This window comes from Saccopteryx bilineata, chromosome 8 (assembly GCF_036850765.1).
Source record: "Saccopteryx bilineata isolate mSacBil1 chromosome 8, mSacBil1_pri_phased_curated, whole genome shotgun sequence".
In the NCBI taxonomy this organism is placed as follows: Eukaryota; Metazoa; Chordata; class Mammalia; order Chiroptera; family Emballonuridae; genus Saccopteryx; species Saccopteryx bilineata.
This window is the reverse complement of record NC_089497.1, coordinates 31,029,770-31,318,127: the sequence shown is the minus strand read 5'-3', so window position 1 is coordinate 31,318,127 and position 288,358 is coordinate 31,029,770. Positions and strand designations below refer to the sequence as shown.

Sequence of the window (288,358 nt, the reverse complement as noted above, 5' to 3'; positions counted from 1 at the left end):
TTTATTTTCTATTCCAATAGTGTTCTTTTAAATTGGAATTGTTTTCTAATTAAGAATTTTTTTGGTTGTAACACATATACATATAATCATCTCTACCCCCCCTCATAGACACACATCCATACACTTTTTAAGAACTTTAGCTTCTTGTGTTTTATTTATAATAAGACTGGACCCCTCATCATATTAACTCAGAACCTCTAGGGAACTCATTAACTCAAAATGGAAACACCAGGTAAAAAAAAGTTCCGATAAAAAATTAAAAATAAAAAATAAACTCTGGTTGTCTTTCCACTAGCTTTATTGAAATCGTAGGCAAGCAGATGTTCATGAAAGATAGAGTATTATTGTATTTTCTCATAGAAACAATAGTTCCTATGGAAATTGAAAGGTGTGTTCTTGACAAAAAGAGGCATAAAAGTAAACCTAGATTAGGTCAATGGTGTCATGAAAACAAGCATAAAATTTTTCTATATCTTTAAGACAAAAATTATGCTCAGAGTCCAATAAAATGAGTATAAATATCCAGTATACACTGATTATTTAAGAGGGCACTCTATACTATAAACTCCACATACTACATATGAAGAAAATGGTCTTATATATACTATAAATTAAAACTATTTAAAATTAAAATGCCACTTATAATAAAAATTAAACATTTAATTCAAAATAGTTTTGCTTGCTTCATTAGAAATTTTGTGATTTAAATAGCCTGGGTCTCAAATTTCTGTCTAAGGAACTTTAAAATGACTTTTTTTTCTCTTTCAGAGATTACATCTTAATCTAATGATCTAAGCTTTACGGTGCTGACATAGCTCAACAGAATATACAGCATAAGAGAAGTAAGCTGAGAATAAGCATGATGAGAATTCACATGCACTGGATCCCCTGGAGGTGGCCAACCATCTACACTTCAAAATGGACCCTCAGACAGGCTTAGACACGATCTGTGCAGGTATAACACTTCATGGGGAAAGTGGTAGAAGAAACCTAAAAGAGGAATCCTCCAGCAGCAGCCCATGACCCTAGCTTACAGTAGAATGGGATCTGGATAGCAACTGATAGGAATAAAGGCAGAGAAGAGGGCTATGCAGGTTGTCAGAAGAGGACAGAACAAGTCAGGAATTAAAACTGAAGTTCATTCAGGAGAGGCAACAAATAAACGCAAGATGTATTCTGATCGACACACAGATGTCCAGAGAATTCTGAGATACCCAGTGGCAATGGGCCTTAGATATAACAAGACAAACTTAAGAAACTACCACCGCTGGGTTTGTCTTCCATGGTTCCAAACTGGGTCCTCGGTAACCTGCAGTTCTCCTTCCTGGAGCAGGCAGTGACCTGCACTTCCCCCAACACGCAGACGCTGAGATGTTGTTCAGTGACCTCAGCACGCAAGTACTCAAATGTCATTCGGTGCTCAAAAAAAAAAAAAAATCAAACCTGGTTTCTGGAGTTGTTCTGGTGATAAACATTCTTTTCAACAAATAACCTTGATCATGCACAAATATTTAAAGCAGTATCCAGAACCTTACCTTAAGCTTTTGCCGAAGAGATAAACCTCGTTGAATTTGATCTCATTGTTTCCTTCTTAGTTATTAAATCGTTTGTTTTTCTCCCTCACCTAATTCTCCTAAGAGCACTAAGGCTGCCAAGGAAAATACAAATTGGGGTCTGGCGGATGTGTTTGGAAAGCGGAGCAGTCGCTGTACTCCTCCAGGCTGAGGCTACGCTACCTTAGGGAGCTGTTTATGGTTGGATTAGATGTATATGGCCTTGAAGCTTTTCATTTCAGCTTTTGTAATCTCATTTATTATTTCATTTTATTTAAATATTCTAACATAAATGTAGAGAGAATTATTGCCTTTCTTTTAGAGACTGGGAAGCTAACTTGGAGAAGCAGTAAGTGATAAACGCACGTTCGTGTTTCAAAACCTTCAAGCAGAATCTGTGCTCAATTCCTTTCCCATAGTAGATCCTCGAAAGTATCTGCTAAATGAATGATGAGATGATTTTCTCTACCAGGGTACTATGTTTAAGGAGCAAGAAAGAAAAGTAAAGTTAAAACAGGGATCTTAAGGATAATAATAACGGTTAACATTAATTCTGTGCTTGCTGTATGTCAGTCACTGGATAAGTACCCTATATTCATTTATTCCTAGTACAACCTGTGAAAGTAGGTTGTATTACTTTTTACACTGTACACATGAGGAAACCACAGGATATGTTTCAATGCTGGGATTCAAACCCAGATACGCTGATACCACAGTTTATGCTCCCATCTCCCTACCTAATAACAAATGAAGAAACCATAAGTCATAATAATGGCAAGGAGCAGGTGCAATAGTAAAGGGAGATCAGGCAAGGTGGAAGATCTAATATTTACTGAGTGCCAGGCTCTTGCATAGATTATTATAGTCCTCAAATTAACCTTAAAAGTTGTAATGAGAATTTTCACTTCATAGATACAAAAACTGAAGTTAAAAGAAGCTGAAGTGACTTCCCCCAGGTCTTACAGCTAACAAATGACAAAACCTCTGATTCAAATTAGGTCATCTGAGTCCAAAGCACATTTTGTTTTTTATTATACAATATTGCCAGAGGCCAAATCTATACCGTCCAGACAACAGGAATTTTCCTTGTACAGGCTCAGTCATTGTTCCTAAGGAATACAACATAGAAAAACAGGGACATTCTGGTACATGTGTCTTGATCAGAGAACAGTCTTTATCTGAAAAGTTCATTCCCTTTAAGCATATAAATTACTGCTTCCAGAGAATAAATAAAGAGCCTTGACAGGGAATGTACACACCTGCCCAAGCAAGTCAGCTGAATCAGCTTTGGTGATCAATAAGTGCAATCAATCTGGTTAAAACACTGTATAGATTGATTTCATAATGGAGGTGCATGTCCAGTTCAAGACACTAGTCTGGCTCTTTCTATTCTGGGACATAGAGATAATGACGCCTATCTATAGTAATCCCTTTTTTCAACTTTTGAAATTGTTTTAAACCTGATTCCAGGACAGTGGTTCTCAAAGTTTCATATGCAGTAAAATCAAGCATAGGGCTTGCTAAATAGAAAATGTGGGGTTCCCCCAGAGCTCCTGATTCAGTAGGTCTGGATAGGCTTCCGAGAAACTTCATTTCTAACAAATTCCCAGGTAAGACTGGAGGTACTGGTGAGGGGAACTGTCCTTCAAGGATGATGGTTCTAGAATTATTGCAAGTTTCCAATTTATTTTCTCTTTCTCCAGACCAATGTTGGCTATATAATGATTCCAGTTCTCAAAAATCAGTGATCTGCTCTAAAGCAAAGTGCTCTATTCCTTGACTTCAAGTAAGACCCCAGGAAGCTCTAAGAACTGATTTGCAGAACTTAACCATTTTCTAGTGAGTTGCACATTTTCCCTGAGCATAGAAAGCACAGACATAGATGGAAACTAAGATAAAAGTTAAAAAACAGTCATGCCCATACTTTTGCGATTTATGCATAGGTCTTCAAAACTCAATTTTGTCCTACATGGTTTGAATTTCTCGGGGTAGCCCTGTATAATCATTATAATCTAGAAAGGTTCACCTAATCAATAATGTAGGACTTGTTCACTTTTCTTCCAATAATCAAATAGAAATAAAATTTTGCTCATGCTTTGCGAATGTTTTTTTTTTTTTAAATAATTCTCATAGCTTCACTGTAAGCCTTAGACTTTTATAGTTGTCAGAGCTCAGCTCGGGAAAGCTATGACTGACTGTTTCATTTTGACAGTTCCTTTGGAACAATTATTTAATGTGAACATTATTTAAATGTGAGAGTGGAATGAATATATCTTGGTGTGGGTTTTTAAATTTAGTCTCAACATCTTATCTTCCATCTACATTTAAAACTGCACATTATTCTTTGCCTCTTGACTTCCACTGAGAGCGCAGAATTTAGATATTGGGGGAAGTAATTTGAACTGAAGAGCAAAAGGCACACATTGATGTGCTTTCTTTGGCTCTGTTATTCCTTTAATCCTATACTAAGAAAGAAAAATGTTGATTTTAACCTGAGGCAAAATGCTATTCCTTTTGCACTATACAGTGGACAATTTAGGAAGAAACCACACAATTTTCAAGGTATTATTTCAAACTCTTTGGGTATGTATCAGTTACTTCTACTGGTCGCTATATTGAGGAAAGATAGATTTTTGAGGAAAAATTTAACTCAAAATGTTAATGAGTTAATGGAGGAAAACTGATGGAGCCTTTTCCCACAGACCTACAGGAATTTGGACCTTAGAGTTTTATTTATAATAAAGTACTGGCTGCCATTTCTAAGGGATAGTTAATAGGTAATGGCAGGAACATGAAGAGTAGACAAAGCAACTATAAAGAGAATGAAGTGAGATAAAAATGCATAGAAAATAATTACTTGTTTACTTGAAAATATGTGCAGTGTTGCACTAGAGGGTAATCTGGAGAATTTTTGTCTTTTTTACATGCCCTTTCTCTCAAGAACTGATATCCTCATGCTGGAAATTGCCTTTATGTACAAATAGCATTCATTACACGCAGCTTTTCTGAACTCTAAAGGGCAAGAGAAAACAGATTATTTGTAAATAACACTGGCATGGATATTTTTTTTCCTTGGGGTGAGAAAGAAAAATGCTTGGATATTGTTTTCAAACATTTCTGCCATCAACTCCAGAGAGCATGGGCAAACATAATTTTCATTGTTGACATAATGAAGATGATGATGCTTTTTAACCATTTTCCAGAGCATAAACTCATTTTTAGTGTGAGCCTGGCTGTGTGACCATAACAAATGCTAGTAATGTGAGAGAAACAAATGAAAAACAATGACTCAGATAGCTCGTTCATTGCCACCAGTAGAAGCCAGAGTTCCCAAAACTCTGCTTAGTATCTGCTGTTGTATAATCTGAAGCGCATTGCAGACCATTTGCATGTTGAGTAAAACGTTAGAATTGTTTAGGAATAAACAAAGCAGTAGCATTTTCACTATCAGAAAAATTTGACTTTTTGTTTTTTTCATGTACAGTTATATGCTGATTAGATTAGGTGCAAAGAAAGTTTTTCAGTTGATGAAATTACATCAAGTTGAGAATTGATGCAATTATCTCAATAATATAGATAAAACATTTTCTCATCTTCTAAATTAGCAAAAAAATTAAAATAGCTTTTGTTACCAGAACAGGTTGAGTTCTGGGGAAACTTGTTGCAGTCATCAAGAAGACACTCCAGATTGAGTGTGTAAGAATGTTGTTAGTTCAGAAATACCAGTTACTGAGAAAGTAGGGGAATCCTGTCCACAGAGCTGCATTAACACTCTTCTGGTACTTTAATCATCGGGTCCAGGGGCTGTTAGTATTTGGTGTATTTGGCAAAAGGAAATAATAAAGAACAAGTCTCTGCAGAAATATCTCCCTCTGCAAGTTCCTCTGCTGTAGCACAGGCCTAATCAGCATGGTCCTATCTGGTGTCCTTGGTAATTCTTCAAGACAGTGGGGGGAGGGGGGACAGGTGTCTCCCAGGAACAGCTGGGACCTGGCACCTAAAGGACCATGTGCCTCTGGGAATTTGTGTAAAAAAGATCCCTGTTTTCTTAGGATACAAAGTGAAAATTTAAGATTGGTGAACTGAGTTTTTAATTAATATATAGGCCCTAACTTTTCACAGTGAATCATGTGACCAGGCATTTACAAACAACTATTCTGATTTAAACTCTCCTAATTGTCAGGTCCCTCCCCAATATAAGCTTTTCCTGACATTCCTGCCAAAGGTAAACTTTTTGCTACATTTCAAAGTAAAGTCCAGGAAACCATTAAAAAACAATAGCGAGCAGATTAACTATTTCCTAACCTTTACATATCACCTACTCATTACACCTAGAACTCTACTATTACTGAAGCCAAATTTCTAACTTTTGGGTTCCTCAGATATTTTCTGTTTTAAATTATCTGGATATTTTTTTTAAAAATGAGAATATTCTAGACTGTAGTATGAAAAGAGTAATATTAAAACCAACTATTTTTCCTTACTGACCAAAGCTATTATTTCTATCAATTTCATTCTTGTCTTTTTGTGTGTGTGAGTTTCTATTTATACCTACAGTTCTGTATCCTGCTCTTTTCTTTTCACATTATAACATTGCTTTTTTTTCATTTGGTAAAGATTTTTAATAACTGGTTTTCAGTGTCTACATATTATTATATGTGAGTAAATGATGACACTGCTTGAGTAAGATAGGTGTAAATGAAACCTTCTAATGATAGCTGGCCACATAGACACCCAAATTAAAAATGATATTTCCCAGACATCATTGCTGAGTAACTATGTAGTGTAACTATGTGACTAAGTTTTTGCCAGTTCATATATGAGACAAAGTATCCTGTGGCAGTTATGAGGAAAAATCCTTATACTATTGATAGTATATGCCTTCTGTTTCTATTTTTGGAACTTTCACCATTTTGTACAAAGCTACAGTCCAGGGAGGATGGAGTATGAAATAAGAGAAATTCTCATTATGTATCTATTACAAACTGGAAAGAAATTATTACAGTGTTCATACACATTTTAATGAGAGAGAGTGAATCACCTTTGTTCCATTTGTATTATGAGAGTGAGGGCTATGCAAAAAAATATTTATGATTTATTTTCTAGAATTTAAGAAAGATTACTGGGTTCAATTTTTCTCTCAGTGGGCACCCTGCCTCATTTTCTGCCATCTCATTTTAGCAACAACAAAATATATGTTAGCAAAACAATAGCTTTAAAAAACAAATCAGTCTAATTCCCAAGTAAATAATTTCTAAAAAGTACTATATTTCTAGTAAGATAATTTTTCATTTTAGTGAGTTGTCCACCACTGTAAATATATATTAATTACACACAAAATGAGAAACGAGAAATAGCTTCAGGACCTGTATAACTCTGAGGCCGAGTTGTGTGAAGTTGTGAAACCACAACTCTCCCTGGGCCTTCCCGTGTTAGAGGATTATTCAGTAATACATTCCACTTGGGCTAACGCTAATATATCTCCAGACAAAAACGAACCTCAAAGTTTAAGCCACATTGCCTTTGACTAGACCCAAATGACGGCACTTCTCTTTTCAACATAGAAAATGGAAGAAAAAGAAATGAGGTAATTATATTGGCAATTTTAGTAAAATGGAGACTATCCAGATACTGAGCCAAAAAAGAAATTGGAGGTTTGAACTATGCAGATATCAATCTGAGTCTCAATTTCACTTTGGGAAGAATACGAAGCATTTTACAAATGAAGTTTACAGAGCAGAGCTTTCCAAATACTGTGTTTAGTACCCATGAGTAGAAAACCCCTGAAACCAATTCTCTCTTCACTATCCCAGCAAAAAGGGGCATGAATCAAGGCTATTTTAGGTCTCCTGTGTTATTCAAATTTGCAGAGACCCATGCTGTTTACCAATAAGCTATTAGGCAAGATAGTCTCACAAACATGAAAATATAACTTATGTTTATCCAGTTTTTAACTCTCTTGAGCTATAAAGGAGGAGACAGGCCACCATCATGAGAAATATGGGTGGCAGCTACTAAGGATCTACTTTTGTCTCCTAGCAGTAAACTTGTTCCCAATCAAGATGTCTCACCAGACCAGGCGGTGGCACAGTGGATAGAGCGTTGGACTGGGATGCAGAGGATCCAGGTTCAAAACTCCAAGATCACCGGTTTGAGCATGGGCTCATCTGGTTTGAGCAAGGCTCACGAGCTTGATCCCAAGGTTGCTGGCTTGAGCAAGGGGTCACTCAGTCTGCTGGAGCTCCCCTCTCCCCAGTCAAGGCACATATGAGAAAACAATCAATGAACAACTAAGGAGCCACAAAGCAGAATTGATGCTTATCATCTCTCTCCTTTCTGGTCTGTCTGTTCCTGTCTGTCTCTGTCACAAAACAAAACAAAACAAAAAACAAAAAACAAAAAAAAGGTGTCTCTCCTCCCACTATTCACACTTCCCTTTTTGCATTTGCACCCTATTCTCTCTGCTTTGCTGTTTTGTGTTCTTTTCTGCTTCTGGCTGTCATCACCACTGATGTCATCACTCACTCTGCTCCAATGACTTCCCTGCAGGATGTGGGGCCATCTGTACTCCGATCCCAGGCCTCCTTTTACCTTCTTACTCCTGATGATGTGTGCTAATTTGGTGTGACTTTGGAGCTCATCACTGCAAACTGACTCATGCCTTTGTCTTTTCTCTATTTGATCCATATTGTTCGCTCATGTAAAAGAGGACTCTCTCTGCTTATAAGGCCTTACCTCAATACCTTAAATATTTCAAAATCCTTTTGATTGTAGGCTGTCAAACTCTGTAATATCTAAGTGTATTCATTCCCTTACCACTACTAGATTAGTTAGGACTTGGTTTTCAGCAGTGTGACACATATTAACTGTGTGTTTACATAATTACCAGCTGTGATGATTCATTTGGTGTCAATTTGATGGGGCCATGGGTTCCCCAGACATTTGGCCAAACATTTTTGTGTGTCTGCAGGGATTTTTTGGATGAGGCTGACATTTGAGTGAATGAGTAAAGTATATACATTGCCCTCCCTAAGGTTGAGTGGACCCCATTCGATTGATTGGAAGCCTGGATAGAACAAAAAGCTGACCCTTGATGATGAAGAAGAAATTCTTCCTGCCTACTGCCCTTCAGGCTGGGACACAGGTTCCTTCCTGTGTTGGATTCAAATAGAAACAACAGCTCTTTCTGGGTCTTGAGCCTGCCAGCTTCCTAACTGGAAACACACCACCGGCTCTCCTGGGTCTTGATGACTACAAAATATGAGACTTGTCAGCCTTTATAGTCATTTTGCCAATTCCTTAAAATAAATCTCTTTGTATACATCGAATTAATTCCCTCCAACTCCGGGAAATCCTAATACACCAGCTGACTCTGGTATTTGTTTTGTTTACTACCCAAGTATGTGTTTTTTTCTTTTCTAAATTGCAAATTTTAATTGTTTTTTTATTAAATGTCTCACCACTGTAAATAATTGAGGAATCTCATCCTCAAAAATAATTCATCTATGATCAGCTTACATTTTTCCTATAAGCACAAAATGAAAGCAACGTGCGCTGGCCTAATTGTTGCTGTTACCACAACAGAAAGCATCCCATCTTTTTCCAGTTCTCTCCTGCCCAGAGCTCTGGGAGTTCCTCAAACTATACCGCATATGTATTTCACAAATAAGTGTCTCCCATGGACTTCTTCTCCTGCTATTTCTTACTTCTAGAAGTTTGCTGCCTCACATTTTCCAGGGTTGACAAGACCCCTTCATGAACTATCATGTCTGTGATGTTCTCATGGCTAATTGCCAATTCTTGAGGATCCAGAGCAGTGCTCACTTGTGTAAGACTGCATTCTCCCCAAGTTAGGAAAGCAATTTCTCCTCAACCCTGTGTCACATCCCAAACAAGGGACGACAGCCCAACCCTGATGAAACTGTCATGAGAGACTGGGCAGAAGCAGAGTTCCTTGTCTCTTCAGTTTCGACTTTCCCCTCAAAGCTTTAAAAATTGTAGTCTCACTTTTAGTGAGAGCTCAAACCGAAGGCGAAGTGTACTATTTTCTCTACTTTCATCTGATTTTCATAGATGAGTCTCCCAACACAGGGCCATAACCAGGAAGCTCAGTCTAAAGAGGACGAGCTGCACCAGCTTCACTGGGAGGCCCCTGCCCTTCCTGGTTGCATTACGCAGCTTATTTTAAATTTAATCATCCATAAGGTTTTGAAAGGGTAGGACGAAGATATACCTTTTTTTTTTTTTTTTAAAGGCACTATTGCCTGACCTGTGGTGGTCAAGTGGATAAAGCTTTGAGCTGATACACTCAGGTCACCAATTTTAAACCTGGGCTTGCCTGGTCAAGGCACATATGGGAGTTGATGCTTCCTGTTCTTCCCCCCTCCCTCTTACTTTCTCTCTTTTCTCTCTCTCTCTCTCTAAACTAACTAAATAAATAAAATCTAAAAGAAGTCACTATTTTAACAATATTCATTAACAATTGTTTTATTAAAACAATCATCTTTTACATGTCATCACACCTTACACCTGAAGTGCAAAAAAACAGTCTGAGGTATTAAAACTGAGGAAACATTTGCACAAATTTTGTAAGGTTTCACACTATATTTAGTTTAGCTAACTACTACATAACAGCAGAACGTTTACCAGAACAAAGCTAGAAGAACAATTCTGGTTAGTCTCATTACAGCTCTGATTCTCCCACTTACACTGAGAGGCTGGCTAAAATAATAAGATTTAAGTTGCTTGCAAAATTATACGCCTGTCAGTTTTATGATATGGTAGCTATAATTTAAAAGGTCAACAGCTAAAATAGTAGCCATCCTCAAAGCACAAAATTCAAGCTGAAAACCCAGTTTCAATGATATACTGTCCTAGCCATAGGATCTAATTCTCAGATCAATGGCAATTCACTTAAAGTATTTGACGTGGATTTTCCAGAATATTTCAATACAATCTGCATATATTTAGGGTCATATATGTAGCATGGTCTATATATTTATTTTTGTAGAAGTTTTCCCTTTAAATTAGAAAATACATTTGTTAACACAGATAAAGTTCAGAATGGTCACATCAAAGTTATTTTAAAGCAACATAGCAGAGATTTGCTTTTTAAGTGGTAAATCTTTTTATATTGAAGAAATTATAGAGACTTATCAGATCCCATGTCACCTTCAATGAGAAAATTGAGAAAATTATCCAGCTAAATATTGTAACATAAACACTTTCTTATGAACTAACTAGTCAAGCAAATTGGAGATAAGAAACTTTTTGATTTGATGATTAAGTTAATTGATATTAACTTAAGAGTATAGGTACTTCATTTGAAACAAATCTAAAATTGCATAGTAATTTTTATGTAGTATAGTAAATTAAGTACTAAATAAAGGTCACAAATGTTGAAATGAAATTAGTTTCTACAGAATTTTTATACTTAATACAGCACTTCTAGGTTTTGGTGTTTGAATTTGAAGTGTTCTATTTGTTCAATTGTGTGGATAGCCTAAACAAAAGAAAGGTTATTATTTTTTTTTTTTGGTAATAAGAGTCGGCTTAAAACTTGGCTTTTAAAAATTTTTTGTGGCCCTGGCCAGTTGGCTCAGTGGTAGAGCATCAGCCTGTCATGCGGGAGTCCCGGGTTCGATTCCCGGCCAGGGCACACAGGAGAAGCGCCCATCTGCTTCTCCACCCCTCCCCCTCTCCTTCCTCTCTGTCTCTCTCTTCCCCTCCCGCAGCCGAGGCTCCACGGGAGCAAAGTTGGCCCGGGCGCTGAGGATGGCTCTGTGGCCTCTGCCCCAGGCACTAGAGTGGCTCTGGTTGCAACAGAGCAACGCCCCAGATGGGCAGAGCATCATCCCCTGGTGGGCATGCCGGGTGGATCCTGGTTGGGCGCATGCAGGAGTCTGTCTGACTGCCTCTCCAACTTCAGAAAAATACAAAAAAAAAAAAAGAAAGAAAAAAAATTTTTGCAAAACTGATAAACGATCAAATGCTTTTTGAGGTTTATTATTAAAGGAAAATACTGTTTGTTCTGTGGTGATTATGATACTTTCAAGAAGACACCTACAAAAGAAAGCTTCCTTCACTCTATTTGTTTTGCCAGCATTAGAAATTTGTAGGAAAAGAAACATTTTTTTTATGGAGACTCCAACAAAACTCTGCAAAACACACTTAACCTGTTTCTTCTTTATTCTAGAAAAAAAAAACCCACAAAAACACCTAGATTGTGAAAACCTACATAGTTACACTACGATTATAACTGAGGATAACGTCCTCTTCTCACAAGTCCAGTTTGCTTTCCTATGTAATGGTTCTTGATAAGAACAATATTTGCAGTGGCCACACTGCCGGAAGCCCAGCTGCTGGAGGAAAGTCGACACATGTTGATTTAAACCGGAAGGGAAACTGATCTCAGCTAAACGAATAACGATCGAGGGTCACCTAGGATGTTTTGGATGTTAACAACTATTTCTACTGTTTGCTCAGAAATGGATAATCTAGGACATTTCCTCCAAGCTGAGTGAAAATGGTGAAGGTATAAAGTAAAAAAGAAAAAGAAAAGAAAAACTTATGAACACACAAGAGTATGGTGATCACCAGAGGGAAAGAGAGACGGGGGAGGCAGGAGAGAGAAAACGGGGGGGGGTAAGTGGTGATGAAAGGAGACTTGATCTGGGGAGATGAACACACAAAACAAGATACAAACGATGGATTACAGAATCCGGCCCCTGAAACCGATACATTTTTACTAAACAATGTCACCGCAATAAAAAAAAAAATTTTAAAAGATATGTTTCCCCAAAAAAATTCCTAAACAAAATACATGTCATTATACATGGAAATCAGCCAAAAAATACAGTAGTTAAATCTCAGATGTCTAAATTGGTCAATCCAATTGAAGTATCTCCCCAGGCTCACATTATCTGAAATGAAGCAAAAAGCAGCATTCATTTGAAGACTGCAAATCTAAATGTCATTGCATTGGGTTTTAATGCTTAAGGTAAAAATGTAACAAATTTCATTTTTATACCTATCTTTTATATCTATAAACAATAATCAAAATAAAATAAAATAAAATATGATTTACCCTGAAAGATCTAAATCCTGAATATTGTTTGCTTATTGCCAGTATAATCATTGGTGCCATACAAATATGGCTGACCATATCCATAAATGACCATGGCAATATTATCAAAATTCTTTCACTAGTATCATGCTAAAGAGCTATACTGTGAAATCTACCAAACCTATAAATATCAAGTGCTGGCTTGCATTCAATTCGAATGAAACACTGACTGCAGTCACACATGGTATGTCAGTGAGCCTTTTCTCCAGAGCAAGGGCCTGTTACAGTCAGTCAAAGACTGGGTTTCTTATGCTATTCAACACCAAACTTGTGGGTGCCTTCCGGTGTAGAAGGGCAAGAGAGCACAAGAGAAGGGAAAAGCTCATGACTCCCAGAATGACCATTCCTGATATCAGTGCACTGGTGATGGCATTCAGCTGGAAAGGAGGTCCATTTGGAGAACCTACAAGTAATAAAACAAACATAGTGGAAAGGTCCAATATCAGACTTATCTTACCTTATGCCAATATATACATGCAAAACATCTGTCATCTGTATATTATAGAATAATAACCTGACACTGGATGCAACAATCTATTTGACTATATTTCAACCCAATAACCAAAGAATTATATGATTTAGAGAACTGGTATCATCTACGCAGCCAAAAATAAAAATGAAAATAGTTATATATAAAAATTTGTAAAAATACCAACAGGTCACAAGTTAGTTCAGAAATCCCAAGTGAAGTTATTTAAAATATTATAAACTTATAAAAGCAGAGCTCAATGTATTCAATTGATTACAGATTTGTACCTGATCACCAAAAAGAAAAAAAAAGCCTTTAAATTATAAAAAAGAAATTATACTTTTAGCTTCAATATACAATAATTATCTTACCAAGCTGTGAATTGTTGGTTGGAGTTTCATCTGGAAAGGGGAAAGAGAAAAAAGAAAAGCAATATTGTGTCACTAAATATTTACCTATGTTTATTATAGTTCTCTAATTACGTTTTACCAACCTGTCTCTTCACCTTCACTCACAAGCTCCATGGTGAAGGTAATAATAAAAAATCTCCCTAAATTGTTCTGCTTTCCCATTTTCTATTCCACATGTGTGAGATTTCATCATCTATCTGTTCCCCAAGCCCACACCCACCACTGCCTTGGGCACACAAATCTAATCGCAAAATATTACTGGGCTGTATTTTTTTCTGCCAGCTTTGCTTGATCATTATCTCTTTAGTCATGTTAATGGCGCAGTAATTGTTAATAGTTACTGCATTTTTATTGCCCTCTACCATGACATTTGTTATTCAGTTATAAAGAAATATTCATCATTTAGTGCTGCTCTATTTTAAGTTTTGCTAATTTGCCCACTGTAATCTACAAAAACATCATTTTTAGTTCTAAGAAGGTAAGTTCACACTTAACTAATTGAAAGGAAAGCGTGATATCTGAGCTTGTGTTTTAGTTTTATTTGCATCTGGGAAGTAAAAGATTGAAGCTGTTGATTTTTCACTTTTTCCTGGCAAATGTAATAATAGATACAATAAACACATTCACTTGACTTCACAATTTTTGTTATTCATTTTTTACTCATATAGTAATTAACCCTTGAGCTTCTATAATGAGTGAACTTCATATTTGTGTTTAAATATGTGATTGTGCATGCATCTGTGTTTGTTATTTGAACCATATAATGTGCACAGTAGTGACTTTACAGTATAAATATTATGGCAATCTGTATGCACGTAATGCCTTACAGTTTACAAAGTGCTGTTTCACGTTATCGCATTTCATCTTCATAATAGCCATATGGTTTAAATGTGATTGCTACCCCCATTTTATAGATGAAGAAACTTCCATCTGTCACAGCTTCCATGACAAAGTAAACATATGTTCAAATAAAAGCTCAGTTTCAGCATCCTTCTTCTAAAATAATCTAAACTGGCCAAATATTTTTAGAAAAAAAAATTTAATCATAGAGATTAATATCTCAAGCAATCAAACTCCAGATTAGTATTTGAAATCATTGATAGGAGAACTTGGTGAGGTAGTTATAAAACATCTGATACCATTTCTTTTCAGACATATGAGTCTTGGCAGAAATGATGGCTCTGCTGATCCCTGAAGTACAATGCCCCAGAGTAATGGAGCACGCATTCACAGGAATCTTTAGAATGGTGTGGTGCATTACTATAGAACAAAAAGAAAAACAGCTCCAAATTTCTTTATAAGGCACCCTTAGGAAAATCCTCACCTCCAACTAACATCATTTTATAGATACTTTTTTTTTTCATGAAAAGAGGTGGGGTGAAGAAATTGTAGTGAATTCATCCAAAAGAGCCATGTGCTTCTTTCCCAAGGCAAGATGCCTCATTAGAACATGGAGGAGAATATATAATAGTCTAAAATTCTCTCTAACAGTAATTCTTTGTTTAGAAATCACATTCATTTACTCTAAAACAGGTTTCTATTAAAAATAGAAATCTCTTTCTTCCTATATGTTTCAAATTAGGCAAAAGTACCCTGAGTATATTCTGCATATTGAGAGGAATAAAAGAAGTCAGAATATCCCCTCCTCTTCCACACTATCTTCAACACTTTAGTAAGAACAATAACCCAGGTGTACTCATTAGGATTTGGCTGTGAAGAAAATCTCCATGTGGAGACAAGTGTCAAATGAGCCACACCAGCTCCAGGATTGAGGAATCTGAAACTGAATGCATTCTACCTTGAAAGATGGCTGAAATCAAAGTATGTAATACTTGAGTACTGCTTTGAATTATATTTGATAGTGGATAAAGATAGAGAGAATAACTTTCTCTGGTTGCTGTTCCTGGTGTCCTGCAACATTAGGAGTACCATTGGAATTAAAAAAAATAAAAATCAAAGAACTGTTAATCCCACAAAGGGGAGGTAGACATTTTCCAGGAGATTTTTGTCATCAAGCACTTTTGTTGTTTTCTCACGTCCACTTGTTCTTAATGTAGACATAGACACCAAAAGGAACCTTCCAAAATTAGATCAGATCAGAATACTAAACTTGGTGGGTTCTTCAAAAACAAAAAGCTAGCTGAGAACCAATAGGAGGGAAGTGGTAGCAGCAGTACAATAGCTATTTGAAAGTCAGATGTGGCAGATAAATTGTTATTCTCTGCTTATATCATATAAGCAGTTGAAATAGATGGGTAAAATGAACATTAGTACAAAGATATATACAAAATGAGACAGCACAACCTAACTATTTTTTAAAAATCTTTAATTACCTATATGGTAAAATGGCATATGTATTTCAAGTTCTGAACCTCCAAACCTTTTATATACTTTCCATCCTGTTATGTTCGTTCATAGATTGTCTCTACCTTTGAACTCTGAGATCCTTGAGGGCAAAGACTACGGTCTGTTTTCTATTATATTCCAAGTTTTTAGCAGAGTGCCTATCCCAGGTAGGGGTCATTATGCTTGGATGAATTATTAACTACCCATAAAACTCAAACAGTGCTAGTTGAACAAGAATGTGTCCTGGATTTCTCACATGATTTTTCTAGAATTGTGCGCCATGATAAGCATTTCCCTAACAAATAGTTTTAGTATTTGGCAGCTTAAAAGAAGTACATTTCAGGACTTTTGTGAATTTTGAATTTTGAGGATGTGAATATTTTCCTACATCAACTAACATAATGATTTAACAATATTAGGCAAAAGTAACCAGAGTGGTCTTGATCTCATTAAAACACAAAACGAAAACATAGTTCTGAGGTTTAACATCTTATTAAACTTGACCTAAGCCAGATGCCTAGGGGAAAGAGCGGTTCAATAAGTAAACAAGGCAAAAATTGCAAGTATCAGAGAGGTGAGGACAGTAAATCAAGCCTGAAATTGAACTTCTTTATATAAAATAGGCCATAGGATCTGGAGAGAGAAATTCTGGCTGACCTATGGTAAAAAATACAGTGAACCTGAGGAAATAAGGTACCTTTGGTTATCAAGCAGGTTGTTAAGTTTATATTGGTTTTGCCTGTGAATGGATATGGCTTGATTTCCGAGTTCAATGTTTAGGTGGAATTTAAAATATTATTTTTGCAGCATATTATGGTATTATAATGTAAACACTGTTATGTATTGTCCACCGTGAGGCCACCATAATCACCAAAAAAATGAGTAACATCCTACCGCTATTTATCTAAATTATGAAAAACAAATGCACAGAGGGTGAGAGAGGAATGGAGGTCTGTAAGGTTTGAATAAAATCCTTTGGGGGCTTTGCCAGTGGAGAGTTTGAGGTGACTATGAGACTACCTTGGTGTGTCAGGGAATAAATGTCACCTTGAGGTGGAAACAAGTTGAAATTGGAAAGAAAGAAATCCAGGCACGACACCAGTGGGACTGTGATTAGGGGCATTAGCTCGTTGAGTTTTAACACAGATGTATTGGGTGACTAGACATGATGTGGGTGAAACCTACAAGCTGGATATCTGGTTAGCTATAGAATTAGAAACTTCTACTTGGTAATCTTTATGGAGATATTGGGGGTTTTAGAAATTTGGTCTTTTTAAAAATTATCTCCCACTAGCAAATTATTTAAAATGTATAATCTTTAAATTTAAACAATAAAAAAATAAATTTAATTTGGTCCAGTTAAGAAGGAGGAAAAGGGGATAATGAGGAGGAGAAGCCATCTACTCAACATGAAAAGAGAGATGTCTCTTTCAAGGTTCTTTTCTTACAGCAAGCCTACTCTAGACATGCTCCATAGAAACAAACATATTTTTATTGTGCCCACCCCAAAGCATTCCTAAAACTGGGCAAAAAAAGAGCCGAGTTTTCATGCAGTGTGATTGTGTAAGCTATTTCAGACAGCTAGATAGAGATAAGATTTGGTCCTTTTACAAATCACAAACCAATCATTTTCAAACCATTCAAAATACCCACCAAACCCTCAGGCACTGTGAACTGTCAACATTTTATTATTTAACAAGTGCCTGCATTATTTAAAAGTCCTGTTAGTATTTTTTTTAAATGCTCTGTCTATACAAACACAGAGGATTGAATAATTAAAGCAATTGTTGTCTGGGTTTTTCTGGCCCAAACCACCACTTTTGGACTTAATTACCTACTTTGGGCAAATTTTCTTTTCACTGTGGTATAGGATGCAAAAAAGAAAAGTTAAAGATAATCTAATTGAAACACAATAATAGACTTACAGCTAATATAAAATAGAAAAAAATTGTTATAATATAATCCAAATTCGAATTCTGGGGTTTTGTTTGTTTGTTTGTTTTGGTTTTGGTTTGGTTTTTTTTAAAGACAAAATTAGAACTACAGAGTCAAAAGAAATCTTTAAGGCTACTTTTTAAAAACCTTATCTTAAAAATAAATAAACATTTGCAATGAAGTAAAATCCCAAGTCAAAATCATGTTAGAACAAAAGCTAGAACTATTCAAATTAATTTTTTTTTAAATTTGTATTGTTCATACTGCATGTCTATGTTATTCCGGATGTCTTTGGGTTCGTGCTGATGTAAAGCAATATCACTTGAAAGAGAAAGAACAGGCACGCACATGTATTTGTATACATGAGGATATATGTATATGAACTGTTTTGTCCATTGGATTCATACCCATGATGGCATATGAATGGGTAGATGGGGGTGTGCAGTATTCAGGATCCTGGGAAACAAATGATACTCAAATTGGGCAATTTAAGAAGAGTTTAATAGAATTATTAATAAAGTTGTAAGGAATTCGCATGAAAAAGTAAAGTTACCTGAGCTATGAGTGAAGGGGTAGGTAGGTATCCAGAACTGAGATACCAGCTCTGTGGAGGGAGTTTGGCAGAAGCTGTGTGGACTTCACTCCCATTCTCTGACAGTGCCATCTACTGGCCAAGCCCAACCAGAAACTGGATGACAAGGTGGCCAGTGGACCAAGTTCACATACGCAAGTCTTCTGGGACAGAGAGCAGGGCAGGGAAAGGCTGAATGGATCCCAAGTGGCAAATGAAACTGTCCTGGATAGTGTGTGTGTGTGTGTGTGTGTGTGTGTGCGTGCGCGCGTGCGCGCACACGCGTGTGTAAGGGGAATGTGGTAAAGACAATATTGCCCTTTGTGTAAATTGAGTAAACAGGAAACTACTGTGAAATAAAAGTTGTTGAGCAGTTTAGCTTGTCTCACAGTTAATTGGTGCTCCTTAAGAACCACTTTGAGTGCTCCTTAGAAGCCAAGTAACAAGCTATTTTGTAGCTGCCTATTACTACACACCAATGGAGGGGCCCTCTTACCACTCCGAGTAATGATGGGCCCAGCAGAGAGGATGGCGTTTCCAGACGTGCTCTGGGGGCTCCAAGTGGTCCTTCTCCCCGCATCTCTCCTTTCTCTGTGGCTGCAACTCTGAGGAGGTAATGAAAACAAATGAAATTCCACATCAGCACAAAATTGTTTCTTTATGGCCATTTGGAAAGCAGATTCTTTCCGAAGAGATACCACATGTTTAATTTTATTCATTTCCTTCTGTGCATTTATTTAATTACTTTACATATAACTGCTACAGTGCTTCTTATCCTGGCTTGGGCCACGTTTCTTCCTTCCTTCCCGTTATAATAGTGTATTGCCTCATTAATTTACATAGCTCAGTGGCTCTCCTGAAAAGGGGCTGTGTTTATCAGACTTTTCCACTTTTATTTCTCTTAAGCCCTTAATAAATCTTTCCCTGAAATGTTGGTCAGCACAGAGCCAAGGTAATGTGGACTCTCCATTTAACCCCATCTGGTAAAACTAGTTAGGTGCAATCAATAACTATTAAAAAAAATACACAAATTTGAACATAAATATAAATATGCTAAAATCATTTCAAATGAACAAACGTGCCTACATTTTTTTCAGGTTAATATGACCTTAGGAGGTCCGTCAGAAATATATATATTTTTTAATTCACTAGTAAATATATCTATATTTTATATGATGGCTTTAAGCACTTTAAATACACACATTTTACAGCTTTTAATTTTTAATCCATGGGATTGCCAGGCCGCCTGGTCTCAATCTTCCTTTCCAATGCCAACCCTGCCCCCCCCCCTCGGGTTTTCTAATCATCTTCCAGTCTGCCTCACTGAAGGACCGGAAGTTCCATGGCTACCGTTTTATGTCCGTGGTTCTGACCTTTGGTATGGAGTATCTCTCACACTTTTGATTTTGTCCCTTTGGGGTTCATCCATCTTCAGGTGCAGTTCAAGCTTCATCTCTTCCACCAGTCCTCCCGATATCTCCCGCTCCTCTCTCTCACCGTGACGAGCACTGCCTCTTACTACAGGCCACATCTATGTCTGCCTTTCTGCCATAACATTTTTGTTTTGTTTTATTCCATGACTATGTCCTGCTTCTAAAAGAGAAACTAATGGGATTCAGAATTCACGCATGAATCTCTGTATTCCCAGTATAATGCTTGGCCCAGAGTAGGCATTCAATAGATCTTTATTGGATGAATGACTAAATCCTATTTCAAACAGTTTGACCTGATGCAAATCCCACTCTCTCTCAGGAGAAATTAGTCCCTAGAACTTGATAACCTTTCAGCTTAGATCAATTTGACAATATAGAATAAAGTTGTTCAAAAACATACTGGCATAAGGAAGGGGCAGTCATCAGCTCTACAGAGCTTGGTAACGCAGTGCAGGAAAACGGTGGACATTTTCTGATTCTTGTGTTTCACAAACCGGAACACTTCAAAGGAAAACCGGCCCTGCTGGCTTTTGCCATTTTCAATGACGGTAGTCTGAGGATCTTTGTCACAGCTACATTTTAGGGAATGTAAAAATAAGATATTACTGGAAATTGCTAGCCCACTGGGACATGTAAATAAACTTCTGCAATATTAAGAGTACCCCACTACATTAAGAGCTAAAATCATGTCATGTTACATTTAACAGGAGAATAATCTAACAAGAGCTATGATATGAATGACCTAGATCATAAAACATAAATATATCAGTTTCTGATTATAATATTACTGTCAAATTCTAGAAGTACTTTCACATGGTTCAAAAATTCAAAAAGTCTAAGTATCATATATATAGCAAAAAGTCCCCTCCCATCTTTGACCTTGTCCACATGATTCCACACCCACATACAAACCTGCCAAATGTGATCCCACTTGCATTGCTACCTCCCAGGGTATGTACAAATAGAAGCACAAGCAATATATATTTTTATTGTTCCCTACTTCTTAAATCATAGCACAGCTATAGTTTAAAATTTTAACAATGTATCATAAGAGCTCTTTCCATGAGAATACTTAGCAAGCATTCTCATTCTTTATCCACAACTGTATAGTATTCATTTGTGCACTTAAGCCAGAATTTGTTTAGTTTCCTATTTATGTTCCCTTGAATATTCTGCTTTTTACAAACAAGGAAGCCTTATAATACAGCATTTTGAATATGTGCAGGGTATCTGTACAATATATCTGTGAGATAATTTGATAGTTTGCCACATTGCCCTCTATAAATATTGTTACATTTTTGTACTTCCTCAGTAATGTTTGAAAAAATCCTTATTTTTCTCCTAAAGTTAACTCAACAAACCCTATGAAAAAAATCTTAGTCTGAAAACTGTTTAAATTCTTTGCACAAATTTCTACTGTTGGCCTTTTCTTTCTGATTCTTATGAATTCTTTATGTATTAGGAAGAGGGAATCCTTGCTTGTTATATTAGTTGTATAGGTTTTTACTTTGGTGGTTAGCTTTAGACTTTCTTCACTGTGTGTATGTGTGTGTGTGTGTATGTGCACACATATATATGGTTTTATTTTTATGTTATGTTTTCAATATTTTACTTTATGGAATCTGATATTAGGGCTGAAGACATATTTCCCTTACAGCATTTTAAAAAGTATATATTTCTTATTGTGGCATGTTATCTTCTACCACTTTTAAAGTAGTATTTTAACACTTAAATTCATAATCTATTTAAAGTTTATTATGGTATATTAAGTGAAATATAGACTCAGTGCTATATTTTCTTATGGTTATCCATTATCCAGTACTATTTTCAAAAACCCTGTTTATCCCAGTGGTTTGTGATATCACAGTCGACCATATTGTTAATTTCCACATGTTTTGAATCTATTTCTCAGCTTACTATTCTAAATTTCTGTCTATGTGTAGAGTTTTGCATTGTATCACATTTATTTCATAATTTTAGAGCTTTTATTAATTACAGTAGCAGGTAGGGCCAGAACTCCCCTTTCCATGTTTTATTGTTGTTGTTTTATGAATTTGTCCTTTATCAGTTTTTTCTTGATTAGAGTAATTTGTGACTATTTTATGTTTTTTTCCAAAAACTTCCTTGTTCTTTATTTCTTGCATAATGTTGAGTCATATTTCATTTTTTAATATTTGTTTTTAATTTATTGTATTGACATCACTCAGGTGTCCCATTCAATAGAACACCCTCAACCCACCACATCATGCCCACCCCATGCCCCTTGCAAACTCCCTTTCTACTCCCTTTACAACCTCTTTGCCTCTCCTGCCCCGACCTCCATCACCCCTTTCCCTCTGGATGTTGCTACCCTGTTGCCTATCTCTATGTGTCATATATATATATATATATATATATATATATATATATATATAGCCTAATCCCTTCACTTTCTTTGATTCTCTCCAACTCTCTGACAGCTGTCCATCTGTTCCCTGACTCTGTTTATATTTTATCCTTAGTCCATCCATAATGTTGCAAATGGTAAGATTTCCTTCTTTTTCATGGGCACATAGCATTCTATTATGTAAATGTACCATACTTCTTTATCCATTGGTTCACTAATGGAGACTTGGGGCTGTTTCCAGATCTTGGCTATTACAAACAATGCTGCAATAAACATGGTGGTGCATATCTTCTTCTGAATTAGTATTTTTGAATTCTTGGGATATATTGCTACAAGTGTGAGAGCTGGGTCATAAGGCAGTTCAAATTTTTAACTTTTTGAGGATATACCATACTGTTTGAAACAGTAGCTGCACAAGTCTAGATTCCCCATAGCAGTGCAAGATGATTCCCTTTCCTCCACACCCTCGCCAGCTCTTGTTGTGTGTTGAATTGTCAATGAGCTCCATCCTGGCAGGTGTGAGGTGATATCTCATTGTGGTTTTAATTTGCATTTCTCTAATGATTAGTGATGTTGAGCATTTTTTCATATGCCTATTGGCCATCTTTATGTCTTCTAAGGAGAAGTGTCTATTCAGGCTCTTTGCTCATTCTTAAATTGGATTGTGTACCTTCCTGTTGTTAAGTTTTATAGGTTCTTTATAAATTTTAGTTATTAACACTTTTACAGATGTATGGGCAAATGTGTTCTTCCATTGAGTGGGTTGACTTTTTATTTGTTAATAGTGTCTTTTGAGTACAAAAGCTTTTGAGTTTGATATAGTCCCATTTGTTTATTTTGTCCATTATTTCCCTTGACTGTAGAGATATATCAGAAAAAATATTGCTATAAATGATATCTGAGAGTCTATTGCCTATGTTTTCTTCCAAGATTTTTATGATTTGGCAACTTACATTTAAGTCTTTTATCCATTTTGAGTTTATTTTTGTGAATGGTGTAAGTTTTGTAGTCTAGTTTCACTTTTTTGCATGTACCTGTCCAATTTTCCCAACACTATTTATTAAAAACTGTCTTTACTCCATTGTATACTCTTGCCAACTTTTTCAAATATTAATTGACCATAAAGGCATGAGTTTATTTCCAGGTTCTCTGTTCTGTTCCATTGATCTTTGTGCCTGCTCTTATGTCAGTACCAGGCTATTATGATTAGAATGGCCTTCTAGTATAACTTGATTTTAGGAAGTGTGATACCTGACTTTGTTCTTATTTTCAAGATTGATGAGGTTATTTGGGATCTTTTTGGTTCCATATAAATTTTTGAAATATTTTTTCTAGATCTGCGAAGTATGTCATTGGTATTTTAATAGGAATTGCATTGAATTTATAGATTGTTTTGAGTAGTATGGACATTTTAATGATGTTATTTCTTCTTATTTATGAACACAGTGTATGCTTGCTTCCACTTGTTTGTATCTTCCTTAATTTTTTTTCAAGGTCTCGTAATTTTCCTAGTACGAGTCTTTTACCTTGTTGGTTAAATTTATTTCTAGATACTTTATTTTGTTGTTGTTGTTATTGTTGTAATAGTGAAGGGAATTGTTTCTTTAATTTGCCTTTCTAACAATTTATTGTAAGTGTAATAAAATGCCACTTATTTCTGAATATTAATTTTATATCCTGCCACTTTGCCAAATTGATTTATCACATCTAATAGTTTTTTGGCTGAGACTTTAGAGGGTTTTTTATGTACATTGTCATGTCATCAGAAAATAATGACAGTTTCACTTCTTCTTTTCCAATTTGGATGCCTTCTATTTCTTCTTGTCTGATTGCTGTGGATAGGACTTTCAGTACTATGTTGCCTAAGAGTGGTAAAAGGTGATACCCCTGTCTTGTTCCTTATCTTAAGGGGATTGCTTTCAATTTTTGGCCAATTGAGTATGATGTTGGCTGTTAGTTTGTCATGTCTGGGCTTTAATATGTTGACATATTCGCAATTTGCTGGAAGTTTTGATCATAAGTGGGTGTTGGATTTATCAAATGCTTTTTCTGTATCTATTGATATTATCACGTGCATTTTATTTTTTATTTTGTTTATGTGATGTATCACATTTATTGACTTGAGAATATTGTATCAACCTTGCCTCCCTGAAAGCAATCCCACTTGATCATGATGTATGATCTTTATAATGTATTGCTGAGTCTGGTTTGCTAATATTTTGGTGAGAATTTTAGCACTTATGTTCATCAAGGATATTGTCTTATGTTCTTTCTTTGTAGTGTCTTCACCTGACTTTGGAATAAGGATAATGCTTGCCATGGTAAAATGAGTTTGAAAATCTTTCCTCTTCTTGAATATTTTAGAATAGCTTGAGAAAAATAGATATTAGTTCTTCTTTAAATATTTAGTAAAATTCACCTGTAAAAAAAGCCATTGGGGCCCTGGCCGGTTGGCTCAGCGGTAGAGCGTCGGCCTGGCGTGCGGGGGACCCGGGTTCGATTCCCGGCCAGGGCACATAGGAGAAGCGCCCATTTGCTTCTCCACCCCCCCCCCCCCTCCTTCCTCTCTGTCTCTCTCTTCCCCTCCTGCAGCCGAGGCTCCATTGGAGCAAAGATGGCCCGGGCGCTGGGGATGGCTCCTTGGCCTCTGCCCCAGGCGCTAGAGTGGCTCTGGTCGCGGCAGAGCGACGCCCCAGAGGGGCAGAGCATCGCCCCCTGGTGGGCAGAGCATCGCCCCTGGTGGGCGTGCCGGGTGGATCCCGGTCAGGCGCATGCGGGAGTCTGTCTGACTGTCTCTCCCCGTTTCCAGCTTCAGAAAAATGCAAAAAAAAAAAAAAAAAAAAAAAAAAAAGCCATTGGTCCAGGACTTTTGTTTGCTGGGAGTTTTTTTGATAACAGTTTTAATTTTATTTGGTGTAACTGGTCTGCTCAGGTTTTCTGAATTTTATAAATTCAGTTTTGGAAGATTGTATATTTTTAGGAATTTATACATTTTTCCCAGGTTGTCCAACTTTTTGGCATAGAGTTCTTCATAGTATTGTATTACAATCCTTTGTATTTCTGTGATGTCAGTTGTTACCTCTCCTCTTTCATTTCTAAGTTCATTTATTGGAATCCTCTCTCTGTTTTTTTTAGATGAGTCTTGTTTAAACATTCATCAACATTGTATACCTTTTCAAAACACCAGTTATTGGTTTCATTAATCTTCTGTATTTTTTTTTAGCCTCTGTGTCATTTATATCTGCTCTTATCTTTATTACTTCCTTCCTTCTACTTCCTCTGGTCTTTGTATTTTGTTCTTTTACTAGTTCTTTCAAATGCAAGGTGAGATTGCTTATATGAGCTTTTTCTTGCTTCTTGAGGTATGTCTGTAATGCTATGAACTTCCCTCTAAGGGCTACTTTTGTTGTGTCCCATAGATTTTATGTTGCTGCATGTTTATTTTCATTTTTTTCAAAGAAATTTTTTATTTCTTCCTTGATCTCATTGTTAACTTGTTTGTTATTTAATAACATGCTATTTAGCCTCCAGGTGTTTTAAATTTTTTCAGTTTTTCTATTGTAGTGATTTCTAGTCCCATACCATTGTGGTCAGAGAAGATGATTTATATTTAAATTCTTAATTTTATATACTTCTTATATACTTCTTAAATTTACTATGACTTGTTTTGTATCTTAACATATGTTCTATCCTAAAGACCATGTACACTTGAAAAGAAAGTATTATTTTGTTACTTTGAGGTGAAATGTTCTGAAGATACCAATTAAATCTAGTTGATCTAGTGTGTCATTTAAGGCTGCTGTTTCTTTGTTGATTTTCTATCTGGAGGATCTATCCATTTATATAAGTGGGGTGCTAAAATCCCATACTATTATTGTATTGCTGTCAATCTCTCCCTTAACATCCATCAAAATCTACTTTATATATTTAGGTGCTCCCATATTGAGTGCATAAATATTTATACTGATTATATCCTCTTGATGGATTGCTCCCTTATTATTATGTAGTGACCATTTTGTGTCTTACTATAACCTTTATTTTAAAGACTATTTTGTTAGATATAAGTATTGCTATCCAGATTTTTTTATTATTATTATTTCCATTAGTATGGAGTATTTTTCCCATTCCTTTACTTTCAATTTATCTGTATCTATTGTTCTGAGGTGGGTTTCTTGTAGACAGCATATACATGAGTCTTTTTATCTTATCCATGCAGCTACCCTATATCTTTTGATTTGAGCAATTAATTCACTTAAATTTAAGATTATTATTGAAATGTACCTATTTATTGCCATTTTATTTTTTAAACATATAATCTTCTTTGACTTCTGTTTTTCTTTTCTCCTCTTATAGCAGGCCTTTAAACATTTCGTACAGGCATGGTTTGGTGGTAATGAATTTCTTGATATTATTGTTTGTTTATTTGTTTACCAGGGAAGCTGTTTATTTCTCTTTTAATTTTAAATTATAGTTATGCTTGATAGAGTAGTCTTGGTTTTAGGTTCTTGTTTAGCATTATTTTGAATATTTCTTGCAAATTCTTTTTGAACTAGTGTTTCTGTTGATAATTCAGATGTCAGCCTTATGGGGGATTTTTTTTGTAGGTAATTAACTGCTTTTTTCTTTCAGCTTTTAGTATTCTTTCTTCAGCTCTTATCTTTGGCATTTTAATTATGAAGTGTCTTGAGATGGACCTTTTGGGGATCATCTTTAATGGGACCCTCCGTGGTTCTTGAACTTTTGTGGCTTTTTTCTTCATCAATTTAGGGAAGTTTTCATCTATGATTTTTTTAAACAAGTACTCAATCCATTGTTTGGTTTTTTCTCCTTCATCCTTTTAACATCCCTTTAATGTGGATGTTGTTTCTCTTAATGTCACAGAGGTCTCTTAAAGTTTCATCAGCCTTCTTGAGCCTCTTCTTTTTGCTGCTTTAATTCTGTGCTTACATTTATCTTGTCCTCAAAATTGCTGATTTGATCCTCTGCTTCATCCAATCTGCTATTGATTTCTTCTAGTGAAGTCTTCATCTCAGCTATTGTATTTGTCATTGTCAACTGGTCCTTCATTATGGTTTTAATATGTACTAAGTTCTCATTGTGATCATTCATTTTTACTCAAAGATCCTTGAGCGTACTAATCATCATTATATTAAACTCTGTGTCTCATAGTTTAGTTACTTCCTTTCATTTAATTCTTTTTCTGGGTATTTCTTCTGTTGATTTATTTGGTCACATTTCTTTGTCTGCTCATTTTGTCTGTGTATTAAGTAGTTCTGTTGTGACTTCCACATTTGTTGTGATGTCTTTATGAGGATGATGGGCTCAGTGGTACTTATCTCTAGGTCTCCTCTGTTCTTTGCTTTAGGGGTGATTCTAGGGGTTATATTTACCCTCCTGTTGTATATGTGTCTTGAATGCTGCTGGCCCTTTCATGGATGACATTAACCCTTCCAGATGGTTGGCTCTAAGAAGCAACCTTGATCATTTATATTAGATGCTGTGCAGTGTCTGTCCTGTGGGACATAGTTATGCTGGACTCCTCCTTTGGCCATGTCACTTATGTGGCTAGTTGAGTTTAGTGTTAGTGAGGTCTTCCACCCCCTATTGATTCTGTTGGTTCCAGATCTTCTTGCGTGGGTTTCAAGGATGGATTGATATAACCCACCATGGGCTACCTATCTGGAGCTACCACTCTGTTTGCTGTGTGAGTCTGTTTCTGGTACCTGAGTGTGTGTGGGAAAGGCCAACCTGTGAATAAGGATCAGCTTCCTCCTGCTTAAAAGCTGACAGCAGCTCCATAAAAGAGCCCAAGTTCCATAAGATTTTTCTCCACTTTTCAACTACTTTACCTTCTCTTGCAGCTGTCTGGTCTTTCACACAGTCTTCTGTAGAAACACTGAATAGTGGGCACAGACTGGTCTCATCCCACCAACCCTTAAGAGGTTGCAAGCTTAGTGTGTTAAGGCAGCTGAAGTTGGGATAACACATTTGTGGAACCCTCTACTTCCAGAGTTTCTTGGTCAGGATCTCAGCCAGAGAAAGTGGCCTTTACTCCAGAGCTTAACCCCTGAGCCACAGCTGAATACTCCAAATCTATTTTTCTCTAGCAGGGTGAGCAGCAGGTTCAGATTAGGTGGGACTGCCAGTCCCCTCTGCAGAATCTTCTTTTAGCTATGAAGCCCCTGTTCTGAGGGAGAAAGTTTGAAAGAATCTTCCTCTGGGGCTGATTGTACCTCTACAGAAGATGGCTGAGCACCATGACCAGCCCCAACTGTACACTATATGAAACTCACACTTTGAATATCTGAGCTCTAAGCCTCTCTCCCTTTTCCCTGTGGAACTTAACCAAGTGGGGCAAAATATCTGGGACTTGGGCTGGCTGACTGTGAAGTTCTGTCTTATTCAATGCATGCAAGCTGCTGTTCAGGTGTTGATCACAAAATGCAGAATTCCCCTCATCTGGGTTTGGTGGCTGACATGCTCTCCCTTTGGATATGCTGTAGAAAGGCTAATTGGGTCCTGCCTATGTAGTCTGTAGCTGGTCACTGGAGGTGTTGGTTCTGGGCCTCTTAGGAAAAACCTGGTGCTGAACAGTGCAGATACTATCCGTGACTGGCACTCAGCAACCAGTTTGTGGCTGCCTCTGCTGGGCATTGGTGCACATGGAAGGACGAAACTGCACACCAAAGCTCTTGTAGCAGCTTTGCTGCTGAGCCTGGGGGCAAATCAGCAAAAGGTCCAAGTTTCCCTGAGAATCACCTCTTTCTACCTCTGTCTGCTGGCTGCTTTTTGGGCTCAGTCCCTGAGAAAAACCTCTTGTAGAGTCTAGATGCTGGAGCAATTCAAGAATTAAGAAAGGTGATGAGTAAGGTTCCCTCCTGAGGTCCCAAGTTTCATTCTGTCCTGAATTTTTTCACAAACCTCAGTAGAGCATGGCCACTAGGAGTCCAATGGTTGTAGCCTCTGAAACCCAGAGATCTTGGTCTACTCCAAAATTTGGCCATCCGGACAGTGTCTACTGAATCTCCCATGAAGCAGAAGCACCAACCAATTATATTCTTGAGAAAGTGGGAGTAAAAACTCAACAACAGACATCTGAGTCACTGTGATGTCTCTTGCTTCCTGACCAAGGCTGCTTACTTCTCATCAGGGCCTAATCTCTATATGTTGGGGAAAAGAGATTTCCTGTGTGAGGCAGTTGCTTTTCTGCAGGCTGCTACTACACAAAGAAGATTGCTCCACCTAGGAAATATAGTGACTGCAGTGTTAGCGAATGATTCAGCACAGCGGTTTAGGTGGCTGTCTTCTACCACATCTCTGCCCGACACCACCAATTTCATACTTTCTTCACATGACTCCTGTCCTCTCAGCCCTCCCTCCATGAAAGCCCAGGGTGAGTAGTTGTGAATGAGATTTTTTTGCCTTGGCCCTTTTAAGAGGGTGCCTGTGTCTGAGATCTCTCATCTCTTTCTCACAAACACCTTACCTATTTTCACCACCTAATGCTGTGAGCACCTCTTCTAGGCTCTGATGCTCTAGGCTTAGGACCACACCTCTCAAGGTAAGAGCTCCCAGAGCTGAGAGTCCCTTCAGACCCTGAGCCACTTATCCATTGGACAAGGGAAGCCCTTTTCACATCTTTACCCTTCCTACCAGTCTTGATGTGGCTTTTTCTGTGACTACTTGGTTATAGACTCCTCTTTATTTAGTCCTACATTGGTTTTTCAGGATGATTGGTTCTTGTTTTTGTTTCTATTTCTATTTTTATTTATTTATTTATTTATTTATTTAGTTAGTTAGTTAGTTAGTTAGTTAGAGTTAGTTAGTTAGTTATTTCATGAAAGGAGGAGAGAGAGTGAGGCAGACTCCTGCAAGCACCGCAACCAGGATTCACTTGGAAACCCTGTCTGGTCTGATGCTCAACTTCCAAGCTATTTTTTAGTGCCTGAGGATGATGCACTCAGACCAACTGAGTTATCCTCAGCAACTAGGGCCACACTTAAACCAATCAAGTGATTGATGTGGAAGGTAAAGAGAGAGAGAATGGGGGAGGGAAGGAGAGAAAAGCAGATGGCAGTTCTCCTGTGTGCCCTGACTGGGAATTGAATCCAGGACACTTATATACTGAGTTGATGTTCTATCCACTGAGTCACTGGCCAGGGCCAGGATTATTGTTCTTAAAGTTAATTATAACTCTAGTTTGGTCCTAGAAAGTAGCAATTGGAACATCTGCCTACTCAGTTGCAATCTTGGAATCCCAGTTTTCTCATTATGATAACCAATTTCTATATTTTTAAATCCCTTCTCAAATGTTATTCTTTTAATGTTTCCAGTAAACTTGTTTTGAAATATAATAGATGAATAGAAAACAATGTCTTGAAGAACTTTGAAAAGTAAAGTTAGATGTTGAGTCTCCCTTAAAATAATTCTTCATGTTAACATTTTCTCAGTTGAACACCTTCTGAGTCATATTTCCATTTCTCATCCAAGTATTAAGAGTTTTAAACTTCCAAAAGGTGGTGACTTTCTGTTTTCTTAGATTGTTTTAAATTTCTAGCTATTAATATAGAGCTATTTATTATGTCATTTTTATTTTCTATATTCTTTTTTAATTGTTGGCCACTAGACCTAAGTTTCCTGAAATAGAGTGATTAGTCTCTCCCTTTTATTATATTTCTGACTATGTTCTATAGTTCCCCTAGTTTTCCCTTTATGAAAGCTTCAGTATTATCCAAGGCATCCTTTCACTATGTTGATATAAATTTCTTTCAATTTAGAAAAGTGTTCCTGAACTATATTTTTGAATATATTTTTATTCTATTATTTTGTTGGTTTTGGGGTGGGGAAATCCTGATTACACATACGATATTATACATATAATGGATTCCTTTCTGTGAGTTTTTACTTCTATTATTTCTACTCTAATCCTTTTTCTCTTTCCCTTTATATTTATTTCTTTATGATTGCATTTTTTATTTTTATTTTCCCTGGCTCACACTGTGCTTTCTGCTGTGTCTATTCCTCCTTGCACACCTTCTAATTATGTCCTTATTCTTTAATACATTTTTTATTTCATCTAAAATTCTTCCAGTTTCCTTTTTACATTCTTGTGTGCTTACTTTTTACTGCCCTATTCTTTCTTAACTGAGTTCTTATAATTTTATCTTCATAACTATAATTACCTTACAAATCTATCTCTTCCATACCAACATTTTCCCTAGTGAGTTTAATTCATCTTTTGAATGTTTTTTTTTTCTGGCATTTTTCACATCCTTTTAGTATATAAGAACACTGTGAGAAATGCCTTCATTGGTTTATCATTCATATCTGAAAGCTGGATTTCCCTGGACCTGTTTTCCTCAGGAACTCCTAGGGCAATATGACTATTAATGACTTTCTTCAAGGATTTTCTTAATTCAGGGGCTCCCTCCCATTTACAATGACAAGCCAGTTTTCTTTGAAAAATGATGTAATTGGGCAGCTGAGTTTTCTCTGCCTCTCTGACCTTAAAGATATTCATGAAGGTATCAGCCTTGTGTTCCTCAGGTTTATTCATGAGCCTATTCCAACATTTTCTTTTAATCTTAACTTCTTTTTATAAACACTAGCACATGATTCCAAATTTCTGTGGACTTTTATAAATCCTAGTTTTACTGAAAATGGAAATTGGGGTACTTCTTTTAGTTATATGTTTTGTTCTTCCGTATTTTCCAAAAAGAAAACTGAAAAGAGTGAGAACTAAGCTAAGGGTATAGTCACACCATTGTACTCCACACTGTCAATCTGTAGTATTGTAGACGTTCTGGAAAAAGGAAAATGTCAAAACAAAATTACCACAATTTCATCAGACACAAATTGCCGCTGTGAACCTTCTAACGTATTTCTTTTGCATCATATACAGTATAAATGAGGTTGATTATACATGCAATTATATATGCTGGTTCTTTAACTTCCTATTTAATACATTTAAATTTTAAGAACTATATATTCTCAAGTATAGAAACATCAAGAAGATAGAATGAGAAGAAATAAAATAGAACCAGCCATTTTTCCCTCTATTTATATAATAACATGATTATGGTGCCTGGGTGAACTCACAATTTACTGGTTCTCCACATTTCACTTAGTCACTTCTTTATTGCTAAACATTCAGTTTGCTCCAATGTTTTACCATTTTAAATTACACTGATAGACCAGAAAATTATAAATATTTTAGAATATGTTTCCTAATTTGTAAACAGAATCAAAGAATATGAAATCTTAAGATTTTTCCAAAAATGTTTCCCAAATTAACACTTCCAGTGATAGGATATGCATATCAGTTTGACCCTAACGGTAACCTGTGACCATCATCTTAACCTTGATTAGCCAATAGAATATATTCTTTTGGTTTCTCACCATATTGCTCGTATTATGTGTCAATAAGCAGCAATGATTTGAGCCAACTGCATTTTACAAGCGTGATTAGAAGCCATTGCTTGATTCTCCAGTCTGTTATGCTGTCAGATAAAAATGCTGAAAGGGAACTGAGATGATTGAATGTTTTTATGATCAATGTCCCCTTTTCCCAAATGTAGATTACATTCACTTTATCACTGTCTGTTGGGGGATGATGTTGAAGTTATTGGCTCTGACAAAAAAAAAAGAGTGGTAGGCTATTTTGTACTTTCATATTAAATACTGATAAATGAAGAAAAGCATTTTGGGATCTAAATTATCTAGAACATTACTTAAATTTACTCTCCTTTTGACATGTAATAAGACAGTCTAGCTGTGGATAAATAGTACCCTCCCATTGCTTTCTCTTGTTGCCAATAATATCACAGCCATGCTTTTCCTAAGACAGTGAAATATTCCCACATGTCCTTAACATGAATAAAACATCTTCAATGAACTTAATTTACTTGTAGCTCTCATTCAACAATAGCCTTATCAGCATTTCATGTTGAAAACTGTCCTTAACTTTTATACTTCCAGCTTTAGAAAGACTAAAAGTTCAAAATGTAAAACTATAAAAGTAGCCTATAATTTGTTTTTCTGACTTACATTTTCTAATTCAATTATCTACAATTGGGTCTTTGCTATCAGGGCAGGACATAGACACCTACCTAAGGAAGAGATCATAACGAATATCGTCATTTGGGTTCCCTGATGGAGTTGTGTAGCAATAATCCATTAAGACATTCCATCTGCAGAAGAGGCAAGCATAATCTAGAGTGAGAGTCTTTTTTCAGGTATTAGTTACTAGTGTTAAGGCAAGTAAATATTGACAAATATCTTACCCCATGGGTATAGTTTTTTATTAGTTATTTGTAGAGAATTCTTATTGATTATTACATTTTCCTAAATCAAAGATGTTTTAAAATCTGCAGTAAATTGTCGTCTTACGTCAAATGGGGTTAAGTTTAAGGCTAATACAATACTACACATAGACACAAATTGTGTACAAGAAAACTGAATGATCAAAGCCCAAGGAAACAAAGTCAAAGGTGAATAATGGCCCTTTCTTTCTAGAAGTTACTATCTTTAACATATGACAAAGGATACTATAATACCACATACAGCAAAGGAATTTGTTGCATAAATTATATACTCTAAATTATGCCAGAATGGGGGGTGGGAGCTGTGGGAGTGGGAGTCCATACAGACACTGTGTTAGGTAGAGAAAAGCCATGAGGCAAAGAAACAGCTTTCCTTCATAAGGCCAGATTGTTCCCACATTTATACATTACTTCATTCCAACTCTCATGTTATAAAAATTACTAGCCCATGGAAACTGAATGCCAATGTAATGAAGAAAAAAAAGAAGAACTCCTGCATTTAGTAAGACTATTTTAAAAATTCACATCTATGTGAGAACAGAAATATCAAGAAGACAGAGAGGGAGAAGCTAAAGTAGAACCAATTTTCTAGAGTATACTAATCTCTTCAAGATACAAAGTTTAAGTTATAATATGTGAGAAACCCCAAATAAGCTGTTTACATGTTATAATGTTTTATATGGCGTGACTGGATCTTTAGCTTTTGAATTCCCTTTCACTTTTGATCATTCTACATTTTCTAAGTATCTTGTAAAAATTGAAGGGTTTTGTTTTTTATTTTCAGCAATGTTTCTAGGGATTATTTGACATACATTTGTCCCAGGTCCTTATGGAGAGAGTTTTTTGGGTTTTCTTTTAAATAAACTTTTTATTGAATAGTAACATACAGGTAGAAAAATGCAAAAATCATCAATGTTCATGAAATGACTGCATGGATTAATCATCTTCTTGATAATAAAACAAAATAGAACATTCTGGTATCCCAGAAGATCTTACATCACTCTTCCAGTCACTGCCTCTCTTTCTTTATAAGCAGACTTGTTATTTTCCAATTAATGACATAAAATGAGTGTCACCCTTTAATCTCTGTAATTTGTTATTTCTGTTTATTAGCATGCCTAAATAGCAATGACAGCATTTTTGGAAATTAAAAATGAAAGAGTTAACTTTCTGATTCATGAGGTTTTAGGGTGCTAAAATGTTTTCACCAACAAGCATAAGAGTTTGAAAATACCTGCCATCCAGATTAGTGGCTTGTACAGCTGCAAATACTTTGGTTTTTAAAGGTAATCCTATACTCGGGATAATCAACTGCTGACTGTAGGTTGAATCCTAATGATGAAAAAATAAACACTCAATCATTGCCTTTCCAACAACAGCATATTTATGACTTAAAATAATAATGTCATAAAAAAGGGGCAAATCAACATAACTCCAGAAATCTACTAAATCAACTCCAGAAAGGACCTGATTAACTAGTTCTTATCAAAACTGTCTTAATCCATATCCAAGTAACAAATTCATTTTCACGCATAAATCTTTTTTCCCCAGTTTACCATATATAATGGTAAATATTCAGCCTATTTAAATTACATTCAATGGTTAATATTTAACTTACTTAATATTAATTTTAAAATTTATTTAAATTAAATCTGCTTTAGGTTAATCCCTATGCCACTGGAATTATATATCTTTATAGACTTGATCATATTTACCCAAAATCACTTATCTGGCAATTTGAAAAAAAGGACAAATTTAATAGAAAACCAAGAAAAGCAACCAACATGTTCTCCAGCCATTGAGTTCCTGAACCAAATTATTGATACTTGGTAGTTACTTTGAAAAAGTTACCTCAAGAGCTCATTCTATCTTTTTATCCTCTTTGAAACCAATTCTAGAGAGCTATTTTATATCACTCCACAACATACAGTAGATTAAATAGCAGATTAGAAATTGAGAAGTGACCTTGAACTTGTTAAAGAGAAAGAGAAAAAAGATTGTGGAATGCAAACAAAAAAATCTCCTAAAAATGTAAACTTTCAAATCTTTCAGTCTGGAGGCAAAATATTGCCCCAAAATTCAATAACTCTGTAGATGCTAGTCTACAGCCAAAGGAAAATTTTTTAATGTTTATTTTGGAATCTCAAAGTCATCAAATGGCGCAAAATACTCCGTTTCAGAAGGCTAAAAAGAAAGCAACAGGTTTTGAATTTTTTAAATTAAAACAATAATAATTTGTATGCTTCACTCTTTAAAGAGTTGCTTTCTCACTTTTATGTCCCACATACGTATGGAATAATGCAGTTCCTGTTTTTTTCTGATTGACTTATTTCACTTCGTACAATGTTATCAAGATCCCACCATTTTGCTGTAAATTATCTGATGTCATCATTTCTTATGGCTAAGTAGTATTCCATAGTGTATATGTGCCACATCTTCTTTATCCAGTCATCTATTGAGACTAAGAGACATTGATAAGAGTGCAGTGGTTACGGGGGGGGAGGGGGTGGAGGGAATGAGGGAAAGGGGGAGGGGGAGGGGCACAACGAAAACTAGATAGAAGGTGACAGAGGACAATCTGACTTTGGGTGATGGGTATGCAACATAATTGAATGACAAGATAACCTGGACATGTTATCTTTGAATATATGTATCCTGATTTATTGAGGTCGCCCCATTAAAAAAATAAAATTATTAAAAAAAAAGAGTTGCTTTCATGTGGAGTATTTTATGCCCAAATAAGCCAGATAAATGAGGGAGTATATGCTGCACTTATTTTCCATATCGCAGTAAATGTTAATAGCTACTCTAGCCGTTCCTGATAGGTAGTACTTTTATTTAGTTATCTTTCTGGCTCCCTTTCCCAACTTCTCCAAGTAATGCACAGTTCAGGAACTATACAGCACTTTCCCCTTATACTTGCATTAATAATGTCCAGAGGAAACTTACTTCTGAACAAGCATTATACCACTAAGTCTTTTGAAAATGATGTGACTTAGCTATGGTTTAACCATGAATCATCAATTTTTTCCTTAAAACATTGCTTCTAAAAGGCAATTCTCTGACTTTATTTAAAATAGTTGCCTTTTTCTTCTGAGTACAATATTGTTCCTAAAGTAATGTAATTTATTTTAGATTTTTCTTCAACTTTTTTAAACATTCATAATTACCCTAACTTTATTTTAGATTTAGTGGTTTTGTATCTGCTCAGAAAACACTAATATTTAGGCATAATTCAAATTCACAAGGTTGTCCTCACTTTCTATTTCTGCAAAAGAGAAAACTGATATTTATTTCACAGAAATAAGGCCACAGTGCAATTTGAAATAAGCCACATATATGAAAACAGAGTAGTCAATCTATCATTAATTTTTTAAGTACATTTTCCTAAGTACATTCACTAAATCCCAGAACACATAAAAAAATCAATTGCACTGAATCCAAATTGGGTAGGTATAACTTCTCCAAATGACTAACCAGAGAATAAGAGTAGTAGGCATGTAATACAACTTTTCCTCATTCCTAAAGGTCAGAAATTAGAAACTGCATGTGAAATAGAAAGGCATGGGCCCTCATGGTTTTAAAATAGTATTTAATTTGAAATACTGCAATGAAATTACATTTGAGTAGCTAAATGTTAGTGTTCCAAACAAATAATAAACATGATTTGGGGTCAGTTAGTAAAAGTATATTAAAACATTTTTCTATTATAAATTACTAGCTTTTTTAAATGTCTTATGGCATGACCAAATACTATAATGGTACCGTGTTAAAAGGAAATAGTAGTTTGAAGCAGTGAAAATTCTCTGTAATGATAGACACACGCCATAGATATTTGTCAAAACCCATAAAATATACAACATTAAGAGTGAACTTGAATATAAATGATGGACTTCAGTTAATAATATGTCAATATTGATTTCTCAGCTGTAATAAGTATACCCTATAATAATAGAAGAAACTGAGTGTAGGCAGAGGAGGCTTGTGGGAACTTTCTGACCTTTGAGATCCATTTTTCTGTAAACCTAAAACTGCTCTAAAAAATAAAGTCTGTTAATAAAAATATACTTTTGGAGGAAAGAGTTGAATTCTATTACATAATGTATTAGTAAATGACTTTTAAAATTCAATTTAATTTTTATTCAATTGATAATAATATTTTTATTACAAACATTAAAAATGAGGTGTATTTTGGCACTCACCACCTATTTCATTGATAGTCTGATACTTGATTCTTGATACCAAGAATTCTTAGCTTTTACTATAGAATTAAAATCTTAAGGTTACCGTTAAATTATAGGCTTCTTTTAGCATTAAGAGTCTATAAATTCTTTGGACTATTAAATTATTTCTCATGATAAAGAAAAGAATTTAACAGTAAAGTTCCTTTCAAATTCATACTTCTAAATTTTGATTTTCTGCTTCTCCAGTGAGAAAATATTTTAATTTCACAGAAAATAATGATATCATTGAATGTCATGTGGGTATATCTTTCACTTTTTTTAGATCAGGTATTGTCATTCTTGTTTCACATTATATTATAACAAATATTGTAACAGATAATATTGAACCCACACTAGTCACCCATCTTAGGAAGCTTTATATATACATATATATCAGCAAATATAAACTTTTAACTTAAAAATACCATTCACAACAATAGTAAATGTCTGGTCATATGGGGAATGAATACTAGTACATATTTGCTGAGATTGTAGAAACAAGATACTTGGCAACTTCTTACATAAGAAAGTTTAGAAATGACAGAAAATTATACCAACAAAAGCAATTTTCATTCCAACACATTTTAATTTGTTGTTTAAACTCTGTGGTGTCAGACTACAAACTCATAAACATGATTTTTTAAATGCCTTTGGAAAATGTCCTACTACAATATTTATAGCTCATTATATTCAAAGTAGTACTGACTTTTAAATCAGTTGTGTGAATTATAACACAGTGCCATGAAGACATGAATAATAATGTAAAAATCAGATTCATAATTTACAAAAATGTTAGTTGATAAATTTAAAAATTGATATTTAAATCAGGCATTTAAAATAGATGAATAAAAAATTTTAATCAACATGAAAATATCATTTAGAGAATTAATGTTAGAATTACAAATAGAGGTTTATGTATTTTTCACATTTTGCTGCCAGTGTTGATAATTACATGACAAAAGTTTATACAATATTACGTAGTCAACTCTAATTATTTCAAATGTGAGAGACTTGACATCAATCAAAAGCCATATTAAAACTATTAACACAGCCTGACCAGGCAGTGGCGCAGTGGATAGAGTGTCGGACTGGGATGTGGAGGACCCATGTTCGAGACCCCGAGGTCGCCAGCTTGAGCATGGGCTCATCTGGTTTGAACAAGGCTCACCAGCTTGAGCCCAAGGTTGCTGGCTCAAACAAGGCATTACTTGGTCTGCTGTAGCCCCAAGGTCAAGGCACATATGAGAAATCAATCAATGAACAACTAAGGAGCTGCAACGAAGAACTGATGTTTCTCATCTCTCTCCCTTCCTGTCTGTCTATCCCTCTCTCTGATTCTCTCTGTCTCTGCCACACACACACAAAAAAAGAAAACTATTAACACATTCATTGTGAAGCATGCCATCAAGATAAGTATTATTTGGACTATTCCTATCTCTTTATCACAAAACTGCAATTCCCCAAATCTTGATCCTGAGTATGGATCACATTCATACACGCAAAAATAAATATATACATTTAAAAGTAGATAGACACTTGGAAAGCTATGCAGAATCATTTTTGTGAAATAAATATAAATCATTTATCAATGTTTAGAAAATAATGAAATTTTTATTACACCTTGATCACTAAGATATATGAAAATGGTAGAAAAGATGGATAAATGTTACCATAGTATAACAAGGTTAATGTGGCTTTCAGTAGATTTTTATATAAAAGCCATTCACATAAATGTTCCCTCAGAATGGTAAAAGAGAAATAGCATCCTTCACCCATCAACTTACGTTATAAAGGAGCAGGTTCAAAGTGCTGACAAATGTACCATTGTTCTCTTTCACAGAAATAGCAGCTGAGGACCTAAAACAGAGTTAGAAAAGAAAAAAAGAAAGCACTGATGAGATTTTAAATTAAAAGTTTCAGCTATATCTTAATGTTAGATTTAAGGCACTAAAATTCTGGAATACGGCTGACATACTATTAACTAGATGCAGAGTGGGCATATAGTTTAAATCACTACAGATAGATAATCAAAAACCAAGAACAACCAAGTAAAGAAAAACTGTTCTTTATAATTTTTTTAATTTATAAAAGCATCTTTTTTCCATTTTTTATTACCTATTTGAGACTTTTTTCAGAAAAACATATCAAAATAATTTGAATCTGATACAAATACATTTTCATCAATTTTTTTAGAATAGAAATTTCATGAGATCAGGAATTTTGTTTTACTTTTTTCACTACTAGAATATTGCATGGTACATATAGGTGATAATATTTACTAAATAATTGGGTGAATGCCCATGCACAAATACAGGTATGTGTTCAGTGGGGAGGTGGGAGGTGGACAGATTAAGAGACTATGATACCTTAATGACCTGCTTTCCTCCACACTTATATCCTTTAGACTCAAGGCCTATTTTTCTTGTTTTCCACTTTAAAAACTTGCTTTTGACCAAGGTATTTATCATCATTGTGCCATTAAAACCAGCATGAATATTTTTTTTTTCTGAAGTGAATTGGTGTTCACATTCCCTTCTAACTAAGATTAAACAACCATTCCACCTTGATAGCAAACCCTAGAAAAGAAAGCAGAAAGCTTTCACTTAGTTACCCCATTTTGTCAAAAAATATTTGACAAATCCAAAATGAATATGTTGTAATGTGTATATAAACCTCTATCAGAATATGTGCTTTGGGAATAACCAGTGAATATAGAACTAGAAGCAAAGGCTATAAACTCAGTCAGTATCTGCAGTTCTTTGGCTTTGGGTGATGCTATCTTTCTTTGTGAATCATCAGCACCTGTGCAGGTGACGCCTCGGCAAGAGACATCGAAAACCCAGATGCTAAGAGAGCAGAATACAACAATGAGAGCACAGGGAGAGACAGAAGCCAAGCAGGATCCAAGTGAATGCTCTGCACACTGGAAGTATATAAGACAGGAGCTTCCAGACGGCATAAGTACCTGGAATTCTTATTGCAAGAAGAACCCAAGGCAACACCTGATTGGTTGGAGCCAGGTTTAATTTTGGGGGGAAATTTATATAATAAATATGCAAAATTTATATCTATTATACTTCTTGAGTTGTTAATATAGGTCATAACCATTTATACAGATGATAAATAGATGACAGATTAGATAGATATAGATAGATAGATAGATAGATAGATAGATAGATAGATAGATAGATAGATAATAGATAGATAGTAATAGATAGATAGATAGATAGATAATAGATAGATAGATAGATAGATAGATAGATAGATAGATAGATAATAGAGAAGAATAAACAGGGTTTCTATTACATTAGCTTGGCTACTCTCAATAAATTCTTCTAAAGAATCCATATAAATCTTTGTAAGTCCCTTAAGGATAAGAAATGACTCAAATCATAAAGATAATATGAGACAGCAAGAAAAAATGCTAACTTACGAAGCAAGTTGTGTATTATTAACCAGGTATTCCAAAGGATAACTACAACTAAATTTGTAAAGAAGCCCAGGTAGATAGCTGATGATTGTTGGTGGATCTGGAGTATCAATATATCCTGAAATATTTCCTATTTGTACTGAAGTTGTGTTTCCATAAGCACTGACTCCAGGAACTGTGGATACCTGTTAGAATAGTAGACCAAGTTCAATAATTAAATAGCTATATATAAAAATGTACATGTCATATGCAAAATAAAACATTAGACCAGATCATTTTTAGAGTCTGTTTCAACTGTAACATATGATGATTTGTAGATTAAACAAACATGATGCTATTTTATAAGTAATTATATGTGTCTTAACTAAGTGAAACTTTATATTTGCTAAAGACAGTTCATAAATAAAAAAAGTGATTGATTATATGTTCAGAGTAGTATAACAAGTAATTTAAAAATGTTCATAATAATTTCAAATTCTGTGGCGTGGTTTAAAAGACCCTTATGGATGTGATCTTGCTTCCTACTTTACCTTCATGTCTCCAGGCTCCCGTTCTCGGTTAATAATGCACCAGCCCCAGAGTTCTGTCCTTTGTGCAGACTCCCTCTGCCTCCTCTTTCCCTCATTTCGCCACGACATACCCTTCTCCTCCCCTGGATCTCATCTGCCCTAGGAAACTGCTGACTCTCCCACATGTAGTTCTTGTCTTTTTCATAGAAGAGATTGAAGTGATTGAGCAGCCTCCTGACTTGGTGTTCCCTCGGCCATAATCAGATCCCCTTGTTCATGTTGACACCATCAGCATAGAACAGTAAACCCAGTATTGAGGTCCCCAAAATAAATACTGAAGAAATGATTTAAGGTCACAACTTTTCTGAGAGTCGATCTTAGTGGGTCTTCCTCTGTGGCACATGGACACCCCCATCTCCTTCTAGGGCAATAGTTGTTCATACGTGAATTGCAGGGGGATCATGAACTCCCAGAAGTTATTAAAAAAAACAACAACTATTGTTCATGTGTGTATGTTCTTGGGATCGATGAGTTTTCATTGTAGTCTTCAACTCCACTAAAATTTAAGAACTACCATTTTAGGAATAGTCGACAATGTTCTTGACCTTCTTAATACCATAAAGGAACACAGCTCTTTTCACAAGGTCAAATACCCATGTGACACTCAATAGGTTTTTTTTTTAACAGATATTATGGAGACCTGTAATACTTAATTTTTAAAAATATAATAAACTTTAGGCATGAACCTAAGAGCACATGGGCAAAGCTGAGGCAATTATCTAGCTAGTTCATGAACAGAGCGAGAATCATTATAAATGAAAATATTTTGATGCTAATTCAAGATTTAGTAGTGTACTTAATTTTCCCCATGTAATGTTATCCTTGGAACAGACTCCAAAGTGGGTGACATCAAAGACAAAATTGGAAAATAAGCAGTTCTTTCTCTCATCTCACCACTTACCTGACAGACACACCAATTCTGTCGGTGAAGCATGCACACACACAACACACACACACACACACCAATGTTTACACTGAATCATTTTACTTTACAAAAAGTAAAAAGCGCACGTACACACACACACACACACACACACACACAAGCTTTGCCTGCACTCCACTTGAGGCAGCAGAGCAAGAATTAAACTCAGAGAAGTTAGCTTGGTGAGGGACAGGATTTGGGGGATGGTGGGAGTAGAGGAAGTGCTGCCTTTCTCCACAAAGAAACAAGGACATGTAATAATCAACTTATATTGCTGCCCCTTAGGCCAACTTCATAACTTCTCTGCACAGAACTCAGAGAGATGAATAAACGTTTTTAATAAAGAGTCAACAATACTCAAGCTGCAGGCTTGGAATGGTTATGGGCACAATATTCTAACTGGCCGCTGAGAAGAGATAAAGAAATCTCTTTTACCTGTTACCTCTCTCTGTTATCAAGTCTTAAAAACTCTGTCCTTGAAATAAGCAAGTCTTCGCCCTTAATCCAAAACAATAGTTTATGAAGAGGAAAAGCCCATTTTTTTTTCCTTTTTCACTCGGTTAAGTGGTCCTGCTCACTGTAGCTCCTTTTTGTCTTTGCTGGATTTGTCAATAAGATTACATTTAAACAAGCAAAATGAAAATACAGTACTAAATGAATTTCAGTGTAACACTCCCAAATTCATAACATTTTTTTTTTTATTTTCAATTAATTTTAACTCCCAGGAAAATCAGTGGCTTATTCGATTCTATTTTTGGTGTTCAGTGTGTGTTCAGTAAACAAATCACACGGACTAGTAGTTTTCAATCAGGATAGAAATATTTCAAGTGATGTTTCAATATTGTCAATGACTGGCGAGAGTGTTTCTGGGATCTCCTGGGTAAGATTGGAAACGATAAGCATTTTGAAATTCAAAGGACAGTCCCACATGATGAAGAATTTCACACCGGATATGCTGACTGCCCTCTTTTACAAAACACTGGTGTGAATTATTCAACGTTAAACATAAGACCTCGACAAGTCTAAGTTTCTCATTTTATATGTCATCTTTCTTTCTGCGTGAGGTCACTAGGAAGCAATAGGCCAAGTGATTCATTGCCAAACTCACTGGAACAAACAATTTTGTATGATAAGATACTTCCATAAAAAGCATGAGGAACATAGCTAATGACAAACTGTAAGGAAATATTCATCAATGTCACTCACACAAAATAATGTCGCTTAGAGAAGCACAGCCCATCTCCAGCCCATCAACTGCCCAGCTACAATAAAGAAAACCTTTTTTGGAAAATAAAATTGTATGTTTGGGAGCAGAATCCTCACGCAGCAAAGGAAAGTGATTTGTTCAGTTCTATTGGAATTTTTTTCTTGAAAGATAGATTGAACTTCTGGTTATTTCATGAAATAGGTAGTTTTTTTCTTTAGTTATGATCCCAAACCTAGCGCACTATTTCACAGGAATCTTACCACTAAGTTATTGCCACAGCCCTCCAAGGTGCTGAGATTGATGATGAAAATAACCACCGCGGGAAAGGTGTTGTTATTGATGAACCCCCTGCAGTGGGAATCCCCATGTCTTCCATTTAGAGCTAGATCAGTTTCCGAATAACCGGAAAAAAGTACTGTACAAAAATTAATCTTCATTGTAATGGCCTGCACCCCACAGTAGACACTGATGTCTCTTTCAGCTGAAATAAAAATACATAAAAAATCATAAGTCACAAAAGCACAGTAGTGGATACAAGAATAACTTTAACATCCCCTGATGTATTTATTTGCCCCCTCAATCTGCTTAACTGACTCTTATATTTGAATACACCATAACCCAATGTGAAAGGTATGTTTAAAAGTAGCCAGGAAAAATAGTATTTGATTTAGTTATTTGGGGAGTGATCGTTAAATATAGAGATTATAGTTCATCTCTCTTTCCTTATATAGTAGATGCGCATTAATTGTTGTTTGAGTATCATCAAATCATTAGGGAAGTGAGTAGAAAAAATCAGGTAACTGAGGAAATTCAGAACTAAAATAACAGAATTATCTAGATCTGTCTAGAGTAGTGAGGCTCATCACAAATGACACATATGAATGTGGAGCGCTTTGCTATTTTGTAACCTCTCTTATCCAGAATGCAGAAACAAAAGCCATCCATTAGAATTCCATATTATTTTACCTATATTAAATCACACTAGAAAAAGAAAATGAAAAATATTGTGCAGATACTGCAAAGAAAAACGCATAACCCACTCCAAGAAAAGTTTGCCAATCACTGTGCCTCAATAAAAAGAACTAGGTATGGAACTGTGAAACACAATCAGCACAGTTTCCATGACTATGGATTGACAGTGATGGGATCCATTCTAGGTCTGTAGAGGTGAGTGTGAGCGCGCACAAACACATACACACACATACACACACACAAGCTTTTCATATCTTTATTTAGTTATTTCTTTACATGTAATAAAAAAAAAAAGATATGTAGAAAATCGGAAAGTTGCCTGCTAGGTAACATGCCTGAGACAGAACTTTTACTTTTATTGGTTTTGGTAATTGTTAAAAGATGAATTGTACCCCTTCCTCAGAATTAAATAAATAAATAAATAAATAAATAAATAAATAAAAAGATACAATGATGTCCGAAAGCAAAGTACCTCAGATTGTGACTTTATCTGGAAATAGTATTATTCAAATGTAATTAGTTTAGCTGAGGTAGGGTAGGTCTCTAATCCAATATGACTGCTGTCCTAAGGAATGCTATGTGAAGAGACAGAAAAACAGAGAGAATGTCATGTGAAGACAGAGAACGAAAGTGATACATCTCTAAGCCAAGTAATGCTAAAGATTGCCAGCAAACTCCATCGGAGGCTAAGAAGAGGCAAGGAAGGATTCTACCTAGTTTCTCCCAGAGGCATAGCGTCATTCTGCAGACACCGGGATTTTGGACTTCTGACTTCCAGAATTGAAAGACAATGAATTTCCAAATGTTTTAAACACACAGTGCAATCAATAGGTCAACTATTATGGAGATGTTTACCTGAAACCTATGTACTTTTATTAATCAAAATCGCTCCATTAAATTTCATTTTAAAAGAGATTTTTAAATTAAATTACCCTGTTGTGGCACTTGATTATGGCAGCCCCAAAAAATTAATGCAGTAAACTTCTTACTTTTTAACTGTAGTTTTACCATTTTGATAAAGAATCTGAAGCACGCATCAAGTTTTCAGACTGTGGACACAAAACATAATCTGGGTAGGCTATTTAGACATATGCACTTGATTGTTCAAAAATAAAAAGGAAAAACAAACAAATTAGTAGATATTTTTTGTCAATGATAGCGTATTCACCTAGGTAAATGGAATTCTGGGATTTTTGGTATTGAATTAATTGTCTTAAATACTTCAGTTCTGATATAAAGTTGAAGGAAGTGTTCAAGGGCATATTTCGTTGGAGTATTTGTTCTCTACACACTTTTTGCTAGCGAAGTGAATCATACTTTCAGGATCTGAATAAGTCAATATAAATGTATCTGTTTGGTTATGATTTTAAAGTCATTATCAAGCAAAAAAAAATTTCATGACTAAAAGAGAATATTAAGCTAGTTATTACAGAAAACTTCAAGCAATATTCCCACTGGGGATAGAAAACTAAAAGGAATTTATTATGAATTACACTTTACTAACACAGAAAATAATAAATTCCACTCTCAGTTGGGAGGGTATCTCTATTAGCCTTCAGAAGCATTAACTGTTTAAATGCAACCTTGACTTTAAAATAATGCTCTTTACTAACAGAACAGAGTTCATTTTAACAATGGTTTATTGAGTGACTACATACTTCAAAATGCACCTTAAACCTATTTATTTGTCTCCATTGTCATCAAAGTGTGCCAGTGGGTGTTTAATTAATTAATTATCAATTAATCACATGCAGATCCAAAGCAACACACTACACTGTAGGTTTACAAAGTAGTGGCCTTTGTTGTCAAGTAGTTTGCAGTCTGTAAGTGGAGATAGACATGGTCCACATTTTCAAATGGATTGGGCGAAGACCTATGGGATTGTGTAGAAAGTGAACCTCACCCAGACCAGCTGGTTAGGAATAGCTTCCTAGAGAAGACAGTATTGAGCTGAATTTTGAAGTATCAATACCAATCAGTTACATAAAGTGAAATTTTTATAACACGGAGGGGACAACATAAATAATAACACAGCGTGAAAAAATGCTCAGACTAGTGGAGAGCTGGACAGTTCCCTTTTCATTATAATTTAAAATGGGAAGAACAAGTGTCTGGAAATGACAACAAGTGGCAAGCACACAGGCAAGATCACAGAAGAGCTTCGTGTGTAAAAAAATGTCTGCCTGAATGTCGCACTAAATTCTCAGCTACTAGAAAGTTCACTAAGAACTCTCTTTATGTCCAGTGAAATAGAAAAAAAGTATTATTGGTATGTCATAAATGTATCAAATGAATATATATCAATAAATATGTTACAAAAGAGAAATATCATTCTTCTTAAACTAACTGAAGACACGCTTCTTCACTTTTATTTGAGAGGAATCAGTTGATGCTTAGAGTAGCTTTACAAATGGCAGTGGTTACTTTGTTCAGATGTATAGCTCACTTATCTTTTCTGCTTTATAACTGAACACTTATAACCCCTGCAATGGAACTGAGTTTGCTACAAGCTGATCCTACTTAGAGATGTGACAACAAACTAAAGGCTTTTTGCAGTATAAGAAAAGAGACCTGTTCAAATCCAAGCTAACTCCTTTTTCTAAAGACTTTTTACTGTCCCTTCCAAGGAACACATTTTTTTTCCTGGATGTAGATACTAAAGACATCCATTCAGCACAATTTTTCCATTTGTGAGTCTCTCAAGGGGGTAAAATGTTTCTTCAAGTTGCCAATGGGAAATTTCTGTCAAAAGTAGAGAATTTTTTTAAAGATACTGAATAATAGTTGCTCTCAATAACTAAATTTTTGAGTCCTCTTATTGTTCAATACCTGTCCTGAATTCTGAATTTTTGGGGGACAATACTCAAGCATTAAACAATCCAATCAGTACAAGCTAATAATAACAACAAAATGTTATTTTTAGTGTTTTTTGTTCAAAGATACCAAGTATGTTTAAGATGGCAGACTTGCTTACAGAGTTTAATGTGTTATTACGTTGCCAAAATGGCACTTTTTTTCTCAATATTTTAACCAAGCCAACCTTTTCACAAAAATTTAAAAATATAGCATTCAATCAAATTCAGGTTAAAATAAAGAAATGTTCTGTGCTTCTCTCACCTATCAATCAGACAATGAGCTTGTCTCAGATTTTCTAAAATTATCAAATTTTAAATATCCCGTCACATTGTCAACCATCTATTTTTGTATAAAAATATGACCTGATTTGGGGCTCAGAAAATATGGTTGCACATCAACAGGAGAAGAGAGGAGATAGAGCCAGTTCTTAAAAACTTTCCCTCTACTTCTTTATCCACAATAAAGTTCCACTCTTAGAACAGCTAATTACACTTTTCCCTTTAGACACAATTACTGAGCTATTTGCAGTATATCAGTCATAGAGCCAGCAAGTATATGTAACTTTCTTCTTTTTCTCAACAATGGGATAATAGACTGGTTTAAAACTAACGGCATCTACAGGAGGTTAAGTATTCCTAGCCTGTGGTAGATGGGGTGATTTTCATCACATGTCAATATTGTTAAGTTTGAGAACATTTTATTTTACTGATGTCAGAATATTTAACACTTTTTCTTATTACCTGGAGTAATAAAAGCACAGATAAATGCAATTATTTAAATAATTTGCACACATATATTCTGCAATAGAAATGAGCATGGCAACACCTCCAAATTGTGCTATTGGCTTGCGCTTGGCACTGAAATGCAGTGGCTCAAAAAATGTTCCTTGACCAATTCTATAAAAAAGTAAACCTGTATGAAAAGCAATTCTGGGGATAAGTGTATAATGTAAAAAAAAAAAGAAAAAGAATGAGGTATATAGAAACAGAAGTTGAAAACACAAAATCAGTGTTATCAAATTTATATAAGCTAGAAGCTATTCTATTTATTTTCAATATCTAAATTATACGCTACTTCATGTCAACATCAAATTTAAAGTATTTGTTATATATATATATATATATATATATATATATATATATTATGTATGAGTCTCTGTGATAAACACTGAAGATAAAGACATTAACAAGACTCCTATACTTCAAGGAGCTTATAGTTGAGTAGAGGAGACAGAAGAAAATCAGACCACTATAATATAGCCTGATAATGATATAAGAGAGAGTTGTATACCATCTTATTATAGCCATGTCTTGGTAGGGCAGAGGTGTTTGGAAAATATTGTTGGGGAGATATGAAATAGTTCTAACTGGCTAAATTTTCTAAAGAATTGAATAAATGCTGCCATGAAGAGAAAGGAATGTCAAACTGACCCTCAAGTTTGCAGCTTTAGTGATTGAGGGGCTTATTTTCTGAAATAAGGAATATAGGAAGGAAAAGATAAGCTCAGTGTTTGAAAGGCTGAGGTACATATGGGAACATTCAAGCTAAAGATACTGCAGGTAGTTGAAAATATTAGTCTAATATTTGGAGGATAGAAAATAGTAAAAATATAAATTTGAAAATCACCAAATATTGAACACGTCAATAATAAACAACAATGATAGATGAGCTACTCATGGGAGTATTCAGATAAGAAAAGAAATAGGCTGAGAACAAAAAAAAACAAAAAAAAAAAACTAATATCAACGTTGTCCTATAATATTACTTTCCCTCATTTCCCCAATAAAATATAATTATTCTTCTGTGTTCTTTCCCTCACCACTTTAGCTGTAAGTCTACAATATTGCTTACATTATATCTAGGATGGATATTTACTTTCTCACTAAATTATGAACACATTGAAAGCTTTGGGTTTTCCCAGAGCACCTTAGAAATGCACAGCAAATGTTTATTAAAATATACTTGATTCAATTCTTTCACAAAAAGTACACATGGTTTTCAACTTTGTAATATTAACTTCTAAGATTCACAGACAAAACAAAATATGTGCACAGTTAATAGAGATTTGTTTAAACTTTTCATCCAGAATTTGCATTTTCTATCTGTATTTTGCCAACTTCCCGAGATGATTCTTATTTTCCAAGTTTTAATCCAAATCCTTAATGTCAGATATTTTCTGACTACTAATTAAGAAAATTCAACCCATTAAGTAATGTGAATATAATGGGTTTTTATTTTTTGTTTAGGTATTTAACTTTTTTAAATGCATTATTCTTGGTGACCAATTATCATTTCACATTAATAGTGATGGATTTGCTGATCCCTGTTGTCATTAATAGCAAGAAAAATGCATGAGAGCCCCTGAGGTTGGCAGAAGCACAGTGGCTATGTGGTGACATAAAGCTAGTAAAGCGTCACGAGTGCCATGTCTAACCAGCACTTATTACACTTGACCGTGCATATGTATTACTAGAGAATTTTATTAAAATGTGAATTCTGATTCAGTACATCTGCGTAGGGCTTGGTTTGTGCATTCCTCACAGACTCCCAGGTGATGCTAATGCTGTAACTCTTATTTAAAGAGTTGAGTTTGTTAATCACAACTATATATTTTGACTTAGCAGAAAACACCCTTAGGTAGATTCTGTCTAGTGATATTAAATACTCCCACTAAATATCTAGAGGTATGATTCACATGCTTACAAGAGGGAGAGCTCTGTATAAATAAAGGCCAGGGGAAAGAGAGAGAGAGGGAGGTAGAGAATAAATAAATCATGAAGAGGATGGATGTGTTTTGTCTGACTTCCTTTCCTTGTCTGAGGAACTAACTGGTTTTGAATCTCTATGAAAAATGATTTATGAAAAATTTTGTGAAACTCAGCCCAAATAAGTCCATTCTAGTGCTCAAGCGGCAATGTGTAAAACACAGGAATAGGATTTTTCTTCTTCTACTACCACCTCCACCCCATTCCACAAACCACAACAGTTTAATGATTGAAGGAACAAGACAGTCCACCTCAAATGGCAGCAGCGATGCCCTGGGTGCTCTCTGAAACTGTGGATGGAGACACGGGGAGCGAATGGGTGAATCTATTGTGAACGGATGGGGGCTCTGGGCAGTTCAATGTAGGTATTCCCATGAATGTGATTACACCTGCATCCATGGTTTATCCCTTAAAAGTAATATTGGTTTAAAATGGAAAGTATGAGCCAAAATATCTTCACTATAATAGGAAGAGCCTTTTCTGTATGCTGAAGAGTGCACTGTTTTATAGTACCATAGAAACCTCACCTAGAAATAATTTATTTCCTAGTAGATACTCCAAAACTAATTTATACCATTTTAAGCAGATTATAAGAGTAATTTATATATCATTTCCATTTCTGTCTCTGTAAAATGAGAGCAGCAGTATTTGGAATTACATAAACAGAATTGCTTAAAGAACAGATGTTATATATACTGCTTCAACTCACTTTTCAAAGTTAATTTTCCTCTTAAGTTTTTATACAATATGGAGGTTTTGTTGCTAAAAGATTAAGAAGTTCCAAAGAGGTATCGATATTTCATCTATATGAAATGCCGGCAGCTGATGAAGAACTTAAAGTGGATTAGAAAGTCAAGTTTCCTCTCTCTATTGAGCAGGTTTCTGGCCACTTTAGTTTTTCACATCTGTTTTTTGTTAGCAAATGCAAGCCATTGTCTGCAGTGCTATAGGAGCACTGAGGCACACTGTGCAGACTTATATTAATACTGGCTTCTCTAAACTGGAGAAGTTTGTTCATATTTTTTCAAGAAGAAAAAAGCATATGGGTTTTACCTTCACAAGCAGAGAAAGTGAAATATTCATTCCATAAAGAACTTCAGTAATAAAGTAGAGAAGGGCAGGGACTCTGAATTATTCAGTCACTGAACTTGCTGACTAATTGTTCTTCTCTCCACTGCACTTTATCACTGTGGATCAATCAGGATATGATCAGCAATCGCAGCCTGGATCAGTTATTTTGCCTCATCTGGTGCAGTAATTAGAGTTACAATACAAAGTATGAAGCAGACATCCTCTTCACAACTTGAGAACCAACACACTACAAGAGGAGGAAGGCAGGAGAGCTGTCCTATCTGATCTCTACACAGAGAGCCAGTGCATATTCCCTAGGACAAGTATTCCAAACCCACTCCAGCTTTTTTGTGGGCACAGAACAATGCAATGGTTAAGCAAAACCTAACACAAAAATAGATGGTTCGTTTTGCTAGACCCACCCATGAATTATATTGATTAAATAGGTGATTCTCTACTTGATTTCTTTTGAAACACCAGTGATCATTTAAATATTTTCCTTGTGATGAGAACATTTAGGGACTACTGTCTTAACAATTTTCAAATATACCATAAAGCAGTGTTAGCTATTATCACCATGTTGTACATTCTATCCACAGAACATATTTATTGTATAACTGTAAGTTTGTACTTTTTAATCACTTTTATCCAATTCTTACAGCTTCCTCTCCCATCTCTCATAACCACAAATCTGATTTCTTTTTCCATGAATTTCTTTTCTTTTTTTCTTTTTTTTTTTTGCTTTGCTTGTTGGTTAAGTTTTAAGATTCCACACATAAATGAGATCATATAGTATTTACCTGTTGTTTGTTTGTCTTTCTCTGTCTGACTTATTTCTCTAAGCATAATGCCCTCAAAGTTCATTTATGTAATTTCAAATGGGGGGATTTTCTTTTTTATATAGCTAAATAATATTTCATTGTATGTATGTGTATGTGATATTTATATCACAACTTCTTTATTTATTCATCTGTTCATCCACACTTAGATTGTTTCCATGTCTTGGTTATTTTAAGTAATGTGGCAATGAACATAGGGGTGGAGATATATCTTTGACATAGGGATTTTGTTTCCTTCAAATATATACCTAGAAGTGGAATTGCTATATAATATAGTGGTTCTATTTTTTAAAATATTTTGAGGAAACTCCATATTGTTTTCCACAGCAGTTGCACCAGTTTATATTCCCAGTAACAGTGCACAAGGGTTCTTCTCTTTTCCTTACATCCTTGTAAGCATTTGCTATCTCTTGTCTTTTTGGTGACAACCATGCTAATAGGTATAAAATGGTATTTCATTGTGGGTTTGATTTTCATTTTCCTGATAATTAGTGATGCTGAACACATCTTCATATACCTGGTCACCATCTATGTCTTCCTTTTTTATTTTATAAATTTTTATTAATTTTAATGGGGTGACATCAATAAATCAGGGTACATATGTTCAAAGAAAACATCTCCAGGTTATCTTGTCATTCAATTATCTTGCATACCCATCACCCAAAGTCAAATTGTCCTCCATCACCTTCTATCTGGTTTTCTTTGTGCCCCTCCCCTTCCCCTTCCCCTCTCCCTCCCTTTTCTCCCCCCATAACCACCATACTCTTGTCCATGTCTCTTAGACTCGTTTTTATGTCCCACCTATGTATGGAATCATGCAGTTCTTAGTTTTTTCTGATTTACTTATTTCACTCCATATAACGTTATCAAGATCCAACCATTTTGTTGTAAATGACTCCATGTTCACTGCAGCACTGTTCACAGTGGCTAAGACATGGAAACAACCAAAAAGCCCTTCAATAGATGACTGGATAAAGAAGATGTGGCACATATACACGTTGTCTTCTTTTTTAAAAAAGAAAATGTCTATTCAGGTTTTTGGCTCATTTTTAATTAAAATATTTGGTTATTTGTTTACATCATTGTTTAAACTTTAGCACTCAAAGTTCACTTTTAGGCATCATGGTTTGATGGAAAGGGTCCTAGTTTATTGCCTGTTTGTTTGTTTTTATCTGTCAAGTACTAATTTGTCAGCATTAGACAAACTCTATTCTTTAATTTTCTCATAAAAAAGTAAAATATGGTTTTGCTTTCCTGAGATTCCCTCCTTAATTTCAAATGTATAAAAGTAGCTGCAAAACTATTATTCTCTGAAGTATTTCAAATATTGCTCCCTTGCATTTGTCATTAGTTTGGATCAAATACAATGTTACAAAACCTTTTTCTTCTTCTTCTTTTTTTTTATTCTGTGAAAGGAGAGGAGGCAAAAAGATAGACTTCCACATGTACCCAGATGTGGATCCACCCAGCAAGCCCACAAGGGAGAGGTACTCTGCACATCTGGGGCATTGCTCCATTGCTCAGCAGCCGAGTTCTTCTTGGAACCTGAGGCGGAGGCCATGGAGCCATCATCAGCACCCAGGTCAACTCGCTCCAATCAAGCCATGGCTGAAGGAGGAAGAGAGAGAGACAGAGAGAAGGAAGAGGAGGAGGGGTGGAGAAGCAAATGGTCACTTCTCCTGAGTGCCCTAACCAGGAATTGAACCCAGGACATCCACATGCTAGGCTGACTCTCTACTACTTAGATAACCAGCTAGAAAATTTTCAAAAGAAAATAATATTGTTTATTTGTTATAAGAAATAAAAAGATAATTATGTAATGTGGAATATCAATATATAAAACCTACTGTTTTCTACTTTATTAATAATTTTTAAATAGAATACAAAATGATAAGGTATGTAACTTAACTGACTTACATTCAGTTTCCCATGATTCATTCGTTCACCATAAAACAGTGTCAAGCCACAAAGTTTCTGGTCCATAAACCTAATCTCGCCTTGATTGTGCATTTATCATTAGAGGTCTGAAAGTATAAGCTAACCCTTATAAACTATCATCTTCCTCTCAAAAGGGGCTAGTCCCAGAAGGTACTTCTCACAGAGGTCAAATGCATATATCTCTATGTTTCACTCTGGCCAAATAATTCCTTAGTATTCAAATATTCAACTGTAGTTTCAGTTTTGTTCTGGGCAGAGCACAATTATAATGTTAATAAGCATGTGTCTATTCCCTGCTATAAGCTTGGAAAGCCAAGAGTTAACAACTTTAAAATTAAATGTTATCCTTTTAAATTTGAAAAGAGTAAGACTATGATGTTTCCCTTGGTGCCAGAATAAATGCCATGAAAATTAAAGAAAATAATTCTAATGTCATGAAACACAAAGGCCAGATAGGGTGAGATGATTACTCTCATCATTATCAACATTACTTTGCATTTAGATAGCCCCTCTCCTTTGCCATACTTATTCTCATTCTAGCCCATTGCTTAGTTTCTGAACAGCTTGTGAAGCTGCTGATGACATCAACGGTGCTCCTGATATAGAAGGGGAGAGTGAGCAATTAACCTTTAGGCTTTATTTGCTCACTCTAGTCTTCTTTTTTTATGACAGAGACAGAGAGAGAAACAGAGAAAGGGACAGATAGGAACAGACAGGAAGGGAAAGAGATGAGAAGCATCAATTCTTCATTGTGGCACCTTAGTTGTTCATTGATTGCTTTCTCATATGTGCCTTGACTGGGGGGGGGGGCTATAGCAGACCGAGTGACCCTTTGCTCAAGCCGGCAACCTTGGGCTCCAGCTGGTAAGCCTTGCTCAAACCAGATGAGCCTGTGCTCAAACTGGCAACCTCAGGGTTTCAAACCTGGGTCCTCTGGGTCCCAGTCCAACGCTCTATCCACTGTGCTACTGCCTGGTCAGGCTGGTATTCTTTTGTAAACATTCTAAAAAAATAGACTTACTTGAAAAGAAAACTTAAAGCCTCCCCTTGAAATTATGACTTACCTGGATTTCAAAAAATTTTAAATAGAAATTTTAAATTGTAACTGTGTGTGTGTGTGTGTGTGTGTAGATTTAGAAAGATTGGCTATTTGTTGTCTAAGCCAAGCTGGATGGTACTAAAAGAGGTAAGACATATAAAGACAAATACAAATTAAAAGTAAGAGGCTTAATTCTCCTTGTTGAAAATAAAGGAAAAGACTTCTTCCTCCTCCTCTTAGATCATTTATATCAGAAAATTTGTAATTGTAAGTACTTTTTTCTCTCCTTGAAATGCATATAAATCTTGTGGAAACTTAGACAGGTTTTTTGTCAGCTCTACAACCTATAAATGTTTTTTTCAAGGACCTGGGAAATATCTCTGAAAATGTAAACCTGAAGGAAGAATGCACCCCCGTGGGAGGGTGGAAGCCTGCCTGCAGTGGGGTCCTTGCTCCAATTTGCAAAAGTACCTCCTTTCATAAAGTTATAAAAATATTATTTTTCCTTTGGAAAAATATGCTAGTGCAATATGCTAGTGCAATTACCAAGTAATTTTAGGATAAACTATATGTGACAAATGGTTCTGTCAAGTCCTCTTACTTCAGGACTAGTTATTGTTTATCCTGAAACCATATCCATAATGGGTTGCATGTGCTTGGCTATATAGAAGAGATATCTTTCTGTATTTGCAACCTCTTAGTGGATTGCCTGTGATAAACACCACATTCTTGTTTCATGCTTACTGAATAATAAAAGTGGTTGTTTGTTGTTGTTGTTTTGTTTGTATTTTTCTAAAATGAGAAGCAAGGAGGATATGAGGGGGAAGGCAGACAGACAGACCCCTGCATGCATTTAACCAGGATCCACTCAGCATTCCCACCAGGGGGCAATGCTCTGCCCATCTGGGGTGTTGCTCCACTATAATCAGAGACATTATAGCACCTGAGGCAGAGGCCATGGAGCCATCCTCAGCGTCCGGGCCAACTTAGCTCCAATGGAGCCTTGGCTGTGGGAGGGGAAGAGAGAAACAGAGAGAAAGGAGAGGGTGAAGAGTGAAGAAGCAGATAGGTGCTTCTCCTGTGTGCCCTGGCCAGGAATCGAACCCGGGACTTCTACATGCCGAACCAACGCTATACCGCTGAGCCAATCAGCCAGGGCCTAAGTGTGTTTATACATCTACTGTCTTTGTGGAGAGGATTTCTGGATTGGGAGATTTTGTTTTTAATTAAATTTTCCCTACACATGATTGTACTTTTAACTGGAATAACAGACTCAAGAAAATATGTCCATTGCCCTTAACCAGAAATGTATATTTGACTCATCTGCAAGTTTTAAAATACAGATTCCCAGTACCATATTCAGAGATTCTGCTACCATATATTTAAAATGAACTTGTGGACTCTACACTTTAGCAACTAGCCCAGGTGATTTTTGATGCAAGTGGTCAGGGGGCATCAGTGTAAATGAATGTTATAACATAATATTAAAAATTTACCACATAAAAAATTGCATTTTTTTCCTGTCCTAGTCACTTCTTGGCTCATTTACATGTTTTATTTACCTTTATAGATATATAACTACAACATCAGCTAATCCTCTCTGCTAAGCAATCTTTCCACATGTTGGTTTTCTTTTTCATCCATAATAGAGTAAGGCTTCACCACCCTTCCCGGGCCCCAGTCACAGCATTGGCCGCTCAAAAGAGCATCGTCCTCCCACTTCACTGCAGAGATGAGGACAATCGGCATCTCTCAACTTCTCTGCCTGTGCCTTTCCTTTCTTTCTCTCCTAAATCAGAGAAAGAGCTACCACTTTTTCAAGGTTAACTCCTCCACCTCTACCTTAAATCTCTTTCCTATTTTATTTACTCATTATCTCAATTATTTTATTATTTTATTATTAGTATTCTGAATCTCTGAATACTTTCTTTACTCATGTATACTCAGGTGTCTCTAGTTCTCTAATCCTAAATTTCTCTCTTCTCATTTAAATAGCTGAGTCAAGTTACTCCTCCCTTTCCTTCATCAAAGTTATCTAGCAGGTAGTCTATTTTCGTACCTTCATTTTCCTGTTCCCTCATCTCTTGCTCACGTACTGCACAGGGATTCAACTCTTGTATAGCAATTTTCAGTTTCAACCTCTCTTTTCAGACCCAGCTCCGTTTTTTTTTTTCTATTACTAGAAAACTAGTAGGCTGCTACTCTGAATTCTAAAAGCACCTCAAATTCACTTTTTCCAAACCCTCATTTTCTTTCTAAAATATGAAAGTGTCCAATACTTTTGCTGTCTGCTAACAAGATCAACATCCAGTTATCGAAGTTCAAAATATTTTCCAGTCTTCTCATTTTTTCACTTCCCACGTCGAATCGGCCCTCAAGTGCTGGTGAGTCCACCACATAGTAAATCTTAATAGCCTTTGCCTTTTACTGCTCCCAGTCACTGCCTTGTTGTTTCCTTCTGCTTCTAGTCTCTCCTAACATGATTTTATACCTTTCCCAACGTCTGCTTTCTAAAACAAAATACGACCTCATCAAATCCTTAAAAAGGTGTGTTTAAAAAGACTCAAAGGCCCTTCATTCCCTTGAACATTAAGACAAAACACTTTTGTTACACAAATAACATGCCAAGTATTCTTGCAAAATAACTGAACCTGAATTTGCTCAAACCTCTAGCTCTAATTAGTTTATAGGATATACAGAAAAAGGAGAGCATGTTAGAGTCACATGTCAAAGTCACAGTCAAACTAGATCCAGAGTTCTGCAAAACAAATGACCAAATTATTTGAAGAGATAGATAGCATTTCAGAAAAGCACAGGACAAAGAGGAACTGCGATTGAAATATATTTAAGACACTTATTAACAAATGTGGATGTTTTAGATGCAAAGTGGCTGAGTATTAGATGATATTCAGGAATTACTGTTAAATTTATTAGATATACACATGAAGTGTAATGATTTATTTTTTATTGTATATATGATATATATGCATGCATATGAATTAATTTTAAAATATTCCATATGATTTTATTTTAAAATATTCTAGAGATGGGGGTGTAGGAAGGACAAAAGATAAAATTTATAAATTTTAGTAGTTGATAAAGCTGATAATATAATATAAGTGCTCTTTTTATTAATCACTACTTTTGTATACATTTGAAATTTTCCAAAATAAACAAAATGTAAACACAAACAAACAAAAAGTCCACATAATATCTGGTATTCAAAACCATTAACAACCCTGCATACCTTTTTGGACTTACCTTTAGACATTCCTTATCTTGACCTCCATATTTACCTTAATATGACAAGCGTTTGCATCTTAGCTCTGGGCTCATGAAGACATTCCTTCACACTTTGGTCTTAATTCTGGAGCAAGCTAGATTGCCATTCTGCAGGTAAACTAGAAATCTCAGACTAACTATGTAACAACCTGCCAATTGCTCTAAGCAAGTATGTTGATGGCCTGCATGCTCTGGACATGGAAGTACTGACAGATTTGAAGAATGTAGAATGTGGTAGAAGTTATTTCAGTTTGAATGGCAGATTTAAAAAAAATAGTTTCAGATTGTCTAACTTTTATTTTGAAAATAAACCTTATCTCCATATGAAATGACTAATACTTAAATGAATTGTTGAATTATTTCTCACTAAGTGCAGATAGATATTAAGAACCTGAGAGACATCTCTATCATTATGGTCAAAATCTTGTATCTGTCACATTGATAAGTTACTGTGAAATTCACTTTAAAGCTGGCCTTGTACTTTAATGGTAACCAATAGTAACTTTTGAGCTCTGCGTACTATGTCACAATTATTTTCTTAAGTGCTATTCCTAAATAAGCCTATTAGCATATACAAGCAGTTTTGAGAGTCTGAATTAACTTATGAGGGGAAAAGGCATATATTAGGCAAATTTTGAATGAAATTATCCTCTCCCAATTTTATCACCCACTAGCCAATATTTTTCACATCTGTGAGCAGCCATTATAATGATATTAACTACGACGAACACTTTATATGTTAATGTGGGCATAATATACAACTCCAGAAAAAAATGTCTTTTGTTATTTGCCCTTTGTTAATATCCATTTAATATGGAGGAGTAATTGCCACATTTTTCATTTGTATTTAAATGATTTATTTTTCAAACATAATCACTCTTTTCAGATATAATTAGAGAAAAGATTAGGTTCAAACTTACCAGGAAATCTGCTGTGGAGGTTGGCATCACAGTTGTAGCCATTGAACTGAGCAGACCCTGGAAGCACTCTAATTGTTAGAACCAACAGCAGCCGTATTCGTTCCATCGCAAAACCTACAAAAGAGTTACTTATGTGGACATGCCTCTCCTTCACTCTTACTTACTGAAAAGACTGAGGCTGATTCCAACTCACTGTTGGATAGGCCAGCAGTCTACATTCATGCAGTTAAAGCTCATTAGAGGCTTAAGAATGATCAGAAATAATTAGCAGCAACAAAGCAGGAATTTTGGTGACAATATTTCAAAATTTATTTTCATTCTTGGCTTCAGTTTGCTAAGTGTGAAAAAAGCCAGGTTTTTGTCATGGTATAAGTCATAAAATCTGTAAAATAAAAATATTTTATTCTAAGTGGGAAGTACTCAAACCCAATATTTAGGACAGCAGAGTTAAGCAGACGGACCAATTTGGAGACAGCACTACACTTTAAAATACCAATATACATCAAGGCAGTGAAATATAACACTCCGTGGTTGATTCTCAGAGAATCGTAATACTCTCAATGACCAAATAATGTCAGAAAAAATTTTCACTTAACAAGGATATTTTAGACTACTGCTAACTTCTCCAAATCAGTGGTTTGTTTATCATTTTGTCAGAAAACACAGAATAAAGCAGAAAGGAGAACACAAAAGCACTATGTGTGGATTGACACCATGGTTCCACCAGTGACTGTTTATTGATGGGTGATAAATGATATAGACATATGAAAACCTTAAATTCTTAGAAAAAAGTAACGAAAGGTGATTTGTTAAGTTTTTTAATTTGTTTTTTCTAAATGCCTTTTTATTGGTCTGATAAAGTTATAACACCTCCCAGGAGAGTATAGTCTGTTCATGAAAAAAATAAAAATTGTGTTAGTGGTTTATGCGTAAAAAGCAAAATTAAATAAAACTGGAAATGGTTTCTGCAAATAATTTAGTGTACTTCAAAAGTTTGAGGTTTAGGGGAGAAATTGATGTTTTAGATGTCCTTAAAGGTTTGCCCTTGGATAATTAATCAAGTCTTTAGCAAAAGGAAGGAAATATATCTTGCTTTTAAATCACCATTTTAGTATTACAAGTTTATGGTAAACAAAGTCATATTGGTGAGGATGTGGAAAAGGAAGGCATGAGTTTACTCTAAAAAAAATAGACCAAAAAAATGTTAACTTGATAGGAGCTTCCTTCCTTCAGCATTACAACATACTGTGCAGGCACAAACCTAATGACTTTTGGGAGAATAGTCACATGTCTGCTTAGTTCTGCTCCCCCAGGACAGTCACTAAACAACAGGCTCACGCAGGTGGCTAACCTAGACTCTTGGCTCTCTTGGCCATACCTGCACCTTCATTGTCTAGCTCAGCAAGACACTTTAGATAGATTGTCAGCCCTGCTCTTTTGGAGTCTTCGAAAGACTACCAGGAAAAATAGCAACTTTTTTTCTGAATGGTACATTCTGTCTCACACTCAATGAGGTCAACTTTGTCACTCTTTTCTAATGATGGTGCCCTAAATTCCCTGAAGGTATTGGAAATCTAGATCCACATTGTTGTCTTTAGAGATATCTCTTACTCTCAAGATTCACAGAGTCTGCTATTTTATTATTCTGAAATGCTTCCCAACTTTCATATTCTCTCACAGGAGGAAAAAAAACGACACTTCCTGAGTGCACACTGTACACATAGAAGGCCCTGTTTGCCGGACCACTGATTTGTATTCTCTCACTCATAATCTTAATCATAGTTGGATGATGTTAGAATTATTACTCCGTGTAAAGAGAATAAAAATAAGTCTTAGAAATTTTAAGTAAAATGGAAAAGTAGAGGAACTAAAATTCAACCTTAAATCTGTCTGATAATAAAGTTTGTTACACAGACTACCTAAATATATGTTACTAAATAAATTCAATTTTTTTTCTTGGTTATCATTTCTCATTAGTTGTTTTCTTTATATTTTTAAATGATTTACCCTTTAATAGAGCTTTCAACTGGAAGTGAATAAACAAATTCTTATATAGTAAATGTAATATATGTAATATATTTTATAATTTGAGAAATATAGAGAAATAGAAAGAATATTATTTTTTAAAGGGGAAGGAAGTCCTTACTGTGGAAAGAATGAGAATTATTACTGTAGACTAATCTGGACAGATTTGTGTTTAAAATGTATGAAGAATTCAAGACATTTGAAATAGCTCACTGACAGCAATAACAAGTCTTAACTCTACCACTTCAGATGTGATCTGAGGTTATCCAAAAGAAGGATGCCTCTCCCTTTCAGGCAATGAACGGGACCTACAGCACTGTCATGGAGATTGAAACCCTTAATAAACATTTAAAAAAAAAAAGAAGGAAAAAAAGATAGAAGGCAGCTTGCTTTAACAGAAAATACATTTATTTTGATATCAACAGAAGTAGATAGATTCAAATGCCCCTTCAGTCATTGCCTAGATTTGTCGCTTGGAAATCAAGACGATGATCAGAACATAGCATAGTCTGGACACACAAAAGGCATGAAAATGTTAGTTTCAAGGTCATCACATATTGATGTAAGTTGTTCCCGGCACAGGGGCATCCAATGGAGGGACCTGGTGACAGAGCTTGTGCTCCATTGGGTAAGCCACACGCTCTGGAGCTGGACTGCCCTACGTGAACATGTCCTGTGGTCTAGAGGCAGTCCTGGTTAGTTGAACCACAATTTTTTTTTTTATCTATAATGTTATCTGTACTGGTCTGTGTTTTAGTATTAAGATACAATGAGCAGGGCATTTTTAAAGACATCTACATGTATTGTGCAGGTAGTATCTACATTTTGGTCCATGTAACACTGGTGGTGCTTATGGAACTTTCAAGACTTTGGGAGGCTTTTAGGGGGTGGGGGAATTTTTATATTCAGTCTACGTGTTAAAGCAAAATAATGAGCTGGAAAACTTCCTGTTCTCAATCCTATCTCCATCACTTCTTCAGCACATAGAAACTGAGCATCAACTCACAGCAACGAACTTGGGGATACTATACTACCTTGCCACAGTTGTTAAAGTTCTTTCCTGAAATAGTATTACTTGGGATATGGAAACTATGCTGAGACTATTTACATTCATCAGAGTATAATGTCCTGTTTGCTTAAACTTCTTAGCTCCTGGACAGGTGCAGTTCTAGACATACGTACCCCAATCCTAATGTAGCTTTAAAAAAGTAGCTGAGGCCTGACCTGTGGTGGCGCAGTGGATAAAGCGTCAGCCTGGAAATGCTGAGGTCGCCGGTTCGAAATCCTGGGCTTGCCTGGTCAAGGCACATATGGGAGTTGATGCTTCCAGCTCCTCCCCCCTGTCTCTCCCTCCCCCCTCTCTCTCTCCCTTTCTCTCTCCTCTCTCTAAAAAAAAAAAAAAAAGTAGCTGAGTTTCATGTTACTAGGTAGATTTCTGTTGTCTGCTGTGGGGTGACCTGACCTGCCTGCTGTCCCACGGTGACTCCAGCAACCTCTACTGAGAGCACCGAAGCAGAAGCGTTTCTCACCTTCTCCACCATAAGTAAATGCAGAAACCGACACTCTACTTTGGTACCAACAGTGAGGTACAAGACTGCCTAATACAGCCAAGTCACAAAATATTAATAATAATTAGATAATGACCTTGAAGATATGTGTGCAGAAGGTTTTTGTACACGATTCTTAATTTAGAACTTTCATAAATTTAAATTGATGAGGATAGGGAGGAGGAGGATTCCATATACCAAGTTGAATTTTAAGAAATTCCAAAGTGTTGATTTAAAAAAAGTCATGTGCCTGACCAGGCGGTGGCGCAGTGGATAGAGCGTTGGACTGGGATGTGGAAGGACCCAGGTTCAAGACCCCAAGGTCGCCAGCTTGAGCGTGGGCTCATCTGGTTTGAACAAAAAGCTCACCAGCTTGGATCCAGGGTCGCTGGCTCCAGCAAGGGGTTACTCAGTTTGCTGAAGGCCCGCAGTCAAGGCACATATGAGAAAGCAATCAATGAACAACTAAGAAGTCGCAATGCGCAATGAAAAACTAATGATTGATGCTTCTCATCTGTCTCCATTCCTGTCTGTCTGTCCCTGTCTATCCCTCTGACTCTCTCTCTGTCTCTGTAAAAAAAAAAATAAATAAATAAATAAAATTTTAAAAAGTCATGTGCATCTCTTAAACTGGTACTAATATGTTCTGTGTTTTCTACTTAGAAACATAAGGAATTTTCTGTCAAATATCTCAGTATTTCTCATATTAAATGTTATTTTTAAAGTAACTTTTCCAAAATATGAATTTCTAATTTATTTGTTTAAGATTGAACTTGGAGTCAGAAAAATACAATTTAACTTTCAATTCTCACTCAATTTTATATAATGATATATTTCTGTCATAAACATGGTTCTCTAGACTTTATGTACTCTATATTTTTTAACTTTCCGTTTAGTAAGATCTGCTTTGTGCTAAGCACTGTGCTGTGTTGGACACCAACTATTAACATAGATTTAACTTTTACTCATATAACAAATGTGGAAACAGAAGCGTAAAGTTTTTCATTGACTCACTCGGTACCACATAACTAGGAAATGGCAGAGCAGTCTTCAAAGCCAAGCCTGACCTTTAGAATTGTTACACTGCTGTTTAACTTAATTGGAACTTGTCAAATAAGTAAAATTAATGCCCTGCTAATTTTCAGAAAGTGAGCTATATTAACAATGTATGCTTAAAATATGCTTTGAACTAAATGATTTAGATGATTGAGGCAAAATATTTTTAATTTTTACATAACTGTCATGACTCTATTTTATTTAGGCAGTGAGTGCATAAAGAATATTATTCTTTTGCTTGACCAGGTGGTGGCACATTAGATAGAGCATCAACCTGGGACACTGAGGACCCAGGTTCAAAACCCCGAGGTCATCAGCTTGTGTGTGAGCTCACCAGCTTGAGTACGAGGTCTCCAATTTGAACATGGGATCATAAACATGACCCCATGGTCATTGGCTTGAACCCAAATGTCACTGGGTAAGCCCAAATGTCATTGGCTTGAAGTCCCAGGTCACTGGCTTGAGCCCAAGGTTGCTGGCTCAAGCAAGGGGTCACTGGCTTAGCTGAAACCCCTGGTCAAGGCACGTATGAGAAAGCAATTAATGAATGACAAACACTGATGAGTTGATGCATCTTATCTTTTCCCCTTCTTTTCTGTCTTTCTCTCTCTCTCTTAAAAAAAAAATTCTTTTTACAAGTTGATTTAATGATAGTACCAGTAAATTTTAAGGGCTGACAATTTACCAGAATGTACTTTTGTGTGTTTTTTTTGTTGTTGTTGTTAAGCACTTTATACATAAGGTAGGTAAATTATTATACTTACCCTGGGGATAGACATAGAAATGTTAAGTAACTTCTCCAAGGTTAAATAGACAACCAGTGTTAGAATCAAAATTCAATGCACAATGACTCCACAAACCACTCTCAAGTATTAAGTGGCACTGCTTTTTAGAAAATGATTCTTATAACAGGAAGTCAGATGCAATTTGGCAATTACTTGGTAAATTTGATCAATAGCAATTTTATGCCTACATTTATTTATCAATTATTATTGAATGCTTACATGTGCCTGGTAGTGTCTAGGAGAGCTGAGGAAGTGCTGTTAGAGAATTTTTATCTGCACAGAACTCATATTCTAGTGAAAGAGGTCAGAAGAAAACAAACTCTCTAAGTAATACACAGGCTCTATTTGTAGTAAGTGTTATGGAGAAAAATAAAGTAAAAAGAATGATAGAAAGTTCAGGGGTAAAGGGCAAGGAGCATTGAAATTTTAAATGGGATGACCAGGGATAAAAATCAATTTATATAAATGAAGTTCAAGGGAAGAGAAACTTCAGTTACAAACAGCCAGATCTCCTTGTCTTTAATTTGCACTTCACTTTTTTTTTTCTATTTAGACATTTCCCAAATAAAATAAAACTTTTAGTGCATGAATTACACTCTGAGAATAACTTGGACACTTTGAACAGCTACATTAACCTTTTCAAATGAATAAAGGTGGCTCATAATGCCCAAGAAAAGTAATTCATTAAATAGCACCCCTGTGACCTGAGGAAAAAAGTGAACATATTCACAGGTGTCTTTACCTACTCTTGAGAAACAGGTTTTACAGAAACAAAGGGGGGCACATTTTATCAAACTCTCATACTGCTTTAACTTTATCATCTTCATTTAAACCAGCTGGTGTCATGCTGTTCTAGTGGGGAAAAAAATAAAAAACTCAAATCAAACATCATTTCTTTATACATCTGATCATTACTCTAAGATTTATGTATTTTCCATTAAACAAAATACACTTATTTTGTCATACAGATTCACAAAAATATGGAATGGGATGTTTGGCCAGTCCTCTTATTCTTGGCCATCTCTGCACTTACTGACCAGCTAGCTACTTGGCACAACTTGACTTGTTCCTACAAGGGGCAGAAGCCCATTTCTGGTGCTCTGCATCATCCACCCAAGCCTGCTCCTCAGAAAAGATCAGAAATCGTTCTTTAGGATTTAAATAACTACAAATAGTTTTCAAATTTCCCAGGAAAGAGTAGGGTAGAGAAATGTTTATTTAACAGAGGTCGAAGTTTAAGTTAAAGGAATAAAGCCTTACTTAAAGCAACCAATAGGGCCCAGGTAAGATCTGGTGCAAAAAGGCATTGAATTACACAGGCATTTTGCTTAATTAAGTCACATACTATTAAAAAAAACTTGCTTGTAGAAAAAAAACATATACTAGCTAACACTTCAAAATCACCAATTTTAAAGCACTACAAACCCTGACTGTTTAATGAAGAAACATTTTCTGATGGGGTGTCTACAGTGAAGCTCTATGTTCTTTATTTCTGGGTTGCACTTGAACATTAGAGACAACATATATAGTCAAAGGAAAATGAAAGCATAAAACTTTAATCAGAAATACCCATTATTATGTACATATATATTATTTAGGATAGCATGTCTTTGTCTTGCAAGAATAAAACACACCTGTACTTTTCAGAATAATGCCTCAAACAAAGAAGGAAATATATTTAGCCATCCAGAAGACATTCAGAAGTTTTGCAACTCTAATGTAGATGTATACCAAAAGGAAACATGAATGCTAAAGGCTGTTCCTAAGAGAAAAAACCACTCCAATTTTTTCGGCCACAAAGTGAGTGTTCATTTATTTCCCTTTGCCCGTCTTTCTCATTAATCTTTCTGTTCAGGGTTTTCTTGAGTAATCTATAGCATTTAAATGATCTACAGTGTTTAGCTTAGAACATTTATTCTAACACCTTAGTTTTTAGGGTAATAACAGATTGAAGTAAGTCTAAAAGCTTTTTTATAATAATTTACCAGGTTCATTTTCAAGATACATTATACTCTTCTGAAACAGCTTTGAAAATGTTAGTATGTTGACTTCCTTCTTTCCTGAAGTACAATAATAAATTAATAACTTAACTAGTCTTAAATGCCTCTTTCCTTTTAATTAATTTAGTAATTAACAATTATATGATTATTTCAGAATGAACATATTTTTTTCTCAATAGAGATGATATGTAAAATATTTATGAGCAGCCAGAATAGGAATTGCCAGTCAGAAGCAATACTATGCTGATATATTCTGGCTAAGTATCAACCCACTTCCAAAACATCAAAAGTATTTGTATGGGTACCATAATGATCATGCCAAGATAGGTTCATAATTTGGTGACTCTTGCTTAAGAATAAAAGGCCCTGGCCAGTTGGCTCAGTGGTAGAGCATTGACCTGGCGTGCAGGAGTCCCGGGTTCGATCCCCGGCCAGGACACACAGGAGAACCACCCATCTGCTTCTTCACCCCTCCCCCTCTCCTTCCTCTCTGTCTCTCTCTTCCCCTCCCGCAGCCAAGGCTCCATTGGAGCAAAGTTGGGCTGGGCACTGAGAATGGCTACATGGCCTCTGCCTCTGGTGCTGGAATGGCTCTGGTTGCAACAGAGTGATGCCCCAGATGGGCAGAGCATCGCCCCCTGGTAGGCATGTGGGGTGGATCCCATCCCGGTCAGGCGCATGCGGGAGTCTGTCTGACTGCCTCCCCGTTTCCAACTTCAGAAAAATACAAAAAAAAAAAAAAAGAATAAAAGAGTGTCTACCTATTAATGCTCCACTATTTTATATTCTTCTGATAATTTATCCAATCATGTATTCATTCCACAATTTTTACTGAGTGGTTCCTAAGTATCAGACTCAAGGCACTGGGAATCCAGCAGTGAGCAAAACAAACTAGATTCTTACTCCTACAGACTTTACAAACTAGAGAAGATAATAGTCATTAAACTAGTAATTGCATACTAAAAATATACATACAAATGTATTTAGTAAGTGCTATGAATAAATAAATAAACAGTGCTTCCAGAAAATATAACCATCGCACTTAATTTAGATAAGCAGTATCAAGAAAGGCTTTCTGAGAAGTGCCACAGTTGACAAGAATTAAAGGATTAATTTGCATTTGTCAGATGAAGTCTGGAAATTATCACTCCAGATAATTATTATGCTCATTGCATAATCACGAGTCCCAAAATATAATAATACTTAATATTTTTGGTAAAGTTTGAAAGAAGGTCCATGATACAAAGCAAAGGAAAAGGGCCAGGAGAAAATTATGGAGGTTCGGACAAGAAGACGTAGCACAGCATTTTTCCTAAGTGGAATGGAAAGCAACGGACGGCCTTGAAGTCGAGGATTAAGATGGTAATGTCATGACTGGGGTAAAGTATAGTATAGATAAACAAGCTTAGACTGTTATTTTTAACAGAAAATGACGAGACTTGGTGGTAGAAATTCTAAGTGCAGTGCAATGAAGAGAAAGGAGTCGAGGGTGCCTTTCGAGTTTGTCTTGGTTAACCAGGTTAACTAACAGCAGTACAAAGATTGAGACAGAAAAAAATGGAGGAGGCACTTACTGCAATGGGAACAAGATGGAGAAAGGACCAGGATATTAGTGCATTTGGACCAAATACATGGGACCCTAATTCTTTTTCTATTTAGAAACTGAAATACTATAAAAGATGGAACACATTGTAAGGAGCCGTGTTACAAATGTTTTTTAAGTTGCAAGAACAAGCCTCTGTTGCTTATCACAGAGAGTATTATATGAATAAAATATGTATTGACAGGAGAATGTTTCTAACACAATCAGAGGGAGAGTATCTTACTGAGCAGTTAGGATCCACAGCTACCACATATAATCAAAATTACCCCTGAAATTTCTTAAATTTCCTATCTTTATGTGAGATTCATGAGTAATAGAGCAATATTTTCACTAAGTTTCTTCCTGATCATTTCTGTTGCTCCATCCTTTAAGGAAGATGATAATAAAAGTTATATGAAAAAGAAAATATTGCCTAATTCAGACCGCCAAATACCTTTATTTTACACTGAAAGTAGAGAGAATAGCCCTAAAAATGTATGGTTTTCGCCTGCTATAGACAAAGGAAAAATTTGGCTCTCCAATATCTGGGCTCTAAGAGCCAGGCTTAGAGATCTGAACACAGAGTTCACACGAAAACCCACAAAAGAGGCGTGAGATAAGATATTTCATAAACGAAATGCTTTGCCTCACGTGAAGGAGCTTGGAGAAGAATGGGAAAAGCCTTTAGATTCCAATGTAGGGTTTTCCTTCTGCTGCTCATGTTAGATAAAAATAGCCAGGTGATACATAGTATCTATAAGCAAAAGGAACACATGCCTGGCTTTTTGTCTGCAATCTGGTACTAAGTGTCTGTCAGAGGGCCCGTGCCAACATTAGGAAGTCAGAATTGAGTGGCTATGGTAATAGAACAGATCTAGCCAAAGAAAGGCTTGAAATAGCTTCCCATATAGTCTCCCTACTAACATGGTTATACCTTAAAAAGCTTTGGAACGCTTCAAGAGAGATAGAGAAGGTAATTAAAAATCAGGATGTGCTATACCTTACAGGGAAGCCAGTAGGTGGTGGAGAATTGCAAAATGGATGGCCCAGAGTCAGGGACAGCTGGGGAACGTGTCAGCAGCTCTGAGTTCCACAAAAACAGTAAGAGATTACATGTGTGAGAGAGGAGGAATAGCCTCTGTTAGGAGATAGGATAAATCACTGTGCCTTCATCATTTTCAGAAAAGAAATCATAAGTGATGCTGGCCATGGTAGACACAGCAAGGGTAGTGATGATACCTGAGAACCAAATAGATAAGAGTTATCTATTAAGCCCAATTAACCAAAAAATGGTAAATGAACCAAATACCCTCACCAATGTCAGGAAAATCAAGTTTTTTAAAGTGGCTAACGTAGACGATAATTAGTACTATTTATTTTATTGACATATATTTTATAATTTATTATTTATATAATTATTATTGATAACTATTAAATACTATTTATTTCCTTGGCTAGATAACTCAGTTGGTTAAAGCATCATCCAGATACACCAAGGTTGTGGGTTCAATCCCCAGTCAGGGCACATACAGGAACAGATTAATATTTCTGTCTATCTCTCCCCCTTCTTTTCTCTCTAAAATCAATAAATAAATCTAGAAATAAACAAATAAGTATTTATCAATATTACCTTTTAACTGTCACTGCAACCTTATGAGAGAGGTACTGTAATTGTCCCTACTTCACAGGTGAGAAGATTGTAGCACAGAGAGGTTAAGTAGCTTGCTCAATGGCACTCACATGGAAGCAGTGAATACAGGATCTGAACCCAGGTAATCTGGCTCCAGAATCTGTGTTCTTAATCCTGCGCTATGCTACCTCCCTACCCTCCCTTTCTACACACAAATCATGAAAAGGTTAGAAGAAGGGAGATAAGGACTCGTCAGACTTGATAGTCAATCCCAAAGAAATTAAATTTCAAACCAGCAGTGAGTAAATTCTAAACCAGAATTATCATGAAATGGCAAGATTAGATGTTTCCTGCCATGGGCAAAAAACAATCTTTTTCATAATTGGAATTCACATAATGAGAAATAACAAACATTTCATCTTGATATATTTATGACACAAATGAATTTTATGTACACTCTGTTCAGAGACATGCCTGATCTATGAGCTCTTCACAACTACTGTTTCTTCTCACACTTGAATAGATTACTGCCTTTGGAGATGAGATCTATATTATAAAGGTTACATTCTCTGAAACTGGAGCTACCACAATATATATATATATATATATATATATATATATATATATATATATATATCACAGACTTGAGATATGGAGATTCCAATCAAATATTATTTTTCTTATATTTTTGTCTTACTTTCTCCATCTGTTGTTGTAGTGATGGTAAGTTTCAAATCATTTGATATTAACTTTTAGACATTTTGATCCTAATTTATAAGAGTATCTAATATTTTTTTGCATACTCAGATTTCTTCAATTTACCAAAAAATATGCATTATACCTGCTTTTTCCCCACAATCCAGATCCAAAAAAAGGGACCAAGATAATAGCATGACTACATGCAAAGGTTTATTCATTACATTTAAATTATTACATCCTTTTAACTTTTTATAATACAGTTTAGAATATCCCACTGCTCTGATAGCATTTTACATCCATAAAAATTTTATGGTCCTACCAGACCAAAAGAATGTGAAAAAATATAAGATTTTGTCAAAATAAGAAATATATAAAGCTGCATAAAATTTGTTCAAATATCTTAAGAATTAATAAAATGTAATCAAATATTAAAATTTGTATGGTTGGGGTCACAAAGAGAAGAAACGGGAAATGTAAAACATGTGTATAAAGAGTGTTATAATGGGCTGCATGTAACCTCTTTAATTGATCAAGTTCTTGTATAAGCAATATATAAAGTGATGATGCATGATGGTTAACAATGAGAATCTACCCATTGTCCCAGTCAAAAGCTCTGGCTAATAAGCAATTACAGTTAGTTTAGAAGATAACTGCTTTCCAAGTGTGTTAGCAACTCTTTACCCCAGGAATATGTTGACATAGAAGTCTTTAAGATAATTAAAAATCAGAGAATCATTTTCTTGTGCTAAAGAATCTATGCATGTTGGTATTTTTACTAATTCAAATGTGTTTGAGAATTTGACTAACAGGTTAGTCTTTTTATTCTTATACAATATAAGATCTGTAATTGGGTAAACAATTTAGACATTTTGTGTAAAATTGACATGCCACCAAGATTACATGAAATATTGAGATATATACAAAAATATAATAGATTAACCAAATCTAAAATCTATTTTTTATTTGTAATCATTAATACTTGAGATATCTTGTTATAACAGATACTTAAATTCACTCAAACATACTAAACTTCTCTTAAAAATTATTTAGTATATTTGATTTCCTTCTTAGTATATTAACTATTTTTGCATATAAAATGAAATATTTCTCAAAAACCAATTAAAGCCTAATCAGGTTGTGGCTCAGTTGATAGAGCATCAGTCTGGGACACAGAGGACCTAGGTTCGAAACTCCGAGGTCGCTGGCTTGAGAGCGAGCACATCTGGTTTGAGCAAGGCTCATCAGCTTGAGCCCAAGGTCGCTAGCTTGAGCAAGGGGTTAATTGGTCTGCTATAGCCTTCTGGTCAAGGCACATATAAGAAAGCAATCAATGAACAATTAAGGTGCTGCAACAAAGAACGGGTGCTTCTCATCTCTCCCCTTTCCTGTCTGTCTGTCTTTATTTGTCCCTCTTTGTGTCTCTCTCTGTCCCTGTCACAAAAAAAAGTTAAAAATAATTTTTAAGTTTACTAGACTTGGCCAGTTAGCTCAGTGGTAGAGCATTGGCCCAATGTGTGGATGTTTTGGGTTTGATTCCTCATCAGGGGACACAGGAGAAGCATCCATCTTCTTCTCCACCCCTCCTCCTCTCACTTCTCTCTCTCTCTTTCTCTCTCTCTCTCTCTCTCTCTCTCTCTCTCCCTTTCCCCTCCTACCATGACTCGATTGGAGCGGCTTGGCCCTGGAGACTAAGGATGGCTCCATGGCCTCCACTTCAAACACTTAAAAGAGCTTGGTTACTGAACAATGAAGCAATGCCCCATATGGGCAAAGCATCACCTCCTAGTGGCTTTCCGTGTGAATCCTGGTCAGGGTGCATGTAGGAATCTGTCTCTCTTCATCCTTTCCTCTCACTGAATAAAAAAAGAAAAAGTTTATTAGACTTATAGGCAAAAAGTCAGAATTTAAACTTAAATTTTTAAGAATAAGTAGGTTGGCTTATTTATAGCTTTAATTGAACATTAATGCTTAAAAACTTTAGAATATATTTTTCAATTATTCAATAGCAAGCAACAAGAAAACCTCACATTAATCACAGAATAAGTGGTTGTTATTCCTCAGAAACCATGTTAGACATAGAATTCACATCTTTAAACACTAAAATCATCCATCATATGTTGAGATGTTTACACTCAGAGAGTTACAAGGGAACTAAGATCTCCTAAAGGATATCAATTTGGTGTTGTCTATCTCACATTTACATAGATTCATAAATAAATTCTTTGATTAGAATAAAAGGAACACTACAAATATTATTTAATTAATTACATTTCTCTATTTTTCCCAAGGATATATAGTTGAATTTGTTGATGATAAATGTTACTTGGTGTGACTTCACTAAAGGCACTGAATATGTATTTCTGAATATGAGTTTCTCCTCTTAAAAAGTTTTTAATCAAAAGGGAAACACTTTAGCTTTATAATAGTTACATTAACAACATTAAAATGTCTAGTAGTTAACTTAAGAGTACACTTTATGGCTTTGGAGTAATGAAAGATTTCTTAGGAAAAAGTATTGCTTTACCATCATAAATTATAGTCTGGGCCTCCCAACACTTTCCTAGAGCCTTATTGAGGTATTTTTGTTGTCATGTTGTCTATTAATTTATATAACATGATAGTTATGCAATGTAAACTAATATATCCTTAAATAAATAAAACCATAAGCTTGGGCTCTGTTTCTCATTCCAACATGCATTATCTGTGTGGTCTTAGGGAAGACATATAATGTCCCTTACTCTGAGTTACCTGATGTGTGAAATGTAGTGTTTGACAAGAACATGACTAAGATGATTTCCAGCTACAAAGAGCCAATTAAATCATGATGTTTTAATAAATGCAGGGGAAAAGAATGATCAATTCCCCTTCTTTCTAAAATCACCTTCCTTATCAGAATTTAAGCTTTACTATATCAGTAGACTTTAGAGATCTTCCATTTTCTTGCCCTATCCCTGGCAATTGATGAGATCGCAAATGGTGCATCTAGAACATCTTCACATCAATCTCCTCTTTTTATAAGAAATAAAATCAGTAAGCAGTTTTATAGCTTAATCTCAATGGTGTTAAAGGAAGGCTATAACCCTCACACTTTTGGGTGGCTTTGTCTTTTCACAGACAAAAACGGCAAAATCAAAATTACATGAAAGAAACATAAGTAAGTTACTACTGGTTTTGTACTTTTTTTTTTTCCCCCTGTGTCTACATTTTTTGTTTGTTTCTCAAAGGTCTCAAAAGCCTTTAGGAAAACAAAGATCACAGAATAATATATGCTGATGGTAATTTAAAACAGCATTTTGTTCTGCTTCAAATACATGTTCAACCCTGTTCTTATTAATGTTCATGTTTTTTTTTATTATTTGTTGAGCTGTTTGGAGGATGTAATATTAGCCTTCATGACACTACTCTGAGAAACTCTTTGAAGCAAACAAAATTGCTTTTGCTTCTTAGATATGGAAATTGATTCCAAGAGGCTAAAACTTTTTGCAAGTAGTAGAAACTCGTTATAGATAATATTTAAAAAGAACTAAAAGCAGGTCCTGAAATAATAATGTTTAATATCTTTAACTTAGCTGTTACCTAACAAGTTCAAATCCCCAAAATATGATAATCTGAGGCATAATAAAATCAGTTCCACAAAAGTTTTAGTTGTTGGGTCAGGTAGCATATGTACAAATGCATTCCTTAAGAAATAATGTTCCAATCAGGAAGAACCTAAAATCTAAATCCTCCTATTTAAACATTTCAATTAGAACCATAATAACTGTTTCTATTTTATTAATTAAAATAATCATTCATAGATAGCTAGAGGTGATCATTATATCAAATCTGTACTCTGAAAATCAGTAATTAAAAAGAATTAGACATTAATCCTGACTTTCAAATAAACAACAATATTTCTGTCTTAATATAACCCATAAAAAAGTTTGAAGTGTGAGTGTATTTGCATATGTCTGTAGGAAATAAAGGAAAACATTAAAGGTTACGTTATTATTTTAATCTCTTGTATATTTGTAATTTATTATAATAAAAACTCAAATCAAGTGACCTATAGGTAACTTATTCTGTGGTACCTATAATAACTCACTTTGCTTCTCTAAGACTCTCTTGTTATCTATAAAAAATAAACCCACATTATCTAAGTGACTAAATAACTATAACAAGGTAGAATCTACCTTTTTTTTTTTTCATTTTTCTGAAGCTGGAAACACGGAGGCAGTCAGACAGACTCCCGCATGCACCCGACCAGGATCCACCCGGCATGCCCACCAGGGGGCGATGCTCTGCCCATTTGGGGCATCACTCTGTTGCATCCAGAACCACTCTAGTGCCTGAGGCAGAGGCCACAGAGCCATCCTCAGCGCCCGGGCCATCTTTGCTCCAATGGAGCCTTGGCTGCGGGAGGAGAAGAGGGAGACAGAGAGGAAGGAGAGGGGAAGGTGTGGAGAAGCAGACGGGTGCTTCTCCTGTGTATCCTGGCTGGGAATCAAACCCAGGACTCCTGCATGCCAGGCCGATGCTCTACCACTGAGCCAACCAGCCAGGGCCAGAATCTACCTTTTTTAAAGGACATATCATCCTTTAGTATAGTGAGAGAAAAGAGGCAAAAATCAATCTAACTTATTTATAAGATAAAAGTTAATGGTTCAAGATATTAGAGTATGAGAGTTATGAAGGAAAAGCAAGTTACCATTTCTTATGAGTTTTTATGTCTTTGGTAAAATAAACATAATTCTAACAAATGCATGATCTTGCAATAGAGTTAGGAATATAAAATATAACTAGATACAAGTTTTCAACTCCTGTGTCATAAACTAAATGCTCTCTGGAATCAAAAGTATCAGGCAAGGTCTAGAGATGGCTGTGGACCATTGTAGGCAAGATAAGCTGTCCTTATAGTGGATTTCAGTAGGAGGTAAGTGAGGGAAAGGAGGCGATCAGAGAAGGAAGTGAACAGGACATTACTGTGGACGAAATTGTAAACAAGGCTGTGTTTTAACTAGTAAATCAGGGATTTTGGAAAATTTGAACACAAATCCTTCTAAGCATGGGATACCCTTCTCAGGAGAGTTGATTTTACTTTATTTTGGTAACTATCAAATTGTTCTATCAAGAACAATTTAAAAACCAAAGCTTATTATGACAAAAAGAAAATGTCACCCAGCAATACATAATCAATAGCTAAGTAAATTTCAATGGATGTTTAGTTTGCTTTATTCACTGGATGACCCATGAAAAATATAAAATATAAATGGGACTTGATGAAGAATAGGAATTAGGCCTTTGAAAAACAAAAATAATATCATTTTCCCCTACATATAATTTTAAAAAATGAGAATCTCTACAAGAAGAGTCTGATTCCATCAGAAAGAGCAATATAATAATAACTGGTATTTTAGAAGAAGAACAGAGGAAGGGAATGGAAATCATATTCAAACAAATAATTGAGAACTTCCCAGCTTATGGAAAGAATTAGTTCCTCAAATCCAAGTAGCAAACAAGATGACTAGTTACCTCAACCCAAAAAGACATTCTCCAAGGTAAGAGAAAGAAATAAAAGGCATCTATATTGAGAAAGAAGTAAAAATATAACTTTTTCCAAATGACATAATCTTGTATATACAAAATACCAAAGACACCAACAAAAACTATTAGAAACAATAAATAAGTATAATAAAGCCACAGGATACAATATCAATATACAAGAGTCTACTATATTCCTATATGCAAACAATAAAACTTCATAAATTAATTAAAAATACAATTCCATTTATAATTGCAGCAAAAAAATAAAATACCTAGGAATAAACTTATAGTATGCAAATGACCTATATACTGAAAGCCACAAAGCATTATTAAAAGATATTAAAAAAGGCACAATGAAATGGAGAAATATACCATGTTCATGGATTGAAAGAATCAACATAGTTAAAATGGCCATATTACCCAAAGCAATATATAAATTTAATACAATGCCCATTAAAATTCTAATATCTTTTTTAAAAGAAATAGAACAAAAAAATTACCAGATTTATATGGAACCCTAAAAGACCCCAAATAGCCAAAGCAATAATGAGAAAAAAGAATAGTGGCAGAGATATCATACTACCTGACTTCAAATTATACTACAGATCCATGACAATCAAAACAGCATTGTATTGTCAGAAAGAAAAAAATACAGACATACAAATGGATCAGAATTGAGAATCCTGCTATAAAGACACATATATATGGAAAAATCATCTTTGACAAAAGAGCCAAAAATACACAATGAAGAAAAGGAAACCTCTTCAATAAAAGCTGCTGGGAAAACTGGAAAGCCACATATAAAAGAATGAAACTTGACCACACCTTAACCTTATGGACTAAGATTAATTCAAAATGGAACAAAGACCTAAATATAAGCTCTTAAACAATAAATTATATAGAAGAAAACATAGGCACTAAACTTATGGATCTTGGCCATAGAGAACATTTTAAAAATTTGTGTCTAAAAGCAAGGGAACTAAAGGCAATAATAAATGAATGGGATTATATCACACTAAAAAGCTTCTGCACAGCCAAAGAAACAACAACAAAACCAAAAGACACCAACCAAATGGAAGCTGATATTCACAAATAACAGCTCTGATAAGTGGTTAATGCCCAAAATATATAAAGAATTCACAAAGCTCAACAACAACAAGAAAACAATCCAATTGTAAAATAGGGAAAGGAACTTAACAAACTCTTCTCCTAATAAGACATACAAGTTGCCAACAAGTATATAAAAAGATGTTCATCTTTAAAAAAAAAAAGATGTTCATCTTTGGTAACTACTAGAGAAATGCAAATCAAAACTACAATGAGATACCACCTCTCATCTTTTAGATTAGCTATCATCAACAAGACAGGTTATAATATGAGTTGGAGAGGCTGTGGAGAAAAAGGAACCCTCATTCACTGCTGGTGGGAATGTAAACTGGTACATTTGTTATGGAAGACAGTACGGTGGCACTTCAAAAAATTAAGAATATAATTACCGTATGACCCAGCAATCCCTTCTCTGGGTATCTACCCAAAGAAACTCAAAAGCATTGGTCCACAAAGACAAATGCACCCCCATGTTCATTGCATCATTATTCATGGTAGCCAAGACATCAAAACAACCAAAGTGTCCCTCAGTAGAAGATTGAATGAACAAGATGTGGTATATATACAATGAAATACTACTCAGCCAGAAAATGACATTGCCATTTATGATGACATGAATGGGCCTTGAGAATATTAAACTGAGTGAAATCAGTAAAACAGATAAAGCTAAGAACCGTATGATTTTACACATAGGTGGGATATAAAACATGGACATAGATAAAAGTGAAAAGGTTATGTTGGGAACCGAAATATAAACAGGGTATTTTTTATAATCTGGATATCTTGGAGACAGAGATACTGGGCCTAACCCCCACCTCACCTGCCTAGTTAACAAAGAGCTATACCTGATTCTCACTTGTCTCACCCATGTTCTCTGGAAGAGGCTGGAAGCTAGTTTCTTATTGGTTTAAAGTTAGATTTGAATGGTATGGTGAGGGTTGTCTTTGAGTTGCCTTGGAAACTTAATTGAATTGCTAATGGACCACATATTTTTCCCTGAATAAAGACAGATGAGCTTTTGGGAGCAGCCATGTTATAGCTCAGGAACAGTAGAGACTCTTCGCCTTACCATCCTTCCAAACCCATTTGTATGTATATATCTTTAAGTCTCTATCATTTATTCAATTTCATACCTTTTCCTGTTCAAGACCCCGTAATAGACTCATCGCAGCTAGACTGATACACGGTTAGCCAGGGGAGCGGGTGGGGAAGAGAGGTGTAAAGAGGGGCAGATACTCGGTGTCAGAAAATGATTTGACTTTGGGTGATGGGCACACAACACCATCAACAGTTCAAATGCTATGGAGATGTTCACCTCAAACCTATGCACTCTTATTGATCAATGTCAAGGCATTAAATTTCATTTCAAAATTAAAAAATATATTTCATACATAGGTGGGACATAAAATGAGACTTAGGGACATGGACAAGAGTGTGGTGGTTACAGGGGGAAGAGAGAGAGGGGGTAGAAGAAAGAAGGTGTTGGCAGACAATTAGACTTTGGGTGATGGATATGCAACATAATCAAATGTCAAAATAACCTTGTGATGTTGTCTCTGAACCTATGTACCCTGATTGATCTATGCCACCCCATTAAAATTAATTATATATATATGAAATTACATCACAATTCAATTAAAAAATAAAAGGAAACCTAAATTAACTTTTCTTACTAAGCACAAATCAAAACAATAGAATAAAGAACAGCTTTGTTTTCAAGCTATCTATATACCCTCAAGAGTTTACTGAGCTCTTTAAGAGGATGCTACACCCATAAGCCTGGCTGAAAATCGTGAATTTAAATTAGAATAATTTTTTTTGAAATAATTACTGTATGAGGATGTTAGTTTAGTATGTCAAGAATAATACTTCTCATAAAATAGAATAGCATGCTATATTATAGCTTAAAATGGAATGTAATGTGTTTGTAAAATATAAAAGTACTGTATATATATATATATGGGTATATGCTCTAGATCTCAATGTAAAATATCATACTGTAGGTTAGATTTAAAAGAATTAAAACCTACTTGATTTAGAACATGGTAGCAACCTGGTACACATGGGCTCAATGTCCCTACCCGTAAACCCGTAAACATGCTTTCATTGGCCTCACTAAGGAAGCAAACAAAAGGAAAATAGCATTCCCAGACTGAACTACTCACAAAGACAATGTTGAGAGAAAATATATTTCTAATGCTCTGAGGAAGGACTCGAAGTTGGTTTACAGTCTAATTGATTATTTATTAATGTCTTTAAAAAGTGTTTGTGCCTGACCTGTGGTGGTGCAGTGGATGGGGCGTCAACCTGGAAACCCTGAGGTTGCCCGTTCAAAACCCTGGGCTTGCCTGGTCAAGGCACATGTAGGAGTTGATGCTTCCTGCTCCTCCCCCTTCTCTCTCTCTCTCTCTCTCTCTCTCTCTCTCTCTCTCTCTCTCCCCCCCCTCTATAATGAATAAATAAAATCTTTAAAAAAAGTGTTTGTTATAAATTTGTATTAAAGTGGTAGAAGCAATAGATACTTGTTAAAGTAGGTTTGTGAATTGAAGGAGAAAATTAAGAAGGAGATTTTTCATAACAGGAACACTGATGGCAGAGAAGAAAAGTGCAAAGGAAAATATTTAAGAGGCCAAAGAGAAGACAGTTTAGAGCAAGTGTTTTCTCTTTTACTTACTGGTAGAATGCTATAAACAACCCATAGAGAATGAATGCTAAACTTCCTTTTCCTTTCTGCTTCCTAATAGATGAAAAAGTCATCCCTAACCCATAAAACAAAAAATAACCATTTGTTGAATAAACAAAGGGCTAGGATTAGTAATTTTATTTACTTTTTGCAAGAATAAATTAGTGTTGATACAATCACAGTAGCACAGTACAATCCCCTGTGACACATTAACAAGAAAATGCCACATTTTCAAGGCAGCTGTCTAGGATGGGTGTATGATCTACAGCTAAGAACCGAAAATGGGCTATAGGAAAAGGAGACTGCTAGAATTTCCTTCACTGTTCTCACTAGGCACATTAACCAACTAATCACAGGGCTGCGCAACACAATATAAGACCTTCTAAATGCATAAACATCACTGCTCAAAACTCCATGTTCAAATCTCTGTTTCTCAGCTACCTGAGTCAGACTCATCCAACTGGTAAGTTTATAAGAAATTTATAAGTAAATCATACACAAGTTCCCTCTAGCTCTGTAACACTGTCAGAGGGCCACCATTTGAAAGTTGGTATAGGCTCAGAAAAATGAAAATGCTATTTAACTTTAATGCAAATAAGAAAGTACATTTACTGGTAAAAATTTTTTAAAGAGAAATCATTGCAAAGCCAAATATAAATGTGAGGTTAATATTTTATATCCATAGCACAGTTCCCCGAGTTAACGTGGGGGGGTGAAAATTAGATGCCCACACCTCTCCCCACAGTAATTCTAACAAGCATTCAGGGTTGAGAAACATGGAACAGAGGAAGAAGGTTTTATTAGAATTGAGATTCCATTTCTAGTTGTCTTTTTTTTTTATTGATAAGCAGATTTTTTGTTTGTTTTGTTTTGTTTTTCTTTCACCATAGCTCTGCAATAAGAATCGAAAACAGATTCAAGAACAAAAATATAAAGAAGGGCAATGCTGCCTAATGCTACTACATCAGGTAGCATCAGTAAGTGTGAGAGCTTACTCTCACAGGAGTCAGCCAATCAGCAATATAATACACTTATAAAACTACAGAAAAATAAATTATGCTTAGGTTTTTATTGCTTTTATATAGTTCTGACAAAGTGAAAGTATTAAATCAGAAGCAAAACATTTATGAAAAAAGAAGTAGGGATTTTTCTTTCCCACTGGAGAATTTTTCCTTCTGTGGCTTTCTCTGATCAAATGATGTAGGATTTTACATTTTCTTAAATAATTATGATACTTCACATTTCTACTTAATGAACTTATAAGTAGACTGCTTGATCCTATGTCCCACTCAAAATCTTTTATAATTTCCAACACCTTCTGGAGAAAACCCACCTCTAAGACATAGCCAGTAAAAGCCCCCAAGATAAGATTCCTACTTACCTGCCCAACGTCAGGTGTTTACACTCCCATACCTAGCTACACACCCTAAATTTCTTATAGTTACCAACGATGAGAAGTTATTTTATATATCCATGCCTTTGCTCACTTTGCTGCCTCCATCTGGAAAGCATCTCTTCCCAATTCCACCCCGCTAAAGAAACATTTCTACATTCAAGTATCAACTTGGACATAGTTTTTCTTTCAAACTATTTCTGTATTAAAACAACCCTTCTTGCTTTTAATTGTTAAATTGACCACTTACTCTTCTGTTTTTCCATCAGTTTGTGCATTATTCTAAAATAGTAGTTCTAAAAATACATTATACTTAGATCAAGCACTATTAACATTTTAAACGGGATAAATTTTTTGTTGTAGAATGTTTTCACTCATTGTAGGATGTCCTTGGTTTCATTCCCCCTCAAGTCACAACACCCAAAAATATCTCTTCCTCACACTGTCAAATGCCTCTTGGGTTCAAAATCAGTCCAGTTGACTAAGATGTACATCTTTTTTCTCCCTTAATAAACCTGTAAGCTTCTAAATAATTATCGTGATATAAAAGGGATAATACCATACTATCACAATGCAAAAAATCAAGTGTATCAACATCTTGTCCTTCTCAGGATAATGCTTCACTTTTTAAAAATTATACCATTAATGAAATTAAAAGTTCTGATTTTATCTAAACAATTAAAATCCTCAAATGAACCCACCCATGACTAGATATAATTTATATTACTTTTTATATGATTTTAACATAAAATATATATAATAAATCTGGGATCTAGAACTTGATTTGAAATTACAGCTATGTATGTAGAACTTCAATTAAAAATCGCTTCAACTTAGTTTCTCTAGTTTAAAAAAATGCTCAGCAAGTACTTTTATGTTCTCAATAGCTTTAATTAACTGCTTACCTTTAAAAGATATGTTCAGTGAATACTTTTTTATGCTCTGTAAATAATATTTTTTTTTAGTTTAAAAATATTTAAAACTAAAAAAGCATCATCCTTAAATGATACAATTCTTTGCTGAGTCTCCTTTTCACTCCACTAACACTGAGGGCACACATTTCTGTTATAGAATTGATAAAGTAATGAATTTTAGAAACCAGAAATATATTACTTTAATTTTAAATGCTTATTCAAAATAAATTTCTAAATAGAATTACTGTCAAAATTCAAATACATGAGCACAGATACATACAATACAAAATATACATACGTTTTTGAAATATATATAGTCTATGGATAATGATTTAAAATCTATAAAATATTGGTATTTTAAATTATGCAATTATTTTAACTTCTTAAATCCAAATTATGGCAAGTTATATTTGAAATAGAAAGAAAAACATAACCATAAATTCCAATCCCACAATATATCTTATCTAAAGAAAAATGGTTTTATTTTAAAGTACAATTTATGTAATGTACAGAAGATTCATTTAGTGGTTTAATGATGGTGTGTTCAACTGAAGAGATAGCATAGTTATACGAACACCGGCTATTTATTATATAAGCAGATTTGAGCAAATATCATACTTTAAATTCTAATATGTGATAATAAGTGTTCTTCATTTTTTCCTGCTCTAATGATGCAATTTCATATTATGTGTTATAAGCTGTTGAGTTAGTTCTGACTCCTGATGTCCCTATGAATGAGTGATGTACACAAAATCTTGTCCTCAACAGACCCTCTCAACTGCTGTAAACTCATGCCTCTGGCTTCTTTTATGGAGTCAACCCATCACATATTTGGTCTACTTCTTTTCTTGTTGCCTTCTATTTTTCCCAGTATTATTGTCTTTTCCAAGGAACCTTACTTCTCGTGATGTACCCAAAAGACAACAGTTTTGGTTTTATCATGTTTGCCTTCAATGATATTTCAAACTTATTTGCTCTAGGGCTCACCAGTTCATCTTTCTACCAGTTCAGGGTACCATAATGCCGCCTCCAACACCATATTTTTAATGAATCATTTTTTTTTCCAATCAGTCTTCTTCACTCTCCAACATTTTCATCTATACATAGTAACTGGGAATCTGATAACTATAATATTATTGAAAGTTTCAAGTTAATCTCATTTTATAATCTTAACTTTATAAACTAATAAAGCTATTGATATTTTCACATGGCCTCAACTACCTTTTAACCAATTTTTTTTTAAAAAAATGTTTTTTTTGTATTTAGCATTTGAATTTTTCACATATAAAGCAATAGAAATAACAATATGATCATATTAATCTGACTTTAACTTTGCCATTTTAGAAGCTTTTTTTTCAAAGTATAGCTCTATATTTTCTAAATATTTTTGTCACTTTAAAAAACCAAAAGAGCATGTATATTATTTTTGTACTTTTTATATTTCTTGAGGTGCTAGTATATCTTGTGAGTTCTAGAAAATTACTGCTTTAAGCCAGGGATCAGTATACCACGGCCTTCAGGCTGAATTCTGACTCTCATCTATGTTTGTATAGAACATTAGTAAAAGCAGTTTTTAGAGTTTTTAAATAACTGAAAAAAGTCAAAAGAATAACATTTCATGAAAAGCAAGAATTATATGATATTCAAATTTCAATGTCTATAAATGAAATCTTCTTAGAACATAGCCATGCTTACTTGTGGATGTATTTTCTATGGCTGCTTTTGAGCGGACAGATTTAAGTAGTCATGACAGTGGCCCACAAAGACTAAAATATTCACTGTCTAGTTTCTTATAGAGAAGTTTGTCAATCCTGCTTTAAACAATTAGTGTATGACAGTGTGACTATATGCATGCAACATGTACATCGGAAGGAAGAGGAAACAATATATTTCCAAGAGGATTTCTTTCAGCCAATATAATTTTTTAATATTCTTATTAATATATATATTTATATTTTTTGTAAGTCTTGGTAAAGGCCATTGGGCAGCAGCAATAAAATACCTTCCATGATATTCACTCAATATTTAGAAAAGTATCAGTAAACTGTTCAAAGCATGATTTTCTATTTTGAGTTGTACATTTCTTCACTTTATCACTGAAGTATTGAGAGGTTTGAATTTTAATAATTCCCTACTTAAAATGGACTTAGATATCTAATAACAATCAGCAATGATTCTGAATCTGGAAAACATCCTAATGTTCATTTTATCACATTTTGGTCAAGCTTTTATGCCCAGCCTCCAAGCCACACCATTTTTAAATAAAGGCAAAATAGAGCAAACCATAGCAAATTTAATTCACAGTCTTGATCCAGATTATATTCCTACTTAAATATAGAAAAAGAGGAAAATTTTGGTAAATTATCCAAAAACATTGCTAATAAGTATTTAAAAATACAAAAGATTATCATTCTCTACTAATGAACTTAATGCCATTCAAGCTATTGAAAAAGCTACAAAATATTGAATATAAAAATTTAGTAATTCAATATATAATATAAGTAAATATAGTATGAGCATGTGCTCATGCTTCAAAAGTTATCTTTAAAGTAATATTTCTTAACAGAATATTTTATTGTTTATTACCCCTGCATTATTATTCTAGGCTTTTTTGAAACAAGTGTTTGGGGGAGCTTTAAATATATTGAAAGGAATGTAGAACTTGCCATGATATCTAGCATGATCTTGCTACTATAATGTATGATTGTTAACAATAACCATTACTATATTTCATTTTGAAGCTATTTCTTAAAATCTCTCTAAAATGAAAACATAGATTTTTATTTTTATCTAAATATTCTATAATCTGTGAAAAAAACTCAAAAATCACTTATGGACATTAAAAATGTATAACTAGAAGCAATGGTTTGAATAATAGTTCTGATATGTGTCTCATAAAGCTAGTGACTACAAAATAAAATAATAAATATATTCTATTATTTAATAAAATATACTGGGTTTTAACTAAATTCATTCTTTTTATTGTTGCTACCAATTTTACTTATACTGACAGTTTCGAATGTTTTCTTTATTCCCTAAAATGAATTATAAAAAGCCAATTCAGAGTAGCAAAATAAATAAGGCCATACTCCTGATAGCCAACAATATTATTAACTCAAATACCTGAACCCAAGAAGTAACATCTTTTCCTTAACATTCAAAACAACTAATTCTACTGAAAGAAATCTTGAAATGGAAGAAGCCTTAGATATCAATTACTCAATAAATGGAAATCACAAAGTTTTCTCTGAATCATGGATGACTTTCCCCATATCACATGAGAATACATGTCAATTCTAACAATACTAGGTTAATCATCAAAATAATTTTCATTAAAAAAAAATCAGACCATTATTTTCAATAATCCTATCATCTTTGTAATTAGAGATTATGCCTTACATGTTCAGCCAGCTTTTTGGATATGATAAAACATTGATAAGAAAGCTCAAATGTAAATTGTCTGTTTGCTCCCCTAAATGGAACATCTGAGGGCTATAGCTGACTGATGCTGGACTGTGGACAGGACCTAAGTTGGATATTCAATGGTGAGGCAAATCCTGCACAACATTCGACCACAAGCTCCAACCTCAAAATTGAAGAAGCTGCCAAAAGAGTCAGTCCTTCCTTTCTCCAAATCTAATAAAAATATTTGGAGTGGTACTGCCATTTACAAAACACCATTTTGTTTCTACCTTTCGACACCCAAATAAGGGAAGATACTTTTCTCTTCCTTTTGTTACATTTAAGGTATTTCCCAACCCAACTCAAACCCATCACCGAAACCACATCACCAGAAGAGTTTTACTGGAGGTTGCCTTGTGTTATAAAAAAATATATATTAAAATACAATGAGTTTTCTATGCTTACTAAAAAGACATTTGCAGTCACTTTAGGTAGCTTCAGTGCTGGGCACTTACCCAAGTCCCTGGTTCTGTGGAGTCAGCTGTCCTCCATGTGCTTGGCTCTGCCGCATGTGACCGAGTGTTCAAATGTCTGGCCTTCCCAAACTTTTTCAGAAAAGATTCAACCCTTCAAATGAGAGAATAATTGTTCACTATGAGAAGGTTTAAAAAAAAAGAAAAAAAGAAAGAAAGAAAAAACTGGATTATAGACAGCAAATGCTTTCACAGGTCTCAGAAGATTTCGCAAGTCTAATCATCACCAACATGAAACTTGAGCTCATCTTTTATTAGCCTTTGTTTCCTTCCAACTACATTTCTTTCAATTATTTCATTCCCTTACTCTTTTTTTCCTACCTGTTTTTGATCTTCTATTTTATACTGTATGGAAGTCTTGAGTGGTATGTGTGAAGAAAGCCACCGTCAGCCTGGTGAGGGAAAGCCCGCTCATCTAAAAAAAAAAACACAAAATCATGAAGTAAGAAACAAGGTCTGCGATTGATCTGAAAGTTAATCTGCACAGTTATCAATGTCCTGTTGTGCTTCATAAAAGATACCTGGTTCTTTCAATACTACATTTCATGTAGTGATGAAAATTGGATATAGAATATCATCGTGAAAACAGGTTTGATTGAGAAAATAATGACTAAGAGGCTGTCAATGCAAAAAACCCAATAGGACCCAATTGTGAAGAATGAGCTAGACACTGAACCTGCTTCATAAGCTCTGCTTTTGTTTCGGGACCTCCAACCAACTCTCACTCCACCAGCCCTTGGAGCCTTGGATCCAGTTTGGACGTCATCTAAGGATTCCACTCTAATAACAATTATAATTTCTCATTGGGAAGAAAAGTGGGAAGCTGGGAATTCAGGTCCCATAGCGAAAGCTTTTCAAGACACTGTGACTCTTAGTAAAGCTACACCTTATGCACTACTGTGGTTAAGGATGATTGTGGAGAAGACTGCAGCCTACTGTGTAGGTATACATCACTCCATCGACTGTTTAATAAGAATGGCTATTCTGAGAAAGCACTTTCCTTTATTAGTAATACCACTGGAGTATATGCATTTATAAAATATTATTTTGTTCAGTTGGCTCAGGATGCCTTAACGACATTTACGTTCTCAATTGCTTCCGTGATAGAGGCAAGTTGCCAATGGCTACTGTGAATGTAAATTAAATTACAAGAGTTTTCAACCTTTTAAGTTGCCTACTCAATCCCCTGAACCAAACGTTTTCTCTAAAGAGTAAGTGAATTTAAAGCTAATGTAACTACTAAAAAATAATAATAATAACAGCCAGAAGCTATTCACATTGCCTTCGATCTGTTTAGCATGAAGAGATTTTAGAACTTTTCACATCAAATGCACGTTCATGTTTTTCAGGGTCATGTCAGATCCATAAACAAGCATACTTATATTACCATTCTACTCATGAGTAAATATGAAATACACAAATCTACCATTTTTTAAAATATTATTCATAAAAATTTTCTTGTATTTTTATGTTTAAGCACTCTTATTAAAAACATAAAAACAGCCCTGGCCAGTTGGCTCAGCGGTAGAGCGTCAGCCTGGCATGCGGGGGACCCGGGTTCGATTCCCAGCCAGGGCACATAGGAGAAGCACCCATTTGCTTCTCCACCCTCCACCCCCCTCTTTCCTCTCTGTCTCTCTCTTCCCCTCCCGCAGCCAAGGCTCCATTGGAGCAAAGATGGCCCAGGCGCTGGGGATGGCTCCTTGGCCTCTGCCCCAGGCACTAGAGTGGCTCTGGTCGCAACAGATCAACGCCCTGGAGGGGCAGAGCATCGCCCCTGGTGGGCAGAGCGTGGCCCCTGGTGGGCGTGCCAGGTGGATCCCGGTCGGGCGCATGCGGGAGTCTGTCTGACTGTCTCTCCCCGTTTCCAGCTTCAGAAAAATACAAAAACAAAACAAAACAAAAAAACATAAAAACAATTTTAGGAAACCAATTCTTAATTATGTTGACAGGAGCTGCAGCCTTCCCTCATTCTCCAGCATCTGTTTTTCCTCTATAATGGTTTTGAGCTAAATGCTTTCAAGAAAAGTTCCAGATTTTACTTTGAAAGCATGACCGTCATGTCCTCTACCATTTTAAAATTAAAATGAAAACATAACAGTTTCAAGTAACAATTGATATTTTCTTTTCTATATAGAAAAAAATAATCAGTAGCTTCTATCCTATGAGAAAACAGACATTTCATAAATATTGAAAACCACTGCCCACATACTGTAAAAATTGGTTAGCTAAAAAGACAGCAATTCCATTAAGAGGTTTTCATCAAGGAAAAGATAAAATAGTTGAGATAAAGTATTATTTCTTACTATTTAATCTTTTTAATGTAGTGAACAACAATGTTGTACATTTCAGAAACTTGCAAGGAAAATTTTACCAGTTTTCTGAAAATTCTGAGTCCTTTATTAGGGGATTTCTTGTCTTATAGGCTGTGTGATTTGGTTGAATATTTGATTAGTGGAACATGCAACATATGCGTGTATCAGGGAATAATTTTAAGCATATAAAATATGCATCAGTATCTGATACAACCAAAAGTGAAAATCTGAGCAATTATCCAGAAAAGGACCTAATGTTTTATAATAGAAGGAAAAGTGACTAATGCATTTTCATTCCTACAGAAGGCTGAATTAAGGCCTGAAGGTACCCTGACTAGTAACTGTTTTCTTAAACTAGATGGCTCATCCCCGGTTTCCTTTAGAAATCATATAACTAAACCTTCATTGGCTGAATTGTCCCAGCTAGAAAATGAAAGTAAAAAGCCCTCGTGGTCAGATGAAACCATAATAAAGCATAATTAATGAGTCAGGATTTTAAGATCTTGCTTATAGGAACGTTACATCCTTTCTACCATTAAATATAAGGGGATGTGGGGAAGGGGGATGAGGTTGAGGGAAGGGTGTAAAGAGAGACAAATATAAGGTGACGAAAAATTATTTGACTTTGGGTGATGGGTATACAACATAATTGACTGTTCAAATGATGTGGAAATGTTTACCTGAAATCTATGTACTCTTGTTGATCAATGTCACCCTGTCAAATTTAATTTTCTAAGTAAAAAATATATGTGTGTGTGTGTGTGTGTATCTTTTCAATATGAAACATAAAGGTGAGATTTTAAATTTTTTTATTAGAGTAAAACTTAGAATGATGAAATTGACATTCACCAGCAGTTTATACAATGGATAAGGAATCAAGGTTAATTTCTGCTATAGTCTCATGGAGTTACCTGTCAGTGATCGAGCTCAGAGCTCAGTCTCTGCCCTCCTCGCTTCACTATCAACTAGGTATCTGATATAGAATTAGTTCCGTGATGATTCCATCTCATCCAACTCTAAAGTACTTACCATTTTTTTCATGAGTTATATGATGTACTTAGTTATAAGTCTTCTCCCTCTAGATACATACCTGAATGTAATCCCCCCCAAGGGGTTCTCTTTGTACTTGATTGCTTTCCTGGTGCTAAGAAGCATGTCTGGCATATGAGGCACTCAAAAATATTTTAATAAATAAATGCATGAAGAAAAACAGTAAAGAATTGCAGAACATGTATATAAGCTCTTTATTGTAACTTGAGAGTAGTATAATGTTTCTCTCAAAGTTAAAGGAAAATGTAGGGAAGACCAGTTTTAGCATAGTTTTCTATTTAAACAAAGTTTTAACTTCACACTACAAAAAGTATTATAAAATAAATATTAAAAAATTGTATCTCTAAATCTCCTGGCTTGATAAAGTTTATACCACCTAAATAACTGTTTAGCCTCACTCACAGAAATCTTTTTTTGTTTTAAAATGGACCTGAACTCAATGATAAAAAAATAACTTTATAAAATATATAAATGTTGATTTTCATTGTGATTGATATAATCAATTACACTAGCAGCCAGAAAATAGTTTTGACTTCATAAATCTTCCCTCACCAGCTTGCCTTACTTTTCATTCTCAATGGCATGTGGCTATATCATAGATACAACCTAACAGCATTTCTGCTGAGCTGAAGAGTAGAAGAGCTATAGGTTTTTCAGGTACTTGTAAAATCAGCTGTGGCCCACGCATTCTCACACACAAATGAATTGGCTTTATGTCCTAATGAGATTTCAACCCACACAGCATAGTAGACAAATTATAAAACAGATTCAGCCACACTCGAAAGAGGGCCCAAACAAGCTTTATACATAAGTGCAATTTATTTTCCAGCTCAACGAGTAATTTAACCAAATATTACTAATCTCAAGAGCCTAAAAACTGAATAAATTAGCCTTGCTTCTTGATCAGCATAAATTGTTAGTTAAGTTAGCAAACAGCTATAAAGTTAAAGCTTTATTGTATTGAAAGTATTATTGTACCATATTAAGGGAAAATGTTATTAAAAGAATGCTGAATTTATTACTTTACAACCATCAGTGGAAATACTGATATATTGTTGCTTATATATTACATGAATCTTAAGTCTTTGGGATTTTTTTTAGATATTTTTAGAGATTTTCCCCTGCATACAAGACTTACTGATATATGCTAGATACTTTCCATGAAGATTTCATGGCTATTATAGTATTTATAGTACATAATTTCTTGGTAATAATTAATTTATAAATGATCAATTCCAGGAACTAGCTCTACAAGGTATCTGATATTGAATAACTGTAAGAAATTTTTAAAATCATCCCTAGACTTATAAGGCATTTTCTTGTTTCTTGGATTACTTAGGCACACTCATTTTTGAAAATGCATTTCACTTAAAATAATTGTAAGTTGGAGTGGTGATGGTCATAAAAGAGCAGTTACTGTGTGAGTTCACCAGCACAGCCCCTATGTACCAACAAAAGCACTGAAATTGTGGTTTGTGTTTCTAGTAAATCTTTGTTGAAAGCTATAAACTGGATAATGGTAGGAAGATTGTTCTAATCATATATCTATTGTCATAATAAGACAGGCTTATTCCTTTTAAAAACAAGAATTCTAAGAAATTTCAAAGCCAGAAACTCAGACTACAGCAATAATTTCAATGCATATTCTGGAATGGCAGAAATTTGTCCTGGCATCCTTATTTAAATCGAGCATCACCTCTTTTCCTAGAGCAGGAAACTAACTTCAAGAACTAGGAAGGCTTGAAGGTAATGTAAATAAATGATGTGAGCCACCTGGTGTATGGGCATGCAGGCACGAGTCAGTAGCTGGAACCATGGCCAACCATAGAGCACAAAGCTGGCCTAAAGGCAGCAATGACTACATTCTTTCAGGAGGTTGTTGTCATGCAGAAATACATGACCCAACATTGCCAGAAATTGGAATTTTTTTTAAAAAAGAGCAGATTAAGATTTTTATTTGCAACCTTTCAAGTTTTATATACTGTTTTGTGTTTTTAAATCATTTATACATGTTAGACTAGATTACACCTTTGAGCAACCAGTTTTTCACATTGTCTAGAAATCTGAATAGTCAATAATATTTTCTTATTAAAAAAAAGTGAGATTGTTTCCCATTAAAATTTTGTTCTTTTGGGGTAGCACTGCCCAGTTAGCCAGCAATAACATTTCCCCAATTTGCAGAGTGAATTTCTTATGCCCATTTATACATTCATTACAGTGAATGTTTACAAGACCTAATATCACAGTGTCATGCATATAATTTTATCAAATTACAAAGTACAACATCTTGAAAGAAAAGAATGGTAAGTCTAAGTGTATCATCTTGATAATTTACTATAATTATTTCAAAGTAGATTGATCATGCCATCATAGTTATTCTTGACACATTCATGAAGGTATTTGGTGGCACTATCCTGACAAAAGAGGATAGGAGACAAAGAACAAAATTAATGTTTCCTAGTCTTTTAAACCTATGGCTTTGAACTATAGAATGTGTCCATTATGGTTGAAAATGCAGTATTATGAAAAAGTGTTCATTCCTTGTACTTTCCTTCACAAATAGAACAATACTAATCAATTTTTCTTCATCATTATTTTAAAAAATGTTTCTGCTCTCTCCATATAGCTAACATTAAATATAACAATGAGAGAGAAACATCCTATTGATTCTGTTTCTTTGGAGACCCTGACTAATACAGCAAGCTAACTTTATATGCGTTGCTGCTACACTCCATCTCCCCTATCTTATAACTTAACACATTTTATTCTTTTTAGTTTTTATGTGTCTACACATGAAATAAAGGATTTATATTTATTTACAATAAGCTGTACCTTATTAAAGTCAACCCATTATTCTTGGCTGAATAATTCTTTTGGAGACTAAATTCTGGTTTTCTACCCAGGTTTATCTCAAATACAGAGGATAGAATCATACATACTTCATCCAAGCTAGTATTTGAAGTCAGATCAATGTAAGTCACCTGTCTTGCTTCAAAAACAGTCTATATCAGCCATAGACAATGTCGAGTGTTGGATGTTCTTACTATTTTTTCCAAATGTAAGAAGTTACCTTGATAAATCTTTTGAGTCATACTACAAAACTTATTATGATCAAATTGTATGGCACAGTTTATTCTTGCTTAGCTTATTAAATTCTCAGGACAGACAACACTTTTTGAATGAATAATTTCAAATATTGAATTGAGCCCTTGTACCTCAAGAGGATTTAAACCATCTGCTAATTCTGCCAGGCAAAGGCTTTTATATCTCTCAGCTTTGGAGAAGTAGAATCCAATTTCCCCCCAGGTCCCATCTTTTTTAACCCACAGTTAAATACTTTGTCTATGTAAAATAAACTTTTGCAACCACCTTGTGTTATCTGAACCCAATGTATTTCTTCCCCACAATAAACACAGATGGATACATTAAGGACACTGAAAGAGTATTGTTCAAACAGACACAATTCTTTCATAGAATCTGGTGTCCTTTAAAAATTATTTCCTGAAGCATGTGTTAACTTTTATACAAACAATTATTAGGTCAGATAATACTTTCCACTTTTCCCAATAACTATTTTGAAAGGTGAACATTGTTACATTCTGAAATGTCACAGAAATATTTTGTTATTCTTATCTTACTACCTTTCCCATCCTCCCTACTCTCTTTCTGAACACAGACATGTGTAGCGAGCCTTTCAGAAACAAGGAATCCTTTTAGGTCTTAGATACCTGGGCCAATTCCCACTCAACAGGATTCCTATGCACTTCTAGGTGCCAAACAGCAACTCTTATGTTTCTCCAAAAGAATTCTTAGTAGAGAGGGGATTAAACTCTAAGTGGCTTCCCGATTTCACCATTTCTGAAGGCCAGTGCTAGGTTGCTGAAAGTTCACTTCATTTGTATTATCAAGAGTCTAACACACTTTAGAAACTGAGTGAGTGATGTAATGATTTGTGTGTGTGTGTGTATGTGCGTGTGTGTGTGAATGAAATATTGGAGCAGCTAGCAATCTATTGTGTTAAAAGCACATACACACTTTTAAGCATCTCTTTGTCTTTTGAAAACAATTTTATGATGTTCTGAATATCAGGTTTAAAAGCAGAATGTATTGTAACTTAAGTAATCATTGATATAAAAACAAAAGTAAAAAATATATATATTTGCTCAATACATATTCTTAGCTCCATTCAAATCTTTACTTATCTAAATAAAAAAAGTAAAAGGTCCTCAGGGTGGGAATGTAATAATAAATGTCCAGTCTATAAATACCAATAGCCAAAATGTGAAAATGTTTCCACATATTTTTGTCCAAGCAGATAAACATACAATCAAGATTTAAAAAGGAAACATAACTCACACTGATTGGAGGACCCACCAAATTATCAAATGTGAAATTAAATAGGAGAGAAAACACTAAAAATATTGCTTTTATGAATATAAACACTCATCTGGAAAATGAGTTTTATACAAATAAAATGAATTTCCAAAAATAATTTGTGCAAAGTCCCATCGATGGTGTTAGGCTACTGTAAGCCTTGATTAGTATCATATTCATAGTGATTTCTTGTCCTAAGCATTGTGCAGCCTGTCTGAAGCACAGGACTGCTGAATATGTACATTTAAACCATATGATCATGCAAGGCTATTAGTAAAAACTGTACTTGAACCCACAGTGAGCTCTGACCTCGAAATCAAGAAGGAACATTGCTGGCCCTGGCCGGTTGGCTCAGAGGTAGAGCGTCGGCCTGGCGTGCGGGGGACCCGGGTTCGATTCCCGGCCAGGGCACATAGGAGAAGTGCCCATTTGCTTCTCCACCCCCCCTCCTTCCTCTCTGTCTCTCTCTTCCCCTCCCGCAGCCAAGGCTCCATTGGAGCAAAGATGGCCCGGGCGCTGGGGATGGCTCCTTGGCCTCTGCCCCAGGCGCTGGAGTGGCTCTGGTCGCGGCAGGGCGACGCCCCAGAGGGGCTGAGCATCGCCCCCTGGTGGGCAGAGCATCGCCCCTGGTGGGCGTGCCGGGTGGATCCCGGTCGGGCGCATGTGGGAGTCTGTCTGACTGTCTCTCCCCGTTTCCAGCTTCAGAAAAATACAAAAAAAAAAAAAAAAAAAAGAAGGAACATTGCTGGAACTAACAACTTTAGTAAAGTCAGTTTATAATCACTACACAGCAAGATACGGAAATTCCATAGGCAAGAGTTATTTACTGGTGTTTTTCCTAAGTCATTGTACTTCTTTTCAAGTTTAAAGAAATGCAAGCTAGAAATAAAAAGATGAGTCAGGAAATAAATACTCCATCTCATCTGAAATTAATAAATAAATTGAATATCTTTGATAGTTTAGCACATTTTTAAATTCATTTATTTTTCATGATTCCTATATTACAAGGGTAATATTTTTGCCAGTAAATTTTGTGGGTCTGTTTTTACTGCTACTCATGTATTCTGTTTATTAAAGACTGACCCAAGGCTCATTGTACTAAATATGTGGGTAAGCAAATCTTTTAAAGATCAAATGCTTTTTTTCCTCTTGTGCCCATTGTTATTACATTTATTTATTTGTTTATTTATTTATTTTTAGTTATGGCTGAAGTAGGTGGTTTCCACCTACTTCTAAACTGATTTAAAGGATATTATGAGTAACAGGAATAGATATAACAAATCTATTATAAAAAAAAAAACACTTAAAGGACAGTATAAGAGGAATTCAGTTTAACAGTCTAAAGAAGCACTGACTAAAATTGAATAGTATCTTCAATAGAACTTTACAGAAAATGAAGAACACGGACATTCTTCTTGGCACTGCATATTTGAGAAGAAAAGTTTGTGAAGGATTTTTTTTCTTGTTACTCTCTAAATGATCTTCTGAGAATTTTTCTTTCTTTCTCAATTTTAGCTCTCACTTTCTTCAGAAATCATCTCTATACCAGTCATTTTTAACTGCCCTCCTAATATTGATTCACTGTACCTCTCTTTCTAATTGAACACAAATTAATCTAGTGGTAATGTTTAAAAATACTGAGCTTTTCACAGCCCCATGAATCTGAAAATGGTTTTATGACCCAGTTCTGAGTAAAGAGGTATAATGAGCAATTAAAGTTTGGGCTTTCCACTGCGTTATTGTCTTCCTGCAAAACTGAGCAAACTTACTCAATATATCCTTGCTCTTTCTCTTTTCTCTTTCTTTCGCCCTAGAACTGAGAAGTGGTGTCCAGAGAACAATAGAATTTTTTCTGATAAGTCTGAAAATGGACTGGTACTAAGAATGAAAATGCTAAAAACTAGGGGGAGTCTGGGACCTTGATGTCATCATGTCATGAAAACAACTCTGGACTACTGTCTGCCTCTAGACTCTATGTTACATGAGTAATAAAATAAAGCCCTTCGAGTGTCTGAGATACAGCTGAATGCTTCAGCTTAGACTTCCTTTATGTGTCTCTGCTCCACTCTGGCTGAAGTGCTCCTCCTTGTTTCCATGGAATCTTCTACAATCCCAAACACAATATTTTCTATCCTTCACTATATCATAAATTTCAAGAAGACATATATCATGTCAATCTCCCAATCAATTATGTCCCTAGAATTATGCCCAGGTCTACATAACACATAGTAGGTTTCCAAAACATTTGTTGAATAGAAGAATAATAAAGAAATTATTGAATAAGTACAATGCCCACTTCTGTCTATATCTACTACTAACACCATGATCCAAAACTTTTTTTTTTGTATTTTTCTGAAGTTGGAAACGGGGAGGCAGTCAGACAGATTCCCTCATGCGCCCAACCGAGATCCACCCAGCATGCCCACCAGGGGGCGATGCTCTGCCCATCTGGGGCATTGCTCTGTTGCAACCAGAGCCATTCTAGAGCCTGAGACAGAGGCCATGGAGCCATCCTCAGTGCCTGGGCCAACTTTGCTCCAATGGAGCCTTGGCTGCGGGAGTGGAAGAGAGAGACAGAGAGGAAGGAGAAGGGGAGGGGTGGAGAAGCAGATGGGCACTTCTCCTGTGTGCCCTGGCCGGGAATCGAACCTGGGACTCCTGCACACCAGGCCGATGCTCTACCACTGAGCCAACCAGCCAGGTCCAAAACTATTTTTTGTTTGTTTTGTTTTTTACCTAGACCACTGAAGTAGCTTCCTCAGGGTTCCCCCTGTTTCTCTCCTGCTTAAAAAAAAAAACCTTCCATTAACATGAAAATATCTTTTACCATTTCTTTTTTCAGTCTCCATGTATCTTTCAATCTGAAGTGGGTCTCTTATAAGCAATATATGTATGGGTCTTGTTTTATTGCAGTATTATTTACAATGGCCAACATATGTAAATAATCTAAGTGTCCTTTGGTAGAAAAATGGATAAAAAAGTGGTACATCTATAAAATGAAATATTATTCAGCCATACAAATAAACAAAATCTTGCCATCTGCAACAAAATGAATGAACCTAGAGGGTGTTATGCTAAATGAAATGAGTCAGAGAGAGAAAGACAAATGCCATTGGATTTCACATATATGTGGGATCTAAAAATCTAAAACAAACAAAACAGAAACAAACTTATAGATACAGACAACATTTCAATGGTTGCCAGATGGAGCGAGATCTGGGGGGACAGGTGAAAAAGGGGACATGATTAAGATGTGTTCATTGCAAATTATAAAAATGGCTATATAAAGTACAGCATAGATAACATAGTTAATACTATTGTAATAATTATGTGTGGTTCCAGATGGGTAGTTAGTTGACTTATCAAGTGATCATTTTGTAAGTTATATAATGTCTCATCACTATGTTGTACACTTAAAATCAATATAATATTCTATGTCAACAGTAAATGAAAAAAATGTATTTTAAAAGTCTTTCCATACCTTCCCATTAGACTTAGAATAAAATCCACATTCCTGTAATGTTCTGTAAAGCTTGGCATGATCTGTCCACTCTCTACTTCTCTGCATGTTCCTCCTTCCCTTCTCTTTATTACACTCCAGTCACACTGCTTTTCTCTCATATACTGAAATATTCTAAATTCATCCTCACCTTAAGACCTTCATGCCAGATGCTCCATTTCCACAGATTTTCAAATGACTAGTTTCTCCTTCCCCCAATCTAAAGGACCACTCTATCCCATTAACTTCCTGTGGGGCTGAAGAAACGTATTTTTGTTTCTGCATTGTTAGGGCTTTATGAGAAATTTTTACTAACATTTGAAACCTGGGCTAAACCACAATCCTTAGAAGGTAATTTATCACCAAATTTATAAGGCACACTCCAAATGGACGCGTTGACATTTCAAAGGGAGATAAGGCCAAGGACCTCAGAGACATTCCTAAAGGTGAAGAACCAGGATCCTTATTTCTTTCCCAAAGAAACTCTCTCAGAAGGCTGCCTCTCTCGCTAGTATAAATGTTCAGATTCATTGTTTAGGGGTTTTGTTTGGGGGAGGGTGGCGGGTGGCAAAGTCGACTGACCTATGATACAGATACAGTGTTTTTAGAGTGACCTCTGGCTCTCCTTGCATGGCCCCAGAAGTAAAATGTTATAGTACAAGGGAACCAGAACATTATTTGCTATAAATAAGTAATCATGAATCTTCTCTGTTCCAGAAATCTCACGTTGGCATTCAGAATAGCATTAATAAATATAGCATTAAAAATCTAACTCCTCTTTCCTTTCTTGTAGTTTTTGTCATTATCCAATACTGGGTATTGCACATCGTTCTATGATGTCTCCTGGGCTCAGAGTTATTCCTATGTTTATAACTAGTGCCAAAAAGAGCTTATAGTTGGAGATGAATGAATAATTAAATTAATCCCAGAAAGACAATTTTTTTTTTTGAGAACTGGATTGTATAGCTTTTACTGAATTGGCTGATAGAAAAGGAAGAATTATAAATTTTAGAAAGAACTATTATTTATCTCAGTTGGCCTCTGGAAAAAATAATATCTGTAACGTACATCTGGAAATTAAGTTTTTATAAATGCCTGAAATGAAGATATTTTGTCTTTTTAATAAACTGATTTCCTTTTCTTAGCTACTAGCTGTATAATTAATGCTATATATACTTTTATATAAATATTGAATAATTTATCTGTGTTCTTGCTCAGCTGCACAGCAACCGAATTGGGCAGAACTGACTCTGGATGGTGGGTCGTGAAGATGTACATCTAAAATTTGTGTGATCTTATGGACCAATGTCATCCCATTAAATTTAATTTTTAATTAAAAAAAGTAATTTTAGAATTTCCCAAAGTTCTGAACAAAAAGTCATTAAATTCTCAGACTTCTGCATCATACATTAACTGAAAAACTTTAGAAGGGTACACTTTAGTAATTATCAATCTCTATTATGTGAGTTCTGGCAACAATTTGAATTTGTGTATGATTACATTTTGATGGAATTACAAGATGAGTTAATCCTAAAATATACTTTGCAGGACCTGCATGGTGGACTTGGTAAGTATTATCCACTTGGATGGAAAAATATCTTAAAAAAATGATAAGTTGAATGTTTATGGAATTGATTCTGAGCACTTAATTCTCATAATGTTTGTACAATTTGTTCAAGCTGTATTGTAGAAATCAAATAAATATATTGACACCATAAATATTTGGAAAATAATTCCTAAAGATTTCATGCAAAGAGAAAAATAAGCTCTGAATTATGGCGATAGTGAGGAAATGGTTAGAGTTAATTAGCTAATCTCTCTAAACTTTAAACATTTTAAACTAGTATTTCTTATAGTAAAAATTATTTATTCTCTAAAAACTGACAAATGTGCCTGACCTGTGGTGGCGCAGTGGATAAAGCGTCAACCTGGAAATGCTGAGGTCGCCGGTTCGAAACCCTGGGCTTGCCTGGTCAAGGCACATATGGGAGTTGATGCTTCCAGCTCCTCCCCCCTTCTCTCTCTCTGTCTCTCCTCTCTAAAAATGAATTTAAAAACAGATTTAAAAAATACTGACAAATGTAGCAGATTTTTTAAAGTTCTATTATAAAAATCTAGTCAAAATTATCTATAGTTTGAGGAAGAAACAAACAATATATAAATTTCAGAAAGTGAACTAATTATAATCAACATATTTAACCAACATATTTAACAAACCTCTAAGAAAGGTATCCATCTTAAAAGATTATTTATAAATGTGTTGCAACTATGGATAATGGTATACATACTAAAATCTCATTGGGAGGACTCCCACCAAATATAACTGATAGAGAGCCATGTGGTTGGATACTGTAAGGTTGGAGCATCCAATCCCTTCAAGAGGGTGAAATCTGGGTAAACAAGAGTTGAGAATGAAATACTGTGTATACGTATCTTCATTATACTTCATAGCACAGGACACTTAGATTGTCCTCTAACCTTCTCAGCAGTTACATGCCTGTAGTAAAGAGGGTTGAATATTAATCTATTAACATTTTTTTCTAAAGATCATCTAAATCATTTTCATTTTATTTTTCTTAAAATCATCTGATTTCAAAGTAGACATCTCTTTTGAGAAAAAAAGGTGCTTATCCCTCAATATCAGTATTTTCAACCATTTATCAGTTCAAAATAAATCAATCCATGAGAGTATTATAGATTGGTAGACATAAATCAGTCTTCTAGAGGCTAATACCTACAAAGAAAGATAAAATTAAGTTCCTGAACTTACAAAACTGAGACATAAGATTCAAAACCATAGTGATACCATAAATAGCACTACATTATACATTTTACATATAATTATACATTATATAATTTATACATTACAGTGTACAAAGCAATATTGAACAAGCGATGTTTTGATTAATTCCTAATCCTTGCAAAGAAATATATTTATAAAGGCCTGAGACAGGGGCTGGATACATAATTGGTAGGGCTTAGTGCAAAATGAAAATATAAACCCCTTGTTAAAAGGTAAAGAAAAAGCTTTTGCTTTTTATTTAGAGAAACATACAGATTATGAGCTGTACTCAGTATGACTCTTATTTTGGGATCATCGTAATAGCAAATACTTTTCTTATGAGTGCACTCCAGTTTATAACATTTGTAATACTGAAGAGAATAATCTATAATTACTATTGTTGTAAGGTAAAGAAATATTAGAGCAGCTGTTACAAACTTGAAAGACACTGATGTTTTTCTAAAATATTAAAAAAAATTTTTTTGTTTGTTTCAAGGACTAGGAAAAATAGATTCTGCTATGTTAAGTAGACTTTGGGTAAAGGACTTAGAGGATATTATAGCTTTGATATGAGGTTTTCTGTTGTAAAAAAAAAAAGTAACCTTATGTCTCAGAAGGCCACTTGACTGATGGCGTTCTTCCCATTGGCACAGCACTATACTGGGTGCTGTTTCTACACAGAAAAGAAGGAAACAGCAACTTTTTTTATCAAAGCACTTAGAGTTGAATTGGAAATGCAGACCATGTAGGAGAAAGCTGAAGGGTTAGTAAATCCTGCTTCTTCTTGGTTCTGGTTTCTACTTAGAACCATGTCATTGCTTTGATTTAGGTTTTTTGATACTGGAGGGGAGAAATTTTCCATCATATGTTATATTGAATCCAAACGGGGCAGCACAAAAGTAAAAGAAGATTGACTATAACCTCACCTTCACCTGAAATGTTATTGCAGTTGTAACATTGGTTAACATGTAACCCCTGGAGTTGTCCTCTAGGACAGTTCCCACACTTTCTAGTATTTAGAATTTTTAAATGAATGTTTCAGTGAGTGTAGAGTACTCAGGCAGTCTGTGTTCCAAAGGCTCAAAATGAAAAAGATACAGGGAAATAAATCATTTAGACTACTTAGTAGTAAATGCCTCATTTTCTTGTTGTGTTTACCCTTCTGACCCAACTGAATAGTAATGTATATCTTCTCACTGCATTCTTAATAAGGTTACTTACACTGTGTATTCAATGAGTTTGTGCCCTATGCCATAAATCCTCAACTCTGAAACATGTGTGAGGGTACAGACATCATTATTGGAGGAATTAACCTTGTAAGTAAAAAGCACTCTTATTGAAGCTCTGGATTTTGACTATTCAAAAGTGACACAGGAATACAGACAGTTTTCTGCAGAATTGTAATAATCATCCTTGCCAATAGCTACTTTCTATAAATAAGTATATCTTAAAATTCTTAACAAGTGAAGAATTCTAATTTCACTTTTAAAATATACTTGTGAGTTGTATTTTTTGTTTTTGTTTTTGTTTTTTTAGTGCCAACAGAGTAGAAGAATATTGGAAATATCTCTCTCTCTCTCTCTCTCTCTCTCTCTCCTGACATAGACAGAGAGAGTCAGAAAGAGGAACAGATAGGAACAAACAGACAGGGAAGGAGAGAGATGAGAAGCATCAATTCTTCCTTGCAACACCTTAGTTCTCTTTATTGATTGATTTCTCATATATGCCTTGCCTGGGGGGCTACAGCAGAGCAAGTGACCCCTTTCTCAAGCCAGTGACCTTGGATTTCAAGCCAATGACCTTTGGGCCCAAGCCAGAGACCATGGGGTCATGTCTATGATACCACACTCAAATTAACAACCCCATGCTCAAACTAATGAGCCCATGCTCAAGCTGGCGACCTTGGGGTTTCAAATCTGCGTCTTCCACATTCCAGTCCAATGCTCTCTCTATGGTGCCACCACCTGGTCAATCTGAATATCTCTGACACATAGAATTAAGAGTTTATTCATCATTAGTGATCTCTAATTTGAACTGGTTAAGCTGAGCAAAGCCAGGACACAACCTAGACACAATGGATCCTTTTCAAGACTCGCTGTCTGCTGCTCACAGCCCCCGGTGTACCCCAGGGGTTCTACGCCCCACCCTCCACTCAACCGTAATGACGTACTTCAACAATCTGCAACTAAGACACACCAAGGTAAACTAGAATTTTATCAATTGTCTGATTCATTAAGAGGTTTTAAAAATCTAAGGGTATGATCAGGTTACTAAGTTATAGCTCAAAAACAAGTTACTAGGGATCAAAGAAAAAAGCAAGTATGTTCTCACATAGGTAAATGCCTAAGATAGATCACCTGACTTCAATTCCATTCATTTTCTAACAAAGAGAAATCCCTGATAATGAACATGGAACTTAAAGATTCTTCCTCTGTTTTTCCCTTCTCTAATTCATGATAACTACCTTTTCTTCCGTATAGCTTAAATAGACACAGGAGAAGATATTTCAGAATCAATAAATGAGAAGAATACTAAAATGCTTGGAAGCAAAAGTTCATCCCTCTGATGTCCTTTAGGCCTTTATATGTATCAGTAGAGCCCAAGTTCTATGTCAGTCAGGCATCCCGATTTGATTCCCCACACAGTGAGACACTCCTTCCTGCTTCACAGCAGGGCTGGCAGCCTCTTTGAGACTACCCTTGAGGTGACTATGAGGATTCTACTTATTGATACCAAGACCAACTGCCACCGGAAGAAAGGCACGACTGACCCACAAATTAGTTGCAAGAATCACACAGGCAGTTTATTACTCAGAAATCCTATGGCATGCTTGGGTACAGCCTAAGGGGGCTGCATCAGTGTGTTCCTCTCAGTTGTCCTTGGTCAGAGTGGCATGGAGTCAGTCCACATTCAGTGTTGGAGTCTGGATGAATGACTGCAGCTGGGGCCTCCTCAGTTTTAGAACCCTTCCTGGCGTGTGCCTTCTAACAGGTGTTAATCTGCGGGATTATCATATCAGGCCACTTTTGGGGAGTTCCTGAAGGGAGCTCTTTTTTAGGTTAATCTACAGAGTTGTCACATCGAGCCACTTTTAGGGAGTTCCTCACAAGAGTTATTTTTACCTCTGTATAATTTCACACACACACTAACTGGGCCCTGAACCGCAGGCATATTCTTGCCTATCATATCTGTACACACTAGATTAGCTCCCACCCAGACAGCGAAGCCTTATTCACGTGCCTTATGACTTTTAACATTATATCCTAATTTGTTTCTATATATCTTCTATGTTTTTTTTTATATTTCTATATATTTAATCACTATTACATTATATTACTGTAACATTGCATAAGACTCAACTGCCAGGCCTAAGCATTCAAGAGGAAGGATTTCCCTCTTCTGTATGAATACTACAGATTTATAGCACCACAATAATACATCTCATCCCACTGCTGATCATAGTATAGATGGAGCTACAAGGGCATACTTATTTGAGAAAATTATAGAGCTCAGACTTGCATGTTTCAATGTCTGTAAGTTATATTTCAGAAATGCAAATGTTAATAATTATAATCAGTAGGGGTGGGAAGTAGGTAGAAGCAAGGATAAAACAAGTATGGCTAAATATTTATAATATTTTAAGTTGGGCTATGGCACATAGCAGTTTATTATACAATTCTATTTGTTTTGTATATGTTTGAAATTTCTCAAAATAAAAGGTAAAGAATATAAATTTTGTTTTGTTTTGTTTTTTGGGGTTTTTTGTTTGTTTGTTTGTTTTGTATTTTTCCGAAGCCAGAAACAGGGATGCAGTCAGACAGACTCCCGCATGCACCCGACCGGGAGCCACCTGACATGTCCACCAGGGGGCGATGCTCTGCCCATCTGGGGTGTTGCTCTGTTGCGACCAGAGCCACTCTAGTGCCTGAGGCAGAGGCCACAGAGCCATCCTCAGCGCCCTGGCCAACTTTGCTCCAATGGAGCCTTGGCTGCGGGAGGGGAAGAGAGAGACAGAGAAGAAGGAGAGGGGGAGGGGTGGAGAAGAAGATGGGCGCTTCTCCTGTGTGCCCTGGCCGGGAATTGAACCTGGGACTCCTGCACGCCAGGCCGACACTCTACCACTGAGCCAACTGGCCAGGGATTTTTGTTTTTTTATTTTGTTAGTCAAATTAGTTTTTAAATATGATATGTATGTTTACTAATAGTTTGTATTGGGTGTAGGGGACAGGCTGTAAGCAGGCAGGGTCCTTATAGGCTTAGTTTTAAGACTAAGCTTTTCCCCACACCCTTGATTGTTGCATGATAAGGGGTGGTGCACTCTTATGAGGAATCCCATTATGCCTCAGATAAGTGACTTTATATTATAGACTTCCTTGTTTGTATATTGGATTAAAGGTTTTGATTTCTACACTATAGAATGGGGCAGAGGAGACCATGCTATAGGAGAGCAGAGAAAAGCCACATGGAGGAGAGGAGATGCAGCCAAGATGGCGAAGTGCTGAAGGAGAAGCCAGTTTGTGCAGAGTTTGTGCAGAGAGAAGATGGGGAACAGAGGTGAATAAGGCTGGTGAGGTAGAAAACTTTTATTCTAGAAAACTCGGAAAAGTCAGTGGCTTTGGGATCCCTGAATGGAAAGGGAAGTGTTTTCCCACTGTGTGTATTTCTTGCCTGCCCACCAGTTCTTGAGATGATGGCCCACCAGTTTTTGGCTCCGTTGTATCGTTACAGTCTGTCCGATTCAAATGTAAACCTGCATGGACCAGGTGGCTGTGATGGTGGCCATGGCTACTGGCCATGCAACCACCATAAACAGCTTTTAGTTAGAAAGGTTCAATTTAGACAATACTGTTTACCATAATTCCCTGAGTTCACAAGGCCATTGTGTAGGCTTTCCTTGACCTTGTCAAGTTCAGTTCATGATCACATCTTGATTTATTGAAAAATATATTTTTTTGTCCACAGTATGTATGTAAATACACACACACACACACACACACACACACACACACACACTACATTTTCTTTATTCAATCTACTATCAAAGGACACTTTGGGTGTTTTCATGTCTTGACCAACGTGAATAATGCTGCAATAAACATAGGGGTGCATGTGTCTTTTCATACCAATATTTTTTAGTTTTTTGGGGGTAGATACCCAATAGAGGAATTTCTGGGTCATATGGTAGTTCTAGTCTTAATTTTTTGAGGAACCACCATACACTGGCTATACCAGTTTACATTCCTACAAGTAGTGAATGAGGGAGGGCTCCTTTTTCTCCACAGCTTCTCCAACACTTGTTATCACCTGTCTTGTTGATAATAGCCAATCTAACAGGTGTGGGGTGGTATCTCATTGTATTTTTGATTTGCATTTCTATAATAGCTATCAAAGATGAACATCTTTTCATATACATATCTGTTGGCCATTTTTATGTCTTCATGGAAGAAGTGACAGCTCAGATCCTCTTCCCATTTTTTAATTGGATTGTTCGCTTGTTTGTTGTTGAGCTTAGTGAGTTCTTTATATGTATTGGATATAACCCCTTATCAGAGCTGTTGTTTGTGAATATCATTTCCAATTTTATTGGCTTATTTTTTGTTTTCTCGGTTTATTTTGTTGTGGAGAAACTTATTAGTGTGATGTAGTCCCATTCATTTATTACTGCCTTTACTTCCCTTGCCTTTGGGGTCAAATTCATAAAATATTCTCTATGGCCAAGGTCCATAAGTTTAGTAATTATGTTTTTCTCTATGTAATTTACTGTTTCAGATATTATATTTAGGTCTTTGATCCATTTTAAATTAATTTTTGTGCATGGGAATAAACTGTTGTTAAGTTTCATTCATTTGCATGTGGCTTTTCAATTTTTCTAGCAACACTTATTGGAAAGGCTTTCTTTTATTCATTGTGTGTTTTTTGCTCCTTTGTCAACTAACATAAAATCATATATATGTGGTTTTATTTTGGGGATGTCAATTCTGCTCCGTTGGTCTGTCTGTCTGTTTTTCTGCCAATATCATGTTGTTTTGATTATCGTGGCTCTGTAGTATAATCTGAAGTCAGGTAGTGTGATACCTCTGGCTTTACTCTTTTTTTCTCAGGATTGGGTATTTGAAGTCTTTCATTGTTTCATATAATTCTGCTGATTTTTTGTTCTGTTTCTTTAAAAAATAACTTCAGGATTTTAATAAGGATGCATTAAATTTGTGTATTGTTTTGGGTGGTATGGTCATTTAAACTATGTTGATTATTCCAATCCATAAACATGAAATATTTTTGTATTTTGTTGTATCTCTTCCCACTTCTTTCAATAGTACTTTGTAGTTTTTAGTATATAGGTTCTTCATATTCTTTGTTAAGTTTATTCCTAGTTTGTTTTTGCCTTTGTAAAAGAATTTGTGTTAATTGTTTCTAATAGTTTTTTAGTGGAATCTTTGGGGTTTTCTACAAGAGGATCATGCCATCTGCAAAAAGTGATACCTTTACTTCTTTCCCAATATGGATGCACATTATTTCTTTCTGTTGCCTGATTATTCTTTATCATTATGAAATGTCCATTTTTGTCTCTTGTTATCATTGTTGTCTTGAAACCAGTATTGTCAGAATAAATATGGTTACAACAGCTTTTCTTTGAGTATTATTTGCTTGGAGGATCATTTTCTACCCTTTCTCTTGGAGTCTATATTTGTCCTTGCAGCTTAAATTTGTCACCTGAAGGCAGCTTATGATTGGGTTTTTTGTTTTGTTTTGTTCTAATCAACTAGTTTGTGCCTTTTTTATTGGTGAGTTCAGTCCATTTATTTTTATGGTAATTAATGATGCATGAGGGTTTCCTATAGCCATTTTATATTTTGTTTTCTAGTAGCTCTGTGTTTCCTTGTTTTTCTTTCTTTGTGTTTCTGTCAATTGTCTATTTGGTGATATTCCATGCTTCTTTCCTCTGTTTCTTCTTTTTTTTTAAGCTACATATTTTAGTTTTTGTTTTTTTGAAGGTGGTTACTGTTAGGTTATTAAAAAAAATGTTTTAAACATACAAGAGTCCTTTGTCTTATGAGTTTTTTTTGTGCTCCATCCTCCTTTGCTATTTCAGATATTTATCCTCTCCTCTTTCATGTTTTTGTTGTAACAGATTATCCTTGTTTATACTGTTACCTCATTGGAGCTTTCACTTATAGTTTTGTGGGGTTTTTTGTTTTTTGTATTAAGAAGAATAACCTCCTTGAGTATTTCCTGCAGTGGGGGTTTTCTGGTGATAAATTTTCTCAGCTTCTGTATGTCTGAAAATGTTTTTATTATTTCTCTTTAGTGTTTAAAAGACAACTTTAATAGATATAATGTTTTTTACTATTAATTCCTCTCTTTCAGTATAGTGGTACCTTAACACATGAATTTAATTTATTTCATGGCCGAGCTTGTGACTCAATCTGCTCATGTGTCAAATTGAATTTCTCCATTTAAATGAATGAAAATGCAATTGATTCATTCTGGCCCCCAAAAACCACATAAATTTTTTGTTTTATATGCTTTTAAATAAGAAAATGTACTTTATAAATAACAAATACACACACACATAATAAGAGAGAATGTAAAGAAATAAACTGGTTTATGACGTGTATTTACCTTCAAGGTCAGGTGAAGATGCTGGCAGAGGGGGAGGAGACTGGAAGAGGAGGTTTTCATTTCATGTGCTATTGCTTAACACAACTTACTCTCTACACACTTAATGCTACATTTAATTGTAAAATTTAACTTACGCACTATGTATGATATGTAATTATCGCTAAACTTAATTGCTATTTTTTTTACTTTACTTAATCATCATCATTTTCTTCACTGACTTTTGGCTTTTTCACCACACTTTCCTCACGTTCACTTAGAGGCCATTTCAGCAAAAACCTTTCCATGGAAGTTTGTTTCTTCCTTCCTTTCAGAACATTTGGCAGGCCATCTAGTGGAGGGTGGCGGAAGCTCATGATTTAAATATCCGCTCGTGACTTAAAGTAAAAAATACCGTGACTGCTCGTCTCTCAAATTGCTCGTGATTTAAAGTGCTTGTGTATCAAGGTACCACTGTACTTTGAATGTCTGGATCCAGGCTCTTCTGGCTTGCAGAGTTTCTGCTGAGAAGTCTGATCATAGCCCATAGGACCATCCATTATATGTTATATTCTTCTTTTCCTAGGTACCTTGAGGATTCTTTCTTTGTCATTGATTTTTTGGCAGTTTTATTGCAATGTGCCTTGGATATGGCCTGCTGGTGTTGTGTTATGTATGTGTTTTGTTTGTTTCTTGGATTCAAGGAACTAACTCTTTCCAGAAGTTTAGAAAGTTTTCATCAATTATTTTTTAATACATTCTTCATTTCCTCCTCCTCTTATTCATCTTCTGATATACCTATTATTCTTACATTGCCCTTTCTGATGATAAAGTCAGACAATTCTTGTAGAGCTCTCTCATTTTTTTTTATTCATTCATTTTAGAGAGGAGAGGGAGACACACACACACACACAGAGAGAGAGAGAGAGAGAGAGAGGAGAGACAGAGAGAGAGAAGGGGGAGGAGCTGGAAGCATCAACTCCCATATGTGCCTTGACCAGGCAAGCCCAGGGTTTCAAACCAGTGACCTCAGCATTTCCAGGTCGACACTTTATCCACTGTGCCACCACAGGTCAGGCCGCTCTCTCATTTTTTAAAATTCATGAGTCTCTTTCTTCTTCTCTCTGTAGTATTTTTAGTTTCCTGTCCTTGATGTCACTGATTCTGTCCTCTATCTGGCCTGTTCTATTATCTAAACCTGAGACCTCAGTGTTCAAGTCAAGTATTGAGTTCTTCATCTCTGTTTGGTTCTTAAATAAAATTTTAACCTCTTTGGTGAAGTACTCATTTTGTTCATTAATTTGTTTCCTGAGTATATTAAATTGTCTATCAGTGTTTTCTCACATCTCATTGAGTATTTTCAGAACTTCAATTTTGAATTCTCTATCAATTAACTCTGATGTTACTATATGATTGAGATTGCTTTCTAGAGATTTTTTTTTCCCTGAACTGTGTCTCTTCCTTGAGCAATTATGGTGTTAGATTTTTCTCTGCCTGCATGGCATTTGAAAGTGCTATTGTTAAGAAATCAAACAAAACCAACAAATATAAAAATAATAAACAAATAAGTAAAAGTATATAAAATACAAAGGGAAACACCACAAAAAAAGCAAAGAACAAAAACAGAAAGACAAAACAAAAAAAGATTAAACACAATAAAACTCAACAACAAAAACAAAAGAAAAAAGTATGGAATTGTACTTGCAGGAGGTTTTTCTATTATTTTCTACTAAGTGGCACAGATTACAAGTTTTTGCTCTGTAAAATCCTGTGGCTGACCTCCATTGAGAAGATGCAGTTGTGATGATGGAGGTGGAGCTGTGGTCAGGAGGATGGAGTGGAGTATGCTGTCAGTACTTAATGGCATGCTTTGTAATAGTGCTCTCAGGCATCCTTGTGCTCCTTCCCACATTCCAACAGACCAGGGACTAGGCAGAGAGCATTCTTGTTCTTTGGGAGAAATAGCAGCTCTGCAGAGTACATTCTAGGGTTGTCACTGTTACTCTCTGTACCCTGCCAAGAGAGGGAGGCAGGATCTGGGAGGCTAGAGGATGGCACTTTCTATCTCTTTTTCTCTGTCCTGAGTGCAGGCTATGGGCAGACTACAGGCACAATGGCAGTGACCCTGCTCTCAAATGCTATTTTGGTATTAGTACTTAAATGCCCCTCAATCGCTCCACTACTCCCAGGAGAAGAAGACTCAAACCCTTTGGGTTGCTCCCCTCTCCAGAGCGTGACCTGAATGCTTCTTACCTTTTGCTCTCTGTTTTTACCCTTCTCACCTTTAGCTACTTAGATGTGCAGATCTTTCAAGCAAGACTGCGAGCCAAGCTGAGGATCTTTGCTGAGTTATAGCTGTTGAAGTTGTTGAAATTTCAAGGAAAGGGCTTAAAAGTATCACCCATACCACCATTATTCTAACAAAATCTCTGAAGAATTGAAGGCAAGGCCCTCCACCAACAAAAAGATTAAGCCTTTATTGTGAATCTTACTTTATTGCAATGGGCTGGAACTGAACCTACAATCTCTCCAAGGTATTAAGGCTAAGTGACATCATGTCTGGGCCCTAATCCAGTTTAACTAGAATCCTTATGAAAAGACAGAAAGACATCTGAGATGAATGGACACATAGGAAGCCAGGTGAGGATAAAGTCTCCATCTACAAACCCAGAAGGGAGGCCTGAGGAGAAATCAAACTACTCAAGGAACAAACATCATTCAAGGGAACAGGTATCCTCCTCATCCCCTCTTCCAACTTCCTGCCCACTCAAGCTTGCTGCTCTATCTGGGCAGATAAGACAGGATATGACCTAGAGCAGTGGTCCCTAAGCCCCGGGCCGCAGACCAGTACCGGTCCGTGGGCCATTTGGTACCGGCCCGCAGAGAAAGAATAAATAACTTACATTATTTTCGTTTTATTTATATTTAAGTCTGAACGATGTTTTATTTTTTTTAAATAACCAGATTCCCTCTGTTACATCCATCTAAGACTCACTCTTGATGCTTGTCTCGGTCACGTGAAACATTTATCCATCCCACCCTAAAGGCCAGTCCGTGAAAATATTTTCTGACACTAAACCAGTCCATGGCCCAAAAAAGGTTGGGGACCACTGCCCTAGAGGATGTGGAAGTGAGGTCTGAACAAGGCAGCAGGAAGGTTCTGAGAGTCAAATTGAGTTTTAAGAACTGAGGGTGTGGAGGGCAGAGGAGGCAATGAGGAAAGGTCAAAACTTAAGGGATAACTCAGCTGCTTTAGAATGCTTTAATTATTTGAGTGTAGCACGTGTCTCAAATAAGAAAATTAATGATAGATGCCATTGAAGTTAGCAGGGATCATGCCAAGGTGTTCACATTTGGCTGACATTTCACTATATGCTATTTAATAATCAGGTTGCATACATATGCTATTTAATAATCAGGTTGCATACACACATTGAGAATATACTTGAGGAAAATTTGAATTGAGAAGGAATATCTTCTCATATGACAATAGAAAATCTCAATCAATTTTTTCCATAAAGGCCCATTTTAAATATTTTTATAAAATAAATGGTATTGGTTGTGAAAAAATAAATACAAGTTTCAGTTTTTTCACCAACCCACAACCACAATTTTTATCAATATGAAGATCACGATTAAAATCGACTCATATATTTGAAATTTAACAATGCAGGCTGAAGATATCACCTTCCTACAACCTGACCTGAAGGAAATAGCTTGACAATTTTTAATTCCTGGGTCTTTGTTAGAATAAATATGGGCATTAAAGAAGGTTGCTCATAGTCATGAAGAATTATTTTATTGCCTCAGAGAGTCAAGGGCACCAAGTGAACAACCCTGCAGAGTTAAGATTTTCTGGATTCTTTGTATTTCTTTACACTTTAAATAAACTGAGCACATCTAGATTTATCAAAATATTTTCTCTACTGACTTAGCCTTTATTTATTATACTATGTCTAACATTCCCAGGTTAGGAATTTTCAGTTTTTGTACCATTACATGCTATTCCATTTAAAGTACCAATATAAAGATACTAAAGTCTTTCTAAACAGGTTTACTTGATGTTCAAGCATTGGTAGCATCCCAAGCAAACATAAAACTACTTTATGAGCCGGCATGATTTCATATTAAATGAGAAAGTGTTAGTGCTCAATAAATGTGCATTGAATGATTGAATGGTAGAAGAGACATATTTAAATGAATAAAAGTATTTTATAAAGAACTTCAGAGACAGAAATAAAGAAAAAGAATAAAACACCTAAGCAAGAAAATAAAAGCATTTGAAAAGATTTTAAATTAAAGCTGTTAGAAAGCATTTATGGAGATATTGTGGGCCAAGAAATGCCACAATATATTGAGGCTTTTAAAAATTGCATATACAGTAATACTCTTTACTCTAAAAAGGACTATTAGTGTAAGAGCTGCTAAGAGAAGTAGTCAAATCTCTAGCCAGAGGAAAAGGGGTCTAGGGGGTAATTGAATGTGGACAAAGTTGGGGGAATGGGGATGAAAACTGACTTTGCTTGGGGCAGAGGGTGCATGATTTCTGTGCAGACGGCATACCATATACTGAGTTATACACTTGAAACCTATATGGTTTTGCAAATCAATGTCATCCCAATAAGTTCAAATAAAAAAACAATCTCTAGGAAAAACCTGTATTTGCCTACAAAATACTTATTGTGAGGATAACCGTAAGTTTATATTTGATTTTTGTTAAAATTCATTTCAGAAGATCTAAATGTTGAAACCTAAAGTGAAACAAAAAGGTTTGTGGAGCTTAAGTTTCCTGAATTACTATTTCTTTTACTTTTTATCTCCCCTTTACCACAGCTTGTGTGTCAAATATTTGAGTAGCTACAGCGTGAGAATTCAGATTATCCTAACTACTCATAAATGAGGGGCAATGTCAAATCTCTGTTATGTACTCTACACAGTGGTTGTCTTTTTATAAAGAAAGAATAGCAAACCAATAATTACCAATATCAAAGGTCAACTTTAAGGAATTTAAATTTAGGCAAAATTAGCTGGTTTGAGTTCTGTCATGATTCCTAAGTAATGCCCAATTTCTTACTTCAAAGAGACAGTCAAGGCTCCCTTTCCAGGAGCAGTCAAAACAGGTACCCAACCTTTTAAAGTGTTTTGTGAAGAAAGCCTGTCAATCAAATGACTGAGTGCCCATAATAGGCAAAACATTCAGAAAAGATCAGAACAAAAGCTTCCTTGCATTGCACGCATTTCATATACAACTGTTAAGACATTTAGCTTTGCAGCAGCAAAAGCACAAAATTGTGCAAACCTGTCAAATGTTACTATGTTACTAAGACAAGATATTAAAAAATCAATAATGACTGCATCTAGAAATTTAATTTCAGCAACTTCTGATATATATATAGTTTTGTAAATCAGTGTCATCCTAATAAGTTCAAATTAAAAAAAATAAAAGCTAAGAAAAACTTTTTGTCCACAACACATTTATTGTGGATATAACATTAAGTTTAAGTATGACTTTTGTTAACATTTATTCCAAAAGATCCAAAAGAAACCTAAAATTGTATATATAACTGCTCACAAAAATTAAGGAATATTTTATTGCTTCATATTCATTTGAAATATCCCTTAATTTTTGTGAGATATATATATATATATATATATATATATGACTTCATATTTCCTTATGGAGGAAGTATACTGTAGCTGTTTCACTGACATTGGCATGCAGACTGACCATACAACCTCAATTTTCTCTCACTGACAACTTTTTTATGTTTTTTCTCCTCTAGGGCTATAGTTTGTTTTTTTCTTAGAGTCACCTTAACAATGAGTTATGATGAAAATTTTTCCCTAAAAATGTTTATTCATGGGTTCAGTTGGTTAAGAAACAGCTAATTATGGCTAGGTCACAGGCTTAGATTGGTATGGAATTCATAAGAAAGGGAAGTAATCCACACTTGAGGTCAGCTCCTGCTCAGGGTCAGTGGCCTCCTGTTGGAATAGCATTAGCCGAAGGGAGACTGGCTCGAAGAGTGATGACATCTTATTAGTTGTAGTGGACAGTCAGTAACATGTTCCTTCTTACTTTTTGTATTAAAATGTCTGAGTTGCTGAATTAGGTTTGGAAAGAAAAAGAGGGATCCAGCAACATCTCTGCCTCTGAGCACCACACAACCCAAGTTAAAAAAGGAAGACGTATGAAATAAATAAGTAATAAATTATGAAGTTGGTGTATGTGTATTTTTAAGACCAAGTCAATGGTGTAGCCAGTAAACATGGAAGAAGTGAAGAAAAGATAGTAATATTAATATTTGGCATAGTCAGGGGAAACTTCTGGAAGAGGTGATTTTGGTGCTAGTCCCTCAGAGCATGGTGAAGGCAGAGGATGAGTATTTAGTAAAGACTCATCCCACAGAGAAGCTCGGTACCCTCTATCCAGGCAAAAATACAGCCTGGGCTCTCCAGTGTGCCTAGCATGAGGTCAACTTCTATTTTTGTTCCAGTACCACTAAGTCTGTGGCTCACCTATTATTTCTCAAGGGAATGCAGGAGGCTGGGTTCAGGAAAAAAAATTCCTATCTCAAATCTGCTGAAAAAAGTACAAATCAGGGAAAATCATTAAAGCCATTCACTCCTGAAGGCTTTATAAGCTCTATCTTGGATCAAGTTAGAGCCTCATAAAGCTACATTTCATGACACCTTTGCTTAGCTTCTAAAATTTCCTTCCCTGATAGTGCTTTAAATTTTTGCTGAGTAGAATAGTGGTTACCAATAGCTGAAGAGTTGGGAAAATGTGGAGATGTTAGTCAAGGTACAAACTTTCACTGATGAGATGAATACGGTCTATGGATCTAATAATATAAAATATGATAACTATAATTAATACTCTGCATACTGTATACTTCAATTTTGCTAAGAAAATAGATACTAAGCATCTACACTAAAATAATAATAATGATAATACCACTAATAATGTGAAGCTATGAAAGGTGATGGTTGTGTTAATTAACTTGACTGAGGTCATTATTTCACAATGTACACATATTTTGAACTATCATGTAGTACAAATTAAATACATATAATTTTTACTTGTTAACTTTACCTCAATAAAATTGTAAAAAATAAAATTAAACTCTCTGGCTTGGCAAAATTTATCAAAAATAATCATCTCATACCCTTTGATCCAATTGTTCCAATTCAGTCATTTATTCCTATAAATAACCTCCTCTAAGTGTGCAAATATGTATATGTGATCATTCATATTGCGGCTTTTTTCTTTCTTGTAATTGCAAAACACTGCGCAGAACCTAATGTCTGTTGACAGAAGACCAGTTAAGTGAATTACGTTATATCCCTACAATAAATACCATGCAGCCATTTAAAAAGGATAGTGTATGTCTATATAATACAGATCTTGAACTAGCACACTAAGAGCTGACACCTGAATGATGAGAAAGAACTCTTCACACGAAGGTTTAGAATGTGCCAGCTTAAGGTGACAGCAAAAACAAAACACCCTGAGTGGGATGCCATATTTTAAGAAGGCCACCTAAGACTGAAATGGAATGAGGCAGGAGAGGAGATGAAGACAGATCACAGGTAAAACAGATCGCAGGTGATAGCCCCAAAGGTAATGGTAGAGAGTGGCATTGTATCCTAATTATAACGGGAACCAGTAGAGTATTTTAAGCAGAGGCCATGGTTTACATTTTAAAATAGTCATTCTACCCTCTGTATGAAACTTGAATTGTATAGGACTAAAAACAATGGAGTGGAGATACAAGATAGGTGGCCATTTGCTGCAGGTCATGCAAGAGACATGGGGTGGTGGACAATGCAAATTTGCAAAGTAAATGGTTTGGAAAAATATTATGGAGATCAAATGCTTATTTCCTCTTCCTTTATGTAATTATTTCTTTTTTAAAAATTTCTAACATAATGGTGTTTTTATACACCTGAATTTCATTGTCTCACCTTTGAAAAAAAAGCTAAGACGTAAAGTTGTCACTAGGAGTGTGTGTGACTCTGAGTCTGTTTGTCTGTGTGCCTGTGTTTGTTCAGGAGTAAGAGCTAAGGAGCAGCAGCATGAAAATAATGCATATGGAATGAGAAAAAGCAAGATTCCAACTGACCTGCCTTCCAACTTGTGCTTTTAAAGATTCTATTTTCTTCGTATTTAACAGGGGACAAACATTAATAGCTATACTTGTGGTGGTATGAAGATAAAGTTAATATTAAAAGTGCATGGCACAATGTCTGCTACATTGAAGATGGTCAGCAATTGCTTGGAATTGAAATGGGGAGGACCGTGGATATCATACTATGGGGATAGATCTAGAGTTTTACAGGAAGCAAGCTAGGGTGCCAAATAGCGTTTCAGAAAATTAGTAGTGTACAAGTAGTCCTAGGAGTTAGTATATAAAGGGAAAGACCAGTTATGAGATTATTGCATTATTCAAAGCATCTACATTAGGGAGGGAAAGAAGCGATCTCATTATCATCATTGACAGACCTAGAAGAGAATGCCTCACCTCAGGTCAAACAACAAGTCAGGGGCAGAAATGAGACTGGGCTGGAAAATCATGCTTCCTAGGCTCAGTACACTAATTCTCTGGACCCCTGCTGCTTACATTATTCAAATAAGTATGTGAATCCATCTATTCATATTACTTTTTGTAAATATTAAAGTTTGATGCAACCTATTAGATAAGTATATGAATGGGCAGAAAAAAAAGTAAAATTTATGGTTTCTTCCAAGTTCTAAAATGTTTTCCTAATTTGAGAGGTTTTTTGTTTTTGTTTTTAAGAGAGAGAGACAAGAAGGGAGGGAGGAGAGAGATGAGAAGCATCAACTCATGGTTGCTTCACTTTAGTTTTTTATTGATTGCTTCTCATACGTGCCATGACTGGGAATCTCAAGGCGAGCCAGTGACCCCTTGCTCAAGCCAGCAATCTTGGGATCATGTTGATTATTCTGCACTCAAATTGGTGACCCCACACTCAAGGCAACGAACCTGTGCTCAAGCCAGTGAACTCAGAGTTTTGAACCTAGGTCCTCAGTGTCCCTGGCTAAAGCACAATCCACTGCCGGCACCAGTCAGAAAAAAGTTGTCTCTGATTTCCATTTCTTTTCTAAAATTAAAAGTTTTTTTTTAATGACATCAAACTTTTCCTTCTTGCCCTACTGAACCTCTATGTCTCTGCGTCTCTGTAGTATATGTGTGCATTCACATCCACATTCATCTCCAGCGTTGAAGTGATCTGTCACATTAAGTCAACGGCAGAAAATACTTCTAAAGAAAGATTATCATTTAGTTTATCATATCTTTAGAACAAGTAAAAGCTTTTACAAACACCTAAAGGGAAGTATTGTCATCAATAAATGTGAGAATTTAAAACCATGATGATTAGAGAAAGAACAGCCAACTCTATGGAAACAAAACAAAATGATTTAAGACGCTGTAGTAAACTATTGCTATAATTTCATTGAGTTCCAGTGCATATTCAAATAAAGGAAATGTGAGTGCGGTAGTATTCAGAACAAGGTAGTGTAATGTCATCCCCCAGATTCACTCAGCAGGAAGGAGCTTCCTGCAGGTACAGCTCACCAGACCTAGAGATGCACCTTGTGGGACAGGCGAGAAGAACCTGTCTAACAAAGTAAAACATCGCTGCTTTTCAAGTTTGAGAATTAATTCTTAAAACACCTTATCAGAATTCTCCTAGTCGCTTCCAGTTTATGACTGAGGGAAATACTGAGGCTATTTTTGAGTATCAGAACAGGACTGATTGACACATTGATTGGAGAGTCTCTTGTGAATCCCCCTCCAAGCAGCATTCACTGACAAAGAAGGGGCCTTACTGAAGCCCACTCAGTGGAGGTCTGCCATGAACTATTACAGTAACTAAAGCAGTAAGAGGAAAGAGACAATGGAGAAGAAAATAGGACCTTCTCCTACAGTTTGCCATCGATTCCCACTGACAAAGACACTCTCCTTGACCAAACTTTAGTTAGGCTCCTCTGAGCCTTCTTCTCAGTTAGGCCTCAACCTTGGCTTTCCATATCCATACCTGCTAATCTCAGTTTTACCAAAAATTCTTCTGCATCCTCAATATCTGATCACCTGTTTTTTTTTTGTTTGTTTTTGTTTTTGTTTGTTTGTTTTTTTTGTATTTTTCTGAAGCTGGAAATGGAGAGAGACAGACAGACTCCTGCATGCGCCCAACCGGGATCCACCCGGCACGCCCACCAGGGGGTGATGCTCTGCCCCTCCGGGGCATCACTCTGCTGAGACCAGAGCCACTCCAGCGTCTGGGGCAGAGGCCAAGGAGCCATCCCCAGCACCCGGGCCATCCTTGCTCCAATGGAGCCTTGCTGTGGGAGGGGAAGAAAGAGACAGAGAGGAAGGAGGGGGGGAGGGGTGGAGAAGCAGATGGGCGCTTCTCCTGTATGCCCTGGCCAGGAATCGAACCCGGGACTGCTGCACACCAGGCTGACACTCTACCACTGAGCCAACCAGCCAGGGCCTTCTGATCACCTGTTTTATAGACAAACAAGTTCCTCATCTTCAACTTTGATATCTGATCACCTTGGCATCTGCAAAATCTTATTAAATTGGTTTAGCAGGAATCTCCTGACACTTAATATCTCCTCTTAGTAAAGTTTCACCCACAGACCCCCTCACTTTGCTCTTTGGCTATAGATCCCCACTTGTTTTATTAGGAATTGAGTTCAGTTTTATACTGAAGTCTTTTCCCCCCATTGCAAATATACATAATATAAACTCCAGCCTTTACTACTTCTATGCCCAGTTCCATTTCTCTTTGACTCTAGACAGGGGTTCTCCTTGCATTTCTTATAAAACTGTTAGTTCCTCTGATACTAGTAGAACAAGCACTGGGTATGCACAAGGTTGGTGGTCAAAAAAGGCACTTTCTGGCTATAATAGAATTGCAGAATATGAAAAATACACGGTGATCAGCGGTAGACATCATTGGGAAGTAAGACATATTTTATTCTTATTTTCTTCCTCTCCTCCTCATTATGTGCCTGTCATTGTTGCTAAACATTTTACCTGTATTATTTTACTTAATCCTCACTGCAAACCTATGAGATACGAACTAAGTAATCTGTATTTTAAAAATGAGGTCACTGAATTTTAGCCAGAAGTGGGGACATAATTCTAGTTATTTGAGTCTAGAGCAGTGGTCCCCAACCTTTTTTGGACCATGGACCGGTTTAATGTCAGAAAATATTTTCATGGACTGGCCTTTAGGGTGGGACAGATAAATGTATCATGTGACCAAGACAAGCATCAAGAGTGAGTCTTAGACGGATGTAACAGAGGGAATCTGGTCATTTTTTAAAAATAAAACATTGTTCAGACTTAAATATAAATAAAACAGAAATAATGTAAGTTATTTATTACTTCTCTGAGGACCGGTACCAAATGGCCCATGGACCGGTACCGGTCCGTGGCCCGAGGGTTGGGGACCACTGGTCTAGACCATATTCCTGTAGGCTGGTGGCCGTGGCCATACAGATTCGCAGTGAATGTGGGTAGACGGTAAAGGAACTGCGGAGCTGGAAAACGGTGAGCCATACCAATTTATTGGAGGCTCGCAAAGATCGGCAAGCCAAAAGAAGAAAGAAAAGAAAAAAAGGTGGGAGGAAGAAAACCTGCTTTTGATGGTGGAGGACAAAGGACGAGGAAAACCAGCTGCACCTCTCAGTGGGGAGGGGGGGCGCTATCTGATCTCATTGTCCCTGAAGGGAAGCACTTATACCCTTAAAACAGGGCTGTCATGTGCTCATGCACTATCTGCACAACGAGCGTGCAGCCAGTGAACCTGCGAGCAAGCTTAACGTATTGATAGCTTTTCCCCCACAATTCCCTTAGCCACTTTGGCTTGGAAGAGTTGCCAGTTGGAGAAATGGAGACTATGTGCCCACCACACAGGGGCTGGAAAGATAACAGCATGTTTGTAAGTCACAGAGAAGTTTAGTGTAGGTTGTAGGAACAGGAAAAGGGTAGAGATCGCAGGCAGGGGTCGTCAAACTTTTTATAAAAACCACCCACTTTGGCCCTGGCCGGTTGGCTCAGCGGTAGAGTGTCGGCCTGGCGTGCGGGGGACCCGGGTTCGATTCCCAGCCAGGGCACATAGGAGAAGCGCCCATTTGCTTCTCCACCCCCCGCCCCCCTCCTTCCTCTCTGTCTCTCTCTTCCCCTCCCACAGCCAAGGCTCCATTGGAGCAAAGATGGCCCGGGCGCTGGGGATGGCTCCTTGGCCTCTGCCCCAGGCGCTAGAGTGGCTCTGGTCCCGGCAGAGCGACGCCCCAGAGGGGCAGAGCATCGCCCCCTGGTGGGCAGAGCGTTGCCCCTGGTGGGCGTGCCAGGTGGATCCCGGTGGGGAGCATGCGAGAGTCTGTTTGACTGTCTCTCCCCATTTCCAGCTTCAGAAAAATAAAAAATAAAAAATAAAAAATTTTTTTAATTTAAAAAAACCGCCCACTTTTGCAGTGCTGGTAGACCTGGTCCCTACCTCCCACTAGTGGGCATTCCAGCTTTCATGATGGGCCAATCGTGGCGCTGTTTGGTTGCACGGTAGGGACCAGGTTGACCAGCACTGTAAAAGTGGCGGTTTTTATAAAAAGTTTGACGACCCCTGAGCGGTCACTCCATCTAAATGCTTCCTCTGCTACACTGTGATCTTAGAGAACTTACGTATCTCCTCCCAGCCTGTTTCCTCATCTGGGATGTGTTGTATTAGCCATTATTGATATTATTATCAAATTTCTTCAATTCCCACAGAGCAAGTTGTTTTTTTTTCAATTTGATGTCTTCAAAAATCCAAATGTCATATAATTAATATAAAATAACGTTTTCATCTGAAGAGCAGAAGAGTCAGATGCAGCCCAGATGTCTTCATCCTGCACAGGAAAAACTAGTCGGCCTGAAGGAGTTTTTTCATTAACTCATTTGAGTTCTTTGCATTGGAAGCATCACATGCAATTTAATTTTTTTTTTCTGAAATCTGGATCTTTAATTGTCACTTAAATGTCTTTTAAAAAATTACACTATGAGGGCTATGTGGCAGCTCGAGTATGCAGAAGACTGTCACATCTAGGTAATGCAATTAGAGACAGAAGACGTTGCCAATGTTCCAGAATAAGTCATAAGACTTTAAAGGTAGTGAATCATAGCATGGCTGATTTATGCATCATGAAGGACTATCACTGGGCACTAACATCTGCCTGAGAAATGCTTCTAACTAGGTTTATAAGAGAAGCTATTTAAATTCCAACAACATGTAATCCAATAGATGATAAAATGGAACTTTGAATTAATAAGAATCAAACGCAAACAAACTACTTCAAAATAACAGTATCTATCTTTAAGGAAATTGCAAGCATGGGTTATGAAAAGCAGCATATCAAGATCAAACAATTCCCGGTAGCCTAAAAGAAAATCAGAAGAATTATTAGATTCTGATTATGAAGAAAACTTGAGTTCCAAGTTTGACTTTCATATTAAATATGCAATTGCATTGATCAAGATAAGTTAGTTAACTCATAAAGCACAAGTTTGAGTTTTGTATTCATTTCCAAGTCTTTTACGAAATTAGTTTTGTGTCTTGCAATAGATGGCATGTTTGAGACAAAGTAATATGATGCTATCGTTATGTGTGTAGAGGAGTACTAGTTTCCTTGTTGCTGTTGTAACAAATTACTAAGACCTTAGTGGCTTAAAACAACACAAATTTATTATCTAATAGTCCTAGAGGTCAGAAATTCAATAGGATTTCACTTATCTGACATCAAGGTATCATCAGTAGCTCTACCTTCCTTCTGGAGGCATTAGGAGAACATCTATTTCTTACTTTTCCAGCTTCTAGAAGCTGTTTGCATGATTTGTCCTGTAGCCACTTACCTCTAGCAAAGCTAGCCATTGAATAATTCTGACCTCTGCTTCCATCACTGTTTCTCCTCTGACTTTCTTTCCTCCCTCTGTCCCTTGTAAAGTCCCATTTGATGACATTGGTCCCATTTGGATATTCCAGCACAATCTCTCCATCCCAAAGTCTTAATTTAATTACAACTGCAAATATTTTTTTTCTATTAAAGTAACAATAGTCCCAGAATCTAGAGATTAGAATCTGTACATCTTTCTGCCTGCCACAAAAGGCAAGCTGGAGATGAATTGGGAGAACTTTTATCATTTCAGACGTTTAGACTTTTGACCATAAGCAGGAGAGTACCAACAAAGTTTGTCACCTACTTCCTAAGTCCTTCTTTCCTCTACTTCACTGAAGTCTTTGCCATCATCTGTTCTCTGATCTAAATTTATATTCACTTTCTAATGTCATAACTTAGGTATTTTTTCTACTTCAGTTTTCTGGGTCTTGACTTCTCTCCCTTTTCATTGTCCTTACCAAGAGTAGCCTTTTGAGCCGTGGCTGGATAGCTCAGTTAGTTAGAGTGTCGTCCTTTTATGCTAAGGTTTCAGGAACAGGAATTCCTTCCCCAGTCAAGGCACAAACAACAAACAGCCACTGAATGCATAAATAAGCAGAACAACAAATTGATGTTACTGTCTCTCTCTCTCTCTCTCTCTTTCTCTCTCTCTCTCTCCTTCCTGTCTCTCTAAAATCAATTTAAATAAAATATTAGTCTTTAGAAAGGGACTTACTACCTTCTTAAAAAGCTTCTCCCAGGCCAAAACTTTATCAGATATGTACATACACTACCCCCTATTCCCTTTCAAACTGTACTTCATAAAATTTAGAAATATACAAATATGGCGCAGAATCTATTTGTTTAGGGAAGGCAGCTCTATGTTTAAATGAAAAGGGTGAACCACAAAACCAGGTTCATGCTCAGAGACATGAATGACCACATCCTGAGTAATGTGGCCATCATTCTGGTTAATTTTATCAGCCCCATTTTAAAATCATTGCAGTCAACTCCATGGAGGCTGAGGGCAATTCTTAACTTTGTTAGCAACATCAGTGATCAATGGACTTTTTTTTTTCCCACTTTCTTCAAAAATAAAGGAAGGAAATAAACAAAAATCTATGTCAATGAAACTTTTGAAGTTTCTAATTTAAACATAAAAGCCAGGAAATGCAAGTTAAGTATCTCAAGAGAACATTAGCTTGTTCATATTTCATGTGCTTCATTTTAAGGTACAACACTTAACAGTATAATTAGCAATCAAAAATATTTTATCTGTGCACTGTGGGTGTTTGATGTTATTATGAGGTCCTTGATTTTTGCATTTCCTGGCTTTTGTGTTTAAATGTATTACCTTAATGTTGCATTATTGTCGTGTCTTACATTAGTTATTGATGGCTTATAAATGAAATAGATGCCCCAGCAGGTCTTTCTACCTCCAACTTCCGTGGATAATTTCTGCAGACATACATTTTATGAACCAATATTACAGAAGCTCTATAAAAACCATAATGGAAAACAACACAATTCTTGCTGAAATGTATGGGGGTTCTAAAAGGTTTTACACTTTGTAACAATTATGTTGAATCTCTTTGAAAGGTTGTTACTTGTTATGTTTCTTTATATCATCACATCAATTTTACCTTGAGCTGAAAACATATTTTAAAAAATAAAGCTCCACAGTAATTTCTAAACTATCAAAGGGTTTTTTTTTAAATACAGCCTTATAAAGTCTGCATTATGCTGTTTTCTCTAAAAATCACCAAGACCCCAGGTAAAGGTCAGTCAGTACTTATACTAATTGTGAAAATCATTTCTCCAATATTCATGATTTTCCATTGACACATTTAAGTGGCAAATGGCAAAGTCATAGTAGTTTAAATATCAAATACATTTATTCTTAAAATTTTTATTACATTTAATTTATAAAATTATAATATAATATATAATAAAGTAATAATATATTAAAATTTTCTAATTTTTATCAACTTAAAACTTTAGCTTTCAAACATAAGAAGTAGTTTTAGACAAAGTGAAAGAAAACGTTTCCACAGAATAGATGCAATGTGTGAGTATGAACCCAACTATTCACAAGTCGGGTGAGAAATATTCTATTACATCTATTTGTCCTCGGACAGCTTCCCAGCCCACAACTCCCAGTTGAAGATAGAAGAGTGGACAGGATTCAAATCCTAAACTTCTATTATTTCCTGTATAAATCCATATAGTATTATGTTAAAATACTTTTATTCCTCATACTACACTGAGAAAAGTTTGTCTATCAACAATTGTTGAATCTAAAATTAGATATATGATGAACATTTCCGTTCAATGTAAGAGCATCTATGAGAAAATAACTTTTTTGACTATATCCTATGATTTTCCTGGCACACCGAAGCCATGGAAGACCACAGCAGCTTAGTATCATCCTAGGCTGGTAGTTGACTGACATGGTGTCTTAATTAATCAATTTAGTCATCTAAGAAAGAAATGCTGAACGTTTTGTTGCTGTGTGTTCACATGTTCTAGTTCAATTTTGATATTAGAAAACTAGTTCCAATATATAATCATAATAGACAATATAAATATATATATATAAATATACTTCCCCTCAAATTCATATTACTTCAGCCTCAGAGAAGGAATTATAAATGTACGAGATGTGCTGTTTAAAGGGAGAGAGAAGAAGGTTGTATATCTCTTTCTAGATTTCAAGCTGTTTTCCAAAATTTTCCTGCTCAATAATTTTTGATTATGAGGTATATAACACCACAAATATATTGAACTATGGTCTATTGTATCTTAATGGGGAAATCAACATATTTGTATGACGGTGCTCAATAAAATGTGCAACTGCTTTTGAAGTTTAAGTTAGTTGTGGGAATAGGGTTCTGGTATGGTCCTTAGAGAAAAATCTCTGAACATTCCTCGTGATGCCAAGGTTTTCTTCCAGCACCAAACCAGTAGCACTAAGTACCTGAGAAAAGATGGATTGTTAATAGACCAGAGGTCAGGAAATTTTTTCTGTAAATGTTCAGTTAGTAAATATTTTAGTCTATGCAAGCCAGATATAACCTCTGTTACATAGTCTGTGTGTTTCCATTTGTTTGCTTGTTTGTTTTGGGGTTTTTCTTTTCAGTAGCACTTTAAAAATGTGAAACCATTTCTAGCTATGGGCTATAATTTTGCCTGCAGACCGTGGTTTACCAAGTCCTGTTATGGAGGAAGAAAAAATACTACCAAATTTAATTCCCTGCAAGGTGAATTATGAGTTTTTGATATAGTGATCCTTTGCTACCTAAGAAAGCATTCCAAAGTTCAAAAGTGCAATGGTAATCATTAATTTGCTCACACAACTGCAATGTGTTTCGAGCTCAGTGGGGACAGCCCTGATGCATCAAAGAACTGGGAGTTGAGAATTCGGCTAGGACTGGAAGAGCAGTGTTCACAGTGGCTCATGCAGGGCTGGTGGGGAGGTTCAGGCTGTTGGTTCCTTTCCAGTGAGCTTCTCTGTGGAGTTGCTCACATTTCCTCCAGCATGATGACTGTTCTAAGAGTCAGTGTCCCAAGAGAACTAAGTAGAGGTGTGTCACCTTTTACAACCAGCTTCACTAAATCATCACTGCTGTAGTCACAAGTTCACTCAGAGTCATGGAGACGGGAAGCAAATACTCCACCTCAATGGGAGGAATATCAAAGGATGGAGACATTGCGGTGGCCCTTTTTGGAACATATAATCTCATGGTACCCAAGCAAATTTTTCAAAAACATATTCCTTTCCTTTTTACTTCTGGTGTGGGGCAAGTTTGAGCAGAGTTAAGTAAATAAAATATACCATTATAATCTAGTCTTAGAGAAGTGTTTGAAATACTTTATAAAACTTCCTGAAAGTCTAATATACTTTATTTGCAAGATTTACATATGGAAACTAGACTTCATACACTTCTTTCACACTCACACATACCCAAACACAAATGGCAGAAGGTCAACCCTTCAGCTCCTGTAAAATGAGATAAGAAAGCCAAATTGGTTCAGCCACTGTAGAAAGCAGTATGGAGTTACCTCAAAAATTAAAAGTGGAACTGACTTATGACCTAGCATTTCCACTTCTGGGAATATATCCAAAGAAACCTGAAACACTGATTAGAAAGAATATATACACCCCTGTGTTTATTGCAGTGTTATTTACAATAGCCAAGATTTGGAAGCAGCCCAGGTGCCCATCAGTGGATGAGTGGATAAAAAAGGTTGTGTTACATTTACACAATGAAATACTACTTGGCTGTAAAAAAGAAAAGAAAAGGAAGGAAATCTTACCTTTTGTGACAGTATGAATGGACCTAAAGAGCATTATGCTAATAACATAAGCTAGTCAAAAAAAGGACAAATACCATATGATTTGACTTATATGTGGAATCTAATTAACCAAACAAACTAACAAACAAAATAGAAACACACACAGAGGGAAGTAGGATGAGGTAGAGTAAGGTAAAGGGAGATAAATGATGATGGAAAGATACCTGACATGGAGTGGTGAACACATTGCACAATATGTAGATGATGAGTTATGAAATTGTACCCCAGAAACCTATATAGTTTTATTAACCAATGTCATCACAATAACTTCAATTAAAAAAAGGATCAAGCCTGACCAGGTGGTGGCACAGTATATAGAGTGTAGGACTGGGACCCAGAGGACCCAGGTTTGAAACCCCAAAGTCGCCGGCTTGAGCACCGGCTCATCCAGCTTGAGTGCAGGGTTACTGACTTGAGTGTGGGATCAAAGACATGACCCCATGGTTGCTGGCTTGATCCCAAAGGTCACTGGCTTGAGCCCAAGGTCACTGGCTTGAGCAAGGGGTTACTGGTTCTACTGGAGCCCTCCAGTCAAGGCCCCTATGAGGCAGTCAATGAACAACTAAGGTGCTGCAACTATGAGTTGACGTTTTTCATTTCTCTCCCTTTCTGTCTGTCTGTCCCTCTTTCTTTCTCTCTTTCTAAAGAAAAAAAATTATTTTCAAGATATTAGCATAGCAAAAGAGAAGCATAAGTTCAATGGTTCCTTTCTCCTTCTGGTGGCTTCCCAAGGACACAAAAGATTTACTTAGTCTGTAACCTGAAAAGATCCCTTTCTAAGATTTTTGAGAATCTCTAGAATATCACTGGGCTTTTATATCTCTGTATTTGAGATGCTTTTCCATTTTACAATAGATGCTTAAACCTGCCTTTAAATTGCTTCACTTTGCAATATTCCAATAAGCCCTTACAGGTTGGGATATTGATCTAAACACATGACTATGAATGATGAGTTAAGCAGCGTGTGGCGAGGAAAAGACAGGCTGTGGTTTGCACCGCTGCCCATCTCAGCAATCAATTTGGATTACCACAACTTTATCAATTGTTTAGAGATCCATATCCATCATGAAGACCCACAGCAACAAACCATGTGTTTCATGTTTGTTGAGATTTGATTTGATTTTCTCCTGTTCGAGGAGGGAGCTGACAGGCAGCCTTAATGGAGATATCTGCATCATGATGAACTGCTAGGGTAATGCGCAACTTAAAAACCTGTTCTTTGCTCTGAGTAGCTGAGCGTGCCAGACTTAACTGAATTCAAATTTTCAAGACATGTTTTTATGGATTTTAAAACACATACGCTCTATTTCTCAGCATATTGTGAGTACAGATACGATTATAAATTGTAGTTACATGCTGTTATAACATTTCCTTTGATAATATGATAGTGCTAAAATTTTTCCAAATAGGAGAGACTTAAAACGGTAGAAATCGGGTTGAGGGTTGAAACTGGGAACCTGCTTTGAAGCTACTTAGAATAGAAAACTCACTGTTCTTTTATTGTGTGTTTATTGCTGAGGCTTAAAATTACCTGTACAGGAAAAGCATATGGTTTTAATATAGACTGTATATTTATGTGGAGTGCCTTGGAGAAGTCTTCAAGAGACTGTTAGCATCTAATTCCTTCCTTCATCAAATCATGCTTTGTCATTGTAGGGGAGGAAAAATAATTCTCCTATTATCCTTCTAAATTTCCACTGGGGTCCCTATAAGAAAGCCATATTAACAAAAGAAGAACAAACAAGTTTATTAACATGTATAACTCCCTTATGTATATGATATCCCCAGGGGAATAAATGACTAATTCTTTAAAGTGGCTTCGAACTCAGGCTTAAACACTATCTTAATAGGAAAATGGAAGGAGTGATGTAGGTCTCTGAAGGTACAGGAAATGATTTTTAGGAAAGATAAACGGGTCTTTTGAAGATAGATGGAGGCATGATGGTCTGTGACAAAGTTTGTCTGGGTGTGGTGTCAATTTCTAGTTTCCTTTCCAGTGATGTGTCACTTCTCCCTGAATAATTTAATTTCCCCCTGGAAGTATTTGATGACAATGAGTTCTGTCTTTAAGCAGATAAAGAGAATTCAGAAAAAGCTTCTCTTTGCATTTGCTATTTTTCAAGTGCCTTCAGTGGAAGATAATATAGTAAAGCAGAACATTTTTTGATGACAGATCCTGAACTCCTACAGTCATATTTTGAGGTAGCATATTCTGCCATTCTTCACATTAACTCTGAAAATTGTCAAAGTCACCAATATAAGAAGGATGGTGTGACAAATTAGATATCCCTTTTGGCCTCATTTACAAGCAACCTTTCAGAAACCTTCCTTAAATTCAAAATACATTTACATTTTTTCAATATCCAATATGCTATCAACCTTATCATTTTCACATAATGCAAATAATTCCCAATAATTCTTTCTTCAATCAACATCAGAAAACCATGACACTCAAGATCTTATTTAAGAATATAATCAATAACTTTCTGTTGTATTATCTAAAGGCCTGGCAAGAGAAAAGATATTAAGAGTGACCATCTAAGAATATGCCATCTATCTGATCCTTGGATTATAAATTAAACTCGATCCTATCTTTGAATCAAGTTATAGAACCAAAAAGCTATATAAATATGTCACATTAACCTAGACCCATACAGAACCATTTTCTGTGAGTTATGTCTCAATATTCAGCCCTAAATTTATACCTACAGTCTAAATGAGAAAGAAACAAGAAGCAAGCTGCCATAGTACTATAAAATGAAGTTAGAATTACTGCCTTGTAGATTACTCAGAACTTCTTACATTGAATTTTGTTGAATAGAAAATACAATGATTTCTTTCTGATGTGGCTTGAAGTTGCTTGGGCATGGCAAGAACATGGTTTAACCTAGAACCTATGTTCATTTACGATAGCTTGGGAGAGTCTGATGAAAAGTAATAAGACTAAAAGCCCCCCACACACACACACACACCAAGAATAAACAAATAAATAAAACAAAAACAGACTCATAGATACAAAGAAAAGATTGACAGCTGTCAGAAGAATGGAGGTAGGGAACTGGGTGAAAAAGGTGAAAAAAAAACCCCATAAAATCGCATACACTACAGTATTGTGATTACCAGAAGGAAAGGGAGGCGGGGCAGAAGAGGAGAATAAAGAGGGAATAAATGGTGATGGAAGGAGACTTGGCTTAGGGCGGTGAACACACAATACAGTGTATAGATGATGTATAATAGAATTGTATCCCTGAACCCTATATAATTTTATTAACCAATGTCACTCCAATATATTTAATTAAAAAAACTAACACACACATACACACACAAAGAAATAATAAATCTCTCTTAGAATTTGGTGTCTAGGAAGATCCTTGAGTCATCGTATTGTGTTTTTCATTTTTTGCCTCCAGAAAATTCACTAAATTCAATGTAAAGGAATAAAACATAATAACTGAAAATGAGAAGGGGCAATCTCTCCCCTACCAAGGCCTACCAGACCAATTTTATTTCTTAAGGGCTAGTCTTCTTCATTTACTTAATTAATCTACCTGAATCACATGGGTACTTGAGTGTGTAGCCTGTCTCCGCAACAAAGAAAGAATCACAAAGGGAAGGTAATGCAACAAAATGCTGGTGTGGAAAAATGAAGTGTTTGCTTGGGAAAGTAAGCTTGAAAAGAGATACAGCTGTGGTGGAGACTGGGACTTCTAAACATCAAGACAAAAGTAAGACGTGGGGGTAAAATCAGAAACACTAATTAACTAAAAGTCAAGCTCCTGTCTCTCTCCATCATCATCTCGCACTAAGGGATCTATTGCTTTAAGATAATTTTCTTCTCTAAAGGATTTCCCGAATGCCAAGAAAAGGCTCACATTCTGACATTTTTAAACAGTTGGAACAGTCACATACCTGTCCAACTGCTCTAAAGTAAGCTTATCAAAAGTCTCAATTGTGCGCTACCCTCTGATGTGCTTTATATTGTTTTGTTTTTAAATATGAAGTGGCAGCAAGCATGAGATATATAAGACAAGCCTGCAAATTAAAGTAACTAATGTTAAAGAGAAAATGTCATTCCAGAGGAAATGGATATGATGTAAGGTTTAGAAGACACCATTAAAATAATGGAAATAACATCTTCAGAAATAAATTAGTATATATGTAAGTAAAGATAAATCAGTAAATAGATAGATAGATTGGCCATGTGTGCGGAGAAAACCAAAGATATCTTTTTAAATTAAAAAAATGATAGCTTAAAAAAGTGAATTAAAGTTACTGAGAGATAAAATATTTTTAAGTATTACTCAAAAAAACTAGAAAAAGAAGACAACATAAGGGAATATATAACAGACAATAGAGAGCATATCAATATATTATACAAAAAATCCAACATCTAACCAACTAGAGTTTAGATGATCAAACCATAGTAAAAGAGATGAGAAAATCATAAAACAAAAGTGAGCAAGAATTTCTCAGAACTCAAGGACATAATTGTAGAATTAAAACAACAGACTAAGTGTTCAACATAATGAATGGGAAAATACCCACATCTATAGATATGGTATTGTAAAAATTAGGAATGCCAAAGACAGAGAAAAAATTTAAAATGCTTCAGGGAGGATTAAAATGTACCTGCAAATGAAGGAAAATGGCCATCAGAAGTTATCATCAGTGCTGGATGATGAAAAATGAAAAATGATATAGTTATTCCTTCAAAATAGTAGAGAAAATAATTCTAGGAGAAAGTCACAGAATTATAACTTTGAACCAAGAACCTCTGTAGATTGTTAAAGCAGGAAAACCAGCTAGTGTTTAAGGATAGTGGTCTCTGAGAAATGAGCTCAAGAATGAATATCTAATATAAGTTTTTTAAATGATAAAAAATACAAAAGAAATTAATAAAGAAATGGAAGCAAGGCATTTCATTGTCCTAAAACCTGATCACCTTTTCAATTTACCATCCCGATACAGTCAGAATAACGTGAAAATGTGTATTAGCTATCAAACTTTACAATGGCTAGAGGCAAAATACAAAAAAATATATATGCTTAAATTTTAGTATGTTTTCATCAAACTTAATTATGCAAAAATGAAAAAGACAGAAGCTGAAGCTGCAGGCGAGAAGAGAGGGCATGGTTGCTGATATCCTTGTCTTATAAAGTGAGGAGTCAATAGATACAACTCATAGGTAATATGTTAGGAAAATAATACAAATATATAAATTGGAATTAGAGAAGAAGCTAGAAGAGGATTGAAAAATAATAATGTAATTTAATGGAAGGATAGAGGAAATGTTGGAGAAGAGTAGATGGCTAAATCTTTGTTATCCTTGCTAAATAGATGTCAAAAATAATTCATCAGGAAACAATGAATTATTTAGACATGCTAAGGTGACAAGTAGGACAAATAACTCTGCATTACTTTATTTTTAAACAAGTGTATATATTTTTTGATAACTGAAAAATATAAGATTGATTAAAACTTATAACTGTCAAAATGTAATGATAAAGGTATTAACATTGCATATATTAATGTTTTAAGTATTATGGTTTCCATGGTTTTCATTTAGAAGTAAATATACCCATTTACTTCTAAAGGCTGGTTTTGGGGCTATGAGATCTACACACTATTTTTTAGACATCATTTTATTCAATTTATTTCTAAAATGTCAAGGAAGACACAAACTCTTAGGTTCTGAAACTGCTGATCAAAAATAAGCTTCCAACAATAAATATATTTCCTCTCAAGAATTTTACAAACAATTTCAGAGAGTACAAAAATAAATTTACATACAAATGAAAAATAATTAAAAATGTATTCATAGAATTACAGAATGGAGAGTAACCCTTTGGGTGGATCCCAGAAGAAAAGTTCTCAAACCTGGCTACACAACTGAATTACCTGTATTTGAAAAAAAAAATCCCATTAAATCAATTCCTTGGGGTTCACTGCCTAACCTTGGCTATTTAAAAATAGCATGTAAGTGAATTTAATTTGTCACCAAGGTTGAGATATGAGGTCCTAAAAAGAGGGACTATTTTTTAGTGTTTCTATAAAGAATTCTTTCTTAGCTTTCTGGGTAATTTATATATTTCTTTGGAATTAAGAGAAAAATCAGGTAAGAAATGGAGAAAACAGGAAAAGTATAATTCTCTTGTAAGAATTAAAACATAACAAGCATCATAGAGACGGGACTGATGCAAAGAATTCTATTAGTCAGTGGGAAGTGGGAGCAGGAAACGGTGACAGAAGACTTTGCAAACCTGGACACTGAGTAGGAGCAGAAGGAGAGAGGTTTCCCGTATCATGCCACATTATAAGTGTGTGTTCACAGCTCTATTTGCTACTAACAAGGAGTCATACTTACAGATAAAAATGAATACTAAGAAATTTATATGCATGTTATATAAACTTAAACAAGTCCTGTGAGTAATGTCATAAGAAATAAGTTTAGGAAACAAAATAAGTCCTTACTTCCATTGGCAATTTGGGTACATAATTTTGTGTAGTAAGTGATATGAACTATTTCACTACTTGAATATAACCTAGTATTGTTTACCGATAATTACCAGAGTTTGGGTATGCATTATCAGCGGCAGTTCGTTTTAAATACTACTAACTTAAATATTTCATTTGTGTTTGTGATAATTTGTTTAAATATCCATAAGAATTATGAAGAATGTCAAAAATATTTTAAGGTTCATCAGTAAATCCCAAAGATTAATATCTGTTGAAAATTTGGAAACATTAAAGCTTTCCTTTATATTAAAAGTCACTGTTGTACCAGTTGTAGGTAAGTGCTTTAAAAATCAAGTCTTCACACTTCTTCCAAATGACTGCTTGACTGATGAGAGCAATGGATTTTGTGAAGAAGTATGCATATATATTATATATTGTTGGTGTGGTAGCATTGACATTGGACCAAAAAAGAAACAACTGGACAATTATGGCAAAAGACTAAAGGAAAAAGGTTTACATGGGTACAGTCACTAAAGAAGAAACTGAGGCAAAAAAAAATTAATTCATCCTCTTGAATTTACAGAAATGTAAGAAAAAAATTATTAACCATTTCTCTCACTAGTCCTTCATATAGTCAGTTTTCCTTTTTCCATAATTTCTGCAATAGAATAACCTCCAGTTCCAAGCTGGCAAGAGTGTTCTAACAAGATTCCTAGTATTTGTTAAGAAAGAGATAGCCAAACCTGCCTCCAAGAAATAGCCACCTCATTCTTTAATAATGCTCCCCTGCTTCTCTATTAAATTTGTAATTAAATTTTAATTAAAATCTAACTGAAATAGATAAAGATACCTAATATTTAATATTAAAAACATAAATACTGAAAATGTTGGTGTGTCGTATTGTCTTTTTTCAAATATTAGTAACAATATAACCTGTGTTTATCTTGTCACCTTGCCCATCAAGACAAAAGAGAACCTGAGAGCTAACTGCTACAATTAGTTTCAGAATAAACATTAAGCATTTGTTTAGCTTAATTATTTTTACCCTCCTTTTTATTATTCATAGTTTGATAGTTCTACTTCAGATATTATCATATTTCTGTGTTTGATGGTACCAAGGTACAAAATATAACACACATTTTTTTGAAAGCACCTAATGTTCCATACCATTTCTATACTTAATATTTTAAATTACTCTATGAACTATATATTATTATTTCTATTTTCCAGATTGAGCTATGCATTATTATTTCTATTTTCCAGATTGAAAACAGATTCAGATGGATTTAATAAATTTGCAAAGGAAATTGTAGCTAATTATCAATGAACACAGAGCTGAAATTTAAAGCTGGATGTTTCTCACTAAAAAGCCCATACTCTCTTCTGTACCACGGCACCATTTTTCTTTCCAGAGGAACTGTAATTACTATCAGAGAAGTGATAACAGATATTTACCTGGTTATTAGAGTGGATATAAGCATTCTCTCTCTCTCTCTCTCTCTCTCTCTCTCTCTCTCTCTCTCTCTCTCTCACACACACACACACACACACACACACACCCCTAAACTCCAAAGACTCATGAGTGTAGACAATGTATAGGAAAATCAAAACATTCACAAACTGGTTCTTAGCCACTGAATGACTCTTGAACAATGACATATTTGTTTATTTTCAAGTCAACATAGGAAAGTTGGATATGGACATCAGGTCTGAGAAACTACACAAAGCAAGAGGGAATGAGGGTTATCTCCCCTGATAACCTCTGAAATCAGAACTGGAGGACTACGGTGCCGGTGCGAGCTGAGGTTGCTCAAACATTTTGGTGTATGACAAGACTGAATTTCCTTTAATGTCCTCTGTTATAGATCAACGTCAAAAAGAACAAAAATGGGGAAAATTTATCTTTCAGCTGCAATACTGCCAAACAGAATAAGATTATTAAAATGTATAAGGGGGTGATTGGAATGGATGAGTGTATAAAATTAAACTTAATAAATAAATCTGAAATGTTGTAAGTGGGCAAGGTCTATGAAATAAATTTTCTACATATATAAAATTTCAGATTATGACTACTATGGTCTCATTCCAGAACAGAAAAAAAAAGCATACTCAAATAGCCTCAATTATCCTTCACATTACTGGAAAGAAACTATAAGTAGATATTAGAGCAATTTGCTATGATTCTGGTACAATCAAAACAAATGTTATTAAACAAATGGAACATTATAAATACTATAATTAGAGAAGCATAATTTTAAAAGAAACATAAAAGTTTTGAAAAACTATTCTTATAGAACTTACAGCTACATTTGCTCCCCACCTCCAGTTTGTAAATTTATCTGTCTACCTATTTATTTATTTAATTAAATGTGTTAATCAACGGAACAACCCCATTGTCACAGTTCATTAAAGGTAGTCTTGAGGTCCTGGCTGGTTGCTCAGTGGATAGAGCATTATCCCAGCCAGTGGATGTCCCAGGTTTGATTCCTGGTCAGGGCATACAAGGAGAAGCAACCAATTTCTCTTCCACTTCCTCTCCCCCTTCTCTCTCTCTCTTCCTCTCCAGCAGCCAGTGGCTCCACTGGTTCGAGCATTGGCCCTGGCACTGAGGATAGATAGGTCAGTTCGTCCCAGTGCAGGCCTGAGATGCTGAAGATAGCTCAGCTGATTCTAGCATTGGCCCTCAGACAAGGGCTACCAGGTGAATCCTGGTCAAGAACATGCAGAGTCTGTCTCACTAACCTCACTAACTCCCCTTCTCTCACTAAAAAAAAAAAAAAAAAAGTAGTCTAGAGATAAGCACAAGAGAAGGAGATCATGCTTGTGCTGCAGAGCTCCCATACTAGACACTTACTAAACAAAAATGACTCCCTCACTGATTAAACAGATTTTTATAATTATGTGGGCTTTCTTTAAACTACTAAAACTGATGCATGAAAATATGTTTTATTGCCTTCTTCAGCATTGGTAAGTCCTTGCTTGCATCCCAGATTTTTTAACTAGCTAGTTTTAAACATTTTTTAAAAATTTGTATTTAGTCTTTTTTATATTCAGAGCAATTATTTATTTTTAAAGTATTTTACAGGGAAGTTTCAAATATCACTTTTATTGGCTCTTCTGAAAAGAGGATCAAGACTATCCTTTCATTTGCAAGTGGAGAAGAGGTTACACTAAGTTTAGGTGAATTGATCAAGGTCCTAGCATAAGAATAATTTATGAGTGGATGTTTTTAAATTTCAGGATGTTATCAAAGAGTTTAAAAGAAAACACTGTGTAAAGTAAAGTGATTTTATTGTTTCTTCAAATCAGTGGTAGTCAACCTAGTCCCTACCACCCTCTAGTGGGCATTCCAGCTTTCATGGTGGGCGGTAGCAGAGCAACCAAAGTATAAATAAAAAGATAGATTTAACTATAGTAAGTTGTTTTATAAAGATTTATTCTGCCAAACTTAGCAAAAATCCGACATAAAGTACTTGGTAAGTAATTATTATATGCTTTAACTTACTGTAACTCTGCTTTATAAATTTTATAAAGTAAAGTTACTTCCCTACTTTATTATAAATCACCATTACTGTGGAACCAGTGGGCGGTTAGAAAATTTTACTACTAACAGAGATACAAAAGTAGGCGGTAGGTATAAAAAGGTTGACTACCTCTGCTTTAAATGAAGATGATTGCCTAACCAGTGGTGGTGGCGCAGTGGATCAAGTGTTGACCTGGAATGCTGAGGTTGCTGGTTTGAAACCCCAGGCTCGTCTAGTCAAGGTACATGTGAGAAGTAACTATGTGTTGATGCTCCCTGCTCCTCCCCCACCTCCTTTCTCTCTCATTTTCCTAAAATCAATACATTAAATGATGATGGTTTAGAACCAAGACACTGAAGTCTCAAAAGGTATACAAATATGAGAAATTCTAGGATTATTAATCAAATAAACTTTAGCAACTACAAAGACCTAAAGAACTAAAACACAGTTCCTTCCAATGGCTATGGTTTTTGGTTCTGAAGCCACATATTTATATAACCCCTATATTACCCATTAAGTAGCTTCGTAAGTCATGACATATAACTTACTGAGATCTATCAGCATCATCAGCTTTGGCACATCCAACCTGAGATTTTTTAAAAATTATTTTTACTGTCAGAAATTGTTTTAAAAAATAGTATACTGTGTCAGAGCTCACAGAAGCAGTAAAATCTGTGCTCACCACTGAGATACAAACTCTATTTCCATATGCTCTTCAATATGCATCTCAGAGAAGTCCTGTTGATGATATCCTGTAAGGAAAACATGCTCTTAATTGATTCATCTCCCAAGCCAGCCCCAATTCTTCTGTTAGCAATTACAGCAAACAGAAAGCTGTGTAAATTAATCACAAAGAATGCTGAATTACTTTAATCCAGACACTGTTCAGAAATTCTTTAGTGGAGATTAAAACAAGCACAGAAATTGGAAAGACAAGAAAGAGAATGAAGGTCACATAAACAAAAAGTAACTAAAAGTTTTTAGCTCATTCATTGATTTGCCCCATGAATATTTATTGCCGATTTTGTACTAGACATGGACTAGGTGCCAAAAATAACGATGGAGAGAAGAAGCAGCCATGGCCCCTGCTTTGGTGGGTCTTACCATTTGAATGTAAAAAAATTTTTCTTTAATTTCATTTTATTGCTTTTACATTAAAGAGCAGAAAGCCAAAGCCTAACGTGCGGGGGCACAGTGGGGAAAACATTGACCTGGAATGCTGAGGTTGCTGGTTCGAAACCCCAGGCTTGCCTGGTCAAGGCATGTACAAGAAGCAACTACTACAAATTGATGCTTCCCACCCCTCCTCCCTCTTTCTCTCTCTCTCTCACCCCTCTCTAAAGTCAAGAAATAAAATGTTTAAAAAAAATAGCAAAATATAACATCTGCAAAATTTCACTCATCTTGCTTCTCCTTTTCTCCTAGTCATCAGATGCCAAGGTTTGACTCCAGCAGCCGTGACCTCAGGCAAGCAACATATTCAATAAAATGAGAGCCATAATTGCTCTTACTTTAAAGTATTATTGTGAATATTAAATGAATTATTCAGTGTAAAACACAATGTAGAATAATATGTGGCATATAATAGACCTTAATTAATGTTAGCAACTTGCTGTTATAATGGTTAGGACACAAGTTTTCTCACTTGTATTCTTTAGTAGTTATAAGAAAATTCATAAGGAATAGTGGCAGTCTCAATGTTTCAGTAACAAGCTCAGTGTTACAAATTCTGGTAAGTGAATAGCTAGCTCATTAATAGACACTCTGTATGAGGTGTGTTAGCATGTGCAGGCTGTTTCACACATCATAGGGCAGGGTAAGTCTGTTCTTACCTGTGAACTGTGAATTGGTAGCAGTTCACAAGGCATGGGTGGGCACTAAGGACAGTAGACAAGCCCTTAGCTGAACTGACTGGTCCAGATGCTGCTTTTGCTTCTAGAGCCCACACGAGCTCCTTCACAATAAGCCAGAGCTGAACAGGGAACCTATAGCAAGTACCACAGGCATACCAAAAGCACTGGTTTCCAGAGGTCATAGGAGACATCTTTCTTGGGAAACCCAGTACATCTGGGTGAAGAATCTGAGCATTTATAGACTTTCTGCAGAGCAGGCATTAGCTTATCCATAAAAATACTGATCTGTGTCTTTTTTTGATGTTGTTGTTACCCTACAATTTACTTGATTTAGAATATTCCAATTCTACTGCTCCTTAATAAGAACTTTAGAAAGATTTTAATGAGTAAAGATTTTCAAAATGTATTATTAAAACTTTTCAATTTCTACCTATAGTTGGAAGCAGCAATTTTTTCTCACTTATTTTCAGGAAAGTAAAAAGTGGTTAGTATTGTTTTTATAAAAGATAAGGTTTAAGGTCAAGAAGCAATTCCCCATCCTGCATCATTTTTGGCACACTGATAATTCTGCTATTAGTTTAGGCTGTGGTTTAGTAAGTGAGCACAAAGGCTGGTGCTTTCTAATATTAGTCTCCAGGGTAAAATAAATTAATCCAAGAAATAGGCCCCATCCTTGAGCAAAAGATGGCTACTTTAAGGCTAGGGGAAGTTTGAAAGTTAAAATCAGACATTCTGAGCTTAGTGCTTAGTTTTTGGTCTCCTGCTAAACTGAATGATTTTTTTTTTTGAGTGAGAGTAGTGGAAATACAGAGACAGACTCCCGCATCTGCTCTGACCTGGATACTCTCAGTGATTCCTGTCTGAGGCTGCTGGCAATCGAGCTATTTTTAGCACCTGAGTCAGAGGCTCAATGGAGCCATTCTCAGCACCCCAGACTGATACACTTGAACCAATGGAGCCATTGCTGCAAGAGGAGAAAAGAGAGAGGGAGAAGGGGCAGCAGGAGGGGGGAGAAGCATATGGTCACCTCTCCTGTGTGCCTTGACTGAAAATGGAACTTAGGACTTCCACATGCCAGGTTGATGCTCTACCACTAAGCTAACTGGCCAGGGCTCAAATGATTCTAAGTAAATTTTTAATAAACAGGCTGAAATATGATTCTCAGTGTGCACTATTCTTCAAAGACTTTATATATTTGAGAAGTAACTACTTATTTTGATTAAGATTGTTGTTACTCAAGCCTTGATTAGAATTTACTTTGGAAATTTTCTTTTAAGTTAGAGGAAGGGAGACAGCGAGGCAAACTCTCACATGTACCCTGACCAAGATTCACCCAGCATCCCCATCTGTGATCAATGCTCCAGTACCGAGCTATTTTTAGCACCTGAGGCTGATGTGCTTCAACAGGGTTATCCTCAGCACCTGGGACCATGCTGATATAAATCAAGCCACTGGCTGCAGGAGGAAAATAGAGAGATAAAGGGGAGTGGAAGGAGGTAGTAACAGATGGTTGCTTCTCCTGTGTGCCCTGACTACATAAATGCGGGCTCACCAACTTGAGTGCGGGGTCACTGGCTTGAGTGTGGGATCATAGACATGACCCCATGGTCACTGGCTTGAGCCCAAAGGTCACTGACTTGAGCCATAGTTGCTGGCTTGAGCCCAAGGTTGCTGACTTGAGCAAGTGGTCATTCACTCTGCTGCAGCCGTCCCCCACTGGTCTAGGCACATATAAGAAAGCAATCAATGAACAAGCAGTCAACAAACAACTAAGATGCTGTAACAAAGAACTAATGCTTCCCGTCTCTCTCCCTTCCTATCTGTCTGTCCCTATCTGTCTCTCTCTTTCTCTGGCTTTCTCTATCTCTGTCTAAAAAAAAAAGGTATAACTATGTGAGGTGCTTGATGTGTTAATCAATGGCATTGTGGTCATAATCTTGCAACATATATGTATAGCAAATCAACACTCTCTCTACCTTAAACTTATACAATATTATATGTCGATTATATCTCAATAAAGCTGGAAGATAATAAAAAAGAGAAAGAGGCCCATTTATATATCATTGAGGAGAAATAATTATTTAGGAATCTGTCACCATCCTTGGATCAGATCCAGAGGTCTTTGGCCTGATAGCTTTATCACAAATTATATACTCATTGCTGCTTGCCCATGAAAATCAGTAGATTCTAGCTGCACACAGGAAAGGAGAGGATAGCCACACCAGGGCTGATCCACTCTAGACACACAGAAGATGTACTGATTCAGCCCCCTGATGATCTAGAAGGAAACAGGAGTGGAAAACTACCAAAAGCAAACAGCTTTCTTTCTCCCCGCAGGCATATACTTATGCAAAATAAATCATTCCTGAGATAGTGATTAATGTTTTATATTTTCCTACTTCTCTTTCCAATAAAATTAATGTGCATCTAGTTACTTATGAAACTGACTTCTTACTGCTTTCTCAAAAGCTAGTTTACTATTTATGAATGTGGTTAGCTGCTGTGCTTTTTATATCTCTTTAATGGTCTTGATAATGTAGAAGACATTAGAAGTTATTGTGTTTTCTCCATTTAATGGGCTTTCTCTTAGACTCCCCTGGGTTGGAGTGAGTAGTGATCTGACAAGCAGACCCACTCCAGTATTTGCCAGTCTGTCTCTTCCAATGTCTGGTAGGGGTGGAGTCCTTGCTACTGTTAACACAGCAACCCCGTGTGAACTATGCTGTTCATCAGTGGACACGGTCTGGAGTGACACTTATATGAGATTCAGTGTAGAGTGTTGTTGGCAGCTCTCAGACCTTTATGCAGCTTTGTACACTGTCACTTTATCTATTTGATATTGGTATTGAGTCACAAATTACTTTTGTTGAATAGTTAACCATGAAATGGTGATGTGTAGATGTCCTCAATGTTAATAAGTTGTCTCTAAACCTGATTCTTTGGTTCTGTGTTTGAAGTAATAGGGGTAATAGTGTTAAAAATAAAAAAACAAAAAACATGAGAGACAAGTAAAGTCCCAGGTCTCTTCTTCATTGTCTGAGTGATCTGCTCAAGATCTTTAATCTCTAAAGCTCAGTTTCCTCAACTTTAAAATAATTAAAGTTATTATCTGTCCCATAGTGTGACTGTAGGGATGAACATTTATATAGTTAAAACATATAACACATGATTAACACAATAAATGGTAGCCATAATCAAATATATTTAATTTTACAACTATGAATATATCAATAGACAAATTCTATAGAAGTAATTTTACAATTATTAATATATTGATAAACTAGTAAAATCTAACTTTACTTTTTATGTTATAGGTATGGTATATAAACTTATTATATATTTCCTCAATAGTCACCTAACTTAGATGAGAAATAGATAAGGTTTCATTTTCTTGAATGTGCTTTTAAAAGATTGCTAGTAAGTGGTATAATGTAGCAGAGAATAGAAATAATTTAGAATAGAAAGTGATAGCCTTGGCTGGTTGGCTCAGTGGTAGAGTGTTGGCCCAGCATGTGGATGGCCTGGGTTCGATTTCTAGTCTGGGCATATAGGAGAAGCGACTGTCTGCTTCTCCACCCCTCCTCCTCCTTCTCTCTCTCTCTCCCCCCATCCCACAGCCATGGCTAGATTGGTTCCAGCACATCAGCTCTGGGCACTGAGGATGGCTCCTTGGAACCTCTGCTTCAGGAGCTAAAAATAGCTCTGTTGTGACTATAGCCCCAGATGGGCAGAGCATCAGCCCCAGATGGAGGTCACTGGGTAGATCCTAGTCAGGGTACATGTGGGAGTCTGTCTCCCTATCTCTCCTCCTCTCACTTGGAAAAGAAGAAAGAAAAATAATTTTAAAAATCATGATTTTTTTGAAAAAAAGAAGAATAGAAAGTGATTCAGAGATATGTCTAAGTATATTCAACACATGAGTCCCACAAATGCTGTTTTATAAAAACAAGCTATAGGCTAGAAGTTACTATGGTGGCAATACATGCATAGCCACTGTACACAGGTGATCTGTCTTCTAATTCTAAAATATAAGCTTGATTCTGGGTCATATTAAGACCTATTTTAATATGTTTAGGTACTAGATTTCAATTATATTAACTTTTACAAGTTCTATAACTTTTAATCTTTCTAAAATATTGAGATTTATATATAATATGTAAATAATATATAAATATAATTATCATATATAGTATAATTATAATAATTTTAGCTAACAACATATTGCAGACTTTGTTGACATAATAAGCTCATCCTAAATAATTTCCATGAATGGATTTTCAAAATTATGAAAAATCATATTTCTATGCAAAAAATAAAAGTCAGTAGATTGATATTTCAATTCCCTCTGCCAGCATCTTATCAAGACTTCCTGAACAGAAGACTCCTATATATCCTTTTTTAAAATTTTTATTTTATTTGGAAATTTCTTCTCTGACTTATGAAGAACTTAGGCAACTAAAATATAAGACTATGAACTTGAATTTGAGGAATGGCAGCTTAATAACTAGACAGACAAAGACAATGTTCAGGAAGATGGACAGTTCTGTTTGAAATGAAGGATGAAAATCCTTCTGAATCAACTTTCATTCCAGGAATAGAATAAAGCCTTGCCACCCAAACTTGTGCAACTCAGACTTTGTTTAATGACAGGAGCCACTGAAACTCAGACACTGAGCATTATCAGAGATGGAAAACTCAGGAAAGCAGAGTTGTATGGTTAGACAATAGTGGCAAGAAAGAACAAAGTGAGCTTTCTTGATGATTCTATTCCTTGATAAGCTTCATTAAAAAATTGTCCATATCTTAGTAATATATTCAAATTTCTATGAAATATGATTAGTGGGTCAGCATAGGAACTAAGAGGTGTATTCTCATAGACCTTATTTGCATGGTATAGTGTACTCATAGTAAGACAATCAAGTGAGAAATGATAGTGATGGTGCCTGACACAAAACCTGCACAGCTGGGCAGACATACAAACAAAGTTTGAAGATAGCCCATTTAGGGAAGGCAAGGCATGGTAGCCAAGAGATCATGAAATCTTAACCACAATTAGGGTACTTTATAAGTACTGAATTTTCAAGGAGTATGAAATATGCCAACAGATTGTGAAAAACAATAGTGAGAGACTTCAGAGGCCCTATTCTAAAGCCCAGATTAGCCATAGACATCAGGGAAGGCTGCTCAGTGTTAGGAGCTGGCCTCCGTCTCTTGAAAGAAAACAAGCTCCAGGCTTTAAAGGGTGTCTGGGGAAATGGACAGTGCATGAAATGGTGATCAGTGCTAAAGCTCAGTGTTGTAACTTTGTGATCCATCAGGTGCAACAGACCTATTCTCCATTATAGGAGACTGAGATAAAAGCCATGTGAAAGTCTTAGCGATCAGCAAAAGGACAGACGTTCCAGCAAGAACGTCTTAATGACTATATGCTCAGTCAGAACACTAAGAAGGGTGATCCAATGCAAAAGCCCAGCCAAAATGGAATGGATAGATTGAAGCTCCTATAATTCTTTTCTGATTACAAGGTAGGGTTTCTATTGAATTTATTAGGGTGACCTTGGTTCATAAAATTATATAGGTTTCAGGTGTACAATTTTATAATACACCATCTATATATTTTATTGTGTGTTCACCATTCACCACCACCTCAACTCATCACCTTCCGTTACCATTTATCCTCCTTCTATCCTCTTCTACCTCCCTACTCCCTTCCTTCTGGTAACTATCATGCTGTATTATCTGTGTCTAGGACTTCAGTTTTTATTTTTTGTTTAATCCTTCAGCTTTTTCACCCAATTAAACAACAACCCCTCCTCCCTGAAAGCCGTCAGTCTGTTCTCTATCTATGAGACTGTTTTTATTTTGTTCATTAGTATTTTTTTTATTAGATTCCACATATAAATAAAATCATACAGGGCTTGTCTTTCTCTGACCGGCTTATTTCACTTAACATAATGCTCTCCAGGCCCATCCACGTTGTCGCAAATAATATTTCTTTTGTGGTCAGTTAACATTTTAAAAAGAAGGCAAAAACATACAATGGGGTAAAGGTAGTTTATTCAATAAATGGTATTGGGAAAGTTGGGCAGATATGTGCAAAAAAAAATGAAACTAGACCACCTTCTTACACCATACACAAGATATAAAATCAAAATAGATTAAAAACTTAACTGTTAGACTTAAAACCAGAAAAATCTTAGAAGAAAACATAAAGAGTACAATCTTGGACATTTCTTATAGCAATATTTTTTCTAATATATTACTTCAGGAAAGGGAAACAAAAAAATAAACAAATGAGACTACAACAAACTAAACTGTTTTTGTACAGCAAAGAAAACCATTCATCAATAAAATGAAAAGACAACCCACTGAATGAAAAAAATATATTCACCAAGATACCTCTGATAAGGGGTTAATATCCAAAATATATAAACAAACTTTGCAACCTAACGCCAAAAATAAAACAATCCAATTAAAAAATAGGCAAAGGACATGAATAAACACTTCTCCAAAGAGGACATACAGATGACCAATAGACATATGAGAAGATGCTCACCATTACTAATTATCAGATACATGTAAATGCAAATTAAAACTGCAATGAGATGTCACTTCACACCTGTCAGAGTGGCTATCATTAGTACATCAACAAACAAAAAATTTTTTCAAGGATGTGAAGAGAAGTGATTGCTGGGTTATAAGGTAGTTCTATTTTCAATTTTTTGAGGAACCACCATATTTTCTTCCATAATGGTTGTACTACTTTACATTCCCACCAACAGTGAATGAGGGTTGCTTTTTCTCCACAGCCTCTCCAACATTTGCTATTACCTGTCTTAAAATGAATGAAATTTTTTTTTCTGATCTTGAGCTCAGGTTCACAGGATATCTAAATCCCCATTCAGATTGGAAGATACATGGTTGAGTAAAAGTAAGTGGTATAAATTTATGTGTCCTTTTCTCCAATTGGAAGAATAGAGGTCATTTAATCAAATAATCAGAAATATTTAATGAGTACCAAATGTGTGTTTAACAGTGCAAATTAGCAGATCAGTAACTGCTCTAATTTTAACCCATATTTTATCAGGAGACAAATAAGATTCTTTTTTGTTGACTTTGGTTTAATTTATATGGTTATACCTACTAGAAGAATGAAACCAGAAATTCTATTCTCCACCCTACATCTGATGCGATTTCACATATGTGTTATCGCTTTCATTTGGAATCCCATTGTTACACAGTCTGTCTTAACAACATACGGTTGGTGGAAAGAGTGCATCTATGTATCAGTAATCTATTCAGTAATGAAAAGTCCATTCTGGCTCAGAGATGAGTCTAACACTGGATTGCAGTGTGTTGGTTTTTAGCTTTGCTATGACAACTACTCTTCTTATGAAAAGAAAAACTCAAAACATTCTCTGCTGAATAATAAATGAGAATGATTCATTTCCAGTTATTTTCTTTATGAATGTCGTGGCTTATGGAAAGAACAAAAAGTATCCACTTGGCTTACATTAGTCTTTGATAAAATTAAATAGATCTGTTTCAGAGTAGATTTTCCCACGATACTTGTTAGAGACAATGCAAAAATTCCTGCTAAGTGGTCTGCAAGATCATGAGATTGAAAAAGAAGAAAAATTAACCATGGCATGAAATAATAGTTCTTAAAATGCAAAAGTTGAAACTAATCTCTAAGAATGTTTTGAAGACAAAGCTTAATTGGAAGATATAGTGTTTGGTTAAACAAAAGCAAAAATTACCAGTTGTTTATTTGAATGGATGTTTCCACTGGGATATTAATGAAGAGAAATGAATGCAAGTTAGAAGAAGGAAAAAAAATGTTTTCTTTACAGATATGGAGCATGCTTTTGTTAACTAAAAGGCAGATTAAAGGAGAAAAGAATTTCAAAAATGCCCCCATGACAACTGTTTAAATGTAAAACCTTACACTTCTTTAAGTTTTTTGTTTACATATATTTAAAACAGTTTTCTTCAATTGGAATAAAGCTCCATTTTGAAGGAATTCACAGAAAATTCAAACTCAAAATATACTTTCCATTAAAAATATTTGGGGAAAACTAAGGATAAAGTAGGATTTTTGACCACTAAAAACAGTATTTAGCTTAAATTAAACTTTAATTCTGACTAAATCTAGAGAAATATAAAAATGTAGATAAATAAACCAGATATCCAACTTGGCTAACTCACTTACCATCTCCAAGTTTATTCAAATATTACCTTCACTACAAGGCCGGTGTTGACCACCCAATTTAATATTATACCCCTCCCTGGCATCTCAATCACTTTATCTTGTTCTCTATTGTCTTTCTTTCATAGCATTTGAGAATTGAGACCATCTGCATTCACAGAGCTTATGCATAGTACTGAGGCTTGAGACCCCAATATAAACATGACAGAAGGCATTTTTGCTCCAGAAGGTAAAGCTATATGTAATCCAATAAACAACTTCACTCTTTGCTTCAAGAAATGCAAACTGATTAAGCCAGACAGTTTACTTATTTGGGCTATTACCTCTCCTATTAGGCAATAGATTGTTAATACTTAATAAACACTTTACTTTTCAAGAATCTCTACTGATGCTAACTATTTTATTACAAACTCTGCCCAATCCCATTATTTTCTCCACCCTGAAAGACACATCTTGAGCCACTTGACCAGTGGTTCCAAACAATATAAACACCCTTCACCAATCTGTTGCCCTTTGAGGCACTATTAAAACTTTATAAATGTGATAGTCTCCATTTTACCTTAGTAGGTCAAATAAACTTAATTTTGCATAATCAACAGTTTTTGCTTTAGTCTTTTGGAGAGTCACATCAACACATTTATCTTTTTCAGACATACTGTACTTTACTTTTCATGTTTATTGCTTACTTTAGGTCTTCCCCAACTAGAAAGCAAGTTCCATGAAGGCAGGGATCTTTTGTTTTTCACTGATATCTTCCAAGTTCCTAGGACTGAGCCTGCAACTTAGAAAGTATGTATTTAACAGGATGACTTCAGAGTAATGGTGGCACGAAAGATACTCCTGATCTCTTCCTTTGAAATTTCAACAAATTGAACAACAACTTGCAACAAAGGAACCCCAGTAGGTCTCACAAGTATGCCTGAAAGACCCGCCTACCGAATGGGCTAAAGGTGGGAAGTGTTAAAAAAAGAAGCAGAAGATAAAACACACCTGCAGTCTACTCAGAGAGAAGCTCAGAGTGACAGGGTGTTTGTTTGTTTTTTCTCTGAGGGAACTATCGGGAGGAAGGAAGCTCAGACTGTCTGTATCTTGTTTGCAGGGATACATAGAGGGAAGCCCAGAGTAACTGGGAGGAGTAAGAGAGATTGAAGGGAAGAGCAGAAGTAGAACCAAAGCAGCAGTAGAACGAGGGGTCATGACCAGTATTCCTGTTGTCTGCCCACAGCCTACACCCAATGCAGAGACAGAGAAGCCAAAGTGCAGACCCCCAGCCTCCCAGTCCCCACCTCCCTCACCTTGTGGGTACAGAGAGTGGCAGAGACAAATCCCACAGCTAACTCTCCAGAGCAGATCTTTCCCCTTAAAACAAAGGTGCCCCGTGTCTTGACCCCTGGTCTGTTGGGACATGGGGAGGAGTGCTCAGAGGCCTAAGACTGCCATTGCTAAAGCTGTAAGCTATAAAGCCAAAAAGCCCTCACAACACACCGCACCAAACAAGACTGCAACCCCACCATCATTGTGACAATTTCACAGAGCTAAAATTTGTAATACAGCAACATCTACTGAAAAAAAAATAGTAACCTCTCAAGGTAAATTTTTTCCTTTTCTTTTTTCCTTTTTTATTGTATTTTTTTTTCTCCTTTGAATTTTATTTTATTTTATTTTTATATTATTTATTCTTATGTTTGGAGGGTATGTTTTTTGTATTTGATATTTTTGGTTTTCATTCTTTGTTTTCTGTGGTTTTTCTTTTTTTACTTGTCATTACTTTTTAATTTTTAATATTTTATCTTATTTTTTATTTTTTAGGTTATTTTTTGTTAAAGTTCTTAACAATACCTATCAAATTCCATCAATAAAGAAAATCAAGCACCATATTTACATAAGATAGACATGTAGTTCAGAAAGAAAAAAAATCTCCAGAAAAAATCTCAATCACATGGAAAATGTGGAGTTAAACAATAGAAAATTCAAAATTTAAGTCCTGAAAATACTCTATTAGATGCAAGAAAACACCAATCAGCAACACAATGAGCTCAGAAAACAAAAGAAATACCTCACCAAAAAAATTTAAATTTTAAAAACAGAGATGAAAACTCAACACATGATTTGAAAACTGAAGTAGAAAGTTTAGCTAGTAGAACAGGCCAGATAGAGTAGAGAATCAGTGAAATCAAGGACAGGCAACTATAAATGAAACAGAGGAAAGAAGAGTGGCTTAAGAATTTTTAAAAGATGGTACTTTTATACAAAATTGTCTTACTCCATCAGAAAGAACAATATAAAAATAATAGGTATAACATAAGATGACTAAAAGGAGGAAGGAATGGGGAGATTATTCAAAAAAGTAATTGATAAAAACTTCCTATGCTTCCAGAAAGAGTTAGATTCTCAAATCAAAGAAGCACTCCACCCAACAACAGCATAATTTTCATTCTTCTCAAGCACACATGGACTATGCTTTAAAATAGGTCACATGTTTGGTAACAAAATAAGTCTCAACCAATTCAGAAGATTGACATCACACTGAGTATCTTTCCAACCACAGTGGAGTAAAACTAAAAGTCAATAGCAAAAGGAAAACTCACACCAATGTGGAAATAAAATAACATGCTTATGAATGACTAATGGATAAAAGAAGAAAAAAATTAGAAAATACCTTGAAACAAATAGAAACAAAAACACTACCAAAACTTTTGTAATGCAGCAAAAGCAACATTAAATGTAAAGCTTATGTGCGAACAACAGCTGATGCCAATCCAAGAAGACCTAGAAATAACACAACTGAAAATTGGAGGCAGACAACACCAACCCTTGACTTTGCCAGCTCTACAAAGAACACACCCAAACGAGGAGGGTACACACAGACAAAATAGTAAGACAGAGAAGTGCAATCCAAATGAACCAACAAGAGAAATCTCCAGAAAATGAAATGAAATGAAAATAAGCAAACTACCAGATGCAGAGTTTAAAATAATGATTTTTAGAATGCTGAAAGATCTTAGAACAACAATGGATGTAAACAATAAACACATAAATGTATAACAAGCATCAAAAGGGATATTGAAATAATAAAGAAGAAACAATTAGAAATGACAAATACAATATCAGAAATGAAAACTACACTAGAAGCAACTAAAAGCAGGCTGGATGAAGCAGAGGATCAAATCAGCGATTTAGAAGACAAGATAAACGAAAAAGCAGAAGCAGAGCAGCAAAAAGCAAAGAGGCTGAAAAAATCTGAGGAAACTCTAAGAGAGCTCTGTGACAACCTAAAGAGAAGCAACATTCACATCTTAGGGGTTCTTAAAAAAGAAGAGAAAGAACAAAGGAGAGAAATAAAGAGCTTCCCAGACAAAAAAAAAAAAAAAAAACTCAAGGAATTCATTACAACCAAACCAATGCTGCAAGAAATGTTAAGGGGCTTGCTGTAAACAGATCAAAGGGGGAAAAGAATATAGTAAAAGAGGAATATAGAGCCCTGGCCAGTTGGCTCAGTGGTAGAGCGTCAGCTTGGCATGCAGGAGTCCCGGGTTCGATTCCCGGCCAGGGCAAACAGGAGATGCGCCCATCTGCTTCTCCACCCCTCCCCCCTCCTTCCTCTTTGTCTCTCTCTTCCCCTCCTGCAGCCAAGGCTTCATTGGAGCAAAGTTGGCCCAGGTGCTGAGGATGGCTCCATGGCCTCTGCCTCAGGTGCTAAAATGGCTCGGGTTGCAACAAGAGCAACCCCTTTAATGGGCAGAGCATCACCCCCTGGTGGGCATGCTGGGTGGATCCCGGTCAGGCGCATGTGGGAGTCTGTCTGACTGCCTCCCCGTGAAGAATTTCTAGCTTCAGAAAAATACAAAAAAAAAAAAAAAAGAGGAATATAGCTTTAAAGAATAAAGTGGCAATAAACAACTGTATATCAATACTAACATTAAATATAAGTGGATTAAATGATCCAATAAAAAGACATAGGGTAGCTGTGTGGATAAGAAAACAGGACCCATACATATGCTGTCTACAAGAGACATACCTCAAAACAAAAGATACACATAGACTGAAGGTAAAAAGATGGAAAAAAATATTTCATGGAAATGGAAATGAAAAAACAAGCTGGAGTAGCAATACTTATATCAGATAAAAGGACTTTAAAACAAAGTAAGGGATAAAGAAGGTCCCTACATAATGATAAGGGGAGAAAAAAAGAGTGAAGCTTATAGTCATAAATCCCTATATTAAATAAAAATAAATGAACTTTACTCTTAAAGGCACTATCAAAATAACAAATTAAGTTATCCCAAGGAAGAAAACAATAAATATTAGAACAGAAATTTTAAAAAATAGAGAATATAAAACAATAGAAAAAAATTGGAAAACTAAGAGATGGTTTTTGAAAAGATAAACAAAATTGACAAGCTAGATGTAATTAAGCAAAGAGGGGACTCAAATAAATAAAATCAGAAATGAAAGAGAAGATATTAATATTAATGCCACAGAAATAAAAAAAAAGACCATAAAACACTACTGTGGGAAATTATACTAGAGAAAGCAGGATAACCTAGAAAGTGTATAAATACCTAGACATCCAATCTACCAAATCTGAATTTTGATGAAACAGGAAGTTTCATCTAAACAGATCTCTAATTAACATGAAGATTGAATCAGTAATAAAAACCTCTCAACAAAGAAAAGCTAAGGACCAGATGGCTGCACTGCTGAATTCTACCAAACATTTAAAGAAGAATTAATGCCTATCTTTCTCAAATTCTTATAAAAAATTAAGAGGAGAAATACTTCCAAATTTATTTTAAGAAGTGAATATTATCCTGCTACCAAAGCCAGACAAAGAAAGATGCCACAAGGAAACTATAGGCTAACATCTCTGATGAACACAGATTTAAAAAAAACAAAACTCAATAAAATAGTAGTCATCCAAATTCAACAGCATATTAAAACGACCATACACCATGACCAACTGAGATTTATCACTGCAAAGGATGGGTCAACATGTGAAAATTAATTAATATCATATACCACATTAACAGAATGAAGGATTAAAAATGTATAATCCCATCTCAATAGATGCAGAAAAAACATTTAACAAAATTCAATAGCCTTTCATAATAAAACCTCTCAATAAACCAGGAAAAAAAGGAAAACTACCTCAATATAACACAGGCCGTATATAGAAAGTCACATCTAATACCATACTCAACAGTGAAATTTTAACTCTTTTCCTCAAAGATCAAGAACAAGGCAAGATTTCTCACTAACTCTTGTCATTTTGTTGAACATAGTACTGGAATTTTTAGCCAGAACAATTGTGGGGGAACATCAATATTAGATAAAAAGATATAAAATTTGTTTCTGCAGATGATAAGATCTTACATGTAGATAATTCTTAAAACTTCATTTGAAAAGTTGTTAGAATAAATAAATTCAATAAAGTTAGAGAATACTTAGCCAACATAAAAAATCAGTTGCATTTTTATACACCATCAATGAACTACCTGAAAAAGAAATTAAGAAGACAATTTCATTATGATAGCCTCAAAACAAAACAAAACCCTTAAGAATGAAGCTAGCCCTGGCTCAGTGGTAGAGCATTGGCCTGGTGTGTGGATGTCCTGAGTTCAATTCCCAGTCAGAGTACACAGGAGAAATGCCCATATGCTTCTCCACCCCTCATCCTCTTTTTCCTTTCTATCTCTCTCTTCCTCTCCCACAGCCAAGGCTCCATTGGAACAAAGTTGGCCTGGGTGCTGAGGATGGCTCCATTGCCTCCACCTCAGGTGCCAGAATGCCTATGGTTACAAAAGAGCAATCCCCCAGATGGGCAGAGCATCACCCCCTAGTGGGCATGCCAAGTGAATCCTGGTCAGGCACATGCAGGAGTTTGTCTCTCTGCCTCCCTGCTTACCACTATATTTTGTATTTCAGAAAAATACAAAAAAATAAAGTTAACAAAGAAAATGACATGCTTGTACATAAAAAACTATACAATATTGATGAAAAAATTAAAGATAAATATAAATAACACAAATTTATAAGCACATCTGTTTTAAACACAAATCCATAAACAGATGTTTCATGTTGTTAAAATATCCATACTACCTAAGTACTCAAAAATAAAATTCCTATTAATTGCATTTATTACAGAAATTAAAAAAAATCAATTTAGGAGATGACTTAAGAGTAATAGCAGCATTAGAGATATACCTTTGATCACTGCCCTTAAAATTTTAACAAATTGAACAGCTATAATACACTGAAGGAAACAGCTATAACACAGCAAAGGAACCCCAGTTGGGTTCATAGGCATGCCTGAAAGATCTCTTCACCCAATCAACTAAAGGTGGGAAGGGTAAAAAAACAGAGGTGGAAGATAAGATGTACTGGCTGTAGGCTTGGGAGAGGGGTGGGGCCTGGAGTAACTGGATCTTACTCTGCTGGGAGTAGCAGAGAAAGGAGAAGAATTTTTTGTGATACTGAACCAAAGTTGCAGAGTGTGGGGTAACTGCTAGTGTTCCCATAGATGGCCTGAAGCCTAAACTGGTCAGAGACACAAAAATACAAAGTGTGTTCCTCCAGCTTCTCAGATAATGCTTCCCTCCCCATCTCCAGTACAGAGAATAGCAGAGGCATACCCACAGCTGAATAGTACAGGTACTCTGTTCCCCTGCTCTGTTTGGATGCAAAAATGAGCACCCAGGGGCTTGAGAACACTATTGCTAAAGCCAGAAAGTCCTCACAAGTCCCATCCATCATCCTAAATGCAGCCCAGACTCCACCTTTGTGACAGCAGCTAATCAGCAAAGTTCAGCCTAGTATTTTACAGAACTAAAACTTGTAATACAGTGCCATCTACTAAAAAAAGATAGATAAACCACTTGAAAATATTTTCTTCATTTATGTGTTTTATTTTTCTTTAGTTCTTTTTGTTGGTGGTTTTTATTTGTTTGGGTGGTTTTTTGGTTCAGTTCTTTGTAATTTTTCTCTTTAATATTAGATTTATTTATATTTTATTTTATTTTTAAATTTAATTTTTGTTGTTGTCTTTTTGCTTGATTTTTTTAACAATAACACTCTCAAGTTCCCTCAGGGCAGAAGAAAATACCACAGCTCCCCAAGAAAGATACACAGTTCAGAAATGAAATAAAAAAATCTCCAGAAGTAATCTCAATCCATGAAAAGTTGGAGTTAAATAGTAACAATTCAGAATTGTAGTTCTGAAAATACTCAATAAGATGAGAGAAAACACTGATAGAAAACTTAATGAGCTCAGAAAATGAAGCAAATATTTCCTCAAAAAGACTGAAACTTTAAAAACAGAGAACAACTTAATACATAAATTGAAAAATGAGCTAGTAAGTTTAGCTAATAAAACAGGCTAGATAAAAGAGTGAATTAGTGACATCAAAGACAGGCAACTAGAGATGATAAAGAGGGAAGAAGAGAGAGACTCAAGAATTCAAAAAATCAGAGAACAATAGGTGAATTTCTTATGCAATATAAGAATAATGGGTATTTCAGAAGAAGAAGAGAGGGAGAAAGGAATGAAGAGCCTATTCAAATAAACAATTGATGAGAATTTCCCAAGCTTATGAAAAGAATTAGATCGTCAAATCCAAGACCAAATAGAACAGTAAGTTACCTCAACCCAAACATACCTACTCCAAAACAAATCATAATGAAACTGTCAAAAATCAATGACAAAAAAATAATCCTCAAAGCAACTACAGAAAAGAACACAACATATAAAGAAAGGCCCATCAGGTTATCATTAGACTTCTCAGCAGAAACTCTAAAAGCTAGAAAAGAGTGGAAACAAACATTCAAAGTAATAAAAGAGAGGAATTACTATCCAAGAATATTTATATCCATCAAAGTTATTCTTCAAATATAAAGGAGAATTAAAAACTTTTACAGACATATAGAAGCTGAGGGAATATATCATCAGAAAATCACCAATGGCAGGAAATACTCAAGGGGGTTATTTGACCAGATACAAAGATCAAAACTACAAATAAAAGCTCCAACAAGGTCACAATAAAGAATAAAAGCAACCTAAAGTCAGCAGAAGAAAGAAAAATAATTAGAGCAGAACTGAATAAAATAGAGAATTAAAACTAAAGAAAAATTAATCCAACAAAGAGCTGGTCTTTGAAAATGTCAATAAAATTGACAAATCCCTGGCTAGACTCACTAAGGAAAAAAGATAAAAGACTCATATAAACATATGCAGAAATTAAAGAGAAATTACCACAGACATCATAAATATACAAAGGGTCATAGTAAAATACTATGAAAGATCATATGCTGTCAAATTCAACAATCTAAAAGAAATGGATAAATTCTTAGAACTATAAAATCTTCCTAGACTGAGCTACAAAGAGTAGAAAACCTAAACAGACCTATGATCAGGGAGAAAATAGAAACAAATATCAAAAACCAACCCAAAAATAGAAGCCCAGGACCAGACAGCTACACTATTTAATTCTACCAAACATTGTACAAAGATGCAATATGAACAAGAATAATCTGTGACAACAATAGAATAAAAAAGAAGAGGATAAAGATCTGAAGATGCAAAGGAGTATGGAGTGCAGAAGCACTCATAAGACAAAAGATTCTTGTATATATAAAACATTTTTTATCAATAACCTTACAGTAACAATCCAGGGGGGGGAAAAACTGAAATAAACGGCTTAAAAAAAGAAATAGAGGAAAGAAGAATGAAATAGCACCAAAAAAACAACTGACAAAAACACAAAGGAAAAGAACTGAAGAAGACACAAAGTTACCAGAAAACAACACATAAAAGGGCTATAGGAAATCTTCAAGCATCAATAATTACCCTAAATTTAAATGGACTGAACTCACTAATAAACAGATATAAAGTAGCAGATTGTATCAAAAATCAAAACCCAACCTTATGCTGATTTGAGGAGACACACCTAAGCAGCACAGACAAAAGTATACTCAAAGTAAAAGGTTGTAAAACAATTCTCCAAGCAAATAGTAACCCCAAAAAGCAAATGTAGCCATACTTATATATGACAATAGGAAACTCAAGATCACAAAAGTAACAAGAGACAAAATGGACATTTCAAATGATAAAGAGGACATTGTATCAAAAAGACATAACATGCCCTGGCCAGCTGGCTCAGTGTAGAGAGTCAGCCTGGTGTGCAGGAGTCCTGGGTTCAATTTCCAGCCAAGGCACACAAGAGAGGCACCCATTTGCTTCTCCACCCCTCCCCCTCTCCTTCCTCTCTGTCTCTCTCTTCCCCTCCTGCAGCTAAGGCTCCATTGGAGCAAAGTTGGCCTGGGCACTGAGGATGGCTCCATGGCCTCTGCCTCAGGTGCTAGAATGGCTCTGGTTGTGACAGAGCAACACCCCAGATGGGTAGAACATCGCCCCCTGGTGGGCATGCCGGGTGGATCCCGGTTGGGCACATGCAGGAGTCTGTCTGACTGCCTCCCCGTTTCCAACTTCAGAAAAATACAAAAATAAAATAAAATAAAATAAAGACATAACACTTCTTAATATTTATGCACTGAATCAGGAAGTACCAAAATATATAAGGCAACTGCTAACAGATTTAAAAAGAGAAACAGGATGACTTCAGAGTAATGGCAGGGTAGGAAGCAATACCGATAAATCTCCCCCAAAACTCAACAAGATCTTCAAGCAGAAACAGAAAAACCTATACTTGGAGCCTCCAGATGCTTCGCAATACACCCAAAGGTATGGTCAAGTGAAAAATTGGCTAAATATATAACCAAACCCCGAAGGAAATAGGGAATAAGAAATGCTCCGCCTTCCTCACTAACCTAAACAGGGTGGCTTTCTCTGGTAACTGTGAATATAGAAACTGAGGCGGGCAAAGGGAGTGAATAGATCCAGGCCGCCGCGGCACAAACGGCTGAACCAGGCTATGGCACGGAGATCCAAGCCGAGGAAAATCTGATCCTGTGGCAACCCGGGCAATACAAGCTAACACTCGCGCCAAACCCAAACAAAGAAAGACAAGTAGAGAGGCCATTTTACCCGGTCTCCTGGTCGGCATGCGCCGCAGTTAGTGGGCGAGAGATTTATTCCTAAGCCCCGGAAGTGGGTACCCGTGTTGCCCCACGGAGAGGCAGGGTCAGAGGCCTTTCTGTGGGCCGAGGGCAGAGTCTCTGGGCAGCCGCAGCACCCTGGGAAAGCCACGCACGGGAGGGAGTGAGAACTAATTCCAACGGTGGAGATTTTCCCTGCGGGCAGAGGTTTCACTCAGAGGGAAACGCGGCCGGCCTCATATCCTGGTTTGCGCGTGCAGATAGTGAATGAGAGATTCCTCCGAGTGCCTCGGCAGTGCGCGCCCATGTTATCGCACAGAGGGGCAGAGTCAGGGGCTTTTGTGTGGGCCAAAGCAGAATCTCGGGCCGCCCCAGTGCCTTGCAAAAGCCGCGCACGGGGACGGAGCGAGACTCAATTCCAACGCTGCCACTTTTCCCTGCGGTTGGGGGTTTCGCTCAGAGCGTGAGACTGCTGGCCGGATAGCCTGGTCGCAGACAGTGAGTGAGTTTCCTCCAAGCGCTCCGGAAGTGGGCGCCCGCCTGTGTTACCGGACAGAGTGGCAGAGCCAGAGGTTTTTGAGTGGGTAGAAAGCCCACCTGATTATGCTAGCAGCTCTGAATGACTGAGCCTTACCCAGAGCCCTGTGCTGAGTGGAAATAGAGTGGGGAGTTGCCAGCTCTTTGAGCCTCTTACTATCCAGGCAGAGGCAGCAGCAACCCCATAGCTGGATTATCAGGCTACTAATTGAGGAAGGAAAGACTAGGAGAAAGGCTCCAGGAACACGGACTCTCTCACTGTCAGAGCCTATAAATGCTAATGAGCCTCGACTGCCAACGAGACTAAAGCACAATACATGACATTGCCATAGAGACTTATCAACTGCAAACCTCTACCTGAGCGTGCCAAAGGGGCAGAACCTGGGGTACAGAGTCACCGACCAGGAAGAGGGAGAGAAAAGAAAAAGCAAGAAGATAACCTCTCAAAATCAAAAATAATCTGCAGACTTTATAACCTATCCCATTTTATAATATTTGTTCATTTGTTTCTCTTATCTTCATTCTTGATACTTTTTTTTCCTCCTCCAATTTGGCCGATTAACTCTCTGCCGGTCTTACTCTCTCCTCTCCTTGAACTACACTACCCATAAGTGTTACATCTCCCATTATCTTTTCTCTTCCTTTCTCTCTATGAGGGTTGCACTCCAAAACTCTTAACTCTCTCTCTCTCTCCTTTCTTTTTTCTTCTTTTAGTGGTTCCCTCTTTTTTTCTCTCTCTCTCTTTCTTTTCTCCCTCTATATTAGTTTCTTCCTTTCTCCTTTACATCTCCTCTCATTCAAACCTCAATAACAAACAAATTATCTTATCTGGGACTCAAACTTATGTTTGTGGCATTTTGGGGGGGTTTTACTTCACCTTTTTAACTCACTAGCAGTGCTCCCATCCCTGGCTCTCCATATTATCTAGTTCTTGTTCCACTAAATACAATAGTAATTTTTTAATTTGTCTCCCCATTTTTCCATTTTCCTCTTATTCCTCTCATCATAGCTCTTAGACAACCAACACCTAGAAGCAAATCATTTTATTCTTGACCCAAATTTTTTCCTTATTGGCTTTTTGTGGGACCATACGCTCTTTTTTTTTTCTTTTTTCTTTTTTTTTCTTTTCTTTTTTTTTTTTTTTGCCCCTTTTTTACTTTTCCCCAATTCAGGCCCTCCATCACAGGCATTGTTTGTTATAATTCACAGTTCACCACAAGATTTTCTCAAGAAAGAGGGGAGAGGAGAGGAGAGGAAAAAAGGAGGGGGGGGAATAATTTTCTTTTTTTTAAATTTTTATTTTATTTTATTTTTCTTTACTTCATTATTAATTTTTTTAAAAAAAAACAACTCTTTTCGATTTTTTATTTTATTATTATTATTATTATTTTTTAACTTTTTATTCTTTATTAAATCTCATTACTACTATCAACAAAACCACCCTCAGATGCCATTAAGGAAGAGAAAATCGAATATCATGGATACAAAAGAAAGAGAGGTAACATAGCTAGATGAGGAAAAATCTATGGAGAAAAAATTTAATATATTGGAAACCTTGGAGCTAAATGACAGAGAATTCAAGATAGAAATCCTAAAAATCCTCCAAGATATACAAGAAAACACAGAAAGGCAATTTAGGGAGCTCAGAAAACAACTCAATAAACACAAAGAATATATGTCCAAGGAAATTGAAACTATAAAAACAAATCAAACAGAGATGAAAAACTCAATTCACGAGCTCAAAAACGAAGTAACAAGCTTAGCTAATAGAACAGGTCAGATAGAAGAGAGGATTAGTGAAATAGAAGACAAGCAACTTGAGGCACAACAGAGAGAAGAAGAAAGAGACTCAAAAATTAAAAAAATGAGATAGCCCTACAAGAATTATCTGACTCCATCAAAAAGAATAACATAAGAAAAATAGGTATATCAGAGGGAGAAGAGAGAGAAAATGGAATGGAGAACATACTCAAACAAATAATAGATGAGAACTTCCCAAGCCTGTGGAAAGAACTAAAACCTCAAGTTCAAGAAGCAAACAGAACTCCGAGTTTTCTTAACCCCAACAAACCTACTCCAAGGCATATCATAATGAAATTGACACAAACCAACAGCAAAGAAAAAATTCTCAAGGCAGCCAGGGAAAAGAAGAATACAACATATAAAGGAAAGCCCATTAGATTATCATCAGATTTCTCAGCAGAAACTCTACAAGCTAGAAGAGAGTGGACCCCAATATTTAAAGTCCTGAAAGAGAGAAACTTTCAGCCACGAATACTATACCCATCAAAGCTATCCTTCAAATATGAAGGAGAAATAAAAACATTCACAGATACAGAAAAGATGAGGGAATTTATCATCAGAAAACCCCCACTCCAGGAATTACTAAAGGGGGTTCTCCAATCAGATACGAAGAACAAAAAAAAAACAGAGCCACAAGTAAAAGCTCCAAGAAGAAGACAATAAAACCAAATTTAAACTGTGACAACAACAAAAAGAAAGAGGGGGAGAAGATGGAGATTAACAGTAGCAAAGGACGATGGAGTGCAAAAGTACTCACAAAATAGTTCACTACAATGAACAGGGTAGGGACCCTTTTCATTACTTAAAGGTAACCACCATTGAAAAAACCACCACAGAAGCACATGAGATAAAAAAGATAGCAACAGAGGAAAGATGTATAGAATACAACCAAATAAAAACAAAAGATAGAAAAACAAAAGAGAAGGATCAAACAAGACACAAAACTAACAGAAAGCAAGATATAAAATGGCAATAAGGAACTCACAAGTATCAATAATTACACTAAATGTAAACGGATTAAACTCACCAATAAAAAGGCACAGAGTAGCAGAATGGATTAAAAAAGAAAATTCAAGTGTATGCTGCCTAGAGGAAACTCATCTAATAACAAGGATAAAAACAAATTCAAATTGAAAGGCTGGAAAACAATACTCCAAGCAAATAACATCCAAAAAAAAGCAGGTGTAGCAATACTCATATCGGATAATGCTGACTACAAGACAGGAAAAGTACTCAGAGACAAAAATGGCCATTTCATAATGGCTAAGGGGACACTGAATCGAGAAGACATAACAATTCTTAATATATATGCACCAAACCAAGGAGCACCAAAATATATAAGACAGCTACTTATTGACCTTAAAACAAAAACTGACAAAAACACAATCATACTTGGAGACCTCAATACACCGCTGACGGCTCTAGATCGGTCATCCAAACAGAGAATCAATAAAGACATAGTGGCCTTAAACATAACACTAGAGCACCTGGATATGATAGACATCTACAGGACATTTCATCCCAAAGTGACTGAGTATACATTTTTCTCCAGTGTACATAGATCATTCTCAAGAATTGACCATATGTTGGGCCACAAAAACAACATCAGCAAATTCAGAAAAATGGAAGTTGTACCAAGCATATTTTCTGATCATAAAGCCTTGAAACTAGAATTCAACTGCAAAAAAGAGGGAAAAAATCCCACAAAAATGCGGAAACTAAACAACATACTTTTAAAAAATGAATGGGTCAAAGAAGAAATAAGTGCAGAGATCAAAAGATATATACAGACTAATGAAAATGACAATACGACATATCAGAATTTATGGGATGAAGCAAAAGCAGTGATAAGAGGGAAGTTCATATCACTTCAGGCATATATGAACAAACAAGAGAGAGCCCAAGTGAACCACTTAACTTCACACCTTAAGGAACTAGAAAAAGAACAAAGACAACCCAAAACCAGCCGAAGAAAGGAGATAATAAAAATCAGAGCAGAAATAAATGAATTAGAGAACAGAAAAAGTATAGAAAAAATTAATAAAACAAGGAGCTGGTTCTTTGAAAAGATCAACAAAATTGACAAACCCTTGGCAAGACTTACCAAGGAAAAAAGAGAAAGAACTCATATAAACAAAATCCAAAATGAAAGAGGAGAAATCACCACGGACACCGTAGCTATACAAAGAATTATTGTAGAATACTATGAAAAACTTTATGCCACTAAATTCAACAACCTAGAAGAAATGGATAAATTCCTAGAACAATACAACCTTCCTAGACTGAGTCAAGAAGAAGCAGAAAGCCTAAACAGACCTATCAGTAGAGAAGAAATAGAAAAAACCTTAAAAACCTCCCCAAAAATAAAAGTCCAGGCCCTGACGGCTATACCAGCGAATTTTATCAAACATTCAAAGAAGACTTGGTTCCTATTCTACACAAAGTCTTCCAAAAAATTGAAGAAGAAGCAATACTTCCAAACACATTTTATGAGGCCAACATATCCCTCATACCAAAACCAGGCAAGGATGGCACAAAAAAAGAAAACTACAGACCAATATCTCTAATGAATACAGATGCTAAAATACTAAACAAAATACTAGCAAGTCGAATACAACAACATATTAAAAAAATAATACATCATGATCAAGTGGGATTCATCCCAGAATCTCAAGGATGGTTCAACATACGTAAAACGGCTAACGTAATACATCATATCAACAAAACAAAGAACAAAAACCACATGATCTTATCAATAGACGCAGAAAAGGCTTTTGATAAAATACAACACAATTTTATGTTGAAGACTCTCAACAAAATGGGTATAGAAGGAAAATATCTCAACATGATAAAGGCCATATATGATAAACCATCAGCTAACATCATATTAAATGGCACTAAACTGAAGGCTTTCCCCCTTAAATCAGGAACAAGACAGGGTTGTCCACTCTCTCCACTCTTATTTAATGTGGTACTAGAGGTTCTAGCCAGAGCAATCAGACAAGGCAAAGAAATAAAAGGCATCCATATCGGAAAAGAAGAAGTAAAGGTATCACTTTTTGCAGATGATATGATCCTATACATCGAAAACCCCAAAGAATCCACAAAAAGACTACTAGAAACAATAAGCCAATACAGTAAGGTCGCAGGATACAAAATTAACATACAGAAGTCAATAGTCTTTCTATATGCCAACAATGAAACAACTGAGAACGAACTCAAAAGAATAATCCCCTTCACAATTGCAACAAAAAAAATAAAATACTTAGGAATAAACATAACAAAGAATGTAAAGGACTTATATAATGAAAACTATAAACCATTGTTAAGGGAAATCGAAAAAGATGTAATGAGATGGAAGAATATACCTTGTTCTTGGCTAGGAAGAATAAATATAATCAAGATGGCTATATTACCCAAAGCAATATACAAATTTAATGCAATTCCCATCAAACTTCCAATGACGTTTTTTAAAGAAATAGAGCAAAAAATCATCAGATTTATATGGAAGTATAAAAAACCCCGAATAGCCAAAGCAATCCTAAAGAAAAAGAATGAAGCTGGGGGCATTACAATACCTGACTTCAAACTCTATTATAGGGCCACGACAATCAAAACAGCATGGTTTTGGCAGAAAAATAGACACTCAGACCAATGGAACAGAATAGAAAGTCCAGAAATAAAACCACATATATATAGTCAAATAATTTTTGATAAAGGGGCCAACAACACACAATGGAGAAAAGAAAGCCTCTTCAATAAATGGTGCTGGGAAAACTAGAAAGCCACATGCAAAAGAATGAAACTGGACTACAGTCTCTCCCCCTGTACAAAAATTAACTCAAAGTGGATCAAAGATCTAAACATAAGACCTGAAACAATTAAGTACATAGAAGAAGACATAGGTACTCAACTCATGGACCTGGGTTTTAAAGAGCATTTTATGAATTTGACTCCAATGGCAAGAGAAGTGAAGGCAAAAATTAATGAATGGGACTACATCAGACTAAGAAGTTTTTGCTCAGCAAGAGAAACTGATAACAAAATAAACAGAAAGCCAACTAAATGGGAAATGATATTTTCAAACAACAGCTCAGATAAGGGCTTAATATCCAAAATATACAAAGAACTCATAAAACTCAACAACAAACAAACAAACAATCCAATAAAAAAATGGGAAGAGGATATGAATAGACACTTCTCCCAGGAAGAAATACAAATGGCCAACATATATATGAAAAGATGCTCATCTTCTTTAGCTATTAGAGAAATGCAAATCAAAACGGCAATGAGATACCACCTCACACCTGTTAGATTAGCTGTTATTAGCAAGACAGGTAATAGCAAATGTTGGAGAGGCTGTGGAGAAAAAGGAAACCTCATCCACTGTTGGTGGGAATGTAAAGTAGTACAACCATTATGGAAGAAAGTATGGTGGTTCCTCAAAAAACTGAAAATAGAACTACCTTATGACCCAGCAATCCCTCTACTGGGTATATATCCCAAAAACTCAGAAACATTGATACGTAAAGACACATGCAGCCCCATATTTATTGCAGCATTGTTCACAGTGGCCAGGACATGGAAACAACCAAAAAGCCCATCAATAGATGACTGGATAAAGATGTGGCACATATACACTATGGAATACTACTCAGCCATAAGAAATGATGACATTGGAACATTTACAGCAAAATGGTTGGATCTTGATAACATGATGCGAAGCGAAATAAGTAAATCAGAAAAAACCAGGAACTATATTATTCCATACGTAGGTGGGACGTAATAGTGAAACTAAGAGACATTGATAAGAGTGTGGTGGTTACGGGAGGGAGGGGGGAATGGGAGAGGGAAAAGGGGTGGGGAGGGGCACAAAGAAAACAAGATAGAAGGTGACAGAGGACAATCTGACTTTGGGTGGTGGGTATGCAACATAATTGAACGACAAGATAACCTGGACTTGTTATCTTTGAACATATGTATCCTGATTTATTGATGTCACCCCATTAAAAAAATAAAATTATAAAAAAAAAAAGAGAAACAGATAAAAATTTAATAATAATCTAAGATCTCAACACACCATTGAGAGCTTTAGGTAGATCATCCAAATAGAAAATCAATAAAGATATATCAGCCTTAAATGAAGTACTGGAAGTTGAACATAACTGATATTTACAGAATATTTCATCCCAGAACATTGGATTGTACCTTATTTTCCAGTACACGTGGAATAGACTATACATTGGGCCACAAAACTAACTTAAACAGATTTAAGAAGCCTGAAATTATACCAAGGATATTATCTGACCATAAGGCTTTGAAATTAGAATTCAATGGCAAAAAAGAAAAGTATAGAAACCCACAGAAATGTGGAAATTAGACATACTTCTAAAAAAATACCTGGGTCAAAGATGAAATAAAAGCCAAGGTCAAAAGATATATACAGACAAACGAATATGACAACACAATATATCAAAATTTGTCAGATGCAGCAAAAGCAGTAATAATCAGAGACTGTTTAGATCAGAGCCTGATTTTTTGGTCAAGGGCTGATTAGATCAGAGACTGATTTAGATCAGAGGTTGATTCGATCAGATACTGATTAGATCAAGGGCTGGTTTGATCCAAGACTGATTAGATTAAGGGCTGTAGAGAGAAATTGATAGAGGATGGAAGGGACTAGAAGAGGGGACACATTTCCAAATTGGGGCTTCAAAAGGAGGGTTTATCTAAATAGAGCCGGCAAGGATAACTAAGAGTGTGCTAGAAGAGGAAGTAAATAAGTGGGAACTATTTGTGCAAAGGCAGAAAGTTGCAAGCCCAATACAAGTAGATGGGTGCGGCTGGCTGTTTCAGGAGGACGTGGCTAGAGCTGAAGCTAGCTGGGTCCTGGGGACATTTTTCTGAGGGCTTTCTGAGCCACGCTGAGGAGTTGGAGAAGCCCCGAATGTGTTTTAAGTGGACATGTGCCAGGACAGAGTATAGACCTTTCTGTTCACAGAGGCATAAGGTTCCCCGTTCCTCCTGCTTCTATTCATGGATGTGAAGGTAAACAAAATAAAGAGCCAATGTGGAAATGGGTTGACTGGAGACACAGGCCTTCAGTTTGGGGCGCCCTGGGGGCACCTCCTCATGAACTGAAGCACTCTGTGCTTGTCGATATCCACTTCACAAGCAGATCAACCAGCGCACCATGTCCAAAGCCCTTGGGACAGATTAAAACACACGCGAGCCCTACTTTCAGGAAGTCTTTTTCCCAGTGTAGTTTTCATTTGGTTTTTAAGACTTAGAATAAGAAGCAAGGATCATTTAAAAAGATTATTGGAATGGCGTCCCAGCATCCTGCTATATTCTGCTTTTGTGTTAATAAGCTCAACAGTGAACACAGCTCCACGTTATTAGAAAAGAAGCAACATGCGACTGTTTCTTCCCAGTCATCCTATAAATGTGCTTCCCCCGTTCTTTCAGAATTATTAAAAGCTAACTATTTTATGTTAAAGTTAAGGCCTGCATGTGCAACAGTTTGTGTATGTCCCCAGCACAGTGACATTTCCGTGGGTGGCTGGTTTCCATTTCCTGAATGACAGTAGTTTCAGGTCTGCTCTGGCAAGCAGTCGGCAGAGTCTGAGCTCACACGCACTGCCTGGGTTTTGTCACCAAAGGAATACGAATAATTGAAAGCAACAGAAAGCAAAGATGCCGTTTTGGGAGCTTGGTTCATCTGCAGGAGATAAAATGGCTTTGATTTAAGGGAAGAGGAAGATGACACCCTAATGAACTCCAGGATGCTTTAGGACAGTTTTGCCATTTTATCAAGGGAACAGGCAAACCTGATGCAACTCAAAGTGCTAATTACCTCTGGGTTATGCAAGGTAGTAACCTGTGGGACCAGGGAGACACATCGGAACAAGTTTTTGGGGCAATTGATTGGGCTGTTCTCACTAAGAACCACCCCTCTCCCCCAATCCTATCCCTGCAAAAATACAAATGGAAATTGCCTGGCAGTTCTTTCTAATCAATCTTCTTCTTGAGGTAGTAAGTTCTCCCTGGCCTTCTCTGCACTGTGTTCTGCTCCGGCCAAAGCGTGACAGTTCTTCTGCCTTTGGCCACCTCCATTGGTGACAATTCTGGGAATTAGCATCTGCAAATTGGCCACTAGGAGAGTGTGGGGCACCCGGATACAAGTCCACCAAACAAGCGGAATAGTTTCTCAATGAAAAGGCAGCCTATTAAGAGTCATAATATTTCATTCAATTGCAGCTTATCAGAAATTATTCAATTAAGGGTGTTTTCTTTACAAAAAAGAGCAGGAAGTCTCTGGCACAGAAGAGTAGGAAAGGACATTATAGATTTGTATAGAGAAACAAGAGACATCCCAAGTAAACAACCTAACATCACATTTTTTTTTCTTAAGCTGGAAACGGGGAGAGACAGTCAGACAGACTCCCGCATGTGCCCAACCGGGATCCACCCGGCACGCCCACCAGGGGCGACGCTCTGCCCCTCTGGGGCGTCGCTCTGCCGAGACCAGAGCCACTCTAGCGCCTGGGGCAGAGGCCAAGGAGCCATCCCCAGCGCCCGGGCCATCTTTGCTCCAATGGAGCCCTGGCTGCGGGAGGGGAAGAGAGAGACAGAGAGGAAGGAGGGGGGAGGGGAGAAGCAAATGGGCGCCTCTCCTGTGTGCCCTGGCCAGGAATCGAACCCGGGTCCCCCGCACGCCAGGCCGATGCTCTACCGCTGAGCCAACCAGCCAGGGCCCTAACACCACATTTTAAGGAACTATAAAAAGAACAAAGGCAACCCAAAGTCAACAGAAGAAGGGAAATAGGAAAAAATTAAAGCAGAATTAAGTGAAATAAGGAACAAAAAAATTTTAGAAAAATATTAATCCAACAAAGAGCTGATTCTTTGAAAAGATTGATAAAATTGACAAACGCCTGGCTAGACTCACTAAGGAAAAAAGATAAAGGACTCATATAAACATAATCAGAAATGAAAGAGGAGAAATTACCAAAGACATCATAGATTATACAAATGATCATAATAGAATAGTATAAAAGATTATATGCCACCAAATTTAACTATCTAGAAGAAATGGACAAATTCTAGAACTATGCAGAGTCATAAAGAAGTGGAAAACTTAAGTAGACTTATAAGCAAGGAAGAGGAAATAGAAATAACTATCAAAAACCTCCCCAGAAATCAAAGTCCAGGACTAGATGGTTGCACTAGTGAGTTCTACCGCACATTCCAATAAGATGTGCTATTTATTCTTCTCAAAGTCTTTCAAAAAATAAAAGAAAAAGTAATACTCCCTAACGTATTTATAAACCCAACATAACCTCGATACCTAAACATGGCAAATACAGTACAAAAAAAGAAAACTACAAACCAATATCTCTAATGAATGCAGATGCAAACATCCTAAAGAAAATACTAGCAAATCAAATACAACAATACATTAAAAAATAATACATCATGGAGTGACGTCACGGAAATGGTGCCGTGAGCAGCGCGTCCGACAGATCTCCCCAAAATCACAACAAATTTATCAACTAGAAACAGAAAAATTTATCCTCGGAGCATTCCGGAGTTCCACACAAACTGAAAGCGAAAGGACTGTTATCACTTGAATCTGAGAGACGAGGGTGTATTCAAACCGCGGAGGGAGTGCGTCTGTGGTGAGTCAACCCACACTCGGGAGCAGCGAGTGCATCTGTGGTGAGTCAGCCCACACTCGGGAGCGGCGAGCAGCCGCAGGCGCGCGCCCGGTCCAGTTGCAGAGCGAGCACCGCTAACGTTCCCAGCGGCCCGCGCACTGCGAATGAGAGTCCCCAGCCACCGGTGCCTGGAGCACCCCATTCGTGCGCGTGCCCTGGGCATTCCACGCGGCCAGAGCGCCCTATTATCCTGTGCCCAGTGTGCCCCAGCCGCCAGCGGCGGGGCGAGCGGTAGAGGCGCCAGGGCGGTCTTCCCTACCTGGGAGATTCTCTCCATGGGCGGGGCACCTCACCCAGCCATTCAAGCTAACTATCAAGCATTGGGGGAGGGGCGCGCAGGCAGCCTAAAATACCTTCGGAAGCACAGCTGCGTCCCAATCACTGAAATTAGCTTAACCCATGAAATCTGCGCACCCATGGGTTCTAATTGATAAGATCTCTCTCAGTTCAGCGATCCAAGACAAGAGGCGTGATATTTTTTAATGCCTCTCGCTAAAGGGGCGGGGGCAACTTCTGATTGATAGAGCATCCATATTCAGGGATAAACGCTAACAAGAGGGACTTGGCAGATAATAAGATCTATACTACACTAGTCGCAAGCAGAGACTAGTGCCTCTTCTTCCCAGCCAAAACAGGCTACAAAGTGTGGAAAGCCTGGGTTGAGTGGTCCAACTGAATGCTAGGCGCTGAACAGTCACCTTGACAACAATTGACTCCCATCCCCGCCTGATTACACTGGAGGCTCTGACTGCCAGAGCCTTTCCCAAAGCCTTGCACTGAGTGGGGATAGAGTGGGGATTTCCTAGCTCTTTGAGCCTCTTACTCCCCAGGCAGAAGCAGTTGCAGCCTTATAGCTGGATCACCAGGCTGCTAATTCAGGAAGGGGGGACTAGGAGAGAGACTCCAGGAAAGCAAACTCTCTCATCGTTGGACCCTGCAAACGCCAACAAGCCTTGACTACCAGCAAGACTAAAGCCAGTTATATGACATTGCCATAGAATCCCATCATCTGCAAATCCCTACCTAAGTGTGACACAGGGGCAGAGCCTGGGGTACAGAGTCACCGACCAGGAAGAGGGAGAGAAAAGAAAAAGGAAGAAGTTAACCTCTCAAAATCAAGAAAAACACACAGACTTTACAACTTGTTCCACTAATTTTTTTGTTGTTGTTGTTTGTTTCTTCTATCTTATTGCCTTTATTATTATTATTTCTATTTCCTACACCTCGGTCCTTCTATTCTCTGCCCATCTTATGCTTCCCTTTTCTTAAACTACACTACACATGAGTGTTACATTTTATTTCTCTTCTTCATCCTCAACCTCCTTTAAGGTTATACTCCAAAACACTTAACTCTCACTCTCTCCTCTTTTGTTTTTTTTTTGTTTTGCTTTATTTTGTTTTTTTCTCTTCCTCTTTTTTTTCTTCCTTTGTTTTTCTCTGTTTTTTATTTTTTCCTTTCTATTCGTTTTTTCTTTTTTCATTTTACTTTTCCTCCCATTTAATCCTCAATCACGAACAAATTAGTTAATTTGGGACTCAAGGTTTTTTTTTGGTTTTATTTTTCTTTTTCGCTTTTGTTTTTGTTTTTTTTGTTTGTTTGTTTGTTTATTTTTGTGGCATTTTGGGTACTTTTTACGTTGCTTTTGAACTCACTAGCACTCCTCCCAACCCAAGGTCTCCATTGTATTTAGTCTTCACTCCACTTAATACAACAGATTTTTACTTATTATTTTTATTTTTTTCTTTTTTATTATTCTTTTTTTTTCTCCTTTTTTCTGGTTCCTTCTTATCCCTCTCATTATATCTCTTAGTCGACCATCACTTACAAGCAAATCATCTTATGCTTGTCTAAGATTTTCTTCCTTTTTTTTTTTTTTCATTTAGTAGTTCCCTACTCCCTTTTTTGCCCCTTGAACTCTTCACCCCAAATCAGGCCCTCCATTATAGACAGTTTTTGTTCCATTTAGCATAATACAATTCAGAGGTCATCACAATATTTCCCTGAGGAGGAGAGAAGAGGGAAAGAGAAGAAAGAAAAAAGGGGGAAATAATAAATTATTACTGTTTTTCTTTTTTTTGTGGAGTGTTTTACCTTTTTTTATTTTTTACTTTTTACTCTTTATTAATTCTAATTAGTGCTATCAACAACACCACCCTCAGATGCCAATAAGAAAGAGGAAATCGAATATTATGGATACAAAAGAAAGAGAGGTAACACAAATAGATGTGGAAAAATCTATGGAGAAAAGACTTAACATATTGGAAGCCTTGGAGCTAAATGACAGAGAATTTAAAATAGAAATCTTAAAAATACTCAGAGATATACAAGAAAACACAGAAAGGCAATTTAGGGAGATCAGAAAACAACTCAATGAACACAAAGAATATATTACCAAGGAAATTGAAACTATAAAAACAAATCAAACAGAAATGAAAAACTCAATTCACGAGCTGAAAAACGAGGTAACAAGCTTAGCTAACAGAACAGCCCAGATTGAAGATAGGATTAGTGAAATAGAAGACAAACAACTTGAGGCACAACAGAGAGAAGAAGAAAGAGACTCAAAATAATAAAAAATGAGAAAGCCCTACAGGAATTGTCTGACTCCATCAGAAAGAATAACATGAGAATAATAGGTATATCAGAGGGAGAAGAGAAAGAAAATGGAATGGAGAATATACTCAAACAAATAATAGACGAGAACTTCCCAAGCCTGTGGAAAGAACTAAAGCCTCAAATTCAAGAAGCAAACAGAACACCGAGTTTTCTTGACCCCAACAAACCCACTCCAAGGCACATCATAATAAAGATGACACAAACCAATGACAAAGAAAAAATTCTCAAGGCAGCCAGGGAAAAGAAGAGTACGACATATAAAGGAAGGCCTATTAGATTATCATCAGATTTCTCAGCAGAAACTCTACAAGCTAGAAGAGAGTGGACCCCAATATTTAAAGCCCTGAAAGAGAGGAACTTTCAGCCAAGAATACTATACCCATCAAAGCTATCCTTCAAGTACGAAGGAGATATAAAAACATTCACAAATACAGAAAAGATGAGAGAATTTATCAGCAGAAAGCCCCCACTCCAGGAAATACTAAAGGGGGTTTTCCAACCAGATTCAAAGTACAAAAGAAAACAACACCACAAGTAACAGCTCCACCAAGAAAACAATAAAACCAAACTTAAACTGTGACAACAAAGGAAAAAAGGGGGGAGAGGATGAAGATTAACAATAGCAAAGGACGATGAACTGCAGAAATACTCATAAGATAGGGTACTACAATGAATATGGTAGGTACCCTTTTCATTACCTAATGGTAACCACCCTTGAAAAAAACACCACAAAAACACTTGACTTAAAAAAGGTAGCAACAGAGGAAAGAAGTATGGAACACAAACAAACAAAAACAAATGATAGAAAAACAAAAGAGAAGAATCAAACTAGATACAAAACTAACAGAAAGCAATTTATAAAATGGCAGTAGGGAACCCACAAGTGTCAATAATTACACTAAATGTAAATGGATTAAACTTACCAATAAAAAGACACAGAGTAGCAGAATGGATTAAAAAAGAAAATCCAACTATATGCTGCCTACAAGAAACACATCTAAGCAACAAGGATAAAAACAAATTCAAAGTGAAAGGCTGGAAAACAATACTCCAAGCAAACAACACCCAAAAAAAAGCAGGCGTAGCAATACTCATATCTAATAATGCTGACTACAAGACAGAAAAAGTACTCAGAGACAAAAATAGTCATTTCATAATGATTAAGGGGAAGTTGAATCAAGAAGACATAACAATCCTTAATATATATGCACCAAACCAAGGAGCACCAAAATATATAAGACAGCTACTTATTGACCTTAAAACAAAAACTAACAAAAATACAATCATACTTGGAGACCTCAATACACCGCTGACGGCTCTAGATCGGTCATCCAAACAGAGAATCAATAAAGATATAGTGGCCTTAAACGAAATACTAGAACACCTTGATATGATAGAAATCTATAAGACACTTCATCCCAAAGTGACAGAGTACACATTTTTCTCTAGTGTACATGGAACATTCTCAAGAATTGACCATATGTTGGGCCACAAAGACAATATCAGCAAATTCAGAAAAATTGAAATTGTACCAAGCATATTTTCTGATCATAAAGCCGTGAAACTAGAATACAACTGCAAAAAAGAGGGGGAAAAACCCACAAAAATGTGGAAACTAAACAACATACTTCTAAAAAATGAATGGGTCAAAGAAGAAATAAGCGCAGAGATCAAAAGATATATACAGACAAATGAAAATGAAAATACGACATATCAGAATCTCTGGCATGCAGCAAAAGCAGTAATAAGAGGAAAGTTCATATCACTTAAGGCCTATATGAACAAACAAGAGAGAGCCGAAGTAAACCACTTAACTTCACACCTTAAGGAACTAGAAAAAGAAGAACAAAGACAACCCAAAACCAGCTGAAGAAAGGAGATAATAAAAATCAGAGCAGAAATAAATGAAATAGAGAACAGAAAAACTATAGAAAAAATCAATAAAACAAGGAGCTGGTTCTTTGAAAAGATCAACTAAATTGACAAACCCTTGGCAAGACTCACCAAGGAAAAAAGACACAGGACTCAAATAAATAAAATCCAAAATGAAAGAGGAGAGATCACCACAGACATCATAGATATACAAAGACTTATTGTAGAATACTATGAAAAATTATATGCCACCAAATACAACAATCTAGAAGAAATGGATAAATTCCTAGAACAATACAACCTTCCTAGACTGAGTCAAGAAGAAGCAGAAAGCCTAAACAGACCAATCAGCAGGGAGGAAATAGAAAAAACTATTAAAAACCTCCCCAAAAATAAAAGTCCAGGCCCAGACGGTTATACTAGTGAATTCTATCAAACATTCAAAGAAGACTTGGTTCCTATTCTACTCAAAGTCCTCCAAAAAATTGAAGAAGAAGCAATACTTCCAAACACATTTTATGAGGCCAACATAACCCTCATACCAAAACCTGGCAAGGATGGCACAAAGAAAGAAAACTACAGACCAATATCTCTAATGAATACAGATGCTAAAATACTAAACAAAATACTGGCAAACCGAATACAACGACATATTAAAAAAATAATACATCATGATCAAGTGGGATTCATCCCAGAATCTCAACGTTGTTTCAACATACGCAAAACGGTTAACATAATACACCATATCAACAAAACAAAGAACAAAACCACATGATCTTATCAATAGATGCAGAAAAGGCTTTTGATAAAATACAACACAATTTTATGTTGAAGACTCTCAACAAAATGGGTATAGAAGGAAAATATCTCAACATGATAAAGGCCATATATGATAAACCATCAGCCAACATCATATTAAATGGCATAAACCTGAGGACTTTCTACCTTAAATGAGGAACAAAACAGGGTTGTCCACTCTCTCCACTCTTATTTAACGTGGTGCTAGAAGTTCTGGCCAGAGCAATCAGACAAGACAAAGAAATAAAAGGCATCCATATCGGAAAAGAAGAAGTAAAGGTATCACTTTTTGCTGATGATATGATCCTATATATCGAAAACCCGAAGGACTCCACAAAAAGATTATTAGAAACAATAAACCAATACAGTAAGGTCGCAGGATACAAAATTAACATACAAAAGTCCATAGCCTTTCTATATGCCAACAATGAAATATTAGAAAACGAACTCAAAAAAATAATCCCCTTCACGATTGCAACAAAAAAAATAAAATACCTAGGAATAAACATAACAAAGAATGTAAAGGACCTATATAATGAAAATTACAAAGCATTGTTAAGGGAAATCGAAAAAGATACAATAAGATGGAAAAATATTCCTTGTTCTTGGATAGGAAGAATAAATATAATCAAAATGGCCATATTACCCAAAGCAATATACAAATTTAATGCAATTCCCATCAAAATTCCTATGAGATTTTTTAAAGAAATGGAACAAAAAATCATCAGATTTATATGGAAGTATAAAAACCCCCGAATAGCCAAAACAATCCTAAGGAAAAAGAATGAAGCTGGGGGCATTACAATACCTGACTTTAAACTCTATTATAGGGCCACGATAATCAAAACAACATGGTATTGGCAGAAAAATAGACACTCAGACCAATGGAACAGAATAGAAAGCCCAGAAATAAAACCACATATATATGGTCAAATAATCTTTGATAAAGTGGCCAACAGCACGCAATGGAGAAAAGAAAGCCTCTTCAACAAATGGTGTTGGGAACACTGGAAAGCCACATGCAAAAGAATGAAACTCGACTACAGCCTGTCCCCGTGTACTAAAATTAATTCAAAATGGATCAAAGACCTAAATATAAGACCTGAAACAATAAAGTACATAGAAGAAGACATAGGTACTAAAATCATGGACCTGGGTTTTAAAGAACATTTTATGAACTTGACTCCAATGGCAAGAGAAGTGAAGGCAAAAATAAATGAATGGGACTACATCAGACTAAGAAGTTTTTGCTCAGCAAGAGAAACTGATATCAAAATAAACAGACAGCCAACTAAATGGGAAATGATATTTTCAAACAACAGCTCAGATAAGGGCCTAATATCCAAAATTTACAAAGAACTCATAAAACTCAACAACAAACAAACAAACAATCCAATAAAAAAATGGGAAGAGGACATGAACAGACACTTCTCCCAGGAAGAGATACAAATGGCCAACAGATATATGAAAAGATGCTCAGCTTCATTAGTTATTAGAGAAATGCAAATCAAAACTACAACGAGATACCACCTCACCCCTGTTAGATTAGCTATTATCAACAAGACGGATAATAGCAAATGTTGGAGAGGCTGTGGAGAAAAAGGAACCCTCATTCACTGTTGGTGGGACTGTAAAGTAGTACAACCATTATGGAGGAAAGTATGGTGGTTCCTTAAAAAACTGCAAATAGAACTACCTTATGACCCAGCAATCCCTCTACTGGGTATATACCCCAAAACCTCAGAAACATTGATACGTGAAAACACATGTAGCCCCATGTTCATTGCAGCACTGTTCACAGTGGCCAAGACATGGAAACAACCAAAAAGCCCTTCAATAGAAGACTGGATAAAGAAGATGTGGCACATATACACTATGGAATACTACTCAGCCATAAGAAATTATGACATCAGATCATTTACAGCAAAATGGTGGGATCTTGATAACATTATACGGAGTGAAATAAGTAAATCAGAAAAAAACAAGAACTACATGATTCCATACATTGGTGGAACATAAAAACGAGACTAAGAAACATGGACAAGAGTGTGGTGGTTACCAGGGGTGGGGGGAGGGAGGACATGGGAGGGAGGGAGGGAGAGAGTTAGGGGGAGGGGGAGGGGCACAGAGAACTAGATAGAGGGTGGCAGAGGACAATCTGACTTTGGGCGAGGGGTATGCAACATAATTTAATGACAAAATAACCTAGACATGTTTTCTTTGAATATATGTACCCTGATTTATTAATGTCATCCCATTACCATTAATAAAAATTTATTAAAAAAAAATAATACATCATAATCAAGTGAGATTATTCCAGGAACACAAGGGATGGTTCTACATATGCAAATCGATTAGTGTAATATACCATGTCAACAAAACAAAATACCAAATTCATACAATTCTCTCAATAGATGCAGGAAAGGCATGCAGTAAGATACAACATTCATTTATGTTTAAAACACTCCATAAAATGGATATAGAAGAAAACTATCTCAATATGATAAAGGCTATATATGAAAAACCATCAGCCAATATCAAACTAAATGGTGAAAAACTGAAAACTTTTCCTCTAAAGTCAAGAATAAGATTGCCCATTTTCTCAACTCTTATTTGACATAATACTGAAAGTCTTTTCTACAACAATCAGGAAAAAAAGAAAAAGAAAAAAGAAATAAAAGGCATCCATATTGTGAAAGAAGAAGTAAAGGTATTGCTTTTGCAGATGACATGATCCAGTATATAGAAAACCCCAAAGACTCTACCAAAAAAAAAATATTAGGAACAATAAACAAATATAATAAATTGTCAGGATTCAAAATCAATATACAAAAATCAAGTGGTTTCCAAAGAACTGTGGCCTCCTGTGGTATATAGAGATAAAGGTTGATGAGCAGAATTAGTGATTCTTCAGGCTGGACATCAAGGCTTCCTATGAAATTTTCTATTGATTCAATTTTTTAAACACATCATAGACAAAAAAAATTTAATTCATGTAATTTCAAAAAACTGAATAGTTAAAACAACTCTTAGATAAAATAATGTTGGAGTCATCATATTCCCTGATTTTAAAATGCGTTACAAAGCTACACTAATTAAAAGAGCATGGTACACTAAAAAAAAGACAGACATATAAACCAATGAAATAAATTGGGGATACCAGATATAAACCCATACATGTATAGTCACTAATCTTCAACAAGGGGCCAATAGCCAGTATGGAAAGGATAGTACTTTTAACAAACGGTTTTAGAAAAACTGGGTATTTGCCTGAAAAAGAATAAAATTGGACCCTTATCTTACACCATGCATAAAAACAACTCAAAGTGGATTAAATTTCAGTAAAACCTGAAATTGTAAATCTCCTAGAAGAAAACATAGGAAAAAAGCTTCATGACATCATTCTTGGCAATGATTTCATATATATAACACCAAAAGTATTAAGGCAACAAAACAAACAAACAAAATAAAAAAATAAAACTAAAATATTCATCACAGCAAAAAAGACACGAAACAAAACAAAACATGAAAATAACCAAAATATTGTAAGAACAATCAATGAAGTGGGAAAAGATGTTTGTAGATAATATATCTGATAAGGGATTAATTTCCAAAATATATAAAGAACTCTAGCAGCTGAATAGCAAACAAACCCATAACCTGATTTTTTTTAATGAACAAATGACTTGAAGAGACATTTGTCCAAAGATGTTTGAATCCATCTGTAGCTTGCCTTCCACAGTGTCTGGGATTTATTAGTTGCTGGATAACCATTCATTGTTTTTAAAGCTAGTGATTTTCTTTATAAATATGAGGCAGAACAGCATAGCGGTTATGAAAACAGGAACTGGTGTCAGACTACCTGATTTCAAATATACCTTTTCACTCAATGGCTGTGTGACTTCGAATAAGTCATTCAACTACCTGGGACCTAATTTCTTCATCTATGATATGGGGATAATAATATTACCAATCTCAACCACTGATATTTAGCTGATATATACCTGTTTACCATTCATTAAAACACTGAAATTTCCTCACACTGCTTGATAAATAGTTGCAGCAAGCCCCATAAATGAATGTTGCGCACATAAGTTTGTAAAATATGTATTTTCTGGTTTTTGCTTTTATTGTAAAAAATGGTGCTGCCTACTTGAATGGCCTTTGCCCAGGAAGTGATACAGCTAATACCTTTATGCTTAGGAAGGGGCTTGGTTATGCTAATGTGTGCTGGAGGAGGGATTTTTGTGCCAAAATGTTTTAAAAGGAGGATATAGGAGGCTATTTGGAGCTAGGAGACCAGGTTATTGCATGGCAGAGTGGCCACGTGGTGGTTGGAGAGAAAGCAGCCAAAATGGCTGGGAGGTGAAGGGGAACAGAGGTAATGGGCTTTGTGAGCTCTGCTGAAATGGTGAGGGCCTTTGATTCTAGGAAAAGATTCTCCTGGTTGTGGAACTGGAGAATGTGGGAATGGGTGTTGGTGCCTGTGTGTTTTTTACTTGCCGGCCAAGTGCAAGGCTAGAAATAAAGAAATCGGCCCACCATTTCTTGGCTCTGTTGTTTCATTATGATCTATCTGAATCAAATGCGAACCTACATGGACCAGGTGGCTGTGACGGAAGCCGCAGCTACAGGCTTCACAATGCATCTCAGTCTCCCTCCTGCCTCAGTGCACCTTTGCTCTCCCCAGTGGTTCTGTAAGGGCTTAGTTGCTCAGTAGAAGGCCTGCAAGAAGGGCTAAAAAGTCAGGAAAGACTGTAACTAAAATTTGGAGAATTATCTTCAATAAACCGAAGGTGAAAATGTACTGTTTGCACATATTATCTGAATAATTGCTCTAATTTTCCAGTATATTGTATCAGAAGAGAGTAGTTTGGAAACAGGAATTTGTCAAGTTTCTGGTAACATCCCCAGAGATGCAGCAGCAGTAATTCCAACTGCATCTTGGCCAACTCTCTTTTCATTTTGGAAGTAGATGATTAGCCATGGTTGGCAGTGCTTGCTAAGGACAACAGGAGAAAACTGAATCAGTCATGCCAAGAATTATAAATGCATAGTGGAGGAAATCAGATAGATTATTCTCTAATATTCCTCCCCAGTTGGCACTCTTCCTGATGTTGTGCCCAACTACCTGATGCTGGTTCAGGATTTGTGTTAAAAGCTCTCATAAACAATGTTCACCAAAACTGGATCGGTATCACCATTTGGAAATAAAATGTGGCATTGTTTTCCAATGTTAGATTAACCTTTCATTACAGTTAAAATGACAATGTGGGTTTACCGTACATCCCTTCAAATCATTTAAGGTGATGACGGACTTAGGGTGTGGATGGTGCAGCCTTTCTTTCTTTCAATGAAGAGATTTTAAAAAACTATGGACAATTTATTTTTAGTAGTTTCATGATGTTTTTAATAGAAATCATTACAACGAAAAGCTTATAGTAATATTTGTTTTTCTCAAATGCTAAATAACCCACAAATCAAATGATAATTACAATACAATGAAAATATTGATCAACATTTAATAAACTGGAAAGTGATACCAACTGGAGCTGAGAAACTAAATTCCGTAACATCAGCTTTCATTTCAAATTATCTCCAGGTGACTGCTAGCCAATTTACCACATAAAAAAAAAAAAGCCAGGAAAAAAAAAAAAGGCTGACACTTAGTGGAAAAGACTCCAACTATTAAACAAAAAGAGAAAGACATTCAGTAGAGAATAGACAATGTTGTGCTAAAAAGCTATGTTATCTTGCCAGAAAAAAATTCAATCTGTGCGCAAAATACCTCTTCCCATGTCTTTTGATCTGATGTAGCACTTGTCCAAATGGATGGGCTCCCTAAAGGGAAAACCCATTTCAAACTTTGAGGAGCTCTAACAAATGCGCAGCACTCAACCTCAGGCTTAAATATCCCAAATGGTCTCTTGCTGGTAATATGAGAACAAAATCAGTGTTTTGCTCAGAAAACAGCTTTCCTGGCTTTTCTCTTCTCTTCCATTTGTGCATTGATATGAAGATCAGTCATCGACTTGAATGTGATTTAGGATCTCAGTGCAGACAATGAGACATTAAACACTTTCTGGCCCTCTAAAATTTGTATTCAGACTCTTCTCCTTTCAGGCTGTAATCACAATTCCATCAGGATTCAAGGGATTTGAGCACACAGCCTGCCTCTCTCAAATTGTAGCCAGTTAATGCCTTCTCATATAGCTTGGTTGTACAAATAACTGCCTGAGAAGGAGGATGTAACTGCTATTTTGACATATGCCATTTTATATGGAGCACAATGTCTTTTTGTTTTAAAGCCTTTTTGTTTCAACTCAGTCACTTAAGGATTTGGAAAATAAAATTAAACTTTATAAACAGCATGGAAATAATGATCTACATTCACAAAGAGAGGGAGACAAAACCAAAATTACTATCATCCTATGGCCAAGCAAAAGGAGCAAAGACTTTTTTGGTCTTTGTTTCTTTTTCTTTTTTTCAAACAGATAAATAATGTTATTAACATTTATTCATTTCCTGAGACTTAACAACATGCATTGTTTCTTTCAGCACCTTGACAATTTTCCTCAAAGGAAATTACTACTGCAAGCTCTTCATAAATCCTATAACTTCTATACGCTTAGTTTCCTCACGGGTAAAATGAGAATAGTAATGCTTAGTTTTGGGGGTTGGTATGAGGGTTAGAAATAATACAAAAATCACCTAATAGTGCCTGGAACATAATGGAAGCTATCGCTGTTATTATTACCCAACAGCTATATCTGGACATGCAAATTGGAATAAAACACTGAGACAGTTTTCATACCAATTCAAACGTAAGAACACATTTTCCTATAGATTCAAGATAATTGAGGTAAGTGTTAGAACGTTTGTTTGAATTAGCAAGATACATAGATTGTTTCAATTTTCCAATTTACATGGCCAGATATGGCTTTTGTGAATTAATCCCAGGACTTTTGAAACTTTACCCATTACTGAAAACACTCAGCATTAAGTTGACCCAACCTTGATACATAGTTGCAAATACACTGCAAGACAAGCTTCATTCATTTGTTGGGTTGCTGTCTTGGATATCAAAAACTAGAAAGCTAATTCAATATATAGTTCCAACAACTATCTCTCAAGTACTTTTAAACAGTGAATTTCAAACTTGTTTGAATGCAGCGTAACAGAACAATGGGCAGTTTTCAAATTTTCAGAGAATATATTTGTTCTGAGTCACTATAATTTAGGGCGAGATATGCATATATATATACACATATATATATTGCACGAAAGAATATACAACATGTAAGAAACTAAAGACAAAATTATTTTCACAGACACAGACAATAACATGGTGATTAGCAGAGAGAAAGGGAGTGGGGGAGGTAGAAGAGCGTCAAGGGGAATAAATGGTGACAAAAGGAGGCTTGACTTGGGGTGCTGCACACATTACACTATACAGATGATGTGTTATAGAATTGTGCCCTGGAAATCTATATAATTTTATTAACCAATGTCACGCCAATGAATTCAATTTGATTTTTTTAATTGAAAAATTGATTTTACCTATCTAAAATTTAAAAAAAAACAACAGCAACAACAAATGGTGTTTCAGTGTCTAGGGACAATCTTAACAGTTGTGTAAGAAAAAGAGAATATACTGAAAGCTTCTCTTTAAAAGGTGGAGGGTTTTGAAAAGAATATATAATGTTTTTTAAGTGTAAGTAATATTTAATAGCTCTAAAATTTTGTACATATATGAAAAATTATTAAATAAAACTTGAGATGTGAAAATTATCAACTTTATGTTTATATCCTATAAATAATAGCAGAGCATCAACATGATGTTTGGGGTCACTGACACTGATATAAAATTGTAATGTTTGGACATCAATTCTTAATAGTGCACTCAGCAATCCTGAGGATCTCATTATTAATTTCATTTGTAAAATGAGAGAATCAGACTAAATCAGACTCCTTTTATCCCTTCCAGCTATAACATTATATGACACCTTTGCCATGTAACTCACCTTTGATTCAAGCCAAATAAGCATAAGACAAAGTTGAATTTAGAAACATAATTATTTTCATTACTAGATTGAACTCTGTTGGGATTCCCTAGATTATGTTACTAGACATAATATAAGAGAGGGGTAAATTCAGCTCCATAAACACTGGAATCAAGGATAAAGAGAAATAGAAAAGCTCTGAGGAAAGATACATACACATACACACACACACACACACACACACACACATGCAAGCTCAAAAAAAGGGGGAGCACTAAGATTGAAGCAGGTCATACAGGAATCACCTAAAAGAATCTGTTATTGTCTAGAGGCAAATCAGCTGGACAAGACATGTAAAAGGGCAAAGCCTACTTTTCTTTGTACAGGTGGACCAATATTAATCTTGCAAAGAAATCTTATTTGTTAGATATTGAGGGAATCTCTTAGAAACTATGAGTCAGAAATTAGGTAATAAGAGAATAGCTCTGACTTTCAACTATTGGGTTAGTTTGAGAACTAGCAAGCAAAGACTGTGTAGCCCAAATGTGGCTGGTCAGTATCAAGAAACACCGAAAAGAACCCGCTGGACTCTATGCTTCTTTTCCAGAATATGTAGCAACAACCCTGTTTTCCCTTGACAACCAAGATGAGCAACTCCTTTGTTTTCTTCTTGCCTCAAGAAGATTAAGGAATCAAATGGCAATCTTAGCTTTCAGTTAAATTCCTGGTATTATCATATTTTTGTTGGGAAATAAGAATTTTTATACAAGCAGAACCAAAAGATGCAGGAGGAAGGAGCATAAATTTTATGAGAAGATTATCTAAGATTAGAGGGAATAAACTCACTTAACTCAAATCTTTCTGGTTCTGGGACTCTGGTATTCTGGTTATGGAAGAAATATATAGTCATTGGTTCAAAACATATATTGTATCATATCTAACAGTTCCTCAGCTCCACAAATGTTGTTACCCAAGCAGCTCTGTAACTATGTGTCTAATAAACCATTCCACTGTTTTATTAGGACATCTGTGTTTTAAGATAAAAAGATATATGATAAAACCAGTGACCCCCTCTACTAGGTTTAGCCCATTGCCTCTACTCATTTATTGTGTAATAGCTTTCTTAGTCAAAAGTAAGATTATGTAGGACACATTGAGGCATTCAATTACTCCTGGAAATGTTACTGAAAGAAACATTGATGGCAAGAAAGGCAGAGTAAGTATATATATTTTCCTGTGAGGACAAATTTCCACTCCCTCTGTGATGGAACAGGTCCAATGTGTTCAAGATGCCACCTGGTGGCTGGCTGGTCCCCACAGGCAACAGGTCATTATCAGGGACTCAAAGATGGAGACTGTTGTTGGCAGGCTAGAAACACAACAGTGATGATAGCTAGTTTGGTCTTGGTAAAAGTAAGCCCATAATTTTGAGCCCATGAATAATAACTTTTATTTCTGCAGCTGTAGCCACTTTGTTTATTAGCCCACTGAGCAAGCACAGGATGGCTAGAGAAAGAGGCTGACTGACATGGATAAATCATCTGGTCACCTGATGATCAAAAGCCTTCGCTGAAGGGTGAACACTCACGTGTGACATAAATATTCTCTATATCTCTGTCTTCTTTATGGTTCTCCAGAGAAACAGAACCAATAGGAGAGATTAGAAATAGAAATAAATTATAAGCAGTTGGTTCACACAATTATGGAAGCTGAGATGCTGCACCATCTGCTGTCTGCAAACTAGAGACCCAGAGAAGCTGTTGGTATAGTACCGTCCAAGTCTGAACGCCTGAGAACCAGGAAAACTAATTGTATAAGTCACACTCCAAGCGTAAGAAATGATTAGAAAAACAGGCAGACAGAGCCATTTCTCACTTAACCTACCTTTGTTCTATTCAGGCCTCCAATGGACTGAATGAGGTCCTCAATCTACTCAGTCTACCAATTCAAACATTAATATCTTCTTGAAACAACTCTTACAGACACACCTGGAATGTTTATTCGGTTTGACACATAAAGTTAACCATAACAGTCCCCTTTAACGAATTAACAATAACAGTCCTATTTTGAGAGTCTAATTTACCTACTCTTTCTCTAGACTTTTTTGTCACCAATCATTCGATCTTATGATTTCTAACTTTCTAACCATCTAATCAAACTGTTTAACTTTCCTGTGATAACTTGTTATATACCTTCAACTATCCCTTTTTTTCAGGCAAGTAAAACAAGGTGTTCAAAGTTCTGCTCATGTGGCTCAGGAAACATTAGTGCCAGAGTAAGTTTACTCTTAGTTGTGTGAGCATATTATGCAGAAGTATCTGTAAACAATACCGTTTTTTCCCCTTTTTGTCAACTATTCATAGGGAATGCCCTTGAGGTCATAGGTGTGGGTTGAGGAACAGGTAGCAATGTAACAAGAGTAGGGGCCACATGCTCTTGCATTTACATATGAATTCAGAACGTGCTTGAACCTGACTTCATATGCCCACTTCTACATGATAATACAGTCCCGTCACCCAAGTTGAATTCATGCATTTGGTAGTCACATGACACACAGTTCATTGCAGGCAGTTTAAGTCCCATAGTCTTCTGCAAAGGAGAATAATTAGCAGAAGAGAGAATGAAAATGTTTCTCAAAAGCCTCCACTTGGACTGACCTGTGGTGGCGCAGTGGATAAAGCGTCGACCTGGAAATGCTGAGGTCGCCGGTTCAAAACCGTGGGCTTGCCTGGTCAAGGCACATATGGGAGTTGAGGCTTCCAGCTCCTCCCCCCTTCTCTCTCTCTGTCTCTGTCTATCCCTCTCCTCTCTAAAATGAATAAATAAAAAAATAAAATAAAATAAAAAATCCTCCACTTAATTCTTTGTATTCAACTTTCTAAAGAGTGACAAAAATATAGAAGATCTATGGGATGTTTTGGGGTGTAACCTGAAGGTGGCATTTAAGACTATACTCATATTTCATTGGCCAAAACTTACCAGGCACTATTGAAAACCAAAGTGTCTTTGAAAGGCAGTTCAGCTCTCCTTGCCCCACAACACTGCCCACCCCACAAATACAAGCACAGTCTCCCAAAGACAGTCAGAAATAATACAGTCTAGATATATTATTAGTTTTCAAAATATGATTCTTAGATCAGCAGCAACAGCATCACCAGGGAACTAATTCCTATACCACATGCTGGAATTACTAAATCTTAATGTTTAGGGTTGCGATTCAGCAATCTGTTTTTTAACAGCTTTCCATGTGATTCAGACGCACCCCGTGTGTTTGTGAATGATTGGTCTGGAACCAGATGAGGAATAACACCAAACTTCATTATCTTAATAGTTTTCCATAATCCCTTCCAGCCTTTCAGAAATCAGCAGTGTTTCTATTGCCTAGTCAAGTCTTTACAACCTTTCTTTTAGCCACTACACTAACTCTAGGGAAGCCCTAGTAGGAATTCTTAGGCAAGGATCCATATCTTATATAGTTGCTACTGAGCTAAAGGGAAAAAGGGGTGGGTCTCTTCATTCTTGGAGACATATGAGATTCTTTCACTAACAGCCACCTATATTTGTAATGTAAAAACTAGTTTAGACTAAGTCATGAGTGATATAACTTTAAAATCTAAAGATTTCAGAAATGAGTAAAGACTGGCCGACTCAAACTAGCAGAGCACTAATCTCAATTACTCCAAAATTTCTTATTCTATTGCCTTAATTTAAAATTCAACCTAAATCACCCCTACAATTTTTTTAAATTAAGTTGTGGCCTCTAAACCATAATAATTTTGGACTTTATTATATATTTTGGAGTTCAAAGAGAAGATTACTTATGAATACTAATTTTAATTGATTTTAATTTTAATTTGCTTTTTTTATTAATAAATTCAATAATATAAAATTGACCTTTCATACTTGAGAAGCAATTAAATTTTATTAACTTATGATCTTGCATGTTTTAGTTTTGTAGCTAGATTGATATATACCATAAATTTTCATTAAGGCTAGATTTTTTTGAGAAAGTAAACTATTCTCTGAATATAAATTGGAAATTAAACTCTGAAGTTTTCAGAAATCTCTTGGTTCTCAGTCGTTAACTAATCTATTTCAGTGAAACTGAAAAACTGAGGTGATCAATTTACAATCAGGAATTATTCACTAACACATGCACTTATACTACATTTTGAAAAGATCATATATATTGCTTACTTATTGCTGTGTAACAGATTAGCAAAACTTAGTGGCTTATAATAATAAGTATGTATTATTGCAAAATTTCTGGAGGTTATGAATGTAAGAGTAGCTGAGCTGGGTGGCCAGGCGGAGGGCCTTGGAGGAGGTGCCAGCAAGAAGTCAGTCAGGGCTGCACTGTCACCTGAAGACCCGATTGGGGGAGGATGCATTTTCAAGTTCAATCTTGTGGTTGTAGCAACGCCCCACTATTTGCCGACTTTTGGTCACAGGTCTCCATCTCTCTTCACATGGGCAGCCTAAGTATTCTCACAGCATGTCTGCTGGCTTACCTTGATGAGAGAGAGGCAGAGAGAGAGACAGACAGAGATATTAGCCTATATAGAAGACACAGCCTTTATAGCCTAATCTTGGAAATGACTTACCCTCACTTCTGCCACAGGCCATGGGTCACAAAAACCAAGTTTAGTATATTATGGAAGGAGTCTTCACAAACAAACAAACAAACAAACACAGGGTTTGGCAGTGGCTATTTTTCATACAACAGTCTATATCTAAGATGATTATTATGTTATATAATTCTAAAATGCCTAGGATTTCTGAAAATGTACTTCTGAAAAGTTTTTGTCAATATCTGTCTTTCCACATCCATTCTCTTTCCTAGACTGTGAGTTCATCTGGGGAGTTACTGCTTCTTATTCGTGTTTATTATCTCTCCCTGCACAGTGGCTAACATAGAAGTGCTTAGTAAATATATACTTGTTCCTTGTGATGCATTGTCTGAAATTTTAATTCTCAAAACAGTTTACATTCTTATTTTTTGAAATTGAGGTAAAATTCACACAAAATAAAAAATACAACCTTAAGTGCTTATTTTGATGTTTTAAAAATTGTATATACCTATGTCACCCCAAACAGACATAGAACACTTCTGTCCTCCCTGAAAGTTTCTATGTGCCCCTTTCTCTCCCCTTGCACCATCAGGCAATAACTTTTTATTTCTGTCATTATATAATAGTTTTACCAGTTACTGACCTTCAAATAAATAGAATAATTTTGTGCCAAATGTTTATGTATTTGTTTGGGGATTCTGTTGTCATTTTGTTTGCTTGTTTATTTTTTTGTTTGTTTCTGCTTAACATATATTATTGAAAAACAGACTGCCACTTGAAACAATAGTTCATTCTTTTTTTATTGCTGTGTAATATACTGATATATAGATATGCCTCAATTTGCTTATCCATTTTATCTTGTAAAACATCTCAATTGTTTCCACATTTGGCTATTATGAAGAGAGCTGCTGTACGTATTCATTTACAACTTTTTTCTGTAGACACATGATTCCATTTCTCTTGGGTAAATAAATACCAGACAGTGGTATTGCTGGATGCCATGGTTTCATACACTAATCAAAAGGCTTCTTTGTCTTCCAATCTGTTTTGGAGCTTAATACCTAGTCTTTAGGAAAATGAAGAGCAAGCAGAAATGGAAAGATTAGTTTTTACGCTAAGGTTTTGGAAGGATGAAGAGCAATAGACAATGTCTTTTTGTATACAATTTGTGTATGAAGTCACAAAATGATTTTTCCACATTAGGACAGAGGCACCACTGCAACATGCAAAGACTGTGGAAATGAGGAAGCAGTGCATTCACAGAAGGTAGGAGCAACAATGACTATAACAGCATAGAGGGAAGTGGGCCTGGCCTCCCTTCTCCTTGAAAAGTAGACACAAGTCGGTGGTGGCTGTCCTTCAAGTTCGCCTTGCCTATCTCCCATTTCCAAGCCTTTGACAAAAATGCCTTCTTGTCATCTGTATGCTTCATATCAATCCACTTACTTATTCACCTATCTAACAAATACTTATTGAACATTTCCTGTTTAACAGGAACTGTTCTGCAAGCAAGGGAAAACCAAACAGACAAAAATCTCTGCCCTCATATAACGAAGTATATTTGCATATATATGATCAAAATATATTTTTTACTTATTTTTTTTTCACCTAATAGATTAAAATCTTAATACAGCCTAAACAGGCAGTGGCACAGTAGATAGAGTGTCAGACTGGGATGCAGAGGACCCAGGTTCGAGACCCCAAGGTCACCAGTTTGAGCGCAGGCTCATCTGGTTTGAGCAAGGTTCACCAGCTTGAGCCCAAGGTCGCTGGTTCAAGCAAGGGGTCACTCACTCTGCTGTAGCCCCCTGGTCAACGAAGGTGTTGCAACGAAGAATTGATGCTTCTCAGTTCTCTCCCTTTCCGTCTGTCTGTCTGTCCCTCTCTCTGATTCACTCAGTCTCTGTCACCAAAAAAAAAAAAAATCTTAATACAACAGATGCTCTGGAATATTGGCTCTAAGGCCTACCATAGCACTTCTCGCATAATAGGTGCTCATTACAGATTTGTTGACTGCATGAAAGAGGAAATGTCCCAAACTTTGAGGAATGAAATAGTGACTATTATGCAGTGAAGACTCATTAGGTGAGTATACAAATTAGAGCTTTCTAAGAGGCAGCTCAGAAATACTTTCAGTAATCCTATATCAAATCCTTTTTAGAAGTATTTGTACTATCCTGCAATTTTGCCATATAGTACATGGTCTCAATCTCAACTAAAAACAAAGTTTCCTTTTCCAAGGAAAGTTATACCATTTTCAGAATGATACTAAAAAGCAAATTCAACTTAATAATGTCAGACCTTTATCAATAGCTTAGTTACCACCAAATCGAATTACTTTATACTTGGCTGTGTTTACACCTTTAGCTCAAATATAATTCTAGATACAAAGAGAAAATGGATTTTACAAAATTCACCTGATTTAAAATAATTCACGTCTTAAAATCATTCATCTAAGAAAGCTGCAAACTCTGGGCTTGCAAGGCCATGCTGCTTTCAAAGTGAATAGGATCAAAGCGTTCAAAGAACATAAGAAATAATATTCTGACAGCAAAACACCATATCAAGAGGTTATCACAAGTGACTAGTGTTTGAGGATAAATCATCATCGCTAAACTGAACTATTTACCCATAACCTTATTTCACTTTTTTCTGATGATAAAAGTAACACATCTATTATATAAAGTTATATAGAAAAAGAAATTAAATTACCAAAAATAATCACTGATGAATTTTGGTAATTTACTTCTGATCTGTTTTTTTGCGTATGTTTTCCACTTATTAAAACTGTGGCTGCTTTTCATATCTAATACTGCAGTACGAGCTTTTCCCCTGGCTTATTACAAATATCTCATTATACATTCTCGGTGACTGCATTTCACCTAACTCCCTATTTTGACTATTAACGTTTTCATTTTTTTACTATCTCAAATTAATGCTACATAAAATGTTTCTGGAATTTGAGAAATTTGTTGGCTGTGTTGGCTTTTGGAGACTGGGCAGATAACTCAGAGTTTTTTTTACCCAGGGTTTATTTGTCTTCAGGAATGAAATTAATCACTCTGTATTGTTCAGCACTGCCCACGTGGACATGTATAGAGTAGGTTGCCTTGCTACTCTCATTCTGAGCATCAAATGCTTCTCTTTTGTGTATATCTCGAATCTTGTTGATTGAGAGTGGGGAATATTTTTCTGTTAAAAGATGGAAGCTGTTGCAAAACAAACAAACAAATAATATATATTTTCAATTACTATATAGCCTCATAAATCTGAAACATAAAGAGGTAATTCCACTGAAAACCAGTTCTAACCTAATGAACTCCAGTGATCTGAAACCAGGATTTGATATAGACTCAGGATCCACATTTTCATATTTTAATACCTAACTTAACCCCACTGAATTCTGTAATACGTAATTTCTATAGATATGTCAATAATCTCTAAAAGGCAATATGTGTCCTTTTTCTGGTTTTTAGAGAACATTGCATTATTAAACCTGATTTTATTAGGTGCAGAAACATTTCAATAGGCAAAAGATAAATGCAGAACTTAAATACTTCATCTCATTAATTTCAATAGTTTGTACTCAAATGGAAAGACACTTTCTCTTAAATCGAAAGTGATATAATCTGAAGTCTAATTTGTTGATACAGGTCCATTTATTTCCCTGTTCAGAAATGATGAAAGTACATACCTGTCCCTCCTGATTGAGGAAAGCTTATCTGCTGAAATTTCTACTTTGTATTTTAAAACTACCCCAAGACTTTAAACAGGAGAAACAATGGAAAGAAGACAGCAACTACAAAAAGGAGAATTACTGGATGAAAGAAGGTGAAAGAATTAGCCAAAAAAACAAACCCTTCTATACATAACACATAGACATGAACAACAATGTGACAATGGCCAGAAGGAAACGGGGGGGGGGGGTGGCTAGGTGGAGGCAAGCAGAAGTGGGAAAAATGGGGACAGAAAGAGACATTGCTAGGGGCAAAGTGTGCATGATACAGTGGGCAGATGGCAGTTTGTTGAGTTGTGCACTTGAATCCTGAATGGTTATGTGAAACAATGCCATCCCAATCAATTCAATAAAATAATAAAAAGAAAAGGGAGTTATTAACAACATAAGACATATGAAGCACACAAAAAAACATATACCGGCCCTGACCAGTTGGCTTAGTGGTAGAGCGTCAGCCTGGCATGCGGGAGTCCCGGGTTCAATTCCTGAACAGGGCACACAGGAGATGCACCCATCTGCTTCTCCACCCCTACCCCTCTCCTTCCTCTCTGTCTCTCTCTTCCCCTCCCACAGCCAAAGCTCCATTGGATCAAAGATGGCCCGGGTGCTGAGGATGGCTCTGTGGCCTCTTCCTCAGGCGCTAGAACGGCTCTGGTCGCAACAGAACAACGCCCCAGACGGGCGGAACATCACCCCCTGGTGGGCATGTCGGGTAGATCCCGGTTGGGCACATGCGGGAGACTGTCTGTCTCCCCATTTCCAACTTCAGAAAAGTACAAAACAAACAAACAAACAAACAAAAAACAAAAAAAATATATACCTAGACCAAAATCTTAAGACATTTTTCAAATCTAGTTCCAACAAGTTGAGACAATGGAGAGTATGTTTTGGGTTCATGTTTCCTAAAACTGTAATAGTAGTTTTCATGCCTGAGCACTAAGGAAGCCTATGAACACAGTGAACTCACTTAGAACATGTGGTAAACCAAAAGCCTTTTTAAACAAACTTTCAGAACTGAAATGAAATGCTGATATCAGATCATGATTATGGATATAATTACAGCAAATTATTTTGTCTTGTCATAGATGAATAATAATTAAACAGTTAAGGAAATTAGAAGCAAAAGCATAGTCGTTAACTTCAGGCAGATATGAAGGATATATGGTTTCTCCTATGCAGCTCTTTTAAGTGTCAAATGAATGCCTTGTAAGGATACCATACCGCATCCCATTGTACCAAAGGCAAAACTACAGAGCTAGAAGAAATGTAGTCATACATAACTTCATCTTGTTCTACAATTTGCTAAAAGAGTTTTTTTTGTTTTCCAAATTAAAAAAATTATTTAATTTTCATTCCTTTTTAAAAAACAGTGCCTAATTCCATAACACATCTCTGTCCACCACATTGTGTGTCCACTTCCCACCCAAGTTAAATCTTCATCCATCACCACTTAAAATTTTTTAAAAATTTAATTCAACAGACATATAATTAGCTCTGAACTAAGTATACTTGTGGATACTGAAAATATAAAGATGGGCAAGATGTAATTTCTTCCTTCAAGGCATTTATTATCTAGTACAGTTTTAGGGCACAAGATAATAGCTGCACTAAGACCAAATGGGTACCGTCAGAGGCGTTTCAGCAAATGTCCATTTTATCTGTCGGTACAGATACAAATTATATGAGTCAATACATACAGACGTTATCTTACTTCATGTCCACAACAACCCCAAGTAGTGAGCATTATTGTTTCCATTCAGTAGATGAATAAACACATACTTGGAGAGGATGTGACAAGTACAAAGAAGAGCGAAGATTCTAGGCAAAGCTCCATTGTGACAGTAGACCACAGTTACTGAGATTGAGATAATTGCCTCAGTTTATTTTGCATGTGGAAACAGGTCATTTTTCTGACACTGGCACCATAAAAGTTACAGATATTTTAAGACGTAATGCAATTTGATCACTGGAACACATAAAAATTTCATCTCTTCAAAACAATTATTTTATACCCACATAGCACCTTCCTCATCATTCACTATCAGCTAAAGAATAATAGAGCCATGATTATCCCCTTGTTTCTTAGGTTACTATATCCCCTTTAATTATTACTACAGTTCTTGCTTCTCTACACAATAAAACCTGTTTCTTTCTTTTTTTTTTTAATAAATTTTTATTAATGGTAATGGGATGACATTAATAAATCAGGGTACATATATTCAAAGAAAACATGTCTAGGTTATTTTGTCATTAAATTATGTTGCGTACCCCTCACCCAAAGTCAGATTGTCCTCCGCCACCCTCTATCTAGTTCTCTGTGCCCCTCCCCCTCCCCCTAACTCTCTCCCTCCCTCCCTCCCATGTCCTCCCTCCCCCCACCCCTGGTAACCACCACACTCTTGTCCATGTCTCTTAGTCTCATTTTTGTGTTCCACCAATGTATGGAATCATGTAGTTCTTGTTTTTTTCTGATTTACTTATTTCACTCCGTATAATGTTATCAAGATCCCACCATTTTGCTGTAAATGATCTGATGTCATAATTTCTTATGGCTGAGTAGTATTCCATAGTGTATATGTGCCACATCTTCTTTATCCAGTCTTCTATTGAAGGGCTTTTTGGTTGTTTCCATGTCTTGGCCACTGTGAACAGTGCTGCAATGAACATGGGGCTACATGTGTCTTCACGTATCAATGTTTCTGAGGTTTTGGGGTATATACCCAGTAGAGGGATTGCTGGGTCATAAGGTAGTTCTATTTGCAGTTTTTTGAGGAACCACCATACTTTCCTCCATAATGGTTGTACTACTTTACAGTCCCACCAACAGTGAATGAGGGTTCCTTTTTCTCCACAGCCTCTCCAACATTTGCTATTATCCGTCTTGTTGATAATAGCTAATCTAACAGGTGTGAGGTGGTATCTCATTGTAGTTTTGATTTGCATTTCTCTAATAACTAATGAAGCTGAGCATCTTTTCATATATCTGTTGGCCATTTGTATCTCTTCCTGGGAGAAGTGTCTGTTCATGTCCTCTTCCCATTTTTTTATTGGATTGTTTGTTTGTTTGTTGTTGAGTTTTATGAGTTCTTTGTAAATTTTGGATATTAGGCCCTTATCTGAGCTGTTGTTTGTAAATATCACTTCCCATTTAGTTGGCTGTCTGTTTATTTTGATATCAGTTTCTCTTGCTGAGCAAAAACTTTTTATTCTGATGTAGTCCCATTCATTTATCTTTGCCTTCACTTCTCTTGCCATTGGAGTCAAGTTCATAAAATGTTCTTTAAAACCCAGGTCCATGATTTTAGTACCTATGTCTTCTTCTATGTACTTTATTGTTTCAGGTCTTATATTTAGGTCTTTGATCCATTTTGAATTAATTTTAGTACACGGGGACAGGCTATAGTCGAGTTTCATTCTTTTGCATGTGGCTTTCCAGTTTTCCCAACACCATTTGTTGAAGAGGCTTTCTTTTCTCCATTGTATGTTGTTGGCCCCTTTATCAAAGATTACTTGACCATATATATGTGGTTTTATTTCTGGGCTTTCTATTCTGTTCCATTGGTCTGAGTGTCTATTTTTCTGCCAATACCATGCTGTTTTGATTATCGTGGCCCTATAATATAGTTTAAAGTCAGGTATTGTAATGCCCCCAGCTTCATTCTTTTTCCTTAGGATTGTTTTGGCTATTCGGGGTTTTTTATAGTTCCATATAAATCTGATGATTTTTTGTTCCATTTCTTTAAAAAATCTCATAGGGATTTTGATGGGAATTGCATTAAATTTGTATATTGCTTTGGGTAATATGGCCATTTTGATTATATTTATTCTTCCTATCCAAGAACAAGGAATATTTTTCCATCTCATTGTATCTTTTTCAATTTCCCTTAACAATGCTTTGTAATTTTCATTATATAGGTCCTTTACGTTCTTTGTTATGTTTATTCCTAGGTATTTTATTTTTTTTGTTGCAATCATGAAGGGGATTATTTTTTTGAGTTCGTTTTCTAATATTTCATTGTTGGCATATAGAAAGGCTATGGACTTTTGTATGTTAATTTTGTATCCTGCGACCTTACTGTATTGGTTTATTGTTTCTAATAATCTTTTTGTGGAGTCCTTCGGGTTTTCGATGTATAGGACAATAAAACCTGTTTCATTCCTCATTTCTGATTCACATTCAATCAATTCTAATCTGACTTTCATTCCAAGAACTACAACTCATTTGCTTTTGTCAAGAACCAGTGGACACTTTTGTGTTCTCATCTTATTGCCTCTCAGTTGCATTCAGCAAGGCTGTCTGTGTCTTTCTTGACTCCCCTTGGTTGTTCTCCTTCCATGGCATAGCTCTGCCCAGCCTCGTAGTATCCAAGCACCTTCTCCATTCCCTTTAATGGTATTGCTACTAAATATTAATGACTTGCTTGTTGATCCTGAGCCCTCTATCTTTCTTATTCTATACACTTCTTCTATGTAATCTTATCAACATCTATAACTTCATATGCTACCTTTATGCTTATAACCCCAAATTTATATCTACCAATGACCTCTCCAATAAGTATGCCATATAATCAATCAATTGACTTTCTGAGTTACCACTAATTTCTTCCCCAAAACATGCTTCTCCCTTTCACTTTCCCATTTCACAAAATAAAATTATAATATGCAGTTTCTAAATTAAAACCTAGAAAGCCATTCTTGAATTCTTGTATTTCTCACTTTTCTTAAATTGAACCCAGCAACAAGTATCATCAATTATACCTTCAAAATAAAGCTTGAACCCTGGCTGGTTGGCTCAGTTGATAGAGCGTTAGCCTGGTGTGTGGACATCCAAGGTTCAACCCCTGGTCTGGGCAATCATGAGAAGTGACCATGGCCCTGGCTGGTTGGATCAGTGGATAAAGTGTTAGCCTGGTGTGTGGATATCCAAGGTTCAATCCCTGGTCAGCGCAATCATGAGAAATGACCATGGCCCTGGCTGATTGGCTCAGTGGTGGAGCATCAGCCTGGCATACGGAAGTCCCAGGTTTGATTCCTGGTCAGGGAAAACAGAGAAAACAAGCATCTGCTTCTCTACCCCCCCTCCATTCCCTCTCCCCCCCTCTTTATTCCCCTCCTGAAAGCTATGGCTTGCATGAATGGTTCAAGCAAGTTGGCCTCAGGAGCTGAGGATGGTTTGATGACCTTGCCTCAGGCACTAAAATAGTTAGCTTGCTGAGCAAGAAAGTAGCAGCCCCAGATAGATGGGCAGAGCATCACTTGGTAAGGGGTTTTTTGGGTGATCCTGGTTGGGGCACATGTGGGAGTCTGTCTCTCTGCCTCTCCGCCTTTCACTCAATTAAAAAAAAAGAGAGAGAGAGAAGTGACCATATGTTTCTCTTCCCATCCCTCTCTCTCTTCCCCTCTCCTAGCCAGTGGTTTGATTGGTTCAAGCATTGGCCCAGGGTGCTGAGGATAGTTTGGTTGATCCAAGCATCAGCCCCAGACAGAGGTTGCCAGGTGAATCTTGGTCTGGGTGCATGTGAGAGTTTGTCTCTATCTCCCTTCTTCTCACTTAAAGATAAATAAATAAATAAACAAACAAACAAACAAAGCTTAAATTTTTCTTCTCTCTATCTCCATTTTCATCACTTTTGTTTAAAACACTATACACACACACACACACACACACACCACATAGGTTCTTTTTTTTGCCTGAGAAGACTTTTATAACCTACAACCACACTCCTCCTAATCTCTATTCTTTGCCTCCATTCCTTTAAAATAAACATGAAGTCAATGGTAAAGCATAGACAAGCATCAGAGCTTTCATTTTCACCTCAAGGTCTAAAGGGAACTTGATTCCAAAGTTATTGGCATCTATAAATCAAAAAACCAGTCCACTGCCGGGAAACCTTGCCAACCACATTTTCTTCATGAAGAGATTTAATCTCAAAATCAATGTCTCCACATCAGTTGCACATAAGACATGGCTTAATAATTTTTAGCACATCCTCTCTTCTCTCCATTTCATAATCTGCTGGTATACCACGAGAAGTGTGAATTTCTATCTCCTGAAAGCATCAGGGGCAACGGCATCTAGCGCACCTTAGTGGTATCTCCAGAGTTATGAATCCTCCAGATAAGAACAGAGAATCTCCACAGCAATTTTAGTATAGAAATCACTACCTTCCACTGCAAAGTAAATCTTCCAGATCTGTTCTTAATTTTGTATTTGATACTAGTTTCAAAACTTGTTAAGACTTCCAAGAAGCTCAACTTGCTGATAAATTAGTCTCTGATCTAACTGACTTAAACATTCTAACTGAAGTGGACAGTCTGAAGGAGGTAGTGGTGTTGGCCTTTATGGTAATGCTGCAGCTTCACCTGGCTGATTATACACTGGCTGATGTTGAACAGGAAAGTCCACTGGACCAGCACTTGAATAGCCAGGTGGTGAGACTGAATAAGCAGCCTGGGGCCAGGATCGTCTGCCTGTGTCCCAGGACAGGCAGCCTGGGGAAAGGGGTAGCCAGCTCGTCCTGGAGGTCCTGGGAATGCTACTGAAGGCTATTAAGGAAGATAGCCAGCCAATAAATTTATTCTTGGGTGAGGACCCTTTATTAGCAGATTTTGTTTATGATTTAAAGAGTTCTGTGTCGATGGCTGTTCTGGAGCCAAGCTGGGCGGTGGCTCTGCTCCCATGAACCCCGGGGAAGCCCTGCACAGCCAGTTAGAAACCTGCCATGAATTCACCAGGAAAGAACCTGCTTATACAAATAGGCTTCCTAGCTGGTCCCAGCCTGCGCCTCAGGGTCCAGGTAGCTGCTGGAGAGTGGGAAAGCTGCAGGTAAGCCCGCCAGCTTCCTATCCGATCCTATTGCTCCATCCACGCCGAAAAAATACATCAATTAATTCAATAATATTTATTTAAAGCAGTGGTAGTCAACCTAGTCTCTAACAACCACTAGTGGACATTCCAGCTTTCATGGTGGGCTGTTAGTGGAGCAACCAAATTATAAATAAAAAGATAGATTTAACTATAGTAAGTTGTTTTATAAAGATTTATTCTGCCAAACTTAGCGAAAATCTGACATAAAGTACTTGGTAAGTAATTATTATTATATGCTTTAACTTGCTGTAACTCTGCTTTATAAATTTTATCAAGTAAAGTTACTTCCCTACTTTATAAATCACCATTACTGTGGAACCAGTGGGCAGTTAGAAAATTTTACTACTAACAGAGGTACAAAAGTGGGTGGTAGGTATAAAAAGATTGACTACCCTGATTTAAAGTATAATATGTGCTAAGGACTGTTTCATCAGTGGGAAATAGAAAAAAATGACAAAAACTCAATTGTTATAGAACTTCATTCAAAGTGAGAACTGCATACAAATAAACAAAAGTAAATATGTATAGCATAGCATGCCAGAGGGTGATAAGTACTAAGGAGAAAAATTAAGCGAACTGAAGCATTGGAAAATTCCAGATTTCGAAAAGTCAGCTGTAATGTAAATAGAGTGGTGCAGTCCATTTTACAGCAGACAAAAGATTATATCTTTAGTGTAATTAGTTTATATCATTGCACACCTTAACATATTTCTAATGAGTCCCATTAAAGTCTAGAGTAAAATCTTACCTTTAACCTCCCGCCTACCTTACCAACCTCTCCTTCATCCTAGTCTCCAGAAAGTCCCATTTATTTTCTCAGCACTGAATGTTTCTACCTCAAAGCCTTTCCCCTCCTTGAAACAACATTCTCTCTCTGCTTGCTCACTTCTAACAGACTCTTATCAGATATCACCTCATAAGCGATGCCTTTTCTGGGCATTCTATCTCAAATCACAACCGTCTGACAAGACATATTTACCTTATTTAGTCCTCGTATAGAATCTATCACAGTTATTTTAAATACATATTTTCCTTTTTATTTTCTGTCTTTTACCACTAGAGCATATGCTACATGTGAATACTGCATGCAGACAGGCCCTCATGTTCTGTGAGTCACTGCTTCATCCTTGACTCAGAGTCGTCCCTGGCTTGAGGAAGCACTCTGTAAATACTTGGTCATTGATTGATTAGATGGATGATTATAAATTCTCATTCCTATTGTCTTCATTCAGAAAAATGTATTGAACACACACTGTGTGCCAGACATTGGCACAATTTTTGACATTTACTGGGTATTTGGAGTATAGAATAATTATCCTATCTTATTCAGAATTAGAGAAATATGAAATTCAAGTGATAAAATGACCTTAAAAATGACTTTTTAAAATCCAACCTTTCCAGGATACTGAAGCTAAAGGATGTTGAGTAACATATTCAAATCACATAACTTAAAAAGTACAGTAAAAACTTAACACCAGTTGCAAATATCCCACTAGGAATACGTTGCTTCTTACATGATGGTAACATGATAAGAATGTGAGCAGCAAAATGTCGCAAGGTTCCAGATTGTTGTAAATTTAGGGAATGTTCCCACAGGATGCCAGATGATATATATGTTAAATATAGAGTACATATTTTTATAAATTTATGTAAAATTAATAGGTAATAGCTTTTATTTGTTGTTTTGTGCAGTGAATCCTCGAATGGATATCCTTAAAGATCATTGTAAGGATCACATTTTCAACTAGACCATGTGGGTTGTGGATGTCCAAGGACAAAGCTTTGAAACATCTAAAATTTTATGCTTAGACCACATTTGATTCAAGGATTGACCATCATTATCTCCTCTGTCTCCCAAGACCTTAGCAAGTAAGATACAAGATTTTTAAAAATTATAAATATCAACCAAATGAATGTGGTTAGGGGAGCAGCAACATATAGAATAGATTCCAAGAAATCTCTGGCATGTGATGAGTTGGGGTGTACAGCTGAGGAAGGGGATGAGGAAGGGAGCACAGCCTGCTGTGCTCACAGAAGGACACACGGATGAGGAAAAACCACTTTCTTTGGAGAATCCCAAGAGTCTTGCCACTCAGAAATGCCAGGTGCTTAGGAAGCCAAAGGTTACAAATGAGACTAAAAAATGGGCGATAAATTGACAGTTAATATAAATATTTGACTGGACATCTGGTGTCGTATCTCGCCAGCTAAACAAACTTCTAAACTAAATTAACCAAAGGTCTCATAATGTAGCCAGATTGCCAGTCTGGAGGTGGCATTTCCGAAGACTGAGTGGGCACCTGCCTATTCCATTGTGGGACTCCGTACATGCAAAGATGTCACTGTGGCTTTTCAGTTTCTCTAGGGAGAAAACTTTGGTTCAGTTAGAGGCAATGAGATCAAAGCCTGGAATTTAACTGGAGAAAAAAATCTAAAGGTTTTCATTGAATGAAATGCAGGTTTGGACTGCTAGGTTCACCTTTTTCACCAGTTAGTAAAGTGAAGCCAATGTAAAGCAAAGCAGAGCCTAAATCCGGAAGGAAACAAAGTCCTAATTACCTCAGAGAGGACCTGGCTACAGAGATGCCTTTATTTAAAGTTACCCATGGAATTCAGAGAGTAAATCAAATTCATATTTTGTTTAATAAAATGTTTAACATCACAGAAAATATTATACTACAAGATCATCTTTAGAGTTTCCTTTTGTTTTTCCAGAGTCTTACATAAATGGAGTTTGATTTGGAGAGGGAACATATTTAGAGATATGAGGTAAAGATATGTTTCCATTTTTACTGCAGACTTCTGTGGTTTTTTGGGAAACTTTTGCTTACATTTATAAATAAAAATATTTAAAAAAATAAAACATTTTATGGAAAAAAGTTAGGTAATACAAGAGCTGAGAGAGATAAAGAAAAACAATAAATCTAAAATATGGGCATGAGGCAGTTAGGAACACATTTTTTTTAAAAAGTGAGACTATGGAGAAAGAAATGAGGATGCCTGAGGACAATGCTGAACTTTGCCTTAACCCTGTGATGCTGGAAACCAGCATAAGTTAAAGAAATTAGTCCACCCTTTGTGTTACAGAAAATGACTTATTGCAAAGAAACATCTTTCTTTATATGACTTAGATCAGACTCATAGATGCCCCTTTGTCAACCTATGACAAGGATAGACACTCAACCTCTAAATTCCCATTCTTTGTCTCCTAATTATTAGCTGACTGTTTCATCCCCACTGATAAGTCAGAACAAAATGTTAGTTAGCCATGTATTAGTTACACTTCCTTCCTCTAGGTCACTGGCTTTTGATTTACCCTCAGTCTGAGCCAGTAGAGGACTCCTTCTAACCTAAGGGTAACTGTCTCTGATCTACCATCTTTTCATAACCACTCTCACTCATCCCCTCTCTCCAAGCCTGCTTTTTTCTAGTCTTACTTCTTCCAAATGCAAAGCCCTTTTCTGACTGATCTTTGAGGTGTTGGCAAAGCTTACGGCCCAAGCATTCACCCTATTGCCATGGCTTCCCTTCCCTTATTGCAGTAGTCTCTCCTCCCTTGCAATAAATTCTCTCCTGACCTAACTCTGATTTTGTTTCTCATGGATATTAATTAAAAATTCAAGAAGAAATTAACAACTCTGGAGAGAGGCTAAGAAAAAAAAGTCAGAAAGAAGAATTCTCAGCAGAATTGAAATCAGCATACAGATTGATGTGTAGAGGAAGGAGGGAAGCTTGCAAAGTTTTCAAAATGTCAAACTGATGTCAGAACAAGCATGCCAGTTGCCCACACGAAAGTCTTCTTGGATTCTGCAATACAAAGTAGGGTTAGAGATAATGGCTCAACCCAGGATGGGAAGAGGGAAAGCAGGGCAGTGGTCAAAGGGGACACAAAGCCGGAGGCTATGGGACAGACCTGCAGTCCACAAATGAGTGATGGCGGGGATCACCTGGAGTGTGTGCTCATCCCTTTGCAAGCTTCCTTCCTTCCTCTACACATCCCCTTAGAGGCAGGGGATACGGTCCAAGACCCACAGTGGATGCCTGAAGCCTCATGTATGTATGCATACACACACACATATGTATGTATGTATATTATGATATAAATAAACATGATAATATATATATAATTCTCTCTCTCTCTCTCTCATAACAGATCTGATAACCAATGTGGCTTCCAAGTGACTAATAGGTTGGAAGCACACACAGGGAATTATGCTGGACAAAAGATGATCCACGTCCTGAGGGGAACAGAGTGGGAAGGTGTGAGATTTCATCCCACTACTCAGAATGGCATGAAATTTAACACTTACAAATATTTTGTTTCTGGAATATTTTTGTTTAATATTTTCAGACCATAGTTGACCATGAGTAACTGAAGCTGAGGAAAACAAAACTATGGATAAGGGAGGGCTACTATACTGTGCTGACTCAAAGTAGCACCATCACAAAAGTCAATATCCAAACGGTAAGCTCTTGTTTATGAAGATATCTATCTATCAAACCTCTCCTTCCAGGCGTCTAACACAACAGCAACCTTAATCAGAAATTCAACATGTGCAGAATCTAAAGTTGTACAGGAGCCATAAGGAAGAACACCTTTTAGGCTGCTATCCTCATGATCTTACTTTTCAGTAAAAGTGGTGAAAATTAGGCACAAAAATTCATCTTTCCTCACTGCTCCTTAACACTGTTAGGGCAACTCTACAGGGCTGTTTCTATCCTTTGTTGTGAGGTAGTCATTCTAGAAAGAGTGACATAGAAGCTAATTTTAATTACAAGCATTTGCAGCAATCAAACTCATTATTATCGCTATCATGTATTGTCATCCTTAGTATTAAGAACAATGGCAGCAGAACTTTTGTTTTCAGATCTAGTGGATTAGCCTAAAGCAGTAATTCTCAGCCAGCAGGTAGAAAGAGATGCTATTCTTGGTAGGATGCATAAGTAGGTGGATGTTCGTCATAATATAGCTAATAATTCCAAAAAAAATCCACTTCATGTATTTATATCCTTAATGTCTTTAAAGTTTACTATAACTGAGAGGTGTAAATAAAAATCTGTTCATTGTGGGTGATTTAATTTTTGAAAATTTAGGAATAACTAATTTGAGGTTGATTTAAAATTTTGTAATATAGTCATAAAAATATATGTGTGCTGTAATCTTGAAGTTGCCACACTGCTATATACAGGGTTTATGGGAAATATAGGAATTTATAGTCTAGGTGTATAAGCAATGTGTGTAGAAAACAGCCCAAGCTGTTCTACTGTATAAAAAACAATCTGAGTGTCTGAACACCACAGTCACAGTGTGTTTGAAGTTCATTGCACACCTATTTGTTTTGTTGTCTGGTAATGCTTTTTAGTTTTTCAACAAACTTTTTCATTGATAATGAGCGTAAAAGGCATAAGTGCATGTTTATTTTTTTAAATAAGCTTTTAAGTTCTGTTTCTCAAGAAAATTAATGATGCACATGTAATTTGTAATGTGTCAGCGTTTACCAACTACATTTAGAGTCACGGTGATTTCATGGACTGAAAAACAGAAGATGTCAGAACTCACTGAAAAATTATCAGCATCCACTTCAAAAGTTAATAGCTGCTTTAAGAAAAATTGCTCAAAGGAAGTAATTTAAAATGTACAGTTATACAACTCTATCAAGCATAACTTTTCATTAAGATTAAAAGAGTATGCTTATAAATGAATTTCACTTATTTTTATAAACTTATGAAAATGTGAAATAATAGCTGTTAGTGGCCTGGTTCCACCAACTGTCATACTTTTTAAATGGTTAAATGATGCCAGGGATAGATGTTATGATATGCTATCAGCAGAAAATCAATTAATTCCAATAATTGTTTAATAATATCACCCAAATAATAGAATCAAAAATGAAGTTTTAGTAAATTCTGTCAAAAATGAAACATTTGACCTTATTTTTAATCAACTTTAATAATATATATATATATTTGTATTTTTATGAAGTGAGAAGCGGGGAGGCAGAAAGACAGACTCCTATATGTGCTTGATTGGGATCCACCCAGCATGCCCACTAGGGGGCGATGCTCTGCCCATCTGGGGCATTGCTCCGTTGTAACTGGAGCTATCTATTCTAGTCCCTGGGCCAACATTGCTCCAATGGTGCCTTGGCTGTGGGAGGGGAAGAGAGAAAGAGAAAGGAGAGGGGGAAAGGTGGAAAAGTAGATGGGTGCTTCTGTGTGCCCTGGCCAGGAATTGAACCTGAGACTTCCACATGCCAGGCTGATGCTCTACTACAGAACCAACCAGCCAGGGCTTGAAGTGTAATATAATTACAATAAAATTCACCCATTTTAATTGTATTGATAATATAATTTGACACATGTGATTCACTTAGGTAACCACCACTGCCATAGCAAAGACATAGAACATTTTCATCATCCCGTCAATCAGTTATTTAGAAATATTCTACAACAAATTCATAATACAGGTATAGATAAAAAATTACTATGCAAATTAATAACAATCATCTATTTTATCCATACTACAAGTTAAGATGTTCATAAATGAAATTTTACTTATTGCACAGTATAATCTTAATTTACAATGCCCTCTGACATTTGGTTACTAAAAGTTCTAGAATTTTAAAATGAATTTAATAAAGTAGTAATATCCAAAATAAATATTCAGAAGTTGATTGCATTTTTATACACAATAATGAACTATCCTAAAGGAAAACTAAGAAAATAATTCCATTTACAATTGCATCAAAAAATAAAATAAAATATCTAGAAATAAATTTTACCAATGTTGTAAAAGACCAATATTTGGAAAATTATAAGACACTGAAAAAATAAATTGAAGAAGATACAAATACATGAAAGCATACACTGTGCTCATGGATAGAAAAAATTAACATCATTAAAGTGTGCATACTACCCCAAGAAATCAATAGATTCAACACTACTCCTATCAAAATACCAAGGGCGTATTTCACAGAACTACATGAAATAATCCAAAAATTTAATAGAACCACTGATAAATAGCCATAACAAACTTGAGAAAGAAGAATAAAGTTGAAAGTATCATGCTACTTAATGTCAAACTATAATTCAAGACCACAGTAATCAAAATAACATGGTACTGGCATAAAAAAATAAATCAAAAAAACAGAAAGAGGGTCCAGATATAAACTCATATTTGTATAGTCAATTAATACTTGAAAAGAGAGGCAAGATCACACAATGGGGTAAGGATAGCTTGTTTAATAAATGATGTTCAGGCAATTAGACAGATGTATGCAAAAAAAATGAAATGATAATCTTCATATACCATATACAAGAATAAACTAAGTGTTAATTAAAGATTTAAATTTAAGACCCAAAACCACGTAATTTCTAGGAGAAAACATAGGCAGTAAACTCTCTGACATTGTTCTTAGCAATCTTTTTTTTTTTAACATATTTTATCTTAGGCAAGAAAGAAAAGAAAGAAACAACTAAGACTATATCATGCTAAATGGTTTTTATACAGCAAAGGAAACCATCAGTAAAATAGAAAGACAAATTATAGAATGAAAAAACATATTCACCAATTATACATCTGTAAAGGGTTAATATCCAAAATTTACAGACAATTTATACAACACAATACCAAAAGAACAAACAACCCAATTAAAAAATGTACAAAGGACCTAAACAAACACTTCTCCAAAGAGAATTTATAGATGACTAATAGACATATAAAAAGATTCTCAATGTCACTAATCATCAGAGAAATTCCAATTGAAACCACAATGCGATATCACCTCACACTTGTTAGAATGGCTATCACCAATAAAACAATAAGAAGTATCTGCAAGAATGTGAAAAAGAAACACTTGTGCACTGCTAGTGGGAATGAAAACGAGGACATTTTCTATGAAAAACAGTATGAAGTTTCCTCAAAAATTTTAAAATGGAACTAACTGCCTTATGACCCAGTAATTCCACATCTGTATATATATCTGAAGAAACCAAAAACATTAATTCAAAAGAATATATGCACCCTTATGCTCATTATAGCATTATTTATAATAACCAAGATATGGAGCAATTCTAATGCCCATCAATAGAGAAGAAGATAAAGAAGATGTGAAATATATACATATAATGGAATATCATGCGGCCATAAAAAAATGAAATCTTGCCATTTGAGACAGCATAGATGGACCTAGAGAGTATTATCCTAAGTGAGAAATGTCAGTTAGAGACTGACAAATCTCTTATTATTTTACATATATTATATGTGGATTTTAAAGAACAAAATAAATGAATAACAAAACAGAAGAAAATTCAGATTAGAGAACAAATTGATAGCCTCCAGAGAGGAGGGGAATTGGAGGACTGGGTGAAAAAGGTGAAGGGATTAAGAAGTGCAGATTGGCAGTTACAAAATAGTCATAGGAATGTAAAGTACAACATAGAAAATATAGCCAATAATATTGTAATAACTATGTATGGTACCAAGTGGGTACTGGATATATAAGAGAGGAGACTTTGTAAAATACATGATTGTCTAACTGCTATGTTGTATACTGAAAACTAATACACAGTTATATTGAATATAAAAAACATTTTCTAAAACTTTATACAAATTAAACTAATAGGATATTTATATTATTTTTTTGTCCTTCCACATGGACCTAGAGGATTTTTTTATTATTTGTATACATATCTCTTAAACAAATACACTTATCAAAATGATCAAAAATAGAACCAATAAATAGATGATGTAGGGAGGAAGACCCAACTGATATTGACACTCCTAAAAAGAATAATTAGTTACTAATAAACTATGTAGTGAATAGTGAGCTCCCTATCACTGCAAATGCCCTAGTGATGGATTAAAAACAACTAATCACACCTACTGTCAAGGATACTTTGGCATTGTATAGAGAATTTAAATATATGACCTCTAAGAAGATACATACTAAGACAATGAATTTTAGTGAGGTTCAGTTCTCTGTCATCAATAGTGTTTTGCCCAATTTTATTTCATCTATATTATATATTTATAGATTCTATAAATACACAGGTGCCTTCTAAAGAGGCTTTCTTTTCATTTCCCGGATAGAATAGATCTGTGTGCTTGTATTGGGGGGTGAGGGAGCAACATATATATATATATATAAAATAAGTTATTTGTGTATACAGACATTTTTTCTTATACTCTTATCCATAGTACAAAATGCATATTACTTCTGAAGGAAAAGCAATACTGTAAACCAAAAAAATGTATTTTAATTTAAAATATTTTTTTTTTATTTTCAAAGGAGTAAGAGGAAAAACTTTTTAATAAAGATAGAAACTTTTTTAAAAGGGGTTTTAAAATAAAAATACTAGTACACCATAAGGCACTGCATTAAGTATTATAAGCAATGAAAGAAATTCACTCACATGAAAACTTAATAGTTCCTGATTTCAAACACCAAAATAGAAACTATTTTAAAAAAAGAGAGAGATGTTAGCTGTTGAGAAGGCTGGTTTAGTACCACCAATATACTCAGCACTGTGAAAGAAATATGAATATAGTCTGGACTTACATCTTCTGAACTTTGCTGATTGCACTATATGGAAAGATGCATCTGTTCCTCTCTTGAAAGAGATGGTAGAGTCTTTAAAAGGATATTTGAGGAAAACTGCAGGGATTCTGAGTCAGGACTGTGAAGCACAGACCTCCACGCATGTGGCTGTTTGCTTGATGCTGTGTGTACTGCACACTCTGCTAATGTTCATCAATACCATCTCTGAAGCATTGAAATTGAGGCGTCATTTAGTGCTAACAGCAGCAACATTTCAAAGCTGGATATTACTGAAGACAAATGGATACTTTGGCTTGAAATATTGAGCTTTTACAAAAACATTTCTTCCCTAAGCTGAGGCTTGCTTATCTGTTTACCTTTAAATCAAGGGGGAAAAGTTTATAATTTCTATAAAATAAAATGAATAAGTATAATAAAATGAGAAGCTCATGGGGAGTTTTGTGGAATCCAGAGGTTTATTCCATTTTAAAAATGTATTTTCTTGGGGGTTCCTGTCAAGATGGTGGCATCGGTAATTATAGTATTCAAATTCTTACACCAACATGTCAAAATTACAACAACAGAACAACCATCATTCAAAAGACCTGAAATCTAGCTGACCAGTGGTCCTACAAATAATTACATAAAGAAGAAGCCACATGAAAACTGATAGAAAGCGTGGAGATACTAAAAGGGCTGGTCCCACATGGACTAGTGATGGATAAAAATCAGGAGCAGTAAATATCTCAGATGCAGAAGTTCCCCCTAAAAAGAGTGAAAGATCCCATCCCACACCAAGTCCCCCTAGCTGAGGATTTCAGTGTCAGAAAGAGAAATCTTTATAACGATTGGCTGTAAAAAGCAGTTTAGATTGTGGCTAAGTGAGAAAAGTATTGCTGGAGTTCCAAACGTTCCTGTTAAAGGGCCTGCACATGGACTTACTAAGATTCACTTGCTCTCAGTTCTAACGATGGGGTTGCAGGGACATCTGGAGAGGGACTGAGTTGGCTGGCATGAGGGAAAAGAGCTGGAGAAACAGCATTCTCCCATAAAGAAGTGCTGGCAGAGGCCATTCCGCACTGACACAGTAGGTTATTCTGAGTCTTCATTACCTTGGCTAAGTCTGTTTGCCACCACCCTTCCCATTGATTCCCTAAGACACTGTCCTACCCAACTAGCAGGCCCAACCCAAGACATTTCCAGTGGCTTTACCATACAAATAGTCTCTCTTACTCCATGCTTCGGGCTTAACTAAAATCTCTTAAACAAGCAGCAGCTTGCCTCAGCATGTCCCATATATCTCTCTAAGCGGGCTCAGGCCTGGCAGTAGTGGCTGCAGGCCTTGCTTCACAGCTTGAACTCTCCTTGGAACTTCCTAACCCAGTGCAAATAGCAGCCATCTTCAGATTGCTTTGTATGTCATGAGGGGTGGCTATGGGCAGGACACAGTTGGTGGTTCACCTTGACCTGTACCTCCCAAAAGGTCCCAGAGCCAGCACATTGGGCATAGAGCTTCAGATCACATCAAAGCACCACTCATATTGAAGACACACTCAAGGGGGTAAACTCAGCAGACACCAGAACCCCTCTGCAGTAAGTCCTTCTCTGTAGAGTGGGCCCCTGCACAGATCATTATTCATAGTGGTCACAGACCATCCGTGCCACAAATAGCTTGGGGGTAAATCCCAGGTGCCAACATCAATTAAGGCTCAACTATAAGATGGTGTACACAGCCCAAATTGGTGCCATACCTGGAGTACTCAGCTTGAGTGATCATAGAGGCTATGCTACTGGACCCTACAAGACACATACTACAAAAGGCCACACTATTAAGCCCAAGAGACATAGCAGCTCTACCTAAGACATAGAAACAAACATAAAGGGGCAGCCAAAATGAGAAGACAAAGAAATGTGCCCCAAAACTCCAGAGAGAAAAAAAAACTAAACAAAATAGAGACAAGCAGTCTACTAGATGCAGAGTTCAAAACATGATTATAAGGATGCTCAATACACTTAGAGGAAGAATAGATAAACAGTGAAAACTTCAACAAAGATATAGGACACATATAAACAGAGATAGAAAACTTTGAAAAGAACCAGACAGAAAAAAAGAATACATTACAGGGAATCATAAGTGGAGTAGACAAAGCAGAAGATCAAATTGGAGATTTGGCAGATGAGGAAACAAAAAGCAATCAGAACAGAAAATTAAAAAAAAGAATCCCCCCCCCTCCTTCCTCTCTGTCTCTCTCTTCCCCTCCCGCAGCCAAGGCTCCATTGGAGCAAAGATGGCCCGGGTGCTGAGGATGGCTCCTTGGCCTCTGCCCCAGGCGCTAGAGTGGCTCTGGTCGCAGCAGAGCGACGCCCCAGAGGGGCAGAGCGTAGCCCCTGGTGGGCATGCCGGGTGGATCCCGGTCGGGCACCTGTGGGAGTCTGTCTGACTGTCTCTCCCCGTTTCCAGCTTCAGAAAAATACAAAAAAAAAAAAAAGAATCCAATAAAAGAAAAATGAGAATAGTATAGAAGCATCTCGGACAACTTCAAGCATACCAACATTTGCACCACGAGGATGCCAGAAGGAGAAGATAGAGAGTCAGAAACTGAAAACCTATGTAAAAAAAATAATGGTGATGGCCCTGGCCAACTGGCTTAGCAGTAGAGCATTGGCCCAGGATGTGGAAGTCCCAGTTTTGATTCCAGTCAGGGCACACAGAAGGAGTGATTATTTGCTTCTGCACCTTTTCCCCTCCCCTCTCTTTTTCTCTCTCTCCTCCTCCCACAGCCATGACGCAAATGTTTCAAGCAAGTTGGCCCTGGGTGCTGAGGATGGCTCTGTGGCCTCACCTCAGGTGCTTAAATATCTCCATTGCTGAGCAATGGAGCAGTGACTGCAGATGGGCAGAGCATTGCCCTGTAGAGGGCTTGCCAGATGGATCCCAGTTGAGGCACATGTGGAAGTCTGTCTTTCTGCCTCCCCTCCTCCATGCCTCTCAACTTAAAAATTAATAATAATACTGAAAACCCCTTTAACCTAATGAAGAAAATACATATACAAGTCCAGGAAGTGCAGAGAGTTTTAAATAAGATGAATCCCTTCTGACCCACATCACGACACATTATAATTAAAATGCAAAAGGTTAGAGACAAATAGAGAATCTTAAAAGCAGCAAGAAAAGGACAACTGGTTACCTACAAGGTAGCTCCTATAAGAGTGTCAGCTGATTTCTAATCAGAAACTTTGCAGGTCAGATTATTCAAAGTGATAAAAAGCGGCCCTGGCCGGTTGGCTCAGTGGTGGAGTGTCGGCCTGGCATGCAGGAGTCCTGGGTTCGATTCCCGGCCAGGGTACACAGGAGAAGTGCCCATCTGCTTCTCCACCCCTCCCCCTCTCCTTCCTCTCTGTCTCTCTCTTCCCCTCCCACAGCCGAGGCTCCATTGGAGTAAAGATGGCCTGGGTGCTGGGGATGGCTCTGTGGCCTCTGCCTCAGGTGCTGGGGTGGCTCTGGTAGCAACTGAGCAATGCCCTGGATGGGCAGAGCGTCGCCCCCTGGTGGGCGTGCTGGGTGGATCCCGGTTGGACGCATGCGGGAGTCTGTCTGACTGCATCCCAGTTTCCAGCTTCAGAAAAAAAAAAAAAAAAAAAAAGCAAGGAGCTACAACCAAGATTATTCTACCCAGAAAAACTATCCTTTAGATTCAAAGGATAGACAAAGAGCTTCTCAGACAAGAAAAAGCTAAAAGAGTTCATCACCACAAAATCAGTACTATAAAAATGTTAAAGTATCAGATTTCTTTTTTTTAACAGCTGAGTATTATTTTATTATGTAAATGTACCTAATGAACAAAATTAACTAACAAACAAAATAGAAACAGACTCAAAGACTCAAAGATAGAAAACAAAGTTATAGCTATCAGACAGGAGGGGGGTTGCTGGGCTGAGTGTAAAAGGTGAAAGGGTCAAGCAAAAAACAAAACAAAACAAAAATCTTTATAGTCACATAAGCATGGTGATTACCAGAGGAGAAGGGGGAATGAGGAAGCAGAGAGGGCATGAGGGAATACATGGTGATGGAAAGAGACTTCAATTTTACAAATCTGTAATACAGTTTAAATAAAATAAAAAATAAATTTTAAAGGATCTTCTTTAAGAAAAAAAGATTAAAAATATGAATAATAAAATGGCAATAAATACTTATCTATCAACAATTATTTTAAATGCAATTACATTAAATGCTCCAATCAAAAGATATATGGAGGCTAAATGGATAACAAAACAATACCTTTACATATGCTGTTCACAAAAGACTCAATTCAGATTGAAAGACACACACAGACTGTAAGTAATCAGATAAAAAAATGTTTTATGTAAATGAAAGTAAACAAATAAAAAGTTGGAGTAGCATTGTTTATACCAGACAAAATCCTGTAGAAATCTAAAACAATAAATCAAAAAGACTTATGTTCATTGCAGCCTTATTTACAATAGCCAAGATATAACAGCATTCTAAGTGTCCATCAGATGAATTAATAAAGAAGTGAGATCTTGACAGTGCATACAGATGCTCCCATCTGCTTCTCCATCCCTCCTCCTCTCATTTCTCTTTCTCTCTCTCTGTTCCCCTCCTGTAGCCATGGCTCCATTGGAGCGAGTTAGCCCTGGGCACTGAAAATGGCTCCATGGCCTTCATCTCAGGCACTAAGAAGACCTAGGTTGCTGAGCAACAGAGCAAGAGCCGCAGATGGACAGAACATCGCTTCCTAGTGGGCTTGCCCGGTAGATCTCTGTTGGGGTATATGTGGGAGTCTGTCTCTTTGCCTCCCCTGCTCTCATTGAATTAAATAAATAAATAAATAGATAAAATTTTAAAGATAAAAAAAAGAAGTGTTACATATACACAGTGGAGCATGACTCAGCCATAAAAGGAATAAAATGTCATCTGAAACAACATGGATAGACCAGAGGGTATTGTGCAGACTGAAATAGGTCAGACAGAGGAAGACATATGTCATATGATTTTTCTTATATATGGAATCTGAAAAACAAAATAAATAAACAAACAGGACAGAAACAGACTCATAAATACAGAAAACATTTTGATGATTCCCAAAGGAAAGGGGGGTTAGGAGAATGAGTAAAAACGGTGATGGGATTAAGAAGCACAAATTGGTAGTTGCAGAATAGTCACAGGGATGTAAAGTACAGAATAGGGAATATAGTCAATAATATAACTATGTATGGTGTCAGATGGGTACTAGATTTATCGAGGTGATCACTGAGTAAGCTATGTAATGTCTAATCATTGAATTATACATCTGAAACTAATATATTATATGTCAACTGTAATTGAAAAATAAAAAAATTAGAATAATAAAAAAATTTTTAAATGTCTTTTTTAGAGCTGTACTATTCAACAGGGTAGCTTGTAGTCACATGTAGCTATTTAAATTTAATTTACTTTCATTTAAAATTGAATTAAAATCAAACACTTAATTTTTCAGTCACTCAAGCTATATTTCAAAGCTCCATAGCCATATGTGTCAAGTGGTGATCCTATCAGACAGCACAAATATAGAACATTTTTTAACAGCACAAATTCTGTTGGTGTCATTTTAGTGAAAAGCAATCAATGCCCTACCCAGTCGTTAGCTGTAAAAGCAATACAAAGAGAAAGTTAAAAATGTTATTATTAATATACTTTTATAAATTCCTGCTATAACTGTTTGACCTCAACTCTCTAAATTTGTTCTGAATATTTAATCATTGAACAGATAATAGGGAACACAAAATAAAGGGTATGACACAGATAACAACCGCTCAAAGCAGGTCCCGCCGAAGAGCTTCATGTTGAGCAGTTACCAATACACAAAAAGGCATGGCTTAGAACTTAGTGGCTTCTAAAACTCAAGAAGGCTGGAATCTTGGATTTTTTTCTCCCTGTATTATAAAATAATTTATAGGCTCATTTAAACTAAACTGAGTCTCTGAATATTCTGAAGGTATATTCTAATTTACAGATTTCTGTAACAGAAACTAATATAAGTGTATCAAGTTATTAAATGAGCTGAACTCAGATAAAATAGGACAAATCTAATTGTTTCCAAGACTGACTCTATATTTCTGAAGATGATTATCAGGGAAATGCCTGAGCTGACTTTTCTGTGGCAGCAACAGAGCCTGTCAAGGTTGTGGCACACAAAAATAAAGTTCATTTTGCTTCTACATAAAGTAACTTTTGTTGCCAGACTTTTGCCATCTGATGTCTTTGCAACATGACTACAGTCATCTCCCAGGTCAGAGAAACTAAAGTAGAAAAACAATGGTAAAAAAAAAAAAAAAGAAAAAGAAAAAAAAGAAAAACAATGGTTGTAAATTGAATAAACAGTCAGGGATACAAGAAACCCAAAGCAGCCACTTGGTTCTTTCAGGATCCCTGGCAAATCTCATTTTTATATTTTTACATTCCTTTACCCATCATGGTACATTTAAGATGACTCAAATTATAAATAAACATTGGTGGGAAGACTGCTATAAAATTGTGAAAACGGTTTATCATTATAATCTGTCAGACCCATAATCCTAGAAAAACTATTTTTGGTCCAAGGGACCTAAAGCCTCCTCCTCTGGACCCTTTGAACACCTGCAGCTGACTTCATTCAGTTGCCACCTAGATTGGTTATCAAGACGTTCCTGTTATTGTATGCTTTCCAGGTGGGTGAAAGCCTTCCTCTGCTGCAAGACTGATGCCCTCACAGTGGCACAGAAACTGTCAGAAGACATGTTTCCCACTGGGGTATTCCTTTCATAATTTCCACTGATTGAGGCACCCACCTCACAAGGCAATCATACAAGTGTTAATGTCCCTATCACCCTTAAATATGAGGCAAAATTGAGAGAACTAATGTGATATTCAAACTGAAAATCTCTAAATTTGCTGATCTAATGGACTTCCTTGCTCTCAGTGTTGCCTCTGGCGTTGTGACTGTTCATAGTACCCTCTTTGGGAAACAAACTCATTCCATATGAGACCAGTGTCTATTGGTATATAACTCTTCGCTGATCCCTTGTTATCCCATGCTAATATGACCAGCTACTGCATGTTTTTTGGTGTCTTATGCTAAAACCTATCACCAAGGGATTAAAAAGCTTTCCAGGTTCCAGTTCATAGGACCTTGTTGGTCACAGTCTAGAGCCTGGTGATTGGGTATTATGGAAACATCATCAGAGAAAAACAACCCTTAAGTCACCTTTGAAAAGATCTTACAAAACATTATTTCCCTAAAGTTACTGACCACTAACACTGCTACAAAACTAGAGAACATTGAGCCGTGGACAAACATCTCACAGCCATAGAAGGCTTCACCTGACATCTGCTCCTGTACAGATGCGGGAGACCTCCAAATCAAATCGACAAGGAAGAGGAGGAGCTGACATCAAGGTACACTGATTTCATCCAAGATGCCAAGTCAAGATTTCATACTTTAACTAAACAAAACTCTTTATTCTTTACGTTGGCATTGAACAGGACAGATAGGGGCTCAGAGTATATCTTTTCCGATTGCTGGGTCATCAAAGATTCCAATCTATCTGTGATGCTAGAGACCCCTCGGTCCTCCCTGTGACCAATTTTCCTCTATTCTCAATGTCACTGCAAATTACAATCAACCAAGAAGACTTTCACTGAGTTAACTTTTTATGACCAGAAGAACAACCTGTGCCTTGATTTTACCTTTGATTAGCGAGATGAGATTATCTATATCAGATCTACCCCTGCTCCTTGAAAGGTCTCATCAACAGTGCCCCTCTTTCCAAGGTGTTTAGAACAACTCTTTTTTTGCCAGATTTTCTTCCTGTCTGCATTAAAAATCTAACTGACCCTTGGATTAAATAGGTAAATGCAGCAATCCTTAGGAATGAATCCATCAACGGTGCCACCCTAAGTGAAATCATAGTGTCTTGACTGAGTTTGTCATTATCTGTGGTGGTTATCATTCTTCTTGGGCCTACGAATCCCTAGGTAGCTATCATACAACCAAACAGGGCCTTTTAGTTTACCTAACTGTGCCCGCAATTTTGCACAAAGGAAGATATCTATCTCATTGGCTGACTCCCCTGAATTTACATTGTTGGGTTAAAAAGAACCTATCGAGAGCTATTCATGACTCAGGATTCACTTCATTTGGCAAGATCCTACTCCCCTGGTTAAGAATAAATGTGAAGGAGAATATTATCAGATATATTGCAGAATCCATGGCTGAGATATTTGCTGCCAACAAGAATTCTTAGAGTTTCTGGTCAAAGTTGTTTTGATAACAGAACAGCTCTCGATTACCTTTTAGCTGAGCAAGGTAATTATGCTCTGGCCAATACCACCTGCTGTACCTGGATTAACGCTTCTGGGGAAGTTGAAAGTCAGTTACATCAAATATTGAACAAGCCACTTGACTTTAAAAAGGTGACTACTTTCACAGGGGTTTTGTTGTTGTTTTTTTTACTTACTTGATTTTTATTGGTTTGGGTCTTAGGAACCATGGATCTAAACAGTAGGATTATCCTGCTTATAATAATCATAATAGTCTCTCTGGTACAATGTGTTCTCTCAAAGGTTTTAAATGTAGGTTCACAGTCACTAACCACAAAGCAAATGACTTCCTAAAAACTGGAACACCAGAAAAAAAATGCAGAGGACAACCAATTTAAAAATTGTCAACCGTAAGTCATAGTCTGTAAAAATTACAGAGATGAAGCAGGAAAAGTCATGACCTGTGTGTACCACACATAGATTCAATAATATTTCACAAAAGCTGTGAGAACTACAGAGCAGTAGCTGATAGTGGCACTAATGCATAAATTTCTTTCATTAAGAAGACAACTGTTCACAAGTGGAAAGTTGTCCCAAAAAAAAAGGACAACAGGTCCAAAATGGAGTCACTTACATTAGGCCTCAAAGCAACAAACCAAGACAATAACTAATTACAATTTAACCTTCACTAGGAATATGACTTTAAACAGCCAACCTGAATTTCCTGGTCAGCACTAGGAGGAGTCCCCAATAGACTCCTTCTGTTCCCCTGAAAAAGTCAACCTGGCCTAAAACAAGGCATTCTTTACTCATAATTTCTCCTCCTCCCTGTCTGCCTTAAAACTTGTTTCTCTTTTGTAGCTTAGTGGACTCCTTTCTGTTGCTAGATGGGAAGCTGCCCGACTCATGAATCACTGAATAAAGCATAGTTTATCTTTAAATATACATCACTAGGTTTCTGTTATTTAACATAAGTATGCTCTAAACTATACCAAAATATGCAATTTTCAAAACTAAAACTGTTTTTTGCACCTTTGAAAAATAATCAAATGTGTTTTAAACAAAAGCTTAACATTAAGCAACTTTTACCAAGAATGGATTCACTTCCTGGCTCCTAAGTCAAATTTCTGTTTAAAATGATAGTGTTTTCATTATTTTCCTAAAGTTTTAGCATTTCAGTGGGGAAAATATTATTCTTAATAAACCCAAATATGATGCTAAATAGCATTGTTTTGGAAGTTTGTAGTCTCCTTCAAGAATGTTTTCAAGGTGAACTTCTTTCTCTTGAGTAACACATATTTTGTATATCCAAAATTCATTTGAAATTCTCACTCTCCCATCACTCAGCTTTGTGAAAAGCTACCTATTCTCAGTTAAAGCAAAGCAAGTGTGCGAGTAAATATTTATTATCTCTGTTCTAACTTTCTAGGATCATAAGTCCAGGAAAGTATTATATCAGAAAACTGTCAGGATGACAGTTCTTCTTTAATAAAAGCAAGATTTTCATTTTATAATCCCTGCCATTTACAGTAATTCTTCTTCCAAAGGCTATCCTTTCTTTAATAAATTCAGTGTTATAATCTCTATATGCATGTAACACACTTCCATTCTTTATTATTTCCCATAGACAACACAATGAATGTGCTTCTCAACTATCAGTGACTTGCAGTACAAATGCAGAGCACTCCACATCTCAACCCACCAGAGACAAGCTAACTCTTGTTAAAGTCAGAGTTTTAAACTCTTTGCTTAGAGATAATATATTGTTGCTCAGTATTTACAATTATTCAGTTTACATTGAAATGAGTAGTGCAAACCATCAAAGAGTTTGTAACAGTCCTAATGTATTCAGTTTTATACAATTAGCTCATTGTCATATTTAAAATCAGAATTCCATTCTTTCTCCTAATTGTAACTAAAAACCTTAGGAAGATGATTATCTTAAAAGTTTTTAAGTTTCTTTTAAGATTAATATTTGTTGGGCCTACTGTGCAAAAAAAAAAAAAAAAAAAAAGATGAAGCATGGAGAAGTATTATACCCTAAATGTCTAACTCAGGACTAATACTTAAACCAAGTGTCACAAAATCCTGCCTACCAGTGTGTTTTACTTGACAAGCTAAATGTTTAAAAAAAATAAAATTTTATTGCAGTTGTCTTTAGGCATGAACTCTCCAAATTGCCATGTCACCACCACTTTCTATAATGAGCCAATCATTTTACATATTTCTTGTACCTTGCTCTCTCAAAAAGGCATTTCAGTCCTCAACACCCAATTTATAAAGCATTAGAAGTTTTGGATTAAAAGAATGTTAGTTTAAAGGATCTTAGAAATATAGTGTCCAACCTTCTAACTTTACTAATGAGGCACGGATAAATGATTTGCTCAACATTAAATTAGTAGCAGAAAAGCAGGAAAATCAAATTTCTCACCTCTGATAATGCTCTTTGATTACAACACTTGTCTTCAAAGCTCGAAGTCTAAAATTTTCCTCTAACGTAATTTAAGTCTCAAGAGAGTAAGACCTTTCAGATCTTATGAAATTATGTATTCCTGAAGTCTAAAACAGCAAGAAAAATTTAATAAGCAGTCAATTTTTGTTAATTAAATTAGTATTGAATGCTTAGTCAGAAGTGCCATGCGAAATAAGAGGATTAATATTAACTGACTTAGGTTACTTGCCAGGTATGTTATGTATGTGATTACATTTAATCCTTCCCAACACAATGCAGGAGAGAAATTATTGCCCCATTTTATAGATGAGAAAACTAAAGCTAGTAGGTGACAGTACCCATAATCTGTTTGATTCTAAAATGTTGTACTCTTTTCACTACAATGGTGCACAGCTATAACACAAAGAACTTGGTAAAGCCAATAATAAAATTCTTAGAATTAACATATTTACTTACTAGGCAAGTTAAAATATAGTAAGAGTCCTTACAATATTATGAGCATTATGTTAAGCTTTTTATAGTTTAATACTCTGTGTTAATTACTATTTTTATTTCAATTTTTCAAATGATAAAACGAGGCCCATAGAATTTATAAACTTACTTAAAATCACCTGACTAGAGGTTGGCAGGATTTAAAATAAACCCAAGAAAGTTGGCTTCAGCATCTATGTTCATAATTATTGCACTAAACTGACACATAGACTAAGAGAGCTGTTCTCAAAGTGTGGTCCCTGATAAGTGGCAGCAACATTACCTAGGAACCTATTAGAAATGCAAATTTGCCTCCCTCCACCACCATCCACCGCCCGACCTACTGAACTGGAATCTGTGGGAATAACACTAAGCATGCTGTATTTTAATGGCCCTCTATGTAACTCTGATAGATGCTAAAGTTTGAGAATCACTGAACTAAGAAATGATGCAATCATTTTAAAGATGATCTTAGATTCATATTTTCATATATAAACTTCTAAAATTTTTTGCACATGCATGCACTTTAAAACTATATATCAAACTGTACTGTGTTGTAATTTATTCTTTCTAATCTATATGTCATGAGCCTTTTCATACATTGATAATTTTTTTGAGAACATAATTTTCAATGGCAGCTTAGCATCTGCTATGGACGGAATGTTTGTACCCCCTCTAACCAAAAAAAAAAAAAAAAAAAAGTCACTTTTATTTTTTTACTCAGTGAGAGAAAGAGAGGCAGAGACAGAACCCAGAATGTGCCCGGACCAGGATCCACCCAGTAAGCCTGCTAGTGGGTGATGCTCTGCCCACCTGGGGAGGTTGATTTGTTGCTCAGTAACTGAGCTCTTCTTAGCGCCTGTGGCAGAGACCATGGAGCTATCCTCAATGTCCAGGGCAAGCTCGCTCCAATCGAGCCATGGCTGCAGGAGGAGAAGAGAGAGAGAGAGAGAAGCAGAAAAGGGATGGGTGGAGAAGCAGATGGGTGCTTCTCTTGTGTGCCCAGACTGGGAATCGAACCCAGGACATCCAAACACTGAGCTGATGCTCTACTGCTGAGCCAACCAGCCAGGGCCTAAATTCACATGTTGAAGACTTAATTTTCAATATGATATTTGAAAGTTGGAACTTTAGGAGGAAAATAGCTTTAAATGAGATCAGAACATTGGCAACTCCATAGGATTAGTGCACTTATTAGAGGAAGAGATCAGAGCTCTCTTTCTCTTCTATATAGGAAAACAAGAAAGAAGTCTACATATCAGGAAGAGGGACCTGACAGGACAATAAATCTGCTGGCACCTTAATCCATTAATCTAGCACCTTAATCTTGGACTTTCCATTCTATGATTTTTTTTATAGCAACCTGTGCTGACTAAGACAGCACTTAATCTATCACATACACATACCAGTATTTGCTAACAAAATCCCTATTATTTCAAGAACCAGGAAAGGACCTGAGATTTTGCCCTACTTGTATGCTAACAAGCTAGCCTGTTGCTGTTTCATGGATACTAGCAGAAGACACAAAACTCCTGGGTCAGAGAAAAAGATTTTATCACTCACAGCACAACAGGCAACAAGAAAACCAGCATCTTTGCATTGGTTCCTCTTGCCCCTAAGCTGACAAGAGTGAATCATGGTGTGATGCCTGCCACAAAGAGGCTGTGTTATAGGAGAGGAACCCAGGGCCAAAGGTCCGTGGCTTTTTGACAAGGAGCAAACATTGCAGACAGTAGAAGATGAGCCAATTTCATTCCTATAGAGTAAGTGCTATTATATGTTAGTCAGGCTCTGGTCACTTTGACCTGTTTAGTTGTCTATAAAGCTACTCAATATTACATGACATATAAGCCTTGCAATCTTGTACACTTTATTAGAATATGGAGGGATCTCAGGGCCCATGACAGACGACCTCTCTCAACAATTATTAAACATTTACAACACTTAACTTTTTAAATTTCTTTTAAATAATGCCATAGAAAACCATCCTGTCTTTAAAATTCTGTATTTCTTGTTATTTGCTTAGGATAAATTCTTAGGGATAGAATTATATGGTTAATCATTTTTTGTGTTTTTTAAGGCTCTGATAAATATTATATTTAACAGATTGTAGGAAAAATACCATTTTCACAAATGTTTACCAATACTACAAAATTTTTGTATTCTTAATATTTGGAACTTTCCTTAAAAATCACATTATTGATGCTAATTAGCATTTCTTTTGTTATTACTGAAGTGAAATGTTTAATACATGTGTTGTTGGTATTTGTATTTTTTTTATGAATCAACTGTAAAAGTATTTGCTTTTTATTCTCTTAAAATTCTATATTTTCTTATTGAATTATAAAAATCATTGATATATTTTTAATAATCCCTACAGGTTTTCCCTTTATTTGGTAATAACACTATAGATATAGATATTTCCAATATATGTCCACAAGTATTTCAATATTAATCTGTTGAGAGAATTAATGATTTCTAATTAAATAGACCAATCCTTTGTAAAGTATCTTATTAGTATCTCTAGTGAACCCATTTTGGAAAGATTACCCTGCAGATCAAATAAAGCTTATTTTTCAATATTTGAGATTGGGAGTCCTTAGTAGGTTCAGCAGTTCAGTAAGAGAACTGAAGGAAAGCTTCAATGAATTTTTCTTCTAAATATACCTTCTTTGCTAATGATTTAGTCCTGATGGTTCTTGCTCATCTCTAAGCAATAACCAAGCCTTTTGAAGTAAGCCCATGGATAAAATGTAATTTAAATTGGCTATCAGAATTTTATTTTAGTTCATATGTATTGACTTCTTCTCTGTTATAAATTTGTTTTGGTGATATTTTCTGTTGTTTCTGATTTCCCCTTTGTCACAGTATCCTGCTAGCTACAGTAGAACGATAGATACATAGAGTTATGTAAGATAGGGAAGTACAGAAAATCCTCTGGTTACAATACGGTTCCTTTCCTACAACAGTGACATACCCCAAATTTTGGTGTAACTGTAAGTCGAAACACACCCTAGCATAAGTCACTTACCTATCCTAACACAGTTGTAAAATCATAATCTAGAACATAAAAACACAAACATCTCACATTACTGCGTGTTCTTCCGTCACATGCAACCAAACTAGTTCATCCACGTAATCTATAAGTATGACGCTAACGGCATAAACCGAAACTCTCAGGTCTCAATTTTTTTTAAGTTTTTATGGGAGTGAGCATCATAAACGAGAAATGTCTTATGTTGAAACTTGTAATTCGAGAACTATTAAAAGTGAAAAATCTAAATCCTCTCAATTCAGCTCTCTTTTCAAGTTCTTTTGCTTTTTTTATTTTTTAAACTGTTGGTCCTCTTTTCACTTCTCCCTTCAGACATTTTTACAACTGGTGATAGCACCCCCCCTAGCTCCAGCCATACCTCACCTAAAACTTCAGTGATCAAAACACAAATGAGCTGGAGAAGTGGTTTTAGGAAAAAATTTGTGAAGTTCCACTGAACAACTTTATTGTTTAGTCTTCATGTCTATAATTATAACAGGTTCTAAATAGTCTTTTAATTCTCTTTCGGAATTACATAATTTCTGAAATTTACCTTTTATAAAAATAAGTTTTTATAATACATCAGGGGTCAGGAAACTTTTTGGCTGAGAGAGTCATGAACGCCACATATTTTAAAATGTAATTCCATGAGAGCCATACAACAACCTGTGTACATTATGCGTTATCCAATAAAAATTTGGTGTTGTTCGGAGGACAGCTGTGATTGGCTCCAGCCACCCGCAACCATGAACATGAGCAGTAGGAAATGAATGGATTGTAATACATGAGAATGTTTTATATTTTTAATGTTATTATTTTTTTATTAAAGATTTGTCTGAAAGCCAGATGCAGCCATCAAAAGATCCACATCTGGCTCGTGAGCCATAGGTTCCCAACCCCTGTAATACATGGAGTACAATTATGGGAATATTAATGACCTATTTGTCTTTATACAAGATCAATGGTCTCTTGAGCATGTACTAACCTTGACATTATTTTAGATAATATTTAGCTCAGATCAATAAATCAATTGTTAATATCAATAGCAGTCAATATCTACTTTTACAGTTAGAATACAAATGAGTAAGCATAACTTCAAATGAAAATTACCAATATCATTGGTATTTTCTCATCATAAGATTGTATATTTTGCTTTAAAAATGTTCTAAGTTAAAATTACTAAGATTTGTAGAACCAAGTCTTTCTGTTATACATCAGGCATGGGTCACTATGTAGAAATGATTATAAAAGTCTAAGTAAGAACAATATATAATATGCAATTACTTGCCATGTAATGCAACCTTTCTTGGTCCATTAAAAATCCACAAAGAAGGGCCCTAGCTGGTTGGCTTAGTGGTAGAGTGTTGGCCTGGCGTGTAGAAGTCCAGGGTTCGATTCCCGGCCAGGGCACACAGGAGAAGCGCCCATCTGCTTATCCACCTCTCCCCCTCTCCTTCCTCTCTGTCTCTCTCTTCCCCTCCCGCAGCCAAGGCCCCATTGGAGCAAAGATGGCCCGGGCGCTGGGGATGGCTCCTTGGCCTCTGCCCCAGGTGCTAGAGTGGCTCTGGTCGTGGCAGAGCCACGCCCCGAGGGGCAGAGCATCGCCCCCTGGTAGGCAGAGCGTCGCCCCCTGGTGGGCGTGCCGGGTGGATCCCAGTCGGGCACATGCGGGAGTCTGTCTGACTGTCTCTCCCAGTTTCTAGCTTCAGATCGACATCAGATCATTTACAGCAAAATGGTGGGATCTTGATAACATTATAAGGAGTGAAATAAGTAAATCAGAAAAAAACAAGAACTACATGATTCCATACATTGGTGGAACATAAAAATGAGACTAAGAGACATGGACAAGAGTGTGGTGGTTACCAAGGGTGGGGGGGGAGGACATGGGAGGGAGGGAGGGAGAGAGTTAGGGGGAGGGGGAGGGGCACAGAGAACTAGATGGAGGGTGACGGAGGACAATCTGACTTTGGGCGAGGGGTTTGCAACATAATTTGATGACAAAATAACCTAGACATGTTTTCTTTGAATATTTGAATATATGTACCCTGATTTATTAATGTCATCCCATTACCATTAATAAAAATTTATTAAAAAAAAAAGAAAAAGAAAAATACAAAAATAAAAAAATCCACAAAGAACTTTACCTGATTACTCTGGCCAAAGCTAGTCCTCAGACACTTAGCAAGCAGTGAACACTCTTCTAGTGTATAGTGAACCAAGGCTGGTAGGCCAGCAGGGAGAAGAGGAAGTACCAAACACTACTGTAGCCATAGACTTGTAGTGTGTGGTGGCTGCTCCGAGGAGGAACCACCTTGCTGTTGCCAGGAGGAACAACCTTCCAGACACAGGTGAGCCAAGGCTGGGAGGTGGGTATTTAGAAGGAGTCTGAATATCTCTGTCGGCCCAGCTTTGACCTCTGTAGTGTCTGCATCAAGAGGACCATAAAAATGTGGTCACCAAATATGAGACAGCACGATCTCTGAGGCAGTATGGACTGTGGGCACAAATCTGGGCACCAATGAATGTTCCCACACCCTTATACAGCTGAATCATCATTCAGCATTTGCAAGAAAATAAAAAACACAGCAAACCAGACCCAGGAGGAGACAATCTTTCACTCTAGGAATATCCCTTCAGCAACATTTTGTCCTACTGACAAAGCTTAATAGTATGCTCATTATAGAAGAGAAATATGTGGACAACCCAGTCCATTATTGCAGAGTAGGTACTGAAGGGTAAATTTAGAGCTAAGAGGCAATAAATTAATAACTGTATTGTTGAACGTTTTTGCATGTTGTTCATTGGTGTTAATTCTTTTGCAAATTGTCTATTCGTGTCATTATCATATTTTTCTCCTGAGAGGGATTTATATATTTTGCTTCTACAAATCCTTTACATGTTACAAATATCAATTTAGTTTATTATGAATCCTATTTTGTTTATAATTTTGGGACATAGATGAGATTTAAATTTTTTGTACTAAAATCTTTTATATCTTTTCATTTTGTCTAAATTTCTTTTGTCTGAATACTTAGAGATAATTTTCCCTATCTAAGACCAGGCAAATAATCACCCAGATTATTATCTTCTGATCTATTTTATCTTCATTTAAAATTTAACTCAGGCAATGTTTTTTTTGCATATGACATAAGGTCGAAAACTAATTTTATTTCTTCCCCAAATGTTTTCTAATTATCTCAAAGGCTAAATGAGCTATTATATTCCTTCTAACGTTTTTATGTTGTGTCATATTATTAAATATTTATGTTATAGAAAGGAGCAAAAGTGGTTTTTTAGATACCTATGAACCCATTATGCATAAGCAACAGATGTTACCATGTTGTCTTAAAATTCTTTAAAGGAAATAAAATATTATACTGTATAGAAAGCCATAACCCCTCTCTCTTGTCCATGCTTCTCATTTTCCAGAGGTAGCTAACATCTTAAAGGTGAAATGCATCGTTAGCCAGCAAGTTTTAATATTTTTGTTAAATATGTTTGCATGCATATTGTATATTTTAAGAAATGTATATAAATTATATACCCTATATATCCTTTAGCAACTTTTTTATTCAACATTATGTTTCTCACATGTATACATGTTCACACTCACATACACTCTTTATTCATTTTACTACTGTGCAGTGTTCTAGTTTATCTAAAAAGTTATTTTTCCATTCTCTAATACTCAGAAGCAATGTGAACCAAAGTGATTGTAATGATTTACCCTCTCACACATAACACATGAGAGTCACATTTCCTCCACCTCCTCACAGTATGGTATTAGCAGAAAAATATTTTTGTAGATCTGTTAGGTATAAAATATTTTATTTATATCTTAATTTGTATGTTCCTAGGAGTAGTGAGATTATATGTATTGGCCGCTCAAACTTACTTTTTCAGGATTAACTGTTCATAAACTTTGCCCACTTTTCTCACAGAAACATTCCACTAGGAGGCCAATTGTTTTGGTATGCAGAGCTCTGGGGTGAAGGTAGACTAATTTGCATAGTGACCTCAAGTTCCTTCCAAGAGGAAAACAATAGAAACACTAAATTCTGCATCACAGCAGCCTTGCAATATTGCTACAATTTTGGAAATGATTACTGCAAGTAGCAGCAGTAGCAGTCATAACGATAGCAGCAGCAGACATTTCTACAAATCTTGTAGGTTCCAGGTACTCTGCTTGCTATGTATTATCATTTAATTATCACAACTCAATGACATAAATTCTATTATTATCTTTATTTTATAGATAAGAATCTGAAACTCAGAAAGTTAGATACCTTGGCTTAAACTAAGTAAAAGCAAAGGTAAAATTCAAATTTAGTTTACATGACTCCAGAATCTGTGCATTGAACCCAAGTGTATAGGGAAGCAATGTGGGAACTTAGACCAGGAATTATCAGCAAGTAATAAACATCTACAGAACACAGTAGGACCAATCTTCAGCAGTGACAACATATGGTAATGAGAAGCCATAAGTAGAGAACCAATGTGAACTTGCAATTATCTTGAAAATGGGATCGACAGCTTCCGGTCTGAAAAAAGCCACTTGAACAATTTGGGATCATAAAGGAGAAGCACTCAAATGGGAAATGTTAGGTTTCCAGCTAGTTAAAGCACATTGTTATTTGAACGATTAATTGGCAAAATAACAAAGAGTGATATATTGCTTCTCTTAGTTGGTGATGTGAGTCATTTTATATATCAAAACTTAATCTATAATGTATATTTATATACATTAGTGGATAGTGGATTTATAAATGCTTTGTAGAGGAAGGTGAAGATGTTTGGAATAGAGCCATAGCCTTTGAGTTGGAGGGACAAATAGAACCTATTCTGCCATAACATAATACAGGAAATACTGGCAACTAGAAAGGATATTTCAGAGGACAGAGAAACTATAATGTTTCTTACTTTCTAACGTTAGTATGTCACTTTGAATTCAAGACTAGTCAGTGACTTAGAACCTAGTATAAGCCTTATAATCCAGTTTCTTCTATTCACAATTTATCTAGTGCTAATTTTAAAAAAATAATTAAAGAACTGTTGTTCCTTTATGTTTGAAAAAGAATACCAGTTTAAAATTTTGTTAATCAGATCTATGCTTCTTTATATCAATAGTAACTATACAATTATAATTAATTATTTTAGAGAACATGCTATTGTTTCTTATAAATCCGCTGCTGCTCCTAATTCTACAAAATGCATTTCGATGAATTCTCATCTATATTATTGTCATATTTCCAGTTTTTAAAAGTTCTTTCTTAAATTTTTGGGGTTGATTAAGAAATATCTTAGAGATCTTCTAGAGCAATTTTTATAAGAAAATTGTCACTCAAAGTCATTAAAGAAATTGTCTAAGGTTTTATCTTTTATTAGTGGTAGACCTAGGGGGGAAAAAGCCTATTTCCAGGCTATTCCATCAAGGGTTCTTTCCACTACTGGTAAAACTTTTTCCCAAACCCCTTCTTAGAATCAGAAAAAGCATATCCCACTCACAATTATGCATTCATCATTTTAATTTTTAGTAACTGATGATAAGAGATACATATATATTGGTCTTAATTCATTACTCCTTCTTATAGTCACATCTTTTGTTATATGACTTTCCTGTCTTTCTTACGACCATGTGGGTTACTCAACAGAATATTAACAGGTGTGATTAATCAAATGTTTTCACTTGCTCGCTTGTGTTCTGTCTTGCAAAGAAAAGGACATGTTCAGGCTAGTCTGTTGTCCCAATAGGAGGAGAGAAGACACAGTGAACTGAGCCAACCCACCCTGGCTAGGCCAAGCCTAGAGCAAACTCTTAGGTGACCCATACATACATTCATTAGAAAAAGTAATAGTTGTTTCAAGCCATTAGGTTTATTTATTTATTTTATTTGGTATTTCATTGTGGTAAGAACACAGTGTAAGTGTTAGGTTACCAAAGGAGGGATGCACAAGGCCTAGTAAATTTTTATAAGAAGTTTATTTATGCATCTGTGAACAGATGGGCAGAGACCCTAATGGCATCAGCTGAGAGAGGAAGAAAAGCCTCATCCTATATAGGACTGAGTTTGGGTATATTTCTTGCCACTGAGGGAAACTTCTGTTATCTGTGGTGGTTTAAATAATGGGAGAGCGAGGGTGGTGCTGACTAAGCAAAGAATGTTCAGATAAGTGATGGGGAATGACTAACTATCAGGATGCCCCAGGGTCAGACAGAGGTAAGATATCAATCAGGATTGCTAAAGTGGAGAGTCACAGGAACTGCCCTAGCCCCTGGTCACCTAAAGCTCAACCTGGTTGGTTGACATTATTGATAAGGGATCCTGGACCCAAACCTAACAGTAAGAAACACCCTCTTAAACAAATTTTAAGTGTATAATATATTATTGTTGGCTATAGTACACTGTTTTACAGTAGATCTCTAAAGAGGATTCATTTGGTTTAATTGAAACTTTGTGCCCTTCAATTAGTAACTCCTCATTTGTACATCCTAGCAGCCTTGGCAATCACCTTCCCACTCTTTCATTTCATTCATTTGACTCATGTAAGTGGAATCATGCAATATTTTTCTTTCTGTGACTGACCTATTTCATTTAGTTTAATGTTTTCAGGTCCGTCCATGTTATCACATTTGAGGTGGTTTGCTCAACAGAAGTTTGTGGCAATAGATTACTGATAGTCCAGTCACAGGGGTCCCCAAACTACGGCCTGTGGGCTGCATACGGCCCCCTGAGGCCATTTATCTGGCCCCTGCCACACTTCCGGAAGGGGCACCTCTTTCATTGGTGGTCAGTGAGAGGAGCATAGTTCCCATTGAAATACTGGTCAGTTTGTTGATTTAAATTTACTTGTTCTTTATTTTAAATATTGTATTTGTTCCCCTTTTTTTTTTTTTACTTTAAAATAAGGTATGTGCAGTGTGCATAGGTGTTGGGCAGATAAAATGTATTATGCTCACTTTGTTAAAGAGGCCGTTGCCCAGGTGATATTAATGTGTGTTGAGAATTGTTGTAGCCTGAGGCTTGGTTTTGGGATTAAGCCTGTCCCACCCTTTTTGGTGTGAGGTGGTACAATCCTATCATGCCTCATAGAAGTGATTTTGTATTAGAGACTTCCCCATTATGTATATTGGATTAAGGATTTGGATTTCTACACTATAAAATGGGAACGGAACGGGAGTTTGCGCTCTTGGTTCCTGAGATTAGAAGAGAGAGCAGAGGAGAGCAGAGTAAGGCCACGTGGAGGAGGCCAGGAGAAGCAGCCAAGATGGCGGAGTGCTGAGTGAGATGCCAGTTTGTGTAGAGTTTGTATCTGGGATAAGGAAGGAGATGGGGAACAGAGGTGAATAAGTCTGGTGAGCTAGAAACCTTTGATTCTAGGAAACTCGGATAAGTCAGTAGCTTTGTGAGCACTGAATGTGACTGGGTTTTGGAGCCCAGTGTGTATTTTTACTTGCCCGCCGGGTGCAAAGCTAGAATTAAAGACTATGGCCCACCAGTTTTTGGCTCCGCTGTTTCTTTGCCGACTGTCCGAATCCAATGCGAACCTGCATGGACCAGAAGGCTGCTGTGATGGTGGCCCTGGCCCTGGCTCCTGGCTTTACAATAGGGATTTGTTCATAGTTTTTTTATAGTCTGGCCCTCCAATGGTCTGAGGGACAGTGAACTGGCCCCCTGGTCCAGTGTATACAGACTATAAGAGATGTATCTGACCCATGTTGGAAAAATTCCTGTAAACTGTATAAAATAGAATATTGAGTTTTCTCTATTATGAAGTCATGTTTTAACAATTTATATTCCAACCAGGACAATCGTTAAGGTAATGATTAAGAACATGGATGTAAAGTGAGGCTGCCCATTTTTGTCCCTGGTCAGCTTATGATTCTGGGTAAATCACTCTATCTCTCTATCCTTTGCCAGACTTCAGCTTTCTCCAAAGTAAAATTAGGAGAGCTCTGTAAATAATAGCAAGTTATGATTCTTCTAGAGCTGCATAGAAAGAATTCATCATCACTCAACAGGAGAAAAGAGGTTCCCACGTGTGCCCAGGAATGCAATGATAAGCAAGCACATAAAAGGCAACCTAAGACAGAAAACTGTGATCAAATACCTAAATGAAAAAATTTGACATCACAGTCTCAGGGAAGTTCAAAGCAATAATAATTAAGCTTAACAACTGGCTCTCAGGGAACTACAGAATTGTGATCAGGCCAGAGGGCAGCTGAACATTGAATTAGCCCAGAGCAAGATAAAAACACCGTCTGCCTTTGAAGGACCCAAGTTAAAACCGTCTCCCTTTCCTTAAACCCACTTCATAAAAACTAGTATAGGTAAAATCTTCTTGGGACACAGGGTCTGACAATTCTGTCCTGAGAAATTCTCCAAAGTCCCACAGCCTTCACCCAGACTGAAACCTGTTCTGCCTGGTTTTCCAGTGATAAGGCTTTCAAGTCAGGTGACAAGTCTCACACAAGCATGCCTGGCTGGTATAACTCTTAGAGCACACGCAGTCACCAAAAACAATTCATTAGCAATGATGACTGCTGGACAAAACTAAAAGTCAAAATCATAAACAATGCCTTAGATGGTTCTTTACATTTTAAATCACCTTATTACTATGATAGCAAGTATTGTATGATTCTATTTCTGAGAAACCTAAGGAAACACAAGAGTTTACAGATTTTACACCTACTTTATGACTAATCTTAAAACACGATTATGGGGCGGGGGGGGGCTTGTTAAAACATAGACTGTTGCCTCCCACCATGCCCAACCTGCTTCTATTTTGATAGGTTTAAGGTAGGACACACAAATTCACATTACTAATGGGTTACCTAGTGAAGCCGATGCTGGGATCCTGGCACTAGAGACAGAATAGAAACTCTGACTCTGCCTGACCAGGCGGTGGCACAGTGGATAGAGCATCGGACTGGGATGAGGAGGACCCAGGTTCAAAACCCCAAGGTCACCAGTTTGAGTTCGGGCTCATCTGGTTTGAGCAAGGCTCACCAGCTTGAGCCCAAGGTCACTCGCTCTGCTGTAGTCCCTGCACCCCCCCCCCAGTCAAGGCACATATGAGAAAGCAATCAATGAACAACTAAGGAACCTCAACAAAGTATCTGTCCCTCTCTCTGTCTCTCCCTCTCTCTGTCACACACACACAAACAAAGAAACTCTGACTTTGCGCCTAATGCTTGCTTGGACTTTTCAAGCTGTTTTTCCTTGCTTCTTGGAATACCCTGTAATTTTTGTGGAAAGCAGGATGTGATATAGTGGACAATAGTAATTGAAGTGACTAGGCCTTTAGTGTGAGGTTTTGCATTTATCTGACTAGGCGTTAGGCTGGGTTTAATGTTTGCTGTACTTGTAAGTATGCGAGGCTTTAGTTTCCTCTAGCGACATTTTTTTTCTCTCTCCCATTTTCTTGTTTTCCTAGAAGCCCTTTCATAGATAGTTTGTGTCTCAATTGTAATTCACTGTTAGTACACAGCAGCCTTATTGATGTGGTGTTAAAGTATCTGAAGAGCTTTCTATAATTTTAGGATTAAGTCTTCATTGTTTTTAATGGCCCCACGTCCCTGAGTCGTGACTTTCAGAAGTGTTTTTTAGCTTTTTCCCCTCCTTTTCTGTGAGGCAGATCAGGTACAGGCCCCAGTGGTCTGCATGCTCTTCTCCATATGAGATGAGGCTCTGCTGAAGTTGCTTCCCACGAGTGTGGCCCTGTAATATGGCAAAGTTCTGTGCTTCTTTCAAAATGGCTACTTTTGCCCTATTAAAATTATAAGGATTTTTATCTGATCTTCACTGTGAGAGCCCAGTAGGGTTCCTTCAAGTAAATATAAAATGTGAGGACTTCCCTTAAGACTGGGTCCGAGGAGTTTTTAACTTTCAAACTTGTCTACACTTAGCCTTCAGCCGTTCGGACATTACCATGTAGATATTTTCACCCATTACGAACTCCAGCAGCTTGTATGTACTCCTAACGGGCTGTGATTCTTTGCATTTGCTTGTCTCTCCAGGTTTGTTTAGGTGACTATTTGCTCTGTCATCCCATTTTTCCTATGAGTCTAAGAAAAGTTGTTCATTTTTAGTTCTTTCAGTGTTTTATTTATTGTAAGAAAAGAAGTGACAATTTCTAAGAATGATGGTAAGACACCGGAAATCAGGACTTCTGGGAGACTGTTCTTTGTGGACCACTGACTTACTAAAGAAATCACCACCTTTAGTCAATTACAGAATGCATGGAAGCTTTAGGCTCTATGACATAGTAACTCCAATATCCACCTTAATTACATCACTTTTATAGCATTCTTTTCTTCCAGCTAATGTCTTGTATATGAAAACCAGCACAGTAGTGTTAGGGCAAGGAGACAGGACCCACCACCTATGATTGGGAGAGGATCTTATAACATACACAACTGAGCCTGGTGTTGCCTCTCCCTCATGCACAACCTCAGGTGTGTCTTCTTGGATGTTTTTGGCCGCAAATATCAAAAATCCTGACTAACATTGAGCATTGGCTAACATAAAGCAAAAACTAAAGGCTTTGCCTGACCAGGTGGTGGCACAGTGGATAGAGCATTGGACTGGGATGCCGAGGACCCAGGTTCAAGACCCAGAGGTCGCCAGATGGAGAGCGGACTCATCTGATTTGAGCAAGGCTCACCAGCTTGAGCCCAAGGTCGTTGGCTCGAGCAAGGGGTTACTCAGTCTGTTGAAAGCCCACGGTCAAGGCACATATGAGAAAGCAATCAATGAGCAACTAAGGTGTCACAATGCGCAATGAAAAACTAATGATTGATGCTTCTCATCTCTCTCTGTTCCTGTCTGTCCCTGTCTATTCCTCTCTCTGACTCTCTCTCTGTCTCTGTAAAAAAATTAAAAAAAAAAAAATTAAAAAAAAAACAAACAAACAAAAAAAAAAAAACTAAAGGCTTAGTGGAATTCAGGGCAATGAACCCTAAGGCTCAATTATGTTGTCAAAGATATAGGTTCTTTCTACTTTTCACTCTGCCACCCGCATCATTCACGTCATCCTAAGGTCAATTCTCCTTACGTTTCCATGAAGTTAGCAGCAGCAATGAAGGTTACACGCTTCCCTGTCTATGTCCACTGGAGGAGAGGAAGCACTTTTTCTAAGCTATCAAAGAAATGCTTTTTCTTCTCAACTGATGGGGACAGTTTAAGTCATGTGCTCATCTCAAAGCCAATAATTAGTGCCAAAGGAAGTGATGGGCTGATGGGTTTAGGGTTAGGTTGCCAAATAGTCCTTTCCAGGAAGTATGAGACAATTTTTTGGTTTCAACTAATTAGGAACGAACCAAAACCTCAAGCAACTCTGCCATCTGCAAACGGAAGAATAAGTTTGGAAAGTGGACGATAATGTTTCATAAAGCAGGCAAGACACGACAGGACCTATAGAGCACAGAACTTTTGACATAATTTTGACACATAATAATATGAGTCTAAATCTGTGTGTGCACAGCAATAGTGACTAAGTATCACTCCAATGAATTATCTTCAAAATTGCTAGTATTAAATATCCAAAGTGCCTTGGACACACCATCTGCAATACTTACTGAAGATATTCCTCTAAAGATCTTTTTATAAGAAATGAAATTCTTCTTCCTTCAAAATCTTCAATTTCTTGATTTTACAACTATGTAGCAGAAGAAACATCAGATAAACGTCACCATTCTTTTCTATTGGACTCCTTCAAAAAGTTGTAGCACATTATTTTCCTTTGTATTTCAGCAATTTTGTTAGTGGGTTTCTTTCTTCTTTTTTCCTAAGCTGATCATTATGTATAATCATAAAATCTGTAAATAGATTTTCTTAGTCAGTGAGCCATATTCTTGGGGGGGGGAAACATAACGCATAATCATTATTAAAAAGCATTTTCAGTAATACACACATCTTTATTATGTCAGTCTTTTGCCAAAAAAAAAAAAAGATTGATAGTAAAATCCACTTAATTCCTTTTCTTCACAGAATTAAGCCATCTGCCTCAAAATGCACCACCAGCCTCTGGTAGATGAATTCACACATTTTAAAGCCCCAGAGTTACCATTTGAATAGAAATTGGACACTTCTTGTCATTTAGGAAGCTTTTTCAAACTGGAAAGGCTTCTCGTTTGTTCAATTAAATGTGTGTGTATGTGACGTACATTATGAAATTTATCCCAAAACAGTGAGGACTGAAATAATATTTGAAACAGATGGCACAGCTGCTGTATTTAGAGGGCTACTCACAGACATTGATGGGACATTGAGGGGAACTCGCAAGTGCAAGTCAAAATATTCTTCAGTCCAGACTCTCAACCACAGCCATTAGAGATGGAAAAATATTTATAATGTCATCCCCTTCCCTCATGGAGGTATGTGCAAAATGCTAAGATATAGTCAAGTGGAATTTATACTTTTCTCTGGATCAATTTTTTTCTCAGTTGAGCCTTAGAATGTTTAAATGCTGGATCTGCTGCCTCAAGTTTACTCTCTCTTGAATACTATTTGAAAATTAAGGTAAAAAATGGAGCTACGTTCAGAAAGTATCATACCCAAGGGAATGTTAGATAGTGTGTGTGCATAGTAGAGAAAAGCAAAATAGAGTGTTAAAAGCTGGAAGGAGAGACAGGAAAAACACTTGGAGATTATTTCTTGATTGCCTTAGTTTTGTAGAAGAAACAACAGAGGCCAAAGAAGGTGAAGTGGCTTTACTTCCTTCCCACAGAACTGGTCTCCTCAGACTCGTACCAGGGTGACCACCACAGACACTGTTTAATAGTAAAAGGAAGATTAGGTACTTTTGAATTTTATTTTATTTTATTTCAGTTATTTCATTTCATTTTGAATAAGAATATTACATCTTTTAAAATGTCATATTTTTTTAAATAATTTTATTTTTTAATGGGGTGACATCAATAAATCAGGATACATATATTCAAAGATAACATGTCCAGGTTATCTTGTCGTTCAATTATGTAGCATACCCATCACCCAAAGTCAGATTGTCCTCCGTCACCTTCTATCTAGTTTTCTTTTAATAAAGCAAGGTTAGAATGGCAAAGAAGAGAAAAAGACCAGCTTTCTTAAAATTACATTAAGGTAAAAAAAATTCAAAAATGAAAGTATACATGCTCCAATTTCTGTAAATAATGTGTGTATGTTAACAGGTTATTTGGCAAATTTTTTTTCATTTCACACAAATCACTCAAACACAACTTGCAGCTTCTTTTAAAATACCAACAATGCTACATCTTAATCTAATCAATGAAGTGAACATTCTAATGTGAAATTCTTCACTTCAGAATTCCTGAGTAGGTGAAATACATCTGAGCAAACACATACAAAAAGGCATAAACAGCAACCAGGAGGAAAATATTTTAACATCCATAGCAACAATTATTTTAAATGCAGCAGTGTCCGGGGCTTGAAGTTTCACACACTTCCCTCTCCGTTGTCTTTTTGCAGACATGAGTGTTGAAAGCGGATGCCTATAGTTTATTTCAGGGAGACCCCTAAGCTACTGAAAATGACAAATCTCAGCAGTCACATTTAGGTTCCCATCCTCTTCTACATTGAAAAAAGAAAATGGATAAAACCCTTAATAAGAAAAGCAGCAAATAACTAAGTTGATCTATCATCTTCTCCGCAGCAAGAGCTAAAGAAACAGAAATGGAACTATGGTCATCTTCAGAAGAACTTTCCCCAATAGATAGTGTTTCTGTACTTCCGTGGAGTCCTCCCACAGAAAGCAAATTGATTTTCTGAAACATCCTTTGTTCTCCCAGGCACAAAATAAAGTCACAGTCTGACATGTTAACCTTCCACCACATTCCTAATACCAGATCTCTGCAAGTGGAACAAAGGAAGATTTGGGGCCGCTTCAGGTTAGAAAGTCTATTTAGGCCTGGGCTCCAACAATTGGTTCATTTACCACCTTTGCCTCTTCGATGATTTCACCATGGCTCTTGTGAATACATGGTCATAGCCCAGCTTTTGTTTCTCTGTAAATCAGAGTGGTAGTTCCTAAAAATCAATACCTGCACATAATTAACATGTGTATGACCCCAGCTAGGGGTCTCCTCTAAATAACATCCCAGTTCTCTATCTTTTGCACTCAGGAGAAACAAAGAAATTTCCCTAGTGCCCTGCGAAGTTTCAACCTTCTTGTTTCCATTATATAACCTTTTAGACAAGTTTCTATAAAGAATTTTAAAATCAGAAAAGCTTAAGCACCTTGATCTTAAAATTTCTTTTAAGTTACTGACATTTCTTTTCTCACATATTAAGTGATGAAACCCAGTCAACAACTGAAGAGTGTTTCCTTTTCTTTGATGTGATCTTGTGTTTTTTTAAAAAAGAAACTCATTAAAATTTATTTCTCTAAAGTTCTATATTAAGATATTTGAGGCACTGATACAAACTCACATTCATTCATATACCCATGAACTGGGGAAGAGAGAGAATAAGATAATTTGACTTGGAAAAATTATGAGTACAGAAAACTTATCATTCAATCATTTTTAGCATTTTATTTTTCTGTTGGTGTAGTACAAGGTCTACCCATGGTCACCATGGAGAGCTAATCTACTCATATTCATTCCCAGAAATTATAACCTGATGGGAAAGGAACTTATTATAAGGTAAGAGAGCATCCAAGTGCTCCATTTCATTTAGGGTCATCTGCAAATACATACTGCAAGAGATGATTTGGAGTCTTGAATTATACAGTATTAATCAAGTTAGGTTAAGATGAACTTCACAGTCTTTAGAAGTTGTGAGAAACTGAAAGAGTAAGCTCAGTGAAAGGGTTTCAACACAAGGGACTCAAGAAGAAACAAAAAATGAAGATGTTTATTAAACTCTAAAGAACATACTAAGACACACAAGGAGAACACCCATCTGTCATCTGGTTGATAAAAGGAAGAAAAGCATGGTCATCATTTTCAAAATGCCATCAAATTAGGTGATAAATTCCTCAAGTCCGATGAAAGTCAGAGCGATAGTGGAAGGGCCAGAGAGGCAAGGACGGCCAGAGAGGCAAGGATGGTCATACCAGCTGGTAACAGAATTTAAGCTTCCAAGCAAAATAGATAGACCAGCCTGGAAAATTAAAGTTGTGCTTCTTTTTCCTCTACTATGCATTCATAAGCCATCTGATTCTATTTCTTGAAGCATGTCTAAACTTCCTTGCAGAGACTAAAACCTTCTCTCACTCTCTGCAGACCTCTGCAGTTTCCAACCTGAACCGCAGCCATACAATTTGGATAAATGTGCTTTCTGTAAAAATAAAAACACAATGATCACAAATTACCAAACATATATAGTAGGTCAGATGGTAGGTATTCAGATCTTCAATTTCTAAGGAAAACTGTGAGTTTGCTCAGAAACTTCTTTTCAGCTTCCATTTTTTTAACACTAGAAGATCCACGTTCCTCAGAGCTAGCACTGAGCCATCTGCCCAGAGTCCCCTTCTTCCTGACACTAGAACACCACTGTCTTACATGCAGCATCACCCCTTGTTCTTCAGTCTATAATTTTCATGTCAATAGTTGGTATATTAAATTTAATAAAACTTAAGTTTTATTCTAATATTTGGTTTCATGCTGTGAAAGCAAACCAATATAAGTTAGAGGGGCCAAGTTATTTCATCTTATTTTTTATATATTTTTTAAATATTCTACAAAATATAAAATCACTCTGCATTTAAAAAAAAAACAACTCCCCTCACACACACACCACACATAAAAACATGTAAAGGCCAACTTGAAGTATGTTTATTTATAAATGAAAATCTAAAGCTAACCAAAAGTTAAATAAAAGAAATCCTATGATCAGAAAGCCCTCTTGGAATAATTCCATATACAAACAGTACACTTAAATAATACCTTAAAAACAAACATCTCATTTCATCTTTCCAATCAATGTTACTCAATCAAATGCATCATTGTATAGAAACAGTTACATTCTTCCATATGTCACTCATTTTTAAAATGGAAGAAAATTTCTTGGCAGCAAATGTATAAAGTTCCATATGGCTCTTGTTTATTTATTTTTTTTTAATTTCTGATGCAATTAAGATTCCTTCCCATAAGAAAAACATGATGAGACTGACAGTTTTCTGAAATCATAGCTAGTATTTTGAAAGAATCACTCTTGGTTTTCTACCACTAAACAGTATAATGAGGCATAAATTGTTCATCAAAATGTCCTGGAATTTTAACAACTTTCTTTAGGCAATCGGTTTTTTCCTAACATAGATTTAAACTTTAAAATGTCTTTATATATATAAAGGCAAGGCATTATAAAGTTCTTTATACTTTAGAAATAACCTATTTCTTGTTAAATTTTTGCTTTAAAATTGGTTCGAAAGGTGTGGTAGATAAATGGGAGTTATTGAAAGGTAGAAAGCTTGAAACACACATTAGTCCTGAGGAGGTAAATGATACAAATGCCATATTTAAAACTCTATTTTCTGAAAAGCTTTAGAATTCCATATTATCCCAAGGTGAGAAATTTGAGTATGCTTCAATGACACAAAATTATTTCTAGAACCGTTTCCACATCTTCTCCATCAGCTCTTTCTTAAATCGGTCTGATTGTTACTAAAATGCCTTTATTCTCTTCATAGCTATTTTCCAGGATACTAAGAAGGAACATGCCAACCAAAACGTGCTACTGTTCTTTGTGATGTTTCTCAGATTTTTGTTTTTGATACCACATACCTTTCATTCTCTCTCTAAATCTCTTTGACTTTGACTTCAGAGACACTGACTGATATTTTTTGAAATGTTATGGCCACATTCTTCCTCTAGATTCCAACAGATCTTATTCTTAAATAATATAAATTTCTTTGACCAATAACTTCATTATGGTTATATTAACAATAACAAGGTCACCTTTCTCAAAAATCATTTTAATGCATAAGTAGAATAATCACAAACAATATAATATGTATGAAATAAAGCCAAGCCCTATGTCATAACCTTATTCAATTACATCTCAAGTCAAACAGAGCCTAAGTCTGAAACCTGTGTCTTAGAATTCACTTAGGTGCTTAAATGCCATCGATGATTACTTACCTATGTTAAATAAAGACATAGATTTCAGTGTTTACTTCCAGTCTAACATACGCAGATTTTATTATGGTGTTTCATTCCAAATAGACTGTCAATTATTATTGACTACTTTGGGACATAAATTTATGAGAAAATAAATTTATTATTGCCTTATTGAGAATGCTGGTAATTGGCAATAAAACACGAAGAACCATATTCTCTACTGAGAAGATCTCTGAAGTAGAAGAAGCAAATGCTAGTTTGAAGGGTGCTATTTAACTTTCTAGTGCAATTACACAATCTTCACAGTAGATAACACTCGAAGAGAGGGTATTAGTGTCAAGTCATGGAAGAAGGGAATATCTGTAACGTGGAATAAAAAGATATTTAGATCTAACTGTGTTCCTCTTCCACAGGGCCCATCACAACACAAAAACAAACAAAGTAGCGTTTTTATTTATGAGGCTTTCATCTCTTGTCAGCAGGAAGAGGTTGGAAAGCTCTCAGATCAGGATGCTAATCTAATTCCAAGAAAGCTGATGCATTTTATCAAAGTTCTTTGAGAAAGATGGCTTATGAATATGGCCAGATTGGGAGCTACATAAATTTGTAGAGGAGAAATTCACATGAGAATTACAATGAATAGAGGGGAAGAACCCCCTCATGACTTGAATTTCCAACAGCTCCTAGCATGAATTTAACCAAATTAAAAGCTTTTTACAGGGAAGCAGTTGAGCTAGCTATTACTATAAAGAAATATATTAGAGCAAAAGCTATTTGGAAGCATTTGAAGAATTCCCGGAGTACACCAATATAAGTAAGACTATTTTTTTTTTCATTCACACAGACTACACTTTCATTACTGCTCATTGCCATGAACTCAAAAGGGAAAAGAATTTTTAAGTTTTCCCTCTCTGGATTAAGTTGGAGAAATATTGCTATGATGTAAAGGCATAATCTATACTTGAGTTATCAGCTCAGGATGGGGACTTTTAATTTCAGTTGGCAAAATGGCCCAGGATGAGATAGACCACTAGAGAATAGGCTTGTTAAATCCCCATATCCTAGACTGATTAGGAGAGCAGCAGGCCCAAGATTAGGAGCAGTGACTTCCAGGAGCACACCCTTGCCTTTCCCTTCCACCTCTTCTTCACTTCTGTAACTTGCTTCCCGGGCTTATGCAGCCCCATCTGGCTCACTTATACTACCTCTAGAACTTTCTAAACACACTTTCTCTTATAATTGAAACAAACAAACAAAAAAGAACAAAGACTTCCACTTACTAAAAATGGGCCAGGAGGACACCCTCAATGAGTCAGCTAAACTTTCTACCAATAAAAGCAAAGGAAGATTGTCAAAGAATAAAAAGGTGACAAATTCATTTCCATCTTTTTCTGTTTTTTTGCCTTCTCTTCTCCATGCATTCTCTCAAACTTTCTCTCCTTCTATGTTTTTACCTCTACTATTATTTTTTTATATTCTACCAGCAAATTTTACCCTAGACTCACTGTCTCTGCTAAACCAGGCTTTCATTTCTAAATGTCTGCGATGGAGCTCCACTTAGATGATGGAGTTAGAGTCTCAAATTTAACATGTGGGAAAAAAACAAACCCTGGCCATTCAGGTCAGTTTCTCTTTACTTTTCATTATCTGTTAATGAATTATATTCTCTCAGGTACCCAGGCTGAAATATTCCAGACATCTTTGTCCTCTGTTTATCCCTCTCTCTCCTTCTCATCCTAATCCAATCAATCACCAAACCTATCACCTCTACAAGGTGTCCATCTCTGACACCATAAAAATAAAACTAAAAGCTATTTCTTGTGAGAAGTTGTCTAAAGAAGGGAGTATCTAAAAATGATTGGAGAAGAAAGAGATCCACAGAAAACAGGATGATAAGAGAATGACCAGGAGATGGTAAAAAGAAAGGTACAGAGAGCAAAGGTAAATTTGGGGAAATTATTTCAACTTCTTCAGGAAGAACTAGAAAGTTTTTAAGATACTTGAAGTGCAAGTTGCCCACAGCTGAGTCAGGCAGCATCTAGTAATACAGGTAATGGATCTCATAGGGTGGAAGTCGAACCATCCCAGAGATCATGGTCGAGTATTCCGGAGGATTGTGACCAAAGAAAAGAAGGTGGCAATTGTGTGTGTGGGGGGGGTTCTCCTCTGGTTAGACACAGAAAAGCAGGTCAGCTCCAAAGATGGAAACTTTGTCAGCATGAGGGAAAGAGATTTACCAGCTTCATTTGCTAGTCATTGAAGAAATGTGTTTCAACTTAGTTAAATGGCTTGTAAATATGGTTTTATATTGAACCTATTTTCATTCAGCTTATATATATCCAAAGGCCCACAATATAGAGGAACTTGACCATGAAGTAATATTTCTTAAAAGAAAGACTACAGAAAATGGATGCAAACATTTGCTGGCATAAGTGCTGTATTTTATTCAGATAGGTGCCATTACCTCACCTAGACAGCCTCGGTGGCATAACTCTTCTCTGGCCAATTAATCTTTCTTCCCTTTCTTCTCAGCCTATTCTCCTTTCTAAAGTAATCTTTGACCAATGGTTTGCATATTTTTTTAAAACAAGTTTTTAATATATGCACATGTTGCTTTTAATATATGCTAAGTAAAAATAATAGACTTTGTCTAATAGTCAAGACTTTGCACAGTCTCATTCCAACCTAAATTACACTGCATCCTGAATATTTTATAAATTTGTGATGCAATAAAAATACTCAATAATAAATAGAAATATTTTAGCAGTGTTAATCTAATTATCTATACCACAACACTGGTCAATTCATTCATTCCCTAAACACAATACATATCTTCACACTTGCTTGCTTGCCTTGTTAATCCCATTCCCTCAGCCTGGAATTTGTCTTCCTTCTCTCTTGAGTCAGGCAGCATCTAGTAATACAGGTAATGGATCTCATAGGGTGGAAGTCAAACCATCCCAGGGATCATGGTCGAGTATTCCGGAGGATTGTGACCAAAGCAAGGAAGGTGGCAATTGGGGGGGGGGGGGATTTTCCATTCAATCTCAAAAATCCAGATCAAATGCCCCCTCCTTTTTTTTTTTTTTTTTTTTGTATTTTTCAGAAGCTGGAAACAGGTAGTCAGTCAGACAGACTCCCGCATGCGCCCGATGGGGATCCACCCGGCACGCCCAGCAGGGGGGGTGCTCTGCCCATCTGGGGCATCGCTCTGTTGTGACCAGAACCACTCTAGCGCCTGAGGCAGAGGCCATGGAGCCATCCCCAGCACCCGGGCCATCTTTGCTCCAATGGAGCCTCGGCTGCAAGAGGGGAAGAGAGAGACAGAGAGGAAGGAGAGGGGGAGGGGTGGAGAAGCAGATGGGTGCTTCTCCTGTGTGCCCTGGCCGGGAATCGAACCTGGGACTCCTGCACGCCAGGCCGACACTCTACCACTGAGCCAACCGGCCAGGGCCTGCCCCCTCCTTCTTGAAGTCACCTTATGTCTCTCTTGCTCTCAACTCTTAGAGGTCTTCGGTTATGTCTCCATGGCACTTCTCCAACTCTGCTTCAAATTGTCAAAGTTGAATAAGAAAAATATGAAAAGTGCCATATTCTGTGCCACAATTCTAATACATAGGATTTCTTTCCCCTATAGGTGTAGTTTTCTATTGCTTTTATGACAAATTATCATAAACGTAGTTGTTTAAAACAACACAAATTTATGATCCACCAATTCCATAAGCCAGAAGCCTAGGGTATCACTGGGCTAAAAATAAATCAGAAGAACAGTGTTCCTTTCTAGAAGTTCTAGGGGAGAATCCATTTCCTTGTTTTTTTCCAGCTTCTAAAGGTCACTCACATTCCTTGGCTTGTGAGTCCATTCCTCCATCTTCAAAGCCAGAAATACCACAACTCTCTGACCCTTCTCTCATCATCACATCTCTCTCTGACCAAAGCCAGGAAAGGTTTTTCCTTTTTAAAAACTAATTGAACCTACTTGGATGATCCAGGTTAGTTTCTCCATCTCAAAATCCTTAATCTTAAAATTCCAGGGTATTAGACTATGAACATCTGCCGGGGCCTACCAAACTATAAAATGTAAGATTCTCACAGACAAAACATTTTATTTCCTATTTTTTTCCATAGAATGTCTAGCAGTGCCTTCTCCAAAGTAGGTCTGTATCACTAATGTGTATCATTATATATGTTTCCATCTCTATTTCATTTATATCTACTCTAATATTTATTTCTTTCCTTCTTTTAATTTGAGCTTAGTTTGTTCTTCCTTTTCTAGTTTCTTTCGGTATAAAATTAGGTAGGATTATTTCTTTTTTCTGAAAGTAGCTGTGCACCATTATAAACTTCCTTCCTAGAACTATTTTGTTACAGACAATAAATTTTGACTTATTGTTTCCATTTTCACTTATCTGAAGATTTTTTCTTTTTGAGAGAGAAAGAGGAAGAGAGAGAGGAAAGAGAGAGGGTAGAGAAAGGAAACAAGAGAGAAGCATCAACTTGTTTCTCCACTTTAGTTTTGCATACATTAATTGCTTCTCATAAGTGCCTTGATTAGGGATCAAACCAGCGACCCAGGCCGCAGTCAACGACCTCTGGTTTCAAGCCGATTACCTCAGCACTCTGGGTTGGTGGTCTGTCCACTGCACTGACCACCAGCCAGGCTAAATATATTTTTATTTGTCTTTTGATTTCTTATTTGATCCATTGGTTGTTTAGAAGTATGTTGTTTAATCTCCACATATTTGTGAGTTTTTCATTTTCCTCTTATAACTGGTTTATAGTTTTATAGCATTGTGTTCAGAAAGGATGCTTGATATGATTTTAATCTTTTAAATTTGTTAAGACTTGTTCTGAGGCCTGATGTATAATCTATCCTGGAGAATATCCCATGTGTACTTGAGAACATTGTGTATTCTACTGCTGTTAGATGGACTGTATATGTCTGCATGTGTGTGTTAAGATCATCTGGTCTAGTGTAGAGCCTAAGTCCAGTGGTTATTTATTGATTTTCTGTCTAAGTGATTTCTCCATTGTTGAAAGTGGAGTATTAAAGTCTACTATTATTTTGTATTACTATCAATTATACCCTTCAAATTAGTAAAGATTTGCTTTATATGTTGAGGTACTCCAATGTTGGCGCACAAATATTTATAAATGTTATACCCTATTGATAAATTAAGTCCTTTACCATTGACTAAGGACCTTCTCTGCCTCTTGTTACAGTCTTTGTTTTTTTTTAATTTTTATTAATGTTAATGGGATGACATTAATAATTCAGGGTACATATATTCAAAGAAAACATGTCTAGGTTATCTTGTCATTAAATTATCTTGCATACCCCTCGCCCAGAGTCAGATTGTCCTCCGTCACCCTCTATCTAGTTTTCTCTGTGCCCCTCCCCCTCCCCCTAAATCTCTCCCTCCCTCCCTCCTGCATCCTCCCTCCCCCCACCCCTGGTAACCACCACACTCTTGTCCATGTCTCTTAGTCTCGTTTTTATGTTCCACCAATGTATGGAATCATGTAGTTCTTGTTTTTTTCTGATTGACTTATTTCACTCCATATAATGTTATCAAGATCCCACCATTTTGCTATAAATGATCTAATGTCATCATTTCTTATGGCTGAGTAGTATTCCATAGTGTATATGTGCCACATCTTCTTTATCCAATCTTCTATTGAAGGGCTTTTTGGTTGTTTCCATGTCTTGGCCACTGTGAACAGTGCTGCTATGAACATGGGGCTACATGTGTCTTTATGTATCAATGATTCTGAGGTTTTGGGGTATATACCCAGTAGAGGGATTGCTGGGTCATAAGGTAGTTCTATTTGCAGTTTTTTGAGGAACCACCATACTTTCTTCCATAATGGTTGTACTACTTTACATTCCCACCAACAGTGAATGAGGGTTCCTTTTTCTCCACAGCCTCTCAAACATTTGTTATTACCCGTCTTGTTGATAATAGCTAATCTAACAGGGGTGAGGTGGTATCTCATTGTAGTTTTGATTTGCATTTCTCTAATAACTAAAGAAGATGAGCATCTTTTCATATATCTGTTGGCCATTTGTATTTCTTCCTGGGAGAAGTGTCTGTTCATGTCCTCTTCCCATTTTTTTATTGGATTGTTTGTTTGTTTGTTGTTGAGTTTTATGAGTTCCCAAAGTAGTTTTCCTTTTTTTTTTTTTTTTTTTTTGAGATGTATCACACTTTATTTGTTAGGCATTTCTTTTTTTTTTTTTTTTTTTATAATTTTATTTTTTTAATGGGGTGACATCAATAAATCAGGATACATATATTCAAAGATAACAAGTCCAGGTTATCTTGTCATTCAATTATGTTGCATACCCACCACCCAAAGTCAGATTGTCCTCTGTCACCTTCTATCTTGTTTTCTTTGTGCACCTCCCCACCCCCTATCCCTCTCCCATTCCCCCCTACCCCCCGTAACCACCACACTCCTGTCAATGACTCTTAGTTTCAGTATTATGTCCCACCTACGTATGGAATAATACAGTTCCTGGTTTTTTCTGATTTACTTATTTCGCTTCGTATCATGTTATCAAGATCCCACCATTTTGCTGTAAATGTTCCGATGTCATCATTTCTTATGGCTGAGTAGTATTCCATAGTGTATATGTGCCACATCTTCTTTATCCAATCATCTATTGATGGGCTTTTTGGTTGTTTCCATGTCCTGGCCACTGTGAACAATGCTGCAATAAACATGGGGCTGCATGTGTCTTTACGTATCAATGTTTCTGAGTTTTGGGGATATATACCCAGTAGAGGGATTGCTGGGTCATAAGGTAGTTCTATTTGCAGTTTTTTGAGGAACCACCATACTTTCTTCCATAATGGTTGTACTACTTTACATTCCCACCAACAGTGGATGAGGGTTCCTTTTTCTCCACAGCCTCTCCAACATTTGCTATTACCTGACTTGCTAATAACAGCTAATCGAACAGGTGTGAGGTGGTATCTCATTGCCGTTTTGATTTGCATTTCTCTAATAGCTAAAGAAGATGAGCATCTTTTCATATATCTGTTGGCCATTTGTATTTCTTCCTGGGAGAAGTGTCTATTCATATCCTCTTCCCATTTTTTTATTGGATTGTTTGTTTGTTTGTTGTTGAGTTTTATGAGTTCTTTGTATATTTTGGATATTAGGCCCTTATCTGAGCTGTTGTTTGAAAATATCATTTCCCATTTAGTTGGCTTTCTGTTTATTTTGTTATCAGTTTCTCTTGCTGAGCAAAAACTTCTTAGTCTGATGTAGTCCCATTCATTAATTTTTGCCTTCACTTCTCTTGCCATTGGAGTCAAATTCATAAAATGCTTTTTAAAACCCAGGTCCATGAGTTGAGTACCTATGTCTTCTTCTATGTACTTAATTGTTTCAGGTCTTATGTTTAGATCTTTGATCCATTTTGAGTTAATTTATGTACAGGGAGAGAGACTGTAGTCCAGTTTCATTCTTTTGCATGTGGCTTTCCAGTTTTCCCAGCACCATTTATTGAAGAGGCTTTCTTTTCTCCATTGTGTGTTGTTGGCCCCTTTATCAAAAATTATTTGACTATATATATGTGGATTTATTTCTGGACTCTCTATTCTGTTCCATTGGTCTGAGTGTCTATTTTTCTGTCAATACCATGCTGTTTTGATTGTCGTGGCCCTATAATAGAGTTTGAAGTCAGGTATTGTTATGCCCCCAGCTTCATTCTTTTTCTTTAGGATTGCTTTGGCTATTCGGGGTTTTTTATAGTTCCATATAAATCTGATGATTTTTTGCTCTATTTCTTTAAAAAACGTCATTGGAAGTTTGATGGGAATTGCATTAAATTTGTATATTGCTTTGGGTAATATAGCCATCTTGATTATATTTATTCTTCCTAGCCAAGAACAAGGTATATTCTTCCATCTCATTATATCTTTTTCGATTTCCCTTAACAATGGTTTATAGTTTTCATTATATAAGTCCTTTACATTCTTTGTTATGTTTATTCCTAAGTATTTTATTTTTTTTGTTGCAATCGTGAAGGGGATTATTTTTTTGAGTTCCTTCTCAGTTGTTTCATTGTTGGCATATAGAAAGGCTATTGACTTCTGTATGTTAATTTTGTATCCTGCGACCTTACTGTATTGCCTTATTGTTTCTAGTAGTCTTTTTGTGGATTCTTTGGGGTTTTCGATGTATAGGATCATATCATCTGCAAAAAGTGATACCTTTACTTCTTCTTTTCCGATATGGATGCCTTTTATTTCTTTGTCTTGTCTGATTGCTCTGGCTAGAACCTCTAGTACCACATTAAATAACAGTGGAGAGAGTGGACAACCCTGTCTTGTTCCTGATTTAAGGGGGAAAGCCTTCAGTTTAGTGCCATTTAATATGATGTTAGCTGATGGTTTATCATATATGGCCTTTATCATGTTGAGATATTTTCCTTCTATACCCATTTTGTTGAGAGTCTTAAACATAAAATTGTGTTGTATTTTATCGAAAGCCTTTTCTGCATCTATTGATAAGATCATGTGGTTTTTGTTCTTTGTTTTGTTGATATGGTGTATTACATTAACCGTTTTACGTATGTTGAACCATCCTTGAGATTCTGGGATGAATCCCACTTGATCATGATGTATTATTTTTTTAATATGTTGTTGTATTCGATTTGCTAGTATTTTGTTTAGTATTTTAGCATCTGTATTCATTAGAGATATTGGTCTGTAGTTTTCTTTTTTTGTGCCATCCTTGCCTGGTTTTGGTATGAGGGTTATGTTGGCCTCATAAAATGTGTTTGGAAGTATTGCTTCTTCTTCAATTTTTTGGAAAACTTTGAGTAGAATAGGAACCAAGTCTTCTTTGAATGTTTGATAAAATTCGCTGGTATAGCCGTCAGGGCCTGGACTTTTATTTTTGGGGAGGTTTTTAATGGTTTTTTCTATTTCTTCTCTACTGATAGGTCTGTTTAGGCTTTCTGCTTCTTCTTGACTCAGTCTAGGAAGGTTGTATTGTTCTAGGAATTTATCCATTTCTTCTAGGTTGTTGAATTTAGTGGCATAAAGTTTTTCATAGTATTCTACAATAATTCTTTGTATATCTACGGTGTCCGTGGTGATTTCTCCTCTTTCATTTTGGATTTTGTTTATATGAGTTCTTTCTCTTTTTTCCTTGGTAAGTCTTGCCAAGGGTTTGTCAATTTTGTTGATCTTTTCAAAGAACCAGCTCCTTGTTCTATTAATTTTTTCTATAGTTTTTCTGTTCTCTAATTCATTTATTTCTGCTCTGATTTTTATTATCTCCTTTCTTCGGCTGGTTTTGGGTTGTCTTTGTTCTTCTTTTTCTAGTTCCTTAAGGTGAGAAGTTAAGTGGTTCACTTGGGCTCTCTCTTGTTTGTTCATATATGCCTGAAGCGATATGAACTTCCCTCTTATCACTGCTTTTGCTGCATCCCATAGATTCTGATATGTCGTATTGTCATTTTCATTAGTCTGTATATATCTTTTGATCTCTGCACTTATTTCTTCTTTGACCCATTCATTTTTTAAAAGTATGTTGTTTAGTTTCCACATTTTTGTGGGATTTTTTTCCTCTTTTTTGCAGTTGAATTCTAGTTTCAAGGCTTTATGATCAGAAAATATGCTTGGTACAACTTCAATTTTTCTGAATTTGCTGATGTTGTTTTTGTGGCCCAACATATGGTCAATTCTTGAGAATGATCCATGTACACTGGAGAAAAATGTATACTCAGTCACTTTGGGATGCAATGTCCTGTAGATGTCTATCATATCCAGGTGCTCTAGTGTTTTGTTTAAGGCCACTATGTCTTTGTTGATTCTCTGTTTGGATGACCGATCTAGAGCCGTCAGCGGTGTATTGAGGTCTCCAAGTATGATTGTATTTTTGTCAGTTTTTGTTTTAAGATCAATAAGTAGCTGTCTTATATATTTTGGTGCTCCTTGGTTTGGTGCATATATATTGAGAATTGTTATGTCTTCTTGATTCAGTGTCCCCTTAGCCATTATGAAATGGCCATTTTTGTCTCTGAGTACTTTTCCTGTCTTGTAGTCAGCATTATCCGATATGAGTATTGCTACACCTGCTTTTTTTTGGATGTTATTTGCTTGGAGTATTGTTTTCCAGCCTTTCACTTTGAATTTGTTTTTATCCTTGTTACTTAGATGAGTTTCCTGTAGGCAGCATACAGTTGGATTTTCTTTTTTAATCCATTCTGCTACTCTGTGCCTTTTTATTGGTGAGTTTAATCCGTTTACATTTAGTGTAATTATTGATACTTGTGAGTTCCCTATTGCCATTTTATATCTTGCTTTCTGTTAGTTTCGTGTCTTGTTTGTTCCTTCTCTTTCGTTTTTCTATCTTTTGTTTTTATTTGGTTGTATTCCATACATCTTTCCTCTGTTGCTATCTTTTTTATCTCATGTGCTTCTGTTGTGGTTTTTTCAATGGTGGTTACCTTTAAGTAATGAAAAGGGTCCCTACCCTGTTCATTGTAGCGAACTATTTTGTGAGTACTTTTGTACTCCATCGTCCTTTGCTACTGTTAATCTCCGTCTTCTCCCCCTCTTACTTTTTGTTGTTGTCACAGTTTAAATTTGGTTTTATTGTGTTCTTCTTGGAGCTTTTACTTGTGGCTCTGTTTTTTTTTTGTTCTTTGTATCTGATTGGAGAACCCCCTTTAGTAATTCCTGGAGTGGGGGTTTTCTCATGATAAATTCCCTCATCTTTTCTGTATCTGTGAATGTTTTTATTTCTCCTTCGTATTTGAAGGATAGCTTTGATGGCTATAGTATTCGTGGCTGAAAGTTCCTCTCTTTCAGGACTTTAAATATTGGGGTCCACTCTCTTCTAGCTTGTAGAGTTTCTGCTGAGAAATCTGATGATAATCTAATGGGCCTTCCTTTATATGTTGTATTCTTCTTTTCCCTGGCTGCCTTGAGTATTTTTTTTTTTTTTTTTGCTGTTGGTTTGTGTCAATTTCATTATGATATGCCTTGGAGTAGGTTTGTTGGGGTTAAGAAAACTTGGAGTTCTGTTTGCTTCTTGAACTTGAGGCTTTAGTTCTTTCCACAGGCTTGGGAAGTTCTCATCTATTATTTGTTCGAGTATGTTCTCCATTCCATTTTCTCTCTCTTCTCCCTCTGATATACCTATTATTCTTATGTTATTCTTTTTGATGGAGTCAGATAATTCTTGTAGGGCTATCTCATTTTTTTTAATTTTTGAGTCTCTTTCTTCTTCTCTCTGTTGTGCCTCAAGTTGCTTGTCTTCTATTTCACTAATCCTCTCTTCTATCTGACCTGTTCTATTAGCTAAGCTTGTTACTTCGTTTTTCAGCTCGTGAATTGAGTTTTTCATCTCTGTTTGATTTGTTTTTATAGTTTCAATTTCCTTGGACATATATTCTTTGTGTTCATTGAGTTGTTTTCTGAGCTCCCTATATTGCCTTTCTGTGCTTTCTTGTATATCTCGGAGGATTTTTAGGATTTCTATCTTGAATTCTCTCATTTAGCTCCAAGGTTTCCAATATATTAAATTTTTTCTCCATAGATTTTTCCTCATCTAGCTGTGTTACCTCTCTTTCTTTTGTATCCATGATATTCGATTTTCTCTTCCTTAATGGCATCTGAGGGTGGTTTTGTTGATAGTATTAATGAGATTTAATAAAGAATAAAAAGTTAAAAAAAATTAAAAAAAATAAAAAATCGAAAAGAGTTGTTTTTTTTAAAAAAAATTAATAATGAAATAAAGAAAAATAAAATAAAATAAAAATTTTTAAAAAAAGGAAATTATTCCCCCCCCTCCTTTTTTCCTCTCCTCTCCTCTCCCCTCTTTCTTGAGAAAATCTTGTGGTGGACTGTGAGTTATAACAAACAATGCCTGTGATGGAGGGCCTGAATTGGGGAAAAGTAATGAAGGGGCAAAAAATAAAAAAAGAAAAAAAAAATAAAAAAGGAAAAAAAAATAAAAAGAGTGTATGGACTCACAAACAGCAAATTAGGAAAAAATTTGGGTCAAGAATAAAATGATTTGCTTTTAGGTGTTGGTTGTCTAAGAGTTATGATGACAGGAATAAGAGGAAAACGGAAAAATGGGGGGACAAATTAAAAACTTACTATTGTATTTAGTGGAACAAGAACTAGATAATATGGAGAGCCAGGGATGGGAGCACTGCTAGTGAGTTAAAAAGGTGAAGTAAAAACCCCCCAAAATGCCACAAACATAGGTTTGAGTCCCAGATAAGATAATTTGTTTGTTATTGAGGTTTGAATGAGAGGAGATGTAAAGGAGAAAGGAAGAAACTAATATAGAGGGAGAAAAGAAAGAGAGAGAGAGAAAAAAAAGAGGGAACCACTAAAAGAAGAAAAAAGAAAGGAGAGAGAGAGAGAGTTAAGGGTTTTGGAGTGCAACCCTCATAGAGAGAAAGGAAGAGAAGAGAAAAGATAATGGGAGATGTAACACTTATGGGTAGTGTAGTTCAAGGAGAGGAGAGAGTAAGACCAGTAGAGAGTTAATCGGCCAAATTGGAGGAAGAAAAAAAAGTATCAAGAATGAAGATAAGAGAAACAAACGAACAAATATAATAAAATGGGATAGGTTATAAAGTCTGCAGATTATTCTTGATTTTGAGAGGTTATCTTCTTGCTTTTTCTTTTCTCTCCCTCTTCCTGGTCGGTGACTCTGTACCCCGGGTTCTGCCCCTTTGGCACGCTCAGGTAGAGGCTTGCAGTTGATAAGTCTCTATGGCAATGTCATGTATTGTGCTTTAGTCTCGTGGGAGTCGAGGCTCATTAGCATTTATAGGCTCCGACAGTGAGAGAGTCCGTGTTCCTGGAGCCTTTCTCCTAGTCTTTCCTTCCTCAATTAGTAGCCTGATAATCCAGCTATGGGGTTGCTGCTGCCTCTGCCTGGATAGTAAGAGGCTCAAAGAGCTGGCAACTCTCCACTCTATTTCCACTCAGCACAGGGCTCTGGGTAAGGCTCAGTCAGTCAGAGCTGCTAGCATAATCAGGCGGGCTTTCCGCCCACTCAAAGACCACTGGCTCTGCCACTCTGTCCGGTAACACAAGCGGGCGCCCACTTCTGGGGGGCGCTTGGAGGAAACTCTCACTCACTGTCTGCGACCAGGATATCCAGCCAGCAGTCTCACGCTCTGAGTGAAACCCCCAACCGCAGGGAAAAGTTGCAGCGTTGGAATTGAGTTTCGCTCCGTCCCCGTGTGCGGCTTTTGCAAGGCGCTGGGGCGGCTCGAGATTCCGCTTTGGCCCACACAAAGGCCCCTGACTCTGCCCCTCTCTGCGATAACACGGGCGCGCACTGCGGAGGCACTCGGAGATAAGGCTCACTCCTTATCTGCACGCGCACACCAGGATATGAGGCCGGCCGCGGTTCCCTCTGAGTGAAACCCTCACCAGCACGGAAAATCTCCACCGTTGGAAGTAGTTCTCACTCCCTCCCGTGCGTGGCTTTCCCAGGGCGCTGGGGCTGCCCAGAGACTCTGTCCTCGGCCCACAGAAAGGCCTCTGACCCTGCCTCTCCGTGGGGCAACACGGGCACCCACTCTCGGGGCCTAGGAAGAAATTCTCGCCCACTAACTGCGCACCGACCAGGAGACCGGGTAAAATGGCCGCTCCGCTTGTCTTTCTTTGTTTGGGTTTGGCGCGAGTGTTAGCTTGTATTGCCCGGGTTGCCACAGGATCAGATTTTCCTCGGCTTGGATCTGTGTGCCACAGCCTGGTTCGGCCGTTTGTGCTGCAGTGGCCTGGATCTATTCACCCCCTTTGCCCGCCTCAGTTTCTATATTCACAGTTACCAGAGAAAGCCGCCCTGTTTAGGTTAGTGAGGAAGGCGGAGCATTTCTTACTCCCTTTTTCCTTTGGGGTTTGGTTATATATTTAGCCAATTTTTCACTTAATCATACCTTTGGGTGTATTGCGAAGCATCTGGAAGCTCCAAGTATAGGTTTTTCTGTTTCTGGTTGAAGATCTTGTTGAGTTTTGGGGGAGATTTATCGGTATCGCTTCCTACCCCGCCATTACTCTGACGTCATCTCCCACAGTCTTTGTTTTGAAGTCTAATTTGTCTGAAAAAAAAATTGCTATTTCTGCTTTTTTTTTTTTTTTTGGTTTCCATTTGCATGGAATCTTTTCCTATCCCTTCAATTTCGATCTATGTATCCTTAAAACTGAAGTGAGTAGGTCTTTTTTTACTTATCCATTTATCTACTCTGTCTTTATAGTGAAAAACTTAGTCCATTTATATTTAAAGTAACTATTGATAGGTATGGACTGACCATTGCCATTTTGTTCATTGTTTTCTGGATAATTTGTAGTACCTCTATTCATTTTTTCCTCTATCTTCCTTTATGATTTGAGGATCTCCTTTTGTAGTATGCTTCAATTCCTTTATCTTTTTTGTATCTACTATAGGTTTTAGCTTTTTTCTTACCATGAAGTTTACACAAAACATCTTAAAGTTATAAAAGTCTTTTTTAAACGAATAACTGTGAATGCATATAAAACTTTATATTTCTGCACTCCCCTCTTCCACATTTATATTTTTGATGTCACAATTTAAATTTTTTATATTGTGTATCCACAATATACATTGGCATATTGGTATATTGGCAATATACAATAGGCATTTTTGCCTGCCCCTCTGCACTGAGCCCTGGAGAACGGGTAGCCACAACAAGTATTTGCACACCTGTTAACAACTGTTTCTTGATTGCTTTAGTCTTGTGGGACTCATGAAACAAACTCCATTGGCTTTCAGAACTAAGTTCTCTGAGAACCTATTGCCCAAATGGCAGCCTTAAAAGCTGGTAGTGCTATATGTATGGTTCACACACTTCACTGCTCAGGAAGAATGCAAGAGTTGGGGGTTCCCTCCTGACTAGACAGTGCTATGCTGAGAGTAGGGTTTATGGCAAGAGTGAATCTCAGCTTCTTCTACCCGTTTTTAATGTGGGTATTTATAACATGTAGAAGTCACTCAATTGGTTTCATGATTTCTCTTTGAGGGAGTAGCTTCATGTGTAGCTACATATTCAGTGTGTCAGTGGGAGGAGGGAAATTCAGGAATTTTCTATGTTGCCATCTTGGTCCAGAATTTACATTTATTTCAGGTAGTTATCCATTAAATCACTTCATTAAAAATTAGAATTTGTAGTGTTCTAATAAGAGGCAAGCAGGGGTACTGTGAAAACCCTTAGTTTCATTTATACTAGATAGTTGTGTCATTTACACTAGATAGATTGCCAAACTATAAATAATATTTTCCTCTTTTCTAACCTCTGTTTATTTCAGGTTTGGTAAACATGAAGTAGTGCATGAGAAATATGATGCAAATCCTAAAAACATGAATGTGGGAGCTACCTTACCAGTCTCCTCTCTGTTAATCCTTACTCTCTTTGCTCTCCAAGCCCCCTTTCTCAAACAGACTTCTGATCAAATGACTTTCCTGGTAAAAACATCAATGACTTCTTTATTCCCTCATAAATAATGTTGAAACTAATGAGCCTAAAAGATTGCCAGTCTGATGTCAAACTTAGCTTTTACACATTCCAGCCTATCTTTTCATGGGTTAATGATTTAATAATAAATGTTTTGGGAATGTGAGCTGAATGAACACTATTGCTAGCTGGAAACCGTTGCTCTTCTCAGTGGTTTTGGCAATGCCTTAGTGGATTTATATTTCAATAATTTTTCCACACAATTGAGCCACTGTGAATTCTCTAAAATCATTTGAAATGATACTTCTTTACATTGAAAAATATGATAAACCACTGATGTGGGGATTTCCAATTAAAAGATAGAAGAATAAATGTATTTTTGTTTACCAGTCTTCCTAAAACACACTGAAAGTAGAAATATGGGAGTAAAATAATCTCTAATGAAACTGGGATTGCACAACTCCTCATCTTAAAAGAGGAAGGTTTGCCAAAAACAATGATAGTGACTCATAGCTGAGGAAGCAAGCCAGAAGAGTGGCAGAGCACAGCAAAGAGGTAAGTGACAAATGTAAGTCTACTTAGCAAGTAGCAGTGAGACGTGCAGAGCTGTATACATGCTAAATTGCCCATTAAGTACTTGACATTCTAATCTTCCCTGCAACCCACAAAGACCCACAAAGACCACCTAAGTATCTCCCAAAAAGAGAAGCATGCAAATTAAGAGGAGTCATACTTCAAAAGGAAGATGACAGAGAGGTTTGGGTAAGAAAGTGTGTGAGACTACAATCCAAAATTAGATTATTCCTCCCCTCTCCCACACCATTTTTTTAATACTTTATTTATTCATTTTAGAGGGGAGAGAAGGAGAGAGAGAGAGAGAGAGAGAGAGAGAGAGAGAAGAGGGGAGGAGCAGGAAGCATCAACTCCCATATGTGCCTTGACCAGGTAATCCCAGGGTTTTGAACTGGTGACCTCAGCATTCCAGGTAGATTCTTTATCCACTGCGCCACCACAGGTCAGTCTCCCACACCATTTTTGAGCAAATAAGTGCCCCAGGCCCAGGAGACATCACTCAAAGATGAACAGTAGAGTCAGTGCAAGATCTATATTAAGGTAGTACAGAGAAGTTGAGAAAGAAGATAAGAAGCAAATCTAGTTGAGCACTAAACATCCAAAGAGGCATTTGAAAGAAATTTATAGAAGAAAATTCAAAGAAAATAAATTCCAAATAACGTTAACTTGGACACTGGTGGGAAAAAAAGTTCAAAGAACACAAAGAAACTAAAAGAGAGATAATAAAATAATTTGACAAATAATAAATGGAAGCAAAAATTAAATCATTACAAAAATAAAACCACATGAGAAGCAGCTAAAATTAGCAGACAGTTTTGAAAATATAGTCAGAAAGAACAGGATTAAGAAGATCAAAAGATGCATGTAATTAGATAGACAGTGATAGCTTAAAAAGAAACACATGGAGGGTCACAGTCATTATTTTAATATTGAAGAAGATATAATAGAAAAAAATTTTTCTGATTCTGTGCAACAAGGTCCATAAACTGCCATGGGAAATAAATTGGATCCCCAAATTGTATATGTAGCCAAGTTTTATATTAACCAACAGCACTAATCAGAAAAGCAAAATTACAATCAATATAAAACACTTTTAAAATTTTCTTGACTTTAAACATTTTTTATTTGTTTTTAAGACACAGAGAGAAAGGGAGACAGGAAAGGAAAGAGATGAGAAGCATCAACTTACAGTTACGTCACTTTATTTGCTCATTGATTGCTTCACACATGTGCCATCACTAGAGGGCTCAGCCAAGCCAGTGACCCCTTGCTCAAGCCAGCCACCTTGGGATCATGTTGGTGATATCCATGCTCGAGCTGACAACCCTGCACTCAATCTGGATGAGCCTGTGCTCAAGCCAGCAAACTCAGGGTTTCAAAGCTAGGGACCTCAGCATCCCAAGTCAATGCTCTATCCACTGCACCACCACTGGTCAGGTAAAGTTTTCTTGAACTTAAAAGAAATGAGTAAAAACAAAAATTAAAGATACTAGGCAATCTGATGTGGAATGAAAAAAAATGTAAATTTATAAATAACTGAGGGGATTAAGACTATAGAACAGAATGTAAAATGATTAAAGATGGTACATTACTATTAAGACGAAAATTGGTAGAGAAGTATGAATGTGTCAGTTTTTACAAATTTCAAAGGAATAATTTAATACAAACCATCTAAAGTCAAGAAATTGACTTAAATACATATGCAAATGTAGACAGCAAACCACCAACATTTAAACACAGTTTATGAATATTTCTAATTACAGAGTGAAAAAAATGACACTTGGGTTGCTACCAAGTCTTAACTGTTGTGAATAATCAGGCAGTGCACATCGGAGTACATGCATCTTTATGAATTAGTGTTCTCACAATTTTTGTCTAGATACCCAGAAAATGGATTTCTAGGTCATGTAGCACCTTTATTCTCAATTTTTTTTAAAGAACCTCATACAGTTTTCCAGAGTGGCTGCACCAATTTACATTCCTACCAGCACTTTGTAAGGGCTTCCTTTTCTAGGCATTCTCTCCAACAGCCATTATTTCTTGCCTAACAAGTGTAAGGTGGTATCATATTGTGGGTTTGACTTGTATTTCTCTTATAGCTAATACAGTTGAGCATCTTTTCATATATATGCTGGCCATCTGTGGAAAACAGCATGGAAGTTCCTCAAAAACTTAAGAATGCAGATGCCATATGATCTAATAATCCCTCTTCTGGGTATCTAACCAAAAATTTGAGAACTATTATTTGTAAAGATATAGGTACTTCTGTTTACTGTAGCATAATTCACAATAGTCAAGACATAGGAACAACCTAAGTGTCTTTTAATGGATGATCAGATAAAGAAGTTGTGGCATATATATATATACAATGAAATACTACTCAGCTACTAGAAAACAAAATATTGCCATTTGCAACAACATGGATGAATCCTGAGAGTATCATACTACATTAAATAAGACAGTCAAAAAAGTACTAGAACTACATGATTTCACTCCTATGTGAAACATAATACAAAAAGCAACACATGAACAAACAAAACAAACTCATAGATACAGACAACAGAATGGTTGTTATTAGGGGAGAAGGAGTGTGGAGGATGAAGTAATAAAGAGGGTCAGATATATGATGATGAGTACACAATGGAGTGTATAGATGTTGTGTTGTGAACTTGTATACCTGAAATTTATATATATACTATTAACCGCTGTTACCAAAATAAATTTTATTTTAAAATAAAATTTTAAAAATAACACAAAACATAATTTAACAATTTTACAATCTAATTATTTGATTCTAATGACACAAATAAATTGAAAAAAGATGACACAATATTTTATTTTAAAGGGATAAGAAGAGACTACCAGGCAAAGGGCAAATGAAAATAAAGCCAGCTTTGCAATATCAACATATACTGGATGAGGATGAAGTCAAAGAGAATATCATTACACAGGCAAAGAAATTTATCTTTAAAATACACCTGACCTGTGGTGGCGCAGTGGATAAAGCGTCGACCTGGAAATGCTGAGGTTGCTGGTTCGAAACCCTGGGCTTGCCTGGTCAAGGCACATATGGGAGTTGATGCTTCCTGCTCCTCCCCCTTCTCTCTCTCTGTTTCTCTCTCTCTCCCTCTCTCTCTCCTTTCTAAAATGAATAAATAAAATAAAAATAAATATTTAAAAAATAATAATAATAATAATAATAATAATAATAAAAATACAATCCACATTGAAGATTTAATCTGTTGGAAACCTTTATCCCTAACTAATTTAGCATCAAAGCACACATAGAAAATATGGCATGCAAGGCAAAAACAGAAGGAAGCAAGGTAAGGGGAGTCTTTATCTCAACTCTTTGAATATTTAACAAATTGAGCATACAAAAGGATAGTAAGCAGATATACAGAATGTTTAAATATTCAAATAGCATAATAAAGTACACTAGGTTGACATTTTTAAAGGTTTTTTTATATTTTAGTTATTTATTTTTAGAGAGAGATAGAGAGAGAATGGGGGTGGGAGTGGGGGGGGAGGAGCAGGAAGCATCAACTCCCATATGTGCCTTGACCAGACAAGGCCAAGGTTTCAAACCCATGATCTCAGCATTCCAGGTCAATGCTTTATCCACTGTGCCACCACAGGCCAGGCCTAGGTTGACATTTTTAAAACACAAAACTGATTATATCACCTTCTGGTTCAACTATCTTGAATGGCTTTCCAAACTAATTATTATGGTTTCTGCTTGTCTCTCTAATCTACCTCCTGCCACACTCTTCTTTACTCAGTCATACTAGACCTAAGAACTTCCAGTTTGCTCTCCTCAAATACCCAGTCTCTGTCAGTTCGACTTTTCTGGTGGGTATGTTGTTCTCTCATGACTTACTGCTCCCTCAATCACTTCATGCTAGTCCCACTCAAATGTCACAATTCAAAAAAAACCTCGGCAAAAGACCCTATACCATAGCACTCCCCTATCTCTCTAGCCTGGTCATTCCCCATTACTTACCTGATTTATTTTTCTTCAAAGTTTTTGTTAGTAATGAAAATGTATCTCCATTTATTTGCTTGATTACTTTCTGTCTTTTTTACTAGAATAAAAGCTACACAAAGACAAAGATTTATTTTTTCTTGTTCATGCCACCATTCTTATTGCTTAGAATGGAATCTGGCCAGCACACATGTAATTAAAAATGAATAAACATGCATTTATAAATTACTTTTTAAATGAATGAATAAATGACTCATTGAATTCTATATCTTCCAGAAAGAGAATGTATCCTTCTTTCCAAGCCTCATAGAACATGTACAAAAACTAATCATATATTAAGCTACAGAGACAACCACAATAATTTTCCCAAGTACAAATAATACAAAAAGCATTCACTAGTTATAATACAATAAAAGTAGCACTTAAATCACACACAAAAATATTAACAAAGAGAAAAATCCAAACACCCAAAAAAGTACAGAATAGAAAGTTATATACACCTCCTCTCAAGACCGAACAGGACAGACTGAGCTATATGGTTCTCTAATAGGGGCCTTTTTTTTTTCAAGCACTGATAGAGAACCTTTCTTTCATATGGCTAAATCTTGGTCTGTTTGGGCCTGATAAACTCTGTTGGCTTCATCCTGATGATTCCTTGAAACCCAGCCTACCATAAAGGTCTGTGGGCACAGAGCAAGTGGCGGATAGCCATGGTGTACGCTGGGACTTTTGTTGAGTGGCCTCAGACCGGCACTGACATGGAGTTTGAACCTGCATCAATCTGGTGAACACCACTAGCCCCTACCTGATAACTCACTAAAAACTGACCTCATGCAACTCCAGTACTGCCAGAGGCTCTTATAGTGACTGAGACTAACAGGGAGCCAGCAGCTCCTGGAAGAAGGCAGAAGCAGAACTCAGAGTGCTTTGGGCCTTTTCTTAACCTGTCCCCAAGCTTTAAACTGGTGGAAGCTTGTATTGCTGTCCAGCTTGGTTCTTGTCATGAATAATCAGGCCCAGCAGAGGCAGCAAAAAACTGTGGGTCACTTTGCAGCTCTCCAGGTCCAGTCACAGGCAGTGTCTGATGTTGACCTGCACTACAGTCCCTCTAAAGAGGCCCCAGAACCAATACACCCAGCGGGAAGCTATATAAATCATTAAACAAGATCCAATTAACTTCACAAGTGGCAAATTGAAAGGGAGATCTCAGCAGGCTTCAGACCCTGCTGAGGCAAATATGGCTTTGTGTGGTCAGCACCTGCACAGCAGCTCATACATTGTGTCAGGGTCAATCATCACAGTCAGACAATCTGAGGGTTGACCTCATGCATGAAAAAGCCATAACAATCAAAACTCACAATAAAAGGACTTATATAACCAACACAGAGACATTCCTGGAGCACAGAGCTCAGGTAATCAAGGAGATTGCATCACTGGGTCCCACATGACACCTTCTATTTATGTCTACCCTACTAAAACTGGGAGACATAGCAGATCTACCTAATATACACATACACAAAAATAACCACAAACAGAAAGCCAAAATAGGTGGGAAGAGATACATACTCCAAATAAAAAAAAGAGAGAGAAACTTCCAGAAATAAAAACTAAATAATATGCAGGCAAACATTCTACCAGGCATAGACCTGAAAGAAATGGTTATAAGGATACTCAAGGAACTTGGGGGAAAGGTGAATGAAATCTGTGAGACCTATACAAAGAGATAGTAAGAATGAAAAAGGACATAAAAAAACATTAAAAAATAAACAGAGTCAGAAATGAAGAATACACTAGAAGAAATAAATAGTAGGTCAGATGAAGCAGATATCAAATCCATAATTTGAAAGAAAATATAGAAGAAAACATTTAATCAAAACATCAAAAAGAAAAAAGAATTTTAAATAATGAAGACAGTTTAAGGGATGCTTCGAACATCATGAAGCAAAACAACATCCATATCATAGCAGTACCAGAAGGAGAAAAGGTAAAGCAAGGGATTGAGGACCTATTTGAAGAAATAATGACTGAGAACTTCCTTAACCTGTTGTAGGAAAAAGACACACAAGCCCAGGAAGACCAATCTAATTATATATTTACCATACTGCAGACCAATCTAATTTTTAAATACAATACAAATTTAAAATACAGTTGAAGAAAAAAACCCACTCACAATAGCAAAGTGAGGGGTGCCCTAAAAATAAGCTTAACAAGAACCATGAAAGATTAATACAAAAAAAATGATCAATTTTGCAATGATGTCAATTCTCCTTCAATTTAATCTATAATTACCTCAGACAACTTCATGAAAGAAAAGTCATAAGACAGAACTAGCCCCACCAGCAGCAGAAATAAATTGGTACTAGCATATAATAATATATATATACAAATGAAAGGGAAAGAATAAATAACATAAAAATGCTAAACATACATGAAAATTCTATTTTAGTAAACATAAAATTTTACTGTCTTAAGAAAATGATTACTCAATAAACAAGCTGACAAATTACCTATTTTTTAAAAAATTCAAATAATCTTTTACCTGATTCATTACTACAAAATACATTCTACATGAATCAAATATTTAAATGTAAAAAATTAAAAGGTAGAAGAACTAGAATAAAATGTGAGTGAATATTTTTATAAACTTAGAATGAGAAAATCCTTCCTAAACATCAATCTCCAGAAGTCCTAAAAGAAGAATTTGTACAATGTTAGTATATAAAACTTTTTAATTCAATATACAAAAAAATTTTTTGCAAAGTACAAATTTGGGAAAGTGTTTTTGAAACATGAGAGAATGCCTGACCTATGGTGGCGCAGTGGGATAAAACATCGACCTGGAACGCTGAGGTCGCCTGTTTGATACCTTTGGCTTGCCTGGTCAAGGCACATATGGGAGTTGATGCTTCCTGCTCCTCCCCTTTCTCTCTCTCTCTCTCTCTCCTCTCTGAAAAATGAATAAATAAAATCTTAAAAAAATGAAACATGAGAGAATGAGGAATAATTTCCTTAATATATAAAAAGTCTGGCAAAACACTTAGAAATATTTATCTATTCATAGTCACAGGATAAGAACTAGCATTTCAAGAGAAAAAGAACATAAATTTGTACTCTTTCTTAATGATATACAAATATAGCAATGGGATGCCATTGTTCTCTATCAGGTAGTTTGATAATACACAATTCCAATGAGAGGATTAGCAAGCAGCTCATTTCCTGCACTTTTGTTAGAGAGCAAATGCTGATACATCTGTGGATGGACAATTTGGAAATATACAGTAAAATACAACATGCATATTCTTCATATCATGCCAAGAAATCCTACATGTAGGAATTTTCCTTCCAATTATACTCATGTGAGTGTAAAAATAGATATACAAGGAGATCAACTGTAGCACTGTTTGTTTTAGCATGCATACATTCATGGATGCATGTATACACACTCACAAACAAACACATTACAGCAAAGAATAACATAAATGTTTATCATTAAAGAACTGGTTAAATAATTACAGTGAAAACACAAAATAGAGTTATGTACTACTATCTTAAAGAGATAAGTCTAAAGGCACTGTTTTGAAAAGATAAGATGGTAAGAGAAAGATGCAAACTGTAATATAAAGCAGTATGCATATTATAATTTAATTTTTATAATCAAAGGGATTTTGGATGTATAATATGTTATATAATTCTTGTATACACACAGTAAAATGATCTTATAGAAGCATATAAAATTAACTTAATAGTTAACCTCTATAGTATAGGAAGAAGGATCAGAGAAAAAGATAATTTTACTTTTCATTATAAACTAATCATGTAAGATTTGAATTTTTTACTATGTGCCTAGTTTACTTTTGTATAATTAAAACTTTAATTTAAATAATGAAAATAGTTTTTAATTAACCCAGATTATAAAAGGTATGATCTCAAAAATTAAATAATGGTATATTGCCCTAACCACTTAGGTTAACTTCTTTTTCTTTTCAGTATTTTTAGTATAAAAATAATTTATATTAGAACAAATACCAGAAGACCACTTGACTATAACTCTAATGTTTGTTTTTAAGGTGAATTCTCAGTTTGTACAAAGATATTTTAAATATCACAGTTGGCAATAAGAGTGTTCATGAAAAATAAGTCTGGATTCAAGTGCTAATTTCACTTTCAACTTTCTAAATCCATAGATAAGTCAAAACTTTAGTGATTTTACTTCTCTTCTTTATATTTCCCACCAGCACAATACCCCAGGAGTCCAGGAGTCATATTTACACTTTGTAAAACACTTTGAGTCCTTTAGAAAAATAAATTGATGTGCAACCACTTTGCAAGGGGCCTATCAGTGCTTTTTTTCACCCTTTCATAAATTCTTTAGAATGTGTCCCTTATCCCAGTAAAATTTACCTTACCAATACAGCTACTTCCTGTTCCCCTTCATTCCACAAGTTCAAATAATACTGTTTTCATGTAGCCAAACTCCCACTGATTCTAATCAGTCCAGCATTTAGTTTTAGTAGCATGTTACTGATAATATTTCTCAGACATTGCTTTTTCAGTATGAAGCCATTTCTTCAATCTCCTACTAGTGGTGTCGAATTATGCCCTAGAGATATGTTTCTAATAATGCCCCAATCTTCTTTCCCAAACATCTATATAACACTTCAATGCAATAGCAATTTTCAAACAATAAAAAGTAAGTGCGAGGAATTCAACTTTCTTGGTTTGCTTAGAACTTTGGTTGAATGGGAGTTACTGCAAAAATGTGTTCCCTCCAGGAATCAGCTTCAGTTTATAGCTAACATCCTCCCAGAATCATGCATTGCTTTCATACCAAAAATGCTCAAGAACTCCAACTATGAAACAGAGCCAGCTCTTCATATCGTTTAGGCAAACGTTTCTTTCATCAGAAGCTTATAGTTTTAAATTGTCAAAGAGAGCTTATAAATTTGAACATATGGGCTGCTTTATTATTTTATAGAGGTATTTGGCTCCAAAATGAAATTTTGCCCCCAACCTGATTTTCACACTCCCTTTGATAAGTTGTTCTAAAATCCCACTGATTCCAAAGAGATGTCTCTTTATGGAACAGATGTGTATCAGTGGGAATTAGGCAGACACTCTAAGGCTTATTATCAGGAATAAATTTTTTTCCAGGAAACATTACAGCATGAATACTTCTATTCCAGGAAAGTTTTCCCCACAAATGAATCTTAATAACTGCCTGTAGGGGAGAAGATTGTTTCAGCTGGTGAAACACGGAGAAAAGGAATTGCCTAGAACAAAAGGGAATTATAACCACATCCTCACCACAGCAAGCAGTTTAGAAAAATTTAATGGAAAGGTTAGAAACAGATACAAAGAGGAAATTTCCTGGGTGAGCCTTCCAGGATTCCCGCTATGTGCCAAAGATTGAGGAAAACATTAAATCCCTTCCCTTGTGAGTTTATGACTTAGTGATAAAAGAGGTGTTTCAGTAATATCTGCCTTGCTTAAATCACAAACCAACTTGAAGAGAAATGGGGCCAAGTGTGTGTCAATGGCAGTGACTTAGGTACCAGCAATGCAGGCCTGGATCACATAGAGGCAGGGGCAATTTAGAGAAGTGAAGGTAAAGATAGAACAGTGTCCAAAGGAGAAATGGAGCCCAGTGAAGGTGTCTCTCATCTAGAGCTTTTCCACTTATTTTCTTACAACAATCCAGCATGGAGTTAGAAAAGGCCCTTTATGGCAAGAAGGAATTCAAGCCTCAGAAAGGTGGTTTTGCTACTAGTAAAACCTGCCCTTATGATGGAGGCTAGGTGGGAATTCAAAACAAAATTACATAGCTCTTAGTACTCTTAAATCAAATCCTATACTACACATACTGCAGTTAAGCAAACTGCTGGGAGCATAGCAGATGTTTAATAAATATTTGAATGAATATTGAATAAATAAATGAATGAGTAAATGAATGAATGAATAAATTAACGTTCACTTTTTATAACTGAATTTTTCTTTAAATTTTGCCTCACTTACACATCTTTCTTTCCCAAATCCCCATAAAAATTTTAAGAGAATAGATTATGTCCCTGTTATCTTTGTATCCCTAGTGTAAACACATGGATCTAACCTGACCCATGATCTTCTCTGCTCTGGTCCACATAGTGATCAATCAAAATTGAGGGGGTAACCCCAGTTCACAGCACATGATCATTATCAATCCATGCACATTCTTTCTTCTAATCTTTTTAATCCTGGCTTTTTATAACCATTCAGCTGATATCCTTGATCACATTCCTCTCTCTCTCCTAATATTGTCCCATAATTATAGGCACTTAATAATTTCCTCAAAATTGAACTTAATAACTCAGACTGCTATTTTAGACACACTAATCACAAGATTATTCAGTATTGAGCAATGAGTTTGTTCTTTAAAATACTGGTTGCTCTTTTTTTCTATATAGTATGTAGAATCAATCTAACTCTTCTCCACTCATATTATCTTTGTGTGGATCAAAATGTTAAGCATTTGGAGTAGTATTGCTAAAACACATGCAATAAACTGTCTAACAGTTTATATTCTGGTTATTTCTGTTTTCTTAAGCAAACTGAATTCAATCAGTGATTATTTCAATCACTCTCACAGAGGAAAATGTCAATTACTCTTTACATACTCATCTGTAAATGGAAACACTACTTTAACCTTTTCCAATATCCAAGGAAGAAATTGGACCAGAAGAATGTAGAGGTCCTTTCAATTCTACCATTTCATGATTCTACAGACTCTTAACGGATAATGTGAGGTAGGCCTTTATTTGCTATTGTTTTTGCTTGAATGTCCCCTGCTCTTGCCTGCCTAAATTCCCTTACTGAAGCACTATTTCTACACTTTAACTGATAGAGAAACAAGATTACCTGGTGTAACTCACCAGTCAGTGTTTTCTCCCCTTTCAAGGACAGGAGACTAGACTCAGTGGACACAGATTCAAGGTGTCACTCAGATATGTGACAGACCTTACCTCACTTCCTACCCTGCCCTTCCTAGAGCAGTAAACTCTCTCAACATCCCTGGGACCATCATCTTTTTTTTCAGCAACCTCCCTGTGATGTGAGATCACCCATCTTCTTGACTCAACTCCTTGGCTACTGAAATTCTCTAGAAAAAAATCTCTGAATCCTTTTAATTTATTTTTATGTAAATGGTTAGTCTCTAATGTCAGCTTCATCTAAGGACACCAATGATCCTTATTTGCCTAAACTGAATGAGGTTCTAGGATGTGGGACTTAAATATTGAATAGTCCTTAATCACCTTGAAAAACTTTGCTACATCCTTAACAAGGCTCGAGAGTCCTTTTCATATCCTAGTTCAGTTCTTTTCCCCATTTCACATGTTCACATTCTTCCACTGTCCCACCCACTCCCCAAATGGACATGACTTCTTTTTTTTTTTTACAGAGAATACTGAGGCCATCAAGTGACTACATTTCAATAAAAAAGGCCCATATAACAAAGTTACAAGAGTTCTTTCCTTGACCAAACTCTACTCAGTACCCTGAGGTCTCTTACAACTAGAGCCTGATTTTTGGTTTTACCTGTGTGCCTCTACCTTGTACAATTTTAGCAAGAATCTTCCTAAATCAGGTTAGTTAAAATGCTCCATCCTCAGTATATGATCATCCTCAGTATCTGAGTAGTTTTCTCATCTTCTATCACCCCTGGCCTGCCTCTAACAAGAATCCTATTAGGTCAGTTTAGCAAGAATCCACCATTACTCCTGAGATTTTCTCTTAGTAATTTCCACCCATTGACACCAACCCTGCTTGTTGGTTATAAATACCTACTTGTTCATGCTATATTCAAGGTTGCACCCAATCTTTCTCCTAACTGAAAAACCCCATTGCAGTTGTTCCTATACCTAGAAAGGTAGTACCAAATATAGTTTTCTTTATCATTTTTAACAAGTGTCAGGCATAATTTTTTCTTGAACATTATTAATAGGAAAAGCCCTAATGACTGCCTACAGTGAGCCTAAACAAATAAAACTGAGCTTAATGAATTCACCACAGTCTAGAAACTGGTCTGTAACTTTCAGGAACAAGGGGAGATACATGGTTTTGTTAACACACTGAAGTAGGTCTGACTCTGAGTGGTTGGTTTTCATTAATCAAGTCCTCACAGACTTATATTATACATAGGCATGACAATTTATTTAGATGAGGCCTGACCATCAGACAGAAACACTCATATCAGCATGCTAACACATTCTCTCCCTGTGAACAAGTCACGTAAAGAACCAAATTATCATCAGAAGGCCACTTTATAAATGTTCAATTTAAAAACATCATTATCAAGCAGAGCAGAGAATCAGATCCATCAGTCTCATTGGTGAATATATTTGAATAAATAAATAAGTTGGAAGTTAAATGATCAAAAGGTTACTCTAATGAATATTGACCAGAACAAAGAAATACAAAGACTCTTGAGAAGTGTCTTCCAGTGTAGGTAATGTGAGGTCTGTCTCAAACCAGGGGAATATCACCTAAAGGATCATGCAGTGCACAATTCCAGAGGGACATCACTCACATATTAGTGTATACTCTGCATTAATATTCATCTTAGCCCTAGTAGCATACTAAATACACGATTTACCTTGTTTCACAATATATATTGGAGTCTGTTTCATATTAACACTAAAGAAAGATATCATTCTTCATTAAAATCACACAGCTTTCCTTGCTTTATATACATTAAATTGTCTAACAGTTTTCAATTCAGAGGGCTTGGAGGCTCTTAATCTAATCTCCCCTTCTCTTCTCTATGATCTAAATCTATTAGCTAATCCTTCTCTCTCCCTTATTTGCAGGGAATAAGTTCCCCCTTATTTTCAGGGAATGCATTCCAAGAACCTCAGTGGATCCCTGAAACCAGAATAATACCAAACCCTATATACACCATATTTTTTCCTATACATACATACCTGTGATAAAGTTTAATTTACAACTTGGGTACAATAAGACATTAACAATAATAAAATAGAAAAATTATAATAAAACTTTTATGAATATGGTCTCTCTCTTAAAATATCTCATTTAATGTACTCACCCTTTTTCTCATGATGATGTGAGATGACACAATGCCTACGTGGTGAGATGAAGTCAGATGAATGATACAGTCATTATGACATTGTGTTCGGCTGCTATCAGGATTCCTTGAACATGAGCACCAAAATACCATGACAGTCAATCTGACAACTGGATGGCTACTAAGTGACTAATGGATGGGTAGCATATACAGCATAGATACACTAGACAAAGAGATGATTCACATTCCGGGTATGACAGAGCTGGACAGGGCAAGGTTTCATCATGTTACTCAGAACAGTAAGTAATTTGAAACCTATGATTTCTCCATTTGTAAATTTTTTTATTTCATATTTTGCAACCAGGTTGACTGCAAGTAGACTGTGAAAAGCAGAACCATGGATAAGAAGGGACTACAGGCATATCTCACAGATATTGAGGGTTCAGTTAGAAACCACCACAATAAAGTAAATATTGAAATAAAGTAAGACACAGAATCTTTTTTGGTTTCCCAGGCAAATCAAAGTTATGTTTACACTATACAAATAGTCTATTAAAGGTGCAATAGCATTATGTGTAAAATCAATGTACATGCTTTAATTAAAAAGAAACAAAAACACTTTATTTCTAAAAAAAAATGTTAGCCATAACTTGCCTTCAGCGAGTCATAATCTTATTGCTGGTGAAGGTCTCACCTTGATGTTAAAAACACAGTATCTGTGAAGTGCAATAAAGCACAGCACGCACTGAAATGAGGTACGCCTGTACTGCATTTTGTGTCTGCACTCCACTGACACCTTCCCCATGACCCATTGATACGCTCAAGTCTTTCTCTTGATTTTCTAAGCCTTTCTCTCACCCTCCTTTCACAATCAAGATCCTAGAAAGAATGATCTTCGCACAAAGACCCTTTCTCTGCTCACTCACTCTTCAGCCACGCCCTTGCTTCCATCATTACAGTGAGGCTTAGTTTATAACAATCACCAGAGCCCACTACCTACCAAAAACAATTTAATTTTAAAATCCAATTTACTTGGATTTTACAACTCCTTATTGACTACACCTTAATTGGAATTCTCTCGCACTGTGGTTCTGATTACATTGCTCAGTCCTGGATCTCTGGACTTTTTCCCTTCTCAGTTTCTTTTGCTAGTTCCTCATTGTCTTCCAGACAGACTAAAGCCAGGATTCTTCCTTTGACTTGCTTCTCACCTCTCTCTATTCCCTCTTTAGACTGTCTCAAGCCTCCAACAGTTTTTAACAGTGACTGAGTCTGTGGATTGTGAGCCAATATCCACATCTCCATCTAAGGCCTCTCTCTCTGAGCTCCAGCAGTTGCACTCCATTACTAGTTAGGCACTTCCATCTAAATGTCTCACAAGTACCTTAAACACAACATGTACAAAATAAAATATTTTCTTCTTATGCTGCCATATCTGTTTTCTCTCTTTCTTCTTTTTCTTTCAAAGGTCTTCCAAGTCTTGTAGTGTCATCAGCAATAGCGAATGCGTCTTTTTTTCACATTCCAGGAATCTGCAGCACTGTCCAATAGCTTTGTTGGACAGGACCAAAGATGAAGCTATGCTCATGAGAAACTCTCACATATCCTTTCCTAGACAAATTTGGGAGTTCAAATTGTCCCATTTGGCAATTACTCCACTTATCCTCATCAGAGTAGTTAACCAATCATTCGCCTCTTAGATCTCTCAGATATTAGTCAAAAACTGGCCCAAAATGTTATTTAAACCATTAGGCGCATTAATAAAAATATCTCAGGTAGGTGAAGTGCAGACATACTGCAGGAATGCAGACATTTCCTTGGAGAGGAAGAAGGGAGATGTACAGCAAAAATGCTTGCACCTACAATTCCTTCTGGTAATCAAACCAGGACCATTTTATACTTTTAATGTTATACAATAAATGGCCATTGTAACTGGCTTTTAATAACCTTCTTAAAAATTGGCATCTTATGTAGTAAATCCTGCGGAATACATTGTTTCTTGTACCTTGTTGCCTCAGCCAAAGCTTTCACTTTATCATCCCATTATATTATCATACCTTTTCACTAAAAATTCTATTCTAGCAAATCAACCCTAGAAAAATAATCCAAAATACCAAAAGCTATGTTTATTCACAAAAGTTTCCATTGCAGCTTTACTAAAATAGTAAAAAATTGAAAACTATTTAAATATTCAACAATATGAAAATGGCTAGGTAAGTTACTCAGTAGAACCCAAATATTTGTTAATAATTTGAGTTAATATAGGAACATTCTTAAGTTATAATGTTAAGCAGAAAAAAAAATCCCATGCTGAACATACAAATGGGAAACTGTGTACAAAAAGGTTCTGCACAGAAAAAATAAATTTAAAAATTAAATTAGAAGTGATGTCAGAGAAATGGCGCCATGAGGAATGCTACCAATAAATCTCCCCAGAATTTTAACAAGTTCTTCAACCTGAGACAGAAAAATCTATCCTTGGAGCATCTGCAAGTCCCATACACTGAAAATGAAGGTATGATCGAGTGAAAAATTGACTATATAATCAACCCTATAGGAAATAAGATGGAGAAAGGAACACTCTGCCTTCCTCACTAACCTGAGCAAAGGCTGCTTTCACTTGGAGCTGAGATAGAGGGCTAAGGGTGTGGAGGGAGCCAGGCTGCGGCACAAATGTCTGAGCTGAGGAAAGACTGTGCCGGTGGCAACTCAGCCAACGCGAGCTAATGCCTGCACCAAACCCCGGCAAAGAAGGGCGAGCAGAAGCCACCATTTAGCCCCGATATCTTGGTCGGCAAGCGTGGATAGTGTGCAAGAGAGTGGGCACCCATGTTCCCAGACAGAGGGGTAGGGTCAGAGGCCTTTGCATAGGCTGTGACCAGAGTCTCAGTGTGGTCCCTGCACCCTGAACAGCGGCGTGCAGGGAGTGCGCAAAAGCAAACTTCCCTATGCCCAAACTTCTCTGGGTAGACAGGGCGCCTCACTCAGTCATTCAAGCTAACATCCTTGGGAAGAAAAAATACTAAACGGTTAGGGGGAGGGTCGTGCAAGTAGCTTGTAGCCTGTCTCCGGAGCAGAACTCAGATCCAATCACTGAAATTAGCTTAACCCACAGTCTGCCCACCTCCCAACTGACCTATGTGGCTCTAACTGACAAGATCTCTCTCAGTTCAGTGATCTAACAGAAGAGGTGTGATATGTTTGAGTGCCTCTTGCTATGCACGTAGGGGTGGGGGCAATTTCTGATTGGCAGAGCTTTCATTCTCAGGGCTATACATTAAAAAGAGGGACTAGGCAGCTTTTAAGACCTCCTGTTCTGCAGGCAGCGACTAGGGTATTTTCTTTCCAGCCAAAACAGGTTACAAATTGCAAAAAGCCTGGGGAGAGTGGTCCCACAGAATGCTGAGGCATACTGGACATGCCTAGAGCCTCATAGAAAGGCACCTTGAGAGCAATTGGGTCCCAGCCCTGCCTGATTACGCTGGCAGCTCTGACTGAGAGAGCCTTACTCAGACCCCTGCGCAGAGTGGGGATAGAGTGGGGGTTTGCCAGCTCTTTGAGCCTCTTACTCTCCATGCAGAGGCAGCGGCAACCTCATAGCTGGATCATCAGGCTGCTAATTCAGGAAGGAGAGAATAGAAGAGGGGCTCCGGGAAAATTGACTCTCTCATTGTCAGAGCCTGCAAATGCTAACAAGCCTCAACTACCAATGAGACTGAAGCCTAATATATGACATCACCATAGAGTTTCATCAACTGCAAATCTCTACCTAAGCATGCCACAGGGGCAGAGCCTGCAGTACAGAGTCACTGACCAAGAAGAGGGAGAGAAAAGAAAAAGCAAGAAGACAATCTCTCAAAATCAAGAAAAATCCACAGACTTTATAACTTTTTCCATTTTATTTTGTTGCTTTCATCTTCTGGTCTTTTTTTTTTCTCTTCTATCTTGGTCCATTTATTCTCAGTTCACCTTATTCTTTCCCCTTCTTGAACTACACTACCCATAAGTGTTACATCTCCCATTTTCTTTTTCTTCTTCCTTCTCTCTATGAGGGTTACACTTCATAACCCTTAATTCTCTCTCTCTCTCTCTGTTCTTTTTTCTTCTTTTCCTTTTTTCCTTTTTCATTTTTCTCCCTTTCTATTAGTTTCTTCTTTTCTCCTTTACTTTTCCACTCATTCAATCCTCAATTACGAACAAATTATTTTATTTGGGACTCAATTTTTTTTCTTTGTGGCATTTTGGGTGCTTTTGACTTTGCTTTTTAACTTATTAGCATTCCCCCCAACCCCAGCTCTCCATTATACAGTTTTTGCTCCACTTAATACAATACTATTTTTTTTCCTTTTTTCTGTTTCCCTCTTATCCCTCTCATAATATCTCATAGTTGACCATCACTTTCAAGCAAATCATTTTATTCTTGACCCAAATTTTTTTCCTTTTTTGCATTTTGTGGGTCTCTACTTCCTTTTTTGCCCCTTTATCACTTCTCTCCAACTCAGGCCCTCTGTTATAGGTAGTTTTTGTTCCATTTAGCACAGTATAATTCACAGTTCATCAAAATACTTTCTCAAGGAGGAGGTGAGAGGAGAAGAAAAAAAGAGGGAAATAATAAATTTTCTCTTTTTTTCTTTCTACTTGTTTTCTTTTTTTACTTTTTATCTTTTATTAATATTCAATAGAACTATTAATAAAACCACTCTCAGATGCCATTAAAGAAAATAAAATCGAATATCATGGATACAAAAGACAGAGATGTAGCACAGATAGATGAGGAAAAATCTATGGAGAAAAAATTTAATATATTGGAAATCTTGAAGCTAAATGACAGAGAATTTAAAATAGAAATCCTAAAAATACTCAGAGATATACAAGAAAACATAGAAAGGCAATTTAGGGAGCTCAGAAAACAACTCAACAAACACAAAGGATATATTACCAAGGAAATTGAAACTATAAAAACAAATCAAACAAAGATGAAAAACTCAAGTCATGTACTGAAAAATGAGGTAACAAGCTTAGCTAATAGAACAGGCCAGACACAAGGTAGGATTAGAGACATAGAAGACAAGAAACTTCAGGCACAATGGAGAGAAGAAGAGAGAGACTCAAAAAATTTTTAAAAAATAAGAAAGCCCTACCGGAACTGTCTGATTCCATCAAAAAGACTAACATAAGAATAATACGTATACAAGAGGGAGAAGAGAGAAAAAATGGAATGGAGAATATATTCAAACAAATAATAGACGAGAACTTCCCAAGCATGTGGAAAGAACTAAAGCCTCAAATTCAAGAACCAAACAGAACACCAAGTTTTCTTAACCCCAACAAACCTACTCCAAGGTATATCATAATGAAATTGACACAAACCAACAGCAAAGAAAAAATTCTCAAGGCAGCCAGGGAAAAGAAGAATACAACATATAAAGGAATGCCTATTAGATTATCATCGCATTTCTCAGTGAAAACTTTACAAGTTAGAAGAGAGTGGACCCCAATATTTAAAGTCCTGAAAGAGAGGAACTTTCAGCCAAGAATACTATACCCATCAAGAAGCTATCCTTCAAATATGAAGGAGAAATAAAAACATTCAAGATACAGAAAAGATGAGGGAATTTATCATCAGAAACCCCCACTCCAGGAAATACTATAAGGGGTTTTCCAACCAGATACAAAGAACAAAACAAAATAAAATAAAACCATAAGTAAAAGCTCCACCAAGAACACAATAAAATCAAATTTGAACCGTGAAAACAAAAACAAAATAAAAAAAAGGGGAGAGGACGGAGATTAATAGTAGTAAAGGATGATAGAATGCATAAGATCTCATAAGATAGTGTACTACAATAAACATGGTAGGTACCCTTTTCATTACTTAATGGTAACCACCCTTGAAAAAAACCACCACAGAAGCACATGATTTAAAAAAGGTAGCAACAGAGGAAAGAAGCATGGAATACAACCAAACAAAAACAAATGGTAGAAAAACAAAAGAGAAGAATCAAACAAGATACAAAACTAACAGAAAGCAATTTATAAAATGGCAATAGCAAACCCACAAGTGTCAATAATTACACTAAATGTAAATGAATTAAACTCATCAATAAAAAGACACAGAGTAGAGGAATAAATTAAAAAAGATAATCCAACTGTATGCTGCCTACAAGAAACACATCTAAGCAACTAGAATAAAAACAAATTCAAAATGAAAGGCTGGAAAACAATACTCCAAGCAAATAACATACAAAAAAAAGCAGGTGTACCAATACTCATATCGGATAATGGTGAATACAAGATAGCAAAAGTACTCAGAGACAAAAATGGTCATTTCATAATGATTAAGGGAACACTCAATCAAGAAGACATAACAATTCTTAATATATATGCACCAAACCAAGGACCACCAAAATATATAAGACAGCTACTTATTGACCTAAAAACAAAAACTGACAAAAATACAATCATACTTGGAGACCTCAATACACTGCTGATGGCTCTAGATCGTTCATCCAAACAGAAAATCAATAAAGATATATTGGCCGTAAACGAAACACTAGAGCACCTGGATATGATAGACATTTACAGAACATTTCATCCCAAAGCGACAGAGTACACATTTTTCTCTAGTGTACATGGAACATTCTCAAAAATTGACCATATGTTGGGCCACAAAAATAACATCAGCAAATTCAGAAAAATCAAAATTTTACCAAGCATATTTTCTGATCATAAAGCCTTGAAACTAGAATTCAACTGCAAAAAAGAGGGAAAAAACCCACAAAAATGTAGGAACTAAACAACATACTTTTAAAAAATGAATGTGTCAAAGAAGAAATAAGTGCAGAGATCAAAAGATATATACAGACAAATGAAAATGACAATACGACATATCAGAATCTCTGGGATGCAGCAAAAGCAGTAATAAGAGGGGGAAGTTCATATCACTTCAGGCCTATATGAACAAAGAAGAGAGAGCCCAAGTAAACCACTTAACTTCACACCAAAAGAACAAAGACAACCCAAAACCAGCCGAAGAAAGGAAATAATAAAAATCAGAGCACAAATAAATGAAACAGAGAACAGAAAAACTATAGAAAAAATTAATAAAACAAGGAGCTGGTTCTTTGAAAAGATCAACAAGATTGACAAACCCAAAGCAAAACTCACCAAAGGACTCATATAAACAAAATCAAAAATGAAAGAGGAGAAATCACCACAGACATCATAGATATAAAAAGAATTACTGCAGAATACTACAAAAACTATATGCCACCAAATTCAACAATCTAGAAGAAATGGATAAATTCCTAGAACAATACAACCTTCTTAGACTGAGTCATGAAGAAGCAGAAGGCCTAAACAGACCAATTAGCAGGGAGGAAATAGAAACAACTACTAAAAACCTCCCCCAAAATAGAAGTCCAGGCCCAGACGGTTATACTAGTGAATTCTATCAAACATTCAAAGAAGACTTGGTTCCTATTCTACTCATAGTCTTCCAAAAATTGAAGAAGAAGCAATACTTCCAAACACATTTTATGAGGCCAACATAATCCTCATACCGAAACCTGGCAAGGATGGCACAAAAAAAGAAAACTAAAGACCAATATCTCTAATGAATACAGATGCTAAAATACTAAACAAAATACTACCAAATCGAATACAACAACATATTAAAAAAATAATACATCATGATCAAGTGGGATTCATCCCAGAATCTCAAGGATGGTTCAACATACGTAACACAGTTAACGTAATACACCATATCAACATAACAAAAAACAAAAGCCACATGATCTTATCAATGCAGAAGAGGCATTTGATAAAATACAACACAACTTTATGTTTAAGACGCTCAACAAAATGGGTATAGAAGGAAAATATCTCAACATGATAAAGGCCATATATGATAAACCATCATATTAAATGACATAAAACTGAGGACTTTCCCCCTTAAATCAGGAACAAGACAGGGTTGTCCACTCTCTCCACTCTTATTTAACATGGTGCTAGAAGTTCTAGCCAGAGCAATCAGACAAGATAAAGAAATAAAAGGCATCCATATCTGAAAAGAAGAAGTAAAGGTATCACTTTTTGCAGATTATATGATCCTATACATTGAAAACCCCAAAGACTCCACAAAAAGATTACTAGAAATAATAAACCAATACAGTAAGGTTGAAGGATACAAAATTAATATATTAAGTCCATAGTCTTTCTATATGCCAACAATGAAACATTAGAAACCGAACTCAAAAAAATAATCCCCTTCAGGATTGCAACAACAACAAACAAAATACCTAGGAATAAACATAACAAAGAATGTAAAGGACCTATATAATGAAAACCACAAAACATTGTTAAGGGAAATCAAAAAATATACAATGAGATGTAAAAATATTACTTGTTCTTGGATAGGAAGAATAAATATAGTCAAAATGGCCATATTACCCAAAGCAAAATACAAATTTATTGCAATTCCCATCAAAATTCCAATAACATTTTCTAAAGAAATGGAACAAAAAATCATCAGATTTATATGGAACTATAAAAAATCCTGAATAGCCAAAGCAATCCTAAAGAAAAAGAATGAGGTTGGGGGCATTACAATACCTGACTTCAAACTATATTATAAAGCCACAACAATCAAAACAGCATGGTATTGGCAGAAAAATAGACACTCAGACCAACGGAACAGAATAGAAAGTCCAGAAATAAAATCACATATATATGGTCAAATAATTTTTGATAAAGGAGCCAACAACACTCAATGGAGAAAAGAAAGCCTCTTCAACAAATGGTGCTGGAAAACTGGAAAGCCACATGCAAAAGAATAAAACTCAACTACAGTTTGTCCCCTTGTACTAAAATTAATTCAAAATGGATCAAAGACCTAAATATAAGACCTGAAACAATAAAGTACATAGAAAAAGATATAGGTACTAAAATCATGGACCTTGATTTTAAAGAGCATTTTATGAATTTGACTCCAAAGGCAAGAGAAGTGAAGGCAAAGATAAATGAATGGCACTACATCAGACTAAGAGTTTTTGCTCAGCAAGAGAAACTGGCAACAAAATAAACAGACAGCCAACTAAATGGGAAATGATATTTTCAAACAACAGCTCAGATAAGGGCCTAATATCCAAAATATACAAAGAACTCATAAAGCTCAACAACAAAACAAAACAACCCAGTAAAAATATGGAAAGAGGACATGAACAAACACTTCTCTCAGGAAGAAATACAAATGGCCAACAGATATATGAGAAGATGCTCATCTTCATTAGTTATTAGAAAAATGCAAATCAAAACTGCAATGGGATACCACCTCACACCTGTTAGATTAGCTATTATCCACAAGACAGGTAATAGCAAATGTTGGAGAGGCTATGGAGAAAAAAGAACCCTCATTCACTGTTGATGAGAATATAAATTAGTACAACCATTATGGAAGAAAGTATGGTGGTTCCTCAAAAAACTGAAAATAGTTTGACCCAGCAATCCCTCTACTGGGTATATACCCCCAAAACTCAGAAACATTGATATGTAAAGACACATGCAGCCCTATGTTCATTGCAGCCTTGTTCACAGTGGCCAAGACATGGAAACAACCAAAAAGCCCTTCAATAGAAGACTGGATAAAGAAGATGTGGCACATATATACTATGGAATACTACTCAGCCATAAAAAATGATAACATCAGATTATTTACAACAAAATGGTTGGATCTTGATAACATTATACGAAGTGAAATAAGTAAATCAGAAAAAACCAAGAACTGCATGATTCCATACATAGGTGGGACATAAAAATGAGACTAAGAGACATGGACATAGTGTGGTGGTTATGGTGGGAGAGGGAGGGAGAGGAAAAGGGGGAGGTGGAGGGGCACAAAGAAGACCAGGTAGAAGGAGACGGAGGACAATCTGACTTTGGGGGATGGGTATGCAACATAATTGATTGACAAGATTACCTGGACATGTTTTCTTTAACATATGTACCCTGATTTATTGATGTCACCCCACTAAAATTAATAAAAATTTATTAAAAAATTAAATTAAAATATTAGTTTTCAGGCCCTGACTATTTGGCTCAGCAGTAGAGATTGACCTGGTGTGTGAAGGTCCTGGGTTCTATTCTCAGTCAGGGCTCATAGAAGAGGTGCCCATATGCTTCTTCACCCATCCTCTTTCTCTCTCATCTATCCTCTTTCCTCCTCCTCCTCTCCTGCAGCCATAGCTCAAATGGTTCAAACAAGGTGGCCCCCGGTGCTGAGAATGGCTCCATAGCATCACCCCAGTGTTAAAATAGTTTGCCAAGCAACAGAGCAATGGCCCTAGTGGGCAAAGCATTGCTCCATAGTGGACATGTTAGGTGGATCCCTATAGGGCACATGTAGGCGTCTGTCTCTGTGCCTCCTGCTTAATTTTATTTTAAATGTTAGGTTTTTTTAGTATGAAGAATTTCCAGTAATTATTTTCCTTTTCAACTCAACTTTTCTATGCTAAACATTTATTACATTCATAGTCAGGAAAACTAAGTGTATGGCCAGGGGCCGCCATTGTGGCCATTCACATGCAGGTTCATATTTGATTCAGATAGACAGTAATGAAAGAATGAAGCCAAGAACTGGTGGGCCATTACCTTTTATCCTAGCTTGTACCCTGCGGGCAAGAAATATACACAGTGGGAAAACACTTCCCTTACCATTTAGGGCTCCCAAAGCCACTGACTTATCCAAGTTTGCTAGAATCAAAGGTTTCTAACTCACCAGCCTTATTCACCTCTGTTCCCCATCTCCTTCTCTCTGCTCTCTCTCTAGCATGGGCTCTTCTGCCCCATTTCATAGTGTAGAAATCAAAACCATTAATCCAATATACAAACAAGGAAGTCTCTGATACAAAGTCACTTATCTGAGGCATAATGGGATTCCTCATAAGAGTGCACCACCCCACACCATGCAACAGTCAAGGGTGTGGGAAAAAGCTTAGTTTTGAAAAGATCTTAGTATTAAAAGGGTGGGAAATGCTTAGTTTTAAAACTAAGCCTTAGGATATGACAACCCTGCCTGCTTACAGCCTATCCCCCACACCCAATGCAAACTATAAGCAAGCAAATATATATATATATCATATTTACAAACTTATTTGACCGACACTAAGCAACTTTTAAAATATGGTGTGTCCGTAAAGTCATAGTGCACTTTTGACCGGTCACAGGAAAGCAACAAAGGACGATAAAAATGTGAAATCTGTACTAAATAAAAGAAAAACTCTTCCTGTTTTATACCTATTCAGTGCAGTTTGATGTGGGCTCACGCACAGATTTTTTAGGGCTCCTTAGGTAGCTATCCTGTATAGCCTCTACAGACTTGTCACTGACTGATGGCCTACCAGAATGGGGTTTCTCCACCAAACTGCCAGTTTCCTTCAACTGCTTATCCCACCGAGTAATGTTATTTCTATGTGGTGGCGCTTCGTTATAAATGTGCCAATATTTATGTTGCACTTTAGTCACAGACTTGAATTTAGCGAGCCACAGAACACACTGAACTTTCCTCTGTACCATCCACATCTCAACTGGCATGGCCGTGGGCTGCTCCACTGTTTATACGGTGTTACGTCATCATCTGCGCATGTGCACATGCTGCCACATAGTCCTACAGAAACTGGGAGGATTTTCCTTTTATTTGGTACAGATTTCACATTTCTATAGTCTTTTGTTGCTTTCCTGTGACCGGTCAAAAGTGCACCATGACTTTACAGACACACTGTACATACTCATAAAATCACACTCAGCACAGTAAATAGGTTCATCTTTATGGTAGGTTTGATAACACATTCTTTGAACCAAAGTACCATATTGGAATAGACCTAAACTTCTAAACTGAGTCATCTTTCTTCCTTCTCTAACTAATGAAATAAACTGGCCACTAAAAGTGTTAATAGTATGCACAAATAAACTGAACATCTGGTAATGAGACAGTGTGCTTTCATCTCAAAGTCCAAAAAGGCTGTTAGAGAAACAATTGAAAAATATCAAAGACTGCATCAATTAACTATCTGATATTTTCTTAATCACACAAGGTCGGTCTCTAATGCTTGGAAAAACACTGAAATTTTTATTTTCTAATCAACGAAGAAAACAGAGTGCTGAAGGCTGTCTTGAAGATTCAGCAATTAATCTGCCCATGTTTACCACTTTGAAGAAGTAGTTGACCTGCTGGTCTCAATCTGCCAGAATTCTCCTAACTTTAAAAATGTGAATTGTGCCCTGGCCGGTTGGCTCAGCGGTGGAGCGTCATACCGGCGTATGCAGGTCCCAGGTTCTATTCCCAGCCAGGGCACACAGGGGAGGCACCCAACTGCTTCTCCACCCTTCCCCTTCTCCTTTCTCTCTGTCTCTCACTTTCCCTCCTGTGGCCGGGGCTCCATGGGAGCAGGGTTGGTCCTGGCGCTGGGGATGGCTCCATGACCTCTGCCTCAGGTGGTGAAATGGCTCCGATTGCAGTGGATCGGCGCCCGGGAGGGGCTGCTGGTGAGCATGCTGGGTGGATCTCAGCATATGTGGGAATCTGTCTGCCTGCCTCCTGCTTCTCACTTCCAAAAATACAAAGGAGGAAAAAAAAGTGAATTGTGACAATTCTGCAAACCAGTCTAGTAGGCAATCTATCAAGGAATAACTGCTTACTGTCCATTACATTTTGTCTCTCCTAATGGAGTTATTGGGGAATATTTTAGGATTTTAACATTTTAAATTGACATGTTTACTGACTCTTGCTCTCTGTGTGCATTACACATAATGCAGGCATCCCATGTCGAAATGCTAAACTTTATAACTTGACACTAACCACCACAGTAGGTAACTTGCTTAGGTTATTAACAAATGTCACTAATGCAATTCAATACTGTGTATTAAAATAAAATGTCTGTCTTTAGGCCATCTTGATCATCTAAAATAGTAATTATGTGCATTAGTGATATTTTCTGACAATGAAGCTCTTAATTTTTTAAATCTGAAGTGACCTTTTCTACAATTTTTTAGCAAAAATGAAAAGAAACTGCAATTAGACTATTGGGACCAAGTTATTCACCTTCTTTCAATTCAAAGCAGTTGGTGATACAAGAGAAAACGTTCTAAAGTTCTTAGATTGGAACTAACTCCTATCTACCTCCAGTAACTTTGGCAAAGCTCAAAATAGCAGATACTAAGATGGTTAATGTTTTAATCCTTTAACAAAAGGGTGTTGAGCCTGTTACAATGGCTCATTCTCTCAGAATTTATTTAATTTTATTTTCTTTGATTCAGGACAGTTGCTTTTAAATGGAAAAATCATGCTTAGTCCAAAAATGTGCTGCTACTTATATAGCAAGGGAAATTATTACTCAGGAATGAGACTGAAAAGATAGGGATTACATTTTCATGGTGCTATATTTCATATGGGTTAAATTCTCCCATTACTTAGTGAGGAATGCCAAGAATATATAAGAATATATTTTTTTTCTTTGAAGACTTTCTCTGTTCTATAGTAGTTATAAATAGCAAAACAAAACAAAACAAAAACATTTATTACAGCCTACAATGTGCAAGTGTATATGCGGGTGTACTTGTGTAAAGCCAGTAGCCATGGCCACCATCACATTCACTTAACCCATGCAGGTTCGTATAGGATTCAGACAGACGGTAATGAAACAACAGAGCCAAGAACTGGTGGGCCATCATCTTTATCCTAGCTTGCACCCGGCAGGCAAAAAATACACACAGTGGGAAAACACTTCCCTTTCCATTCAGGGCTCCCAAAGCCACTGACTTATCTGAGTTTCCTAGAATCAAAGGTGTCTACCTCACCAGCCCTATTCACCTCTGTTCCCCATCTCCTTCTCTCTGCACAAATTCTGCATGAACTGGCTTCTCCTACAGCACTCCACCATCTTGGCTGTTTCTCCTCTCCTCCACGTGACCTTTCTCTGCTTTCCTTTCTCTGCTGTCTCCTCTAATACTAATCTCAGGAACCAAGAGAGAGCAAGCTCCCAGTCTGCCTCATTTTATAGTGTAGAAATCAAAACCTTTAATCCAATATACAAACAAGGAAGTCTCTGATACAAAGTCACTTATCTGAGGCATAATGGGATTCCTCATGAGAGTGCACCACCCCACATCATGCAATCAGTCAAGGGTGTGGGGAAAAGTTTAGTCTTAAAACTAAGCCTTAGGGCCCTGGCCAGTTGGCTCAGCGGTAGAGCGTCGGCCTGGCGTGCGGGGGACCCGGGTTCGATTCCCGGCCAGGGCACATAGGAAAAGCACCCATTTGCTTCTCCACCCCCACCGCCTCCTTCCTCTCTGTCTCTCTCTTTCCCTCCCGCAGCCAAGGCTCCATTGGAGCAAAGATGGCCTGGACACTGGGGATGGCTCCTTGGCCTCTGCTCCCAGCGCTAGAGTGGCTCTAGTCGCGGCAGAGCGACGCCCCGGAGGGGCAGAGTATCGCCCCCTGGTGAGCAGAGCGTTGCCCCTGGTGGGCATGCCGGGTGGATCCCGGTCGGGCGCATGCAGGAGTCTGTCTGACTGTCTCTCCCCGTTTCCAGCTTCAAAAAAAACCAAAAAACAAAAAAACAAAAAAACTAAGCCTTAGGCTATAACCACCTTGCCTGCTTACAGCTTGTCCTGCACACCCAATGCAAACTATAAGCAAGCAAATATATATCATATTTAAAAACTTATTTGACCAACATTCCACCCCTTTTGCTCACTTACAATCTAAAGCACAGGTATTCCTGCACAAGGAAATTAGGCACATTACACAAATTACAACAGCACAAATCATACAGTTTCAACAATTACAAAGGTATATGTAAAGCCAGTAGCCAGGGCCACTATCACAGCAGCCCGGCCCATGCAGGTTTGCATTAGATTCAGACAGACAGTAGAGAAACAATGGAGCCAAGAACTGGTGGGCCATCATCTTTAATCCTAGCTTGCACCCAGCAGGCAAGTAAAACACACACTGGGCTCCAAAACCCACTCACATTCAGTGCTCACAAAGCTACTGACTTATCCGAGTTTCCTAGAATCAAAGGTTTCTAGCTCACCAGACTTATTCACCTCTGTTCCCCATCTCCTTCCTTCTCCCTGCACAAACTCTGCACAAACTGGCTTCTCACTCAACACTCTGCCATCTTGGCTGCTTCTTCCGGCCTCCTCCACGTGGCCTTCCTCTGCTCTCCTCTCTGCTCTCTCCTCTAATGATAATCTCAGGAACCAAGAGAACAAGCTCCTATTCTGCCCCTATTTTATAGTATAGAAATCCAAACCTTTAATCCAATATACAAAATAGGGAAGTCTCTAATATAAAGTCACTTATCTGAGTCAAGATGGGATTGTACCACCCCACATCCAAAAGGGTGGGAAAGGTTTAAGCCCAAAATTAAGCCCCAGGCTACAAGGATTCTGCCTGCCCACAGCCTGCCCCCAACACACATTAATATCACTTGGGCGACAGCTTCCTTGTGGGCAGCGCCATCTTTAACAAAGTGAGCATAATATATTTTATCTGCCCAACAATCCACCCCTATGCTCACTTTACTATCCACAATCTACACCACCGGCATCCCTGTGCAAGGAAATTAGGCACACTACACAAATTACAACAACACAAATCATACAGTCTTAGCAATCACAAAGGTACATTTCACCAGTCTCTGAGCACTTTGCACAAAGTGCAAAATGTCCTTGGCTTTTTTTCTAGCCATGGGAAAAGCTTCCTGGGGCAGGGGAGTGCTTCCAGCAAAGGCAGCCTGTTGGGCAGATAAAATGTATTATGCCCACTTTGTTAAAAATGGCGCTGCCCACGTGAGGTCATCACCCAGGTGATATTAATGTGTGTTGAGAATCCTTGTAGCCTGGGCTTGGTTTTGGGATTAAGCCTTTCCCACCCTTTTTGATGTGGGGTGGTACAATCCAATCATGCCTCAGAGAAGTGACTTTGTATTAGACACTTCCCTATTTTGTATATTGGATTAGAGATTGTGAAGCTACAATATAAAATGGGGGCAGAACGACAGTTTACACTCTTGGTTCCTGGGATGATTAGCATGAGAGAGCAGAGGAAGCAGAGCAGAGAACAGAAAGAGGCCATGTGGCCAGGAGAAGCAGCCAAGATGGCGGAGTGCTGAGTGAGAAGCCAGTTTGTGCAGAGTTTGTATCTGGGATAAGGAAGGAGATGGGGAACTGAGGGGAATAAGTCTGGTGAGCTAGAAACCTTTGATTCTAGCAAACTCGGATAAGTCAGTAGCTTTGTGAGCACTGAATGTGAGTGGGTTTTGGAGCCCAATATATGTTTTTACTTGCCTGCCAGGTGCAAGCTAGAATTAAAGACTATGGCCCACCAGTTTTTGTCTCCGTTATTTCTTTACCGACTGTCCGAATCCAATGCGAACCTGCATGGGCTGGGCTGCTCTGATGGTGGCCCTGGCCGTGGCCACTGGCTTTACACACCCCCATCCCCATCAGGGTATTTCACATTGTCCAAAATCAGTAAGTCCATTCAACAAAGGAGCCAGTGCCCACTCTGGTCGTAGTCCAGGAAATCAGTCCATGCACATGAGACCTCAGCCACCCCCCTCATCCCTGCCATCCTGGCAGGTCTTACACTGTCCCAAAGAGGGGCACGTGGAAATAGCAGTCAACATTTCCATCTCTGCTCCGGAAAGAATGTCCAGCCCTATGTCCCAAAATCGCAGGCCTACCGGGGCCGTAGTAGGTGCTCCTTGCAGCTGGGCTCCCATCTTATGGAGACTACGGATTGCAACTCCAGCCTGATTCTCCTCATCCTCCAAAGAGGATCTGAAAACACCAACTCCCACTGCCGGGCTCCAGTCCTGGGCAGCTGCCACCTTCTGCTCCGCAGACCTTGTAGCTCCAGCTCCGGCCTCAGCTTCAGCCTCAGCCCCAGCCTCAGCCCCGGCCTCCCGCCGCTGTTCACTCTCCACAACATCCAGGGCAATCTGTGACTCATGAACCTGTGATTCCTTCTCCAGCAGTTGCTCCATTTCCAGGCGAATCTCACGAACCTGGTCAGCCTCCTACTCCAGCACTTCCTCCAGCTCCAGGGTCAACATCTTTTTCTCTCACGTTTGCTCCAGCTCCTTCCACTGCTAGGTTTGCAGGTCCCGGGTAGCCTCTTCCACAGAGCTCTCAGTTTCCTCATGCTCTCAGTTTCCTTTGGCTGTAAAAGTCAGCCAGCCTATGGTCCCCAAAAGGACAGTCATGGGGAACCAAAATAGCAGCCAGTCCTCTACTCTACCACTCAAAGGTGGTGGTGGCTCCATACCAATCTATATCAAATCCTGCCATAGACCATGCCAAATGTAAAGCCAGAAGCTATGGCCACTATCACAGCAGCCTGGCCCATACAGGTTCACATTGGATTTGGACAATGGAGCCAAGAACTGGTGGGCCACCATCTTTAATCCTAGCTTGCACCCGGAAGGCAAGTAAAAACATACACTGGGCTTCAAAACTCACTCACATTCAGTGCTCACAAAGCTACTGACTTATCTGAGTTTCCTAGAATCAAAGGTCTCTAGCTCACCAGACTTATTCACCTCTGTTCCCCATCTCCTTCCTTCTCCCTGCACAAACTCTGCACAAACTGGCTTCTCACTCAACACTCTGCCATCTTGGCTGCTTCTTCAGGACTCCTCCATGTGGCCTTTCTCTGCTCCCCTCTCTGCTCTCTCCTCTAATGATAATCTCAGGAACCAAGAGAACAAGCTCCTATTCTGCCCCTATTTTATAGTATAGAAATCCAAACCTTTAATCCAATATACAAAATAGGGAAATCTCTGATACAAAGTCACTTATCTGAGTCAAGATGGGATTGTACCACCCCACATCCAAAAGGGTGGGAAAGGCTTTACCCCAAAATTAAGCCCCAGGCTACAAGGATCCTGCCTGCCCCCAACACACATTAATATCACCTGGGCAACAGCTTCCATGTGGGTAGTGCCATCTTTAACAAAGTGAGAATAATATATTTTATCTGCCCAACAGTATATTTCATCAGTCTCTGAGCACTTAGCCCAAAGTGCAAAATGTCCTCGGCCTTCTTTCTAGCCATGGGAAAAGCTTCTTGGGGCAGGGGAGTGCTTCCAGCAAAGCCGCCCCCACCCCCATCAGGGTATTTTACATTGTCCAAAATCCATAAGTCCATCGTACAAAGGAGCCAGTGCTCACTCCGGTCATAGTCCAGGAATCAGTCCACGCACATGCAGCCTTAACCACCCCATTCATCCCTGATGTCCTGGCAGGTCTTACACTGTCCCAAGGAGGACCACGTGGCAATGGCAATCAGCATTTTCATCTCTGCTCCAGAGAACATGATGGCACCCACCCCTATGTCCCCAAATCGCAGACCTACCAGGGGTGTAGTAGGTACTCATTGCTGCTGGGCTCTCACCTTCTGAAGACTAGAGATTGCAACTCCAGCCCAATTCTCCTTATCCTCCAAAGAGGAACTGAAAACACTAGCTCCCGCTGCCAGGCTCAAGCATCAGGCTGCCACTGCCTTCTGCTCTGCAGACCTTGCAGCCCCAGCCCCAGCCTTAGCCCCAAACTCCCACTGCTGCTGGCTCTTCATAATGTCCAGGGCAATCTGCAACTCACAAACCTGTGATTCTTTCTCCAGTGGCTCTTCCATTTCCAGGCGAATCTCACAAACCTGGTTGGCCTCCTCCTCCAGTGCTTCCTCCAGTTTCAGGGTCAGCATCTATTTCTCCCACATTTGCTCCAGCTCCTTCTACTGCTCAGTTTGCAGGTCTTGGGCAGCCTCTTCCACAGAGCTCTCGGTTTCCTCACACATGGCTGTAAAAGTCAGCCAGCCTATGGTCCCCGAAAGGACAGCCATGGGGAACCATAACAGCAGCCAGTCCTCTACTCCACCGCTCAGAGGTGTTGGTGGCTCCATACAGAATTCTGAGTCTTGCCACAGACTACGCCAAATGTAAAACAAGTAGCCACAGTCACCATCAGATCCACCTGGCCCATGCAGGTTCACATAGGATTCGAACAGACGGTAATGAAACAACAGAGCCAAGAACTGGTGGGCCATCATCTGTATCCTAGCTTGCACCCTGCGGGCAAGAAATACACACAGTGGGAAAACACTTCCCTTTCCCTTCAGGGCTCCCAAAGCCATTGACTTATCCGAGTTTCCCAGAATCAAAGGTTTCTAGCTCACCAGCCCTGTTCACCTGTTCCCCATCTCCTTTTCCCTGCACAAACTCTATGCAAACTGGCTTCTCCTACAGCACTCCGCCATTTTGGCTGCTTCTCCTCTTCTTTCTATGATCTCCTTTCTCTGCTGTCTCCTCTAATGCTAATCTCAGGAACTGAGAGAGAACAAGCTCCAAGTCTTCCCCACTTTATAGTATAGAAATCAAAACCTTTAATCCACTATACAAACAAGGAAGTCTCTGATACAAAGTCACTTATCTGAGGCATAAATGGGATTCCTCATGAGAATGCACCACCCCACATCATGCAATCAGTCAAGGGTGTGGGGAAAAGCTTAGTCTTAAAACTAAGCCTTAGGCTATAACCACCCTGCCTGCTGACAGCCTGTCCCCCACACCCAATGCAAACTATAAGTGAGCAAACATATATAATATTTAAAAACTTATTTTACCAACAACTTGCTGTCACAGAGTGTAAAATTTTAATTTAAGGTATATCACTCCTGTTAGGTCATGCCACGAAGGAAGTCAGGCCAAACATGGGATAAAACAATTTAATGGGGCATCTGTGTACTGATGGCTTGAGACCTTAAGCACCTCAGCAGCTAGAGGAGAAGAAGCCCTAGCTTATTCAGGATGGAGTTTGGTGGTATTTCCCACCACAGGGCGAAAACTTCCCTTCCCTGTGGCAGTTAAACAATGTGGGTTGGGGATTAATGACTAAATAATTAAATAGTCAGATAAGTGATGAGGAGGTAACTAACTGGCAGGATGTCCTAGGAAAGATATTGGCCAGATTTACAACTACTTACCCATAATAGATAGCTACAAGAGATTAAGATGGACATGAGTCAAACTGATCTTGATAGCATGGGGTAGATTATTAATATAATGAGGATTTCAGAGAAGGGAAAATTCAAGAGGTTCTTGAGTAGTCTTGAAAAAGAATGCCATAAAAATTTGAATGAGACATCTTTGAAAAACAGCTTAGACTGAGTGAAAGGAGGGGTTATGCTAATTCCTTGTAAGGTTCATCACCTATCTCACTTTTGACTTTGCTTGTTTTCTACTTACAGGACTGTCTATAAATTTTTTAGACAAAGAATACTTCAATAAGAAGAGCAGAGAAAACCCTGGGGAATTCATAGTCTTAACTCTACTTTTCTTCCTGCAGAATGTAGAATTTGAGGAATTGGTTTGGGTCAGGAAAAAAAAAGTTTTGGAAGATGGCCAGTGGGCAGGGATAAGTACCATATCTTTCTTGTTAATGTTTAAGACTTTACAAACAGCTTCATAGGTCTCCATGCCCTACCTTCCAACACAAGTTTTAAGGCAAGAACTAATCTGCTCTTACATTCCAGCCATCTTCATGCCTTGTTTATATGAAACACATGATACGCAAGCTAGCAGAGTGTAAAGCCAGGAGCCAAGGCCAGGGCCACTATCACAGCAGCCCAGCCCATGCAGGTTCGCATTGGATTCGGACAGTCGGCAAAGAAACAACGGAGCCACAAACTGGTGGGCCATAGTCTTTAATTCTAGCTTGAACCCAGCGGGCAAGTAAAAAACTACACACTGGGCTCCAAAACCCAATCACATTCAGTGCTCACAAAGCCACTGACTTATCCGAGTTTCCTAGAATCAAAGGTTTCTAGCTCACCAGCCTTATTCCCCTCAGTTCCCCATCTCTTTCCTTCTCCCAGATACAAACTCTACACAAACTGGCATCTCACTCAGCACTCCACCATCTTGGCTGCTTCTCCTGGCCTACTCCACGTGGCCTCTTTCTCCTCTGCTCTGCTCTCTCATGCTAATCATCCCAGGAACCAAGGGCCAAGTCCCGTTCTGCCCCCATTTTATAGTGTAGCTTCACAACCTTTAATCCAATATACAAAATAGGGAAGTCTCTAATACAAAGTCACTTCTCTGAGGCATGATTGGATTGTACCGCCCCACATCAAAAAGGGTGGGAAAGGCTTAATCCCAAAACCAAGCCCCAGGCTACAACAATCCTGCCTGCCCCCAACACACATTAATATCACCTGGGCAATGGCCTCCTTGTGTCATCTTTAACAAAGTGAGCATAATACATTTTATCTGCCCAACACAGAGATATACTAGTACTATATGAGATACAAAGAAGACTTTACAATACAGTAGGTTCTCAGAAGTCAGAGGCTACAAAGCAGTTGAAAACTCTGTAATATACCAGAAAAAACTTTTAAATATACCTAACCTCCTTATACCATCACAGAAAATAGTTTCTCTGAGTATGCTTTGTCTTGAAGTTTAAAGTATTGTACTTAAGGTTTTTGCTCTTCTGACTTAATTCAACACTTTATGTGAAAATAAATGTCTGGCTTGGAAAAGCAGCAGTTTCTTCTGTTTTATTTTCAATTTATTTAGTCACCAGTATGAGACTACCCTCCCTAACTTATGTTTCTGCTTCCCTAACTATAACTTTGAAATAACCAGTTGTAAGTCCATTGATTTTCTCAGAATGTATCTGTAAAGCCAGTTGCCATGGCCAGGGCCACCATCACAGCAGCCCGGCCAATGCAGGTTTGCATTGGATTCGGACAGTCGGTAAAGAAACAATGGAGCCAAAAACTGGTGGGCCATAATTTTAATCCTAGCTTGCATCCAGTGGGCAAGTAAAAACACACACTGGGCTCCAAAACCCACTCACATTCAGTGCTCACAAAGCTACTGACTTATCCGAGTTTCCTAGAATCAAAGGTTTCTAGCTCACCATACTTATTCTCCTCTGTTCCCCATCTCCTTTCTTCTCCCTGCACAAACTCTGCACAAACTGGCTTCTCACTCAACACTCTGCCATCTTGGCTGCTTCTCCTGGCCTACTCCACGTGGCCTTACTCTGCTCTCTCCTCTAATGATAATCTCAGGAACCAAGAGCGCAAGCTCCCATTCTGCCCCCATTTTATAGTGTAGAAATCAAAACCTTTAATCCAATATACAAAATAGGGAAGTCTCTAATACAAAGTCACTTATCAGAGACATGATGGGATTGTACCACCCCATATCAAAAACGATGGGAAAGGCTTAATCCCAAAACCAAGCCCTAGGCTACAAGGATTCTGCCTGCCCACAGCCTGCCCCCAACACACATTAATATTACTTGGGCAATGGCCTCCACGTGGGCAGCATCATCTTTAACAAAGT

At 36.6% G+C, this 288,358-nt stretch overlaps 1 protein-coding gene, 1 non-coding gene and 1 pseudogene across 2 annotated transcripts; 1 reads left to right on the top strand and 2 right to left on the bottom strand.

The window, feature by feature from the left end:
• Positions 1-11,135: 11,135 nt before the first annotated feature.
• On the top strand, positions 11,136-11,211 carry TRNAD-GUC (transfer RNA aspartic acid (anticodon GUC)). The gene has a single exon. It is a non-coding gene; the product is annotated as a tRNA-Asp (tRNA).
• A 1,694-nt stretch (positions 11,212-12,905) lies between these two features.
• Positions 12,906-59,694, bottom strand: ZPLD1 (zona pellucida like domain containing 1). The gene is made up of 10 exons (XM_066241465.1): positions 59,583-59,694; positions 44,161-44,381; positions 41,206-41,387; positions 39,557-39,629; positions 34,784-34,881; positions 33,337-33,417; positions 20,243-20,414; positions 18,906-19,014; positions 13,519-13,548; positions 12,906-13,081 (listed from the first exon to the last, which is right to left on the bottom strand). Exons 1-10 carry the CDS (start codon positions 59,686-59,688, stop codon positions 12,906-12,908), a joined length of 1,248 nt encoding a protein of 415 aa, XP_066097562.1. The 5' UTR covers positions 59,689-59,694.
• Positions 59,695-117,263: 57,569 nt separating this feature from the next.
• On the bottom strand, positions 117,264-266,748 carry LOC136311660 (phospholipid scramblase 1-like; annotated as a pseudogene).
• Positions 266,749-288,358: the final 21,610 nt, after the last annotated feature.

What these genes read in the sequence shown, in the direction of transcription:
- ZPLD1 (XM_066241465.1), bottom strand. Translation starts at nt 59,688, where the DNA reads ATGGAACGAATACGGCTGCTGTTGGTTCTAACAATTAGAGTGCTTCCA. An exon ending in AATAATACACAACTTGCTTC is followed by an intron (nt 39,630 to 41,205) that starts GTAAGTTAGCAT and finishes ACTCTGTTTTAG; the next exon opens with GTCCTCAGCTGCTATTTCTG. An exon ending in ACTGCCCCTTCCTTATGCCA is followed by an intron (nt 19,015 to 20,242) that starts GTATGTTTTTGA and finishes TTACCTCCTCAG; the next exon opens with AGTTGCAGCCACAGAGAAAG.